We start from the raw sequence: 282,743 nt of genomic DNA, 5'->3' as shown, positions 1-282,743 counted from the left end.
TCTCAACCAGGAGATCTTCCTCCCGGTCTTCTTCCCGAAGCCGCATGCCTCGCCTCGGGAACAACAGCTGCATACCCTTGACGTCCGCAGAGCACTCGCGTTCTACATTGACCGTACGAAGCCCTTTCGGCGTTCGACCCAGCTGTTTGTGGCAATAGCCGACCGCATGAAAGGCGAGCCAGTTTCCTCGCAGCGGATTTCTTCCTGGGTGACGTCCTGCATCAGAACGTGTTATGAGCTTGCTCGCGTTCCCCCGTGCCGACTCACCGCACACTCGACAAGGGCACACGCCTCATCGGCCGCTTTCCTGGCCCATGTCCCCATCCAGGACATCTGTAGAGCGGCCACCTGGTCTTCTGTCCACACCTTCGCCTCCCACTACGCGTTGGTGCAGCAATCTCGAGACGACGCAGCCTTCGGCTCTGCGGTATTACACTCCGCCACGTCTCATTCCGACCCCACCGCCTAAGGTAAGGCTTGGGAATCACCTACAATGGAATGGATAGGAGCAATCACTCGAAGAAGAAAAGACGGTTACTCACCTGTAGTAACTGGTGTTCTTCGAGATGTGTTGCTCCTATCCATTCCAGACCCGCCCTCCTTCCCCACTGTCGGAATAGCCGGCAAGAAGGAACTGAGGAGCGGACGGGCCGGCTGGGGTATATATGCGCCGCCATGGCGGCGCCACTCCAGGGGGCGCCAGCCGGCCCGCCGGAGTTGCTAGGCTAAAAATGTTCCGAACAACCGTGCACGCGCGGCGCGCACACCTACAATGGAATGGATAGGAGCAACACATCTCGAAGAACACCAGTTACTACAGGTGAGTAACCGTCTTTTATAAAGCACATTTCTGCAATTTTGATCTTTGGCATATCAATGATGTACAGCAAAATAAACCAAGCAACCAATCATCATCCTATCAACTGTGTTGCAGTAGGGCAATAACATCCCTAAACATAGCATGTCCTTCTGTCCCTCCTCCCCCAGAGAAAACAAATGAGAGAGAGACTAGAAAAACCTAGCCCCACTGAACAGTTTAGCACCCAAAGCCACATGTTCCTCCACCATTGGCATACATTTTCCTCACATACCTCTTTCCCTCCTTTTGTTTTACCTGGCACAATTCAGCCCAGAGCTACCTCACACCTTATCTAGCATAAAAGTGAGAAAAATAACTGTATTGATTAAAAATAGTCTCTGTATTTCACTGCTGAAATGTTGATCCCAAAAAGTCCCCCAAAGCACACTGGGACCTGTTTTGCTTCAACACCACAGGGAAGGCCTTCAACTTAGCCAGCCTTTTCGTAACTTCCCTTGCCCAGGGACAGTCCATAAGGCAATGTTCTACAGTTTCCACCACCCCTGGTCAAAGCTCATTTCTGGGACACCGCCTTTCATGCCTTGGGTCTGTTTTCCATACCTCCCTGACTGCAAACTTCCATGAATCATGTGCCAAGCTGTCTCCTTATATTTAAAATGCATTATTCTGGATCTTAAGAGCCACAGATTAGGTAGCATGGTTTAATCTGGATATTCCACCAGCTCATGTGTCTCATATGTCTGGTTTTCATATAATATCAGGGTTGGAAGGGACCTCAGGAGGTCATCTAGTCCAACCCCCTGCTCCAAAGAGGACCCATCCCCAGACAGATTTTTTGCCCCAGATCCCTAAATGGCCCCCTCAAGGACTGAACTCACAACCCTGGGTTTAGCAGGCTAATGCACCTACTGGTAATACATGACCCATGGAAGACCCCATACCTTCTCCCCCAACAGTCTCCAGGAATGTAGATATTTAAACATTATCACCAAGTAGTCTGGCTACTTTCCAGCTTTTTCTCCACTCCTTCTCACCTTTTGTACTGCTGCTCCTTGCCACCAGCCCTCCTCCATCCAAGCGGGGAAGTCATCCCACTCTCTGGCGAATCCTGACCCACCCAGGCTGAACATTGCTGCCACTACTATCAAATCTGCTGCGTGAGGTGATCTGAACAAGTGGTATGAGGAAGACACATTACCTCCATCAAGAAAACACCCCTTTCTTACTCAACATGCCAGCCCTGCCATGCACATCTCAATTGCCTTGCCTGAGGGAACGTTGGACAATGGGTCATGTATGGACAGAGTCAGTGATTTTTGTTGGCTCTGCTGAGATTCCTAAAACTTTTGCACCCAATGAAAATAAAAATGAACAAATAAAGTAACAAAAAGGACTTTGGGACCCTGAACCCCAAGCCACTCCATGTTCCTTGGCCCTATGTACTCAGGCCCTTTTCACAAGAGGGTAATTAGTCTTCCCCATGAACTCAGATAAAAGATCCCCACCAGCTTCTTAAGAATTCTGTCCGAGGGTGGAAGCTATACCCACCTCAAGTGTGAGACGAGGGGAAGTAGGCACTGATGTAAAACCTCTATCTTTTGGAAGGTGGTGGGAGCACATCACCTTTTCCACCATTCTACAACCTGCTATTCCTCCCAAAGGTCTTTTCCCAGTTCCAACTCCAAGTCAAATACCCTCTTACAGAAATCCAACCATAATATATTAAACTTCTCATCCTCCTGCACCTTCTGCTGTCCTTGGCCTGCCATCCCCACCCAGCCACATAGCCTTGCTCTTATGAAGGCTGAGTTGGGCCTCAAGACTCTCTCATTAGTCTGTAAACAGAAACAAAGTCTCATTGTCCTCTGCAGTTGTAATCATCACTGAAATGTCATCTGCAAATGCCACTGCATGTGGGAAGAGAGCCCTGTTACTGTTGGCCTGAAGGTGGTGCTCTTTCAGTCATGAGACCTGGTAGTAATGGGGGACTTTAACTACCCTGGTGTCTGTTGCTAAAGTAATACGACAAACACAAAATTTCCAGTAACTATTTTAATGTATTAGGGACAATTTTTGTTTCAGAAAGTGAAGGAAGTACATTGAGAGAGAACCATTTTAGACTTGATGCTGACCAACAGGGAGGAATTGGTAGTGAAGCCAAAGGTGGAAGTCAATTTGGGTGAAACATGACAAGATAGATTTCATGATTGTAAGAAAAGGAAGGAGTGAGAATAGCAGAATAAGGACAATGGACTTCTAAAAAGCGGATCTTAACAGACTCAAAGAACTGGCAGATTAGGTTCCATGGGAAGAAAAATTAAGGAGAAAACGAGTTTAGAAAACTGGCAGTTTGTCAAGAAGAGTCTTCTATGCTACGTATAACTGCAGTGAGGTATGTCAGTGGTGAGTGTACTCTTCTATGCAGTCTTGCTCAGTGGTGGGCAACCTATGGCCCGCATACGGCTCATCAGGGTAATCTACTGGCGAGTTGCAATACTGTTTACATTGACCATCTGCAGGCACGAGACCCCCGCCCCACAGCTTCCAGTGGTCACGGTTTGCTGCAGGAAGCGACGTGCGCTGCAGGGACGTGCTGGCCGCCGCTTCCCACAGCTCCCATTGGCCAGGAATGGTGAACCTTGGCCACTGGGAGCTGCGGAAGGCTGTGCCTGTGGACGGTCAATGTAAACACTGTCTCTTGGCCCGCCAGCAGATGACACCGACAGGCTGCGTGTGGTTTGCAGGCCGCAGGTTGCCCACCACTGGTCTAGCTGCATGTTCACACATATGGAATAGGGCCCTAATTCAGCAATGCATTTAAGCATGTGCCTAACTTTAAATATAGAAATAAGTTGAAGTCAATCATTGTGAAGTACTCCCATTCTTAAAGTTAGATGCATGCTTAAGTACCTTGCTGAATCAGGGCCTAAACCTGTTTTAAAAAAAACCAAGCTTCCATTTATCTAAAAATGGAAATAACACAAAAATGATCTTTTAATGGAATTTATCTGTTAGATTACATTTTCAGTTTACTGAATGACCATGTTTACCAATACCACAAAAGAGCCGTTTAAAAATAAATGTCATCTTAGAGGAAGAATATTTTATACAGGTTTATTTCCTTTATATGTTTCTAGTGCAAATTCTTAATATATATATCTGTGGTAAGATAGCAGTTAAACTCCTAGAAAAAGCATCTACACCTTTACATGTTCATCTTTCCTGAATTAGAAAGGAATTGCACCATGGGGGGCTGAGATACTGGCAGGCCAGATGCCAGCTCTTGCCAAACCTGCTGGCATTAGCTAAGAACTGATAAACTCATAGCTGGAGACAAGACCAGTTCACTTATGTGTTAGTGTTGCTCAAAATAGGTATTAGTGTTATAAGAATGTATTTAGTGTTTAGACAGGATGTTTGCAAGTTGCTGCATGCATTAATCTTATTTGTAATATCTGTATTCCATGCTATAAAGAATATAAGTTTTGCTTTATAAGTTTAAAAATGTTTGCTCTAAACTTGTGAACTCAGGTGGGAAGAATCCCCCCCACCTCATCCAGAAGAACTAATCAAAATCAGATGGACCATCAAGGTACATCATAATACAAAGGATTGGCGAATGGCCCTATCACACCTTGGAAATGCTATATGCAAGGAAGCTCATCATATAGACCTGGAGGCCAAATGAAGGAAATAAAACAAAGACACAGGAATATTTTCCATCTCTTTGCTGGTTGAACTCTCACAGGGCCAGACACACTAAACTGAAGCTAGAGAATCTTAGGGGTTATCCCTGGGTCCACCCTGAAAGACATTTTGAATTGACAGATCACTACACTCTGTCACTCTCAGGGTTTAGATTGCAACTCATTTGTGGGTATATGTTTTCTTGCTTTAATCTGTAAATAAGTCTTGATATTTCTTTTTCTTAGTTAATAAACCTTTAAGTTAGTGTATTACTGGATTGGCTACAGGAGTTGTCTTTGATATGAGATCTAAGATACAAATTGATCTAAGTTACTGGTCTCTTGGGACTGGAAGCAACCTGAATATTTTATGGATTTTGGTGTAAGTGACTATTTATCATTAAATCCAGCTTGCCTGGGTGGCAAGATTGACTGGAGTCTCTGTGATTCCATGATAAGACTGTTACAGGGATGCAGGAGTTCACATTTGTCACTGGCTTGGTGAAATCTAATTATAGAAACATGCCACCTGGTATGGTGTCTGTCCTGTTTGTGACAATCTGCCCTGAGGTAGGAACTCATGGTCGTGAACCACTCTAGACAGAGTGACAGGGACATTCTGTTTCTAATATAAGACATCTGTTAAACGAGTTATAGGGAACAGGACTCCATAAGACTAATGGAAATTGTTCCTTTCTTAGCAACTCAAAGCACCAAAATAAATTCTGTCTCTTTTCCATATGCACCATGGTATGTGATCTAACTTTCTTTACGAAGTAATCTTTTTCAGTCACCTTTAACTTTTAAAAATCAGTTTTAACTGGCCTTAGATTGCTTTAATAAAAGGAAACAATACAGCTGTAAAAGCTCTACTTCAGTTAGCACCTTAAGATTTCTTTGTAATCAGGTTGCCTGTGCTCCCAAAACAGGTATCACTTCTGCTGTTCTGAATGGTAAGAGTGGTAGAAAGAGCAACAGGATGTATTAAAGACAATGTAATCCTATATGTTGGGAGGTGGAGGGTGGGGTGTGCGTGAGTATGTACTTTTTGTATGACTTGCCTATTTCCAAATTATTTTCTTCTCTCACAATTTTCTATTTATTATGTGAAGTACAGAATATGAAAAATCCTCTTTTAAATCACTGTTCAAATATATTAAGGATAAAATTGTCATTAAAGCACAGCCATCCACTGGGGGCAATGCAAGATCATACCCCCGAATGGAGGGATCTCAGGGAGGTGATGGGGACACTGCAGAGTACATCTATGTCTCTATATGGATAGCTCAGCTGCCTAATGCAGAAAAAGGTGAGAAGGTGTAGGAGGATTCTGTCAGTGGTTCAGAGCCAGTAAAATGACTCAACATTACCTCTCTTGCAGCCTTTATTATAGGAGGTATGGACAAGGGGAAGAGGCATAGGCATAGTGCAGAAGCATCCTCTCTGCCCCGGTTTCTCTGAGAGGCATACATTCCAGATAGCTCACTTGCCACATCCTGGGTGAGGGTAGCACACATACCTTTTGGTCAGGTGGGTTGGAAAATAAATTCAAAACGTTTCACTCTGCCAGGGATATTTGTTCTGACCTCTCCACTATTCAAGAAGAGCCCAGATCAATCCTAGAGCCATATGCAGGGTTCAGAGGGCCTGAAGAAACTTGCATGTGGATTCTGCTTAACTGAGCAGACACTTAACTACACAAGCATCATTCATGGACCTTAAAATAGCCATTCCAGTCTTGTGGTGCAAAACAAGATGGGAAATTCTCTAGGCGATTGTGTGTAAGTGGTTCTGTGTGATGCGGTCAAGGATGTGGACCACAAAAACAAAGTTAGTTACAGGACAACTTTTCAGTGAAGTCAGTTCCAGGGTGCAATTTCCATTCACGCATCTCCTGACATGTCACTGGTGGGGTTCAAAAATGCATAAAATACATGTACATATCCCCCCTTAATTGTTATTCAAAGTGACATACAATTTCCATAAGCACAAGAGGCAAATAGAGGAAATTAGTTTCAGTTAAATAAATAGAGATATACCTATCTCATAGAACTGGAAGGGACCCTGAAAGGTCATTGAGTCCAGCCCTCAGCCTTAACTAGCAGGACCAAGTACTGATTTTTGCCCTGGATCCCTGAATGACCCCCTCAAGGATTGAACTCAACTCTGGGTTTAGCAGAGCAATGCTCAAACCACTTGAGCTATCCCTCCCCCCCTCAATGATTCACTGCCAGAAGAAGATGCAGCATGTTCAGTGACTTGGCACCTCTTGCTATTAGGGATGGAGAATTCTGAACACACTTGGCTAGTACAGGTGTGAAAATTCAGCTTGAACTGGACTGTTAAAGGGTTCACATTCTGCTTAGGAATGACTTTGAGAGGGAAAGGGAGCTGAGTGGGTGACACACAGAGAGAAACGTTATGCAAAACTGGATCAGCAAGTGGACAGGGTGGAAAACACACAGAGAGACTGTGCAAAACAGAACATAGAAGGGAGGAGAGAGAAAAAATAAATGCACTAAATATACACCCCATATCTACAAGGCACACACTTTTGCAAGTCCTGCTTTTGTGGGGAGGTTCTTCTAGGTCTTTACATAGCAGACCATTTCCCCTTTTGATTTAGAATCATAGAATGGAAGGGACCTCAGGAGGTCATCTAGTCCAACCCCCTGATCAAAGCAGGACCAACACCAACTAAATCATCCTAGTCAGGGCTTTGTCAAGCCAGGCCTTAAAAATCTCAAAGGATGGAGATACCACCACTTCCCTAGGTAACCCATTCCAGTGCTTCACCACCCTCCTAGTGAAATAGTGTTTTCTAATATCCAACTTAGACCTCCCCCACTGTAACTTGAGACTTTTTTTCCTTGTTCTGTCATCTGCCACCACTGACAAGAGCCTCGCTCCATCCTCTTTGGAACCCCCCTTCAGGTAGTTGAAGGCTGCTGTCAAATTCCTGCTCCCTCTTCTCTTCTAAATAAGCCCAGTTCCTTCAGCCTCTCCTCATAAGTCATGTGCCCCAGCCCCCTAATCATTTTCATTGCCCTCCACTGGACTCTCTCCAATTTGTCCACATCCTTTCTGTAGTGGGGGGCCTAAAACTGGATGCAACACTCCAGATGTGGCCTCCCCAGTGCCAAATCATGACTGGGGACCAGTGAACACAAGTTTAAAATTACAGGAAGAAAAGTTCACAAGCTCAAACCAGTTTTTCAAACAGTTTGAGGGTCTTGTAAAATCTCAAAATGCATGGTCCCTAACTTTCATGCACATGATGTCAGATTTTAAGTGGATGCTCTCTGTTTCTTTTCAGGTGAACATCACTAAGGACATTAGACCTAAATACACAAAGTATATCATGCAAAACAGTTGATGTTAGAGTGATATGATGGAAAAGATAGAGTATAATAAAATGACTCCATTTGCTTTGCACTTCATTAGCTATAACAATGCATAGGATATGTTAGCAATATGGGCGTTTTAATTTTTACCTATATGGTAATCCATAAAATTTTAAATCTGGATATTCCAGATCCTCGCTGGCCAAATCAAAGTTCCATTGTCTTAAATGGAACTTCCTCAGTTCGCACCAAAGTGATGATTTAACCCCATTATCTGATGTATCTCTCTCTCTCTCTGTGTATTAAGCAAATAGGGTGAAATCCTGGTCCCACTGAAGTCAATGAGAGTTTTGCTATTGACTTTGGTGGGGCCAGAATTTCACCCATTGGGATAAATTTTGTTTCTTGTTGTTTTCAACAAAGCAAGGGACTAACAACATTGGGTTTGAACCAGATAAAAACTCTTAGGATTCCTCATGCAGTTCTATCAATTTATTTCTACTATTAATGGTAACACCAGGCTGCATACTGTCTATAGTGCCACATTTTTTGATTTACACAAATACTAAATAAAGTCTGTGTTGAAATTTGTAAACTCATTTTCACTGATGAACAAACAAATTCCAGAGATGAAAGGCTATTGTAGTCCATCCAACCCCAAAGTCTGGAATTGAATAGGGTCATCATGGTTAAGGCCAGCAGGGATCATGAGATCATCTAGTCTGATCTCCTGCATTACAAAGTAGAGAACTTTATCCAGTTCTTTCTGTGTTGAAATAAGACTTCTTGCACATGTGTAATAAAACAGTTTATTTTTGAGCTTTTCAAAATTTAAGCAGAGATTGTATAAATAATATCAAAGTATTTTTGTTTGAGAATTTAAACATAATCAAACATGGCTGTGTTTTCTATCAACAATACTTCATGTTGTTGTAGCCTTCTGAAGATTTTGTATTTTCTCAAGCGTTCTTTCCTTTTATATTAGAAAATGATTTGTAGGGGGTCACAAAAGTTAAAGTGTCATGACACTTTTCTATTTTTACACAGAATGTTTTAATTTGACAGTATGAAATTTCCTCAAGCTGATCTTTCCTCAAGCTGGGAGGGCGTGGGGATTTCCAGTTCCTTGTGAAATATACAACATCTTGGCAGATGCCAATGGAACATGCAGAAGCCTGCAAAGTAATGTAGACTAGTCCTCAAGGATTATTTACATCAAAGCTCATGTTAGTTCTAGATGAAGTTTGTATCTGCTTCCAGGATGCTTGTTGCATTGATATCTCTCTTCAATATTAATTTTTAAACAAATTAGATATGAGCCTTATGTTTCAATGAGACATCTCTATACAGCATGCACCTGATTTTCTTATGTGCCTCAGTTTCACTTTGTCCAGCCAGCTTTCCTCCCCATTTACACGTAAGGTCAGCCTTTGGCCCAGTAGTCTATCCTCTTGTTGGCAGCCAAGTCTGTTTCAAAGCCATAAGTTATTACTACTCTCCAGTTTAAGTTCAGCATGATTGTTTTCCACTTATAGAATTCAGGAGGCTCTGTGCATTCACAAAGTCTCCATATGTTGTCTTTAAAGGCCTGTGGGCAGCATTAGAATCAGTGGGTCACAGTTGCACAGCTATCTATCGACTGCAAAACTTCCCCTGGGGGAAGCTAGAGGTTATGGGTCTATTACAGGAGTGGGCAGGTGAGGTTCTGTGACCTGCAATGTGCAGGGGGTTAGACAAGATGATCATGATGGTCCCTTCTGGCCTTAAAGTCTATAACTACAACTGGAGTCATTGATTCAAAGTCTACTTTATCCACCCATTGGGGTGAGAAAGAGCTGTACGGGGAGACTTTGGCAAACCAGTAAAGTGCCTGAAACCACTATGGCTTATTGTTAAAGGCAGCCTAGTCAGCAAACTGTAAATTGGCCATTCAGCAGAGTCAGCTTGACCAAGGCAGGAGGGAAGGGGGTTTTGGGTGCCACAGAAAGGGCAGCTTGACCCCGCGTTCTTCCTGATAAGAATTGTGTTGAAGTTGCTGATACATGCATTTTAAAAGAGCAGAATGTGCCTCAGGAATGTCTATTGGGGTCTCAAGGCTGCAAACTCTGGAAAAACCCACACCTGGTTAATCAACAATCAGAAGGAGCCTCTTGCTTGCCCATTGGAACTGCTTGCTTAACAAGTTCTCTTTAAGGGACATGTCATTCTATTACTAATGTATAAATAAGGGAGAAAAAGCTTGAGATAGTTGGACTCGTTTGGGGACTCTTTTGGACTCTTTTTGGACTCTCCCTCTGGATACATCTTGCGGTCCCCACTGGCAGACGGAAGATTTGGCCACCAGAAGCCTGCCGCTGTGTCACTCGAGAGCCACACTCAGCTTTGGTAATTATCAAGGGTTGGGGGTAGTTTACTAATCTGTTGCGGACGTGTGTAAGCGCTTGAGACTAAGTAAAGTGTAGCTTTAAGTGAAAGCACTCTTGTGGTGTCCTGTTTGTGCCAGCCATCTATCAGTCCGACGACCATGTCTCCCCTGATTTATTTCCTGACACCATCTTGCACAGAGTAAAAGTTACCAAGAGCTTTGGGTTGAAAGAACCAAAGGAAACTCAAGAAACAACATTCTACCTACCTAAGCCCTCCTGAATGTTCAGTGGTCTGCAGTGTTCTTAATTCCCTAATGTAAGTTGTCTTCTAGTGTCATTCTGCTCCACAGTTGCCGTGTTATGTTCCTTTGCCCTAGGATGGTTTCAGTGCTGGATGAAGCAATCTCTATCCATTTTCCTATGTCACAAGGACACTGCACAACTCATTTAAATAATTTGTCAAGTGCTTTGAGCTCCATTCACGTAGGATGCTATTCAAGCCTGATCAAAGCTCACTGGAGTCAAAGGAAAGACTCATTGACTTAACTGGTCTTTGGCTCAGGCCACAGAAGTGCAAGGCTCTCACAGAATCCTTCAGATCATCTCCCGTGCACATGTAAAACAGTAGAGACTTTATACTCACCTGTATCATCAGTGAAGTTGCACTAATTGAAATGATTTACTGTAGAAACTATCGCACTGACCATCATGATGAAAATCAACACATGCATAGAAAAGGTATTTTAAAAATACACAGTACACACCTCAGCTAATTTACAATCTTACTGCAGGACCCATGTAGGAAAATGCACAATTTCTTTTCAAACTAGTCTACTGTATTACTTGAAAAATAGTATGTTATAAACTCCAGAACGGAGGGATGTTATAGTAAAAACACTAGCGCTGTAACATGTACATCTAAATGATATGGTTGATGATGTAGACTTACCATGACATTTAAATGGAAAAAAAAAATTATGAACCTCATACATATTCAATTGAAATAATACCCCCAAATGAGCATGATGGGGGAAGATAGACCATAGCAAGTACAAGGAAGCTGCAAATTAGCTCAGTACCCCCACAATCCTGTTACTTGTAGTCTCTCGGCTCAAGTGAACCAGCTACTAGTGTTGGCAGTTCTTAGGATCAAGCCCTCATCTAGCAGTTAGAGGCTGCAGTACCATTTTTTAACATTTGACTAAGTACTATTTCTGAGTGTACTTCCTCCAACACCACATAGGCACTCTGCCTGCCTCTGCCCCAGACAAACATAATGCCTAGGGCTTCCAGCCACTGCCCTCTGAACCTCAGCTATACAAATCACAACTGAGACATAACTATCTTGGGTTTCTTGGGATCAAGAGCTAAAAGAGTTACTGTTGATTAAAAAATCGTACAGCATGAGATTTTCACATGGTAACGCAAAGGAGACGTAAGTAACACCTTGAACATTAAATTTTTTTCACAAACCTGAGAGAAACTGTTGACTTGAGAAAATGTTTAGTTATAGGAAAACTAAGGTAGCATTGGCTTGACAGCAAGAGGTTCCCAGAGCAATGATGGTGATCAGCAGAAAACAACCAAAAGAAATCCTAGACATTTATCTATCTTTTGGGTGCACAATACACTGTCTAATTTTGATTCATGTGGGGCAACCACCAAACCAATTCCATCACTAACTATGGAAAAGGTTAAGCTTCATGCTGTAGGAGTGAATGAGTGTTGAGATAACACATTTGATTGTTATGTGAAGGGTAAGTGGCTACAGTTAACCAAGATGACTCACCACAAGACTTTGACAAGTGTAGTTGACTGCAGTGTAAGTTGCTCTGAACATCTTCACAGTGTCACTTCAAAATGTAAGATGTCCACAGAATAATTCAGTTTTTCAATCCATTTTATTTAATTCCTAAAGTACAACATAATAGTAATGTATTAGTTTTTCAAAACTCAGAATAATCCAGATGACTCACTGTACTTTACTTAAAAAAAGAGGGGACAACCCAAGCACACATGACCCTACTGAATATATTCTTAGGCTGCAGTTCACTAAAATGCTTAGGCATGTGTTTAAATATGTGAATAATCCCACTGAAATCAATGGGATTACACATGTGCTGAAGTATCTAGCAGAATTAGATCCTTTGTTTCTGCCCATGGTTTGTCTGTCTAAGTACTTTTAAGGCCCGCATCATTGTAGAACCTGAGTATCTCTAATATGTTAAGGAATTTATGCTCACAATAACTTTGTGGGGTAAGAAAGTATTGTCCTTCTTTTAAAATGGAGACCTGAGGCATGGAGAAAGTGACTTGCCCAAGGTCATACAGGAAGTCTGTAGTAGAGCTGGGATTGGAACCCAAATCTTCTGAGTTCTAGGCCATTGTTTTAGCCACAAATCCATACTTTATATCACAGTTTTGTCAAATGACCTGGATCAACAGAATTTTGAAGGAAACTGTACACACTTTTATAGCAAAGGCCCAATCCTGCTGCCATTATAGACAAAGGCAGATTTATCATTTTCTTCAATGGGAGAAATATTGGGTCTTAAACTTACTCTGTCTTTTTGTCATTGCAAGGTTATGAGGCATGTGGGTTTGGTGGCAGCGGAGCCTGATGGGTGGGCACTGAGTCTGCCAAAAGAGTGGTGTTGTCCTGCATACAGGGGAAGAAGAGCACAACCGGGGGAGGTCACTGGAAAGTATCTTAGAGAGGAGAAACAGGGTGTCATAGGTTCTTCTCCTATGAGTCTCTCTTACCTTAGATACAGACCATGCTCACTCCAGGCCACCTTCACTGGGCTTTATTATAGTGGTCTATCAGGCTACTTCCTATAGGACTTTTACATCTATACAAGCACCAGTCAGTTGCCCTCTTACTTCTGAGGGGAAAAGGGAGCAGCACTAGCAGCAACCAGTTCTGCTTTCTTTCAGGCTCTGCAACCCCTTCCAGGGCTTCCTTCCTCTCTATTTATCTGCTCCCAGCTGCTGGGGATGCTTCTCCCACTAACTAGCCCTTTAGCTTGTCAATTGATCTTCTAGTTAGATCTCAATTAACCTGTATTTGTGGGGTTTTGAGTGACAGGTTACTGAATCAGCTGCTGATTCAGAACCCGTGTAAGAATGGGACAAGATCTCACCTAGGGAAAATAGAGTTTATGGCAGGAGGAAAAGAAGGTATCCCTCTCACCAGCTCTCATGTGCTTGTTTCAGGTTGAATTTTTATTCTCAAATCGGTGGAAAGAAAGTCTTCTTGTTGGAGTTGGGAAATCACATCTCAACCATCACAAAATGTGAATTTTCTTTTAAATGTGTCAGCCAAACTTCTAGTTTTTCTTTGGTTTGTCTCATATTTGAAGTCATGAGGATTGGCATCATTGTTAGTTCAGAAAGGACGAGTTGTATCAGAATAAGCTTGCAGTGGCTGAATAGTGACTTTGCTGACTTCACTCAACACTTCAAAAAACTAAACATAAAACTTCAACATTGAAAAATGATGGAAAATATTATTTTTATAACCTTATAAACAATGAAGCTGGACATTGTCAAAGACTGGGGAACTAGAAAACTAAAATTCTACTTCACTGAAGAAGCACCTGGAAAATCCAGCTACTTTCATGGACAACTCTGGCAACACCAATGTGCAACAATCAGTCACAATAATCAAGTGGCAACATTGTGGAAAAACTTTTAAAATAAGTTTTTATAAGTTCTGTCTCTTGGAAAATGTTCACATTTCACCAGGCAACTGTGCAGTGCCAAAGGTCTCATGCGGGTTGATATTGATAGCTTTGGGAAGGAAACAGTGGAGTTCCCATCTGGAAAATACTGAGCATGGCAAGATTATCTTCATCAATCAAGGCTCACTCCACCCCCAACAATACATTTTTGAGAGCATGGAACATAACTTCCTGATTTGTTTGGCAAAGACTTTCTAAAGTAACTATGGGTTGTGTGTGCTTCTCTTCTGGTGCTCAACTTGAAACACCAGCTTGGGCCCTGATTTTTTAAAAAAAAGTACTGAGCACCTGCTCTCTGATGATTGGGCCCTTTTAAAGTGTGTCAAAGTGGGCAACCACAAATGGAGGGACCAGAAATCACCCGTCATGTGTGAAAATCTCAGCATTGGCTTTTATGTAAAAATGATCCATAGATTTTTTTTTCCATCCTTCAAATCTGTGTACTCATGAAAACATTTTCATCAGTGAACTTTGTTAAGTCTCACATCAGGAACTGACAACTGTATGGGTGCAGCACCTATGGTCCTGAAAAAAGCTGTCTGCTAAAATTCAAGAGCAGAAATTCCATTGAACGTGGGACAGCTGCCTTTGACCTTCTAGCACACCAGATGATAGTACTTCATTTGTAATGCCTTGATGCATAGTAAAATAGCTTGCTATCCATGATTTTAATTGGTGAACCCCATCATGTAATCTGAAGTCTGACCACAGCAGTACTCCCAAAATAGTAGTTCCCAAAGCTATGAAGTGGGTAGAATGGAGGCATTTAAAAGAGTATTTTGTTCACAGAATGAAACAGAGGCTTATGTTCAAATAGTTTATAAATTGTTTAAATGAAACACTTTGCACCAAATGGATTCTTTGAAGTGTCACTCAAATGTCATTTTGATATTACTCATTTGCTCACCCAATTCTTGAAGACACAGGCTGCAAAGAAGTTACTAGTGAAGCACCTCAGGGATTGGTCTTGGGACCAATCTTATTTTACATTTTCTTTCATGACTTTGGCATAAAAAGTGAGAGTGCGCTAATAAAATTTGTGGATGACAAATTTGGGAGGTATTGCCAATATGGGGTAGAACTGGCATATCATACAAGATCTGAGGAACTTTGAAAACTAGAGTAATAGAAATGGGATGAAATTTAATAGTGCAAAGTGAAAGGACATGCACTTAGGGACTAACAACAAGAATTTTTGCTATAAGCTGGGGATGTATCAGCTGGAAGCAACAGAGGAGGAGAAAGACATGGGCATATTGGTCAATGGTCGATCACAGGATGAGTCACCAATATGATGCAGCTGTGAAAAAGCTAACGTAATCCTAGGATGCATCAGGCAAGGTGTTTCCAAAAGAGGTAGGGAAGTATTATTGCCAGTATACCAGGCACCATTGACACCTCATCTGGAAAACTGTGCAATTCTGGTCTCCCATGTTTAAGAAAGATTAATTCAAACTGCAACAGGTACAGAGAAGGGATACAGGATTATCTGAGGAATGGAAAGCCTACCTTACAAGAGGACATTTAAGGAGGTTCGCTTGTTTAGCCTAACCAAATGAAGGCTGAGAGGAGATAGGGTTGCTCTCTATAAATACATAAGGGGGATAAATATCAGGGATGGAGAGGAATTATTTAAGTTAAGGGCCAATGTTAACACAAGAACAAATGGATATTAACTGGTCATCAACAAATTTATGCTTGAAATTAGGCAAAGGGTTCTAACCATCAGAGGAGTGAGTTTCTGGAACAGACTTCCAAGGGGAGCAGTGGAGTCAAAAAACTTAACATGTTTCAAGATTGAGTTTGATAAGTATATGGAAAAAATGGTCTGATGAGGTTACATGCAATGGTATGTGACCCATCTGCAACTGCAAGTAGCAAAAATCCCCAATAGTTGGAGATAAGGCACTAGATGAGGAGGGCTCTGAGTTACTACAGATAATTATTTCTCAGGTTTATGGTTGGTGAGTCTTGCCGACATGCTGAGGGTTCAATTGACTGCCATATTTGGGGTCAGGAAGGAATTTTCCCCCAGTTCAGATTGGCAAAGACCCTAGGGATTTTTTGCCTTCCTTTGCAGCATGGAACATGGGTCACTTACAGATTTAAACTAGTATAAATAGTGGATACTCTGACTTGAGAATCTTTAAATCATGATTTGAGGACTTCAGTAACTCAGCCAGAGGTTATGAGTCTATTACAGGAATGGGTGGGTGAGGTTCTGTGGCCCACAGTGTGCAGAAGGTCAGATGATCACAATGGTCCTGTAGCAAAGTGAGACTCACCCATGTGGTGGCTCCTGCTGGCAGGGGCGGCTCTAGGTATTTTGCCACCCCAAGCACGGCAGGCAGGCTGCCTTTGGCGGCTTGCCTGCGGGAGGTCCCCGGTCCCGCGGATTTGGCGGCACGCCTGCGGGAGGTCCGCCGAAGCCGTGGGACCAGCGGACCCTCCGCAGGCATGCCGCCAAAGGCAACCTGCCTGCCGCCCTCACGGCGACCGGCAGAGTGCCCCCCATGGCTTGCCGCCCCAGGCACGTGCTTGGCATGCTGGTGCCTGGAGCTGCCCCTCCCTGCTGGTTATCCTGGGAATTAGTTCAATTCCAGCACAAAGCACCCTCTGCAGGCCAGTGGCTCACCTGACGCTGGCCCCTCATGTCCCTCCCAGACCCAAGTGCCCTTTACCTCAGGGTTCTGCCCCAGCAGTACCACACCACACTCTGGGTTGCCCCTCCAAGGGGAACCCCCAACCCCTTCACCCACCTTGCCTCAGTGGCTACTGCCAGTCATCATGTGGACCCCACTTACTGGGGCAAACTGCAGTCTGTCATTGCCACTCATCACTGGCAAGGGGGTTTGGACCAGCTACCTGTGCCTACCCCAGACTGCATCTCCACAGCCCCAGTACCTTGTTTAGGCCTTGCACAAGGCCTGAAGCCTGGGGAGTTGCCAGGCTGGCGCTCCCCAGCTCCTCTTGCCTTTCCCCAGCACTGCTCTACCTCTGGTACCCAGCTCCCAGGCAGCCAGGTCCTTCTCTCTCCACTGCTAGAGAGAGACTACCCCAGCTCCCGGCTCACAGCCCTTTTATAGGGCCAGCTGTCTCCTAATTGGGCATGGCCCCAGCTGTGACTCTCTTCCCAATCAGCCTACCCTATTGGGTCCCTGGGGCAGCCCTTTCCCAGGGCTGTTTTAACTCCTTCAGGGCCGGAGCAGGGTGACTTCTCCGCTACAGGTCCCTTCCAGCCTTAAAGTCTATGAGTCTATAAGACACAGTTTGAGCTTAATTTTCTTTTTAACAAACATGCTCAAATGCAGTGTGTGTTTGGAGTGGAAAGAAAAAACTCTTTAAATAGGTCTGTTGGGGACTTGTTCCCAGAACAAACATTTCTGAGGAAAGCTCAACAACCTTTTCTTGGTAAAGTACATTTGAACATAAGCACTATGGTGTTTCTCTCCCTCAGCCTGAAAGAGGGACCATTTTCTATACGTAGCTTGCCCACATTCCAGCAGAGCAATAGTTTTCAAAATTGTTCCTAGTGTGGACCATATCATAGGGAAACTCTCATGCACATATCCCTTCACTGCATGGTCAAAAGCCCACCTTCCATCCCAGTCATGATTCTATCCACAATTGTGCTACATCCCTAGGCAACAGCAGTAATTTCTTACAGAGGAAAGTAATATTTATGTATTCTAATTGTCATTAATGCAGTAAATGTGGTGTCCATTTTGCACTTTATTTCCTCTCCCTCTCCTTCTCCCTTTCTATTCTGTTCTTTCCTCCCACTAATACTCCTCATATATTTATCTGATGTCTAGCCCTCCTTTCCCCTGAAATACTGCCTGGTTCTCCTCTCCCCTGAACATTCCACTCCCTCTGACAACTTCCTCTGACAACTGATCACCCACTGGTGGCTAGTAGCTGCCATCCTAATGATGGCTCTGGCAACCAGGGATAGTTCCTTCCTGTTGTCTCTTATGTACCTAGTAGAAGCTACAGTACTGGATCATCCTCCTGGTTTCCATTGGAAAGTAAGAAGGAAGGACCCATATCATGTGACTTTCCAGCTCTCCGCAATCAGTAACTGCTTTGTGGATCACCAGGAGTCCATGGCCCATAGTTCAATAACTGTTGCAGTAGAAGGCAATAGCATAGCTGCCAGCCAATGCAGTGTATTCACTACACATTAAACAGTATTGCAACTGCAAAATAGAAATTTATTAACTTTTGCAGGAAGATTTTTCAAAGTTCTGAACTCCCTTTTACCCTTTGAGTTAGCCAGTCCTTCTTGTCTATTTCTGTGAAACAAGGCAAGTGAGCCTAGGATCATGGAACCTCTTAATTCTTTGGTGTGATTGTCTTCCAGACAAATTTTTGCAAATCTGCTAACATCTTCAGGAGTATCCATGGTTAAGCTCCCCCTTGTTGGTAATGCCTCTTCTAGAGTATATGAAAGATTTGGCTCCATTAGTTAAGAACAATGTTAGATGATTTGGATTTCCAAGGGAGATATCTTATCTCTATCTCTGAGCTGGTTTCATATTGCTCCAAATGGTCTCTCAGTTATCTCCGGTACCTCAGGAGAATAGTCATGATCAAAACAGATTATTTTGTTCTTATACAGAACCTGAAGGCAGACATGCTGGGAAGCCCCTTTAAAATTGCTTGGAATATTTCAGATCCATGTGCTTTGTTTGAGGATTCTTCAAAGATTAGATGATGGCTGAAGGTTTCTTCAAAATACATCTGTTATGCCTGTTAGTACAGATGCTCTTCTATCTATCACCCTTTGTGCTGGATATCTAGGAAACTGCCATATTTTAATGTGATGTTTACATAATTTTCAATCTGATATGATAAAATCATTAATATAAAATGTGTGTGTGTGGACATGCTGGTAGAGAATGATATATATTCTGCTTCTAGGTTTACCACCGATTTGTTGCATTACTATAAGACAGAGTTTCTGAAACTGGGACGTGGGCCCCATTGGGAGGGTGCGGAATGTATTTGGAGGGGAGATGACATGAGAAGCTTTAGGAAAAAAAAACTTACTGCACACATTTTACACACAGCAATGAATAACTAGGAAAGCTTATTCCTCCAGACATATCAGATCCTCAGATGGCGTTGTGAATTTGACTCCAGATGGCATTGCGCATTTTGACGGATTTCTGCTAAGTTTGCATAGCATTATACAAAGTCATTGCCATCTGTATGTTAATCCGTTTGCTACGATGCAGTGTGCACATTAAACTGTAAGCATGGACCACAGTCACAGTTTTGCTTTTGCTCTTATTACAATGAATTGTTGGCTCATTCATGCAATAGAAAAACAACAACAACTCAAGTGAAAAACAAAGAAGCCGAAACTGATTCAAGTGAAACATCGCCATCGCATATATCAGTATATGTACTTGTGTGGTGGGGAGTGGGGTGTAAACTACTACAGACACAAAAATGGAGGAGGGAGGCAATCAAATACGTTTGAAAACCACTGCCATATGCAATTTACACAAGGCCAAACCCTGTTTAGTGTGGATCAGGCAGTAGATAAGCATATGCAGCAAACTCAGTCACATTGTTAAGTCAGCCATTGATTCCACTTTAGCTCAGTGGAAAACTGGAAATATGCCTGGACTTATCTCCAATGATGAAAATAGAAGCACTGGCCAGGCCATCACCAGCACATGGGTGGAAGGATTACACTACCTGATCAAGAGCAGTGTGATCACAGCTCCAACCAAATCATACAGCCAAGCACCCTTCAACAGACACTGAAGGAAGCTAGTGCCTGGGGAAAACACAAAACAGACACCTGACATATTCCCTTTACTTCACCATTGAGGAAGGAGTATCTCTTCTCTCTTCCCCCTCCTCCCATGGCTGTTACTCATGATGACCTAGAGAGCAGGATATGACAGGAAGCCTGACTCTGTACTAACTCTTCCCCCCTTTTTCAGAAGTACTCACCCTGTAGTAATTTAATGAGTAATCAATAGAGATGGTTCCAGTTGTGTGCCCGAGATGGATGAATATTAGATTTTCCTCATGTAAGTACGCCACTGACTCACTGGTGAGTTACTTTATTGCCTTAATCAGTGACTGTTAGATGCAATCCTGAACTGGATTTGGCATTAAGATCCGTGCCTCGGTTTACCCAGAACAATACCTCACAACAATGTTATGCTGCTTAGTAAATTAGTAATGCTTAGCATTAGATAACATTTTTGACGCACACCAGGTGTTAACAAACCTCACAACACTCCAAGGAGCGTTATTTTGCAGCTGGGGAAACCACACCTATGGTATAGCTATTCTAAGTGATTTTCCTCAGTCTGTATAGCAAATCATTCTCAGAACCAGGCGTAGAACTCTGGAGAGTCAGGCTTCATTGTCCATTCCCAGTCCTCTAGATCATGCTAATACTATTGGTGCTAAAGCACTCTGTGATCTTAGGATGGAGGCTGATATAGAATGCAAAATACTATTATACACCCTGCCAAATGATTATTACACATGTAACTATGTTCCCTCTTATTCATAGATCCTTATTATAGCCCCACTCTGATAGTTTTGGATGACCCCAGTGAGCTAACCACAACATTCTTCATGCAATACTGCCCATATATTTCAACTTTCGTGTTTATTCACCAGTGCAGATGTGCTGTAGGTGTCCTCAGTCTCTTTGCCAATGTGTCTTAGCTTTATTGTGGATGTTTAGTTTGATGAAACAATGTCACTGCATTCATTAACTTCAGCAAGGAAGTCTTGCAAGCAAAGCTTTGCTCTAAATCGCTTTCAAGCATTATTTCTGTAATAAAGAGCTAATAGTAACCTTATCTTAAAATTACATGCCACCTTGCATAAGAACAAAATCCAAATCTATTTTCTTTTAGGTTCAAAAGGAGTTGTCAAATTAAATATCTATATCGATATAGATATAGATATCCATTTTCACCGATCTCTGCACTTCCTGGTTCTGATTGGGATTGAAAGCAGAAATGCTTATATATCACAAGTCAGTATCATGAATGGCTGGAATGACTGAAAGCAAGTAGTATTGTAAATCTTACATGGAAGCCATTTATGGGGAAATCTGCAGCTACACCCCCCCCCTTTTTAAAAAAAAAGACTCAGAATATGAATATTTGGGAGAAACTTGGCAGGGTCTGAGTCTTTTTTTATCCAAACATTCAGGTGCTTTTCCAGACCAAACCTCAACCTTTTATCACTAGCCAACATCCCACTCTTATGAAAAGTACCTTGGAACTTTTAGTAATCATGAGATCTGATCTCCATTTTGTTGCCAGTGGGACCAACTAACTTCATGCTCCTCAAGATGTAGTTATATGAAAACATTCACATACAAAGCAAGACTGGAAGATTTTTTGAAGCATGAAAAAAATATCACATTACAGTGAGCATGTGGCAGCAAATTCATAATGCCAAGCTGATATAGTCTACCTCCCTCTCCTGGCTTTGTTTCTTTCCACAATGGAGTAAATGTGGTGCCTACCTTCACTGCTTTCTGCCTGGGCCTCATTTGTACATTGTTTTACTCTGATATGATTCCTTAGGTAAACATGAGTGTGAAAAATGGGACATTTTATTATACTCACATGATGCCAAATCCAGCCACAGTGTATGTGGTGACAAATAAAAGTTTATTCAAGTCAGCGTAACTTATGACTTTGGGACTGAATTGGGCCTGTGGTGTTCTTTTCATCTATCATACCTTGAGAAACAGAACGATCCTGTCTCTCATGCACAGAGAGAATTCCAGCCAGGACTGCATAGTATATTATTGATCTGCTCTTTGAAGACCCCTAAGACTGCTATCCAAACTGCAAAAGCAGGGAAAGGATTATGTGGATCAAATACCTATCTCAATTAAATATTATAAAATGCCTTTGTCATCCTGAAACTAGATCATCTGTCATCTGCTGAGAGGAAAAACAGTTGTTGTTGTTGCTTGTTGGTTGCATTTCATAGAAGTCCTATTAGAGTCTGAAAGAGGGCTCTCCTACAATACATTAAAGGCTCAGAGTAGTACATCACTGTTGGCATCTTATTGTACTGGAAAAAAAATCTCTTTTATTTGGGGATAACAGCAATGAACCTATAATACATTTTAGCCGTCTGCCTTCAAATTTATACATCTGTGCTTGGTTTTAGTAATGCTATGCCAATAAAGAGTGGGTTGAGGCCAATGATATGAACAGAAAGATGTTCATTAAAATGAGCAATTGCCTTCTACGTGTAGTCTATAGCTTGCATGAGGTTGAGCTCCTTGAACTCCATACAAATTAGGAAAGGGAGAATTGTGAATAAAGAGAGCATATTTCATACTGAAATATACCACAGTACATATATGTGACTTGGTTTCTTGTGAAGTACACTGTTCTTGGTATAGCCTCAGGCAAACCCTGTGTAAAAAAGATGAATACATCCTGCCCGCATGCAGCTTGTTGTACATTTTGTATTGTATTCATTTTGCATCAGTAAATTGTTTTCTAACAGTAAAGGCCCAGTCCAGTTCCCCTGGAAGTCAACTGCAAGATATCAATTGACTTCAGTGTTGGCTTTTGATAGAGGGACTAGATAGTCTGGTTGTTTTATCTAACTTGGAATTTGTTTGGACATATTTTAAGAGAGCAATTAGATGATTTGTAATTGGCATTATCAATTACATTTTAATTTTAAAAAATATTATAAAAGAAAGCAAGAATTCCTTTTGGGGCCATGTGCCATAAGGATAATTCAGAAAAGCCAGCAGCCAATTTTCTGGGATTTGGGGGAGGAGGGAAGTGGTGGAGTTATTAGATAAAATATCTAAGTGGGTGGGAGAAATCAGCTTCATCTTAGCTTATGTTTCAAAGAGTATTGAAAATGAATCTTCATCCTCATTTAAAAAAGATTCATATAGTAACACAAAGCCTCCTAATCCTTGGAGGAGTGCCATGTACTGTGTTTCTTCCCATTACATCAGAGATTGAGCTCTCTGCATACTATAATCCATACAATCAAGAAGATGATCTGGGGCCTCCCCCTCCTCAGCTATGATTCATCTTCCCAAAGGTCATTTTGCTTTGGGAGACACTATTTCCTGCCTCGTCTCAACCTGAAGCACCAAAAGTATGGTCCTTAGGAGAACAGTCTTCAATCAGATCATTTTACTATGTAAGGCCAAATTCTGCTTGCCTTACCCCTCTGAGGAGTAGCTTCTAAAAGGCTTCTCACAAAAGCAAGGCAAGCAAGATACGGCCCTTCATATTTTTAAAGACACTGTTGCTTAAAAAAAATCCAGTAAAATTTATTAGCTGCCAGAGAAAGTTGGAAAAGGCATAGTGAAACTAGAGGGGGAACCTAGCTAAAAGCTTACAGTCAAAACAGTGAGTGAGGGGTACAGGGAAGGAAAATGACATCTTTGTAGGATTGCCAAGAATATGTCATGAATCCTTAAAATAGCTTTAACATCATATGAAGAGATTCCTTCTCCCCACTCTCGCCACCCTCATATAGGTTTGTAAACTTAGTTTTTTAAACAGACCAAAAGGCATCCCAAGGGGATACACTCTGGATGAAGACATTGTTAACTACTTCTCCCCCTGCCCCACAAAAGAATCCTCGCAGGGAAGTACTGCAGACAAATGACTCTGTATCCGAAATCCAGGTGATTGTAAAGAGTCTCCCTGTGCGAGAGAGAACCACACTCCAAGTTCTTGCTCTCTTGAGAACAAGAACTGCACCTGCTTAGTGGCAATAGTCACTCCCAAAACCTGCCCAGTTTCAGAGTAACTTGCTTTGCCTCCAGGTGTGGAGCACCTACTGGGACAATGTGACTTGACACTTTCCCCAGTGTATGCCAATGCCTATAAAGAACGACTGAGCCTTTGAGTACTAATAATGCATTGTTATACAAAAAACATTCAACCTGAAACGGTAGATTATTATTTAAATGAAATATGCAATTAATGCAGGAAGTGTATTAATGCAAGTAACTGTGGTTAAGATTTCATGTTAGTAAATTCAAAGTTAGGACTCAATTAAATAAATAAACATTCTGCTTCCACACACTGGAAACCAGGCAAAGCTGTAGAAAAGCCACATAAGACTCCATACATTTTATTGGTACATATCTTTATCAGCACAATTCCTCCAAGCTGCTGCTGATAATTTCTCTCTGACTCTATAAATTAATGTTGGTTTACATTTGTTATCTATCATTATCCAATGTACGTCTTAAGCACCTATCACCCTCTTTTATCCAGAAGCTACATGCGGTTTCATAACATGAGTGTTTTAAGATCAGAAAAACCTGCTGTCATATCTCTCATCTTGTCATCGATAGATTCAAATATGAGCCAGAGCAGCTATGCACAATTGCCCTGCTGCTACTGTAATAAGATAGACTTTTTTGTTTTGTCTACAATAAAGATTGATTCTGCAATTTCTGCATCCCTTAAGAATGTGTATCAACATCTATTCCTAGGAATACAAGCAAATGATAACATTAGTGTGTCTCAGATGTAATTCAGCCTATGACATTTGTGTGGGTTGTGTTAAGTTTGGACAAATAGTTTATTTGGTGTATTGCTTACTTCTCAGTAGCAACCAAAAGTACTCTGTGTTGAAATTGGGCAGTATCCGTGAAGGCTTTTATAATCCCACCACTTTCAACATTTCTAAGCCAAGTTTCATTTACTTGTTCTTCTGCTGCATTAGGAATGCTGTCATCTTTACTGAATTGCTGTACTTACAGGGCTGACAAAACCTTCAAAAACACACAAGTGGAAACCTTCTAGGGACATGTGCACCATTAAGTGCACAAAAAAAAAGGTACACTAAGAAGAAGGGTGTACAAAGGGGCAAAAAAATTTTTAAGATAAACAGTGAAAAATAGAATAGGGCCAAAGCCAATTGAATTTAATGGGAGTTTCAAAGGCCTTCGATAGACTTTGGATCAGGCCCATAGTGAAGAAGAAAAATATGTAGTAGAGCTGGTCAGAAACTGAACTGAGACAAAAATTTGAAATTTCAAAATTTACCATGGAACAAATTTGCAAAATATTTCTTTTCAGAAATATCAAAATGACTTTATTGAATTGGTTTGTTTAGGTAATGCCAATGTTTTGTTTTGTTAATGTTGAAAAATTTATAATTTAAATACTATATATAAACATTAGTTATATTAAAAGTTTATTTTAAAAACCCTAAAAGTTGAAACAAAAAAAGAGTCAGAATGAAATGAAATGAAGAAATCAAAACAAAATACTCCATTTTGATTTGAATGACTTCAAATTTTTTCAGCTGAAAATTTCATCAAAATCAACATGTTCCTAGAAGAAGTTTCAACTTTGATGACACATCATTTCCAGCTAAAATTTTTCTACCAGCTCCAATGTTTATCAAAAACGATGTGAATGTCAGGATACAGAGTTAATAGCACATTCAAATGGACTACCTACTTTTCAGAAAATGAAGATAAAAGGGAATACATGACTGACTATTAGTATTGTCACAGTACTATGCTGGAAGGCATGAGGATATTGTAATCAGCATCTATTTAGCTCTCACAGATACTTATAATCTTTACTAACAGGAGTGTGTACTGATTTGCACAGTGCTCACTACAAACATCTGTTTAGGTACTTATATGTCTCTCATCATAATATCTGAGTGCCTGTAGAAGAATGTTGTATTCAGGAACTTTTCAGGAGCCTATTATTTTAAAAAGAGACATAAATTAATATCAGCTATTTCGACTCTATTGCCCAAATCCTGCTCCCCTTTCTGAAGGTGCAGAAGGACACTGACACCATGAAACAATTGCAGTTTGCTTCACAGAAGGAGAGGTACAGAATATCAGGAGTCTGTGCAGAGAATTCAGTCCCTGCCCACTAAATATTCCACCACTCTGAAAACTTTAGGTGAGACCTTATGCAGTAGCTCTTTGGAGGCAGGGAGAATATAGAGAATATAGAGGCTGCTTCCTGGTCCTTCCACTCAAGATGGGGGATGGACAAAACAGCCACGGAGGCTACTCCAGTCCTTAGGTTACAGTTCCAGCTGCAGAATGATTCTGTGTCCATGCCATGGCCGACCCTCTGCTTTCTGAAGAATTTCCTTACTCCAGCAGAATTACTTGGGAGACAATGGGGGCCTGTGCTAATGGAACTCATAAAAATATTTATGGGTGATGGACCATATGAAGGGGTTTGTAACCCGCACTAGAACTGAAAGTGGTTAAAGAGCAACTCTGGGCCCAGATAGCCCTGCCAAGCCGCACCTGCAGAGCTTAAAAGCAAGCCAGACAGCAAGGTAGCGGGATGGAGTCTGCCAGGGCTGCCTCCAGCTTTTTTGCTGCCCCAAAAAAAGAAGAAAAAGAAAAAGAAAAAAAAGAAAAGCCCGACTGAACTGCTGCCGAAGTGCCGCCGAAGAGGGAGAAAGGGAGTGAAGGACCCGCCGCCGAATTGCCGCCAAAGACCCGGATGTGCTGCCTCTTTCTATTGGCCGCCCCAGGCACTTGCTTCCTTTGCTGGTGCCTGGAGCTGGCCCTGGAGTCTGCCCTGGGAGCTCCTGATAAGGGGGCTCAAGAAGCCTCTCTTGAAAAAGAGGAGCCAACCTGCTGGGGACAGACAGACTGAAGGTGAAGTTATTACCCTTTTCTGTTACCTTTTTCCTACAGACAGCAAAACTTGGACAATAGGAAGTGGCCCAGGGAGGGCAGCCTTAAGGGGCTCCTGGGTGCTAGACCTTTGGTAGCCCTGGCAGGGCCCTGGCAGGAGCCTAGTGCCATGGGAGGGCCCCCTCTCCCCAGCAACTCCCTTTTGCATTAGGAAGGACTGACTCCCCAGTCACTAGGCGATGCTTCCAGCAAGTGCCAGCCACCACAGACCATATGCTCTTTGAAAATTCCCTTTTTTAAAGCTTAGATTCTTTTAATGACAATATTAAGATCTAAGCGTGTAGGATAAATGTCTCTCTTCTATGCCTTGAAAAGCTATGCAAACTCACAGAAACCTCAAGGAATACATTTTACTGTGGCTTCTCCAGCCTGCAGATGACTGACCTAGGCCTAAACAAAAACACACTTTGGGAACAAGCCACTTGATTGATTAATTGTGTATCACCTTTCTAAAAGATAGACAGGCTAGAGATAGAAAGGCATTTATCCTTTCTGTATCTCAGCTTTTTAAGCAGCTCGGACAGACTATTCATTAGCTTATTAAAGGGAAAACATAGGAGCCTTGAATGTGGCATAAGTGATTGATAATATCAGATTTATTATACCATTTCCAACCTATCACACAGAGATGGACTATCAAATAATTAGTTTTATTTTCCCATGCTTCCTCCTTTTGAAATGAATTAAAATTGTGTCATTTTTTTTTAAAAATACCTTGATCTTACATGAAAAGGGACGTTCTTTTTGTTCTGCTTGTACAGCACCTAGCACAATGGGGTCCTGATCCATGACTAGGGGACTAATAAAAATAAGAATAAATGGGGCTGGATTCTGAACAATGAGGTTAAAATGGCTTTGTGTAGGCAAACATACAGTCAGTTGTAGGATTAGGGCCCAAACAAGCAACAGGACATTATCTAGTTAAATGAGTTTGTGAAATTTCACACTTTTACAAAACACTGTTCCCTCATTTTACAGTGAGGGTAATTACCCTTGGAACAATTTACCGAGGGCTCCGGTGGATTCTCCATTACTGGAAATCTTTAAATCAAGTTGAACGTTTTTCTAAAAGAAAACATATTCAAACAGGAATTAATTAAGGGAAGTCCTGTGGTCTGATGAACACAATGGTCCCTTCTGGCCTTATGAATCTATGAATCTTTGCAATTACAGAAAATGGTGTGAATCAACAGTATGGATTGAGATGCCAGCTGGGCCATAGTAGCAGAGTTTTGTTGTACTCTTACAGAGAATTACTTGCTAGTAATTAATGACTTATTTATGACAAAAATTAGGCATTATGAGGAAAATGACATCATCTGCCTCAATCATAACCTCTTTGGAGAAGATGTCTATAGCACATTGTGATAGCCAATGTATACTAAGTGACAATGCTACTTCCCCAGAAATGTATATGAAGGAACTGCAATCTTACTTTAGGCAGAGTGATCTCCTGACCTGCCCACAGATTAAGAGTTAAGGGAAAGCCAGTTCTGAATTGCTAAAACTAAAAGTTCCATCTTCATATTAAAGTTACTGTTATTTGTTCGTACTAATATTGTAAGAACCAAGCCTTTCTTATTTGCCATAGTAATACTGGATGGAGGGAGAGGGAAGGTGTATTTACTAACATGGGAACTATAAAATACTATGAAAGAGGCACTGTTGAATGTGCATTGATCTGCCAGAATGGGCATACTAGCAGTATATACTCAATTAACAGGAAGTCAAAGAACCAGTTTGTGGCAGATTCACTGGGTATGATAATTTCCATGTCTATTCTAAAATCATGTCACTAAATGAACAAAAACCACAAATGTCCAAATCCTTTAGCCAAATGACGAACTACACAGTGATTAGTCACTGGTACTTAATGTTACAGGACAGCTTGTCCTGCTGTGACACTGACATTCCCATCAGCTGACTCCTCACTTGTTTGTCTATTTTCACTCTCTTTGGAGATGAAATGCTTTATTTATGATTTGTCCTGGCCCTGTCTCCTGCCACGTGGTGTCCCACCCTTCCATCCTCATCTATTTCATGGACTCACTGCAACTATCCCCTCCTGCTCCCTCATGCCAGGGGCTCTGTGTCTCCCTGTCACAAGATGATGTGGAACTGGCTGGAGTTGGAGGGCAGGGTGTCTGAGTGGCTGCAGAGGTGCACAGGACTACTCCGGTGCCTCTCCCTGTGAGAGAGGGCACTGGTGCTCAACCAGCTAGTCCTGTCCATGCTCTGGTACTAGCTTAACACCCTGGTCTCAGCCCCGGGTTTCCTGGCTGATATCCAGAAGCTGGTTCTGGAGTTCTTTTGGCCAGGACTGCACTGGGTCTCTGCGGTGGTTCTCCATCTCCCGCTGAAGGAGAGAGGACAGGGCCTGACATGCTTGCGCACTCAGGTCCATGTCTTCCACCTCCGGGCCCTGCAGAGACTCCTCTATGGTGCAGGTAGTCCAACTTGGAGCACGTTGGTGCGTGCCTTCCTGTGCCACTTCCGAGGGCTCCGATATGACTGGCAGCTCCTTTATCTCCATCTGAGAGGTCTTCTGTGAGACCTCTCTGGGCTGCCGGTCTTCTACCAGGACCTCCTCTGGACCTGGAAGCTGGTTTTGGTGACTGAGAGGGTAGATCTCCTCGGGGAGTCCCTGCTACACAATTCCCAACTTCATGTGCAGGTGGTGGAATCCCCCTCAGGATGCCAGAGGTTGGTCCTGGCAGAAATCACCAGAGTCAGAGACCTCCTGGACTATGACCAGGGAGACTGGGTGGATCCCCTGATGCTCGTTCAGTGCATGGGGCTCTCCACCCTTCATACTCCCCAGTGCATACTTTGGGAGGTGAGGGCACCTTCATACTTCCCACTGTTTGGGTTTACCTTGACTGGGTCCTGCGGGAGGGTGCTCCTTGCCCACCCTCTGCCCTGTGACCTCCCCACTGTCCCACCCATACACCGCAAGCTGGCTGCACGATTTGCAGATGGTTCACTTCCAGACTATGCCAAGGAAACATCTGTACATGCTCATGCTCCACATCCTTCATTTCCTCACCCTCGTGTCCCATCCCGATATGAAGTGGCGGGACCTATTGCCACTTGTTGAGGGTGAGGAACCCCGGTGGGCCAGCCTATATTCTACCCTAGTCCCAAGGCCCACCGGGGATATTAGTTGGCAGCTCCTGCATGGAGCCGTGAGCATGGGTGTGTACTTGATGTGGTTCACCCCCATCCCTGACACCTTCTCCTTTTGCGGCATGAAGGAGAGCCTGGCGCACGTATACCTGGAGGGCACCAGGTTGCAGGCCCTGTTCCAGCTTCTCCTCAACATTCTTTTACGTTTCTGGCTGCACTTTTCCTCTCACCTTTTCATATACTCACACCCTATCCATGGCCCCACAAAGTCACTGGACCTCCTCGTCAACCTCCTTCTGGCAATGGCCAAGGTGGCCATCTACAACATCAGGGAGAGGATGTTGGCTGAGGGGGTTCTTTGCAACTTTGGGGCCTATTTCCAGTCCTAACTCCATTTACGCATCCGGGCGGAGTTCCTCTGGGTGGCATCCGCTGGCTCCCTTGACACCTTCGAGGAGCAGTGGGTGCTGTCCAGGGTTCTCTGTTCGGTGTCCCCCTCGGGTTCCCTTTGTTTGACCCTTTGACCTTCATGCCTGCCCCTGTTACATTTTTGGTTGTCCCCCATAATTATTTGAGTTCCTGGACCTTGTGAATCCTCCCCTAAGGCTGGGGAGGGTCCTTTAGCAATGGACGGGCGCACCCAGAACCCAATAGGACAAGATGATTTGGCCTTTTCAAGCAGCCTTATCTTTTCTGGAGGGGGGAGCAGTTAGCTCAGCTGGGGCTAATAAAGTGTTACAGATGGTAATTGAAACCCAAGAACCACCTGAAAAGAGTCATGTAATTGAATGTCACCTGAAGTGAGTGTAGTTCAGGAGGAAAGAGCAATTAGGAAGAGGAAGAACTGGAGTTAAAAGGAGGAAATGGCAGTGAGACAAAGACCAGGCTTGTGAGAAAAAGCTGGGCTGTAGAGGAAAGGAACACCTCTCAGCAATGGGACTTGAAAGAAGAGCAAGACTAAAATAAAGCTGGGTGCTGAAAGAAGGCCTTGACTAAAAGAAGTTGCGTCCTGAAAGAAAGGTCAGGGCTAAGAGGAAGTTTATGAGAATAAAAGGTGGCTTAGAGACTCTGGATGCCTGGTCACTGAAGGAGCACGAGGATATTACGAGTGAGCTGGTGAGGTGCATGATTTTAAAGACACGATAACCCGAAAAAGGGCTGGACATTGAGAAAGCCTGGCTGGACAGCCATAGTTCTCTGAAAAACTTAAAAGACTCTGTAATCCCAAATGGAACTGGGCACTAGAGGAGGCTTGGCTGGAGAATAGGACTTTATTGAATGATTTGTGCCCTGAGAGTGTGAGGCGGGGTGTCATATTCTGGGATGCAAACCGGACCAGTGAGGGACCTTGGGGGCCTGGAAATGCTTTGCTGTTGTAGCTCCCAACCTGGGCTGCTCACAAACAGAACCTCTAGCATGTAGGTTATACCTTGAATGTCTGGGTATAGCTGTGGCCTTGGTCCAGGTGCTCTGATGCCAGCAGCCTGCCAGCACCACTCCAGTCACACTCTGCCTTCCACCAGCCTTGATTACTATTTTCACAGTGACCCCAAGACACTCCCAGTCCCAGATTTTCCCCAAAACGTGTTCTGCACTGTCCAGCCTCTCCTGAACGGTTCAGCTATTAAAGGCCCATTGCCCCTGTAAAGGTCAATATTCAACAGTTTGTTACTTCACCTGGAGTTACCAAAACAGTTCAATTTAAATACAGCACTGGATTGGTTAAGAGATTAAAAAAACCCAACAAGTTTATTAACAGAAGAAAAGATTTTAAGTGAATTCAAATATAAGGTATTAAAGTCAGAAATAGTTACAAGAGAAATAAAGATAAAATGCTTTCTAATTGCCAAAACTTAAGAAGCTAGGCTTGGTTTATCTTGGTTCAAGATAAAATCCTTTGGTCAGCCAGGTTCCAACCATTCTTGACCAAATTCTCAGGTCAAGATCTCCCCCTCGAAGTCAAAGGGGTGGGGGGGGTTGTATGTGTGCGAGCGAGTATTTGGGGTTTTCTGCCCCTTTCTTTTATAGTCAGTTTAACTTTTGAAGAGGATTCTTCTGAGGGTTAGCCCTCAAAGCAAAGTTAATTCAAATAGTAAAGAAGGCAATGTGGAGTTGGGGGTTGAAGGAGGCTCCATGCTCTTTCTTCTCACATGTGTTTGCTGAAATGCAAATTTGCTTTGTCTCCTGCCATCTCTTCTCCTAGCTGTCTCAAGGACCCTGATTACTACTTATGCGTAAATTGAGATAAAGACATTTTGCTTTGTTTGACATACTTTTGCCTGGGCACAGCTGTATGTTTTTGAATATGTGCTAATAATATCATACAGGGGGATTTCATAACTTTACAAATTATGTTGCTACTTACATTTCACCCATGATATTATTGACCACCAGTTTTCAAATGATACTTCACAAGGCGTATTTTCTACAAAGATTATTACAATAGTGTGCAGGGTATGAATATAGGGGAACTTCTGATCACAGGGATGATCAATGAAACTCCCATACCTCTCCCTTCCATGCCAGGGGGATCTGTGTTACCCCCCCCCCCCGCCATCTCCTGGCCATTCTTATTCTCCTTTTTTCTCCTTTCTTTTTCTCCCTCTTTCAGGATGTTAACATTTTAAACTATATTGGGAGCACAGGGAGAGCTGAGATGGGGGTATTGTTATGCTGGAATATGTTAATGGTTACCGTCAACTAGTTCTTTGATCTACAGACAACTAAAGAGGTGCTAACTACATGCCATGGGTTCTGTGTGTCTCATTTCCCCCCTTCTAATTTTTGCCAAAAATCAATAGGGTTCTGCCCATTGATGCTTAGACCTTTCCCAGAAATCTTAGAACTGATTAAATGTAGTGTTCAAAAGTTATTGTTATATTCTAACATCAATTTATTTTTATTTGTATTATAGTAACACCTAAAGGTCCCAGACATGGACCCTGCAGGACTTCATTGTGCTAGGTACAAACACCTAACTAAAACACAGTTCCTGTCCCAAATAATTCTCAATCTAAGTGTCAGACAAGAGACAACAGATGGATACAGACACATGGAAATAATGAGATGATAATGATCAACATGATAGGCTGCTGGTGTGTTGAGACCGCAGCATAAATGTTGTCAAGATTTTGTAGAATCACAACAGAGAAAAATTTTAAAGAGAGATTTGAACGAGGATCATGAATTTATTTGGCCACTGTTTATGGGGAGCTCCAAAGAGGGAAATGCCATCAAGATGACTGTAAGGCATCACAGGCTCAGCCAAACACATTTTTGGTTGCAGCTGTTAGCATTACTGAAAGTCCGAGTTGAAGGAAAGGATGGGGAAGGGAAATCACCACTTCTAGAAAAATAAATTGTTTGTAGATGCTTAGCTTTCAGTGGAAAATTTATTATACTTGGATGTGTTTCAAAGGGTCATGCTTTGTGTGCATGTGACTTTATCTGCAAGAACAACAAGTTTTTTTCCCTAATACTTAAAAACAGTGACCATATTCTGCTGCCTATTCATTATACCTCATAGTATCACTTGGGTATTCTAAATGTCCAACACATACAGATAGATCTGTGAACTCTTCCATTAACACAAGTTCCTAAAGTCTAGAAGAGGTAACTTTGCTAGCTGGGCAACAAGATCTCAAATTTGAGAACTTATGATCTCTGTGTTTCATGCTTCTTCTAGTAACAAAAAGCTGTGGACTGTAGCTCTATAATTCATTGAGTAACTCTGGTATTGTCAAACCATGAGGACAAATCTAGAGTGGTTTGTGTAGTTGCCAATTTTGTGATATGGAATTACAACCTACAATTAAGCATAGGTATCTTCTCCATAGATATGCAGATATCTTCATGTTGCTCCAAGCCCAGCTCTCCATGGCACCTCACAAAATTCATATCTCACCCCTCTGCTTTTTTGTCTCTATCTTCTTCCTTAAAGTCACCTATCTCTACCATTATTCTTTTATGTTGATATGCTTATATTTTGACACCTTATAATTATACCTCTTGGTCCACCCTGTTAACTTGGCTTGTAAAGTAGGGCTTTGTTCAGCTAAATGTCAAAGATTCAAGTGCCTCTCTTAGGCAAGTGGACCTTAGGGCCTTCCATTTGTTTCATTTCTCTTTAACTTTGGCTTCATCCTTGAGTAAAAGTTCTTTCTCTTCCCAAACCTTCTAGGTCTGTAAATCAGCCTAAAACCACCCCAGCAGTATTGCCCAGGCATACCACTGCCTTTGCCTGCCTTCTTTTACTCTTATGTTAATTATTCCATCTTCCTTCTCTATAGTTTCACTAAATCCCTGATAGTCGGACTGCAGGGTCTGCTGAATGCCTCTCTCCACCTTCTTCCGCACAATGAAGCCAAACCACAACATCTCCTTCCTCAGACAACTCCACTGGTTTCACATTTATTTCATGAGCAAGATCAAATCTGACCTCCCTCTTTTTAAAATCCTCCTTACCTGTGCCTATATCATGGACCTTGGGCTAGGTTCTATAGAGATGTACATCCTATGAAACCCACTTTCTGAATACCTTCTCTTGTTTCTCTTCTTCTCTCCCTTCCACTTATCTCATACTGACCTCTTTTCTATTTCTGTACCACAATTTTGCAATTGTTAGTGTGAAATCTTTGGCTCTGTGACTCTTGCTATCTGTGACACCGAGGCCCATTGATGGTTCGATACTCTGTGTCAGCAACTGTTGTTAGGCCTGACATACTCACTAAATCTAACATGCTGTTGTCATTATATATACCCAGAAGGTGACATGTAATATATCAATGGAAAACTAACATCTCACTGATCACTCATATTATTGGGTGATATACGTACAGGGTGTGAACAAAGAGTTATGGATATATGCTAGAATCATGTTTTTGAAATGTGTTTGGCGAGCAATGCATAAGCCAATCTATCCTAGACAAAGGAATGGCTGACCAACCTGGTTATCAGGCAGAGACACTGAAGGTACATTTACATAAAAACTAAACAAAACCATCAAGCTAACAAGGAGAGGAGGTAACAACTCAACTGTCACCAGTGGATGTGGAACCAGTATGAAATCTTCACCAGACCACATGGCGTCTCTTCCCAGAAGGAAAAAATAAATTTTCTTTAACTTTATTTCAGTGGTTTACTGGACACCCACCTGTCTGAACCTCAAATAATAAATAATTGCATCAACTGACTATATGCAATATTATTGTATTATAGAAGTGCATAGTGTGAGGTCTTTTCTGAAAGCTAATGATACACAGGTGATTAATATAATTGTGAAATGTATGCAGTAACATTATATGAGGAGTTACTCAGTAATACTATGTTCTAAAGTCTGTGACCAAACACAGGGAGAAACAGGTTTTGCTTCAGACAGAAGGGAAGGTAGCACTGTGGAATCAAAACAATGGAAGTTCCATTTACATATGAATCAGCAGGGGATAAAAAGTCCACAGTAAGGGAAGGAAAGCTTGAGGTCATCCAGAATCTTGAGACAAAACAGTGAGTTTGGGAAAATATAAATAGAGAGAAGAAGCTATCTTAGCATCCATCGATAGGCAGACACAAAGGGCCAGAGCTCTTGCAAGCTGAGAAACACAAGTCCTTCAGCCAAGAGGTTGAGGTCTCTGGGAAGTAAATAAGAGTGAGAAACCTGCTTAGGCAAAGATCTTTCACCTAGAAAGATAAAAGAAACCAGCACCTGTACTTCTGTGGAAGTCCTGACTGAGAGAAAGATAGCCATGGTTGGAAAAAAAGATTGGTGAAAAATCTATCTTGAAGCAAGGCTGCAGCTTGTTAAGTCTTAGCCATTAGAAAGCATATTTTTACTGTTATTTAGTTACCATTTTGTCCTTACCCTTGTATTTGGATGCACTTAAAACCTATTTCTTTGTTAATAAAGTTGTTTTACTTTTAATCTAAACAAACCCTGCGTTAGAAGTGATTCTTAACTCCAGTTAAAGTCAGAAGCTATGCTTTTGTCTCTTTAAAGGAGCAGCAAACCTTATTAATTCTCTGAGTATTCCCGGAGAGAGCTGGACATTCCAGGACAGGCTATTTTGGGAAATTTGGGACTGGGTGTCAATTGGGAGGGGGTCACCCTGTAAATAGGAACCAAGGGTGGTGGAGACCAGGGTGGGGCTGTTGTGTTATAGGCATGTTGTTGGGGTTCGTGTGCTAAACCAGGGTTGAACAGCACACAGACGATCAGGAAACCTTAGGTGTTATATCCTTGGGGGCAGCCGGTTTAGGAAGAAATCACTTGAGGCCAGACAGCAGACAGCTAACAAAACCACCATTTTATTTACAGACTCAGAGAACTCACCCAGCCGGCTGAAGCTGGCTGAGCTATCCCCTAATAATCTAACTCAGTTACCATAGGAACCAAAAACCATGACAACCAAATACACAACATATTCCTCCCCCCCCTAATAAGAACATCCCCTAAATAAAACACACACTAGACTAGAGAAGGAGGGTAGACTGCCTCCATTCCCAGCTAAACCCTGGGGATTATTTTGCCCCATAACCATGGGTTCGCCCTAGCTAAAGATCCAGCCGATGAGGAGGCCTTCTGTCTCTAGGTGGATTACGGTGAACTTCTGGTGTTGTTGCACCCGAAAGTACCATGGGCTCAGGGTCCGCAGCACGAACGGGTGAGAAGGTGGTATCAGCTCATGCTGGGCAAAGGGGCATCTCAGCCACCAGCAGTAATGGAGGAGGACAGTCAGGAATAGGTGATTTGTGATTCGGTGTCTCACCAGAAGAGGTGAAGTCAGACCCCTCAATTGCAGATGTGTCCTGAGGACTGGCATGACCTGGCAACAGCTGATCTACATGTCGCCGCCAGGTAAGATTCTCTGCAGTCCGGACTGTGTAGGAAACAGGTCCTGTTTGAGTGATGACTGTGGCCGGGACCCATTTAGCTCTGGAAGTATAATTCCGAGCCAAAACTGGCTGTCCCGGGCTAACGGTTCGGTCTTTTGCTCTGGGTGCCCGTCTGATGACTTGATATTGCTGCTGATGTTGCACAGTTTGTCTGGGTTCAGAAGGTTTCAGCAGATCAAAGCAAGTGCGCAGCTGTCGTCCCAACATTAGAAAGGCTGGGGATGCCTGGGTCGTAGCATGAGGTGTGTTTCGGTAGGAAAGTAAGAAGGTATCCAGACGCTTTTGAATGGAGTGTTGTCCCCTTGCTGATTTCAAAGCGTTTTTCATTGTCTGCACAAATCTTTCAGCTAATCCATTGGTGGATGGATGATATGGTGCTGACGTGATGTGGTGTATCCCATTTGCCTTCATAAAATTTTGAAACTCCTGAGAGACAAACTGTGGTCTGTTGTCGCTCACAAGTTGTTCTGGCAGAGCAAAACGACTAAAGAGTCCTCGTAGTTTTTGGATAGTACTCTCTGCAGTAGTGGACTGCATTATAGAGACTTCTGGCCATTTAGAATGGGCATCTATTGCCACCAAGAACATGCTTCCTTCAAGGGGGCCAGCAAAGTCAACATGAATACGTTGCCATGGGTTTTCAGGCCAGTCGCATGGGTGTAGGGGTGCCCACTGGGGTGCATTCCTCACACCCTGACATGACATACAAGCTTTTGCCTTCTCTTCAATAGCACTGTCCAATCCAGGCCACCAAAAATAGCTTCGTGCAATTTCCTTCATGCGCACTATTCCACAGTGACCAGAATGTAGCTGTTCTAACAGCTGTGATCTCAGTGGTGGCGGAATAATGACACATCTCCCCCACAACAAACAACCAGATTGGACCGATAACTCCATCCTTCTGGACATGTAGGGAACAAGGTCAGATGAGACCGGAGAGGTTTGTCGAGATTTTCCATGCATCACCAGGTCCATAACTTGGGACAATACTGGGTCAACGCGGGTTGCCTTCTTTATCTGAGTAGCAGTGATGGGTGTATTCTCTACCTGTTCAAAGTAGAAGATTTCCTTTTGGGCACTATCTTGATGTTTGACCGGCAAAGGCAACCTTGAGAGGCCATCTGCATTGCCGTGCAGAGTGGATTTCCCATATTTGATTTCATATGTGTATGCTGAAAGTAACAATGCCCAACGTTGCATACGACTAGCAGCTAATGGGGGAATGCCTGTGTAGGGTCCAAAAATTGACGTCAGAGGTCGATGGTCTGTAAGAAGAGTAAACTTTCGCCCAAACAGGTACTGATGAAACTTCCGAATTCCAAAAACAATTCCTAATGCCTCACGTTCGATTTGGGCGTAGTTAGTTTCTGCTTTGCTTAGAGTGCGTGAAGCAAAAGCAATAGGTCTCTCTTCTCCCGAAGGCATAATGTGTGACACGACTGCTCCCACTCCATAAGGGGAGGCATCGTAGGCCAATTGTAGGGGTAAGGATGGATCAAAGTGTGTTAGAACTTCAGAATTTAGCAATGCATCCTTAGCTTTGTTAAATGCAACATCACAGGCTTCAGTCCACTTCCAGGCCTTGTTCTGTCCAAGGAGCTCATGAAGTGGTTTTAGCAGTGTGGCTAACTGTGAGATGAACTTTCCATAGTAGTTCAGTAGTCCTAGAAACGAGCACAGCTGGTTTACATTTCGAGGTGGGGGAGCCTCCACAATAGCTTTAACTTTTGCAGGGGCCTTATGAAGACCTGCAGAATCAATGATGTGTCCCAAATATTCAACAGAGGGCTTGAAGAATTCACACTTGTCTTTGCGAACTCGTAGGCCATACTCTTCCAGTCTTTGTAGGGTAGCCTCTAAATTCTTTAAGTGATCCTCCTCATTTCTTCCAGTGACCAGGATATCATCCAGATAGCACTGAACTCCTGACAAGCCACACAAGATCTGGTCCATAGCCCTCTGGAACAGGGCGGGAGCAGATGTTATTCCGAAGGGTAGGTGGCAGTATCGATAAAGCCCCTTATGAGTCACAATAGTCAACAGCTCTTGGGACTTTTCATCGACGTGCATCTGTAAATATGCTTGACTCAGATCAATCTTACTGAACTTTTGTCCCCCAGCCAGGCCTGCGAAGAGGTCATCGATGCGGGGAAGCGGGTATTGCTCTGCACACAACACTGGGTTGACAGTGACTTTAAAATCACCGCAAATCTGGAGAGAGCCATCTTTCTTCACTATTGGAATGATAGGAGTGGCCCATGAGCTATGGGTAACTGGTATTAGGACTCCATTGGTGACCAGGCGCTCCAGGTCTGCTTCAACTTTTGGCCTGATGGCATATGGCACAGTTCGGGCTTTCAATATTTTGGTGGACTGTCAGGTTTAATGTTCAATGTCACAGTGATTCCCTTCATACTTCCCAAATCATCTCCAAAAACAGCAGCATGTTTCCTTAGTATAGGGGTTAGACTGGTTTCTTCTTTAGTCATCCGGTGCACTTCTGCCCAGTTCAGTTGAATCTTCCCAAGCCAAGACCTACCCATTAAGGCTGGGTAGTTACCTCTCACCACAAACAGTGGCAATTTAGCCACCTGTCCATTGAGCTCCACCTTAACATCAATAGTGCCCAGCATAGGCACAGCTTCTCCCGTATACGTCTTCAGAACAGTTTTTGTTGCCTTAAGCGGAAGATGCTGTAGCTTTTCTTTATACACAGTCTCGGAGAACAGTGAGACGGCTGCACCGGTGTCCAGTTCCATGCGTATACGTTTGCCATCCAATAACGGGGTTACCCAGTATTCAAGTGAGCCCACTGCCAAAGACAAAACATGCAGTGGCACTTTCTCTTGCGCTGAGGTGTCACCTTGATCATCCTCGGTCTGCTCTAGGGTATGCAAGGTTCCTCTTTTTGTCGGCCAGACCACAGGCCTCCTTTTCTTTTGTTTACAGGCACACTCAATGTGTCCCTTTTTGCCACAGTGTCGACACACCAGGTCCTTACACCAGCATTCCGATGCCTGGTGACCCGGTTTACCACAGCGGTAACATTCTTGATTCTGCACCGTTTTGTGGGTCAGTTCTTGTGACACTTTTTGCACCCTAGGGGATGCACCGATGTATTGCGCCTCCCTTGTAGCCAGTTCCATGGAGACAGCAATATCAACAGCCTTCTGTAAGGTAAGCTGAGCCTCTGTCAGTAGGCGCTTCCGTATAGCTTCACTGTACAGGCCACACACTAACCTGTCACGCAGGGCATCATTTAACATCTCTTTAAATTCACAGTGTTCTGCTAGCTTTTTTAAAATGGCTACAAATTGTACAACTGTTTCATCTTCCTTTTGGTCTCTTTTGTGGAACCTATATCTTTCAGCAATTACCAGTGTTTTTGGGGAAAAATGGGACCCCAGGATTTCCACAATGTCACTGTAAGATTTAGTTGCTGGTTTAACAGGGTGTAGTAAGCTGCGTAGCAGAGAGTAGGTTTTAGCCCCTACAACACTTAAGAATATTGGCACCTTCTTTGTTTCTGTAATGTCATTTGCAATACCAAAAAGCTCAAAACGCTCAGTATACACATGCCACTGCTCTATATTCTTATCAAAAGGTTCCAGTGGCCTGGTCAGAGTAGCCATGATTTTAGTTTCACTTTCACAGTCAGTGCAAACAAGCAGTATTTTTATTTGTTTGTTTTGTACCTTGACTTCTACTTCCTTCTGTTACTGGAGCAGCACCAGGATCCCATCCATCGTCGCCACTTGTTATATCCTTGGGGGCAGCCGGTTTAGGAAGAAATCACTTGAGGCCAGACAGCAGACAGCTAACAAAACCACCATTTTATTTACAGACTCAGAGAACTCACCCAGCCGGCTGAAGCTGGCTGAGCTATCCCCTAATAATCTAACTCAGTTACCATAGGAACCAAAAACCATGACAACCAAATACACAACATTAGGCTTGTCTGCTGGCTATTGGTATCCAGGCTGTGAGACACAGCAACAGAGACTTTAAAGCACCCAGGGTTACAGGGCAGTTGGTGACACAACCTATCACTGTTTTGGATTGCGCCCCCAAAAGTGACGCTATCTTGAACAGCCTTTTACTATCTATTAATCTTATCAACTCCATCTCACTTCAAGTCTCAGGTAAGAGCATAAAGTACAATACATTCTAAAGAGTCCGATTAACTTGTTCTGGCTGAGGATAAGGGATTGTCCTAGACTAATGCACACTATATTAAGTACCTCTGTCAAAAGGTGGAAATGTTGTATTGATATTGATCATCAAGGCTTAAAGAGTTAAAGGTGTTTATAAACTCTCTCGCTGTCTAACATTAAACAGTGATAGATAGATCTAGGGTTGTTTTCTGCAGAGGCCTTGTTTTACTACATTATTTGGCCAACACTCAGAAGCATTAATTCAAGTTGAAAGTTTATTTATTTAAACACCCACACACACACACACAAAACAAGGAATTAAATCAAGCATTTATACTGCAACTGTAATTGAGTGATTATAAAAAACAAACTTAGTCAGACCCTAAAAGAGTCTCTCTCCTTTTGGAGTTAAAATTTACTAACAACCTTTCTTTGATGAAAAGAAAAGGTTTATTTTATTTTATTTTATTTTTTAGTCCTAGGGTATGTCTACACTACGGGATTATTCTGATTTTACAGAAACCGATTTTTTGGAAACAGATTGTATAAAGTCGAGTGCACGTGGCCACACTAAGCACATTAATTCGGTGGTGTGCGACAATGTACCGAGGCTATCGTTGACTTCCGGAGCATTGCACTGTGGGTAGCTATCCCATAGCTATCCCATAGTTCCCACAGTCTCCCCCGCCCATTAGAATTCCAGGTTGAGATCCCAATGCCTGACGGGGCCAAAAATTTGTCACGGATGGTTATGGGTAAATGTCAGTCAATCCTCCCTCCGTGAAAGCAACGGCAGACAATCATTTTGCGCCCTTTCCCCTGGATTGCCCGGGCAGATGCCATAACACAGCAACCATGGAGCCCGTTCAGCCTTTTTTCACTGTCACCGTATGTCTACTGGATGCTGCTGACAGATGCGGTACTGCAGTGCTACACAGCAGCATCTCCTTGCCTTTCCAAGTTAGCAAAGACGGTTACCAGCCCTACTGTACAGTCTGCTGCTTTGCAAGTTGACAAAGACGGTTACCAGTCATACTGTACCATCTGCTGCTGTCATGGGTGCTCCTGGCCGGCTTCGGTGAGGTTGATTGGGGGTGCCTGGACAAAAATGAGAATTACTCCCCAGGTCATTCCTTCTTTAAGTTTTGTCTAATGGAGAGTCAGTCCTGCTAGAATATCAGGCAAGCCTACTAAAGAACCAGAGAGGCAAACGGCCGCTCCGTGTCAGAGCCCCAGAGATCCCGCAGAAATGATGAGCTGCATGCCATTCTAGGGGGTGCCCCTGCAACAACCCCACCCATTGCTTCCCTCCTCCCCACCCCTCCTGGGACTGCTACCGTGGCAGTTATCCCCCCATTTGTGTGATGAAGTAATAGAGAATGCATGAATAAGAAATAACACTGACTTTATTGCCTCTGCAAGCAGAGATCAAAGGGGGGAGGGGAGGGCGGTTGGCTTACAGTGAAGTAGAATGAGCCACCATTCTGCACTTGCTCAGCCTATAGCTGAAAATGGGAATCTGTGATAAGCACTAGGATAGAAGCACAGGCAGGACTGAATCTCCATTTGTGTGGGGGCCTTTGGCTGACACTAGTAAAATACAAAATGTCCCAGGATATGTATGTTGGGGGACAGTTCTAAACTGCAGCTTAATTTTTTTATTTGCAGCAAAATGTAGAGGTCTAAATATCTGATTGTGAACCCTGGTAGCAAGGGGTAGGCTGGGGTAGGCATGACTGCGCAGTGCTGCTGACTGGGAGAGCAGCCTGGGGCAGAAGCCTCCAGCTGCCATGATATTCCAGGCAGGACTGACTCTCCATTAGACAAAACTTAAAGAAGAGAATGACCTGGAGTCATTCCCATTTTTGCCCAGGCGCCCCCAGCTGACCTCACCGAGGCCAGCCAGGAGCACTCACGGGATGACAATGACGGCTATCAGTCCTACTGTACCATCTGCTGTCCGCAAGGCAAGGCAAGGCAAGGCAAGGCAAGGCAAGGCAAGGGGATGCTGCCGTGTAGCACTGCAGCACCGTGTCTGCCAGCAGCATCCAATAGACATACGGTGACATTGAAAAAAGGTGAGAAACGATTTTTTCCCTTTGCTTTCACGGGGGCGGGGGGAGGAGCAGGGGCGGGGAGGGCTGACGACATATACCCTGAACCACCTGTGACAATGTTTTTGACCCTTCAGGCTTTGGGACCTCAGCCAAGAATTCAAATGGTTTTCGGAGAGTGCAGGAACTCTGGGATAGCTACAGTCCTCAGTTGCCCCTCCCTTCGTGAGTGTCCATTTGATTCTTTGGCTTTCTGGTACACTTGTCTCAGCTCCTTAAGTTTCAGCCAGCACTGTGTTGAGTCCCTGTTGTGGCCTCTGTCCATCATAGCCTTGGAGATTTTTTCAAATGTTTTGGCATTTCGTCTATTGGAACGGAGTTCTGATAGAACAGATTCATCTCCCCATACAGAGATCAGCTTCAGTATCTCCCATATGGTCCATGCTGAAGCTCTTTTTTGATTCTGGGACTGCATGGTCACCTGTGCTGATCAGTGCTTCACGCTGGTCAAACAGGAAATGAAATTCAAAAGTTCGTGGGGCTTTTCCTGTCTACCTGGCCAGTGCATCCGAGTTCAGATTGCTGTCCAGAGCGGTCACAACGGTGCTCCCAGAGGCCAATACCGTCAAATTGTGGCCATACTAACCTTAATTCGAAATGGCAATGTTGAATTCAGCACTACTCCCTCATCGGGGAGGAGAACAGAAATCGATTTTAAGAGCCCTTTATAACAAAGTAAAGGGCTTCGTTGTGTGGACGGGTGCAGGGTTAATTCAATTTAATGCTGCTAGATTTGAGATAAACTTGTAGTGTAGACCAGGCCCTAATATATGAAAGACATTCACTTATCCTGTTTTTAATAGACAGACACAAGATGGACGAAAGACAGGATAGAAAAGTTAGGTGAAATGAAGCTTTTGTTGATGTTTTTGGAACACCGGACAGCTAGTTAGTTATGAGTGGATGCTTTTGCTGGCAAGTCGACCATGACATCTGCTGCTTGGACTTGATTCACGTTCTGGTCAAGGACATCATCTACTTGGATTCTTTCTCCTTGGAGAAGGCAGGCTTGGATGAATGCAGCATGGTTGATTTCAGGACTCAATGAAAAACCAAGAGAATGAAAGATAGGAAAGGAAGAAAAGTGGGGGAGGATAGAAAGCAACACAACAAGGGAAGGGGAAAGAATACAGGAGCTTAGATGCATCCATGGTGTAGGCAATTAGATATCCCTGTTGACGGGCTGAGTAGTGGATGTCATGATGATATGATGACTTTCAGCACTCACAGGTGAAAACAAAGTTCCTTAAACAAAAGCAAGGCCAACTGGCCTTCCTTTTGGGAAGAGATTCCCTTAGCTTGGTCTGCTCCTTCTGCCTTGAGGGCAAGAAAGTTGAAATGAGTTGAGATGAGTTGCAATACTGGTAGGTCAGGGGATAGGTGGGGGAAAATTATTCTTTTTCTTTTTTCAAAGTCTCTTTTTAACAATCCCCAAAAAGAATAAAAGTGAATGACATATTTTATCCTCATTATCTTGCCCAAAAATTAAATCCATTTCCAAAATTGGCATAGGTAACTGTGTTCCCACATTTTCCTGTTGACCAAATATGACCACCATAGTCCTTGACTTATAGCAGTAGGTGATTTTTGTTTGGATTAATTCAGTTATGTCCGGTTTTCTTGCAGCTGTTTGCAACATTTATTTATTTGAAAACAACTTGACCTATTTTCCATGGTTAATTCTCAGGCAGGCAAAAAAAGTCATAGGTGTTTTTGACATCTTATGAACTTTCAGGTACTTTTCACAGTTGAGCTTAGGGTAACTTTTTAGGGTCCAATAATCACCACAACCCTCAAAGTCTCTTCCTTGGTCTGATTGTATCAAAGCTGGGCATCCATATACTTAAAAGTGTTTCTCCTTCAACAGTCAAGCAATTGTAGTGACCTTCTGTTCTGTAGTTGAGTATGCCTGCGCATATAGGTTGAAATAGTCAGTCCCTATTAAAAAGTGTCCCACATTCTTCCAGTCCCCATCTAAAAACAGGAAATCAATGCATACTAGCCCCAAGGGCTTGCTGCTAATGGTGTTTTTCCAGATACGCAGCTCTGATGGGTAAAGACTTCCTTTGAACATAATGAATTGAAGGGAGCTATGGGAGCTGCCACAGAGGACTTTGAAAGAGATGACCCTTCTGTCCATTGCCCACAATGTGTCCCTTCTGTCCCAATCTGTCCCTTTCCCAGTTCTGTCTTTTCCCGACCCTGGCTACTTGTCCCAGCCCCAGTATCCTCACTTAACCAGTCCTAGTCTCCACTCCTAAGATTTCTCATTGCTATCCCAGTCTTCCCATTCATGGGTCCCCATCCAAGTCCAAGTCTCCACTTCCACCCAATGCCAGTGGCTCCACCCCGTTCGTAGTCCTGGTGTCTGCCCAGCTGGCCCTGGTTCTTGCTCCCTGTCCCCATTCTTTCCACCTCACTGAATCACAGTGCCCTTTTCTTGGCTCCTCAACCAATCAGTTTCTCCCCCTTCTTAAGGTTTCATGGCAACCATAATTTTAGCAATGCCTAACGTTTGATTACTTGACTTGGCAACTTTAACAATCTTTTAGCGTAGTTTTTTTTTGGATGTTAAATTTACATACACATGGATTGCAATAGCTTCACTCCATGAAGTATATTGCTGTTGTATCATCAGCTGTTTTTTTACAGAAAGTCCTTGAGTACTTTTAATCCTGACATGAATTAATTGATTTTTAAGATGTATGTAATTTCAGGGATTTTGTTGAACATTTTTGCTAAGAAAAATAAGCATGCTTTTTATATTCAAAATAATCCCTGATGGATGTGTAAACAACCAACTGGATTTAATATAAATCAGGATACAAAAAATGAAAATAGAAAAAAATTGTATCATTTACACATGGTTACAGAACAGTGATTTTTGTAATTGCCATAAAAGGCTTAGGTCTTAGAATGTTCAAAACAAATGGATAAACAAAATTAACTTGTTCATACTTTGTTTGTATTTGGACAGCAGAATAGTATGTGATAGTAGATGAGCCTCTAATATGGGATAGAGGCTAAACTGCTTGTTTAATAGATCTAAATGGAACAAAAAATAAACGCTGGATTATTGTAGTATGAAAAGAAGTACAAAAATGGTTTACATAAAATTTGGGGCCATTTCAAACTAAAGTTGAAAAGCACAACAGGCTGTGGCCTAGATATTGCAGAAGTTTTACCGCAGAACTTCAGAGTTACAAACACTTCGGCAACAGAGGTTGTTTGTAACTCTGAAATGTTCGTAACTCTAAACAAAATGTTATGGTTGTTCTTTTGAAAGTTTATAAGTGAACATTGACTTCATACAGCTTTAAAACTTTACTATGCAGAAGAAAAATGCTGCTTTCCCTTTATTTTTTTAGTAGTTTATGTTTAACACAGTACTGGATTGTATTTGCTTTTTTTGTTGTTGTTTCTGTAGCTGCCTGATTGCGTACTTCTGTTTCCAACTGAGGTGTGTGGTTGACTAGTCAGTCTGTAACTCTGATCTTTGTAACTCTGAGGTTCTGTTGTACTTGCTAAATTAATGGGTGGTGTTTTCCAACAGTTCCTCTTTTCTTTGTCATCCATATCATCATAAAATGACTATGTAAAAGTAAATTTTCTATTATGTGTTTTGAAAACTATAGGTACATCCTATTTAAGTGATTATAATGGGAATAGGCCACAGAACAAGTCAGTGCACAACTCATTCTTTAGTACTTGAGTGGCTTGGTGACATAGCTGCAGTTCCTGGTACTAGTTCAAAAGTGAAAAAGGTAGCCTAATACGGTGAGGTACTGGTACCTCAATTCCCACTGAAGCTGTTGCAAGTTGAGGTCACATGGTCCTCTTACAAGATTAGGCTCATAACTTGCACTGTTAGCAATCTCTGCTCCCAGGACTGAGGGTATGTCTACACTACAAGAGTAGTTTGATTCAACTTAAGTCGAATTTGTGGAATCGACCTTACAAAGTCGAATTTGTGTGTCCACACTAAGGACACTAATTCGACTTTGTGAGTCCACACTAATGGGGCAAGCGTCGACTTTGGAAGCGGTGCACTGTGGGCAGCTATCCCACAGTTCCCGCAGTCCCCACTGCCCATTGGAATGCTGGGTAGAGCCCCCAATGCCTGCTGGGGGAAAAAATGTGTCGAGGGTGCTTTTGGGTAACTGTCATCATTGAACCGTCACTCCCGCCGGCGGGAAATCAGTTTGCGCACTTTTCCTGTTAGTGACAGCGTGGACGCCACAGCACTCCACTGCGATCATGGAGCCCGCTGCGATCATTGCTGCACTTATGGCCGTTGTCAACTCCTCACACCTTATTGTACACCTCTTCAACAGTCAGATGCTGAGAAATTGTTCGAGGAGGCTCCGGCAGCGCAGTGAGGACATGAAGTCACAGAGTGGCACAGACCTCTCAGAAAGCACGTGTCATGTTCATGCTATGGAACGGCGATTCTGGGCCTGGGAAACAAGCACGGACTGGTGGGACCGCATAGTGCTGCAGGTCTGGGATGAATCACAGTGGCTGCGAAACTTTAGGATGCGTAAGGGAACTTTCCTTGAACTGTGTGAGTTGCTGTCCCCTGCCCTGAAGCGCAAGGACACCCGGATGCGAGCAGCCCTGAGTGTGCAGAAGCGAGTGGCCATAGCCCTCTGGAAACTTGCCACGCCAGACAGTTACCGGTCAGTAGCAAACCACTTTGGCGTGGGCAAATCTACCGTGGGGCTTGCTGTGATGCAAGTAGCCCACGCAATCGTTGAGCTCCTGCTCTCAAAGGTAGTGGCCCTGGGAAACGTCCAGGTCATCATAGATGGCTTTGCCGCGATGGGATTCCCAAACTGCGGTGGGGCTATAGATGGGACTCACATCCCTATCCTGGGACCGGCCCACCAGGCCAGCCAGTATATTAACAGAAAGGGCTACTTTTCAATGGTGCTGCAAGCACTGGTGGACCATAGGGGACGCTTTACCAACATCAACATCGGGTGGCCGGCCAAGGTTCATGACGCGCGTGTGTTCAGGAACTCTGGTCTGTTTAGATGCCTGCAGGAAGGTAGTTTCTTCCCGGACCACAAAATAACTGTTGGGGATGTGCAGATGCCTACAGTGATCCTCGGGGACCCAGCCTACCCGCTAATGCCCTGGCTCATGAAGCCCTATACAGGTGCCTTGGACAGTGACAAGGAACTCTTCAACTACCAGCTGAGCAAGTGCAGAATGGTGGTGGAGTGTGCTTTCGGACGTCTCAAGGGGAGATGGAGGAGCTTACTGACTCGCTCGGATCTCAGCGAAACCAATATCCCCATTGTTATTGCAGCTTGCTGTATGCTCCACAATCTCTGTGAGAGCAAGGGGGAGACCTTTATGGCGGGATGTGAGGTTGAGGAAAATCGCCTGGCTGCTGATTACGCTCAGCCAGACACCCGTGCAATTAGAAGAGCCCAGTGGGAAGCGCTGTGCATCCGAGAGGCTTTGAAAGATAGATTCCTCAGGTTGCAGGGTAACCTGTGACTGTTCAGTTTCTTTACAGAGAAGCTGAACCTGCCCCTGTTTCAGTTACTGTTGACTTTCTTTTGCGGTTACATACCCCGTTCACCACGTATCCCCCCTTCCAACACACGTTTAAAAATAAAGCTAATGGAATATTGTTAATTAACAACGTTTTCTTTACTAATGAATTCGCGTTAAAGGGTTGAAACAGGGACACAGACTGTGGTGGGTAGGGTGTGCAGTGATGTACAGACCGCTTCTACACTCGAGGAATGACAGGCTCCTGCTCCTAGAGCGGTCTGCAGTGCCGGACTGGTTGTTTCAACGGAGCCTCCTTTTCGGGACTCTGTGTGCGGGGGCTATGTGGCCTTGTGGCGGGGGAGGACTGGGGGGAGGATGGTTACAGGTGGGTGTGCAGGAAGGGGTGAGGGGTGCAGGCTCTGGGCTGGGGGTGGGGGCATAGGAAGGGGTGAGGGGTGTGTGGGAAAGGGGAGGAGGTGTAGGGGGATGAGGGCTCTGGCTGGGGCTGAGGGTTTGGGGCATTGGAGAGGCTCAGGGCTACGGTGGAAGGGCAGGGTAAGGGCAGCCTGCCTTGCCATTTGTGGATGGCAGGCGCTAGGACCCTGGGGCAGCAGACAGCATTTCTGCGGGGAGCCGCTCTACTGTCAGGCAGGGACACAGCGTGGCGGGGCGGGGGGAGACCCGTGGGGGCCAGGGCCCGATCCAGGCAGGGCCGTGGGAGAGACCCAGCTCCAAATATAGCTGGAGCAGGGCAACTGCCGCCTATGCACAGAACATGAAAAACACCTCCAAGACTGACCAGGGTGCCTTGTGACTGCACTGTGTGTGTGACCTGCTGTAGATCCTGCCCCCGTGTCTGTACCCTGGTAATGGTGACTTTCCTATGCAATTACCAAACCCCTCCTCCGCACTTCACACAAAGTCTTCTGTAAAGAAAAATGACGGAAACAGTAATGAACAGCAAACTATTTTTAATAATCAACTACACAGTTAGTGGATGAAACTGGGATTTGGCCTTGGGTGACCCAGAAAGGGAAGGACTTCTCAAAATTTAGCAAATGAGAGCTTTTTGGTACTTGAGCACTCTGCTGGGGTGGAATGACAGTGTTCACAGCCCTTGGCGCACCTCCTTCTTGTTATTTTGGGTGAGAGGGGTATTGGACTTTGTGGCGGGGGAGGGTGGTTGCAGATACAGTGCAGGGGGGCTCTGTCCTCCTGCCTGTGGTCCTGCAGAATATCCACAAGGTGCCTGAGCGTGTCCGTTTGCTCCCTCATTAGCCCAAGCAGCGTTTGAGTTGCCTGCTGGTCCTCCAGATGCCATCTGTCCTCCCGTTTGCTGTGTGAGCGCTGCTGCTGAGAGAGGTTCTCCCTCCACTGGCTCTGCTGGGCCGCCTCAGCTCGGGAGCAGCCCATAAGTTCTGCGAACATCTCGTCCCGTGTCTTTTTCTTGCGCCGCCTAATCTGCGCCAGCCTCTGTGAGGGGCATGCTGGAGCAGGTCGGGATACAATTGCAGCTGTGTGATCGGAAAAAGGGAGTGAATTCCTTACAAAGATAAATTTTTGCAAAGAAGAAACATAATCTAGTCAGTCTCTGTGAACAAGACCATGCACAGCACCTATCTCATGTGCACTCACTCAGGGAAAGTTTGAATTTTCGGAATTCGCTTTCATTGCCTGGGGGATTGCACTGCAGATCAGACAAGCGGGGCAGGACAGCAGAATCCGTGGAGCAGCCAGGCATGGTAAGCCAAAGACTTTTGGCTGCTTAAAAGTGAATGTATACCACTGTCCTCTTGCTGCAGGCAATCCTGAAAGCATAAACTCTGCCCCTGTTCCACCCCCTCATGTCTGTTCCCTGGGAAAGATCCCTGTATGCTGCCACTCTGCAGCCTCCACCATGTGGTTGTAAAGTGATGCTTCTTGTTATGCAAAGGAACAGTGAAGCACTCCCAATACTAATAGTAAACAAATTACTCTAATTAAATGCAGGAGTCTCCGAGTGAGATCACCCTGAGGAGGGTCACAGAAAGAGATAGAGAGCGCATGCTGCGTGAAAGCGAGCACAAACCAGGGGCCTATGCTGCCATGCTCGTTGAGGCAATGGTCCCGGAGTACCAGATGAAAGCCTGGCGTGGAAAAGTGTGCTACTTCGGAGCACCCAATAAGGCAGCTCTCCCCAGGAACCTCATGCAGAGGCTTTTCGATTACCTCCAGGAGAGCTTCTCAGAGATCTCCCAAGAGGATTTCTGTTCTATCCCCATATATATTGACCTTCTTTTCAACTAGTAACTATTCCTTCTCCATTAAAAATAAATGTTAACATGTTTAAAGCACTTACAGACTGATCCTTCCCCTGATTCAGGATCCGGGGTAACGGCTGGGGAGGGTTGGTAGGGGATCTCAGTGAGGGTGATGAAGAGATCCTGGCTGTCTGGAAAATCAGCGTTGTAAGCGCTGTCGACTGCCCCCCCCATCTCCTTCCTCATCTTCCCCGTCTGCGAACATCACCGAGGAACTGGTGGGTCGACACTATCCCATCCTCAGAGTCCACGGTCACTGGTGGGGCAGTGGTGGCAGACCCACCGAGAATGGCATGCATTGCCTTATAGAAGCGGCATGTCTGGGGCTGGGCTCCGGATCGTCCGTTTGCCGCTTTGATTTTTTGGTAGCCTTGTCTCAGCTCCTTGACTTTCACGCGGCACTGCGTTGCATCCCGGCTGTATCCTCTGAGTCCCATGGCTTTGGAGACCTTCTCATAGGTCTTTGCATTCCGTTTGTTGGAGCACAGCTTCGAAAGCACAGACTCATTGCCCCACACAGCAATGAGATCCAAGACTTCCTGGTCAGTCCATGCTGGGGCCCTCTTTCTACTCTGAGATTCCCTGGACTCCTCTGCTGGAGAGCTCTGCATCGTTGCCAGTGCTGCTGAGCTCGCCACGACATCCACACAGGAAATGAGATTCAAACTGGCCAGACAGGAAAAGGAATTCAAATTTTCCCGGGGCTTTTCCTGTGTGGCTGGTCAGAGCATCCAAGCTTGGACTGCTGTCCAGAGCGTCAACAGAGTGGTGCACTGTGGGATAGCTCCCAGAGCTACTAAGGTCGATTTGCATCCACACCTAGTCTAATTCGACATAGCCATGTCGAATTTAGCGCTACTCCCCTCGTCGGGGAGGAGTACAGAAGTCGAACTAAAGAGCCCTCTATGTCGAATTAAATAGCTTCGTGGTGTGGACGGGTGCACGGTTAATTCGAATTAACGCTGCTAAATTCGAATTAAAGTCCTACTGTAGACCAGGCCTGAGAAACGCTTGGTCTTGCAGATCAGAACAGAGATGTTTACTATAGCTCTGTGGGGAATCTTACATAGCCATTGCCTGCATTACATTGGTTCAAACCAGTGCTATTAGTTCCTCAAAAAGTATCTGGATAACCTTTTGGATCAGGTTTTGAAGTTAAGATGTGGTTTAGATTTTGAGTTGTAGATTAATTTTTGTGTCTGTCAGCTGCCTCATCTCAACAGAATTCAACTTTGATACAGCTAATCACAACTTCACATAAACAGTTTAGATATAGCTAGGATGAAAACAAAGTTCTCTTTGATCTTCACTAAAAGTGCCTTCATAGTAATATACTGATTATGGAAATGGGATGTTTTTACTCTGTACATTATCAAATATGAGAAAAATCCTATTTTCAGGGTGGACTATCTCATAAATGCTACCATTATTTCAGTCACGATATTGGATTTCATGCTAATATATACTTGTAAAATCTGCTATAAAACAAGAGTATTTGAAAATATGTGATCAGTGAAGGAAGTTTTACGCTATTTATAGCTTTCATCATGAAAAAATAAGAAACCCCTCAGCAGTGGAATATAGACTTCTTTCCATCAACACTATTTCAGAGAGGAAAAAAATATTTTTCATTCTGGATTAAAGTGCAGTATTACTTCAAAGAGCAACCACACATATTCACTGGAACTAAATTATTTTCTCCTACCCCATGCATGCAGAGGCTGTGGACAGTTGCAGTCCCTGAGGTTAGTGGATTGCAAAGACTACTCCCTATGTGCACCCTTGGTGGTGCAGATCTTCTCAAAGGGGATAGGGAGGAAATGGGTCCATGCTTTTCCTTCCCTTGGCCTGCAGAACTGATCAGCTGCAGAGGTGGGAGCAAGTGGCACCATATGAAGGGCTAGTAGAGTATACATTCCCCCTATGGTCCAGAGAGACAGTCCTTTCCCCAAATCCTCTGTGGGATGGCTCTGCACTGCCCCCAGTGTGTGCTAGAGGCTAATTAACACAACTTTCAGCTGCACTAGGGCTGGGAGGAAAACCATTTTTCTCATCCTGTGAAAATTATCAAACTTTCATAATGTTTTTCAATCATTATTCAGGATGAAAAGACAAAATATTCAAAATTGCCATCTGACCATAATTTTTTTAAATTTAAATTAAATTCAGGTTCATTCAATTGACATAGTTTTTAAAAAAATAATTTTACAATGTTTTTGATAATTCCAAAACATTTCTTGAAAATTTGGACCTTTTCAGAAAAAAAATATTGTTTTTTCAATAATTAGCTTAAATTTAGAACTGAAAAGCCATTTCAAACTGAAAAATCGGATCTTTTTTTTCAAACTAGGGCATTTTAACAAATTCTAAACCTACTTGTTCAAAATGAGAAATTAGTTGAACCCAACCCTTTCCCGTAAGCAGCTTTGGTTTTGATAAATAAGCATTTTCTGATTAAAATTTTTGTCAAAAAATTAGCTCTTGCCAGCATCCTTCCTACTTGACCTCCTGCTGCAGTTTTAAAGAAGCAGCACACCAATCCTCACATTCCTTTTTATCTCGAGGACAAATGAATCTCACCAGAGAAAAAGAGAAATGAATGGGCATGGGAACTGAACTACTCTGTCACTCATAGCTTTGGTTCTTTGGCTTCAACACAAAGTTGCCACAAGGCAACATGTTGATGGGCAGGGGGAAAGAAACTTTGTCTGCACTATAGCTGTTCTGCAGAAATTGAAAGATATCCAGTGCTGCCAGTAAGGAGAAGTACTTGTGGCACCTTAGAGACTAAGGCTAGGTCTACACTGGGAGCGGGAGAGGGGTCGACCTAAGATACGCAACTTCAGCTACGCAAATAGCGTAGCTGAAGTTGGCGTATCTTTGGTCAATTTATCTGGCCGTGAGGACGGTGGCGAGTCGACCGCTGCCACTCCCCCATTGACTCCGCTTCCACCTCTTGCCGCAGTGGAGTTCCAGAGTTGCCGGAAGAGCGATCGGGGATCGATTTTATCACGTCTACACTAGACACGATAAATCAATCCCCAATAGATCAATCACTACCCACCGATCCATCAGGTATTGTAGACATACCCTAACAAATTTATTTGAGCATAAGCTTTTGTGGTAAAAAGTATAAAGTGGCCTCTATTATCCAAAATGACCAGTGAATTTGAGTGATTCAGTTTTTATGTTTGGAACTTGAGAGCCTTTAAACAAGCTGATTTTCAGAAGGTAAAGTAAGTGCTCAAAGGTTTCTGAAAAATAGGCTTCATTCAGATGTCTCAGGTTGGGCACCCAACAGCTGAGGCAGCCAAAATAACTAGTCACTTTTGAAAATTTTAGGCTAGAGTTTCCAGACTTAGTTCTAATTATTTAAAATTTGGTACCAGTAAGGACAGCAAAAAGTTGAGAAGGTGTGGGGTTGCTTGGATGACCAATAGATTGACCATTAAGGGCAATCTTTACAAAGGCTTAGGCACCTAAAATGCATATAGGTGCTTTTGTAAATCATATTTGGCACCTAAGTGAGTTAGACTCCTATCTCCCCTTGAATATGAAAGGAACTTGCTTAGGCATATTTGTAAATCTGTATCTGCACTTTTAGGTGCCTTAAATACCTTTGTAAATCAAGCTCTAATGGGCCACTTACAACATTAAATAATCATCCTTGATACTGTGCACAGAAGCAAGTTAAGGAAAGGACAATAGTGAGATACCCAAAGGGGCATGTTGCAAGCTTGTTATATAAAACCGTTATCTCATAAGACATGTGGATTCCACCCCTTGACAACTATGTCCTTCAATTTCACAGTTGTAGCTGCTACATAATGGGAGTTTTATGCTGGGTACTGACACTAACTCTGCCAGCAGGGCTGTTTAATGCTGATTCCATAACTGTGCATATTTAATCTACTCATTATTGTTGCCTTTAGGACAACATCATGTGCTGCTATTTGTGTGACTGTGTTCAGGAAACAACTTTGAAGTGTTGTGTGGGAAGATATAGATTAAAATAGGTTTTGGAATCCCTGGAATGGAAATCAGGAGAAAAGAGATATCCTAAGGGTGGTGGGTGGCTATTCTTAATTGGTAATGTCAAGATAGGTTGATCACATTTTTGCTTTGAACTCCTAATTAAAGTGTCTGCTTCTTCCTTTTCATCCTTTTCATCTTGGAGTTAATACAAGAAGCTATACCCAATTTGACATAAAATCAAATACCTGGAATTGGTACTTACCCAAAGACAAATCAGCTACAGATTTGTTGAAAAAGCTATAAATGATGCAGTTACATTTATTATATTTGATAATTTTGTTAGTAGCAAGAACCCATACCAATAGTTACCAACTCCATAAGCATAGAACTGACAGTTATTTCATATTATATCTACCTCATATATTAACTGCCTACTGTTGTAACAAAATTATGAAAAGCACTGCAGACAGAGCTAATTTAAAGTCACCAATTTTCTTAAAAATGAAAATTATTTAGCAGCTTGTAATGACTTTATGTCTCTTTATTCCCTTCCTTTCCTTCAATAATAAATAGTAACAGCAAATGTTCTTTTCCAAGGGTTTCACTGTGGATGATGGTGTACAGGGGGACAGACTGGAGAAAGTCAACTTACTTTCTTATTTAGATTTATGGCAAGGTACAAAAAGGTGCTTATCCCTAGCTCTAGGCACTTTCCCAGGAATTAGAAAAATACAATCAGATAAAAGTAAAGGCAGCATGCTGACAATAGCATATACAGTAAAACTCAAGCTCTACAGTACTTCCCCCACCCACATACAAACATCAAGCCCCTGCCCTAACCCTCCTCCAACCCCAGGGCCTAGCTCAATAGACTATACCCGAAGGTCAACATATTCCAGCTGTTTTGGACCGAGTAGAAAGTAAATTCAAAAGCTTGAGGCTCCCTCCAGAAGCCCTTTTATATCAAGGAGACTCTAGCCCAAGTTCCAGTGCTGAATGCACTGTGGGAGGATGAGGAAGGTGGTTTGTCAACTAAGCAGATCCCAAGCCATACATAATATATCAAGACCAATACCTTAGACTCTAGCAGGCAGCCAGTTCTGATCCCAGAGACACACTCCCACTGAGCTGAATCACTTAATAAGTGGGCTACTGTAGTCTGTGCCAGCTTCACTGTAAAGGGTAGCCCCAAGTAGAGCATATTGCAAAGTCTGAGCCTGAGGTGACAGAGACATGGGTAACATTGGCAACCTCTTCATTCCAAAGAAATATTTACAGTCTCTTAGAGAGATAAGGTGGGTGAGGTAATATCTTTTATTGGACCAACTTCTGATTACCTCACCCACCTTCCGTCTCTAATTTCCTGGGACTGACACAGCTACAACTAAACTTAGGCGACCAGACAACAAGTGTGGAAAATCAGAATAGAGGATGGGGGGTAATAGGAGCCTATATAAGAAAAAGCCCCAAATATCGGGACTGTTTTTATAAAATTGGAACATCTGGTCACCCTAACTAAACTGCATGCTGTCCCCTACACAGATAAGCATGGAAATCAGGGTGGAGTGCTCTTAATTGGAGTGATCTAAATCAGGAAGCAGGAAATGTTGACTTAAATAACAATGATCTTTTTACCTTTGTACTTTTTAGTTATTTTTCTAAAGACAGAGTCATCTTCGTTACTTGGTGTAGCCCTTAAAGCATGTTGATTTGCAACTAAAAATAGCCTTTGCACTACATTTGGTATTACTTTTGCTAACCATAAGGATACACTATATATAAACACATTTATTTAAGCAATTATATACTTTAACATACATTTATTCAGATTATTTATTTCATTGTTAGAAAATGTGAATGATCAGGGGAAAAAAAAAAGCTTTCCTGTTTCCTCAGCTCCCAATCAGCTTCTAAAGGTTGAATGAACTACTTCAAATGAAGAGAATACTCTCTCTGCACCTGCTAGCTAAACTGAAACCAAAAGTAATTAAGACAAAATCTTTTCTGCACATCACAAATTGAGAGTCTTAACATTTGGGCAAATGTAAATACCAGCATTCCTCCATTGTAGAGATGGTAAATAATGTAGCTATTTAATGAAGTACATGACACTGACATGTGGTTGCCCCATTTTGACCAGAGCAGCTAGTCAAAGTTCAGGACCCTGGGGATGTTCCAGTTAGAAGGAGAAATTGGTGATGGTCAGGTATTTCTTTGAGGCAGTATAATTTATTTACAAGGAATGTATTCAGGAGGAATCAAGAAGAAAAAGACAGCCAAAGTCTCTTTAGCTAACACCAGACCCAAAAGCTCTCTAGCTTTTTCCGAGGTTACACTGAACTCACTGGCTACTGCTTGGCTTTCTTGCTTTTGGCATCTACCTCTCTCTCTCTGTTCTTGTCTGTCCTGAGTTTCTGTATGTTTGCCTTTCTCACACATGCCTGTGCATACGCTGACACACAAATCAATACTCGGCAAAAAAACCCTCCACTCATACAGCCCAAAGCTCCTGGATAGCCTCTATTAGGCCTTGTTTGAAGTGTGGTCCCTTACCTGTCTTAAGTGAGGGACAAGTTCACACATCAATTTCAATGAGGTTTTAACTCAACCGTTAACAAGGGTTAACCCAGTTCATAATCACATTTATGAATCTTGAACTGACTTCAAATGTCAAAAATGTTTTTTCCCTGATTCTGTATATAATTATAAAAGCTGTTCACTTTAACTCGTTAAATGTTTCAGGAGGGTTCATTGATGCAGTATATTATTTTGTAATTTATTTAAATGATTTTAATAGATGATAGTAAGCTTAGACCTTAAAATAGGGAGTCATAATTTCAAATTAAATTGTTTATTTTTAAAAAGAAAAATGTGTTTAAATAAAAAAAATATATTTTTAAAAAATCAGATTTTTTTAAAAATAATGGATTTTTTTCCACCTTGCAGAAAATGCATTCCGGGCCATTACTGCTACATGACCATGTGGGGATCCAGCATGACCTCTAGATTGCAAATTCTTGTAAGAAATGGAGAGCTTTCACCCACAATAATAGAGGCAAATATTAGAAAGGGTGACATCTTTTGATTGATTCCCCCGCCAACCTACTGTTACCACTTTGGTCTTGTACAGAAATTTATGAGCCAGATACTCAACAGATACAAACTGGCATAGTTCTATTGACTTAAATGGCATTATGCCAATTTAAATTGGCTGAAGATCTGGCTTTATTTATTCCTGTACAGAAGACTTTATACTGGCATTTTCCGACATTATGCAATAAGCTAGGGGCAACAGCTCCCCTCTCCCCCACCCAAATAAATTCTAGATAGTACAGAAGTAAATGAAAAAGCAGACTTTTCAAATGTGCTGTGCACTTGTATTGTGGTATAGCACAGAAATATAACATCAAGCTGTGACTCCGCATGTGATCTGGTGCGCCTGTTGTGATCTGACAGACTGACTCATAATAGTGGGGTATCACAGACTTAAAGAAACACAGTACCTCTTTTATCTGAAAGAGGATAGAAGCAAGTAATTGCACAGAGAGTACAGTCATTTTCTTGCAGCTAAGAAGGGTAGTGCAAATTAGACGGCTAGTTTTGCTTTAATAAAGACAGGCAACATCAGTTGCTGTACTTCATTCATGACAGAAGCCATGACTATTTTAGTTTTTAACAGAAGTAGTTGCCCTATCATATGCACTGTAGAGTGAAGGGTGGAAAAAAATGGAGAACAGCATCAGAAGTAGAGAAAGCAAAATAAAATAAAAATGTTATTTAGGGGTATGAGGGAGGAAATGGAAATAAATGTCATACTAGGAAAACAAAAGATAATAACCCAAGCCCTGAAAACACATATGGAAGTAGTGGGAGAGAGAAGGGGAGAGGATATAATAATAAACAGAATCCTTTTTTCTCTCTAAAAATTTTAGGAACCCAATTTTATTGTGCTGCTCAATTGACAATAACTTTCAGTAGAATGACTTCAATTTATTTTCATTCAGACATGGAGAAAGTTTCGGACTGGAAACTTTAGAAGTATTGTTGAGTAAGCCCTAAAACAATGGACATGATTCTTACTTACACAAAAGGCTGCTTAAACCCATTTTAAAGCTCCTTTACACTGCCAGAGTGGTGTAAAGGAGCCTAAGTGTAAATGAGAATCAAGCCCAAGAAGAACAAGATTGTATAGAATGTTGTTTCTGAAAATATAAAACTGCATATTAAACCAGATGTAGTATTTATATTCTGTTAAAATAACCTATGCTAAAAAACCATGAAGGTAAATTTAAACACTCAAAAGTCAGGAATACTACGGTAAGGCTTCCTGTGTTACCTTATCTCCATCCCTTTGTGCATATGCATCACAATACAGTCTTTAATTACACAATCACATACTATTTCTAAAATATCAAATATATCATACCATTTTTGTACGATTGTACAAGTGTAGTAGCCTGTAAGTGTAGTTCTCTGTTTATGCCGCACAGACACTATGAAAGTCATCTGTATGCAAGATGAGACCAGAATTCCTGCACAACTACATCCCTGATGACCTCCACTCCCAATTCTTATCACATCCAATCTTGTCCCTACTCTCTGCCAATGATACCAGCTTTATTGGTCCCTTTGTTTCCTTCTCCCAGTCTCATATTTGGAGGAAAGTACGATCTTCATCTTTTTCTTTTTTCATGTTTAATAGGATCCCCACATTCTTACTAGTCCTACTCCCTCCACAGATCCACACATCAGTTATAGATACTTCATCTGCTCCTTCTTCTGGCTGGACTGAACCCCCTGCAGCTGATATGACACTTTCAGTTTGGCACACTTGGAGTGGGACAGGGAAAATGGAACTGAATACTGAGTATTACAACCGGGGAGGTCCTTGGATGAATGGCTTCAAAGTGCCCCTCAAATTTGTTTGAACTGGCCCTGAGAATAGAATTTGCAGTTACATTATTTAGAATAAAAATAACAAGAATGGTCAATCCTTATGCAGGACATAATCTGATCATGATCAGGAAGACATCTCTCCTGGATGATATATTGTTACACAGTTGGTAAGCTACACTATGATTTATTCACCTTCCTCTGAAGAATTCACTACAGACAAATGTCAAAGGCAGGATCCTGGACTACATGGACCACTGGTCTGTTATGGTATGGCAGTTCTTCTACTCCTAGTGAATCTTTAAATGCTGGACATAACCAACCATCCACCATATCACCAGTAGGCACTATGGCACTACAGTACCCATTAAATAACTGCACACACATCATAGGAATGCATAGTCATCTCCATACTCTCATCGTCATTCAGAAATCTTCGTTTGAAAGCTCTCAGCTGCAAATATGAATAATGCTGCACATATTTTACAGAGAGGGACTGAAACTTTTACATCTGAATCTACCTTATCTCATGCTCTGCTTTCTCATGCCTTGTAATATAAGACTTTAAGAGGAACAGCACAGGGGTAAATTTAGGATGTTATGGTAGTCCTACCTTTAGGACTGAAGTAACTGCCAAAGGCTGAGCTACCCACTCAGGGAAGAGAGAAAATTTACTGACTCATAATCAAAAGTATCTCACCATAGGTTGCTTGCAACTCTTAACATTCTTACAGCTCTCTCATTGTGAACTTTCCACAATTTTTTTGGCCTGGTGCGATGGCCTGACCTTTCTCCTGGATAAGTCAATCCACCATACATTCAGAATTTATACCTTTCTGGAGGAGTTTTATGGCACAGAGTGTTGTGAATATTTTCAGCTGGATCAAGCTATATGTTGTTGACATCTGAGTTACAATAAATGTAGGCCCCAATCTGGCAAAACATTTAAAGATGTGCTTAATTTTAGTTAGAAATTGTTTGTGATGATACATTTTTTATATTGCATTATTTTAAGTCTTATGAGACAGGTACATCTAATTCAATAAAACTTTAAAACTGCAAACTTGGGAAGATAAATTGAAAAAAATGTTTAATATAAGCAATAGTATGTAATAACGCTCAGGACTAAAATGAATGCAACATAATATAAACATTTCTAGGCATTTCAGACTTTTTTGTACATTAATTTCATTTTTCTGAAGGAAGAAAGACTAGGTTAATTCCTTCATCATCTTGCCAAATAGTTTGTTATTCAGTCAACCAAAATATTATGGATTGTCTAAATTTTTAGTCTTAATTTTGAGCTTCCATCTTTCACAGTGTTCCTATCTTGCTACCCTATGATATAAACCATTTATAAGATGCTTTCTAGACATTATTACTTCAAAATTGTTCCAGTTTGCTACTTAGTTTGTCAGTCCAAAACTAAATATCACATTCCTGATGCTAACATTTTAGCTTATCATATAATTCTTGTATTTATTTATTTAAATTATAGCTTTAGTGGAAGTCTAGTGCAATCTATAGTGAAGTCTGCGATTGAACAGGGGTACCCAATTGAACATGGAATGTTTACCTTCTCAGTAAGAGGAGACATCCTGCTGATCAAATGCTTTCTAGGGAAATCTTGGTGGGCAGATTTTCGATTGGATTGCTGTTCACTTTTTTAAGACTGAATCAACTGAACCTTAAGATTCATAAAGCCTCACCTAGTCTTACCACAAATGTACCAATTTACCAAATTATTTTAGCCTTCTGGCTGAAAATTCTTCAGCGGCCTATAGAAAAAGCCCCAAATGCCTTTTAAATGTTATAATTCATAACTACACATTAAAATATTTAATCAGAAATTACTGTTATCTGAATAGCCAGAGGTAAATCATCAGAACAGCCTACTCAATATCTACCCCTGAAATGGGAAATTCAAGGCAAGGAAAGTTTGCTACCAAACAATCAATACATGGTAATGACTTCCATCCACTACTTACCAATGATCTAGAGGTCAACGGTTCTGTATTCTATTACAAAAAGAAAAATGTATCCTGCTGCTCCTTATTATTATGCAAAGATTTGCACACGTGCATAACTTTACACCCTGCAAGCAGTCTGATTGAAGTCTATGGGATTACACAGTAAGTAAAGTTAAGCTCAAGGGTAAGCTTAAGGGTATAAATCTTTGCAGGAATGGGGCAATACATAGCAGGCCACCACTCACCAACATACATGGGTTCAGCAACTGCAATTTCAGTTGCAACACTCAAGTAGTCTTGACCCACAAAAACATCCTCTTTTATTGCAAAAGCTCCCAAACCTACATGCAGAAAATCACCTTTGTTTCCAATTTTAAATAAAGAAACAGAAACTTAGAGTGTCCTGGTCCAAAGCTAGTGGAAAATATCTCATCTCTAATTGTTCATTTCTTCTAACAGATACATAAGTCCCCTTTAACACTTATAACTTGATTATGACACAAGAGCAGCCATTCCTTTAGAGAAGCATATAAAGTAATAAAATCATCTAGCTCTACTACAATATTTTAAAAACTCTAGATTCGCATTGTCTTGATAGTGCGTGTACTGTTTTTATTAATAGAAATCTACTAGAATTTTTAGGGTGTTACATTCCTTCTCCTGACTCGGTGGCTTTTATAATTAATTTATATGTAGTATTTATTGATTACTTTTCCTTGGCTCCTTCCTTATTGACCCAACCTAAGTTTTTGTGCTTCTAAATTTATCTAACCCAGGCTAAGTCACATGTCCTTAGGGTTATTTCTTCTAGGTGCCCTACTACCCAGCCCAATGCGCAAGAGCCTGAAGTTAACTGAGAAGATAGGCCTGCGGCCCTTCTGAGTGCTGCATATTACATTACAAGTGGCCAGCTACAAAACAGGACATTTCAAGGATTGCACTATTTCCCATTAATTTCGTAAGCCTAGTGCTGAGTTATCTGTGAATGTACACATATCATTTTACAGTCACTCCTCTTAATAAATGATTCACTTTTAATGGGAATAAGTGATGCTGCAACTGTTTCTTCTCTGTAATATGATTTCTGCTCTGCAATTTCCTTCCAATATTCTTTTCAAAACACTTAATCTTTTGTGCCAATAATTAGCGAATTCTTGTCAGCTGAAGGGAAATGCATATCTTAGTAGAGTATTTTTGGGATAAACCAGATCCATTATAATTCATTTCCAATATTACATATCACTGGTCATAGGAAAGAATGGAACTGTGCATAACGTTTTATTGGACCCCAAAATAAGTGCCTCTCCCAATCTTTAACTGTAAACATTTGTATTTGCCTTTGGTACTAGCGCCCAAACTTAAATGGTAAAGAGAAGATGAAATATAAAAGCTGTTAAACTCCATAATTAATAATGTACATTACTTGGGACAATTTCTGCCCACACCTCTGCATGCCCAATTCCCCCAACTTCTGTACGAGTTACGAACATATACCTGAAAGATGAAGTTAGCCCTGAATGTTTTAAACTACAAAACCCAGTGAAGGACTGCTGCAAATAATGTCCACTTTCCTCTAAAAATAACCTACTTCTGGTGTGCTTAGTATCTAACTAAAGATGTGCCTGCGGAGATACCATAACAGCCTTTGGTCTTGAACCCAGGCCTAGGAGCTCTCTGGAAACTGCCACATCCTGGCCTCCACCCAATGACTATTAAAACTGGTGGGGCTAAGAAACTACTAGGGCTATAGCCTCAGAAGCTCTGATTGGAGGATTGCACAGCTCCACCGATTGGTTCAGCTATGCTATCTAAGGCAGGCGGAGGAAAGGGAAGTTTGTCTGAGCAATAAGGTGGTTTCCTGTTGTGGCTGCATTGGACCCTGCTTGTGCCTGCTTCCAACCCTGTTCTTGATTCCTGGCTGCTACCTTAGCTCCTGTTCCCACCATGCTTGATCCTTGCCTTTCCTCCAGCCATTTTTCCTTGCCTCCGATGCTCAGCGACCACTCCTGGCTCTGACCCTGGCCTGTGTCTTCTGACCCTAACTCCAGCTTGACTCTAGGCTCTGGCATTTGGCATCTGTCCTTAGCTTTGATTCCTGGTTCTGACTCTAGCTTGACCTCTGGCTCTGGTAACTGGCAGTTGACTCTGGTGCTGACCTTGGGCTTTGTTCCCCAACCTGGACACATGTTCTGCTCACTACATTGGACTCCTGTCCTGACTACTAGGCCAGGCCTCCTACATCTCAGTCCATAACAGCTACCAGGTAGCCTTTCCAAAACATGGTAACAATTTATTAGTTACCCTGCAATACAGATTGTGCAAGTCCTTAGGTTAGCAAAGAGAAGCAAAAGGTAAGATAGAGTTCAGCCTGGCAAACGCTTCCATCAAAGCCATCATGACTCTTGTGTCCTAATTGCACTATACTACATCCCTCCTTTCCCCAAAGAAACTTTAAATTCACAACAATTAATAAATTCATCACTTTGAAATACTTCCAGCTTATAAATAAAATACAACAAACACAGAATAAATAAAACAATGTCAGAAGTTTGATGATTGATCAACACATCCACAGTAACGCCGTCGCTTATGTTATATAGTCCTCCAAATGCACGGTAGGTTGACGGCTACTTGTTTTTGGGTAACAGGGACTTTCCACCTCTGGCGCACAGAGGGTTGACTCACTTGCCTTGGAGAGAGTACAAAGGGTTCAGTTTCTGTAAGGTTGTCCTCCTCCTCACCTTGCAAAGTGGGAACTCAATGAGTGCCACAAGTGGTTTGATGAGAGATGCATTTTGTGTGACTTTCTGGGATCCTCTTTATGCAGTGTTCTCGCCTTTGATCATTGTGATCTTATAAGGCTCAGGATAAAAGTGTGTACACAGTTTGTTGCGGGGCTGAACATTTCTGACAAGAACAATATCTCCCACATGGAAAGATGTGGTTTTGGCCTGTCTGTACTAGTTAGCATATTTTTTCATGAGGAGCTTCGTTTCCTTGTCATGTGACAAAGAGATTAATCATCTGCTCTTATCTCAACAGGTGGAAGTTTGTCCTTAGTTGTCTGCCGAACATAGCACTTGCTGGCGCAGTGCCAGTTGAGCAGTAGGGAGTGGTTCAATAACTATGGAGGAAATAAAATAATTTCTGTTTCATGTCCAAACCATCAGCTGCAGCAATTTGCAGTTGTTTTTATTTGTTGCAATGAGACAACTTTAGGATTGATAGAACACGCGCTCAGCTTTTTCCATAGCATTCTAATGAGCTGTTTCAGCAGTAAGTGCAGGGAAAAGAAGTCAGCAGTGTTATTCTTTCCAGGCCAATAGATAGCTTTGTAGTCATAACCTTGTAGTTTGATCATCCACTGCTCAACGAAAGCTGGTGGGCGAAAAGAGAGATCGTTGAACATAGGTTCAAGAGATTTGCAATCAGACAAAATGATGAAATAACATCCATAAATGTCTGAATGGAAATGGGAACAACTCCATGCTACAGCAAGAGCTTCTCTTTCTGTCTAAGAATTTTGTTGCTCAGGGGGTGAAAGAGCCTCGCTGGAATAAGTAATGGTGTAAATTTGACCACCCTGGTCAACCTGTGTGAGGATCATTCCTAATCCAACAGGGCTGGCATCTACATAAAGTTCAGACCTCTTACCAGAATTAAAATATGACATGATGGCATTGCTGGTAAGGGATTTTTTTTAGTTCCTCAAATGCATTTTGATGTTCATCTGCCACACCCATATTTTATCTTTCTTGGTAAGATCTTCCAGAGGTTTTGTGATATTGGCTAACCTCAGAATGAATCTGCCACAGTAATCTGCAAGCCCTACCAAGCTACAAATTTCAGTGGGGTTTGTGGCCACGGTGGCACAGGGAATGTCCTTCACTTTCTTAGGATCCGCTGATACCATCTTTGGAGAATGTATATCCAAAAAATTCTAATGTGGTTTTATTGTAATCACATTTGTCTGGGTTTAACATGAGATTCTGCTCCTGCAGTCATTCAAAAATAGCTGCTAGTCTAGTGTCGTATTCTTCAGATGTGGCACCAAGTACTAATATGTCACCACTCACATTAAGAACCCCAGGGATTCCACCTAGTACCTCATATATGGTGGTTTGAAATATTTCTGTAGCTGAAGAAATGGCAAAAATGTGATTCATAGTGATGTAGACCCACATGTATTGCGAATATTGTTACATACCTTGACTCAGGGTGGAGCTGAAGTGGATGGTATCCTGCTGTGAGGTCAAGTTTTGAGCAGAACTTTGTTCCATTCAGCTCTGCAATATTTTCATCTACAGTGGGAGTGATGTGTCACTCATGCTTGATAACTCAATTCTGTAAACACATATCCACACAAATTCGGATTTTGCCTAGTTGCTTTGTTTTTTGCAGGCCATCCACTTGCTCGATGATGTCTAGCTCTTCTATGTGTGCTGGTTCTTCTTCCACAAGCTTTCTGACACAGAAAGGAATGTATCTGTGTGGTAGAGCTACAGGCTGAACCATGTCATCAATGTGCAATTTTATTTGCTCTCCTTTCAACTTTCCTATTCCTTTGAACGCATTCCCATGAGACTGGAGGAGTCAATTTAGCTTGTTAGGCTGTACCATTTGTATCATCTGATTCAGTCCTAGTACACTTGATGTGGTATAACTAATCAGCCTATCTGTGCCATTAGTCACTATGTATATCAGACTGGCAACAGACAAGTCCTTAAATACAAAATTAGCTGAGTACACATCACACATTGTCAGTAGGTCTGGATTTCCACAGGGATATAGTTTTACTGCCAGAGGTTGTAAAAGCAGTTTCTGTGGTATGGCTGTCATAAACAGATAGTTAAGGGTTAATGTCTCTTTTACCTGTAAAGGGTTAAGAAGCTCAGTAAACCTGGCTGACACCTGACCAGAGGACCAATAAGGGGACAAGATACTTTCAAATCTTGGTAGAGGGAAGTCTTTGTTTTGTGTTCTTTGTTTGGGGTTTGTTCGTTCTCGGGGACTGAGAGGGACCAGACGTCAACCCAGGCTCTCCAAACCTCTCTGAATCAGTCTCATGTTTTAAATTTGTAAGTACCCAGCCAGGAAAGCGTGTTAGTCTTATGTTTGTTTTCTCAACCTGTAAATGTTTCTTTTGCTGGAAGCATTTTTACCTCTGTTGCTGTAACTTTGAACCTGAGGCTAAGGGGGATTTCTCTGGCTATATAAATTTAAGTGCCCTGTAATACATTTTTCCATTCTGATTTTACAGAGATAAATTTTACTTTTTCTTTCTTTAATTAAAAGCTTTCTTTTTAAGAACCTGATTGATTTTTCTTTGTTTTAAGATCCAAGGAGTTGGGTCTGGACTCACCAGGAGTTGGTGGGGGGGAAAAGAAGGGGGGATGGTTAATTCCTCTTTGTTTTAAGATCCAAGGAGTTTGGATCTGTGTAAAGCCTCTCAAGGCAACCCAGGGAGGGGAAAGTCTGGGGGGAAAAGGAGTGGGGAGTGGTTAATTTCTCCTTGTGCTAAGATCTAAGGGATTTGGGTCTTGGGTTCCCCAGGGAAGGTTTGGGGGGAATGGAAAGTGTACCAAAACACTATATTTTTGGTTGGTGGCAGTGCTATCAGATCTAAGCTAGAAATTAAGCTTAGAAGGGTACATGCAGGTCCCCACATTTGTACTCTAAAGTTCAGAGTGGAGGAAACCTTGACAATGGCATACACACATTAATTGATCATATTCACTGGTGCATCAGTGTCAGTTCAAACTTCAGTCTAGTATTTTTGTATGATGATGTGGCGTTGTGGTTGAACACTATGTCTGGAAGGCTTTGTTCTCTCTGGAAATATTATGAAGAAAAAAGAGTTGTCATCTTCTGAGGTGTCAGCTTGGAAGATGTTCACTCAATCCTAATGTCTTTGTTGGAATTTTTTCTTGTCCTGTGGGGGAGAAGTAATCTACAGACTTTTGTGTAGTGGTTTCATTTAACGCAGCTATAACAGAGAACCCCTTTTGCTGGTAACCACTGTGGCATACATAAAGCCTCCGCATCTGTAGCATTTTACATTTGTCATTTTTGGGGTCAGACCTAGAGTATATGGGGGTTGGTTACCTTCTTGAGAATATCACACTCAATTTTGGAATGAGTTCTTACTGTGGAGTGCTTGTGCTGTCTCTGTACTTCTTCCCAGGTTTCCTGCTTTATTTGTTGAGCAAGTGTATCCGACATCTTGTTCACTCGAGCCTCATCCACTATTATGACAAGAGTCATTGGGGGGCAGGGGTGTCTCAGAGAATGTCTTCTCAGCTTAACCAACAAACTGCTTTGTATTATCTGCCCTTTTATCTCGTGATCCACATTTGTGAACACACATGAACTTGCAAGGTGACATAGGCTGACATGATACTCATCCATGTTTCACCTTCTCACTGACATGTTTGCTGGAATGTATCTTGTTCATCTTCAAAGTTTTTATGCAGTTTAAAATATCCTGCAAGTGCCATTTTTGCTTTCTTATAGTCCTTACTATCCTCAATGTTAGGGACTGTTTCAAAAATATGATGCATCTCACTGCCTGCAAGTGTCGGAGCATAGCACCTTTTGTAATGGAGTCATCTTCTTTCATTGCAAGAAATAGATTTTCTAACCTTTCAAGCCAGTGTTCCCCTCTGGGTCCCAGAGTGGAATAACATTCATGGACAGGAAATGCAGGGAAGTTCAGGATTTTTTTTTTAAGTTAAGACTGCAGTATTGCAAAGTGTGCTGTGGGAAATGAAGTAAACCCTTGATAGATTTGTTGTCACAAGGCTTTGGTTAGCAGTTTTCTGTGTACACTATTGTGTTATTTTTTGTGTCAACTTCAAATGGACAAGTTCAGGCTTTCTGATGAAGTCCAGAGGATATTTCCCACTCAGAATGGCTGCCACAACACTTCCAGGCTGACAGAGCAAGCCAAAATTGCTGCAAAGTGCTGATTATAGCATGGCAGAAAGTGGCTTCTGCAACTGCACATAGGCAGACTATTGTTTCTATGGGCAGTATTGCACAATCTAAAAATTCAACACCTAGAAGGAGCTCACACCTTTCTTTTTTCTTTTTTGCGGTGTCTCTCTATTTTTAATTCTTGTGGTTCTTGTTGATTCTCATTGCCAGTGTTGGATCAAATTGAGTAGGATCTTCTGGAAAGAGTCACAGAGATACTGTATATAGTTTCAGATTAAGATTCCACAGACCACTAGTTTAATCCTGCAGCTTCATGTACCTTCTTTACCCCATAGCTAACTGAACTCCCCAATAAAACTCCAAAACCTGGGATGGACTAATGTGGACTGGGTGTGATATTCAATATTCTAAAAGAAAAACCCAGCATGAATCACAGAATTAATTCTCCACAAACACTCCGGATCTCTCTCTGTCCCTTTTCCTTAGTCCCAGATGAGTGTTTCAGAGCCAACTCTTAACCTCTCCCCCCGACACTGACCCATGCTGATTTCACATGTTCCACCTGCCAGAGCCTCCTGAGGATAAGTGTCAGTTGTTCAGTCAGTGGGGCTCCCATTGTCTTGGTGCGTCTTCCATTGAGATAGGTCAGTTTCAGCCAGTCCTGTAACGATCCAGTCATTCCAACCCAGACAGATACAGGACACATCTTATGTTTCATACTGTGCCCAAAGTGCCACTCCAGCCCCATCTCTAACTTCCCCATTTCCCCTACTCATTACCTCCACTTTCTGCCCACCCCACCTTCTGCACCACTACCTCACCCCTTCTACTCACCACTACCCCTTACACACCTGTCTGCCTTTCCCCCTGCTCCCCCGACTGCTCCTGCCTCCAGCTTGCCTCCCTGGCCCTACCCCTACCACTTCCTGGCCTTCTGCACCCACCAACTCCCATAGCATAGTTTCTTTCAGCTTAGGGCACTGATTTCTTAGATGCTCAGGGGCGTTACACTGGTAACACCTTTTTGGGCACTCCCCTTTCACAGGAGGTTTGTGATGGGATTTCCAGGAGAGGAATGATTCAGGGGGAGTGAGTGCCTAGGCTCCCAACCACCCTCCTTTTCCGCTGGGGTAAAACAGGATTCCCTATTTACACTGGGTCTGTGCCCCTCCTTCTGTGGCTTGCACACAAGTGACATCTGGGCTTGCTCAAAGGCATCAGCCAGTGTAGGCATCTCTTCTACAGATTTTACAGATTTATCCCACAGGCAATTTTTTACATCGTCAGTGCATATACTCAATAAATGTTCTTGAGCAATGAGATCAAGCAACAAGTTGTAACTCTCGGCCCTCTTTCCTTTTACCCATTTTCTTATTAGGGCACACATCTTATATACATATTCACTATGACTCATGCCAGCACTCCTTTTAAGATTTCTGAATTTCACCCTATACACTTCAGGAATGACTCGGAACCTTTGCAAAACAGTTTCCTTAAAGTTAGAATATATATAAGACCTTCCTGAATTGGCATTTCATTAAATACATTCAAAGCTTTACCAGACAGTTTTGCAACCAGCGTGTGGACTTTCTTGTCCTCAGGAACCTTATGAACTTCGCATAACTTTTCAAAGATGGTGAAGTACTCTTCAATTCAGTCTGTCTCTTTGTACGCAGGACACAGCTGGTCCCAGCTGTGGATTCCTCGTGTGGAGGGAGATGTTGGTGACTCTGGGATCCTTCTCTGTTTTTCTAACAGTTCCAGATTGTTATTTCCTCTCCTTCTCGTTCTCCTCGGCTTCTCATTGTCTCAGCATCATGGCTTGCTTATGGGCTTCCACCTCCTTTTCCTTCAGCACCATGGCTCTTTTATGGGCAGCTCCTTCAGCCTCCCTGGCTCTTTTGTGGGCAACTTATTCTCTTTTTTCGTTTTGCTTTTCAGCTTCCAATGCAACAGCTGTTTCTTTTAGTTTAATCTCTGCCTGCCATATCTGATACTGGCGATCTTTCTCTTTTCCTGCAGCTTCCATTCTGGCCAGCTCTAACTTTGTAGTTTTGTCATTGCTGCTCATTTGTTTACTTTTTGTTTCTATTCCCCTTATTCTAAATAAGCAAACAGAAAATAACAAACTGTAACGTTTCTTTGACTGTTTCCAGCCACCACACTTGAGTCTCCACTTAAAATTATGACACGAGTGCTTAAAGTGTAAACTTCACTCAAAATAACAAGCTGTGCATATACCTTGCAAGCTGCACCATTGTGACAATACCCAGGGTACAAGCTGGACCGCTGAGCAGCTGTGTCCCCTCAGTTCTTCAATCTGGGCTGTCTTTTACATTGCTTCGTTGTGAAAGCAACCACTCTTGGTCACCTCACACGCAGGCTCCAGTATGTAAATTACTCCCAGCTATACTGTATAAGTGCTATGGCCAGTCACCTTTGAATTACGCTTCAGAGCAACACTAGCAAATTCCCAGTCCCAGATTTCCCCCCAGAAATTTGTGTCTTGTACTGCCCAGACTTTTCCTGGACAACACAAAGTCCATCATTGTATTAATAGAAAAGGATGTGCACAAATCCTGTTATCTCAAATGGAGTTTCCCAAACACTTCAATCCAAACGCACTGGTTTAGATAAAACAATAAAATAAGTTTATTAACTACTGAAAGATAGATTTTAAGTGATTACAAGTAATGAGGCATTAAAGTCAGAATGGGTTACAGAGAAATAAAAGGTAAAACACAACTAACACCTAACTTAACAAGCTAAGTGAATTCAAAGCAAAAGGTTTCCCTCACCACCAGCTCTAGCAGTCTTCCTGGCTGGAATCCTTTCAGCCAGGGCCTCTCCCCCCAGGTCAGTGTTAATTTCTTTGTCCTTTGGGTATTGTTGATGCCGTGAGTAGAGAGAAAGGGAGGAGATGATTTGGGGTGTCTGTTCCCCATTTTTTATACTTTTCCTTTTCTTTGAAAATCATCTTCAGCTGAGGTTCAGGAGATAGCAAGTCTGTGGGGATGGGAACGTCCAGCTATGTCTTTGCCAAAATGTAGATTTCTCATTCACATCCTTTTTGCTGCCAAAGAATGGCTGCTTAACCAGGCGATAGTCCATTTGATTTTATTGACACCCAGCTGAGACACCAATTTGCAGTTTGTCTCTGAGGCACTGATTTGTGCTTGCTTTTCTAAACTTGGAGCATGTCTCAGCAATATTATACAGTAGAATTTTATAACTACATACAATGTTGCCACACATTTTACCAGGACAATAATGATCAGCAAATTATGAGTTTTAAAATGATACCTCACAAGGCATATGTGAAGGCTGATTCCCAACTTTGTCACGCCGAGTGCAGAAGTGGGTCCCGCCAGGATTTTAAAAATTAATACTTGCCACTCCAGGTTTGTATTAAACTCCCAAGGTTACAGCTTTTCTCTGACCTTGACTTGGTAAATGCTGTCACCACCCAAATGCAACAAAACCCCCCTGTGAACCCAGGAAGGAGCACTTGAGAATTCCTCCCTGGGGGGTGCCCTCAAGCCCTTTACCTGCCCTCCGGGGAAGAGCTGAAAAAGGAAACAAAGTAAATTAGCTGTGGCTACCAGCTAATCAAACAACATGCACAAACCTCTTAGGACACCAAAAATCCAATCCTGGTTTTAAAAAAGGTAAATTTTATCAAAAACAAAAAGAAAGAAAATACATCTGGAATTTAGGCTTTTGCTAGATTTTAAAAGAGCAATTCCAAAAATCAGGCACCCAAAATAGCTTTCTTGAGGATTCAGCTTAAGGTTTACAAGCAAACAAAAGCATCTGGGGTTAGCACAGAGGAGTCCGCAAGCCAATAAGAAATAACCCTAATCTCATCTAGTTAAACATTCTGATCTACTTACACATTGGAGTTCAGATAAGTAGTTCTAGGCATGATCTGATGACTTATAATCATACCTGGCTTAGCTGCTTATAGCATGGCTGCTCTGACCCTTCAACCCAAAGAGAACAGACAAAGGGAAAGTTTCTTTCCCAATTTTAAAAAGTTCTACCTTCCCATTGGCTCTTTTGGTCAGGTGCCCACTTTTTTTTCTTTACCTGGGGGGCTTTTTAACCCTTTACAGGTAAAGCAAGTGAAGAACAGCTACCAACAGGGATTTTACAGCTAAGTGGCTGGCTGGGTGTCCATCAAAGGGAGCTACCCCCCCACTTTATTTATCACAGCAGACTTTGTACAAAATTTATCATAGTCTTGTAACATAGGTATGTAGAGTGTCATACACCCCCTCGCCTTGGCTACCCTGATTCCTGCCCCCCCCATCCCTAACCAACCACCTCAACCCTAGGCTCTCCCTCTGCCCTCCTCCTCTCAGCTCTCCCCTCCTCTCAGCTCTCCCTCTGCCCTCCTCCAGTTCGCCTAACACCACACACAGCTACCTTTCTGCCTCCTTGCCCCCATCCAACCCAATCCCCACTCCCAATTTCCCCTCAGCTTGCCGAACTTCCCTCTGGCTCCCGTCTGCTCCCAGCTAACCCAGCCCCATTCAGCTAGCCCAATCCCTGACCTGCAATTCACCTGGGCGCTGATCCACTTTTCCCCACAGCTTGCTTTCTGCCAGAATGAAGGGGTTTCTCCAGAGTGGGGTGTCAGAGCCTGGGATCTGCCAGTGAAATGCTCAGCCTGGGCAGTAGGAACAGCTATGGTTGGGGAAAACTCCTATGGAGTAGAGGTGCTGGGCCCCTGCGGGATATGGCAGCCTCCTCTTCTTTCTGTGGACCATTCCTTCACTGCATCCTGGCTCCTCCCACCATGTGGTGTCACCTGCACCTGTTGTTCTCCCAGCAGATCCTGGCCATGCTGCTGGCTGTGCAGGGAGAAGTAAGGAGGCCAAAACATGCCCTTACCCTGGTTCCTTTGAATAACTCAGAAGTGGAGTAGCCCCTAAAAGTAGTAAGTGGGCCTGGCATCCTGATCACCATAATTCAAGCCCTGGTGCTGCTCTTTATTTCTATTAATTTAGTTTCCTTTCCTTTGTTACCTTGAGAACTGGGACTAGGGGCTTGGCCCTGGGGCAGATCCCTGCAGAGAAGGCAAGCCCCCTAAGGAGATGAGGGACCAGTCTAGGAAGCAGCCAAGGGAAGAAGCAAGAGGGCTGACTAGATAGACCAGGGATCAGCAACCTTTGGCATGTGGCCCATCAGGGAAATCCGCTGGCGGGCCAGGACGGTTTGTTTACCTGCAGCGTCTGCAGGTTCAGCTGATTGCAGCTCCCACTGGCTGCGGTTCGCAGTTCCAGGCCAATGGGGGCTGCAGGAAGCAGCGCGGACTGTGGGATGCACTGGCCGCCGCTTCCCGCAGCTCCATTGGCCTGGAGTGGCGAACCGCGGCCAGTGCGAGCCACAATCGGCCGAACTTGCGGACGCGGCAGGTAAACAAACCAGCCCAGCCCACCAGGGTGCTTACCCTGGTGGGCCACGTGCCAAAGGTTGCCAGTCCCTGCCTTAGCCAGTTATATTAGCAGAGATTAATAAAAGATATATTTTAAAAAATATGACAGCTGTTAGGGCATTTATATAATTTTATCCTAAATAAGCAAGTTATATTTATTTTTAAACCTTGGATTCCTAGGAGATAGCATCATTAAAGAGGAAGCAAAAGGGAAGAAGCTAATAAATTCATTAACATATAATTAGGGTGGAACACTAATGATGTTGCATTTGGCTGCTGACAGGCCCTTAATATTAAACTGAAGAATCTGAAGCACCAGTCCAATGGCTTGAAAATCGAAGGATGGCGATACATTGGGGTCGCAGTCAGACGGCATGTGACCAGGATTTGTCATTGAATTTGGTCTGCTGGTTGGATCAGTAGCTTCCCTGCCCCGGCTGGGTACTGATGGGGAGCACAATGTGAACATTGAACCATTGCCAAGCTATGCATATTGTTCCTGGGACTTTATGGGCAACTCCTTTGCCATGGCTATCGATACTTAATAGCATAGCACTGCCCCACTGCCCCACTGTCCCGCTGCTGCCTAAGATCCATGAAAATAGCAACCTGCCATTGTACGCAGACCTCTTCGACCAACCACCAGCTCACCTGTCTTCTAGAGACCCTTTATGGTCATTTATGGCACCACACAGACACATTCCTTTCCATGTCAGAAAGCTGGTGGAAGAAGAACCAGCACACCTAGAAGAGCTAGCCAGCATCGAGCAAGTGGAGGGCCTGCAAAAAACAAAGCAACTAGGCAAAATCTGAATTTGTGTGGAATCTGCTTGGCACAACGAGTCGTCAATGACAATAGTAGTTAACCACTCTCTCGTCACTGACCCAACCATCTGTCCACAAGATTTTGATCTGCCAAGGCAGCTGTGGTCATCTCAGAACCGGTTTCAAACAGTACAAGGCAACTGTGCAACCAATCTCTTTAAATGGGGTTTTCCTAACGACCCGCGATGCAGCTGTAGTCAACTTCCAAGTATGGCACATATCACTGTCAAGTGCCCATGACTTATTGGCTACTTATTGGTGGGCTACTGGCTCTCCACCTGGCTATGATGTCATTAAATGACTGGGCACATGGCGCATATGCTGATGATGAGGAGGATGGAACAGAACTCAAATAACCTCAGAACAATAGGATATCATCATAATTGTCTTTTTGGTGAAAACATTTTTAAAAACTTTTTTCTGGTAATAGTATGTGTCCTTTATTCTGTCCCACAGATTGTGCCTTGTTGTGGCAGAAAGGCTTATGTGTCCCCATTACCCTAAAAGCTATGCTACTGGGATCATAATTCCTGGGAAGGTCACCCATTCCAGATAGCCAGAAAGGTAGCAGCCAGACTAAAGGCAGTCCACTAGTCCTCTTGGTAGTGTGTTGGGAGTGGGCTAATGAGTGTAATAAGTAATTACAGAAACCTACACTACTGCTCAGTTCAACAAACTCAGTGCAAAACAGCTCAAATCAAGTAATGCAAGAAGAGAGATGATGGCATTAAGTGGCCAAACCCACAAGGAAGCTACTCTGCTGATGAATTTGCTCTCTCCTAAATCCATAACCAAAATTGGTACATGGAATGAGTGGGCACTATATGAGCCTGGTAAGGTGGCTCAAGTAATAAAATAGACAGATATAAAGTATATATACTAGGCCTAAGTAAAATGAGATGGGTAACTTTAGGACAAATAACTTTTTAAACAGGTTTCAACCTCCTAGATTCTGGGCCACCAAATGCCAGTGATATACATAGAGATTATATGGATCTGACATTATCTAGGAGGGCAGCCAAAAGCTTGGTAGAACAGTCAGCAGTTTTGGAAAGTATAACAGTACAATTTACATGAAAGTTCAGAAAATGTTCATTATTCAGTGTTATGCTCCAACAAATTAAGCTAGCCAAGAGGAAAAATAAAACTTCTATGAGCAGCTACAGAACATAATAGACCCGGTCTTGAACAGAGAGGTCCTAGTAATTGGAGATATGGTTGCTAAGGTTGGGTCCAACAACAGTGGCAGGAAGGCTATGGTGAAAGGAATGAAAATGGTGACATGTTTGTTGATTTTTGTGGAATGAAAGATCTGATCTTTGGATAAACTCTCTTCCCTCATCGTAATATTCATAAAATAACTTGGAGGTCACTAGATCACAGAGCAGGGAACCAAATTTATCACATTACAGTTTGGCACAAATGGAGAAGAACTTTAAAAGATGTATGTAGCAGGAATGGGGAAGATGTAGGAATAGACCACGCAGTAGTGGTATCTAAATAGAGAATAAAAATAAAAACAAAGAAAAGATCTAAACAACAGAGATGTCCCATGCTAAAACAGATGAGAACACAATAAGAGTTTAGAACTGGGCTAGCAAATAGATACCAGGTGCTTGAAGATTAAGACAGTGAAACAGTAGAAGGCAAATGGAAATCGGTAAAGGAAGCTGTAGCAGGGTGGTCACCCATTCCTGCCTTAAAAGGCTTAAATCAGCCTTGGGAGAGGGCTGAGGCTGTGAGAGGGGTGCTGCTAGGAAAAGCAGCAAGCCTCGGCTGATTGGAGAACCAGCCACAGATGCGGCCATGCCCCAGTCAGGGCCCAGCTGGCCCTTATAAGCGGGCAGTGGGCCAGGAGCACACAGAATCTCTCTCTCTCTCTAGATGTGGAGAAGGATGAGCCTGGCAGCTAGGAGCTAAGCAGGGTACTGAGACTGGAACAGGACTGGGGGAAGGCCAGAGGAGCTGGGGAGCTCCAGCCTACAACCCACTATATGCCGCAGGCCTTGTTAAAGGCCAAAGAAAGGTACTGGGGTTGCAGAGGGCAGCCCAAGGGTAGGCAGAGGCAGCAGGTCCGAACCCCCCTTGCCAGTAATGAATGGCACTTACACTGCAGTCTGCCCCAGGGAACGGGGGCTAGTTGACGACTGGCAGTGGCCATAGACTGAGGTGAGGTGGGGATAGAGGGTGGGGGTTCCCTGGGGAGGGGAGACCCAGATCTGTGGGGGTACTGCCAGGGGGCAGCACCCCAGCCTGAAAGAGGCACTGGGGTACAGGAGGGACTTGGGCCCACTGGCAAGCGGGACATTGGCCTGCAGAGGGCACTCCTGAGTGGAAAGAGCTAATTCCCTGGACGACTATCAGGAAGCTCTGCAGTGGTGAGTCCTGCCCTGTGACAGAAGCTTTCACTAAAAGTTGTCAAGTATCAGAGGGGTAGCCGTGTTAGTCTGGGTCTGTAAAAGCAGCAAAGAGTCCTGTGGCACCTTATAGACTAACAGACGTTTTGGAGCATGAGCTTTCGTGGGTGAATACCCACTTCGTCAGATGCATGTAGTGGAAATTTCCAGGGGCAGGTATATATACGCAAGCAAGAAGCAGGCTAGAGATAACGAGGTTAGTTCAGTCGAGGAGGATGAGGCCCTCTTCTAGCAGCTGAGGTGTGAAAACCAAGGGAGGAGAAACTGGTTTTGTAGTTGGCAAGCCATTCACAGTCTTTGTTTAATCCTGAGCTGATGGTGTCAAATTTGCAGATGAACTGAAGCTCAGCAGTTTCTCTTTGAAGTCTGGTCCTGAAGTTTCTTTGCTGCAGGATGGCCACCTTAAGATCTGCTATTGTGTGTCCAGAGAGGTTGAAGTGTTCTCCTACAGGTTTTTGTATATTGCCATTCCTAATATCTGATTTGTGTCCATTTATCCTTTTCCGTAGAGACTGTCCAGTTTGGCCGATGTACATAGCAGAGGGGCATTGCTGGCATATGATGGTATATATTACATTGGTGGACGTGCAGGTGAATGAACCGGTGATGGTGTGGCTAATCTGGTTAGGTCCTGTGATGGTGTCGCTGGTGTAGATATGTGTGCAGAGTTGGCATCGAGGTTTGTTGCCTGGATTGGTTCCTGAGTTAGAGTTACTATGGTGCGGTGAGAATATGCTTCAGGTTGGCAGGTTGTCTGTGGGCGAGGACTGGCCTGCCACCCCAGGCCTGTGAAAGTGTAGGATCATTGTCCAGGATGGGTTGTAGATCCCTGATGATGCGTTGGAGGGATTTTAGCTGGGGACTGTATGTGATGGCCAGTGGAGTCCTGTTGGTTTCTTTCTTGGGTTTGTCTTGCAGTAGGAGGCTTCTGGGTACACGTCTGGCTCTGTTGAACTGTTTCCTTATTTCCTTGTGCGGGTATTGTAGCTTAGAGAATGCTTGGTGGAGATTTTGTAGGTGTTGGTCTCTGTCTGAGGGGTTAGAGCAGATGCGGTTGTACCTCAGTGCTTGACTGTAGACAATGGATCGTGTGGTGTGCCCGGGATGGAAGCTGGAGGCATGAAGGTAGGCATAGCGGTCGGTAGGTTTTCGGTATAGGGTGGTGTTAATGTGACCATCACTTATTTGCACCGTGGTGTCTAGGAAGTGGACCTCCCGTGTAGATTGGTCCAGGCTGAGGTTGATGGTGGGGTGGAAGCTGTTGAAATCGTGGCGGAATTTTTCCAGAGTCTCCTTCCCATGGGTCCAAATATAGTCTTCCATATTTCTTGAGACCTTGGACCCTTGATTTGGAAAATTCCACTGGTCCTAATTTAATCTACAGTACCCTGATTAGAGTAGGCCATTTATATGCTAGAATCATAAAGGATGAAACAGAAGCTAAAACAAAAAAACCCAACCAACCAACCAAACAAAAAACAATGACGCTTTTGCTGGAAATAATTTTTATGTAAAATACAGATACTCGTTTTCAAATATAGCATTAGGCAAATTATCAAAAATAATTTTAACAGTCTAATAAAACCAGTCCTCTAAAATGAAAATCATCCTTTGAGGTTTTTGTTTCCACTAAAGAAATGCTTCACAACCGCACTGTCACATTTTGTAATGTGGTATCATTGTAACATCTCTACAGTACATTACCTATTAGAATTACTGTAAGCTTTCAGACATTATCAGTGCCTGAAATCTTTGCTACTGGTAAGTAAAACCACAGGAAAGGGGACATGTTGGGAAGTGACATAGTAATGGAAACTGTACTAAGCAGTCTAATCATCACTGCATAACTTTCCAAAGAAACTATCAGAAGGAATTGAACCAATTCTTATAAATCAGTGTTCGGGATTTCAAACCCATAAACTGATGAATACTTAAAGTTACAGTGTTATTATTCTGAACACCAACAAATAATTAACTTATATCGTCCTTCCTTAGGATTCTTGTCCTTTTAACTATGATCCTGAATGTAGTTCTTATGTTACTATTATCTCTATTATTCTTTGAATAGAAACTGCATTTAGGTTTGATACATAGTTCACATGCAATAGCTTGCTAGCCGCTTCTAAGATGTGACGTGAAAGATAGTATTCTGATAAAATGGCCATTCAGTAGGGGAGCAGAAAAAATTGTGTCATTTTAAATGCTCAACCTTTCATTTTTTCAATATGATATTTATCATTGAGATTCACCATTTGTGCTTAGTATATAATGGTTTTATATAAAGTTACTGATTTTCTTAGTAGGTAACTTCTTTCTTGCTTCTGTCCAAAATGTCACTGATTCAAGTTATATGCTAGGATACATATTGTTATCACAGCGGAGTATAACTGAGTAGTACACAGTTAAAATACTATTATTCATATATGATGTGAAACAAAAATCTCTTTTCTTTCTCTCTCTAATTTGTATCCATTTGAAAGCTGCTATTTTGTTTGTGTGTGTGTGTGTGTGTGTGTGTGTAACCCACACACCTTCTGGATGTGGTGTTGTGTCCCACTTAGTGTCACTGAGACCACTTAGAGAAAGAGATGAATGTGTCTGCTCCACAGCCTTAGCTAACAACCAGTTGGCTTTTGGCTCATGCTTTAAGCTCCAGAGGTCCCCAGTTCGATCCTGCCTGCCGAAGACCAGGGTCTGTTAGTGTTACAAGTGGGGGCTTGTCCGGGATTTCAACTGGGAAGACTCTGAAGCTTGAGATGCACTTCCTCAGCTAGGGGAAGTATGTAACCCAAACATCTCCTGGGTGTGGTGTTCTGTCCCATCTAGTGGCACCGAGACCACTCACAGAGAGAGAGAAAGAGATAAAATGAGTCTGCTCTGCAGCCTGTTGGCTTTTAGCTCATGCACTAAGCTCCCTGGTTCAATCCTGCCTGCCGATGACTGGGATCTGTCAGTGTTACACGTGTGTCTGTGCATGAGCCCTAGCCAGAAAGGACCACTGTTCCAAGGCTGCATGTAATCAGATATGGCCTGATTTTTAGAGGTGGTAGACATTATTTTTATTGAAAAGTTTGGATTTTTTTTTTTTTACTTTTTGGTAGAAAGAAAAATTTCTATAACCATTTTTACAAAAATACAATCAAAATGTCACAAACGTTGTGCTGAAGGAATGTGTAGTAAGCACCAGAATGGGGGAAGAAAAGATAACTTTAAGCCGTCTTCAGACTCCTCATACCCTTCAGTCTCACCTGAGGGCTAATTGAGTTGATACTACTTGTCAATGCTGGCTAGGAATTAGCAGGGTGCAAAGGAGCCCCAGGCATATGCCATTTTCCCAGGCCAGGATCCGTACACCAGCTCTCATTAGAAGGCACAGCATAAGTGTCATTGTGATAACCTGCACAAACCAAGAACCCCCAACATTGTGGCACTTGTGGCATGTTTTGCTGGCATCGGGGCTGCTTTCATTGAGGAGTTGTGCAAAACTGCCCTAATGTAGGAAAGGGTCTGCACCCTATTCTCTTCTTAGTTTGCATTCTTGGAGTTTGTAAGAGCCTCGCTATGACCATGTTATTTTGTATGGATGCTAAAGTTAGAGGGAGAGCAAGCAGCTTTTATGTAGGAAACCTTATGCCATTTCTTTATATCTGTTGGGTAAGACTCTCAGATAAATATTTAAACAGTTCTAGCAAAGGAAGCAGATTGCCAGGATATAAGTAGCTGTGTTTAATAAGCCACATTTAATATTGTATGCTGGCAAAACATTTTAAATTAAAACAAATATAATCTGGAGGAGTGTTTGAACAGTAGATCTTTTACTTATACTGTGTTTGCAGGCGGGTGGATTAAATAATTGTAGAAATTTACGGCTCCATTAGACCTCTTAATATCTCTTTTAGTTTGGGGTCAAGTTTACTAAATTATTTAGCTCACTTCATAAATTCTGGCATTGCAGCAATGGCTAGCAGAACAAAATCAACACACTGGTAAACTAATAAGAATCGCAACCTAGAAAATTCAGGAAAGAGTAAGGAATGTGGAAATCTTTAGAGGAGTGGGACAAAGAGCTTTGGAACTTTTAATTTCCACATATCTTCAGCTTCAGTGCCTAAATAACCATGCAGAGAAGCCCACAGACATATACATATTTATTTAGATACTGTTTTGCACTGCCATTAGACTACTAGGCTAGAGCAAATGCATTGATTACAATAGTATGTAATGGCATTTCCATAGCATTCATCTCCATACTATATGAGAATCCTTTAACATAATTGTACATCTACATGGAACATTTTGTTGAAGACTTCTACGATGAACATATGGAGCTGAATATACACTATTACATAAAAGCACATATCCTAGCAGTTCAGGTAGAACTATCTGCACAAATACTGGCTGGAAATTCATAGCAGCATGCTGACCATAGTCTTAAAAAGAGTATGAGTTGGCTGTTTTTTTGAACTGGGCTCACGTGGAGCAGAAATTGTTCTGTTCAGTTACTAACTGAAGATGGATTGATATTAATTTATAATTTGTGGGATTCTTGATGGGAATGAAATAAGACAATACCTGCTATTTTTGTCTAATGTTTGCAGTGTTGTGGGTGTGTTGGCTCCAGGATATTAGAGAGACAAGGAGGGTGAGGTAATATCTCTTATTGGGCCAACTGCTCTTGGTGAAAGAGACAAGCTTTCAAACTTACATGAGGCTCTTTTTTAGGTCTGGGAATGGTACAGAGAAAACTGCTATTAATCATGACTAAATACAAGGTAGAACAGATTGTTTAACATAAGAAGACAATACATATTGTAAGGGACTATTCAAGGTGAAGTTGCCAGGTAACACCACTACAATCATGGTCAATACTCCCCACAACACAGCTTTCAGGATCTATAGGTCCTTCCCATGCCTATCACAATCTGTGGTGCACCTCACCTAGAGCACTAAATGCCCCAATAACAACGATGTGAGTGAAACAAGACAATCATTACATTCTCGAATGAGCCCTCACAGAAAAATTATAAGACAAAAATACCCTGTAACCTGCGCCCCACCACCCAGGGCTGAAGCTGAAGCCTGAGCCCTACTGCCCAGGGCTGAAACTGTAGCCTGAGCCTTGCTGCCTGGAGCAGTGGGGCTTTGGCTTTGGCTTCGGCCCCAGGACCCAGCAGGTCTATCGCCAGTCATTGCAACCCACTTTGGGGTCCCAACCCAGTTTGAGAACTGCTGCACTACAGTACTTGTATGAGGTAAATTGAAAAATACTATTTCTTTTGTCTATCTTTTTTTACAGTGCAAGTATTTGTAATAAAAAATAATAATATAAAGTGAGCATTGTACACTTTGTATTCTGTGTTGTAATTGAAATCAATATATTTAAAAATGTAGAAAAACATCTAAAATATTTATAATAAATTTAAATTGGTGTAAGCGGAGTCAGGATGAGCTCTACCTTGACATCTTGTGGTAAATTGTGGCAAGTTGTGGAAAAGAACTTCAGGGGCTGGTCTTGTTTGCATAGGCACACCCACCCCACCTAGCATGAGCCCACAGACACCCAAATGGTCACTTTGGCTGCTGTGGGATCCCCAGTTTCTCTGTTATTGGGGCAGGAAGAATAAAGTGTTGTTACCCTGATTATGTGAATCAAGGCCAGTGGAACTGTTTTATGACAGAGGGACTCACCATCAACTAAGTAGCACTTGCTAGACAAGGGACATGGGTTCCAAAACCCAGTGAATTGAGAGAGGCTGGGGGTAGGTATTTGTACCTGGTAGTATGGGTCCCTTTTGAGGGCCTGAAACACCAATTGCATCTCCTCTCTCCACTGTAGAATAGTACAGCTAATTTTGATTCCATTAAGAGCCTAGTTACAGGCTGCTATGCTGAATTCACTTTGGGCCAATGGTGCACCAGCACTGGGGCTCCCCTACTACAAGCTGAAATCACTTAGAGCTGCAAGAGCTAAAAATATTAAGAGCTGAGATCACTGAGTGCTGTGTTAACTAGTGGGGGAGCCTGAAGATATATTGCTAAGCGGCTGGCAGAGTGGAGCAGTTTGTGGGATGGTTGGAGCGGCCCATGGGACAGCGAGTGGAGCGGAGCGGCTCATGGTGCGGGGCGGAGAGGGGCAGAGCGGAGCAGTTTGTGGGACAGCTGGAGTGGTTCATGGGAAGGCTGGTGGAGTGGAGCGGCTCATGGTGAAGGCTGCAGCAGAACCCCACGGAGAGACAGGGCAGTCGGCCTTGGACCACATAAGGTGCCCCTTAACATCCTGCATGCCCCTTCCCCCCCCATTTCCACCCGGACTCGGGGGGTAAAACTCTGCAGACAAACTTTTGAACTCTGGGGCTGCACTGACCAGGGACAGAGACTTCTGAGTTGTTGGACTTTTGGGTGATTTTGGGGTTGCTGGACTTAAGACCCTGAGAGGAAAAGGATACTGCCAAACTTACTTGGGCTTGGGTCTTTTGCTCATGGTTTGTGTTATGAATCCTGTTTGTGGTGTTACCCCAACATAATGCTGCATTGTTTCCCTCCTTTATTAAAAGGATTTTGCTACACTCAGAGTCTGTGCTTGTGAGAGGGGAAGTATTGCCTCCAAAAGGCACCCGGGGGGTGGTATGTAATTGTCCTAGGTCACTGGGTGGGGGCTCGAGCCAGTTTTGCATTGCTTTATTGAAATGGAACCCCTAGATACTGAACCCGGCCCTTGTTGCTGCCAATTCAGATGGGCAGAAGGGTTACATTAGTATCTTATTATTGTTTAAAAGTGCAATGAAAACTTCTATTAATCATGACTATTTAAATATCTAGTTAATTTGTTTTGTGTTAATCGCTTGATTTAACTGTGATTAATTGACAGCCTTATTAACTACCTAATCAGTGGAGCTCCTTTGCTTTGCCTAGAGATAGCCTTCTATATACTTACTTATTTAGGGATTGATTTTTCCAAAATGAGTGCTCAGCATCCTGAAAGTCAGGCTTATTTACATGCCTAAATATGAAAGTAGACTCCTATATCTAAGTACCCAAGACAGGCTGGTCAAATTTGTTTCCATTGAAACTTCTGAGTAAGTGATATTTTTCCTTGACAAGTGTCTATAGAAAATTTTGATTCTGTCTAAAAATTGAGCACCTGAAAGTTCAACATTCAATTTGGAAATGATTAAACATTTTGCTTTGACATTTGAAATAAAACAAAATGTTTCAACATTCCCAAATCAAAACTATTCACTTTGGTTTGGTTCAACATTAAACCATGGCCTCCAATTTATTATCCCCACTCTACACCTAGGTTTGAAAATGTTAATGTTTGACCTCTTTGAGTTAAGATTTTAGTCCAACTAGCATCATTTAAAATATTTTTTTTAAAATATTTCTGGCAGAAGTACACCATTATTTCAACACTAAGGCTGTGGAATCTGATTTGTTTGGTATAGTATAGGAAGTTTTTCTGAAATCAAGATTCACGTGGTGCTTTAATTTATCTCTGCTGCATTATTTCAGTACCATCAGGAATATTCATCGGCTATGATCCTCACTTAATTTATCTAATCAGTTTCCAGTATATGTGAGATCTGCCATTGTCATCTTCCAGTCCTTTGGTACCTGTTGTATCCTGAGTTCTTTCACTGTTTATCTTGCTACTTTCATGAGAATTCTTGGATTCATTGCCTCTGGTTCTAGCGCCTCATGAACTTTTTATGATTCTAGCAGCATATATCCTTTAAGGCCTTCACATGATGCCAGAACTCTCATTCATTAGGAAAATACATGCAGTTTTAAGCTTAAGTTGTTCTTCAGCTTCTTTTACAAATGAAAAGACAAATACAGTAATTTATTTTGTTCAGTCCCGTTTTTTCACTTACTGCCCAGAATACCAGCAGGCGTAAATCAGTATAGCTCCCTTGGAACAGTTTTAAAGAAAACAGCATTGAAGCATTTCTTTTGAGTGTGTGAGGAATACAGTGCACAACATTTATAAACTTTTTATGGGACAAAAATGGAGATTGCATTTTTGAGCCTATGAAGCATGAGAGTGCCTGTTCACTGTTACAAAAGATATCTCAAATACCACTGTGTGAGCTTATATTCACTACTGGGGTAAGTCAACATAAGTTATGCTACTCCAGTGACATGAATAACCTAGCTGGAGTCAACGTAGCTTAGGTCAACTTACCCCAGTGTCTTCACTGCGTTGTGCTGACAGATGTTCTCCAGCTGACTTACCTTACTCTTCTCGGAGAGGTGGAGTACTGGGGTTGATCAGAGAGAACCTTCACTAGACCTGCTAAATTGACACCCGCTGCATCGATTGCAGCAGCGTCGACCTCCCCAGTAGTAAAGACAAGCCCAGTGATACCCCTCTGCAAATTCTTACTTTTTGGTGGTGACCATTGTACTATGGCAGAATATATTTCATAAAACATCAGTGTCAGACAAGTTAGAATAATACAATTCTGTTTTCTATGTAAACAACTCTGGTGGTATAAAATTACCTGTTTAAAAGATTTCAACTAAATCTGAACACACACACACACACACACACGAGTTTCCACATCAATACCTTTCTTCACATATCCTGGAAAAAGCACACTAATGCCACTTCTATTCCAAACGTAAAAGTCATGAATCTTATGTATGTTTCCCTGTCATCACAATCTCTTGACCACCTAAAGCCTTTTATTTTGGCTGTAGCCATAGCAATTTGATTTGCAGGAACACAAGAAGAAATATTGAAAACCACACTTCCTGTTCTCTTAATTGGGCAGAACAGACTGAAAAAAATTGTGCTAAAATCTAAACAGCTGAGAAAACAAGACAGACTCATCCCTTGGTAAAATCATATTTGTGTCTTTAGAAGACGAGAACCATGGCTTAGCAGCTGCTGCTGGCTAGATATAATGCAAAGCATATGAATGGATTTCCTTACTGAAATCCACACTTCTGCCACCTTTATTTTGAATAATAGAGTGAATACACTTAAAAGTTCTACAATTTAATAAGGTGGGGGGTTTTCCCCCATTTTCATCAATATTCTCTATCTAGAGAATGGGAAGTTCCACTAGCAATGGTAGACTTTTTCAAAATGGCACATTTTTAAAGATAATAAAATTTCCATTACTGTGTGGATAATTATGCTACTTGAATAAGAGTGACAATGCATAGTTGGTGGGGAAAAACAATATTATTGGATATATTATCTCTTAGATTATGAGATTTTTGTTCTCCCTAATAGCAAACAACTTTGACTTTGAGTGAAATTTAGGAAATATCTATATATCTATATCTAATCTATCTCACACACATATAAGTGATGGGGAAACCATTCAAACTGTTTGCTCCTTTTAAATCCTAAATACAGGGTTCTAATCTCATTGCATTAATTTAAATATGATGTTATTCCACTGGAGTCAATGTAATTACTTGTAGAGGTCTCCATCATGGACTAATTGTGCAAGGTATTGTACATATATCAAGTCTAAAGACAGTTCCTGTCCCAAATAAATTACAACAACTCCTCACTTAATGTTGTAGTTATATTCCTGAAAAATGTGACTTTAAGCGAAACAATGTTAAGTGAATCCAATTCCCCCATAAGAATTAATGGGGAAGGGTTAGGTTCCAGGGAATTTTTTTTTGCCAGACAAAAGGCATTGTATACATTTTAAACAATTTTAAACAATCAATTTAATACAGGCATGAGTTTTAAACAAGCAATGTAATAGAGGTATTAAACAGGCTGTCAGCTCCCCATCAGCTCCCCTACGCGCCCCCCCCAGCACCTCCTGCTCACTGGCGGACCCCGTGGATCAGCGCCTTTCCCCTGCTCCACCCACCTCCTGCCTGTGGCAATCAGCTGAATTGCGGCATTCAGGAGGCTGGGGGGAGGAGCAAGGATCCGGTGCGTGCCCTCCCCTCAGCCTCCTGAATTCCGCAAACCAGCTGATTGCCACAGGCAGGAAGCAGGAGAGGGAGTGGGGAGGCTGCACGCTGCATCTTCCCTCCATGGGGGCTGCCAGCCATGGACAAAGCAGGAAGCCAAACAATGTTATAGGGGAGCATTGCACAACTTTAAACAAGCATGTTCTGTAATGGAGCAGGGACATAACATCGAAACAACGTTAAGCGAGAGGACGTTAAGTGGGGAGTTACTGTACTGTTTTGGTATATGACAAGGTGCAACAGGTGGATGAAACAAAAAAGATGGAGGAGAAAGAGATAGCAAAGAAATGAGCAAATTTTGCACAGTAAGGACTAGTTGCAGGTCACCACCTGCCTGCTCAGGATCAACTGTCATAATTCTGTAGGCAGTACAACAAAGGTGAATCAGAGAGCTATGGAAGAGGATAAGGTATAAGTGTATAGTTTGGGTGGGGCATGGGGGACATTGCCCCCCAAACTGCAAGCCTCGGGCAGGTGTGGAATCTACCCCACATGTGCAGCCCTGTTGGCCTGGCTGGAGCTGTCCCCATAAATATCAAACTATGCCTATGAAGTCAAATTACACCTACGATAAGGTAGGGGGTTTATGCATTTTTTCCAAGGAGTTTTCCCCATACTTGTAGGGGAAATGGCCTTCTAATGTTACCATGATTGATAGCATTCCAAAGTATGCCAAGAAAAAGTCTACATGCAATGGCAGATACCACTATCTACTTTTGTTACTTTTTCCCACTTACTCTTTTTCCCCACAGGGGAGAAGAAATGGGTGGCAGGGAGTTTAAAAATGAAAGAAAGTGTTTTTCCCCACCAAAATAAAGATTTCAATATTTATTCATTTAAAAAAATAAAGAATGTAATGGCAAAATTTTTAATCAAAATCCAAAAAAATTCATGAAAAACTTCAAATGAATTTATTTATTTTTTCAAAATCCAACTCTGTTTAAAACTCTTTTTAAAGACGTGAGGCCCAGGGTGTCATTAGCATGTCCCTGTGTCAGTGAAGACACATTGCATTGTGGAGAGGATTCTGCCTAAGGAAGGCAGATCATCTTTCCATTATCACCCTAGTTGAAGGTTATGCAGGGACAAAGACAAGGTCTTGTTTCTGCCAGGAGTTTCATAGTAGTTGCACCAGTGATGAATGCTAATGGCTGTTGTGCAGCAGGTAGCCACGGGCCATTCAGGCTATGCCCTTTCCCCACTTTTCAGGCTGTGCTGGCCTTTTGTGAGCACACTATCAGTGGGGAAGTTGTACCAAGATGGCATTCATTCTTCCAGACTTTCCTCCTTTCGAGGCCCAATGCCAGGGGTTAATCCACCCCCGTATCTTATGGGTAGTTTGGGGAATTCTGCCTGAGTACTAACTGCAATTTTAGGCCTCTGTGTTCTAGGAATATTGTAGGCTGGTAAGTTTGCTAAAATAATCCAAATAATAAATTGTACCTGAGCTGGATGTTGAATCTGGGATAATTATAGACACTAAGCCTTTTGCTTTCAACAGTGGTTTGTTAAAGGGGGGTTTGAACTCAGTGAGTTAAATGGTTCTGTGATGCCATAATGTCTAGCATAGGTTGACCCATACAACTGGGGCTTGCTTGTTTGGGTTTCAGGTGTCTTGGGAAGTGGACTGGGTCTGGACAACTGTTTTCATCTTTGAGTGTATCTGAAAAATATTAATGACCCAGACATTTATTTGATATATTTAAATATGCTTATAGTTACTTGGGTCACATCCAGGATTCAGTGAAGATATGGCAAGCTTAATTAATTTCATATTTCTAGGTTTTCTCCTCTGAAGATACTAGACCTTGAGTATAGTGAATTGTATTATTCTTGGAACCCAGGAGTAGCCAGATATATAATATCTATTTGGCCATTTCTTTTGTCTTTTCTCTGTCCTCACAAGTAAAAGCAGAGGCAAGCGAAGTCATCCAGAGACATAAAGTCAAATCCAGTCACAGTGTAAGTCCATTGATTTCAGTGAAGAGGTGCCCATTTACACTGGAGCTAGGTTTTTGCCCATATTGTCCTTTGGAATATTAAGATGAGAAAAGTAGAATGGAACAGAGCTCTGTTTAGAGGTAACATGATTTATATAGATGTAATTATATATGTGTTACACCCAAATCTCCTGTAATACTCAACTGTGCAATAAACAAATACAAAACCATCTCCTTCCTTCAACATGCTGTTCTCTTGTTGAGCTAGTTGAATTATAATCACAACTAGTTTTGTCTCCATCAATTATCAGATAATGTTTTCACAAATAATTTGTTTCCACTACTTAACTAAATCTATAGGTAGATGAATAACATTCATCAAATTAATTGTTTCCATTTTTCCCCGTAATTTATTCAGAAATCCGGATCCTCAGCTGTTTTTAATCACCCTAGCTCTACTGAAGCCCATAAAGCTATGCCAGTTAGAACTAGCTGAGGATATGGCCCAATTGTTGCTAGTGTTGTTCTAGTGTTTAATATAGGCTTTAATTTGGCCATTTTATTGTGCACAAAGTAGGATCACTCTAGTTTTCATTTTTGTTAACATTTTAAATAAAGATGCTTACACAATCTTAATAAAGTCTTCATGCTATGTTGTCTATTTTAGTTAAAATAACTAGCTAAAACCTCATCAGGTAAGAAATCAGTTGTTTCTAGTTGTCCAAGTACCAAGCAAAGCATGATGGATAATGATGTACTAAATACACCTCTAAAACAAATGCCTTTAAACTGATCATAAATATAGAGTGTGAGTAGTAACTATTTAACTCAATATCTTAATTCCTATCACGTTTCCTTTGCAGCCACCAGGGCAATTGTCAGGTCTACATCCAAAAGAAATGTTTATAATCTTCTGGCCAAACGAAGATAGGAAAAGACTATTGTGGAAAATACATAATTTTTTTCTGCCAGTTTTATTTCTAGCATCAACTGAGAACCTAACCAACTGAAACTGTGAACTCTGGTGATAAATGGTTTTATTCCTCAGTTTGCTGCCATTACTTCTGTCTTGTCTAAAGACAGCTAGCTCTCAATTTCAACCAGACATTAAGGACACTCTTGACTGCATCAGATGGATCAGAAGAAAGAAGCAGAGCTGTGCAGTCATCAGCATACTGAATGCACCCAAGCACTTATCTCTTTACTAACTCTTCTATTGTTCCCATATACACAATGAACAGGAAAGGTGATGTAGTGGAATGCAGTAGAACCCTATTCTTGAAAAAGAAGATCTGTTGTCCAAAATCACTCTGATTACCCTATTACAGGGCCGCCCAGAGAGGGGGGGGCAAGAGGGGCAATTTGCCCCAGGGCCCGAGCCCCACGGGGGCCCCCACCAGAGTTTTTCGGGGCCCCTGGAGCGGGGTCCCTCACTCGCTCCGGGGTGCCCGGCAAACTCTTGCGGAGCCGGGCGCAGGAGCTTCTGCCGCTCCCGGTCTTCGCCGGCAGGGGGTCCTTCCGCTCCGGGGCGGAAGGACCCCCGCTGGCGAATTACCGCCGAAGACGGAGCGGGACCCGCCGCCGAAGTTCAGCTCGGTCTTCGGCGGTAATTCGGCGGCGGGGGGCCCTTCTGTTCCGGGACCTGCCGCCGAAGTGCCCCGAAGACCTGCGGGGGCCCCCCTCCGCCGAATTACCGCCGAAGACCAGGCTGCGCTTCGGCGGCGGGTCCCGCTTCGGCGGTAATTCGGCGGCGGGGGTTCCCGCCGCGGGTCTTCGGGGCACTTCGGCGGCGGGTCCAGGAACGGAAGCCCCCCCCCCCCACCGCCAAAGACCCCGTGCCCCCGGAATCCTCTGGGCGGCCCTGCCTTTTAGGAAGGGAGAGGACCACCAAAGCCACCCCATGAACTGCTAGAGGCAGCAGATAAGTCAAGAACATCTCATAATATAAGGCATCTAATATATCTAATAATATTAGCACGGACACCTGATCTTTGTTCATCACCAGGAAGAAATCATCTACAAATGTGAACTATGAAGTTTCTGTGCTAAGATTTTGTCAGTACCCAGCCTGATAATCCACAAGGAGGTGTGAGCCATCTAGAGTCTCTGAGACCTGGTTGCCTTTCCAATAAGCTTAACCAAAAATAAAAATAGATGCAGGCTGATAGTGGCCAGATCATTTGCATCCAGTGATAGCTTCTTGAGCAAAGGCCATGCAAAAGCTTACATAAGAGAAGGCAGCAACCTTCCCACCTTAAGGGAGGCACTGACAATCTTCATCAGTAGTGGTCTCTGTTCTCCCCCAAGGGTCTTCTTCAGCTAACACAGGTCATGGGAAAAAAGCACATGTGGAATGAAGTTCCTCTAACAGTTTTATGTGCGGAGCTCCATCCTCACCTCAGGAACAATACAAGGGGCTCAAGTGGGGGAAGATTGAGGTAGAAGGAATGTATTTGAGATTGAGAGTAGAAGCAGAATGTATTTGAGAGAAGGGAAAAAGATCCAAATTATTTAGATGGGAAATCAGGAATATTTTTGGGGGGCAGGAGGCTGGGGTGAGATATAATTTTTTCAGGTATCTAATTCCCAACCCTATCCCCAAAACTTATTTTTGGCACCATCTAGTCCCTTTTCCATGTGAAATGTTTATGCAAACACTGGGCCAGATACAGGATTAATTATTTTAATATTGTTGACAAATAAAAGCCCAGCTGGCAAAGAAACCAGAAGGGGTGTTCCTATGCAATTGGAAAACTTGTTTCTTCTGTACTTTAGCTACTTATATAGTTATAGGATTGACTGACTGGTTTTTGTCCTTTGACATCCAATACCGTGGCAAATTGTATCATTCCACTACAGACATATATCAATTAATTTTTGTTGCTGCTTGTAGAATTGGTTAGACATTTTTTAGGAGCTTTTATTTACTAGAGTATATAAAAGACTCTACTTGGAGTTAGTGGGTAACAGGGTTTTCTCTTACAGAGTATTTAAACAATGTGATAAAATCTTTTTTCTTGTGCGCGTTGTTGGAACCAACTGTACACAACGTCCTTGCAAATCCATGTTTCTCATTCTGCAGCAGGAAAAAGATTGCTAATGACTTCAATGGGCTTTGGAACAGGCCCAATATGAATATAATGTTCAGCTGTTCACTGTTGTGCTGGAACAACATTTTCAGAATTTGTTTAATTTCCTTTGATAAATGATAATTTAGTCAATCTGGATTGTTAGCTCTTTGAGGCAAGGTCTTGCCACTTTTGTTTGTCTTCAAACAAACAATGCAAACATATGGCTCCCCAGGTGTAAGTAATAAATAACTGCCCACCTCTTCACATATGGAATTTAGCATTTTTGCCACACATGTATTTGAGATCTTTTACTAGGACTAGTAAACACTTCTCACAGATCAGCTATAAAAGCCCATGTTTTCCTATTTTTACATCCCTCACATTTTCTAAGTTTGTAGATTTCTTTTTTCATTTTTATGGGACTGTATAGCTCAAGGGCTTGGTAAGGAGCTATGGAACCTTTCAGATGAAGGTTCAAATCCAGTTACCATTTAAAATGCTTTTATTTGATTATGAAATGACTTGGTGGCCTCAGTCTAGTTCATATTGGCAGTCTCTACAGAGAAGCCAGGAACTGAATAATTAGTTTGGCTGGGTACTAGCTCTATAAAAATCTTTTCCTTTTCTCTTTCCAGGCAAATGGAGCTTAGCCTCTCTCTACTATGTACACAAGTAACCCCTGAGAGACAGAGCTGCAACCTGAGAAAAATGCCTGCATTAGCAAGTTGGTATTAGAGTTATATGCAGTTTTGCTGTCCTCTGCTTCTGGCTTAAATTCTTGGCCACAGGAAAATCCTTTTTACCAGCCATCCAAAAGGAAATCCACATTTCCCAGTACCTGGCAAATCAGGGAAGCTATCACTAGTGGATGAATGACTAAGAAACTACTTATCAAAGGGTCAGATTTTCAAAAGTGCTTTAAAGATTTAGGCACCCATTTCCCATTGACTTTCAAAGGGAGCTGGAGACTGAACTTCCTCAGGTGCTTACAAAAATCTCACCCATAGTCCATAGAATCAGGTAGAGGATCTAGGAAATCAAGTTAGATGTAACATATCCTTTGTCCTTCAACTCTTAAACATCACAAAAGAATAACTTTCTTTCTTCCTTCAGAAAAGCTATCATTGTCAAGATCTGGCAAGCAGTCCTCTGGTGCCATTGAATAGTTGACTGTCCAGAGTGAATCAAAAAATAAAAAGGTGCTGATATCGGTGTCATTTTTTCAATATAAAGATTTCAAAATGGGCTAGACAAAGGAAGAAGCAATTCTCATCAGCAGTAATGTTGTGTTTTGTCAGAAGCAAGCAAGAAATACTAATATAATAAGCAAGAAGGGTAATATAATGAATGCCAATCAACATGTGTTTATAGATTTTGTCAAACTAATTTGCTATCTTTTTTATGAGATTACAAGTTTGGTTGATAAAGATAATTGTGGGATGTAATATACTTAGAATTCTGTAAAGCCTTTGACTTGGTACAACATGATATTTTGATTAAAAAAACCTAGATTGGTAAAAAAACAACATGGTGCACATTAAGTGGATTAAAAGGTAGATAAATGACAAGTCTCAGTGTTGTCATAAATGAAGAATCATCATCAAATGGGTGTTTTTCTAGTGAGGTCACACAGGATTGGTACTTGGCTCTATGCTATTTAATATTTTTATTGATGACTTGAAAAAGAACATAAAATCACTACTGACAAAGTTTGCAATTGACACAAAACTTGGGGAGTGGTAAATAATGAAGAGCTCTCGTCACTGATGCAGAGTGATCTGGATATTATGGAAAGCTGGGCCCAGCAAACAAAATGTATTTTAATACGGCTAAATGCAAATGTATAACCTAGGAACAAAGAATGTAGGCCCTACTTATAGAATGGGGGACTCCATTCTGGATAGTGGTAACTGAAAAAGATTTGGGGGTCATGGTGGTTAATCAGCTGAACTTGAGCTGGCCAAAAGGGCTAATACAATCCTGGGATGACAGGGATATCTTGAATAGTAGTAGTGAAGTTATTTTACCCCTCCATTTGACACTAGTGCAACTATTGATGGAATATCATGTCTAGTTCTGGTGTCCACAATTCAAGAAGGATGTTTATAAAGCAGAAAGGGTTCAGAGAAGAGCCATAAGAATGATTAAAGGTTTGAAAACATGAAATAGTGATAGACTAAAGAAGCTCAGTCTATTTAGGTTAACAAAGAGATGGTTAAGGGGTGGCTTCAGTTCAGCCTATAACTATCTACGTGGGGAATATTTAATAATGTGATCTTCTGGTTAGCAGAGAAAGGTATTACAGAATCCAATGCCTGCTAATTGAAGCTACATCAATTGAGAATGGAAATAAGGCATAACATTTTAACAGGGAGACTAATTAACCTTTGGAACAACTTGTCAATGGTTGTGATGGATTTTCCATCACAGACAATTTTTAAATTGAGATTACATCTTTTTTTTAAAGCTATGCACTGGGAATTATTTTGGGGAAGTTCTATGGCCTATGTTATACAGGTGGTCAGATGAGATGATCACAGTGGTCCCTGATGGCTTTGGAATCTACAAAGTTAGTAGGATTAAACCAGATTCATTATCCAAGGTAACTGAAAGAGTAACAGTTCCCCACCATATTGTCTCCTTCCTTCTCTCTCCTCATCTAAGCTCCCTCTGGTGTTTGAAGTATGTACTGCATTGCTTGTAAGTTCTGACAGAGTCACATTTCATAATAACTCCAATTACATATTCATTTGGAAGCATGTTCCATTTAAACCCCAATAGACCTTTGAGTAGCTTAGATACCATTTAGCGGCTGTCTTACTTAGGACATACTCTGTTGGCCTAGGACAGAGGTCCCCTTGCAAGTCTGACAGTGGGAATTATGTCCCATATCACTAAGAAGTCAAAAGGCATTTTAAGAATGCCTCTTTCAACATCCCATTTTTAAAAACATTTTTTAAACTCCAGTAGATAAATTACTTGTGACATATTTCATTCCCCTCCTAACAAAACACTTGTTAGTTTATTAAATACCCTTTTTTTCCTTCTTCCCCATCTCAAATATTTGCTACCTCTCCATTACAAGCATCGTTTCTTGGGATTCAACACCATCCTACCTTGTGTTTCAGAGAACCTACATGTTACAGTGCTAGGAATGGTAGAAACACTCTTGGCAGGCACAAAGTCTCGTTAATGAGAGATTACCAGGTGTTCATAAAAGATATTTTCCTTGTGGGACAAAGAGAAAATGAGAAAAATCACAGTTTTCTTTGAAATGGCAACAGGTTCATTGTTTCTTTAATATGAATTTGGAGTGTAGCAAAGCCCAGTTCCACAGTCCTTCCTGTGAACAACAGGAGGCCATTTTCTGGCAAGGAAGAGAATCCTCTTTTGGGAAACAGGGCCTAGTTATTTTGTGAAGCCTGTTTAAAATAAATAAAGTCTCTCCATAAAGACCTGCACTTCTTTGGGCCACTTAGTAAAAACAAGGTTCACAACACAATATAGGAAACAAAATTACATATTATTGCAGTATTCTTTCTGGGAGTTTTCTCCACATACCAACAATCGCCTTCTTAGGAAATTGCCCTCATTATATGTACTTTTGAATACTGGGTGCAGCTGTCCTGCCTTCTGTCCTTGTGCTTCTGAGGGAACTCTTCTGGGCCCGGCCTACCAATTCTCAGACAGATGTTACTGCATTTTGTTATGGAAACCGGAAATTGATGAACCATGAAACAAGGACACGTTTTTGTGTCTCAAAGGGTATATACCACAGGTCAAAGGAAGAATGTTCCATTCAATAGTGTTGCACAAGGAAAAAACAATTTTCCCAAACTGATTCTAAATTAGAAAGGAGAAAAATCCCAAATAGCCAGAGATCTGAAGACGTACATGGAGTCTATGAATTGCCTCCATCATAACTCATTCTTTAGGTCCTGGTAGGTGTTCTGTAAAAGAAACCTTATCTATGGTGGGAAAGACAGTTTTGTGGCAATTCATTTTAAACAATTCGGAGTAAAGCTAGAAAACCACATTTAATTTCTCACTAATATATGTTACACATAAATCAGCTCTTCCCAGCTGTATAAATGATAGTGGAATAAAGTTATGTACCTTAGTTGAATACAATTGTTTTTATATTTTAATAGTTTTCCATCTTTTTAAGTATCTTGCATTTTCTCCTCTTTTTATTACAAATAACTAAGCTTGGAAGGATTAGATTTTTGCCAGTAAATATTGGGAAATGTTGATTTCACCAGACAAACACATATTTTTTTCATCAGTATTTCCATCAATAATAGTAAAAACTTACAGATAGGCACTGAAAATAGATAAGAAAAATTTCTGCTTGAGAACTAAAGTTTGATTTAAGGATATTTACTTTGTATATTTTGAAATGTGATGTTGACAATTTATGTTTTAAGAAGTATGAATCTCAGCATCTACTGTCATTAAATAATTATTGTCTGATTCCTTCCATTGTTTGACTCTATCCACATAATTTTGTGCAATGGTGAAAATTTAAATAGATTCAAATTAAAACAAATGCTTAAAATAAATAGATATCCATCAAAATTGTTTAAAAATTCAAAAATCCAAATCTGACTTTTGCTGAAATGTTTACAGTAAGTTAAAACTAAATAATAGTGCATCAAAATGTTACAAATGGGATTCAAAAATCCAGCAACTACTCTGATATTGTAGCCTTCCACCTTACTGTATTCCTGAAGATATTGGATTGTCAGTTGTACAGAATCCTGGGGAGTCCTATGTGCTAAGGAGAGTATTCTGATATGATTTACACCCATTTTACTTCTATTATTTCAGTGGAGTTACACCTGATTTACAACAGTTTAGAAAAGATCAGAACTGGATCTCATTGCATGATTTAGGACTCCCAAGCTGTGCAAAATGCATAGCAAGGCAGTGATGCACAAGCTTTTCCTAGACGTGATAGCTGATGAATTCCTACATCAAGTGGGATGAATTCCTACATCAAGTGGTTGCTGAACCGACGAGGGGGGATGCCATTTTAGATCTGATTTTGGTGAGTAATGAGGACCTTGTTGAGGAAATAGTTGTAGGGGACAACCTTGGCTCGAGTGATCACGAGCTAATTCGTTTCAAAATTAATGAGAGGATAATTAATATTGCATCTGAGACTAGGGTTTACGATTTCAAAAGGGCTAACTTTACTAAATTAAGACGACTAGTTAGGGAAGTGGACTGGACCAACATATTTAGGAATCTAAAGGTAGATGACGCCTGGGGTTACTTCAGGTTGAAATTGCAGGAGTTGTCTGAGGCATGTATCCCGAGAAAGGGAAAACGGCTCGTAGGTAGCAGTTTTAGACCGAGCTGGATGACCAAGCGTCTTAGAGGGGTCATTAAGAAAAAACAGAAAGCGTACCGGGAGTGGAAAATGGGAGGGATCAGCAAAGAAACCTACCTTATTGAGGTCAGAGGGTGTAGGGATGCAGTGAGAAAGGCAAAGCGACGGGTGGAGATGGACCTAGCGAAGGGGATTAAAACCAATAGCAAAAGGTTTTTTAGCCATATAAATAGGAAGAAAACCAAGAAGGAAGAAGTGGGACCGCTTAAAACTTTAAACGGAGTGGAGATTAGGGATAATCTTGGAATGGCACAATATCTGAATGAATATTTTGCCACGGTCTTTAATGAGGCTAATGAAGGGCTAAGGAATAGTGATAGAGGGACCGATGGGAATGAAGATATGGGGGTAGACATTACGGTATCTGAGGTGGAGGCCAAACTTGAACAGCTTAACGGAAGTAAATCGGGGGGCCCGGATAATCTTCATCCTAGAATATTAAGGGAATTGGCGAGTGATATTGCTAGCCCGTTAGCGATGATTTTTAATAAATCTCTAAATTCGGGGATTGTACCGTTGGACTGGAGATTAGCTAATGTAGTTCCTATATTCAAGAAGGGGAAAAAAAGTGACCCGGGTAACTACAGGCCTGTTAGTTTAACATCTGTAGTATGCAAAGTAATGGAAAAAATTTTGAAAGAGAGAGTGGTTAAGGAGCAGGAGGCCGATGACAACTGGGATAGATTACAGCATGGATTTACGAAAGGTAGATCGTGCCAAACCAATCTGATCTCCTTCTTTGAGAAAGTAACAGATTTTTTAGACAAGGGAAATGCGGTGGATCTAATATATCTGGATTTCAGTAAGGCGTTTGATACGGTACCGCATGAGGAATTATTGGTTAAATTGGAAAAGATGGGGATCGAAATGAAAATCCAGAGGTGGATAAGGAGTTGGTTAAAGGGGAGACTGCAGAGGGTAGTACTGAAAGGGGAACTGTCGGGTTGGAGGGGGGTTACCAGTGGAGTTCCTCAAGGTTCGGTTTTGGGTCCTATTTTATTCAATCTATTTATTGCTGACCTGGGAACCAAGAGTAGGAGTGGGCTGATAAAGTTTGCGGACGACACCAAGTTGGGAGGTATTGCCAATTCGGAGAAGGATCGGGATATCCTCCAGGGAGATTTGGATGACCTTGTAAACTGGAGTATTAGTAACAGGATGAAATTCAATAGTGAGAAGTGTAAGGTTATGCATTTAGGGATGACTAACAGGAATTTTAGTTATAAGCTAGGGACGCACCAGTTGGAAGTAACGGAGGAGGAGAAGGACCTGGGAGTCCTGGTTGATCGTAGGATGACTATGAGTAGGCAATGTGATGTGGCCGTTAAAAAAGCTAATGCGGTCTTGGGTTGCATTAGGCGGGGTATTTCTAGTAGGGATAAGGAAGTGCTAGTCCCGTTATATAAGGCGTTGGTGAGACCTCATTTGGAGTATTGTGTGCAGTTTTGGTCTCCCATGTTTAAGAAGGATGAGTTAAAACTGGAACGGGTACAAAGAAGGGCCACTAGAATGATCCGAGGAATGGAAGGCCTGTCGTATGACAGGAGACTTGAGGAGCTCGGTTTGTTTTCCTTAACCAAAAGAAGGATAAGGGGAGATATGATTGCACTCTTTAAATATATCAGAGGGATAAATACCAGGGAAGGAGAGGAATTATTTCAGCTCAGTGCTAATGTAGACACGAGGACAAACGGATATAAATTGTCAGTCGGGAAATTTAGGCTTGAAATTAGACGAAGGTTTCTAACCATCAGGGGAGTGCAATACTGGAACAGCCTACCGAGGGAAACAGTAGGGGCGAAGGACCTCCATGACTTTAAGATTAAGCTAGATAAGTTTATGGAGGAGATGGTATAATAGGATAACGGGCTTAGTCAATAGGTCAATTAAGTGCCAAACTGGTACTTAATTGGGTCAAATTGGGTCAATAATATGATATTCTTAACCTCTTTCAGAGGGTGTGGCTGGAGAGTCTTGCCCGCATGCTCGGGGTTCAGCTGACCGCCATATTTGGGGTCGGGAAGGAATTTTCCTCCAGGGCAGATTGGCAGTGTACCTGGAGGTTTTTCGCCTTCCTCCGAAGCATGGGGCAGGGGTCGCTTGCTAAAAGAGTGGGTAGATCGGCTAATGTGGCCTGCATCTTGCAGGAGGTCAGACTAGATGATCATAATGGTCCCTTCTGATCTTGAATTCTATGATTCTATGATTCTATGATTCTAAGAACCCAATGTGCTGACTCATTATAAAAGGATTTAATGTAATTTTTTTGACTGTATTAGTGAGTTTCTGATAAAGATGTGAGTTCTAATGAAGATTACTTTAACTAGCTGGTGAGGATGGCTGCCTGATCCTCACCCTTACTGTTGGTGGTGAGAAACATTTACTATCTTCCTCACTCATAGAGAAATAGGTACAATGTGTAAGGATTTTTGCAATTTAAAAATGTACAATAGTAATTGATGAGTGTTCTGAGTGCTACTGGGGAATTAAATCAATAAGGAGAGATCACAGTCTGTTTGAGCTATAAAATATAGCACACAATGAAAGTTGGACTGTAAGATTAGTCTTCAGTGATAGCTGATCAGTATTTTCAAATCTTGGACAGAAAATTTAAAAGGGAAAATATGATAATGGATTATTTACCTAAATAACTCAACTATTATTGGAAGGCAAACAGCTGTATTGTTTCTGGTTTCTTGGTGAACTGTGGCATTTATTGACTGTCAAAAGGCAATGACTATATAAATGATAATGATCAGAATCAACTCATTAAAGGAATTTATGTTTCCTTGTGAGAATGAGCACACATTCAATACCAAAATATAGCTGTTCCTTCTTTAGTCTTTTAAGTGAAATTGATATAGTTCTTTCCACAGATAAATTGGTAAGTGTGGGAAGAATATAGAAAAGGTCAAGAGATACTACATGTTTATCAATATTTTATATTGTTAATCAAAACAAGAGAACCATTAAATAATACACTCAGTAACATACATTACTTATCTAAAAATGGAATCATCAGTGAATCTTCAGCTTGATAAAGTGTTCTCAGAACCTTGACTTTCTGCTACATTTAGATAGACCTGAAATCAGTCTACTTTCTTGCCTTGTTAAATTCAGAACTTAGCCATTTTAAAGAATTAACCTGAACCATCATGCTAGTGATATTTATTCCCAAAACACTGCAGTGTAAACTTTTAATGAAACCTTAATGGTAGTGGACTTCCAAAGAGCTTTCAAAGAAATTATGAATATAAAACATTGTCTTACTTTATTACCTAAAAAAAAGATAGTTGAAAAAAATAGTCCTGTTGTATCTGAAAGATCTAATTTGAAAAAAATGTAGATGACATCAGAGAATAGTCAAACAAGAAATCTGACAAGTAGTTCATTATAATTTAAACAATATAATTTGCTGAGTCAAGAGACCCAAATTGCTGCAATTACAGTATGAATTTTCAGGGCTAGCCCTTTAAAGGTAGGAATACATAATTATGTGTATAGTTTGCACACATCCAACTAATGCATGCGAATACCTAAAGTGTGGGCACATCAGGTATTTGTACACGCAAATGTAGGCAGTTAACCTATCTTTTTCTTTTTTCAAAGTCAGATTTTGCTCTTCACCTTGGCTGAAGAGGATAGTTCCCCACTATCAGTTTCTTCACCAAATAGAGTTTCACATTACACCTCTCATTTCAGTGGAGAAACTTATTGATACCTTATTCCTAGCCTGCATGCTGGAAAAGGTGGAGTTGTAACTCTTTGGATATACTCACAAGGAGCGGGAGCTCCTGAGGATCTGAGTGACTGCTAGAAGAGGAACCAAAGCCACACAAATGGGCAGAGAGCCCTGGAGTGGGGGAGGTGTTTTGTTATGATCAGTGTTTATTATGGTAGTGCCTAAAGGCCAACCAAGAATAGGGCCCCATTGTGCTAGGCACTGTGCAAAGAGTAGCAGACACTCCCTGCCCCCAACAAGCTTCATGATCTCAAGAGACAAGACAGCCACAGGCTGGGGAAAGGGGTAGAACACACAAGAAGAATGAACAATATGAGGGGGCAAACGTCATGGTAATTCCATTTGTTTTTAAATGGGTGCATTTAGTTAGTTTCCGCTAAATGGGAAAGGAAGGGGGATGAAAGAGCAGGGCAGGAGAGGAGTGGCAGGTGTAGTGTGAAGCTGAGGAGAAGAGAGGGGGAGTAGGAGCAAGTGGACTGGAGCCAAGAGGCAGTCAGCACAGTCAGAGAAAGCCCAGCCAAAACTGTAGAAAGCTCTCTGAATGTCCAAAGGACGAAAGGTCCCAGCCCTCGCTGGCTCCTAACCCAGTAGCTTTCTCCTAAGACCATGCAGGGAAGAGGGGAGTCTTCACCTTGGTCCTGGTGCTCTCAAAGTGGCAGAGAGTCTCCTCTGCACACACTAACAGAGTAAAGTCCCCTGGAGAGGGGGAAGTGTTTGATTTGAACTTTGATTACATTGGATGAGGTGGGGGTATTGGTTTGGCCTAAAGTAGGAGCTACCCTAACCAATAAGAGGTACCGCTGCATAATCATGGTTCTCCCTCCTTAAAACTCCCACTGCTAACACACATAATAGTGGCTTAGCTCCTCATCGCTGCCACAGTTAACTACCACATGAGGTAAATGAAAGATTTTTTTAATGATGTCCATTGTATTCTGTTAAGAAAACCTTTCATGCATATGATGAGTATGTGAGAGTTGGCATCTGAATCAGCTTATATGAAAACAATTTCTTGAGAACTTATATATGTTGTACACATACAACTGACAATGTATGTAAAATACACAGCCTATTTAAATAATTATGTATAAAAATGTGTATTTCATAGTCATTAAAATTGCACATGGTAAAGTCAAAATTTTAATGGAGTTGCCAAGGCTGGTGTTAGACTTGCTAGAACCTAGAGTCGAAGTCAAATCCCAAGCCCCACTGCCCAGAAGCCCAGGGCTGAAACCAAAGCCCAAGCCCCACTGCCCAGGGCTGAAGCCCAAGGGCTTTGACCTGGGGTAGCTGGGCTCAAGCTTGACTTCGGCCCTCCCGACTGGGGTGGCGGGGCTCAGGCAGGCGCAGACTTCGGTCCCCGTCCTGGGATCATGTAGAAATTTTTGTTGTCAGCAGGGGTTCATGGTGCATTTAAGTTTGAGAACCCCTGGCTTAACTTCTACAAAACAAGGCTAGTTCATAATGCATATACATTATATTTATGTGTAACTGCAAAGATAAATAAAAAATATATATCTGAACAGGTCAGTCCCCATGGCAACACAATGAGAAGAAACTCAGAGTTCCAAAAGCTTAGGTTGAGATCACCTGAGTCTCAGAGTCTTTGTTCATCAACTCTATACAATCTGCTGAGTCAAAAGCACTGCAATATCATCTTCCCTCCTCTTGCTTGCAGAAATCTCCAGTTGGAACCCACGCACACTCTTTCTCCTCCTGCTGAAAACACTCAATTAGCTAGTCAGTTAATTAATCAATCAATATCAATTATATCAATTAATAAACCCAGTTACAAGAAAAATACAAAACTGAAAATAGCAAATACAGATGGCTCTTTCTCTAACATCATATTTAAATAAGAAAAGAGCTGGTAAACCTAAGACTACATCAGTTCATCTAAAGTCAAACAGCATTCAAGATAGACAATTAAAATGAAAGAAATTAGTTTTTAACCCCAATTTCCTCTTTCTATAACTAACATTATCAGTGTCTCCCTGTGTTGGAAAGTTATTAATATCATTAACCTGCTGCAAAATGCTTCCGTTAAGGGAAAGCAGCCTGCTTTCTGCACCTGTGGCTGAGCTTCTCCAAACCCATGCAAGTTACATATCCTTTTGTAAAGCAGCTGCCCTAACTACTTGCCCTCAATGGAGTCTACTAGTCCAGTTACAGGGAGTCTATTGAGCAAACCCAGAACTACCCCACCCAATTCCAGAAACTTCTGGGCATGGAATGCTAATTGTGCATGACCCAGACAACTCAATTCATTCCTCCCACACTTCTCCACTCAAATCTTTTAAAGAGATATCTCCCTATTAAGCATGTGGGTTACAAAAGGAATGGATCTTCCTGCTTCAGTAATTTCTTGGCAGCTGGACAGCCCTCTCAGCCTTTCCCATTTGTTTATGGATAATACAGGCTGCTAGTGATCTATTCATATCTTATTTTGTTTGGAATTACTTAAACTCAGCTATGGTGAATTGTGGTCTGTTGTGTGTTATTACTTGTTCTGGAGTACCAAAATGGGCGAATGTGCTCTTTAATTTCTTGATAATACTGACATATTGTATCTTTCAAATATATTATTTTAATATATCTAGAAAAATAAACCACCATAACTAGGTAATGATATCTTCTGAATTTGCATAAATCTGCTGCTAGCTTCTTCCAGGGCCTATATAGTATAGGTGCTGTTATTAGAGATGTTTTGTATTGTGTTGGTCTGTTAGTTTTGCCATGTTTGCATGAAGAAACTTTATTCTTTATGTTATTACGGATTCCAGGCCACCACACTGACTGATTGGCTCATTCATGGCATTTAGCTAGTCCTGGATGTCCTTTGTGGATTAGGTCTAAATTTTTTCCTTTCAAAGTGCTTGGGATGACAATACAATCACCTTTAATCATTAGTCCATTGGACTTGTTTAATTGTCTGTGTACAGCAAAGTAGTCTCTTACCACGGCCATAGTATTCTTTAGATACTTGAGCCATCATGCCCAAACATAAGCAACTTCAAGAAGTTTCTAGTATCTGCCAAATTTGCTTTTTGTAGTAGGTATAGTGTCCTACCTGACATTGTCCTGTAAACTTCCACAGCATCCATGTGAGCCTTTACATCTTCCTTTAGCCAACAGGTGTTTGTGTGTGGTGGTGGTCTTCACGATAGGGTGTCTGCTGTTACCAGATTTTTTTTACTAGAAATATATTCAGCAATTGAGTTAAATTGCATTAGCCTAAACAAAAGACATGGTCATTTCAGCAGTGCTTGATCCATGTCTTTTCTGTTGATGAGAGATACAAGAGGCTTATGGTCAGCTATCAGTTTAGAGGAACCCAACCAACACAGATATCTGAAGAAGTTTTCGCATACCATACTTGCCAGGCACTTCTTTTCAATCCATGCATATTGTTTCTACTTCTGTAAGTATATGAGAGCAGAATGCAACTGGCTTCCACTCAGATCCATGTAACTGTAAGAATACACCACCAAGAGCACAGCTACTATTAGGAAAAAGTTCCTAACTGTCAGGGTGGTTAAACACTGGAATAAATTGTCTAGGGAGGTTGTGGAATCTCCATCTCTGGAGATATTTAAGAGTAGGTTAGATAAATGTCTATCAGGGATGGTCTAGACAGCATTTGGTCCTGCCATGAGGGCAGGGGACTAGACTCGATGACCTCTCGAGGTCCCTTCCAGTCCTAGAGTCTATGAATCTACGAATCTACTGGCATCAACACTGACCATTGTGAGTTTGTTTACATCATAGAACTTTAAAATTGGAGTAGAGGAGATAATTTATTTTACCCTTTTGAAGGTGGTCTCCTGATTTGGCCCCCTATTATCAGGATGTATTGGACCTTAATAGTTCATTCTTGGTTTCGTCACTGTAGAGAGGTCTTGCAGGTTCATCCAAGATAATTTACTATCCCCAGTATGCATTTCAGTTCTGGTACATTTGTTGGTGCATTCAATTCTCTAATTGTTTTTACTTTCTTAGGCCCAGGACTAATTCCATCTTTGTTTATTATCTGTCCCCAAAATTCAATTTGATGTTGGCAGAAAACACACTTTTCTTTATTTAACTTGAGACCAGACTCACTGATTAAGCTTAGAACTTCACTGAAAGTTTGTCATGTTCTTCCACTGAAGACCTGTATATTAAAATATCAATCTGTAAAAACAACAGCCCCATTTAGGTTCTTTAGCAGCTCTGCCACCTTTCCTAGGAAAAAATCAGGAGCATTGGTAATCAAGAAAGGTAATCTTTGAAAGCAAAATCTCCCAAACACTGTAATGAATAAAGTCAGTTTAGCACACTCTTTGGCTAAAGGAATTTGCAAGAAATCACTTGATGCATCTAGCTTGGAGAATATAGTAGCTCCTAACACTTTAGAGAGGAAGTCCTCTCATGTTGGGAAGATATATTTTTCTCTGACTATTGCTTCATTAAGTCTTTTAAAATCCACAGATCCTATTTTCACATTTTTCTTTGTAACAGACACCATTAGTGTGCACCATGGAGTTGGCATTCTTTTCCATTTTCCTTAACTCAGTTTCTACTTTATGAAGTAACGGGATAGGAATTATGTGGAGTGTATGGTTCAGCATTGTCTCTTAAGATTATTTCTAATGGATCTCCTTTCAAAAGTCCACTAGTACCAAATATTCCTTCAAATTCTTCCACCTTTTTCACTAGGTCCATTATGGCAACCACACTATGACTGAGGAGATTGACAGCCTCTGCTCCTCTAATGACATACTTATTATAATTAAAGCTTTTGTCTTTGTAGGTTGTTTCCTTGGAAATTTGTCCAATGCAGTTCAAAATATTGCCAGGACTATTTAGGACAGTATCTGCTGTTTGAGCTCCAAGAGGGACTGAAGGTGAGTAAAAGTCCCTTCTGATATGACTGTTACATCTACACCTGAATCTATTTTAAAATTAACAGTTTTTTACACAGATACAGTTCCACTCTCCAGGCCAGGCCATTATCCATGACTGATCCCACAAAAATGGCTCTAGATGCTCAGTGGCACTTCCCATTCTGCCTTTGTATGACAGCCAGTGACAAAATGTCCAATTTTTTGCTCTACTTTATCTGGCATTTGACTCCTTCAGCTGGGCAATCACTTCTGTGACTGTGATTTATCCCATATCTTGTGCATCTAGTCTAAGAAGTGTTGTATTTTGCCTGGGGCTTACCCCATATTGCCTTTGAGGATTTATGACAATTTTTTTTTGCAGCTGTGCTATCTCTAACATGATTCTAAGTCACTTCCTCTAATTTTCTTTCTGGTGGCCACTGGTTTCTATTTTGATTTTGATCTTCTCCAGTTATCTTGCAATTTCTATTGATTTGTGAAGAAATTAATCTCTCTTCACTTACAGTTTCTCTGACAGTCCACTGTCTAAAATACCAGTCACTACTCTGTCTCTAATGTCCTCTTCCTTTTTGTCTTCAAAATCAGTTTTCTGCCATCTTATGAAAGATTCCACAGACATCCCAGGATGGGGTTACCAGATAGCAAGTGTGAAAAATCAGGACAGAAGTTGGGGAGGATAATAGGTGCCTATATAAGACAAAGCCTCGAATATCGAGACTACCCCTATAAAAATCAGGACATCCGATCACCCGACCTCAAGGTTTTGGACACATTGGTAGAAACACACTCGCTCATAAACCAAGTTATTCTGAGGTATAAAAGGTTCATCAAACATAGCCAGTACCACAGCAAAATTGTTTTTGGGGCTCTCCTCTCTAAAAACAAAGGATTTAAAGATATGTTCAGCTTTCCTGCCTATGGCATAGAGTAGGGAAGTAACCGGCACCTCCCCACTCTTCTCATGGAGTTTAATTGTGATGTGAAAATGTGCAAACAGCTCCTTCCAATCAGGCCAATCTGATGGTCTGCCGAAGTTAAAGCTATCTGGGGCATGAAACGGTCACATTTTGATGATATTCTGCAGTTTTATTGTTTTTCTGATGTCACCATGTTAGGTTAGTCAAACTGCAACAGAGGTAAGATAGACACTAGTAACAACAACTTTATTGTAAACAAAAGAATACAGACTATCTCCAGCACGCAGTAAAGAAGAGCTCCAGTATTTTTCATACAGCACTACCTACCTTTCCATCACACTGTTCCTCACTAGAAAGATATGCTACAACTGTCACTCACCCAGCAAATGTACTGCTAATAATGGAGGGAATGTACTCTTGTGTTTTCAGCTGGGGGACTCATGGAGTGTAATCCTGGCCTGAGTGAAGTCAGTGTCAGTTTTCATCCCATGGCCGCTAGTGCCAACTCTGTCTCTCACTATTTGTGTATGTTTAGTATGTCACCAATTTATAAACTAATTACTAAATTCTTACCTATATCACATGAGGGATATGAAGCTTACTTACATTTTGAGTTCCTCTGGTAAAGATGCTAAATCCAAATTGTTATTGTTAATATTAATATTTTATTAAAAGAAGTTGGCATTTTATTATGAATTACATAGCAGGTCCTAATGCTGACAGAGAAGAGAATAGGGTGATGGATGAAGTAGTCTTGGTGGATCAGGAACAAAATGAATTGAGTTTTGATGCTGTCTCCAAACATTTCTTGGGTGCACCAGTAAAAATTGTATGCTTTATGAAATATATCTAATATCCTGAATCCATTGTGCCAAACCAAATTAGATCTTAAAACATGACTTGCCGTACATCCAACATGTATTTCTGTAACATATTGGCTTGGAAAACAGACAGTAATTGGTCATTTATTACACTGACAAAAGCCTTTTACTGATGCCAGGAATAACTATGTTTTCAGAAGGAAGAAACAGGAATGTTTTGTTTTATAAATAATAGATAAGGGGGAGGGGAAAGAGAAGAACCATACATAATCCAGCAATATTATCCCAAGGGAAACATAAAACCCTATAAGCCTAATTTGTGTACAAAGATCCATTAGGCAGGAAGTTAGTAAGCCAGACTCTGCCCTATGACTCTGAAGGGAATATGTTAATGCTGGGGGTTCGGTGCCTCCAAAAAGGAACTGCGGAAGGAAGGAAGAAACTTCAGCATTTCATTATTTCTCATTAGTAGTATACTCTAAAAAGGCTGTGTCTAGGAACACACATTTTGCAATACTAGAGTATAAGGTGGAAGAATAGTGCGTGAGCTTTGGTAATACTGAAGCAATTCAAGAAACTATATTATGATTGTCTTAGCATCTTCATTCTAGACTCTGGGCCTGATTCCCAATTGCCTTGCACAAGTGTAAATGAATACACCAGGTGAAAGGAGGATGAGGCCTAGAACATCCTTAAGGCTAGACTGTCATTTGGACTACATTCCTGTATGAATTATCTGATCCTTAGGTCCAGGCATGCCACAGTTAGAGGGCGTTGTACCCACCTTGGAGCAGCTAGGTAGGGAATAGGTGGAGCCAGCATGGGTGTGTTATTTGATCCTGGGAAATTATTATCCCCTGCAGAGCAAGGGGAAGGAATTGTGCCTTTCTAAGGCAAAATGCCTCTTCTGGTGGTGCTGCTTACACTCTGAAGGCACATTCTAACCTTCATTTTGGACAACACACAGCAAGTGAGAGTAACAAAAGTAGTAGGATAAGGATCACAATGCAACAGTAAAAGAGTGTGTGGTTACACTGATTTACTATATATGCAGGTTTTTGTTGGAGAGATGTGTTTTGTTGTATGTGCATGACTTGAAGGGTCATTATTTGTGAGAATATAAATGTTTATACAGTTGTGCACAAGACAAACGTGCACACAAACATGGAAGCACACAAAGACCTGATCTGGTTCTCACTGGAGTCAGTGGGAGTCCTTTCATTTACGTTAATGGTAACTGGATCAATCTCATACACACACCTATCAGTATGCCTAAGAGATGTCTGGTCAAATGGTTTCCTCTTCCCTTTCCTTGAGTGAGGAGTGGAACCGGGGTGATAGCAGTGTGCCAGGAGAGAAAAGTGGGAGTGGTGTGGCGAGACATGGTGAAGAGGAGATAGAGGAAGATGGATGAAAGAATTAGGAGTTAAGGCAACATTTTAAATTCTATGGAAAAAACCTATAGGCTACAGTTTCCTTCACTTTAATGTTGGGATTTTCAAAAGCGCTTAAGGGAGTTAAGAGCAAAAGACCCATTAAAAAAAATCAATGGGACTTATGCTTCTAGCTTCCTTAGGCACTTTTGAAAAATTCCACTCAACCTGTGGGTAACAATACTGCTTGAGGCTTAATTAAATGTTTGTGAAGGGGCTTTGGAATCCTCACATGGAAGTTGCAGGCTGCGTATTTTCTTTTAAAAATTCCCAAGTGCAGTCCTTCCAAAAATGCAGTCACAATCACAATGATACACAATAAGCCTGAATCAACTCTCACTCCAGCCAGGTCAGGATAGACCAGTCCTTAAATGGACAATTGGTAAGTATGTTGGGCAAACAGCATTGTGTGTATTATAAACATACATGCCAAGAGCACAAACTGTGGGTACATTTACACTACCTGCCGGATTGGCAGGTAGTGATCGATCTACTGGGGATCGATTTATCGCATCTAGTGTAGACGCGATAAATGGATCCCCGATCGCTCTGCCGTTGACTCCGAAACTCCACCATGGCGAGAGGCGGAAGTGGAGTCGACTGGGGAGTGGCAGCGGTCGACGGCCAGGTAAATCGACCTAAGATACGCCGACTTCAGCTATGCTATTGAAGTTGCATATCTTAGGTCAAACCCCACCCCCAGTATAGACCTAGCTACTTTGACTTTCCCAGCGTAAAGGCCAAACAAGCACAAAAATGTTTTTGAGGTTAATTAAGACTGGCAAGGAGGACATAGGTTTGAATTGCTTCATGATCCCCTATGCCTCATGTCAAGTTTTCAAATCCCTTTCTGGGGATTAGCTCCATGGAGGCAAGGCCCCTTCCTGCAGTTGCATGCCATCTCCCTGTCAGCCTGTGGCCTCCCTCTCGCTACAGGACACACAGTGTCCTCTTTGTAACTCAGTTCTCCAGCCAGGTCACTCAGTATCCCCACTTTCCATGGTACAGTCCTTTAAAGTCTCTGTCACTCCCACAGTGACCCAGGCAGTCTTCCAGTTCACTGCTCTAGCAGTGCCACTTCCCAGTCCACCCTCTATTATGGGTTCCAGCCCAGGGACGTACAACACTCAGCTAAGGTTTGTTTAGTCTCCAACCTTGCTGCTTACTCTCTGGGCTGCTTCCTACTCTGCATCCCACAGGCTCTCTTCTCCACACTGGTCTCTTCAGGGTACACCCTGCTTCTGGGCCAGGTCTCAGGGTCCTACTCTTTTCCTGGGTTCCCTCTTTCCCTTGCTACTAAGCAGAGACTGACCAGAACCTTCCTTCCAGCTATCCTTGCTGCTACCAACATCCTGCGTTTATACTAGCCCAGCGCACCTCTGCTCAGGTGAGCTTCCTTCTAATCAAGACTGTCTGTCCAGCCTATATCTCCTTTGCTGCTTAATAGATTAACTGGCCCACCTGGCCTCCCTCAGCCCCTTCAGGGAAAGTGTGGGGTGGACACCCCATCATACATGGATAGTAATAATTCATCATATTGATTTAAATAATATCTTTACATTCAAATAGGATATATTTTGAATGAGTCCTAGACATGATAGATTGTGAATTTTTGGAATCTTAGGAGGTATAATTGCAGTGTTGTACATTGATGTGCACACAATTCTGGTGTCATCCTTCATGTATAACTCCTGGTGCAGACCTGCTGTAGATATCCTTTGTTTTCTTTGTGTGTGTGTGTAAGACTGTAGTGTGCACTGGCTCTGTGCTCACCCTGTTACAACGACATTCGATAACTTCCTTACAGTTATTAATGGAGTCCTGATAATTTTTAATATCTTTTTTTGCCACAGGCTCCTATGTATTTAAAATATATATTAAAAAGCAATATGGAGGATACACTTAGAAAAGTTAATGTTCTCATAGCAAGCATATATTGCTTGTTACCGTTATTTATTTGAAAAATTGCTACTAGAAAATAGCCCTCCCTCTTGTCTAAAGTGTCTAAAAATAAAGTTACACCTTTATTTCTGATGGCTGAGAAAAGTGTGCTATAACGATGCTCATACTTTTGCATTTATATGGCACCTATCATCCAAGGGATCTAAGCACTTTATAAACGTCAACAATTTAAGTTCCAGAGGTAGGTAAAATATATTTAGGGATCAAGTCACTCACCACTGGAATGCAGCTATCTATCTCTGGGGTGGAACATAGCATATGTTAACAGCTCACAACAACATTATACAACATTTTAGTATAGGAAACTGAAAGGGAAATTAAAGTAAGAAAATCTAAATAACTGAGCGGCAGTTTGGCCAGAACACAATGGCTGATATCCTGGCACCACTGAAAGGAATTTCATCCAACACTCCTACTCTTAGGAAAAGTGCAATGGGCTCACTAATGACCTTTGCTTTAACCTTTCCTGTATTCATCTGCACAATATGGAGAGAAATAAAAATACTTTAATCCCACATTGGTGCAATAGGTGGTTAAGTAGAATTCTCCTCTCAGATTAGCTGCCATCAGTCCCACCACATAATTCCCACATGAAGGTAGCAACAATCTGGCTGCTGAGTCCAGTTTCTTTCATTAATATCCCACCCAACAGGGAATGGCAGTTAACCTCACCCATGGTGCAACTGCAAATACTGTCCTGAATCACACTGAAGCTTAAAATTATTGTATCTTGTCCCTGCATATTATGACTGATGCACTAAAATACATAGATCAGTAGACAGGGAAATGGCAGGTGGGAGTAGAGAGTGGATACAGCAGAAAGGAACCAGGACTACAGTGAGAGAGAAAATAGCAAAGTGATAAGACTGAATTAGTGGTTAAGGTCTGAGTCTGCAAAGTAAGAGACCCGTGTTCAACTCCTTTCTCCACCACAGCTTTTTCTCTATGATCTTGGGCTCTCTGTGTTGCTATTCTTCATCTGTAAAATAGGAATAGCACTGCCCTACCTCAACAAGTGTGCAGTATTCCATTGATTTAAAGCCCTGCAGTGCTCAGATCTCAGTCATTCCAGAAAGATGTTTCCTGCATGTGGTGCAATGTGTTACTGGTGATGTTGAGAAAAAAAAATTGCCACATGAGAACTAGCTCCTTTGGCAGGCTGCTTGGGTGTTTTAATAGATCACAGAGCCCTCCCCCAGACTAGGTTAGGGGATTATCTCTATCTGCATTGCCCAGCATTAGTTGCTGATAAAGAGGTAACTGAAACTGATGGTGGACATCCTGCGGCCCACAGGCTGCATGCGGCCCACCAGGGTAAGCCTCTGGCGGGCTGCCAGACCGTTTGTTTACATTTGCACAGCTGCCTGCAGCTCCCAGTGGCTGCGGTTCGCCATTCCCAGCCAATGGGAGCTGCGGGAAGTGGCGTGTGCCTGGCCGCCACTTCCTGCAACTCCCATTGGCCGGGAACAGCAAACCGTGGCCACTGGGAGCTGTGAGCGACTGTGCAAATGTAAACAAACGGTCTGGCGGCCCACCAGCAGCTTACCCTGCTGGGCTGCAGGTTGCCTACCACTGTTCTAAATAGCTCAGATAATGCAAGGGACAGGGTGTCTGTTCTCCCTGTGGAAGCATGCAAGAGAAATGGCAGGGCACCTCACCTCTGGGCTTGGCAGGTCATCCTCCTACGGGGGCTGTGTGGAGGAACCAGGAACAATGACAGCAGGCACTCCACTCCGTGAATTCAGGTCAGTTTCCCCACCAGGACTGTGGGGGTGGGGAGGGTGCAGAGGTGAGGAGTGCAGGAGGGGGGTGAAAGTGTTTTCCAGCCAGTTGCCCAGCCAGTGCTTAATTTTGCTGGAGCTGAGCCATGGCACCTCTTGGCTTGACAGGTTTTCACCACTCCAACAGTTGCAAGACTTCATTCTTTGTCAGATTCAGGGTGATATACTTTGATACTTCATCATCATCACTTACACACTCGCCATCCAAATCCTCAGACTCTATGCATAGGTGTGGTGTTTAGATGTGCTTATAATTATTAGAACTGGGAGCACTGGCTGTTGGGAGTCTGAAAGGACAGGAAACAGGAAGGAGGGGGGAAGAGTTGAGGAGACTCAGTGAGAGTTATAGAGTGTGCAGCAGCAGCTTGGTAAAGGGGTTTCCACTGTAAAAATAAAGTCCTGTTGAAGCTTGTTAGTACCTTGCTTGGTTGATACAACAATAGGCTTTATTTCAAACTTGAGATATTCAAGGCTTTGGATTTGAGTTGACTTAGATTATCCACAACAGTGGTAGAAGGATGGAGATGCAAGCCCTCGTGCCCCAATCCATCTCCCTGGCAGGAGCGCCAGGCAGGTGGGTGGAGTGGGGCAATCGCCTGCACCCCGATCCCACTCCCTGGCAGAGGTGCTGGGTGGGTGAGGCACCCATTTTTCCAGGGCCCCCCAACGCAGCTAATCTGCCACTACAGGGGCCCAGGGCTGGTCCCAACACTATTTACCAGCCTTAAGGGCTAATAGTGGGGAGGGGCATGGGGGTGGAGATGAGCAAGTGGGGAGGCAGAGTCTTGCGGGGAAGAGGCAGTCATCTCTTTTGCAAGCTGAAAAGTCCCAAGCTTTTTAATCTCTCTTCATATGAAGCTGCTCCATACCTCTAATCATTTTTGTTGCCCTTCCCTGAACCTTTTCCAGTTCTAATATAACTTTCCGAGATAGGTGACCAGAACTGCACACAATAGTCAAGGTGTAGGTGTACTATGGATTTACATAGTGGCATTATGTTATCTTCTGTCTTATTATCTAACCCTTTCCTAATGGTTCTCAACATTCTGTTAGTTTTTTTGACTGCCACTGCACATTGAGTGGATGTTTTCAGAGAACTATTCACAACAACTCCGAGATTTCTTTCTTGAGTGGTATCAGCTAATTTAGTCACCATTATTTTGTATGTGTAAGTGGGGATGTTTTCCAATGTGCATTACTTTTCATTTATCGATGCTGAATTTAATCTGCCATTTTATTGTCCATTCACCCAGTTTGTGATATCGCTTTGTAATTCTTTTCAATCTGCTTTGGACTTAACTATCTTGAGTAATTTTGTATCATCTTCAAATTTTGCCACCTCACTGTTTACATCTTTTCCCAGATCATTATGAATATATTGAACAGCCCTGATCTCAGAAGAGACCCCTGGGGACACCACCATTTACCTCTCTCCATTCTGAAAACTGATAATTTATTCCTACCCTTTGTTTCCAGTTTTTAACCAGTTACTGATCCATCCCTCTTATCAAAAGAATCAAGAACAGACCAAATCTGCGATCAGCAAGGAGAAGACTGAGGAGAGAATCTCAAGTGTCTCCAACAGTCTCAAGACTGTCTCAAGTGTCTCCTTTGGTGAAGGAGTGATCAGTGAGAGAGGCGGAGAACTAGGACAGCATGGAATCCAAAAAGGGGGGAAATCAGGAAAAGTGGAAGTGATAAAAAATGTGAAAGAGTCGTAAATGTGAAAGAGAAGAATAGAGAAGTGACTCTTAGATTACAGCAGGAAGTTAGTGACCTTACAATAGTAGTTTTGATGGATGAAGGAGAGGAAGCCAAACTAGAGTGTCGCAGTAGAGAGCGCAAGGACTTTGGACACAAAATGAAGGTGAGAAGAGAAATGGGAAACATTTTACTGAACAGCATACTAAGAGTCGATCTGTATCATATCTTTGGAGAACAGCAGAAGTGCAAATAGAAGCAGTATAAAAACAGGAATAACAATACAGTTGTGTTAAGAGGTAATGCCCAGTGGAATCCAGAAGATGCCTTTTAATCACATTTATATTATTTGTCTGAAAATAATAAATGACCTCGGAGGGTATTAGAAGAGATTAGAAATATCGAAGGTAACTTTTTTCCTCTGTGACTGTCCATGGATCTTGTCTTTCTATATCTGTTTCCTATGCTGTAAACTCCCTACGGCAGGCCTAGTTTTTAGTATCTATATTCTATATGGTCCTGAGCACATTGTTGACACCAGACAAATCAACATCAGACACGTACCAAAATACTGTAGTACTGCTCCGATGGGTGAAAAGGGGCTAGGAAATCAAACAACTTTCTTTGCTTAGCAAATTATTCTGGATTCCTCTCAAATTTTAGGCATGAGAAATATATTTTAAAAATCTCTTCCCATTTTTGTGGATTTGTCCAACATTGTTGGTAAGGGCATAACATGGGATATTGTCAATGGTTAATATATGTTTTTGTGTGCCCACACTTGGACCTTTTGCAGCAGCAACAATACAGTTCAAATGACTCAGCCACTGTGTACAATTTAAAAAAGTTGGAATGCCTTCATAAGTGATAAATCAGTTTCCACTAGTCCTGATCTGTCAGTAATTTGACAGTAAACATATTAATTTTCCTCCGTTGTGAAGGACAAGCATATGGTTTGAAGACAGTTTTGTTAGATAACAAGCACACTGTAATTCACATTATGAATGCACTTCTTTATGCTGCTCTTCTTTTCTCAACTGCATGTTTCAAAATATCCCACTTCCACTTTCACCAGAAGAGGAAAACATTTTGGGTGAAATCCTAACCCCATTGCAATCATTGGGATTTTGCACTGACTTCAGTAGAGCCAAGATTTCACTGTTTATTTGTTAAAGGTACTCTCTACAACAGCAATATAACACAATACCTGCATAATATAATATGAGATTAGTTACATGTTCCAAGCATAGCTTCAGATTGATACCCATATAATGTATTGTTCCCTAAAAGCATTAATAGATGACAAGAGTTATAGGCCACTAGAAAAACAAATAAGTGAATTATGGCTGTGAGTGACAGTGAAGCAATCCAAGTAGACATTACTTTGAGGAGAGACTTGCTAAATGTTCCACTCAGACTGATCATCCATGAAAACTGGCAGGCCAGAGAGCTTTGCTTTTAACTTGAATAAGTCCCACACGTTTCCTATTCTAATTTCTATTAAATCTCTTATATTAAGCTAAGAAGTCAGGGGCAAGTTATGGTTATTGGACAACATTTTCAAATGCATTCATGTTGATTTATTAAACTAGTCCCATTGATTTTCAGTAAGAGTCACATACAAGTCTCATATAAGTAAATTTTAAAAATGGGATTTAGGTTCCTAAATCATCTATATGATTTAAACATTTTACACAATAGTTTGGGAATATTAATAAAACATAATTTGCTTTGTTTGCAATAATAATTGACATGTTAACTTTAAGTTATGGGAAACATTAGAATATATCACAATGAAGAGACAATTTTTCAAAATTTCAGTGTGTCTTGTGTTGAGTGTGTTTCCAGTACTTATAGTCTATCAACTTGGTTATAGATTTTTTAACTATGTCTGAAATATTATGTATTTTAATTGTTGTAGAGGCCCAGAATTTGGGATGGATGGTGTAAAACCCCCATCAATCAAAGTACTTAACTGTGTGTTTAAGTGTAATACATGAGTAGTCTCAATGAAGTCAATAGGTCTACGCATGGGCTTAAAATTAGGCCCAAGCAAGTACTTTGCTGGATTGTGCCTAAATACTTGAATAAATAGAATAGATATTCTTTATACATATTGTATAATATTTCTACAAACAAGGCATATAAAAAAATGAAGAGTGCATCCATCACAAAAAATCTATACATTTCATTAGTTAATTTTCATTTTCTTTTGGAATATATTGTATATAGTGTGGGAATATGCCTTGGCTGTAGCTGAATGTGCCACAATTTGGGAACTTCACATCCTTTGTTGTCATAGAAAAGGTGTCACAGTTCTTAGTATAGCAGGTGTTGGGATGGTGTCAAATTTTTGTGGCTAAACTGAATGAATGGTGTGAGCATAACTTGACATGACTTAAACATGGCTGAATGGCTGCAGATGACCCTGGAAACAGGTTCCCTTTAAACAGAAGCATAATAAAGGACTGGCAAAGTCTGTGTGTACAACCAATATTGAACCTATTGATCGGCAAATATGGGCCCATGCAAAAGTAAATATCACATGTGTAAAGTTCCAGCCTGGAGCACAGGTTGACCTGGTTATAGTGACCTTACAGCAGGGAATGTTATGGTACCACCTCCCAGACCCTTCTAAAATACTAATTAGGTAAAAATTAATAACCACACGCCCAGTGGGCATGCTTTTAAGACATGACTCCTTTGAGGAAAAAGAGTAAAAGAATCAAGCAAAGTAAATTACTGTACTTGGGACTCCTTAATTTTGATGCTTGAAGAAGCTTGCAATGCTGCTAGACAGAGTACCCAAAACTCTGCTCTGTAGGCTCGAGTAGGACTGTGAACCAGAGGGGTCTCAAGGCAACTGAGGCCTTGCTTCAGGAGAATCCAAAACAGACTAGAGGGCTGAGAAGAACAGACCAGGAAGCAAGAAGCCATCTTAAAGAATTGGTAACCACCTTCTCTGTTTGCCAAGCAGGAACTGCGTGGTGCCAGAGCAGGGCCTATTTGTGTATGTTTGTTAAAGTGAGACTCATTGAGGGGAATGTATAGCTCTTAATGTCTAACACAGGAGTTATGTGCTTGATATAACCCTTTACCACTTGTGTAATTCCTTCTCAATAAACTGCTGTGTATTGAAGATAATTACTGTGGACCTTTTTCACTGATATGACATTAATCCGCTCCACTGGGAGCCAGTAAAGATCCATTTCAGGGTATCAACAGCAGGAACAAAGGAATTGCCATTTCAGATCAGACCATTGGTCTACCTAGACAGGGATCTTTTCTCCAACAGTGAGTGACCAGGGCTAGACACTGAAGACGAGTACAAGAACCTTATAATGAAAACTTTTGGATTACATTTCCAAGGGAATTCTGATACTTCCTGGGGATAGCAGCAAAGAGTCCTGTGGCACCTTATAGACTAACAGACGTATTGGAGCATGAGCTTTCGTGGGTGAATACCCACTTTGTCGGATGCACCCATGAAAGCTCATGCTCAAATACGTCTGTTAGTCTATAAGGTGCCACAGGACTCTTTGCTGCTTTTACAGATCCAGACTAACACAGCTACCCCTCTGATACTTGACTTCCTGGGGATACACAAGGTTGTGAGGCACCTCTCTACCACCTGCCCTTAGAATGAGGAAGCCTTGTCTGCGGCTGCCAGGGGTCAGCTCCCCAACTCCACCAGCCCTGGGCAACACTAGGACTTCTGTCCGGATCTGCGCAGGCCCCACTCTCTCGCTACAAGTTAGCAATGGGCACACTCCAACCCTTGAGCCCTCCAAGCATCCTCCTGGAGTGTTCAGCCCCTTGTCCTCTGGGCACTCACTGAATTCAGATTTGTTGCATCTAAAGAAACAGTATACAGCAGCTCACCACTCCAGTTAACATTCAACACTTAGATATGTTTATAATGAAAATAAGTATAAGTTTATTTAACAAAGAATACAGATTCTAGAAGTAGCAAGCAAAAGTTTTGGAAACAAATGGTTCCATGTAAAATAAAATCATAATATGCCTTCTAGAGCTAGATTTAATTAACAAAATATTGTCTTGTCTGATGAAATCTACGACCCTGCAGGGTGGGAGGGTTCCATAGTTTGGGCTCCAGCCCAAACCCAGAAGTCTTCACAGCAATGAAACAGCCCCTCAGTCTGAGCCCCATGAACCCAAGTCGACTGGCATGGGCCAGCTGCAGGATTTTCTTTGATGTGTAGACATACCCATAGTTTTCAGTATAGATACATAACTGCTTAAATATAATCTCTACAGACATTTCACAATTATTATGATGACCAGTAAGGTACTGGCTCTCAGTAAAGACCACACATGTCACCCTTTGGAAAACTATTATGTACATATCTGACCCAGGGGATCCCATGTGAACCCTTATGTACCCACCACCAGTTGGCACCAAAGTGTCCCTGGGTAACAGGTATTTTCTTTCAACCCCCACTGAGCTATGGGTAAATTATTCCCTGAAGCATGGTAAATTATTTTATCCTACCTAAGTTAACCACAGCTCTTTGAATTCAGATTTATACTTTTTAATATAATTTTTTGAATCCTACTACATTCTTGGCCTCAGTATCTTTTGGCAATTATTTTGTCTCTGTGTTATGCTCCTTAATCACTGGGTTTACTACCTGATATTCCAACAGACCTTTGATTCTTGTACACCCTGCCTCCTCCCAATATACTTAAAGAATTTCTTGGTCCTTGTTTTTATGTCTTTTGTAATTTGCTCTTCAAATTCCCTCACCTCTCATAATTCTATCTTACTTGGCATCTACCACATTTTATGTTACTTTCTATTGATTTCATTTGGGCCCTTTAACCAATCTAGCAAAACTTTTTATATCATTAACCAGAGAAGTTGGGGCAAGCTATGGGTACTGGTAACATTTTGAATTACACCCATGTAGACTTGGGCTCCTAAGTCTCAATTTCAGAAGTAACTTAGGCATGTAGGAACCTTTCAACTTTCAGTGAAACATGAGATTCCTATGTGGCTAAGTCCAGGGCATGGCTCATGTATTAATGTGCCCCAGTAATTTTTTGCCAGGGCCCTATATCTTTGGGTGCTTTCACTGGCATAGATTAGAGCAGCCCAGAAGTAGACTGAAATTGAAACAACAAACAAGTACATACAGGTGATAGTTGTCATTGACAATGTGCTTTACCATTTGCTCACAAATATCCTGCCATCAGAGACCAAAGAAGCTAATTATCTTTTTTTCCAGTGATAGAGAACTTGAAAACAATCACCTGGATAAAACATTCTGCTCGGAAGAAAAAGATGAGAAGATCAATAAAGCGGGAGAAAACATTTATTAACAAACTGGAGAAATACAAAGAAGAATCTAATTTATAAAATACACACAGCTTTTCACCAGCAGAACTGTTTCTTTCTTCAAAGGAGACTGACAAGCTGCCAGTAGAAAATGCCAAAAGCTGACCTGACTTTCATATTGGAAGGAAAATTACTTCCAGCTTTTGAAAAAAGCCAATATGAGACATTTAATTTGTATTTATTTATGTTCAAATGTGTTTCTATTTATGGACACACAATATACACAACTGTGCTTTAAAATAACCAGATTGGGTTCACAAGACGGCTCAGTGGTTTGGTAATGCATACAAGAACATTTAGTCTCTGGGTCACTGAAATCAGGGCAAGCTGGTAGTGGATGGATCTCACTGGTTTCTGATTACTGTCTGGGGGCCTATGAGGAATGACCTGGAGACCTCATTACAGTTCTTAGCAGGCAGGTATCTGCATTACAAATCCACAGTTGGCACTTGGCATTTTAACTGGCCATCTTAACTTAGACACCAAAGGCTGCATGAACTATGGAGACTAAACCCTTCTCTCAGCTTTATTGATGATCTCTCCAGGTCAGGTTAAAGCACAATGGTGCTGTAGATTGAATAGACTTCCACTATAATTACCTATGCTACACCTGTGCAGTGGGACTTCATTCTTCAAGGATATCAGCCAAGCACCTTTTAAAAGTACTACATTTATGTCTTTATATTGTTAAAAAACCAATTCACATAGTTTTTTAAAACTAAAAACTTCCTCAGAAAAAAGTGAAGATAAAAAGCAAAAGTATGCCCTAAGTTGTTCAAGTATAGGAGGCCAGAGTGTGTAACTGAGAGCAGAAGTTGCCAGAAGTGTTTCCAAAGCCTTATCTACACTAGCAAAATAACCCCTTGTCAGCTGAACCTGTGCAGAACACATTTAACTGAAGGTGCAGCCAAGTGTGCTCAGTCCATTTAAGGAACCTGGGTGAAGAAGCAATTCAGCACTGGTTCAGCTGCATCATTTGCTGACATTTGTTATCAACAAGGAATAATTTTACTAGTGTACACAAAGCTTACAAGAATATGCAAAATTGATCTTCTCCAGTATTAGGGATTTGTCCTATTCTTCAGGCTTTTTTTGCATATCTTGGAAAATCAGCCCCTGTAACTTAAATACAAATATCACAGTTTCAGTTTCAAAATACATATATGCATTCACATTTTGGGTTGGAAAAGAGGCTAAGATTGTTGATTAAGCAGTTTTCTGGATAACAGAACAACATGAAAACACTCAGAAGAGTCTTCCTCTTCTGTCTATTTTTCCTTCAGTTCTTAGGAATCAGTTGAAGTCAATGGCACAAACTCCATTCAGTGGTCTTTGGACCAGGCCTTTAGAAGACAGTTGAATAATAGCTCAGACCTTTTAAGGTGAGTATTGGAAGTGTTTGTTTCATGCTTGAACCAACAAACATCCCAAATTTCCCACTGGATGAAGTTTGCAAAAACAAGTGAAAAGTTATTAAGCTAAGTCAGATGTCAATAGAAAAAACTGTGGGACAAATTCCTCCCGGGGGTATCTCCATCGATGAATTTGTCCATTTATCTGTAAATACATCACTCTTAAGAATCTCTCATGTATATAGCTCAACAGAGTTCTTACTCAAACCTAGACAAGAAGGTTGAGATTACTTATGATTTAATATTAGATCTGCTGCTAAGTGAGGATGAGATCATTTAAGAAACATGGACGATGATTGCAGTTTCATTTAGAAAAACAAATCTTTCACTTGAATTGAGAAAGATGTTGTAATTCTCTCTGTATTGCATGATTCTTTGCTTTGCTGTCCCCGAGGAAGGTGTTTACTCAAATGGACGTCATTGGTACAGGTGCTGAGCAGCCGCTTCCGGATATAGTAAGAATAGCTTGTGCTGCATTACTTTGTTTTATTGAATTACACGGTGGAATTTGGAGACAGAGGCAGCGTTTTTACACAAGATTCTATTTTGTCTTGAAAAACTGTTTCAAATTTATTCTATTTTTATTTTGTTTTACTCGTTTTTTTTCATAACTTTGGACACTTGCTGATCCAACTACAACTGTGAATTTACAGTACCTTGCTTTGTAAAGTGTTCTCCTCCTTCAGAAATAGGAATTTTTACCTCCTAGACATGATGGACAGATTTACTTTAATTTAAATATTTAATCTGTTTGAGAATATTTGTCACCATACACACAGAATATATATTGTTGATGAATTAATCAGTGATTGGCATTAATTTTTCTTCCCTATTAATACATCATTTCCATTAATCTTTCCATTCAGATACCTCTTTTCCTCACTATTAATTTAATGTATTTCCCTCCTTTTCTTTCTCTCACTATATTTTTTTCTGTTATGAAAGGAGCCTCTTAATTAACTGGTTTTAAGAATAGCATTAAATATTGATTAGTCTCAATCTTTGTATATGATTAAGAATTATATATATATATATTTAAAGTGCCCAGGTAAGCAGGGAACTAAAATAAATAAAAGAAGACTTTCATAAGCAGTAACATTCCATTGGTGGAAGCATAGAAAAGAATAAGTAGTTCCCATACTGCCAGTTAAATAATGAGGCTTTAAGGAAAAGCCATTTTACTAGCAGCATGGGAGCCATTCATTGTGTGTATACTCCAGCCAACAGTTTTGCTATACAAGAATTTTTTTAAAACATGAAAATATCTGATGGAGAATCATTATTCTTTGGCCTTCTATCTGGTACATCAATATATGGAAATCTCTGACAGTATAAAAAGTACTTGGAATTTAATGACTGGAAGAATCTAATGAGTGGAAAACTAGTTAATGAATATGAGCTCACAGTGGACCCAATTTGGCTTCCATCAAGGTCAATGGGAGTTTTGCAATAATAGGCCCAATGTAATGTATCAGAATTTGATTGTTTAACTTTATGGATTAGCACATTCCTGCAGTGAAATAAAAATATCTGAGATCAATATTCAGGATTATAGAGCAGAGAAACAAATGTCTACCATATAGATGCTCTATTATTTCAGTATCATTACAGTGACTTTGCATATCAGCTTATCAAACATAGAACAATTAATCAAAAGTTTGGTTTGATCAAATGTTTGGTTGATTTCACTGCTGCCTAATCCAGTCTCTTTAATCCATCCATTGCTTGGTGAAGGGTAAAAATAATCAACGATTGAATTGCATTTTAAGTGCAAATCCCAATATCTTGTTTAATTAACAAGCTGGCAATATTATCTTTACCATGGTACAATCAATTCCTGAATAACAATGAATATTGAAATCTTCTGAAGTCTCAAACAAACATAAGGTAGCAATTTACTTTGTAAACAAGTAACTAATAGTCAGAATGGTATAACAAAATAAACATCAAACCAGATTTTTAACTATGGATTAAATAATTTTGTAAAGAAATGTTTTGATGCCTCAGATATATCATAGCTACAGGTAGCTACATATTTAAATATTCAGTCAAGTACATGGATGGGAATATACTAAACGAGAAGTAACACAGCATTATTACTTGGTACACAAACAGCAGACAGTCAGGACTTACCCAAATAAGGTTAACATGAGTAGGTACCTGAATGGTTAGTGAACAGAGTAAGCTTTCTATACATTGAAAATATTTTATATGGGTGTTTTAGTTCAGGAACAAAGATTATTACATGAGTAGGTTCAGAAGTGGTCTAGGGCCTGATTCTCATTTACACTACAGGCACTTTACATTACTCTGGCAGTGTAAAGGGACCTTAAAGTCAGGGCTGGCCTTACCATGAGGCGAACAGAGGTGGCCACCTTAGGTGCCAGACTGTGGGGGGGCACCACTAGGACCCAGGCTGTAGAAAATTGTGTCTACTGCTGGTGCATATGTATTCTCTCTGCTCTAGATGCACAGAGATGGTGGAGTGCTGTGCTGGGGGAAGGAGGGCACAAGAGACATAACAGGCAGGCATGAGAAAAGGTGAGAGGGAATAACAGAAAGCAGCAGGAGATGCAGGGAGATAGAAGAGGAGGAGCCTCTTATGTACCTCTCTGGCACCCCCATTAGCCTGGGCTGATTAACACCAGCTTCTCAGGGAGCTTTCTGTTTCCTGCTGCTTCCCTGAACCCCCTTGAGGAGAACAGGCAGTCAACTGAAGTAGTAGGAGCCAGTTAGGCTGTTAAGATGCTGATATCTTTCCTCACTCAGGCCCTGCTATCGGCCTGCTTATTTGTCCCCTTCTACTGAGTGTTGAGAGCCACTATAGCTGGCACAGAACAGCAGTCATGAGTGAAAGAAGAAAACGCCCCTCTGGGGCAGCATTCAGAAAAAGAAAGAAAGCAAAGGAAGCTTTTCTATCTAAGCAGGAAGGAGCTCTCCTGAGATACATAGACACAAATGTTCACAATGAGCCTTCACCACAGTGAGGATGTGAGTGGTGAGGAGATGCCTGATCTTCCAGTTAGTCAGTGTGCAGGTGACCTGGCAATTACTGCAGCATCCATATCGCCATCTCAAATGGATGTAACCATGCGCATTTCTGAAAAAAAGTGTAGATCAAAGAAGAGTGTGGTGGAGGTGCAAGAAACAGCCGCTGCTGAGTTTAGTTCCTTAAGTCTAGATGATCCAGGACTGTGGACCCACTTGAGCAGTAGACTGAGGGACTTTCTTGTACTGCATGGGCCACAGCAAGTGAAAAACTTCATGTTCCCCAAAGACAATGAAAATAGAAGTTTCCATCCAACACATTACTGGAATAAAATCCCCAATGCTGACAAAGTGGAGAGGCCATGGCTTATGTACTAAAAAACCCAGAATGCTGCATACTGTTTTTGTTGCAAACTCTTCCAGTCTAATGTTCCAGACACATTGGGTTCTATAGGAACAAAGGACTGGAAAAATCTGGCTAGATATCTGGCATGCCATGAGAAGGCAGCAAATCTCCAGAGAGCATTCCATAGGTGGAAAGAGCTTGAGATTACACTATGGTTAAAGGCCACCATAGATGATCAGCATCAAGAGAAGATTGCATCAGAGTGTCTTCACTGGCAAAATGTTCTGAAAAGGCTCATTGCCATTGTGAGAATACTTGCTACCCAAAACCTAGCACTGCATGGCACTGTATGTGCCAAACAATGGAAACTTCCTTAAAATTGTGGAGCTGATGGCTGAGTTTGATGCTGTGCTCCAGGAGCATCTAAGAAGAGTCACCACCCAAGAAATGTACACACACCACTACCTTGGAAAAACAATTCAAAATGAGATCATACAGTTACTGGCAACAAAAGTCAAACAGAAGGTTGTGGCAGATCTGAAGTCAGCAAGATATTCTGTTATTCTGGACTGCACACCTGACATCAGCCATACGGAACAAATGACTTTAATGGTCATTTTAAGGAAAAGTTTTTAAGGAAAAGTTATTTACTTATTCCCATAATACAAGAACTAGGGGTCACCAAATGAAATTAATAGGCAGCAGATTTAAAACAAATAAAAGGAAGTTCTTCTTCACGCAGCGCACAGTCAACTTGTGGAACTCCTTACCTGAGGAGGTTGTGAAGGCTAGGACTATAACAATGTTTAAAAGGGGACTGGATAAATTCATGGTGGCTAAGTCCATAAATGGCTATTAGCCAGGATGGGTAAGAATGGTGTCCCTAGCCTCTGTTCGTCAGAGGATGGAGATGGATGGCAGGAGAGAGATCACTTGATCGTTGCCTTTTAGGTTCACTCCCTCAGGGGCACCTGGCATTGGCCACTGTCGGTAGACAGATACTGGGCTAGATGGACCTTTGGTCTGACCCGGTACGGCCTTTCTTATGTTCTTATGTAATGGTGTGTTTTGTAACAATAACAGAACCTAGTGAAAATGTCCCTGCAATGGTGACTGTCAGAGAGCATTTTCTAGAATTGACATTGATGATACTGCAGGAGCTGGTATGACAAATGTGCTTCTTAAAAAGCTGGAAGATACGGGAATTGCAATAGCTGACATGAGAGGTCAGGGCTATGATAATGGTGCCAACATGAGAGGAAAGAACAGAAGAGTGCAGACACGGATCTGAGAGTTAAACCCTAGAGCTTTTTTTGTCCCATGCAGGTCTCATTCATTGAACTTGGTGGTCGGTGACGCAGCATCAGCTTCTAGTTAGGCTGCTGAATTTTTTAATGTAATTCAAAGCATCTATGTATTTTTCTCTGCATCAACTCATCGATGGCAAATTTTGAAGCAACATCTGGGAACATCCTCTCTGACACTGAAACCACTGAGTGCCACACAATGGGAAAATCGAGTGGAGGCGATAAAACCTATCAAACACCAAATTGAGAAGATAGATGATGACATAGTTGCCATTATGGAGGATAATGCTATGACAGGAACTGTTCATGGGAGAACAGTGGCAGAGGGAAATGGAATCACCAGAAACATACATAACTTCAAATTTCTGTGTGGCTTAGTGTTGTGGCATGACATACTGTTTGAAATAAATGTTGTAAGCAAGAGACTCCAAGATGTTGACCTTGGTACATCTGGAGCAATGAAACAACTGGACAAAGCAAAGTCATACCTACAGTCTTGCTGGTCAGATAAGAAATTTCAAAATGTTCTGAAGCATGCACAGAAGTTGTCAGAGGAACTTCACACTGAAGCTCTTTTCCCACACATTCAAGAATACAAGAGTCACAGAAGAAGATGACATTTTGATTACGAGGCACAGGATAATCTCATAAGAGACCCCAAACAACAATTCAAAGTTGAATTCTTTAACCAGGTGCTATATTGTGCAATAAAGTCAGCTGAAGGACGTTTCATGCAGCTCAAGGAACAGAACAGTATATTTGGGATGTTTTATGATATTCCAAAATTCTTCACTATACCTGAAGAAGACCTACACCAGCAATGCAGGGCACTAGAGACAGTGTTGACACATGATGACATGTGCGATATTGATGCGAGTGATTTAGGTGATGAACTGAAAGCCCTTTCAAGATACATTTCAGCAGGATCAACTCCAAAGGCTGTTCTGGAATATATGTGCACAAATAAGATGACCACCCTCTTTCCAAATGCTTTTGTTGCTCTGTGCATACTTCTAACACTTCCTGTAACAGTTGCCAGTGGAGAACGCAGCTTCTCCAAGCTGAAGTTAATAAAAACACATCTACGCTCTACAATGACACAGGAGAGGCTGGTCTGCCTTGCAACCATCTCAATAGAGCATGAGCTGGCCCGGAGTGTGGACCTTCAGGAAGCAGTTCAAATCTTTGCAACCAAGAAGGCACAGAAAACACCACTTTGATTATTCAAATAGATAAAAATGCCAGTGTTTACTATGCAGACAAGAAAAGTTACATTTGCTGTTCAGTTGTTTGAAAGTTAAGTGTTAAAATTTTTGAACAAGGCATTTTATGTTGTTAGTTCTCCTTTATTGGGGTAGGTAGCAGAGCAGTACCATGAGAGGAGTAGAACAGGAAGAAGGCAGAATTGAGACCTTTCAAAGTTTTGGCCCAAGCGAGGAGGCATGGGGGCATCATTTGAACTCTCAACCTCAGGAGCCAAAATGTTGTGGGCCAGCCCTGTTAAAGTGGGAGTAAATGCACCTTGTGGTCCTTTATACTGCCAGAGAGGAGTAAAGGGGCTTTATGGAAAATGAGAATCAGGCCCTTAGGATACAGAGTGTCCTTTTTATAAACTGAAATTTTTGTGTGTGGATGTTTCAGTTCAGGACCAAAGATATCTACTCTTCGGTTAATTTTGTATGTGTTGTGGGTAGCAACTGAATCAATCCCAGGGTTGTCTCATCTGGGGAGTGATTTTCCCCATGTCTTATATTTCTTGCATTTTGTGTAGCCATATCTTCACAGTAGGGTTTTCTTTTGTGAGCCTAACATGGTAGTGTATTTCCTATCAGCTAACATTAATATTTTGCCAAGGTGTCATTCTTTATTGTTTTTGAAAACTAACTGGTTATTTCTGTCTGTCTCGCTGCCTGTCAGTATTCATATGGGTATTTCCTAGAATAAACTATAAAGATATTTGCCACAATATAGAAAATTGTGGGGTTTTATATCATGTAAAGCTTATTTTTTGCAGTCTTTTCTATATGTGTGGCCAGAATTTCTGAATCTGACAGCAGTTTAGAAAAATGGGTGAAGTGAACTGTGTCCTATCCGCCAGTAATTTCACCAGCAAATCTTGGAGGTTGGTTGACTTAATGTTGTTATTGATAACTGTGTGTAGAAGAAACATGTGATTACTTACCAAAGCTCTTTTTCTGGAGGCGAGGAGGTGTTGATGTGAGCCAGGGAGGATAAAAATCTATTATCTAAAATAAATAAATTGTAAGCATCAGGTGTTTATTTAAATCAGATTTTCAAAAAGTTAAATATGGGTTAATTTTAAAAAATAAATCTATTTAAAATTAAAGTAGAAATTATGACAATCTATGTTATGGCCTAAACTTATTATAATCTTTAAAATAATTTAAATTTAAAAAATAAATAAGTCGTACGTGTTTGCCAAGTTTTAAAGAAAGGCACACAACTGAACTTGTGGAAGTCACTGTCTAAGCACCTTGAAGCTGAGTTTGTAGAAGTGCTAAATCAGTTTTTGACAATTGTAGCCTATTCTACAGGTGCAGAGAGAACATTTTCTTCATTTCAGTTTATTCAGCTTGTTCAGTGATTAGTTGATTCAAAGTTAAGAAACCAGTTGGGAGTTGAAAAGTCAGGAAAGCTTGTTTTCCTGTTCCAATCTGTAGTAAAAACTAGGTGTGAGAAGATGAGATCTACTTGTTCTAAAATCTTGAAGGACATGGTAAACAAAAACAATCAGTTCAAGTCACTACAGATAATACTTCCTTTGTTTAACAAATCAGTTAAATTTTAAATGCACAACCTGTTTTCATAAATTTTCCGATAATTTTTTCTTATGTATCCAGCATATTTAAGAGTTTTATTTAATTAATAATAAAACTGAATGCTGTTTTTGTGCATTTACAATTTAATTTGAATTTCCATCCAAACTGACATGAAAACAAGTAAAAAATTAAGCATCATCTAATAAATAAGAAATGCATCACTTACCATTTTCTAACATAATTAAAAATGTAAAAATTAAGAATCCAAATAAATGTATGGTAAGCTATATAATTACTTAAATAAATGTATATAAATAAAGTATATCCTCCTGGTTAGCAAAATAATAATTATAAAAAGTGCACCAAATGTAATGTAATAGCTATATTTAGTTGCAAATCAACATGTTTTAATGGTTCCCAACCACTACAAATCAACCTTTTATTAGGAAAATAACTACAAAGTACAAATACAAAACAAGATTAAAATTTATCACTTAAATACAATATTTCCACTTGCTGATTTCAATTATGCTTGGTGATTTTAAAATTGGTGATTTTCCTTGAATGGTCCCTTAGAATATGTGCTAACTACCTTATGCTAAATTATCTATTCAATCTTTTATTTAGCTATGATACTCTAAGTACCTTTCTCAGACCTGAGGAAGAGCTCTGTGTAGCTCAAAAGCTTGTCTCTTTCACCAACAGAAATTGGTCCAATAAGAGATATTCCCTCACCCACCATGTCTCTGTAATGTCTCAGGATGGACATGGCTACTACAACACTTCATAGTATTGTTATGTTAGGTGTCACCAGGTGGCGCTGTTCCATATACTCTTCCAGGTTGGCAAAGTGGGTATTCACCCACGAAAGCTTATGCTCCAATACGTCTGTTAGTCTATTAGGTGCCACAGGACTCTTTGACACTTTTTACAGATCCAGACTAACATGGCTACCCCTCTGATACTCTTCCAGGTGGTTTTTCTTAACAAGCAAGCACATTTTTAGTCTTTGAAGAAGGTCTGTATTGTTCTTAGTTTGTGTAGAGGGCTGAGGCAGTTGAGGTTGGGAAAATGTTGGGTTGTGGTTTTGGGCACGGTGATTAGATGAAGTGTGGTGTTTGGTGGAGATAGGAGAGTACTGCTGCTTTGGACAATTTTTGCTTTGTCTCTTTAGATGGTGTTTGTTTCAATAATACAGTCACGGGTGTCCTGAGCTCTTGATATGTGTCTTTTAATGTGAAGTTTCTTTCAGTCCAAAAAAGATGGTCTGTGTTCACAGTGCTGGTATTCCTTGGGGTCTCTTCCTGAGTATTCCCTATGAGGTACTTCCACATTCAAGGATACCATTTCTGGGAGCCACATATCAGGGGGTAGCTGTGTTAGTCTATATCCACAAAAACAACAAGGAGTCTGGTGGCACCTTAAAGACTAACAGATTTCTTTGGGCACAAGTAACTCCCTTCTCCTCATGTGTCATTATATAATGCCTGCATGTGTAATTTTCACTCCGTGCATCTGAAGTGAGGTTTTTAACCCACGAAAGCTTATGCCCAAATAAATCTGTTAGTCTTTAAGGTGCCACCGGACTCCTTGTTGTATTTCTGGGAGCATTTTCCCAAGGAATTCCGTTATTACATAAGAACATAAGAATGGCCATACTGGCTCAGACCAAACGTCCATCTAGCCCAATATCCTGTCTTCTGACAGTGGCCAATGCCAGGTGCCCCAGTGGTAATGAATAGAACAGGTAATTATCAAGTGATCCATCCCGTCACCCATTCCCAGCTTCTGGTAAACAGAGGCGGACACCAACCCTGCCCATCCTGACTAATAGCCATTGATGGACCTACCCTCCATGAATTTACCTAGTTCTTTTGTGACCCCTGTGTGATGTTATTGATATAAACTGGGACCATATAGAACATGGTTTGCAACCAAGGTCCTGTAGTAGCACCAAATCTTATGTAAAGGGGGTCAAATGAGGTGTCTAAGACCAGGTTATGGGTTGCTGGTTATGATTATGCTGTCTGTATGTCTGTATCATTTTGTAGTTGAAGTTATAAGTATTGGCTCTGTACTGTCTGTATTTCAAATTTGTGCTGTGTTTCTGGGAAACATCCCAGACAAGTTGGTCTTAGCTCTGACTTGCCTGCCTGATGGCCCATTAAGGACCATCAGCTACACAATTGACCCATTGAGAGAAGGCAGATACGTCTTGTAACTCAGCAAAGTGCAGGGACTTGCCCATGTGACTCCAGACTCCATTTTGCTGTAATTTTCCACAGTAAGAACAAAGACGTGTTCTTACACCTGGAAGAGCCTATATAAGGCTGATGCCTCATCTCCATCTTGTCTTCAATCCTGCTTCTTACCTCTGGAAGGACTTTGCTACAAACTGAAGCTCTGAACAAAGGACTGTTGACCCATCCCAGCGGGGGATGTTCTCCAGAGACTTGATTTAAACCTGCAGTTTATTCCATCACTGCTACAAGCCTGAACTAAGAACTTTGCCATTACTGTATGTAATTGATTCCATTTAACCAATTCTAGCTCTCATCTCTACCTTTTTCCCTTTATGTATAAACCTTTAGATTTTAGATTCTAAAGAATTGGCAACAGCGTGATTTGTGAGTAAGCTCTGATGTGTATATTGACCTGGGTCTGGGGCTTGGTCCTTTGGGATTGAGAGAACCGTTTTCTTTTACTCAGGTGTTGGTTTTCATAACCATTCATTCCCAGGACGAGTGGGACTGGTGGTGATACTGGGAGACTGGAGTGTCTAAGGAGATTGCTTGTGTGACTTGTGGTTAGCCAGTGGGGTAAAACCGAAGTCTTCTTTGTCTGCTGGGTTTGGTTTGCCTTAGAGGTGGAAAAAACCCAGCCTTGGGCTGTAACTGCCGTTTAAGCATTTGGTCCTGAATTGGCACTCTCAGTTGGGTCCCGCCAGAACCGCATCGTCACGACCTGTTATAGGTCTTGGCCTTCACAACATCTTCTGGCAAGAAGTTCCACAGGTTGACTATGAGTTGTGTGAAAAAATACTTCCTTTTGTTTGTTTTAAACCTGCTGCCTATTAATTTCATTTGGTGACCCCTAGTTCATGTGTTATGAGAAGGAGTAAATAACGCTTCCTTATTTACTTTCTTCACACCAGTCATGATTTTATAGACCTCTGTCATATGCACCCTTAGTAGTCTCTTTTCCAAGCTGAAAAGTCCCACTCTTATTAATCTCTCCTCATATGGAAGCCGTTCCATACCCCTAATAGTTTTTGTTGCCCTTTTCTGAATTTTTTCCAATTCCAATATATTCTTTTTGAGATGGGGCGACCACATCTGCATGCAGTATACAAGATGTGGGCATACCATGGATTTATATGGAGTCAATATGATATTTTCTGTCTTATTATCTATCCCTTTCTTAAAGATTCTCAACATTGTTTGCTTTTTTGACTGCTGCTGCACATTGAGTGGATGTTTTCAGAGAACTATCCAAAGTAAATACAAGATCTCTTTCTTGAGTGGTAACAGCTAATTTAGACCACATCATTTTATATGTATAGTTGGGATTATGTTTTCAATGTGCATTACTTTTCATTTATCTGCACTGAATTTCATCTGCCATTTTGTGGCCCAGTCACCCTGTTCTGTGAGATCCCTTTGTAGCGCTACACAGTCTGCTTGGGATTTAACTATCTTGAGTAGTTTTGTATCATCTGCAAAATTTGCCACCTCACTGTTTATCCCTTTTTCCAGATCATTTATGAATATGTTGAATAGGACTGGTCCAGTACAGACCCCTGGGGGACACCAAGGTTTGCCAACTCTGACTGAAGCTATTCTGGGGGATTTTTTTCCCCAACATGACAATGTCATTTTCTTAAAATATCCTATTAAAATCTCCTGGATTATTTTCAATAGTCACTGGGAGATCAGTGCCGATTCCAGGAGACTCCAGGCCAAACCTGAAGGGTTGGCAACTGTAGGGACACCAGTATTTACAAATAATTTCAATTTTTTCAGTTTGTTTTGCTATAAACCCACCAGCCATTAAATGACTTCCTACTGACTCAGTGATGGCACAGCCTGATTTTTTTTTAAAGGACACAAAAATCTGAGACCGTTTTTGTGTCAGGCTCTTTCTGTGTGTTTTTAGTTTCTCCTCTCATCATGGACATTGTGGGGACCCTTAAGGTTTGTCTACACATGGAGTTGTTACTGATTATCTGTTCCTGATTAACTCCATGTGTGGACAGTCTTATTCCAGTATGAGAGGGTCCACAAATGGAGTTAATCACAAACAGTTAATCAGAAACAACTCCATTTGTAGACAAGCCCTTAATAAAGTCACATGTCAGGGAAGAGGTATATTCTGGTGGTAGCACGTTATGCCACCTGCCATCCAGAAGCCGTGGCTCTGTCCTCTTTAAAGGCAGACAAGGTGGTAGATGTCCTGCTGGAAATATTCAGCATGTGGGTTTTCCACACAAGGTTTTGACTGATCAGGGAACAAAGTCTGAGTCTGTCCTTTACAAAGGTTTGTGGAGAAATAGGAGGGTCCAACACTTCCAGTCATCCCCCTATCATCCTCAAACTAAGCAGCTGGCTGAGGTCAGACTTGAGGGTCATAGTGCTCCTTTCTGGCCTTAGAATCTATGAATCTATGAGAGGGCAGGAAGAGCAAATAGAGGAAACAAGACTCAGTCACTGGAGACCACTAGGGGTTCCTGGATAAACAAGGCCATGGGATAGCAGGACCTAGGTAAAATACAATGCATGTAGACTGTTGTTTTAGTCCCTTTTTCTCTACTTTTTTTCCTATTGCTAAATAAACCACATTCTCTTGTTTTAAGAAGGCTCTCCAGTTCCCAACGGGAAGAACCGTAGGTGTCTGAACTCAGTTTGACCTGCGGGGTGAGCATTGTTGATTTGCATGGTACTGTACTGGATGCTGTAGTCCAGGTCCTGGGCTATGAATAAAAGAATTGCAGAATTCCATTTCTGGAGAGGTGAAGGAACAGGGCTTGGCATCTGAGGAGTGTGAATTCAGAAACACTAGGAAAGGACAGAGGTGCAGCTAGTCCTATAATTATGACAGAGCCATTACATTACTTTCTAGTGACTCTGTCATGTCACAGCTTGATCTTTTTTTTTTTTTTTTACAGACACTGCCTGTCAGACACCCTTGCTGTATTTGGCTCTTTTCATGTGTTTTTGGAGCTTTTGCTGGTTTTGGAAATTTATTTCCCACTTTTCTGAGTCTGTCTTCCATGCCATCCAATAACAGGAGTAGCCAATCAGATTTACAGTTCAGGTTTGAAATCTTTCTATTTTCTTCAGCAAGATGGAAACAGAGCTCTTTCTGTCTGGATAATTAGATCAAGGAAACATTCTGGCATTTGATTTTCTGTGTATGATCTTGTGGATAAGTTTCACAGTGGAAAGAAATAATTCGATGGTATTTTCACTGCTTTCATTTAGCTTTTTGACCTCTTCCTTCCCAATTTGTTTTTAACAGCCTGGGAGAAAGGAAGGCAAAGGAAATAAATATATTAACCTTCTTTAATTTGGAAATGAAACATAGACTTTCTCATAGCTCATCAAGGACTCTGATTTTCAATGAGGCTTGACTGTTTCCTGTTGTGGCTATTTAAATGTAACTGGTTGAAGATGACCAGGATCAGATTGTGTTTAATATAAACCAAATACTGAGATTTGTAAGGCAAAGCAGAACTTTTTCTCTGTCAAACTAAAATGCTTGACTTTCTTTTATGTGCATTGTTTATTTGGAAGGTTCTGTACTTCACAGCTGTTACCGACCAGTTTACTGTAGTTGTACAATGGTCTAATCTCAGTGGCAGAATATTATAGAAAATGAAACATTTGCCCCATCCCATGTTACAGAAGACTAAAAACTACAGTTGAAAGAACAGTAATGATCATAGAATCATAGAAGAATCATAGAATACCAGGGTTGCAAGGGACCTCAGGAGGTCATCTAGTCTAACCCCCCTGCTCAAAGCAGGACCAATTCCCAACTAAATCATCCCAGCCAGGGCTTTGTCAAGCCTGACCTTAAAAACCTCTAAGGAAGGAGATTCCACCAGCTCCCTAGGTAACCCATTCCAGTGCTTTGCCACCCTCCTGGTGAAATAGTGTTCGTAATATCCAACCTAGACCTCCCCCACTGTAACTTGAGACCATTGCTCCTTGTTCTGTCATCAGGTACACTGAGAACAGTCTAGAGCCATCCTCTTTGGAACCCCCTTTCAGGTAGTTGAAAGCAGCTATCAAATCCCCCCTCACTCTTCTCTTCTGCAGACTAAATAATCCCAGTTCCCTCAGCCTCTCCTCATAAGCCATGTGCTCCAGCCCCCTATCAGTGATAGAAGTTACTGATTTATTTTGGACAGATTAAAATGGCAGACCCATGGTAAGCAACAATGGTCCACATTCTGCAGTTTTGAACAAGCCAAAATGGGACTGTAGAATTTGGCCCAATCTGAATTGATAGTGTCACATTTTGGCACTTCAGTTTTGCTTCAGAAATTCAGAACATTTTAAATGTGGATGTGAAATTGAGCAGGAAATTAAAGCAGTGACTGCCAGAACATCCAAAAGTTCATATTGTCGATGAGAAAAGCCTGAATCACATAAGGGAATTCCAACAAATCACCTGTTTAATTGCATAACTGGGAGACATTTGGCAACTAGTCCCAACCACTACCCTACTTCTGTAGTCACACCAAACTGCTCAGTGGAGAGTTGTCTGGAGAATAATTCCTCTAACACACATTCAGCAGGACATCCTATTTTAAGGGACCTCTATCCTGATATCCATATTGCTAAAAAATCCCATGGTGTGAGAATGCTACCCAACACAGCCCCCATGCTGCTGGGTCTCGTGTGTTTCCTCTGATAAACAGAGACAGTATGATAATGAAAAACATTTTTTCGGTGTTTTGTACAAATGATCCCCTGATTTTAGTTCCCCTCTCACCACGCAGGATTTTTTCCTTTTCAATCTCTTAAGAAACCATCAAGGAAAGGGGACGTACTTCCTGCACTGCCCACCCATCACAGACACAGGGTCCTTTCCTACGCCTCTAGAAATCAATAGCAAAAAACACTCATAGACTTCAATGAAGCAGGCGCAAGCCAAAGAAGGAGCAGAAAGCCAGTTAAAAGGATCAGAAGTAATCTGGCAGCATGGGAGATTCTAGAACAGCATTCCAACAGCGGGAGGAAAGGAAAGGGAAACAAAGAAAGCAAAGAGAGTGAAGGGGATAGAAGATGGTGAAAAGGAGAAGAAAACAAAAGGAAGGAAGTTTGTAGGGACAAGAGATTAAAAATGTAGAGATGGGGGCAGCACAAATGGGAAAGATGGCAGAAAAAGAAGGGTCAGAGAGAAGGAAGGAAGGGGCAAAAGGAGGAGGAGAATAATAAAGAATGGGGGGAAATGAGGTGCCACATTTCAGTGTTCCATGTTGAACCAAACCTGGTAGAAGCAGGAAGTACTATAAAATGTTCAACATCTCTTTTTAAGAGATTTCCACTCAATGTTTGCAATTTAGACAGTGGAATAAGGGACAAATAATCATTTTCACGTTGGGATATTTATCTGAAATGAAGTGAACTTCTAAACAACAGCAGGGTCAAATTGTACCTTCTGATTGATATTTATTATAAACTTGCCCCTTCTTCTGTTAAAGGAATCCTTAGCGAACCATTGCCAATCTATTCCTTATTCAGAAGTATTTGCACACTACTTTCAACAAACAATTCTCAGGCTCTGGGTTGACTGTTCAGTGTCAGTTATTTGTGTTGCATGGTTGGTCACTAAGGGCTTGTCTATATGGTCCTTTAGTCTGCACCAGAGGCGTGTAAATTCTAAAGCCCACTAGCATGTCGTGCACTAACTGGCTCATGTGTACATGTCTGGTGCACACTAAAAGTTCCCTAGTGTGCGTTAATGTAGCACTGTTTGAAACAGGACTATATTCATGCATACTAGGGAACTTTTAGTGCACATCAGCAGGTTCCACATTTCACATGGGCCAGTTAGTGCCTGGCATGCTAGTGTGCACTAGATTTTATACCTCTCTGGTGCAGACTAATGTACCATGTAAACAAGCCATAAAGTGAGTGCCTTTGTGAGCAATACCTTAATGCATTTTAGAAGTGCATTAAACTAAATGCCTGAAGGCCCTGTTAGTGGACAGTAACAGTGTCCACACAGGGAGTTAGTGCAGAGTTGCTATTGCCCTTTAAATCCACAGTCTAGCTTACTGCACGCTAGCACCCCTCGTAGACAAGCCTTAGGATAAAACTTTCACAAGTGCCCAAGAACCAGATTTTCTAAGGTTTTTAGTTGTAAAGAGGTGCCTAGTAGGATTTTCAAAAGTACCTAACCAGGTTAGGTGCCTAAGTCCCATTTATTTGGTACTTTTATTCATGTAAATATTCATGAATATCTAGCCCATCACTGAAGCAGATGACATTGTTTCCTGTGTCAAAGAACTTCTCTACACAAATATTTAATTCTTCAGGGTATCAATCTATCCTGCACTAGCCTGCTGCAGACTAGCTTTCCACATGGATATGACTTAACAATTCACTAATGCTCTTTGATTTAGTCCTCTTTGAATTAGGACTAGATCAAAGTGCTCTAATGAATGGACGTCAGCAGGGTCCACATGAACAGTTAGTGCATGGCAGGCTTGTGCAGGGTGTAGTCACACCCCTGCTTGTTGCAAACTAATTGTTTATATAGACAAGCTTAATTCCCAGGCTATTTTTGTTGTTTACTTTTGAAATTTGCAATTGTTATTTTACTTAAAAGTGGAACATATCTGCTTTTTATATTGATAATGTTTATGAAAGAATGTACTTAGCAACTGATCAATTTAGTGGCTTTCTAAATGTTATTGGAATAAATTTTTTTTAATAAAAACTATAAAAATCAGCATTTTTCTGTGCTTTCCTGACAACATTGTGGAATATTATAACTGAGCTTTTCTTGATTATTTTTACTCTCAGTGTAAATCTCTATGGACTATATCTCCTTTTTGTGTGGGAGCTTAGTCATCAATATTGAGAAGCAGGTGTCCTGGTGAAAGGGAAGAGGATGAAACCAGAACCAAAAGATAATTTTTATAAAACAGAAATGTATATTTCATATTCGATCTCAGTAAGATCCCTAAAAGAAAAAACAAACCTTTTAAATAAAACTGTCACATTCCATTTTTTGCTATTCTGAATTACTGTAAAATGAAATATGTATAAAACAAATGAATACTAACACATATTTACCTTCAGAATCCTGACCAAGATCATGTGACTGGGCCCAGGCAATCAAATTTCAGTTTCTCACCAGTACTCCTTTGTTCTAGACCAGGGGTGGCCAAATTTATTGATCCTCCAAGTCGCATATGGCAATCTTCAGAAGTTCGAGAGCCAGAGTGCACCTGCCGGGGCTCAGGGCTTCAACCTCACAGCCGGGTGGTGGGGCTAGGGGCTTCTGCCCTGTGGGGAGTGTGGTTTCAGGGCTTCAACTCCACTCCTGCTGAAGCCTCGAGCCCCAGCAGGTGTGCCTGGCAGGGCTGAAGTCTGAGATCCCCCTGCCCACTGGCCAGAAGAAGCCCATAGCCCTACCACCCCACCTCAGGGCAGAAGCTCTCCCCCGCAGTCTGGGAGGCAGAAAATGAAGTGGGTACGGGGGGATCTGCAAGCTGCACTTTAACTGGAAAAAAGCTGCATGCAGCTTGTGAGCCACGGTTTAGATCTAGACCAGTAACACAGTGACCATCAGCTGTTGTGGCAGAACTGTTTGGCCCAGCCACAGTTATATATTGGCAACATTATACCTCACAGACCTGCTGTGAAAAAGACTACAATATATATGTATTTTTATATATGTTTTCAAGTTAAATTTCACTAGCCTTCTCATCAGCACAATCGTGAACTTTAACTGAGGTCTGGGGTGGTTTAAACTTCAGGAATAATGCAATACAGCAACTTTCCAGGACAATCAGGTAGGAGGCTGGAGGAAAAGAAGTGTGCAGTAAAGATACTTCTAGAGGAACAGGGTGTTCTCTGAAAAGTCTGTATAAGTAGCCCTGAATTTTGACTTTGCTAAATAACCTCAGGCTAACATCCAGATCACCTCTTCTACATGTGCTCTTCAACTTGATCATTATTAGGTACTATGGGACCAGGTACTTCTTCTGTGAAATATATCACATCTTTCTTGCTGCACTGATTCTGCTACTAATTCAAAATTCGATATCTGGCAGCCACCAATCTTAGAAAAACAGAAAGCAGAAACACAATCCCTATGCATCCAAACCCCACTGGTTCATACACATTGGAATTGTGATGGGGTAATCAGGTCCCACATTGGCAAGGAGGAGGTTAATGAGAGTCTGTGACCCCCGATTAACCCCTCCCTGCTACACCTGCAGCAGAAGTCAGGTATGGAAAGTGGAGACCTAGCCCTGTTCAGAGTTGAGTAGGCAGGAAAGCAGAGCTCTGTTTCTCCTGATGTGAGAGAAACATGATTGCATCCCAGAGACTGAGATAGCTTGCTAGTTGGATGAGCTTCCCAATGGAAAAGATGACCAGATCCAGGGAGATTGATCAACATACTGGTTATTTGAAGACAGGCCCTGAACAGAAGGGCAGGGTCCTGCTGAAGGTTTGTTGGATGCCCCTGTTTTCAGTTGTAGTTTTTCCTGACCTTTGGGACTTTAACACCTTGGAAGTGGTGGGACTGAATGGTGCCTTGGCCAGAGGGCCAAAGCACTGGAACATTGAACTGTGTGCGAGACAGTGGCCAATGAGTGGAGACCCTGTGACTGGGTGTGTTACCCCAATGTGTCATGATGGGGTGCTGCAGAGGCAAACCTGGTCACAAGAATTTATGTGCACACACTCTGATGAGTATAATTGACTAGACATAGATCTGATTAGATTAGACAGTTGTGCAACTGACACCTGTAGTTTTGACAAGGGCATGTTTCATGGTTTGGGAATATTAGTGATGTAATAAACAAACAGTAGGCACTGCTAGTCTGAATGAAGGTCAAAAGGTATCATGGAAGGCCTCCTCCATAGAAGGGCACTTCTAACAGTATAACTTCAAAATAACATAAACAAGAGCCAATGAATTATTGCCTATTATAAATTTCATTAAATGAGAGAACCTAGCACTAATAAAGCATGAGCATTAATCCCCAGTTTTTACACACTGGAAAGCTGTGCTTCCAAAAGTTACTGTACAAAGATTCAGCTATTCCATTTAAAAATGCTCCATTATAAGACTTAAAGTGATGCTTCAAGCTATTAAAATCTGATGGTATTTTTCTTACTCTCAGTTTTACAGGACTAGATTATATCTGAGTCCTGTAGAAGGGTTGAGATACCAGGAGCCTTTCTCAGAAGGGGGACAACAAGCAGGCTGTACCTCATCATCAATAAGTTGCAGGAAACATTGTGATGAATCTCTATGGAGAGATATGGCTCTGCATCACTTCCAATGTGAACCAGTTCCCATTCTGACCAGTGAGCCTACAATGGCCAGGGGCGGCTCTAGACATTTCACCGCCCCAAGCAGGGCAGCACGCCGCGGGGGGCGCTCTGCCGGTCGCCGGGAGGGTGGCAGGTGGCTCCGGTGGACCTCCCGCAGGCATGCCTGTGGAGGGTCCGCTGGTCCCGCGGCTTTGGTCGACCTCCTGCAGGGACGCCTGCAGGAGGTCCACCGGAGCCACCTGCCGCCCTCCCGGCGACCGGCAGAGCACCCCCGTGGCATGCCGCCCCAAGCACGCGCTTGGCGTGCTGGGGCCTGGAGCCGTCCCTGACAATGGCCACTGATGGGAAAAATGAGCACAGAATTATAGAAATGTATGGCTGGAAGAGACCTCGGGAGGTCTTAAAATCCAGCTCCCCATAGTGAGGCAGGATGTTTGTCCAACCTGTTCTTAAAAGTCTCCAGTGATGGGGATTTCATAATTCCCTTGGAAGCTTATTCCAGAGCTTAAATAAACTTATAACAAAGACGTTTTTCTTAATATCTAACCCAAGTCTCCCTTGCTAGACATTAAACCACTACTTCTTATCCTTTCTTCAGTGGACATGAAGAAAAATTTATCAGTGTCCTCTCTATAACAATCCTTAATATATCTGAGGACTGTCATCAGATCTCCCCTCAGTCGTCTTTTTCTCAAGACTGAACACGCCTGTTTTTTAATTTTTCCTCAAAGGTCAGTTTTCTAAACCCTTTATCAGTTTTGTTGCTTTCCTCTGGACTCTCTCCAATTTGTCCACATCTTTCTGAAAGTGGAGGGTCCAGCATGGGACACAGAACTCTAGCTGAGGCCTCATCAGTGCTGAGTAGGGTGGGACAATTGCCTCCTGTATCTTACATATGACACACCTGTGAATACACCCCAGAATATTAGCCTTTCTCACAACTGCATAAAATTGTTGACTCACATTCAATCTGTGATCTGCTATAACCCCCAGATCCTTTTCAACAGTACTATCACCAAGCCAGTTATTCTCCATTTTTTAGTTGTGTATTTGATTTTTAACTCCTAAGGGTAGTACTTTGCATTTGCCTTTATTAAGTTATATAGTATTAATTTCAGACAAATTCTCTAATTTGACCATGTCATTTTAAATTCTAATCTTCTCCTCCAAAGTTCTTGTAAGCCTTCTCCAGCTTGGTGTCCTGTGCAAATTTTATCAGCATATCAGCATTTTATTGCCACTACATTATCCAATCATTAAAAAAAATACTGAATAGTACTGGACCTAGGACTGACCCCTGTGGGACCACATTAGTGTGACAGCAGACGATTGATAACTACTATTATAGTACAGTCTTTCAACCAGTTGTGCTCCCACCTTATAGTAATTTAATCTAGAACACATTTCCCTAGTTCGCTTGTGAGAATGGTATCATGTGGGACTGTGTCAAAAGCCTTACTAAAATCAAGATATATCACATCTACTGCTTCCCCCCATCTACTAGGCCAGTAACCCTGTTAAAGAATGAAATTAGTCTCTGTGAGAAAACTTCTTTTTTCACGGTCACTCAGGAGATATGCATCTGATATATGTGAAAACGCTGATTATGTGAGAACAATTCCACTGCATATTGCAAAGGGTCTGTAACAAATTTACTCACCTGATATTGGAGAAAATATTCCAGTGGGACCTTGAGAATTAATGTTTTAAGAAGTTTTAAGAACATTTACTTATAGGTTTTGTGTGATGACTTTGCTCCATCCCTCTCCATTGTGACATGCTACTTCGATTTTCATCAGCCCGACTGGCTTTTCTTTTTTGCCATAAAAAAGATTCCACATTTCATATTTCCAAGAGCAAAATGTCAATTGTTTGGCTTCTGACTGTAGTTCAGAATAAACGTACAGTAGTGACATGAGAAAACTTCTCTACTGACGAGATCTAGGCCCCAATTCTGTGTAGAGCTGAGCACTTTCAATTCCATGGGCTGCAATAGGAGTTGAGGGTGAGCAACACCTCACCGGATCGGGCCCACAGCATTCAACAAACCATGGGACGTCACAGATTCAGGATTTCAGACACCAATTATTGCAACTCAAAATAAATGCAAGTGAAGCTGACAGTTTGGAATGATTATAATGACATATTTAGCAGGTGTTAGTTCACTTTAACGAAAAGTTGTCACGTGTGACAGCAGATATCAAATTGAAATAAAGCCAGACCACCACAACAATGAAAAATGGAGCAATATGAACTCTCACCTGCCTTCCTGTCTTTAATTGCATGCTAGGTATCATTTTTAGAGATCGTTATCTATGTAAGAGAGTTTTAGGAAACATATCTGTTGGCACTAGTGGAGGCAAAGGTGGTACTATCCAGCTATATGCACTTTCGGAATGGAAAAAATGGAGTCAGGCCCAAGTAAGAAAAAGTTTTGTGCTAAATGACAGATATGTGAGTCACTGACAATGATTTAAAGCTTGACATGCAGTGTTCCTCTTCAATCTCCTGCTTGAGATTTCAGTAACAAGAATCATCCATTCATTTAAAGAAATGGATCCACCTACCCAGGAACTGCCTATACACATCACAGTGAGAGTAGACAATGAAGGGGGAAGAAAGGGTCAGGGAGAGAATAGAAGGGGGAGATGGGGCACAGGACTATAAGGGAAAGAAAGAGAAGTGTGGGAGGATGAGGGGAAGAACTGGATAAGAAAGAAGGATACCTGCAGTCCTCTCTTGTCTCTCCATGTCCTCCTCCATCTTCTGTCCCTCCAATTCTACCTACTCACATCTTTCCTCCATTTTGTCATCTCTGTCCTACTAATCTAAAGGAGTGTTTAAAGCCAAACTTCTTAATGTTTAGGTTACTATTGAAGCATTTCCAAGGAGTGAGGCATGAAATTCTATTAAGTTCTAATCTTACACAGATTTATGGAGAACTCGTTCCTCAACTATTTGATCTTAGATACACGTGTGAAGGGACCTCTAAGAGAGGAGACAGAAGACTGGTGGCAAACAAAGCAGAACAAATACATGTAGTGTATATAGACGTGGCATCTATGCAATAGCTTAAATAAACCATTATTACTGTCTATAAAATGTTAGCTGTTTTAATGCCTTGCATATGAATTCTGGAAAAGACTTTTTCCTTCTAGTCTATTGTATTTGTTCTTACACTGTGCTCATCACTGTAGTATTCGAGTATTATCAAACACTTGGCATCTGCATCACACTTTGGATGTGAACTGTAATTAAAAGGGCCTGATTTTCATTCCACCCCCAGTCTGGCCTCATTTTCAATTATGTATAGACACGGTTGACCCTATTTAGATGTATAACTACCTGGCTCAACCTACAGTGAAAATCTGTCCAAAGTTAAATAGGTGTTGGTTATTGAGATGGGATTAAAACACATAAATTTATTTAAATAACACAAATTTTAGTGTGTGGGAAAGGAAGAAATATTCACTGCATTTAACTTTCTTTAATCCTCATTTTTTTCAGAATCCTGGAGAGACAAGTGTGAAAAACCCAAACCTGTTGCATACAGCTTCCCACAAAGGTGAAAATGTCTTGCAACTAAAGCAACATATGAATGTCTCTCAAACTCTGTTGACTATTTTCCAATGTATTTTAAAATAAAACCTCTCCTCTGCTATGCTGGGTGCCACTAAATAATTAAGTGCTTAACCAAGGAAATTGCAATACAGCAGAAACAATAAGCTCTTTCCTTCTTTACTTTTTTCATTTGTTGTCTGTTCTACAATTTTATCACATAAACGTGTATGTGATGAGTCATCTCTGAGTTGCCTCTCAGTCTGTTACCTCTGAGTCTGAGCCTGTTTAAGCCTGATGAGTCACCCCTGAGTCAATCATTAGAGGCAATTACCTGCAAGTCTTGTGATAGGCCCCATGCCATTCAACCAGTGTTCAGCCATCCATAGGTAAGGACCCACCCAGGTGAGTCCAAGGCAGGCATATAGGCTTCTAAGGGAAGCAGTCTTTCTAGGCTGCTCAGAGTTGCTACGTGGCTGGGAATGTTTCCATTGCCTAGTATTCTGGCAGACTGCCTCTGCTTGTGCTCTAGCCAGAGGCAATGCATGGGGTGGTATGCAGGGTCTAGTGCGCCCCAAGATTGGCCTGCCGGGCGTGGAAAAGGAGAGGAGCTCTGTCCTTCTCTCCCTGCACCTCTCCCCTGGCACGTTTGGTCACTCTCCCTGGCAGCCGGGCAGGGAGCGGGACAGAGCCGCTTTTGCCTGAGAAAACCTGGCTGGCATGCAGCGACAGCCTGCCGGGGCTCAGTGGTGCTGGAACAATTTGTGGGGATGCTGAGAGCCATTGGAACCTAACTGTAGACTCTGTATATCATGGAAACCACTTCAATCCAGGGGGTGCTGCAGCAGCCTCCAGCACCCTTAGTTCCAGCACCTATGGGCTCGGCTGTCAGTGACAGGGGCTGAGCGAACCAGAAACATGAGGGGGGGGGAGTGGGCTGCTGCTGCCTCCCAGCCAGGCTCTCTCAGGCTGAAGCAGCTCCATCCCACTCCCCATCCGGCTGCCAGGAAGAGCAGCTGAACGTGCTGGGGAGGAGAGGGGGAAAAGCACTGGGAGAGGACAGACCCTCCACCCCGCAGGTAACATGGGGCGGGGAGAGCGTGGTGGCCCTGGGCTGGGCACAGGGTGGAGTGTGAGTGGGAGGTCACTGGGCTGGGCAGACATGGGGTGGTCACGTGTTGTCCTCTTCAGATTGTGGCCCCAAGTATAGGGAGGCACCAGTCATCTATGTCTTTAGCTCATGCCTGTTTCCACACTAGCCAGCCCTGTTCCAGTCTGCATCTGCTCCTACCTCAGATGGCCCCCAGTGATTCTGACAGTGTGTGTCTGTAGTTAGTTCACTATCTGTTAACTATTTTGCCACTGCTTAATATTCTAGGCATGTCATGCAAAACTTATTGCAATGTCACTCCATGTGCTAGGTACTAGTAGATTATGAATTTCAAAATAACACTTGTTCAAATATGGAACAATGTTGCAGCACACAAGCTCTGATGGAGAAGTTCTAAATGAAATATAAAATATAGTTTTCTATAAAAACGTGCCTCCTGTGTTTATACAATATTACTGTTGAAATTTTTTAAAGAAACAAAAATTAGGGAAGTCCAAGCTACATTTTCAACCTTAAGTTGTCTCCTAGTGAAGCTGCAGTATTTTAATATATATGTATGTTATTCTATCATCCTGCATACTTGAATATAAGCTTGATTTTCCACAGTTTTGCAATTTATGTAGTCACATCTCTAGAAAGTAGGATGTAAAATGCTACCAAAGCAGCATGGTAGCATCTGAAACTCACTTTGCACAGGTTTAAATGAGTATAAAAGGTGCTGGGCAATATAGAAGAAAGGCCATATAATCATAATACCTAGCTCTTATGTACAGGAGAACCTCAGAGTTGCAAACACCTCGGGAATGGAGGTTGTTTGTAACTCTAAACAAACATTATGGTTGTTCCTTTAAAAGTTTACAGCTGAACATTGACTTAATATAGCTTTGAAACTTTACTATGCAGAAGAAAAATGCTGCATTTAACCATCTTAATTTAAATGAAACAAGCACAGAAACAGTTTCCTTACCATGTCAAATCTTTTTTTAAAAAAACTTTTCCTTCATTTTGTTAGGAGTTTATGTTTTACACAGTACTGTACTGTAGTTGCGTGATTTTTTTTTTTGGTGTGTCTCTTGCTGCCTGATTGGGTACTTCCTGTTCCAAATATGGTGGGTAGTTAACCAGTCAGTTCATAACTCTGGTGTTCGTAACTCTGAGGTTCTACTATAAGTTTTACATTTATACTTTACATTTCCGTTACATTTGATTATTAGCATTCTCAACCATAACATCACATTGACTCAGTTTTTTGCATTGATTTCTCATTTGTTGGTGGTATTTGGGGTTTTGGGTTAATATTTCTTTATTTGAGGTATTATAAATTGGTAAGTGGCTTGATCAATGCTCCTTATTGGCTTGAATGGGTGTTTTATCTGAGCAATGACTGCAGGACTAGATGCTAACTATGCAACAACAAATACAAATCTGTACATAGTGATGTCATGTCATCATCATACTTTCAGGAAGGTAAATGACAGTCATTTAAATAAAGTGGAAATAATATTTTTGTTAAAAGCTTGAATCCCTTTCAAGAACATTTTTGTAAATATAGTTTGATAGAGATGAATTCTTATGAAATGTAATTGCAACTACTTTGTTATTGTGAACAATAACTCAGTAAGAAGAAATCTCATCATGTTTTTAAAAACTTTATCTGTTGCACTGAAGTAGATATGTCTTTCCTTCTGCTTTATTGAGTAAATCATCAATCTCCAATCAGAATAGGACTTTTTTTGTCCCTATTCTTCCAAAGTTCAGAATCCAGAGACATTATCTTTCACTTCAAAATAACCTTCAATCATCCTTCTTTATCCTGGACTTTAAAGTGTTATAAGTCCAAACGCCAACCCTACATAGGCAGACATTTACATAGGGTGGGGTGGAAGAATTTTGTTGACTATTTTGCAATTGTTGTCTAGTTTTACTGTTAAGCAGAGCAGCTAATGCAGAATGTATGGTCCAGATTCAGTGTCTCATTACTTGGTCACTAGCCTTATTTTGAGTAGAGGCCAGTTACACATTTGCATCTAAATCACTGAAGATGTCATTTGACCTTAATAGTGGGGAAGTGCTGCTGTTTGCCTGTGCTAAGTAGATGCAGTGTGAGCTGTAAACTGTTAATTTCATGTTTCTCATGCCCTGCAGGTGCAGGTGAAATATGAGGAAAAATGTAATTTAATTTTTTTAATGCCAACCCCTCAGTGTGGATCTGAAGATCATGGTGAACCTGTCTTGCAACATTTAGTACATGGTGCAAGACTTGTCTGTTTCAAAACACTTATTCCTAACTAAATTGTGGAATTGTCATGGCTGAGAAACAGATTGTTTGGATTATTTCCTCTCAAGTAAGCAGCTTTAATATTCTGGAGAAGGAGCTGAGATCAGGGTTCCTATTCCATGAAGGACTGGATATACTTTTAAATAGAGGTAATGATAGCTAGAAATTTGCATAATGATCTTCTTTAATATTTTACTTTTAGTTTATTGCAAAGGCCCCCCAAACTGAAAAAAAATCAATTATTGTCTCGGCTTTAATTGTAAGTTCCTTTGTATCATTAATTTACCCAGTAAGACATGACGTGACATTGACTGTTTGTGTGGAAATACGCTAGGAGATTCTGCTAACGTCACTCGGATTCCGATTTTGTAAAGTCACCTCCTCACAACAGGAAAGGCTAGCCTGGAATTTCTATGGGAGGTGACACAATGGTGTTTTCCTATATAAATCACTTTTGGAGGCATGAAAAACCAGAGACTGCATCTTCTCCCCCAGGAGTAAACCACTAAAAGAGGCTTCAAGGAAATTGTCTTTATTGCATCACATGGTAACGAGAACTAAACATGTTCTGGAAAAAGCACTTTGGGATCGATTGTGGCTAGGTCTAATGCTTCCATGCATACAAGTAAGGTGGAATAAACTCTGTCCCCCATTCCCACAGTCACATTAGCCCTCCTCTGACTGGATCCAGGATAGGAAGGACAGCAGAGGCTGCTGGCCCCATAAAAAACCATGGCTCTTCCCTACATGTTCTAGCAATTATAGCTGGCTGGGCACACCGCCGGGAGCATGCTGTGCCTTGAAAATGGCTGTAACAAAGTATTCTCCCTGTGGAGCATGGAAGAAATAGTTGTACCTCTCTGAGAACAGTTCCTTCTGTTGACTTCTCCAGGCTACCTACCGCTGTGTACATAGGGCTCAGCCACAAGGCTCCATGTATTATTATTCATTTATTTGTATTATTATAGCACCTAGGATCCCAAGCCACAGACCAGGACCCCCTTGCACTAGGTGTTCTACAAACAACGAAAAGACAGTCCCTGCTCCCAAAGCACTTACTGTCTAATATAAAACAAGAGACAACCGGTGGAGACAGACAAACAGGGAATACAAGGAAACAGTGAGGACAGCATTGATCATATGCTAGTCTCTGCACACCAGCAGCCTAACCATTGTCAATTTTTTGTCAGCATCACGGCACAGGAGCGTTTGGAAGGTGAATAGTGATATCGTTTTGCAGATGTTCATGGGGAGGTTCTCAAAGTGTGAGGGGAGGGGTAGGTTGGGAAAAAGCATAAAGGTGCTTGCTTGAAAAATTGACAAGTGAGCAATGGAGACTGGCATCATGTGCCAATCAGAAGTGGGAGTTAACATCTTGATAGTGACTGAGAGATGATAGGTAGGGCAGGGACAGGCAGTAAAGGGTCTTGAAAGTGAAGCCAAGCAGCTTATTCTTGGTGTGATAGAGAAGGGGGAGTCATTGGATGGATGCAAAGAGAGGGGGACATGATCAAAGTGATGGGCTAGGAATATAATCTTTGCAGCAGCATTCTGAATGGACACGAGCAGGGCAAGATTGTGTTTGTTGAGACCAGAGATAAGGATGTTGCATTCATTGAAATGCAGGATGATGAGAGTTTTAGCTATGCATGGCTAGAGATCTTTTTTTAGAGATGTTATGCAGGAAGAATTGGCATTTAGCCATAGCCTGGATCTGAGGACCTAGAGAGAGGCCTTAGCTGAAAATCATGCCCAGGGTACAGGCTTGAGTAACAGGGAGGATGGTGGTGTTGTCCACAGAACAGAAGTAATGGGAAGAATTTAGGAGTGAGTGAAGACTAAGAGCTCTGTTTTAGCCATGATGAGTATGAGCTGATGGCTAGACATCTAGGAAGAGTGTCAGAGACATGTAGCCTTCTGTGAATTTATATGCTGGGACATAACCTTAGCTGGTGTAACTTGGCTGAGTTCCACTGATTTCAGTGGAACTGAATCTGTTTAGACCAGCTCAGGATCTGGCCTATTCTGAATAATGGACAGAATCAAACCAATATCAAATACTGAGTTGAAAACAGAATAGTAACCTGTGGGAGATGGGCTAGATATAATAAAACTTTTCTTTTTGAAGCAATACACATTGTATAGTGTTCTGATGAGTTATTTCTGCTGTGATCTCTGGAGTCTTATAGTAAAAAAAAATTATTCCTTTTGGCAGGCAATTCAGTAAAATCATACTTTATCACAGTCTCTCTGCATTTAATTCCCCAGGTTGTTTTATAATTACTCTTTTCTGCAATTCACTGTCTTGCTTTTTGGCATATGGTAATGATAAGGTTTTTGATGGATGTGTAAATGGGTTATTGGAAAATCACATTCATTGTCTCTCAGAAGAAAAGAAGTCTATAAACATATCAGTCACAATCAGGGATTCAGGATAAGATGGCCAATGTTAACAACAATTACCAAATGCTATAAAACTAGTTTCACGCTTGAATACTTTTTATAACATAAAATCTATCCAGGATAAAGAACTGCATCAAACACTGAGCCCTTTGGTAGGGTAATGTATTATACTTAAAACAGAGTTTGTGAATCTGGTTCCTTAGATGATACATTACTTTCCTCTATTAATATATATGTCAAGGTGCCTTGCAAATCTTACAGCAATATGTGCTTAAAACCTCTATTGGCTAGTCTAACAATGAACTTGATAACTTTTTGACACCAGCCATGCTCCATTCCAGTCCAACCAAAAGAGTGTTGCCAAAATAATCTGTGTTCTCTGATTTAGCCCATATCACTAAGTTCCCATTTATGCTGCACATCCCATTCAATTTTCTTGTCCTTTCTTTAATCATAAAATCTCCTCCTATCTTTCAGTTCCTCTCCTGATCTACCACTGATACAAGCCTCTCTCAATAACCTTTCATCTCCTTTTACCACAATAGCTTTATGCATTCTTAAATGTTTAGAATATCCTATGTAAAATTATATGACAGGATTACAGGGTATTAGAGGATTACAAACCCCCACCCTCCCACCCTTCTTACTTGCAGAAAGACAGGATTTGCCCCTATATTGCACCTTTTAATAAACTTTTTAAAAAAAAACCATGCAAAATCATGCAATACAGTCTAATAAGAGACTTAGCCTGTTGAAAGTCTGTCTTTATCAGCAGACATTGAATTAAAGAACAAGGCATATTTTTATCTGAATATTTCATTTAGCTGTCACTTTATTTTGTAGAGTCCAAAAACTTTCTGTACATCCATTCATTATTCAATCTCTGAACATCAGATATATACAATGTCTCTGCTTGTAAAGTTAAGAATCACTGAATTCTCAGAGCAATTGCTTCTGCATTCAAGTTTCAAATAAAATATAATCATCTTGTCCTCACTTTTTATTGGCTTTTTAATTATGGTATTTCCTTATTCTGCAGTGTCCTAGTGTAATAAAATGGTGTATCATTGTGACCTAAGGCATTCCTTGTCATATCAAGTGAATTATTGCATGTTCAGAGTGGTTTTAGAATGGATATCAGTTTTATAAAGGATTATACTTCTCCAGAAAAATGTAAGGAGGTCTTTCATTTATCACAGCAGTAACCTGTTCTACTTCACCTCCATAGGCATGGTCATAAAACCAAATTTTCAAGTGTCCTGAGTACTCACAACTGTCATGAACAAAACTGAAATTGTAGATATTTAGCACCATTAGCAGGAACTAAATAGCTGAAGTTGGGCGCCCCAACACTAAAGTACACTTCTGAAAATGTTAGTCTGAACAACAAGGAGGGTGATCTTAGTTCATATTGAGCAGGTTCTATATGGCGTCACTGATCCATAGATTCAATAGATTATGCAGCTGATGAACCTTCATAGTTTCATAGAGTTTAAGGCGAGAAGGGATCATTAGATCATCTAATCTGACCTCCTGTATATCATAGACAGCTAAATTTCACCCCATTAGACCTGTTTTGAGCCCGATGACTTGTGTTTGACTAAAGTATAAATTGCCTTTGGCTAAAGCATATCTTTCAGAATGGCATCCTGTCTTCATTTGAAGACATCAAGAGATGAAGAATCCACCACTTCCTTTGGTAGTTTGTTCCAATGACTAATCACCCTTGGTTAAAAATGTGTGCCAAATTTCTCATTTGCATTTGTCTGGTTTCAGCTTTCAGTTATTGCTTCTTGATATCTCTTTCTCCACTACATTAAAGAGCCCTTTAGTGCCCAGTAGTTTTTCCCCATGAAGGTACTTATACCTTGTAATCAAGTCACCTCTCAATCTTTTTGATAAACTAAATGTATGGAGCACTTTAAATCTCTCACTTTAAGGAGTTTTCTCCAGTCTTTTCATCCTTTTTATGGCTCTCTTCTGCATCTCTTTTAAAAGTGAGAACACCAGAACTGGACACAGTGTTCCACTATAGGTATCACAGATGCTGTATACAGAGGTAAAATTAGTTCCCTATGCCTACTTGCAAATCCCTTGTTTATACATCCAAAGGTCACATTAGCCTTTTTGCCACAGCATCACACTGGGAGATCATGTTGAGATGTTTGTCTACTATGACACTTTAATCTTTTCCAGAGTCACTGCTTACTAGGATAGAACCCTCCATTCTGTAGGTTTGACCTGCATTTCTTGTTCCGAGATGTCTGACTTTGCATTTGGCAGTATTAAAACACATTTTGTTTGAATGGGCCCAGTTTACCAAGCAATCCGGATTGCTCTGTATGGTTCCCTTCTCCTCATCATTTATAAATTCTGCCAATCTTTTTGTCATCTGCAAATTTTATCAGCAGTGATTTTATATTTACTTATAGATCATTGATGAACGTATTTAATTGTGTCTGGCCTAATATAGTTTTCTGCAAAACCCCAGTAGAGATATCCCTGTTCAATGATTATTCTCTATTGACAACTATTTTTTAAGATCTCCCAATTAACCAGTGCTTAATCCATTTAATATGTGCTTTATTGATATTATATAGTGCTAATCTTTTATCAGAATGTCATGGAGTACTAAGTCAGTTGCTTCACAAAATTATAAATATATTAAATGTATGCAGTCATGTTTATCAACCAAACTTGCAATCTCATAAAAAATGAAATCAGGTTTGTCTGACAAGACCTATTTTCCATATAACCATGTTGATGTATATTAATTATATTCCTATCTTTTAATTCTTTATAAGCTGAATCCTGTGTTAGTCTTTTCATTATTTTGCCTGGGATTGATAGCAGACTAATTGACCTCTGTCATCCTGTTTACCCTCTTTGAATATTGGCACAATATTAGCACTTCTCCAGTCTTCAGAAATTTCCCTGGTATTCCAATACTTATTAAAAATTAACATCAGCAAGACAGAGACCTCTTCAGCAACTAGTTTAGAGCCCTTAGGCACAAGCCATACAAGTCTCCTGATTTAAAAATGTTGATCCTGATTATTTGTTGTGTAACATCCCCCTCAGCTACTAATGGACTAGAAAATACTTTGTGATCCTCATGTGATACAAGTACATCATCCATCATTCTTCTTCTTTCCAAATACAAAGCAGAAATATTTATTGAACATCTCTGTCTTTTCTTCATCATTATTACCGATTTTACCATTTCTGTCTGGTAATGGTCCTATGCTGTTGCTTTTTTTGTTTCTAATATACTTAAAAAGCTCATTTTTAATGTCCTAAGCTCTGCCAGGCATGGATTTTTCCCTGATGTTTTTAGCTTCCTTTATCAATTTTCTGCACTTCATAACTTCTAATTTATATATATTACTATCTATTCCCTCCTTTTCCCATTTATTATATGTTGCTTTTGTATTTCTTATTGCAGCCTTCACTTTGCCGCTGAAACAGGATGGGATTTTAGCCAAAGTTGTCCTATTTCATGATTGTGGAATGGTGGCTTTTTGGTCATCTAATAAACTCTTCTTAAAGAACTGTCCAACCATGGGCGTACTACTTATAGCCAAGATTTTAAGAAGTGGCTAGTGATTTGGGGTGCCTTCATTTTTAGATCTCCAATTTAAGACTCCTTAATGGGGCATGATTTCCAGAGGCTCAGAGCTCAATACTTTCTGAAAATCAGGCCCTTCTGAAGTTGTCTCATGTTTGGCACCCAAAACCACTAGTCCCCTTTGAAAACATTGGTCAAGTTTTGCCACCTTTAACTCAAGTTGCATATTACCTTAACCAGAGGTAGTCCCATTTTCTTCACTAGACCTACCTGTGGAGTAAAGTAATACCAAACACTAGTCAGGATGGCAGAATCTGACCCCAATATAGCATCTAAGGCAAAAATTCCACAGACTTAGTGGAGCTACTCCTAATTTACAACATTGTACATCAAAGTCAGGCCCAAAAATAATGATAAACTTTCACTGAAACAAAATAGGACTGGCTAGCATAGCAACATACTTCCTCTTCTCTAATCCCTGTTCCCTCTGGTAACCGCTTTGTGCCTCATATTGGAAAAAGGAATCAAATGATTTGATCTCATTATAAATATCAGCTACTGGTCATTTCACAGTGGGCATTTTGTAGGTAGTTGGAATGGACTTTGTATTAAAAATAAAAAGCCTGATAATTGGAAATTGGGAGTTAGACTTGGATGGGAAACATTTTTCTCATCCTGCAACAAATTAAGATTTTGAAAATTTTTCTCATTCCAAATCAAGAAAAAAAAATCAAAGTCTTGCAAATTTTTGCAAACTGAAAAGCTAAAACAATTCAGACCAGGTCAAATTAAAATGTTCCATAACTTCCAAAAAAAAATTGAAATGAAAAATTTGTCAAAACTGACTCTATCCCACAAACAGCTTTGGTTTCAATTAATCAACGTTTTCCATCAAAAATAGCTTCATCAAATTTCCTGACCAGCTCTAGAGTTAGCTTTTTAGGAAAGTAGGAACATTTAGGTCTGAGCAGAAAAAAATTAAATTCATTCATAATATTTTATTTGATGTCACTGTTAAAGGGAGTTCTGGATCTTCTCACTATAATTAACTTGTTTACAGAAAAAATGAAAAGTCCACACATTGTCAGAAAAAATCATTATTCTGCTTTCTGTTCATAGCAAAGGTAATAATGGATTTCTGATTTTTGCACTTCCTATTTTCAAGGCTACACAGAGCTTCCTGCATGAGAAATGCCTGACAGTCAGGAAAATGTCAGACAGCAGAAATTGAAATGTATTTCAGTAATCTCCATGCTTAACAATGCAATTATGTGTGCATTCAGACAGTGACGATTTAAGGGAGAAAGCATCATTAAAAGACTTAAAGGGTATGATACCAGAGCTTGGAGGGATTCTCCTAGTTTTATTCTTAGGAACTTCAACTACAACAGTTTGAGCTATATGAAAAGTACAAACATAGTAAAAATAATTAACATTTGTGGCACTCTCCATCTTCATAGCACTTTACAAATGAACATGCAGCAATTTCATTTCAACAGTAGTGTTAGATCACCCATGTGAAAAATCTGAAGACCTGAGAACAGTGTCTCCTAGCAGAATTTCATGATTCAGACTCTAGGCCACTGGATCCATCACATGATTAGCTCATAGTATTGCCACTATCCATCTAAAAGTAATTGGAAAAGACTACAGAAACAGAGTGTGGAAATCAATGTAGTCTTTAGCAGACTAAAACTTATCAGAGGATCTTTGCAGTCAGACAAATTTTAAGCACAAACTACTGCTAACCATCTTAAAATCCACCACACAAAATCATGTAAATAAAAAATGTGTGTGCATTGCTTGTGTTTATAAACACATACAAGCAATACACACATTTTTATATAAATATATGATTTTTGTGTGTGTGTTTCTATATAAGAGAGAGAGAGAGAGCATGAATCCCTTCGTCGCAATGGTGAGTAGTTACTCCTGAGAGTAGTTCCATTGAAGTCAATCAGGCTACTCTTGTGAGTCATTGCTCCCCAATTATTTATTCTAATTGTTCTTAGAGGCAAATAAGAAAAAATCCTCTCAAAGTAGAATGAAGCTTTATATTGTCTAGTAACTTCTAATACAAGCTATTTCCAAATGTTGAATGCAATTAAATAATACAATTACAAGATTAGACAGTAGTTGAACTCCTTTTGCAACTGGTTGGTTATCTACATCTACAGCCATACATTTCTGCAGTAGTGTTGCTACATTCTAGAAACCTTAAAGGATAATTATACAAGCAATTATAAGAAAGCACCTTTTCTAATCACACAGTTGAGATGTGATATGGGCAGCCTCCGGGATCTCAGTGAAATATTAGGTTGCCCATCCAATTCTATTTATATAACCAACCCTGTAATGTATAAGAATGCTGTCAGAAAAAACAGGCTACTTTAATTGTACTCGCATGAGCAGCACAGTCTGATCTCAGAACAGCTGAGTGTCATAGACGTTGGATAATGAAAAACCCTAAAGGTTCCTTAGTTCCATTATGTAATAAAACTGAGGCATGCCACTCTGATGAGCCTTTAATACTCTTCAGAGCAACCCCATTTAGCAAAGTGGTTACACAAAGCACTCAGTAAGCTGAAGATAGGTTATGCACCCCAGTTTTCACTGAGACTTCCCAGTGCTAGCTGGCTTGTCCAAGGCTGGTCAGTATTTCTGTTCACTGTGTTCTGGGTTCCTCAGCCCTGAAGCACATCCTCTCCAGTGCCTCCTGACTTTGCTAGTTGGGTGTATTTTGCAAGGCTACCCTCTGGTCTTGGGGAATACTGAATGTAGCAAAGTGTACAAGCCATCTAGCAATCTCAGGAGAGTGATAGTAAGGTTACAACCAGTGTTGCGTCATAAAGTCTATTTCCATTCCTTGTGGAGTATAGGTATGCAGCAAACAGGGTGCAGTACAAATACAAATATGACAAAGAAAATGTTCTATGAGTTTGGATAGCATCTATTATACTTTGTATTAGAAGCAGGGCAGAGATCACATGCAACATCAATTTAAATATATTTGGCAATAAAAATAGGGCCCGAGGCCCTTCTATTATGTAGCCTAATCCTGCTCATCTTATTCACATAAACAGTTCCAATGAGGTCAGCTGGAGCAGAATGGCTGCAATCCAATCCTCAGATCCTCTTAAATTGTGATTAAAACTTGAAAGCTTTTTTTTTCTTTTTAAAGAAACGCTTTGAAATATGTTTGGTCAGGATACTCTGCCTACACATAGGCTAGGTCTGGCTGCCTTTAATATCATTCTGTTCTAAGATAATTTCTATCCAAATGCTTAATATAAAGCCAGAAATCTTCTTCTTAAAACGATCACATTAAAAAAACACACACTACAATTTCACCTCTCCCATACATCCAATGATTTTTTTTTCAATTCAATTTACTGGGGATCGTAGCAACTTTTGGAACCATCCCTTTACTTCCCCAATGTAGGAGTATCTATAGTATCAGAGCAATGTTAAATCAATGATTTCTTGTTAAATCACACGATAAGTTTCAAGCCCTTTCTATAGCTCTAACTGTGCCATTAAAGGCAACGGTCCACACTGCGAGCAGCATAGCGCTGCACCATCATCCCTAGAAGGAATTTGTGGAGGGACTGGCCCCACCCTCTCAGTTTGGGTCTGTGTGTGACCCCAGGAACACCTGGAGGGAACACCTTTCATCAGGAAAGATGAATTCAAACTGGAATAGGTGCAGAGAAGGCTACTGGGATAATCAGTGGCATGGAGAGCCTAAGGGTATGTCTACACAGCAGCAGGGAGAGTGCTTCCCAGAGTGGGCAGACAGACACAGGCTAGCTCTGCTTGAGCTAGAGTGCTAAAAATAGCAGTGTGGTGGTGGCAGCTTTGGCGAGTGGCCCAAGTACACCCTTCTGAGTATGTACCTGAGCAGCAAGCAAGCTGCTGTCCATGTCACCATGGCCACACTGCTCTTTTTAGCACACTCGATGAGCAGAACTAGCTCAGCTATGTCTGTGCACACTAGGAAGCACCCTCCTAGCTGCCATGTAGACATACCCTAAATGAGTTTAGGTTGTATAGCCAAGCAAAATGAAGGCTGAGAAGAGATATTGTTTTGTATAAATACACCAGGAGAGGGGAAACACCAAAGGGAGAAGAGCCATTCAAGCTAAAGGCAATGTTGGCCCAAAAACAAATGAATATAAACCTGCCAGGAGTAAATTTAGTCTGGAAATTATAAGGCTTCTAATCATCAGAGGAGGTAGGTTCTGGAGCAGCCTTCCAATAAGAGTGCTGGAAGCAAACAACCTAACTAGTTTTAAGATGGAGCTTGATATATTTATTAACTGGATTACATAACGGGGTGCCTGTGATAGTAGGGGAACAGAACTTGAGGTTCCTTCCAGGCCTATGTCCCTACTTGCCCTCAACTGTATAGATTTTGATTTTTGATAGGTCCTTGTGTGAGATGCTCAGGATAAAGGATTCTTCTTGCATTCTTCACCTCCCCTTGAAATTAAACTGGCCTTTCAACCCATGAGAAGGTGGGCCTCTCCAGAACAGGACTGAGGCCTGTTAGTGCAGTTTTGTTAGAAAATGCACAGCCCTGCTACCTCTACAATACTTCTTCTGTGTGTAAATGGAGAAAGAGGTCAGTTTCCAGTGCTATGAGTCTGGCATCTTTAATATATGCACTTTACCTTAAAAATAAACAGAGAAAGAAATCAGATGATATGATGGTATGAACTGAGTTGGTGCAAATGTAACCCACACACCGTCTGGGTGTGGTGTTGTGTCCCATCTAGTGGCATCAAGACCACTTAGAGAGAGAGATTAATGAGTTTACTCTACAGCCTTAATTAACAGGCAGTTGGCTTTTAGCTAATGCGGTAGAGGCTCATGCGCTAAGCTCCAGAAATCCCAGGTTCGATCCTGCCCGCCGACGACCGGGGTCTGTCGGTGTCACAAGTAGGGGCTCATCCAGGATTTCAACTGGGAAGTCTCTGAAGCTTGGGACTTGCTTTATCAGCTAGGGGAAGAATGTAACCCATACACCTTCTGGGTGTGGAGTTGTGTCCCATCTAGTGGAACCGACACCACTTAGAGAAATTAATGAGTTTGCTCTACAGCCTTAGCTAACAGCCAGTTGTCTTTTAGCTCATGCGGTAGAGGCTCATGCACTAAGCTCCAGAGGTCCCCAGTTAGATCCTGCCCACCAGTGACCAGGGTCTGTTGGTGTTACACAAAAGGGCCACAGGGAAGGTGTAAGGAGCCCTCAAGGAATGCTCCTGGCTGAGAGCAATCCCACACTCAGACAGAGAATGGGCTCAGTTGGGTCTGCTCTGCCTCTGTAGCACGCCAGATGGTTATGTTATGCCTCCCAAATTCCAGCCAGCCATTCATACTTTTTAATTTAGTTCAAATGGCTTTTGTTAGATGTGAACAAGGAAATAAAATAACAAAATAATTGTCATAGTCCTTGTGTAGCAGGGTGGACCCTGCTCCTGCTGGAAGGGGTTTAAAAAGGTGGCCTGACAGGGCTGAGCTGATTAGGGAAGTGGCTGCAGCTGGGGGCCACGCCCCAAACTGAGGAGCAGGGCCTTATAAAAGGCAGGGAAGCTAGGAGCCCAGACAGTCTCTCGCTGGTGATAGAGAGATGGGCCTGGCTGCTTGGTAAACGAGACAAGGTACCTAGGGTGAAGCAGGGCTGGGGACAGGCTGAGGAGCTGGGGAGCTCTGGCCTGGAAAGCCCCAGGCTGCGGCCTAGCAGAGGGCAGAAGGTACTGGGAGGTTGCAGAGGGCAACTTAAGGTTAGGCCAAGGCAGCAGGTCCAAACCCCCTTTGCCAATGATGAGTACTGGATACTGCAGTCTGCCCCAGCGAGGGGGGGGCTAAATAGAGACTGGGCAGTAGCCACTACTGAGGCGAAGTGGGGATAGTAGGGTGGGGGGTTCCCAAGGAAGGGGAAACCCAGATAGAGTAAGAAAGGGGTTATTGCCAGGGGGCAGCACCCCAGAGAAAGGGGCACCGGGTCCGAGGAGGGACACGGGGGCCTACGAACAGGGGGATCACCAGCCTGCAGAGGGTGCTCCAGGGCTGAACAGAGCACATTTGGAGAGCAACCAGTAGGAGGCGCTGCAGGGGTGAGTCCGACCCGTTTATACCTTGTTAGCAAGTTACGTCCAGCCCCATTTCATTCTTGGATTCAGTCTCTAGCCAACTCTAGATGACACTGTTTCTACAGATGAATCAAGTTGAACTCTTTATCCAGATGTTTTAGATCAAGTAAAGAAATCACAGTCACCACAGCTCTGAAAGGTCCACCACCATAATATAAATCTGGAGTAACTCTCTAACAATGCAGAAATGAGTTACTTGAGATTTATACTGGTGGGAGATCAGAATCAGGTCTAGTGAGTTTATGTATTTTTCAGTGTTATTTTTTGTTTTTTTATAAAATTAAGGTTTAACTATGCTAATGATGACTTAAAAAATCCAACAGGTCCAAATAATTAACACCCAAGGTAAACAAACCTAAATTGATTGTGTGTGTGTGTGTGTGTGTGTGTGTGTGTGTGTGTGTGTGTGTTGCTAGTGGAGTAAAATGGAGGGAAATATTACCTGAGAAGTTTTTTCTTTGCCCATTGAAAAATTGGCAGGAGGAGGAGGTTAAAGAGCGGGGAGGGTGGAACAGAGGAAATGTTTGTTTTTCTAGTTTTTGTTTCATGCATTAATTTTAATTTTCTTATGTGCTGTTTTGGGTAATTTTTCATATTCTGTAAAAGAAAAACCGTATTTTGCAATCTCTGTACCACAAAAGCTCACAAGAAGGAAGCAAATTACTAGAAAAATCAATTAATAAATAAAAATCCCTAATAAAATAGACATGAAAAGGGCAAAATAAAACTGTGCCATGGTTGTCTCTCTGTTTTTCAGTGACTTGATGCCGTGCAATCTTTGTGGAAGGGACTAAAGACTCCAAGTCTATCCAAGTTCTGCTGATTGGTCATGACATTTTCCTGCCTGTTAATCACTGAGCCCCAGGGAATCTGGGTATTGTAATTCCTGGTCTCTACATCAGAGAAGAAACACAGAAAGAAAATATTGTTTTGGAGGTATTCGAAAATGTGGGCCTGAAGCTAAACCACATTCTCTGAAAAGAAAGGAATTCGCCAGTGAGAACCCCCCGACATTCTCACAGGACTGCAAGTAAAGAATGCACAACCATCGTTTCATTCCTCCTTTAGGACCAAATCCAAAGGTCTATACTAAGTGCCCAAGGAATTAAACTTTACCTGAGTAAGACCAGAATAGAGATAGAAGAGGAACCTCAGGGTTTGGCCCAGACAATTAAACCAGCAGTGTTTTAGAGAGAGGACCTACAGAATGACTAGGTCAATAAAAATAATACTTATGAGTGTTCTGAAATGCACTGGCAAGAGGAAGGCAAGCTGAACCAAACCTGTGCTGGGAGATTAGCCATAGTGTCCAGGAAGACAAACTGGCTCGATCTAATCTTGCTCTATTGCTTTCTATTGGTCTGATCTGGGACCTGTTGAAGTCAATTGAAAGACTCTCATTGACTTGAAAGATACTGGCTCAGGCCCATTATTTCTATGAAACGGAAAGTATAAATGGATGGGGGAAGGGCATAGGAGTACCTATTAACAACTGATGGAACCTTTTAAAACATGGCCCTTCTGCATGAGAGCTACACTCCTGTAGCTCCTGTATACCCACATGTACTGATGGTGATCATGAAGACAATTTAGGCAACTGAAACCAAAATTAAAAGGCAGGGACAGTGGGAAATTTGTGTCCTTCTCAGGCTCTTGTATCTAACTTTAATACAGTTAGATGTTCAGATGTCACTTGTGCTGTATACCCTATTTTATTTATGTTTTAACAGCAGCAATCTAAAGTCACTGTGTAACTTCAGCCTCAAACAATAGCTGAGAAGACCGAAGGGCAATTGGCAATGTGCATTATTTCTGCCCCCCCCCCCCCCGCCCCTCCCCGCAGAAACATGTTAAATTGTTTGCATGTGTTCCCTCTGGATATGAGTCATTGTCCTTGTGTGCTACTGTTGACAGATAGTATTGGAGTCCCTTTCAGTATCATATATCAATGTCACTAAGTAAATTCTATTATTACATTGGTTTACAATATTGTTAGGTTTGCCTCCAAACGCTGATGCCTCATCATTTGACAAGCTACAAGCTAACGATAACTGTCTTGCGCTATGTTCCCTGAAGCTTACCCATCAGCTGCCAAAACCCCCAGACTGAATCTGGCCCCATGATCTAAATTAGTCTTTCCTTCCTGCCAAGTAAAGTCCTGCAGTAAGGCAGAATGCTATCATCCTGGGGAAAATATTTCTTTACTATGCTATGTAGGAAGGTGGACTAGATGATCATAATGGTCTCCTCTGGCCCTAAAATCTATGAAATCTTGCTACGTCTGCCATTGTTGTAGTAGCAGCTTTATGCTCACTTCTGGCCTCATCAAATTCTCTTATTACAAAGAAATCTGAAGTCAGACCTAAGAGTATGTCTACACTACGAAATTACTCTGATTTTACAGAATTTGATTTTTGGCAACAGATTGTATAAAGTCAAGTGCATGTGTCTACATTAAGCACGTTAATTTGGCTGTGTGTGTCCATAGTACTGAGGCTAGCGTCGACTTACGGAGCATTGTACTGTGGGTAGCTATCCCATAGCTATCCCATAGGTCCTGCAGTCTCCCCCACCCATTGGAATTCTGGGTTGAGATCCCAATGCTTGATGGGGCAAAAAACATTGTCACGGGTGGTTCTGGGTACATGTCATCAGGCCCCCCTCTCTCTCCCTTCCTCCGTGAAAGCAACGGCAGACAATCGTTTCACGCCTTTTTTCCTGGGTTACCTGTGCAGACGCCATACCATGGCAAGCATGGAGCCAACTCAGCTGACTGTCACCATACATCTCCTCGGTGCTGGCAGATGTGGGACTGCATTGCTACACAGCAGCAGCTCATTGCCTTTTGGCAGCAGATGGTGCAGTACGCCTGGTAGCCATCATCATCATACTCCTGGGTTCTCTTTTAGCCGACCTCAGTGAGGTCGGTCAGGGCACCTGGGCAGACATGGGAGTGACTCAGCCAGGTCATTCCCGTCTTCTGGCGAGCAGCCAGGAGATGATGATGGCTAGCAGTTGTAAAGCAGCATCTTCTGCCGAGCACCTAGGGGATGACGATGGCTAGCAGTCACACTGCACCATCTGCTGCCAGCCTAAGATGTAAAAGATAGATGGAGTGGATCAAAACAAGAAATTGACCCGAGTTGTTTTGTATTCATTTGCTCCCCTCTCCCTCCCTCCGTGAAATCAACGGCCTGCCAAACCCAGGGTTTTGAGTTCAGTCCTTGAGGTGGCCATTCTGTGTGACAGTTGTTTATGTTTCTCCTTGATGTAAAGCCACCCACTTTGTTGATTTTAACTCCCTGTAAGCCATGTCATCAGTTGCCCCTCCCTCCGTCACAGCAACGGCAGACAATCGTTTCACGCCTTTTTTCAGTGCAGACGCCATACCACGGAAGCATGGAGCCCTCTCATCTCAAATGCAGTAGTCATGAACATTGTAAACACCGCACACATTATCGTGCAGTTTATGCAGAACCAGAACCTAAAAAACCAGGCGAGGAGGAGGCGATGGCAGCGCTGTGACGAGAGTGATGAGGACATGGACACAGAATTCTCTCAAAGCATGGGCCCCGGCACTTTGGAGATCATGGTGCTAATGGGGCAGGTTCATGCCATGGAATGCCGATTCTGGGCCCAGGAAACAAGCACAGGCTAGTGGGATTGCATAGGGTTGTAGGTGTGGGACGATTCCCAGTGGCTGCGAAACTTTCGCATGCATAAGGGCACTTTCATGGAACTTAGTGACTTGCTTATTCCTGCCCTGAAGCGCCAGAATACCAAGATGAGAGCAGCCCTCACAGTTGAGAAGCGGGTGGTGATAGCCCTCTGGAAGCTTGCAACGCCAGACAGCTACCAGTCAGTCGGGAATCAATTTGGAGTGGGCAAATCTACTGTGGGGGCTGCTGTGATGCAAGTAGCCAAAGCAATCACTGAGCTGCTGCTATGAAAGGCCTAAGTGTGAGTCTAATTATATTGCAATTAGGAGTGGCACAGTTCCTCCAATTCAGTAGAGTCAGAAATAAATAATGCTGCTGTATTTTTTTATGGATTTTGGTTTTAATAGAGTTTGCCCAAACTGTTCCTCCCTTTCTCCTTCCCCCCCACCCATTTTTTTTCTTTTAGGGGAACAACTATCTTTGTTTTTTAATGTTTTTTTAAACAGATTCAGAGCTCTTTGTCTCCTGTATTACTCAACAAACTGAAAATTTTGAATACAAATTACCTACTGCACCGCTGCTGCTCTTTATCTCGCTTAGCCTTCAGTATGATCCCCACAGCTCTGTCCTCCTGAGTGAAACTAACTAAATCTTGTAGTAGCTTTTTATTCCGTGAGTCAGTTTTCCCGTACACTTTTTTAATGATTAAGAATGACCCCCCCTCCTTTTTTTTTTGCTTTGGTGACACAAGAGTCTACGCACTGTACTATGAAAAATAAATCCATTTAAACAAGGAAAAAATTCTGCTTTACAAATATAAAATACTGAGGTTAATTAAATAACACAAACATTCCATCTGTGTGATCTGAGCTGATCTAATAGGCAAGGCACTAAGTGAATTATAACAGCACCTACTGGAAAGGACTTTGACATTTTGTCATTGATTTATTACCTGTAGCCTTTATAAACTTCCCAGTAAGTATTGTAAATCCCCAGTATCAAGTATAATTGTACAGATAGCCAGGTAACTCAGCTACCCCACACATCCACTCTTCAGATATTACCTATCCTTCCTTTCCTAATCTAATCCTTCTTCTTGTTTTCATTTCAACAGAAAATTGGTACGTATAAAATGAATGGGGAGAAGGGGAGGAGTAGGAGAATATTATTTAAAATATATGGCCCAGATCATCCCATCCCTGTGGAAAAAAGGGTAAGGAGCTGGGAACTCTGTCAGGTTCCAGTCATGGTGTTTCTATCAAATTTGTTCCTGTGGGGTGAGACATGAGCTGGGTCTTCCACAGGACTGAGGAGGAAACAGGAAATTGAACTTACCAGGACCTGTGGGGCCTCTGAGTTCAGTCCCTTGCTATCACAGGCAACCCTGTTATATGGTCCCATTCATAAACTTATCAAGCTCCATCTTAAAACTAGTTAGTGGCCCTGGAACTCTGGCTTGAGTGCATTACGTTTTTTGAGTTTTGCTTTCACCTCAGATGTGAAAAATTATCCATTTCTATATGGGGGGTGGGGAGGAAGAGGATGAGTATCTAACATTGAATGAGACTACTTGTGGAACAGGTAATATTCACTATAAGGGTAATAGAATCTGGCATTTAGGTAGGGAATCCCTGCCGGTTTGTTTCACAATTCAGTGAGCAAAGAGCACCTACCTGACCTCCCACAGCAAAGATTCCTAACCAAATGAAAGAGTTACTATGGGGTCTTGGGGAAGCAGAAATAGTGATACCTCCTGCTTCTGCACTACCTGGCAGAGTCCCACTCATGATTGCAGAAGGAACAGTTTGGGACTATGTCATTGTCTGAAAAATTCCCTTAGTATTGTCAGATAATTGTCTAAGAACCCCCTGAATAGATTACAAAACCTGAGAAATCATGGAATCATAGAAATCATAGAAATGTAGGGCTGGAAGGGACCTCAAGAGGTCATCTAGTCCATCCTCCTGTGCTGAGGAAGGAACAAGTATACCTCCATCATCCTGGACAGGTTTTTGTCTAACCTGTTCTTAAAAATCCCCAATAAGGGGGATTCCACAACCTCTCTATGTAACCTGTTCCAGTGCTTAACTACCCTTGTATCTATGTAACCTATTCCAGTGCTTAACTACCCAGACATTTTTTCTGATATCTAAACTAAGTCTCCCTTGCTGCAAACCAAGCCAATTACTTCTTATCTACATATGCCTTTGTAAGTCACTAATGCAAGATGGGTTCTATAGAACTAAAGATTTCTGCAAAGTGCTAATTGTTTTAAAAGTGACATGCTCTGAATTATGCTGTCTGCATGTTTACATTTTATTAACTGTAAATGAAATCCAAGTTTTTGAGACTCAATGCACATTTTCATATTGTTTGGTGATAATCTAGGAGGGATGATTCTCTGTGCTATTGTTACGGCTAACACATAATCCATATATGGGGTAACATACAGAAAGACAGAAAAAATGGCTGCTTTAAAATAAAAGAGCAGGACACTTTTCTTCTTTTAATAAGCTTGTTCAGGAGAAACAGTCAAAATGTGTCTTTGAACTATGCTATAGTCTCAAGTAATGGTGACCCCGCCAACCTCTCCATGAAAGTTGTGGGAATTAAAGGAAATCACTCAGCAGTTTGGTCTTGTAAACTACATCATACATTCTTTGCACAATAACAATATTATAAGGTAATACAATATAGTCTAAACTATACTCATGCAAAATTAACAACTTCAGTCTCCAACCAAAAGGTAGAGGAATGTGTATCTTCTACCCTCACCTAATTCTTGGGGAGATTCTCCTTTCCAGGTCAGCCAACCTCAAAGGTCTTAGACTCCAACCAGATTTAAGTTTACATTGTCTTGAACAGAATTATTTAATCATGTGATGAATCTTCAGTTCAGTGCCAAGAATGTTTAGACAGTCTAAACTACCCATACAGACCTTATAACATTAAAGTGGCCAGAAGTGCATTCAGAATTCCAGATCAGAAAAGGGAAAATCCACACTAATGTCTAAAAACCTCCAAGAAATAATATTCACACAGTGTTCCTACCTGGAAGGCAGGAGCAGATTCGTAACTTCAAATTAGTTAAAAGGGGTATAGCTAATAAAATCAAGGTTTGTTTATTTTATAATGAATGAAAATGAATTGTGAGGGCATGCGCAGAATGCTCTGGGCAGCCTGACAACATTTAAAATCCATAACATTTGACAATCAGCAACAATAAAGCCATCTCAATTTTCTCATGCCAACAGCATTTACCAACAAATGAAAATAAATTACAGAGAACATTCCTGACTATGGGTATTACAGTAACACTTAAGGGCTCTAGCTGAGCACTGGGGCTCATTGTGCTAGCTGCTGTTACAAACATCATATGAGAAGGCAGACAAAGAACAGGAAGGGGAAGTGAGGTGCAGAGAGGGAAAGTGATTTGCCCAAGGTCACATAGCAGGTCAGTGACAGAGCCAAGAACATAACCCCACTCTCTGGACTTTTAATCCAGTGCTTGATCCACTTGACCACTCTGCCTTTTAAAGTGTTCTGTAGTTACCTTTTCATTCAGCTGAAAAATCCTGGCAGAACAAAGTTAAAAGCACTTTGTCATATTGAGAAATTCTTATCTTTTCCAGTAAGAAGGTACAACAGAACTATTACTGTATCAAAAGAAAACTACATTTCATTTTTGCTTATTTTTAACCATGAAACAACATTTGATTTTGTCCATGCCTTTGATTTGGCTATTGATTTTTATTATATTATTTGATTAGTTACTATTTTTCTTTCCTGTATATTCTCTTATTGCTTCATTCTAATAAAGCTTTGCATTTGCACAACAGCCCTAAATGGAAAGGGATCTAGCCCCTGTGCTCACAAAGCTGTAATATGGAAGAATCAAGAGGTCCAACCCAGCTGATCTCAAATGCCTTGGTGGGAATTAAGATACTAAACAGTCTGTTGCACAGGACCTGATTCAATGCCTATTAAATAGAAAGATTCCCACTAACTTCAATGGGCTTTGGATCAGGCTATTAGACCGGACCAATTTTTTTTCATATTGTGTATGTTGTCGAATAAAGATTTCTGTGCAATATGTAGAGTAGTTGTGGTTCATATACATCTACATCATACTAAATACATTGCAACCTTAGGTCTATTCTAAATTCCTCATTCATGATGAATATTGCTTTCTCACATGAGTAAAGTCCCTCTGACAGACAGCTCTAGCTCATGCAAACTGTTTGAAACTGATGAAATATGCTGTGAAAATCAGCTTACAAAGGTTTCAAGTAACTGTTTTTTGTTCGTTTTTTAAACACATGTTAGATCGGGGAGGGGGGAGTTACTTTTTAAAAATAGCCATTGTAAGTTCTGCTCTGGTTGCTATCTTTAAGGTCCTTATTATGCAAAAAGAGGCTCCACAGCTGCATGTCTACAATTTAGAAGATAAGGTTTTAAAAATAGACCCTCTTTGGCAGCCACAGAATTTATTAAGAGTTGTGTGATCTACCTCCTCCACAGCATGGAGTCCATGTTCTGCTTTTCCTGATTACCACAATCTGCAATGAGATGATTTTGGATTCTGTCTGGCAGGCTCTTCTGAGCATGCTCACAGAGTGCCCCTGAATGTCTGCGCAAGTGGCTGAATTTCTTGGGTTGACTGGCATAAGTAATTTTTGCACTGAGAGAAAAAGAATTAACTCATTCTACCCACGCCCATTGGATTATTCCCCCCCTCCCCGTTTCTCTCCCAGCCTTTCCATTTTATTTTATGTCCTAACTTACCCCACAGTTTCATGCTCTCCAAGTAATCTTCAGTCATTCTGTACCCCAGATTTCATGCAGCTGCTCCTCAACCCCTCCCCCCCACCAAAAAACCTCCTAACTGCAGATGTTGTGTTGACTGAACTGGCTTGGTGTAGATTACAGTTGTTCAAATTGTTCCATTGAGTTCAAATTTGAACTAATCTGTGAACTAACAGTAGTTCATTCCAGTTTGATTTGTGTTCATGTATAACTACAATCTCTAACAGGCTTATGTTCATGGTATACTTTTTGCTGGGTTTCTTGAGATAGGTTACTTTCTGGAGTCACATGGTATTTTTCCTGTGTCCTTCATAGGTTGACTCTATCAGGAGAATTAACCTGGATTATCAGAAGCCATTTTCACCTGGTATCTCAGGGAGGAAGGTTGCCTTTCAGCTGATCCATCTGGAAAAGTCAGGAAAAAGGTTCCTACCAAATCCTGAGTCTTCCTATGTGATTTAGGACAGATTAAGTAGCTTAGTCTATGTGGCACTTTTTGTTACCTTTTGTGCATCTCACACTTACTAGGAATTGTCTCTGATTTTGTAGTTTTATTCACCTAATATAACCCAATATTCCCAGTATTGAACTATACACTCCCATAGATCTCCCACATTATTTGTGGCCATCTTGTTCTTTTACATTTGATTAGATAAATATTATCTATCTCATTCTCCTCTCTCTCTCTAATCATTTTTATTTTATCATTCGCATCTCTGTGTTATCAGAGTACCTAACAAAATGATATAAAATCCATTTTCTAATTGCCAATGTAGTCTAGGTGCTTCCCTCTTTCCCCCAATGCAGTTATTTCCTCCTCCTCCTTTTTCATCACTTTGGTGTCATTACTCTGGGAAAGCAAGGTTAAAGTGAGCTTTGTTATTCAGAAATTGTTCAGATTTGTGGCCATTCACAAATCTACTTTGGATGTGAGTTCACAAGTCATTGGTCAGCTGCTGATAAAGCTCTAGGAGAAGAGTGTCCAGGCTTAGAATGGGACAAAAATTTGGGGCTGCAACTTCTTTTCAGTGAAAGATGGATATTTGATTACTTCAATGTGTTTCTAAATTTACATTGGTTTCACTGATTTGTTCATTTTGGGAAAAACAAACAAAAAAACCCCAGAAAGCCAGAAAAAAATCAAAACATTTCATTTTGACATTTTCTAAATGCAACATATAGATTTTTTTTGTTTGATATTACTTTGTGTTTCAGTATTTCATTTAATTATATGTTAAAAATGCAAAATTGAAACATGGTCAAATGGTCAAAATTGAAACAAAATTTTGATTTTGTCAAAATGAAATGTTTCATTCTCCCTGAAATAATATTTATTATTATTTTATTTTAACTTTTCAATTTTCAGAAACATTTGAAAATTTAAATTTTAGATCAGACCCAAAATGATATTTCCCCCCCCCCCCCCAATTTTTTGAATTTGTCAACAAACAAAGAGATCTAGTATTCACACAGCTCTAGCCAAGTGGACAAGTGTCACTGGAGGCAATAGTTGGCAAACTCTTTTATTACCATACTAAGAAATGGGGAGTTACAGACTTGGTTGTAGTTGTCTAGGTCCACTGCATCAAGTGATGGGTTCTTGCAGTACCAGTCAGATAGCAGTGTGCTTTATGGGGAGTGTCAGATTGCCTTCCTCAAGATAATATTAGCAATCTCCAGGGTAGACGGCTACTTTAGGCTCAGCCCTGAGTATGGGGTGATGCAGCAAGTTACAAATCCACCCGCCCTTCTTGCTCTGGGGAGGAATTAAGTTGCAACACTTCTTTCCAGGGTGCAGCTTATGCTTGGAGGGGTATATGAGTTGAACCAAAATTCTGTCCCCCCATCCACCTAACTCCATGCTGAATATAAAGGAAGGAGGGAGTGGCTCTTTGATCAGATAAAGCAGCCAAGCTTGGGAGAAAAGCTTTTACACTTTTATTGCTGTTTCCATTACCATTAAATCCAACCCAAGGAAGGGGATACATTTTGGACTAAAGACAGCATGTAGACTCTGTGGGAGCAGGGCAAAACCTCTACCTGCTTACATTAATTAATCCAGTATACACTATAGCATCGTGTGCAAATAATGAGCAGCGATGAATCATAAGAATGACTCATCCAGTCCCAGCTTTGTCTACAGGAAAAGGTGGGTAGTATGCATTTTAGCATCAACAACAATTTGGATAAAATGACATTAGATAAAGGAATAGTATAAAAATTTGGGAACAAAATGCTGCTTCAATGGCAACACAATAATAACCCTTTTAAAAAAATACCATAATGGTACTAGTCAATGGCTGATGAGACTTGCTTATTTTTAAACAGTATCGGGACTATTGTTTTATGTATAAAAGTGGTATCTCTGTCTCTTTAGAGGAAGCATTCTTATAAGTTTTATATATATAAAAAAGATGGATAATTTTATTTAGCCAGTAAAGAGGAGATAATATTCTCCTTTCCCTTAATGAAACATTCATCTGAGTGTGCGGATTTTGAAGGCCAGCAGGATTTTGAAGGTAGCAGTTTAAGTCGTTTGGAATACACTGATCAGTTCTCAACTCCTCACCACCCCCAAACAACTACAAGTCTGCAAGAGAAAAAACACACTGGTTCTATTTAGAGCTTGTCTACACTGGCAAGTTTCTGCAGCTTTTTTGTGCTCAAATGGCAGACGTGTGCACACTGCCAAGCCACTTTGTGCAGAAACTCCTCAGTTGCAGCGCTGCAAAAAACCCACCTTGACGAGAGTTGTAAGGCTATTTGCACAGAGGATCCAGTGCTTTGTTGCCAGTGTAGACATTTGATTGCTTTCTGCACTGTAATTGGCCTCTGGAGCTGTCCCATAATGCCTCAAGTGACTGCTCTGCTCATTGTTTTGAACTCGGCTCCCCTTTCAAAGCACCATTTCTGACAGCCGTTGCGCAGAATGCTTGTGCTGTTGAACACAGAGGCAGGTATCTGTGTGTGTGTGTGTGTGTGTGTATGTGTGAGAGAGAGAGAGAGAGATTGTTCTGCAGAGAGCCCAGGGAGGGAGGCGGGGGCTGATGTTGGGGTTTTCCTCTACCCCTGCCTCAGGACTGGTTGCTTCCTGCCACTGTCTGAACTTACAAGACAGCATGCTGACACACTCTCTGTCCCCCAAATCACACTGTGTCGCTCCCCCTCCATACACACACACACACTCCCTGTCACACACTCTCACCCTCAACCCCAGTTGAAAAGCAGCTGGCAATATAGTAGGATGCCCATGGAACAATGGGATTGGGAAAGCTGCATCATGTGATGCTGTGCCTGCCCCATGAGGCATTGCACCCTGTGGCCCGTTGCACAGTGGATAGCTACCACAATGCACAGCTGTCTTTGCTGTTCCAAGAGCTGTAATGTGGATGTACTCCAGGGTCATAAGGAGCACAGTTTGGACACTAAACAGCGGTTCAATTCCAGCATTTTAATAAAAGTGATATAACTTGTGGCGCAGAAACTTGCCAGTGTAGACAAACCCTTAGAACCCAAGATGCAGTATCCAAGCAGTGAAGTCCCTCATTGTCTCCTCATCTGATCCCAAAATGGAACAAAATAGTGTGGATGATGCAGTCCAGATTGATTAGCAGCTTCTATTGTGACTTTTGTAGCTACTATGGCAGAAGAAAAGAAGTTTCCATTCTTCTTTCACTGCAAGAACCTTTTGTCCTGATGGACTCTGATTTTTCACTATTGGCAATTTAGCATATAGCCTACATGCTGAATTTGCCATAGTTTGAACAATGATCTTCTCGGTCAGTTCAGAGAGAGGCAGTGGTTTTGTGTCAACACTTGGCATTGTCTATGTCAAAGGTGAGATTGACAAGGAAGATGAGGTAATATCTTTTATGAGATCAACTTCTCTCAGTGCAAGATACAAGTTCTTGAGGTACACAGAGCCAGGGGCGGCTCTAGGATTTCCGCCGCCCCAAGCATGGCGACACGCCGCGGGGGGCACTCTGGCGGTCGCCGGTCCCGCGGCTCCAGGGGACCTCCTGCAGACGTGCCTGCGGAGGGTCCGCTGGTCCCGCGGCTCCAGTGGACCTCCCGCAGGCATGCCTGCGGATGCTCCACCGGAGCCGCGGGACCAGCGGACCCTCCACAGGCACGTCTGCGGGAGGTCCACCGGAGCCGCGGGACCAGCGGACCCTCCACAGGCATGCCTGCGGGAGGTCCGCCGGAGCCGCCTGCCGCCCTCCCGCTGGACGCCGCCCCAAGTGCGTGCTTGGCGCACTGGGGTCTGGAGCCGTTCCTGCACAGAGCTCTCCTTCAGATCTGGGGAAGGAAGCAGAGTGTCTGCAAGCAAGTTGGGACAAATTGTTATCAATAGAGATAACGCATGTTGAAGGCAGTCACTTGAAATAAAGTAGACAATATGGGATTAGATTGTTATGCATAAAGGGTTTGAAGTGGGCAATTAAGGGTAGATGGCAGTGTGGTGTGTTACAAATTGTTGTAATGAGCTGTAAAAGCAGTGTCCCAGTTAAGTCTGGGGCTTTTGATGTCTAGCAGAGATATGAATCTCACCCTCACCTTTGAAGGTGTTATGCAATTTTCCTTTGGGAACAAGTATTGAAAGATCAGATATGGAGTGATACCTTCCACAAACCGAAGCTATTCCAATAAAAGATGTTACCTCGCTTATCTTGTCTCTCTCATATCCTGGGATTAACATGGCTACAACAACACTGCAAACAAAGTTGAGGGTGTGAAGAACAATGAGCTTGGGGAATTATAACACTAGGTTAGGCAGCTGGCGCATTATTTGCTCTAAGAAGCTGGTAGGCCCAAAGTTGTGTGAGCAGGGTCTGAATGAGCTCTCCCCTGTCATCTAGTGATGAACTGGGGGAAAAGACTTCAGGAGCAGACTGTATTTGCATAGACATACCTGCTCTGCCTAGGTATTCAGCAGATGGAGGGGCTTTGCCAAAGTGATCAGTTTTAGCTGGTTTGGGGCTATAAATCACTTTGTAATGGAATGTTGTTATTCTTACTGTATAAGTAGAGGGCAGCAGAACAGTATGTAGCCTGTTCTGATTGAGGGAGTCAACCTAAACTAAACCCCGCTTGCTAAGCAAGGGGTAGGGATGCCAAATCCCAGTGAAAATGAGAGGTGGGGGGTTGGCATTTCTATCTGGTGGTGTGGACTTTGCTGAAATAGTCTGAGGCACCATTTGATTCTTTTCTCTCAAATGCTAGAGCTGTTTAGACTGAATTGAGAGTCCTTATTTCTGTTCAGTGATTATTAGAACTGATGTCTGATGAGCAGGTCTAGGGGTTGCCTTAGATCTGGTGTGGGGATAGAGTTGCTGTGAAAGACAATACAGAGACTGTAGTGAGTTTCCCCACTCCCCACTGAAATCTCCAAGAGCTGTGCTAAGTGGTGAAACCTCAGAATGTGGCATCACAGTGAGCATTCCTTATGCTCCCAAATCCCAGTTATCATAGATGTGCATTGCCCCTTTAAGTACGCTGACCCCACTCTAAGTACACTGCCTTTTTAGATCAGGAAGTTGAGACAGCAGCTGCTGCCTGCAAGCTCCATCCCTCCTGAGCCCTGTCGTGTTCCCCCCTCCCCAGCCCCCCCACTCTATGGAAGATGGGTTAAGTGGTTGGCAGGAGCAGGGGGGAGGGAGACACCCTGATATTAACCCCCCTCTTCCCCGCCCCTCTCCCCGCACAGCAAGCAAGAGGCTCCTGGGAGAAGCTCCAAGACAGAGGACAGGAGCAGCACATGGCAGTGGGGGAAGGGAAAGCTGAACTGCACAGCAATTGATAGCCTGCCGGGCGGCTGCTGCACAGGGAACTTAGGGGAGCAGGGAGCTGATAGAGAGGCTGCCGGTCCATCCTGGTTGCAAGCCCCCACCAGCTAGCTCCAAGGGCTGCTCTTTCTGCAAGCAGTGGACAAAGCAGGCGGCTGCCAAACAACATTATAAGGGAGCATTGCACAACTTTAAACAAGCATGTTCCCTAATTGATCAGCAACGTAACAATGAAATAACGTTAACTGGGCTGACTTTAAGTGAGGAGTTACTGTATATATATGCTAGAAAGAGCTAATGTGAGTTTGGTCAGTATGTAAAAGTCTGAATAAAGAAATACAACCACAGAGTATATTACTACCAAGTATTTTTATTGATCTCTAACAGCTCTGGCAACACTATCTCTGGAATATTGCATTCAGCTAGGTAACTCAGTACTAGATATATCGTGTTTTGGAGCAGAGAACAGATAGCATCCCTGGAAAAAAGTCGCCCCCCCAGAGTAAATATTATGATGACAATAACCTTCTTTTAACAATATTGCTCAATTCAGCAGACCTCTCACCCACCTCAAGCTGTAGATTTGGCCTTTCTGTAGCTTTGTGTGGTGTCGATGACTCATTCATCATTCTTTTAGAGGCTGTACTTTCTCCACATCCATCCTCTGCTTTATGTTTGAACATTTTATTAATGTTTGTTGTATTGACATTGTGATCGACCCTTATTGACCACTTAAAAAAACCCTAACTAGATAGCTAAGTTTGGTTTCTCAATTTGACCATCTTCACTCACTGCCCAGATTTTTTATTTTCACACCACGCAACAGCAGCGTAGATGCTTTACCATGACAATTAAGATGCTAAATCAAGTGTAACTTACACACACACAAAGATGACACAGATAGCGCAGGCTGTGTCTCACTTGCTCCTTTTAAAGACATACACAACACACCTAAATAATGGATTTGATTTGATAAACTGTATGTCTGTAAAAAAGTTGTGTAAACATAGCAACCAGAGTTGTCTATAAACTTATAAAGAATATACTTATATATAGGCTGCGACTAGATTTTCATTTTTAATACACCAGGGAAAGGCACTCTTGCAATTCAAAAACTATACCGGCAGCAAGGATTATTGTTAACTGATGATATCCAGCGTCCCCTCCAAGGGTAGTAGACAAGTTAGATTTATTGCCATAACTTAGCCAAGATTATGGCAACGCTTTGTATAGCCTATAAGGCGGTTGATGAAAAACAAAATAATCACCAGGCCATATCAAAATGTTGTTTGCCATAGACAGCTAAATAAACTAAAGAAAATTAAAAAAAATGCAAATCAGATAAATAGAAAAAAGGTATGGCTTAAAAGACATCAAAATTTAAAAGGGCATTCCCTCTCAAGAGCACTATTTTGCATCATTTTTGTTTTCATCAGAACATGTTTGAAATAATAAAAGGATATTTTAAAAAACCAATTCAAGCAAAAATGAAAGAAAATGTAAAGAAAGGGGTTTTCTGGCTGGGACAAAGACACAGGAGCGTGGAAACGCAATGCAGAGAATACGTTTTTATTGTACGACACACAAATTATATAGCCGCACAGTGAGGGGAAGGGCTGCCGCACCGACATGTTCTGCTGTCTGCTCTCTCGCTCACCCTCAGTCCCAACTCCAAAACTAAATTTAAAATGTGGCTGCAACCTCCACCCCACACCTAAATACTCTAACCCCACATGGTAACCGCTGACCCAACCCCCCAGTCAGTTATTACCTATCTCCATAGCAACTCACCCTAACTGACATCAGCACAACCCAACACACAACACGTACAAGGGACTTATTTTAGCAAGGGACACTCCCACAATTAGATAAATGTGCCAACATACTCTTCCGATATCCTTATGAGGATAACAAGAGGAACTAGTCTGCGGGACTAGTCTCACACAGCTGCCCTAAAACACTGCACGAAGTGCCTACTGGGACATCTATGACACCTGGCACATTACACAAAACTAGTCCATGACAACAGTTAATTTAAAATCAACAGTATTTATTATTCATTCTTGAGAATGTGTCTTTCAAGTACAGCATACCAGCAATAAATGTCTTAATGGTACAGCGCACCTGACCGTACTGGCTTACTTGCACCACTGGTGAGGCTAAATTAGTTAATATTGGTAATGTGGATTTTTTGGGATGGATGGCAATATTCAAGTGCAAAATACTATTATGTTCCCTCAAATACTACATCTATTACTTATGAAATAGCTTCACATGTTACGTTCCTAGGTTGCAACATTATCCTCCAGGACATAATGAAATGTCTGTTGTCAGGGAGGCATCTGTTTTCCCCAATAAGTAGTGAATTTGATGCATGCGTGGCAGAAGCTGGATGAGCTATGGTATAATACTATGACCACATAAGAGCACTTAATAAAGACTGTGGAACAAGTCTTCAGTCATTCTCCAAACTCATGAACTGTGGAAAGATATTCCTCCAATCCACATGTCAGTCTATAAACAGCATGCAATACATTTAATGCTGATCATGCCCAAAAGTAGACTCTTCTTCTTCTTCTGTTATTTATTTATTTATTTTAGTAGCACCCAAAATGTGCTGGAGACTTTCCAAACACAGAGGAAAAGACAGTCTTTGCCTTAAAGAGTACATGGTACAATCTGAGTCTTGACCTGAAATCCAATTTTATCTCTCTGGTTAAGAAAGAAGCTGCTCAAAAACAAGTTAGATTGTGTTAGCCAGAATTCCCTGTCCTAAATGATTAAGAATGACAGACTGATTGAAGAGACAAGGTGAGTGAAATAATATATTTTATTGGATCAACTTCTGTTGTTGAAAGAGACAAACTTTTGAGCAGGGCAGACTCCAGGCACCAGCTCAGCAAGTAGGTGCTTAGGGCGGCCAAGGGGAAGGAGCAGCACATCGGGCTCTTCGGTGGCAATTCAGCGGTGGGTCCCTTGGTCCCTCTTGGAGGGAAGAACCTGCCACTGAAGAAGAAAGTGGCACGGTAGAGCTGCTGCCGATCGCGATCATGACTTTTTTTTTTTCCGCCACTTGGGATGGCAAAAACCCTGGAGCCGGCCCTGCTTTTGAGTTACACAGAGCTCTTTCTCTGAACAAGAGTTCTGGGTAGCTCGAAAGCTTGTCTTTTTCATCAACAGAAGTCGATCCCTAAAAAATATTATCTCATCCTCCTTGCCTCTCTAATATTTTGAGGCCAACACAGCTACAACAACACTGCAAAGAACGATTGAACTAAGATTGATGTCTATGTGGTGGAAATTAATGGTAAAATAGAATAAACAGGGGACAGGATGAGGGGCAGTTCCCCTAGACTGGAATAAGAGTCACAGGTCTGTGCAACCCCTATCAGTGCTGGTATTCGTGAACCCAGTGGCCACAACCAAATCCCTCCCCCAATCTTGCCAACTCTCTTTGCACTGGTCTGCACAGAATGGTACAGAGTCCAGTTCCAGCATACACAGATGAAATGGAGTGTCACTGTGTACTTTCTCCATGGCCACCCACGCTTCATGCAGCAGAATAGCAGTGTGTCTCTGTTGTATTAGGCACCATCTGCAGCTGCTGTTACCATGGGTTAATTTTGCCCGTTATGAATCTATAAACTGTTTGACCACCAGGTGGCATAAAAACTATGTAAAATACTACAAATGCATTGCAAATATTATGATGACAATAACCCTCTTTTAACAATATTGGTATTAAAATGTTTAGTGGTCATAAATATGAATTTGGATTATTATTATTGCATTTAAAAACAGGCACTAAGCTTGTAAAACTCTTGTAATTTGCAATATTATCCCCAGGGTAATCCATATATTGTATCAGAGTAATCCATATATTGTATGAAATTAATCTGTTGATTCATCTAAAAGTGTTATATTTAATGCTTCTAATCACAAAGCGAACGACTCTTCAGCTAGAAAGGAATAACGTACCTTAGACGTTTGCATATATTAGTTGCAAACACTGCAGAGCATTTTAAAAATAAATTCAAGCCAAAATAAAGTATTTTCATTATTAATCATAGATTTGTAAAACATTTTTGCCAAGATTTAATTTTGAGCATATACTGCTAGACCATCACCCTTTAATAATAGAAAGGGCATGAACAGCAACTTCTATCCCAAAACTTAACCTTAATCAAATCACAGACAACACAGTAGCATCTAGTCCAACACTGTGAAATCCACTCTTGATTTATACTACAGACAAGATCACAGGATAATTTTTAGTACCAAAAGAAAATCAGGATAAGTGATGAACACTGGTATCAAAAGGACAAATTGGTGTTAGAAATGGCAGAGAGAAATTCTAAATTAGCATATAGAATGAAAGCTGACTAGAAGAAATCTTGCATAGATTTCCCTCACTTCATTCCCCTTGTCTCTCTCCCTTAGCTTGCAAATGCATATTCCATGACTTTACCTATCTCACTAACTACTGCTTCATTCTTCTTTTTTTTTTTTGCTGCAAATTTCTTGAATCTGCCATTTCTGTTGCCTGCTTTTCCTCTCCTTTAACTCTCTTTTGTCCTCTCCTTTCTGGCTTCCTCCCTCTCCACCCCACAGCTCTCATTGGGCAATCTGTCTATATTTTTAAACCACGCTCATCAGAAATCAAAGGTTCTTTTCTGTGTAATTATCCTCAGCGTTTCTGCTTCCTTTGACCTCACTGATCATATCCTCCTTCACTCACTATAACTTCTGCACTTCCAGGACTCTGTGTTGTATTGGTCTTGTCCTGCCATATTAACCACACGTTCAGAATCTCATTTGATATCTGGGATTTTTCCTTCCTCCTCCTCTTTGTTGTCATCCCTCAATTTCTGTCATGAGTTTCCTCCTCTTTTTCCTCAATATTCATTTTTATATATTTCTGGTCCTACAATTTCTGTTATCACCTCTGTGATGATGATTGTGGCATCTACCATCCAACTCTTGTCTTAATCTCACAATTCTGTATCACCAACAACGGAACTTCCCACCTTCCCTCCAAAACCCTCTCCTTTCCCTCCCTTTTCTATCACCATGAAGAACTTGTGACAGATTAGTCTAATCCATCAATGATTCGTATTTGATAGTCAAATTAATGTTAAGAATGTATTATGAGAATTCCATAATACTTTAAACACAGAGTGAACTGGTTTGAGGTTGACACATTTATCCAAGACCAATAGCAAAGAAAAGCAAGATATCTAGAGATAACCAAGGGCACACATCCCTTGGAGAGTGAAGTTTATCTGGGTGATGAGATGTGAAGAAGGCTTGAGACACATAAGGTGTATCCACCTTCAAAAATACTCTTTTAAATTGTGCTGGAAGAACAGGAACTAAAATGATTATTCAAAGCAATAAAAGCAGCAAAGAATCCTGTGGCACCTTATAGACTAACAGACGTTTTGCAGCATGAGCTTTCGTGGGTGAATACCCACTTCTTCAGATGCAAGTCAAAGCAATAAAGGGATTTGGAACATAGACAAGGTATATGGTAGAAGAGTCCCTGAGGAGAGCATTGCCATGGTAAAACGAACATTCAAAGATCCTGAAAAGTATAATGGGGAATACTGGGAATCAGGGAAAGAAAAAAGATACCTGAAACCAGAGGAGGCCAGGGGTGTCTGTCATGCCCTCTGCCAACAGGATGGAGAGAAAAAACAAGACAGGCTGGGGGAAGAGACTGGACTCTCTAGAAATGTAAGACAAGGAATTCCTGTTCCATAAATTCTGTCACCTGCAGAGCTATGATCCAATGGACTCATGGGAAATGTCTAGTGACTACTGGTGGGAACAGAGTTTAAGTAACTTATGGTAACACAACTCCACCATTCTCCATGTCTTTCAGGATCACAAATTTGAGATTGTCTTCAACTCCTCTCTGCCTTTCTCACCTCAAATTGAGGATTTTACTAAATCCTGTTGTGTCTTCCTCTATAACTTCACTTGCTCCACGAAATATACCCCCTTCATTTCCTTTTTCCAAGTCACTCCTGTAGTATTCTTGAGGAAGCAGGATATCTCAGTGAGATGCTTATATTTAATTATTACATTATCAACATAATGGGTGGATTAATGATGGAATGAATTCACTGAATCAATGGATTCAGTATCTGGACTCAGAGAACTCCTGAAATTTGTCTATCTCTGTGACTCTTTCTAGCCTATGTCCAATGAGATACCTGCAGGGTCCATAAGATGGCACTGTGCCAGAACCCCTATGCATGGAATGTCCTCCCAATCTCCGTTTGCCAAGCCACTGCACTCTTCTTATTCAAATCTCTCCTAAAGCTCCACCTGCATTGTCATTCTAAAAAGTAACTTTATTTACCAGCCCAACAAATAAACACAAAGTTTCTTTGGAATCTTTACGATGTTCATGTGCCATGGTTGAATAACTGTCAGCTTATTTCTGCAACTCTTTCTTCCTCCTCCCTTCCCCAAATTGCTTTGTTTGTTGCTACCTTTCCTTGCATCCTGTATAAAATCAGATTATACATTTTTTGGAGCAGGGACTGCAATTATTTCATGAAGCTTTCAAGGCTTGATCTCCTCACTAATCATGCCTACACGTCTTAATGTTTGCACTGTTACCTGATGCTGTCTGAGTTAGATTGTAAACTCCTCATATTCAGTTGCGTTGTATAGGTTATAAACGAGGCAAGATTTTGGCAACTTGTCATTTATGTTTGTAAAATACTGTGTACATTTCTGTCACTCTACAAATAATAATGTTGATTTATCTAGTGCCTAGAAACACACTTCCAAATGACCCTTCTTTTTATTTGTTGGGAAATTTCCTTCTGTTGGATGATTAGGATCAGTAAAAGAAAATACTCACTCAGAGTTAAGTACACGCAAAAAATGGCATCCATTTGTTTCGTATTACAGATGATTAGAACTCAACAATGAGTAACTATGGGAATTGTCATGTGAGTAAACTAGAACATGGAAACATTCAATGAGACACAGGGCCACCTTCCACTCCCAGATTCATATTCAATAATTCAAATCTCTCCATTGGCATGACAACTTATACAAGCATTAGCAAAGCGTTAGCAGTCCATCCTGTAAATCAGGCCTGCACAACATGTGGCCCGGGGGCCACATGCGGCCCATGTGGGCTCACTGTGCGGCCTGCAGGGGGTGAGTAGGCAAGTGGCGGGTGAGGGAGGGGGGCTGAAGAGGCGGGCGGACAGTGGTGGGGGGTGAGGAGGTGAACCGGAGGGGGTGGGGGGCTGAGGACGCGAGTGGGAGGGCAGTGGCGAGGGCTGAGTAGGCAAGCCGGGGGGTCTGGCTCCCATCCCCTCTCCAAGGGTTGCAGCTGTCTGGAGGTGCTGCCTTCCATGACTTCCTCAGTCACACCTCATTCATTCAACAGGGCAATTGATTACAAAATGGGGGGAAGATCTTATTCTACTTCTAGCAAAAAGACATTTTTCTTTTACCTTAATTATACTACCTCTGGGGCCCACTATAACATATTACCAAGGTTCAATACCGCTGTTTCGGTGGGGCAGCACTGGGGAAGGAGGGTTTGTTTCCGTGGGGTGGGCGGTGCTGGGGGGGAAGTATTTCAGGGTGGCTGGGCGGAGCTGGGGGAAGTGTTGTGTTTTGGGGGGGCTTAGCGGTGCTGGGGGGGGTCGGCAGGGTCAGGGGGGGGTTCGGCCTTCGGCTGTTTTCTTTGGAGTAATATGGCCCTCGCTGCTTTACGAGTTGTGCAGGCCTGCTGTAAATCCTACAAATTCTAGTTAACTGGTTCTTTTGTAATCACAATAATTAAAAATATAAACTAGTCAGGAATAGCAAGAAATATACATAATTGTAATGTCTGTTTCAGTTATGCAATATTATCTCAGCGTTCAAGTTAAATTTCCCAAGCTTATATATTCTTTAAGCGAGTGTAAAGGATATGGAAGCTGCCTGCAATATTTTATGAATGTTATATCTGTTTAATTGTTGTTGTGTTATTTGCTATATGAACACCAAGGGTTAATTCAGCAGGAGCTGACAGGCAGGTAAGCAGACAACCAGACAAATACTTCTGATAGCCAACCATTCACTAATACTTAACAGGACATTGCAAGCATCATTCTCTTCAAAGTTTACCTCTGGTTGTTTGGAAGTTAACTGTCTGGCTAGTCCCACCAGGAAAAAGTCATAGCTTGCAATATTAGAGGGTCTTCAGGTGGGAAACTGAAAGAAAGGTCTTTGCAGTGGATAAAAACCTGAGCCTCTGAAATTCAGGAAAGACACAGGCTGCAGACTGTATCCCTAGCCCCAGAGGTGGTAGGGCCGGCTCTACTGTTTTCGCTGCCCCAAGCAGTGCGCCAAATTGCCACCGCGGCAGCAATTCGGTAGCAGCTTCTGTCTTCAGCCGGAAGACAGAAGCTGCGCCGCCGCAGACAGCTGAACATAGAAGCTGCCGCCGAATTGCCGCCGCCATGGAAACGCGCGTGCCACCCTAATGGCACACGGACTGCCCCCGCCATCTGCTGCCCCTTGCAGATTGCCACCCCAAGCACCTGCTTGGAATGCTGGTGCCTGGAGCCGGCCCTGAGAGGTGGGGATATCTGGGTTAAGATAGTTCTACCTAAGCCTTAGGTAAAACAAATGTGTGTAGACTGTTGTGTTGGAAATCCTCTTCCTGTTATGCTAGTTTCTGCTGTGGGGATTAAACAATACTTTGTTTTGAAAAGGTTGTTTTGGCCCAGTATATTCATGCCCTGGTCATAGCTTCCAAAGAAAAGTTGTGCGGGGCAGCTGAACCCAGACAGGCCTGCTGAGTAATTAGGGTTTGTAAACAGGGTGCTGCATCCAGGGGGGCTGATCTAAAAAGAGGGGGGAACTCATAGGACTCCACCCCACAATTGATGAAGGCAAGAGGCCTAACACCTCAGAGGATGATCTCAGAGGGACTAAGAGGGGTTTAAAGTGAAGCTAGCTGTGAACTGTGACACTTAGTATTTGCTTTTATCATCCCATCTGGGAGCAACAAAGACTCATTCTTCCCCATAACATTTTGTGAAGCAGTCATTCATTTTCATGAGACTCCATCCATCCTCTCTGATCGTGTTCTACAGAAAAAGACTGTCTACTAGTCAGATAAATCAATAATGCTCTATTTAAAAGGTAAGAAGGATCTGAGCAGGTATATTTTCTTTCCTCCACAATTTTCTGTGAAGTCTTTTTTTGTCTATCTCCTTACATAGCCTACATGTTTCATCTTGTTAATGAAAGACTGATCCCTTTGCACAAAATGTTAATCTCAGATTTTTGCATTGGAGAAAAAATGTTCAAAAATATTTTGTAACGCTTCTTTGCTTTTCATTATTTCCCCCCCTCATAAGCTGTAACTTACTGTAATATAACCTTTATTGGTAACACTTTGTCATGGGTTTTCAGTGAATGAGTTAACAAGCAAGCAGTGTTGTAAAATATGTAGGGTACAGTAATGTTTTAAGTTGTAATCAGATACATGACATTAGGACAAGTGTATTGACATCATGTGAGCTTTGGGTTACTTATATCATTAGGAATTGTAATGAAGCAACAGTTCATTTCTGTGAGGGGAGAACCATACAGAGATAAGGGTCTGCCAGGTGGATACATTTGCACTACTGGGTCTCCAAAGCTAAAGCAAGTATAACAGTACTGTAGTTAATGATGATAAAGAAGACTCCAAGGAATGGTAATGAGATACAGCCTTTATTAGCCTCCCACTATACATGCTCAGGTGCCCCATGTAGGCTGGGCAAAATTACAATCACTGTACTCAGTGGGATTTTCCCATCTGAAGGGCATGAGGGATCAGGCTCTTTGATTTGTAACCTTGGGCTAGATTCAGAAAGGGAAGGCAGTGGAATCCAGTTCATGGAAACAACAAACCCTGAGTTAGGTCCCCAGGCTCCCTATACAGTGCATGGGCAGAGATGGGCACCTAAGAATGTGGTTCACAAAAGCCAGAATGCTGAGCAGGGAGCCACCTAAAACTGACCAATAGCTGATGCAGAGAAGAAGAGTGTGTCCTAAGCCCTACTCCTCAAAGGCATCTATCGCTATTTGGGGTTCAAAACAGGAAACCCTCTCCTGGAATTAGGAACCTTAGCTTCTTGTAAGAATGGCAGTGGCACACGCCTAATTCCACACAAAATGGAGTGGGAGGCCTTCCTTATAACCACTGGGCACTCACTCAGGATGTGGGAGACCCCAGCTCTGTGGATGTCCTAACCACTAGACTAAGAGACAATCCAATGTAGGAATCTCTCCTGTTGAAGCCAGTCTTCTGTGTTTAAATGATTAAATATGCATTGGGCCAGAAAAAATGTGCAGGGATCAGCAACGTTTGGCACGCGGCCCACCAGGGTAAGCCCCCTGGCGGGCCAGGCCAGTTTGTTTACCTGGCGTGTCCGCAGGTTCAGTCAATTGTGGCTCCCACTGGCTGCAGTTCACTGCTGCAGGCCAGTAGAGGATGTGGGAAGCTGTGGCCAGCACATCCTTCGGCCCGCACCACTTCCCACAGCAAAAAGTTAGGTGCTTAGGGAATTTGGGTGCCTCCAAAGTTAGGCGGCAGCTGAGTGGGGGTTTTGTGAGTGCCAGTGGCACCTAACTTCTGGATTTAGATGCCTAAAGTGGGAGTTAGGTATCTAAGTCCCTTTGTTAATCTGGCCTCTTATGCCTTTGTCAGTATTTCCTGATCTATTTTACCTCTTTAGCTACCTTTTTTCTCTCAGTATATCATAGGAATGGTTACCACATTGCAATGAAATAATTTTTAATTCCTAAGAATCACTAATAATGACAGTCTCACACTCAGGGTTGTGTCTGTTTCAGTAGGTCTCTGAAGGCAGACTGACTTTGTGTAGCATAAGGAGACCATGCTTTGAATTGCTAGTTAGCAAATTAGAATTCCTCCTGTGTGTTAAGATTTGGCTAAGACAAAATGCTTCAATTATTCCACTTCATTGGATACTGTTAGGGTCTACAGATAAGAACTACTGAACCCTGAATCCAATCACCACAGAAAGGTTCTAAACTTCGATAAGGCTGACTCAGAGAAACTGGTAATATTTTAAATGAATTACAGTAACATTTCTAAATAATTTTATTAAAATATAGTATTGATTAAAATTTAATACACCATTGCAATGTTTATTTCTAATAAATTATTACAACATTGTGGAGACATTATAAATAAACCAGTTGATTTTTAAGGCCAGAATTGGCCATTGATGATGATCTAGACTGACCTCCTGCATAACACAGACCATAGAACCTCACCCAGTAATATGTTCATGAAGCCCATAACATCCTCTAGGAACATACCGAGGCTTGTCTTAAAGATGCCCAGTGATGGAGAATCCACCACATCTCTAGGTAAATTGTTCCAATAGTTAAGTAACCTCATTGTTAAAAATTGTGCCTTATTTCTAGTCTGAATTTGTTTAGCTTCAGCTTCCAATCATTGCATCTCATTATGCCTGTTTCTGTTAGATTAAAGAGCTATTATCAAAAATCTCCTACCCATGTAGGTATTTGTAGATGAAGATTAAATCATCTCTTAACCTTCTCTTGGATTAACAAAATGGATTGAGCTTCTTATGTCTCTCACTATAAGAAATGTTTTGCAGATCTCAGATCATTCTAATAGCTCTATTGTGACTCGTTTCCAAGAAACAAGAGCTAGACATAGTATTCCAGGAATAATCACAGTAATTCTGTATGTGGAGAAACTACCACCTCCTTACTCCTACTCGATGTTCCCCTGCTTATCCATCCCAAGACTTCATTAGCCCTCGTAGCTACAGTATCATACTAGGAGCTAATGGTCAATTGTTTATCTACCGTGATTCAGTCAATTATTTTACATGCTGGGGTGCAAGTTATCCCACCTTGCCAATTTAAAAATGTTTAACCTTAATAGTTCATTCTCCCTACTTCCTAGTGGTATGGGAAGTATTTCCTTCCTAAAATAAATCATCCTGAGTCTTTCCAAGTGCCAAACAGAAATACTTCTGCCTTTTTTGCATCATGATTGACAGTTTTACCATTCTTATCTAGTATTGGACTCTATCATTGCTAGGATTTCATTTGTTCCTGATATATTTAAAGAACTTCTTATTATTCTTAGCCCTACTGGACATAGATTTTTCATTGATACCTTTAGCTTCTCTTCACAACAGCAGTTAACTGCCAGTTTGTACTAATTGCTCCCATCAACTACCCCATTTTTCCATTTGTTTTATCTTGTTTTTATTATTACTGCATTATTTTAATTGCCCAATTAAACCAGATTCTGCTTTTATTTCCTGAAATTTATTTGAGTGATGTTTCCCACAAATAGATTTGATTTCTTTAATTATCTGAAGTATTCCTTACATTTTGTAATTTTCATTCTATCTAATCTGCATGTCTAAAGCACTTTTGCTTTTCGATTTCAGTTGCATTTTGAAATTCATCAGGAAAAAACCTGTACATGAAAAAAATATTAAGTACCATACCTCACTAACACAACAATGCCCGCCAGAAAGAAGACAGGTGTTAGAGAATGAGCAGGGGAACCCACAGGCGGATTGAGTAGACAGGCTTCTTTATTACAGTGCTTGTTCCCCTCAACCCAATTGTCAAGTAAGCACTGAGTTAATCACCTCACACTCTTTTATCTAAGTTAGTATGTAAATACCCACATTTACTACAACACCCCCAAAACTCTTATTGAGTAATATGAATGCCCATACAATGCATATTAATAGCTATAAACTGAATATGATTATACCCACCCCTGTTTACTATTTACAGCATTAAGCATATCATACAGACATTTTTACCTTGAAGATACATTTCTTTGCAGTAATTGTAGCCACAAGTTCCCCTAATCAGCAGTTCGCAGGGAAGGGAAGAAGGGGCCTTAACCCCAAGCTCATTTATGTAGCTGGGAAAGGAAGGGACGGGAGATAACACTTCTTTACACAAAGAGTATCCCTTAGATCCCCACATTCCTTATGCAGCTGCAACGCTTATCAATCCTTAACAAGCAGAAGGGAACTTTATGGCACGATAACACTTTATCTATCAAGTGAAGGAATAGTGCGTGCCTGTGCCTACTCCCTAACACCATGCCAGCACACCAGCAGTTTCCCAGGTTTCTACTTAACCCTTACATACCCCAACAACAGGATACAAAATTTTCTCTGATCAGTACATATGAAGTGCAAAACATCCATTTACCTTATTAGAAAATGTATATCAAAAGAATCAGGAATAAAATGGCTGCCTCACAGATTACAAACCCATTTTACTTTTTTTCCCCCCACTTTTACATAGGAAGCTTTGAAAGATGACAATTTCCAAGTCTTCTGGGAGTTTCTCAGCTGTAATTTCATTATATCTGAAGAACTTCCAACTACTATTAACAGGTCTAGCAGAATGCAATTTCCTCATTGTTGGCATTTTCCAAAGGCTATATAAATTATAAAGTGCAATAAAAGTGTGATTTTTTAACAGTTATAAAAGCAGGGAGCTTACACAAACTCTTTTGACCAGCCCAATCATCACATAAATCAAAAGGATAAATATTTAGCTGGTATAATCAGGAGGAGTGAAATACCCTGACTTCTGACTCCAGTAACTGATGAGGTGGGCCAGTGACATTTCACAGAGATGTGATCGGATCGGCCCCTTGAGTATAAGTAGCATATAAACCTTTCCTGTCAGCTCTTTGGTAGCATAATATTGGCAATTCCAATTTAATATTTATGAATGAATGTGTTCCAGGCTGTGTAAAAACACAGCCTTGCTATTGTTTTTGTTTGGTGTTCTTTCCTGCAAGCATTATTTAATCCAATGAAAATCAGAGACCCCGTCTGTCAAAATAATACATTTAAAGGGGGAAGTTGGTTCTGGGGGAAAAAGAGCAGTCTGAAGGAGCTTTCTCTTTACTTTACTTTTTGTTTTATAACATGTCAGTAAAAATATTGACTTTTAACAAAAATGCCCGTGCTAAGCACATCACAGAAATACTAGTATTTTGTCAATTACTTGGCTAGATGGTTTCAGATGCATGTTAAGTGTTTGCAAATCCCATTAATTATTTACAGTGAAATGAAATAATTTATTAATGCCATCTGAAATCGACACACAGAATTAAAATGAAATATTCCCAATTGTTTAAGTAAGCTATGGGACATGGTTGGGGAAGGCAGGTATTTAAATTTAAGGATAAGTTCTTCATTTATTTTTAAACATTTCATTTAGGCGTAAATGACAGGATGAAAGAATGTCACCATGAATATTTAATTTCCTGTACCAACTCCAAAATACTTTATGTAACTTTTATATACCACATGTAATTATCTTCCAATTTAATATTTATGGTTATTCAATTATCTGTGGCTTGCTCAATACTCAGTACCAGAAAACTCATCTTTATATATAACCTGTATACTTGGAAAGAGGAATAAAAATAATAATTTTATAGAAGGGAAAATAGGTGACAGCCAATTAGGGCAGTGGCTGGACCAGCCTGGAACACATTCATTCATAAATTTTAAACAGCCCAGGGACAGTTGTAAAGTAATGTTTATGAATGACAAGATTATATTAACAAATGCATTTCTTGGAGCTAACAGACATGCATTAGTGTATAAAATAGATGTAAAAACACAAAAGCAAAAAATATACCAGTGAATCACTGAAAAACAGTTTTGCAGTGTTGTGGTAGCCACACTGGTCCAAGAATATGAGAGAGACAAGGTGGGTGAGGTAATATCTTTCATTGAACCAACTTCTGTTGGTGGGAGGGACAAGCTCTTTTTCAGCTCTGTGAAGCTTGAAGGAACTATCTGATACATTTACTCCTCAAGAGTTTTGTGGTATGGCATCAGTAAACTCTGTTGGGGTTTTGAATGACTATGGATATGACTACACTACAGGATTATTCCGATTTTACAGAAACCGGTTTTTTAAAACAGATTGTATAAAGTCGCGTGCATGCGGCCAGGGCCGGCTCCAGACCCCAGCGCGCCAAGCTCGCGCTTGGGGCGGCATTTTGCTGGCAGGCGGCTCCGGCGGACCTTCCGCAGTCATGCCTGCGGCAGGTCCACCGGAGCCGCGGGACCAGTGGACCTCCCGCAGGCATGACTGCGGAGGGTTCGCTGGTCCCGCGGCTCGGGTGGACCTCCCACAGGCATGCCTGCGGATGCTCCACCGGAGCCACAGGACCAGCAGAACCTCCGCAGGCACATCTGCAAGAGGTCCCCCGGAGCCGCGGGACCGGTGACCGCCAGAGCGCGCCCCGCGGCGCGCCGCCCTGCTTGGGGCGGCGGGATTCCTAGAGCCGCCCCTGCACACGGCCACACTAAGCAGATTAATTCGGCAGTGTGCGTCCATGTACCGAGGCTAGCGTCGATTTCCGGAGCGTTGCACTGTGGGTAGCTATCCCGTAGCTATCCCATAGTTCCTGCAGTCTCCCCCGCCCATTGGAATTCTGGGTTGAGATCCCAATGCATGATGGGGCAAAAACAGTGTTGCGGGTGATTCTGGGTAAATGTCATCACTCAATCCTTCCTCCGGGAAAGCAACAGCAGACAATCATTTCACGCCCTTTTTCCCTGGATTGCCCTGGCAGACGCCATAGCATGGCAACCATGGAGCCTGTTTTGCCTTTTGTCACTGTCACCGTATGTGTACTGGATGCTGCTGACAGACACGGTACTGCAGTGCTACACAGCAGCATTCATTTGCCTTTACAAGGTAGCAGAGATGGTTACCATCCCTATTGCACCGTCTGCCATTGTAAATTGGCAATGAGATGATGGTTATCAGTCATTTTGCACCGTTTGCAATTGGAAATTGGTGATGACGGTTATCAATCCTTTTGTACCGTCTGCTGCTGTCATGGGTGCTCCCGGCTGGCCTCGCTGAGGTCGGCTGGGGGCGCATGGACAAAAATGGGAATGACTCCCCAGGTCATTCCCTTCTTTATGATTTGTCTAAAAATAGAGTCAGTCCCGCCTAGAATATGGGGTAAGTGTAATAGAGAACCAGAGAGCACAGCCGCTCCATGTCAGAGTCCCAGAGATCCTGCAGAAATGATGAGCTGCATGCCATTCTAGGGGGTGCCCCTGCAACAACCCCACCGATTGCTTCCCTCCTCCCCCAACCCTCCTGGGCTACCGTGGCAGTGTCCCCCCATTTGTGTGATGAAGTAATAAAGAATGCAGGAATAAGAAACACTGAGTTTTTAGTGAGATAAAATGAGGGGGAGGCAGCCTCCAGCTGCTATGATAGTCCAGGGAGTACAGAATCTTCTTTATACATGACTGGGGGGGGGCGGGCTGATGGAGCTCAGCCTCCAGCTGCTATGATGAGGATGGTTACCAAGCCTTTTGTACCGTCTGCCGGGAATGACTGGGAGTCATTCCCATTTTTACCCAGGCGCCCGCGGCCAACCCCACCGAGGCCAGCCAGGAACACTCATGGGCTGATGATGACGATGGCTACCAGTCATTTTGCACCATCTGCCACCGGGAAGGGGATGCTGGTGTTCAGTGCTGCAGCACCCCGTCTACCAGCAGCATGCAGTAGACATAGGGTGACATTGAAAAAAGGCAAGAAACAATTTTTCTTTTCTTTCGGGGGGGGAAGAAGGGTGTAAATTGACGACATACACCCTGAAACATCCGGGAAAATGTTTTTTACCCTTCAGGCATTGGGAGCTCAGCCAAGAATTCAAATGCTTTTCGGAGACTGCGGGGACTGTGGGACAGCTGGAGTCCTCAGTACCCCCTCCCTCCCTCCATGAGCGTCCATTTGATTCTTTGGCTTTCCATTACGCTTGTCACGCAGTATTGTGCTGAGTCCCTGCTGTGGCCTCTGTCTATCATAGCCTGGAGATTTTTTCAAATGCTTTGTCATTTCGTCTTCTGTAATGGAGCTCTGATAGAACAGATTTGTCTCCCCATACAGCGATCAGATCCAGTATCTCCCGTACGGTCCATGCTGGAGCTCTTTTTGGATTTGGGACTGCATCGCCACCCGTGCTAATCAGAGCTCCACGCTGGGCAAACAGGAAATGAAATTCAAAAGTTCGCGGGGCTTTTCCTGTCTACCTGGCCAGTGCATCCGAGTTCAGATTGCTTTCCAGAGCGGTCACAATGGTGCACTGTGGGATACCGCCCGGAGGCCAATACCGTCGAATTGCGGCCACACTAACCCTAATCCAACATGGCAATACCGAGTTCAGTGCTACTCCCCTCGTCGGGGAGGAGTACAGAAATTGGTTTAAAGAGCCCTTTATATCGATATAAAGGGCTTCGTTGTGTGGACGGGTGCAGGGTTAATTTGGTTTAATGCTGCTAAATTCAGTTTAAACGCGTAGTGTAGACCAGGCCTGTGTCACTGGGTCTCTCACCACATTGGTGCCTCCTGCTGCCATTTCGGGAATTAGCTCTGGTCAGCAGGTGTGCAATCCAGTGGTGATGGCTCTCCCATCGTCATCTCCGCCTGCAGACCCACTGCAGTTCCAGTCTCACTGCCTCTGCTTCGTGGCACAATCCAAGTTCCAACCTTCCTGGGGACTCCTTCCACAACAGTCTAGCCGCTCTTCGCAGCAGCTTGGTAGTCCACAGCCTGGCCGCTTCTTCAGTGGCGAGTGGGGTGGAGGGATCCTGTAATCAACAGCTTCCCTCTGCCCCTTCTTTCTTTCTCAGTTCCCTGGGCTACTTCCCTGCAATCCCAGCACCTTCGGCTCCTGCCTCTGGTTCCTTCACCCTCTTCCCCAGGGCCTCGGGCCTGCAAGCCCTAGCAGCCCTGTTCATGGTGCTAGTCTCTGCAGCCCACTAGGAAGCTGGTCCTATCCCTTGGGCTTCCTGCAGCAGACTCCCTTGCTCTGACCTGCAGCTTCCTTTTATATGGGCTTGCTGGGCCCTGATTGGCTGGTCCAGACGCTGTCCTAATTGGCTGCAGCCACTGCCCTAATTGGCTGTTTCCTTGCAGCCCTCCAGGCTGGGTTTTAATACTATCAGAGCCAGTGCGAGGCAGACGCCACGCCACATCACAGACTGTCAAGTATCAGAGGGGTAGCCGTGTTAGTCTGGATCTGTAAAAGCAGCAAAGAGTCCTGTGGCACCTTATGGACTAACAGACGTTTTGGAGCATGAGCTTTCATGGGTGAATACCCACTTCGTCGGATGCATCACAGACTGGAATTAGTATTTATATAGCATTTTTTAACCAATAAGGAGCTTAAATCAATTTACAAACCCTTCAGAGAAGAATCACTCTTCAATTACTGAAGTACAGCCCTACCTCTTGGGCAAAACTCGGCAGTTATTTTGTGTCAGTATGCTACAGAGCAGTTTCTGTAGCTGTACAGCCATCAAGCGATTAAAAAAAATAATGGTGATTAATCGCGCTGTTAAACAATGGTAGAATATCATTTATTTAAATATTTTTGGATGTTTTCTACATTTTCAAACATATTGATTTCAATTACAACACAGAAAATAAAGTGTATAGTGCTCACTTTATATTTATTTTAGATTACAAATATTTGCACTGTAGAAAAAAGAAATAATATTGTTCAATTCACTTAATACAAGGACTGTAGTGCAATCTCTTTATCATGAAAGTTGAATGTACAAATATAGAATTATGTACAAAAAATAACTGCCATCAAAAACAAAACAATGTAAAACTTTAGAGCCTACAAGTTCACTCAGTCCTAATTCTTGTTCAGCCAATTGCTCAGACAAACAAGTTTGTTTACATTTGCAGGAGACAATGCTGCTTGCTTCTTGTTTACAATGTCACCTGAAAGTGAGAACAGGTCTTTGCATGGCACTGTTGTAGCCAGGGTTGCAATATATTTATGTACCAGATGTGCTAAAGATTCATATGTCCCTTCATGCTTCAACCATCATTCCAGAGGACATACGTCTATTCTGATGACAGGTTCTGCTCGATAACAATTCAAAACAGTGCGGACCAATGCATGTTCATTTTCACCATCTGAGATGCCACCAACAGAAGATTCCTTTTGGTTTTTGGTGGTTCGGGTTCTGTAGTTTCTGCATTGGCATGTTGCTCTTTTAAGACATCTGAAAGCATGTTCCACACCTCGTCCCTCTTAGAGTTTGGAAGGCACTTCAGATTCTTAAACCTTGGGTCGAGTGCTGTATCTATCCTTAGAAAACTCACATTGGTACCTTCTTTGCGTTTTGTCAAATCTGCAGTGAAAGTATTCTTAAAATGAGCAACATGCACTGGGTCATCATCCGAGACTGCTATAACATGAAATATATGGAAGAATGCAGGTAAAACAGAGCAGGAGTCATACAAATCTTCCCAAGGAGTTCAATCACAAATTTAAGTAACACATTATTTTTTTAATTATCATCATTCTCATGGAAGCATGTCCTCTGGAACGGTGGCCAAAGCATGAAGGAGCATATGAATGTTTAGCATATCTGGCAAGTAAATACCTTACAATGATTGCTACAAAAGTGCCATGGGAACTCTTGTTTTCATTTTCAGATACCATTGTAAATAAGTAATGGGCAGCATTATCTCCCATAAATATATAAACAAACATGTTTGTCTTAGCTATTGGCTGAACAAGAAGTGAACTTGTAGGTGCTTAAGTTTTACATTGTTTTGTTTTTGAATGTAGTTATGTAACAAAAAAATCTACATTTGTAAGTTGTACTTTCATGATAAAGAGATTACCCTACAGTACATGTATGAGGTGAATTGAAAAATACAGTTTCTTTTGTTTATCATTTTCACAGTGCAAATATTTGTAATAAAAATAATATAAAGTGAGCACTGTACACTTTGTATTCTGTATTAGAATTGAAATCAGTGTATATGAAAATGTAGAAAAACATCCAAAAATATTTAATATATTTCAGTTGGTATTCTATTGTTTAACAGTGTGATTAAAACTTTGATTAATCGTGATTAATTTTTTAATCACGATTAATTTTTTTGAATTAATTGCATGAGTTAACTGCAATTAATCGATAGCCCTACTAGGTTGGGAAATTTTCAGGCATTGCCATCCATAATCAGATGTATATAAGAAAATAGGGCATGTGTTAAGAATGTACAAACAGATTGGAACATGGTCTACAGTTAGATAAATGGCTACTAACTTTGATATACTGGTTTTCAATCTGGTTGGACTAAACATTATATATATACATACATCTACTTTTGAACAAGCAAAACTTAGAGTTTTCTGATGTTTTTCAATTATCTTTTGCCATTCAATACAACGCAGTTTGCTTTAAAAATAACATTTTTATAGAAAAGTAATCCATCAAGTTTTATATATCGGGTACAAAGTAGGTAAAGCTGAGCCGGCACAAGGAAGAAGTATGCTACACCTGGTAAAGGACAGAATAGATTATTTCCTTCCTACAGCACAAACTGAGCAAGGGATGAATTGTCACAATCCTTCCCCGACTTCTTCTGATGGCAGTGGAGCCCTGTACCACCTCTTACACAGAGGTACACCTAAAGGCATAGTCTAGCCCTTTGAGAAGTTCCAGTCGATCATGACAGAAAGAACTAGCATGGGGCAACTTTGTGAAAGTGATACCGTTGCAACAGCTGCCTACAGAGAATGGTTTTGGAGACTTATTCTTTCAGAAAGACTGACTCCAAGATGATGTCTGTTGTGATGACTGTCCTGATTTGAGATGGAAAACAACTTTAAAGTAGGCTCTGTTTGCTTAAAAGCTGGGGCCAGGTTTTCAAAATGAGAAGCCCAAAATTAGGCTCCTAAATCCATATTTTGGTAGCTATATAATAGCCTGATTTTCAAAAGTGGTGAGCACTGAGAAGCTCTGATTGTCCAAGAGAGGGATATATCCAGTTTATAAATTGTAAACTGAATGTCTCTCAGAAACTTCGCTATTAAACCTTAGAAAGTGAAATTAGCCAAAATTCCATTAGCAGAGATTTTGATTTTCTCTTCTCCAGACAGTTTTCCCCTAGGAAAGTAGCCAAGCTTACTCAGATCTGGCTGATTTTGTCTGCAAATTAGGCAGAAAAGATCCTGACAGCATGAGAAATGTGGCTCCATTTTCAGGCAGAAACAATCTAGATTCATCAGTTAGGATTTACCATTTCGGAGAATGAAATAGAATTGTATATGTAAATTTTTGTCTGTTTGCATGGATTTACACTTTATGTAACACCGACAGACCCTGGTCGTTGGCAGGCGGGATTGAACCTGGGAACTTCTGGAGCTAAATCACGAACCTTTATTTCATGAGCTAAAAGGCACATGCTTCTTAGCTAAGGCTGTAGCAGCCTCATTAATCTCTAAGTGGTCTCCGTGCCACTACAGGGGACAGAACACCACACTCAAGTGTGTGGGTTACACTTACATAGAATAATAATCTTACAAACTACAGATTAAACCAGGAAAAATAACAAAATTCATACTGTATATATTTTCATATAAGATTATCAGTAGTTCAGCATATTTTATTAAATACATATAAGAAAATGCATGGCTCATAGTTATTAGTAATGAGTTGTGGAGCCTTCAGATAATACATATGAATAAAGATAAGGTTGATAATGGTTGAAAATTGTTGCCATCTGATGGCTCTTTGATGATCTATATGAAATTAGTTAATGGCCTCTGTCATCTTCCTAATAGATACAGGTTCAGATCTCAAAAAACAGCCATTAAAGTTGATACTAATGATTATGCTTTCTCGCTGTCTATCTCAGCAAAGAGGTCAAGGATTGAGGGGTCATGGGAACTGAACTGTCCTCTCACTTTTCAAGGTGTTTTCTTTAAAACAGGGTTGAGGGAGATGGGCAGAGTTGTATAGAAAGGAATGCTATTCTGTAGTTAAATTGAGGACTTTATTCTGGAAAGATGTCAAATTTCACCCATACTAAAATCAGTTCTTAAAAGAAGACAAAAGAAGTATCAAAGTAAATATACATACAGACTGAGTGTCTATATAAATGATATAGTGGGTCCCAAGACCGTCAATGGGATCAGATAATAAATGTAATATATTTAAAGATCATTCCAACAGACAGAAAGAAGAAACTACTATGTCTACTTGATGAATACACAATTTAATCAATATATAGGAGTAAAATTTAGTTTTTTATTTCCAAAACTCTAAGCAATAATTCAGGTTGCCATTTAAGAGTCCATATGTTTGTGAAGTTTACCAAGAACTGTTTCAACTGATTCCTATCATATTTGCAACACATACCATATGCTATAGAGCCCGTTTTGAGTCCTGTGAATGATGAATATGTGTTTTTTTCACTATGTGATGAGCATTGAGATTTATTTGCCTTGTGCATCTCAGCTGTATTAGAAAGTTTAATTTATTAAAACAAAACCAAACAAAAAAACAAACAACGAAGTACTATAAATGTTTAAGAGCCCGAAGCCAGATTTGCTAACAAGATAATTTAGCAGAGAAAATTCTGAATGGTATTATTAGTTAAAATAAAAGGTTTGCATGGAATGCAAACAGAAATCACGTTTCTTTGACTAAACATGTAACCCATACATTTCATTTCTTTTTCACACGAGAATGAATCCTATAGCACAATAACATTTGTTAACTATTAATGCAATCACCTAATTGTTACTATAAAAAACAGAAATAGTTCTTCTGTCTTATCAGAAAAATTGTCTCTAATCTTAATTAATTTTGATCAGTGTTTCATGATCTGTTCAGTTTATTTTAACTGAAAATTGGTTTTGTTTTCATGGAAGTATCCACAGCATGTCATCTGAGTCTAATGTATTGGACTTCAGCTGGAGGAAGTGAAAGTAGGGGAGTTGTATCTCATTAGTTCCCAAGGCAAGAGGCAACAAAGTTTGATTTATTAACAGCCAATCCTGTGAATTACTCACACACCCACAGCAGCATAGATTAGATGTTTGCTACTCCAGGACCTATCTTAGAATGCAGTGAAACAGGATTTTGGAAGATGTGACCTCTTTAAAAATATTTTTTTCTTTTAAAATTAAAACTGATGGCTGCATTTATGAAAACAAAGGGGTTTCTTTCCAGCTCTGACCCTTGCTATTTTTCTTTCTAACGTTTTAAATGTTAAAAAGTAGGAAGAGACTGAAAGTAAAGAAAGAAAAAGATAAGGCAATGCTGATGTGAAAAATAAATTTATAAAGATGCTAGCCTTTAGAAACAGATGTGACCAATTTGTATAGAAACTAAACATAAACTTTGTCTGTTTCCATTTGTTCAGTTTTGATGGAGCCATTGCTATCCACACTGAAAATGGAAGTTTAATATATTTTTACCTTTTTATATGTTCAGTTGTGCTTCATAATATGCTATTTTTTCCACATTCAACAGCATGTCCCATAATGATATGATAACATTTGACACATTTGTGGTATTTCAGTATTTCTATATTTGTAACATAATAACCCTTTGAAAATTGCTGTGATAGATCTTTATCCAAAGCCCTTTGAAGTCAATGGAAAGACTGCATTACCGCAGACACTTCCTAAGCTTTCATTTGACTGGCAATCTGGAGTGACAGTGTTTTCAGTGTTAAAACTAAAGAAAGAGGAAAACATTCAAAATACCTCTGTTACTTATGAGCTGGCTGTATATTTCCACTCTCTGGATCCTAAATTTTGAATATATCCATCTGGATTTCAGTAGTTTGCTGCAATTTTAGTATTAGATGCTGCACTATGAGCTGGGTGAAACCTTGTTATGGATTGAGTTAAAACTTCATTCAAAGTGATGTGTTAACAACTCTACCATTTAAGATAGTTGTAAGAGACAGGTAAGGGACCACACCTAAAACAAAGCCTAATAGAGACTGCACAGAAACTAACACTATTTAGGCAGATGGTGCGACCGCATATTATGACCACGTGTCTCTGTGTGTGACTTGGTATGAGAGAGAACACACAGAAACTGAGGACAGACAAAAACATAAAGAGAGATGTAGATGGAAAAGGCAAGAAAGGCTAGCAGTAATCTGTGAGCAGAATGTGACCTTGAAAAAAAGTAGACAGTTTTTTGGTCTGTTGGCTAAAGAAGCTAAGAAATGGTTTGTTTTGTTCTTGGTTCCTTCTGCATTCAGAGACACAGTGCTTAGTACACTTTTTATAAATAAACAAAGTTGCATTAAAGACATACCTGATGATCATCACCAATTTCTGCTCCCAAGTGGAACAACCTACTAGGCTCCAAATTTATATCTAGCTATTTGGGTGAAAAAAAGGTAACACTCGTGTCAGGGGTGCATCACAATTTCCAAGGAAAGAGGCTATGAGCTGGTATTCATGTTGAACCAAGATGACACAGATCATGGAGGTGATTGCAGAAATAAAAAATGGCCACCAGGATTTAAAACAAGACCTTGCAGATCAAGATCAGTGAAAGGAGGCCAAAAGACACTCCAAGAAGCGGTAGAATTTGCTACAGAACTGGAATATTTTTTTGCAGCTGTGAACCAGATAGTGAAGAAGATAGAAGCTGACCACCATGGGCCCGGTAAGTACAGCTCTCTGTGTAATAAGTATGAAGACAGAAGGATTCTAATCTGGTTAATGATCAAATTGAACAACTGGGACAAAAATGATCAATTTGGTTTGCAAAATAAGGGAAACTGGCAATAATGCAAAAATTGACAGAAACAATTCAGTTAAATGCTGATACTGTGACAAAATTGGCCACAAAAAGAAGGATTGCTATAAATTGAAGGTGGGCCAAGATAGACTGTCACAAGTGTCTGGTGAAAGCTTCTCTCCCTGCCCCAGAAAGGGGAACATGAAGTTGAAAGGGCAAATCTTGGAGGTACAAGGATGAGCCCCACAGTTTTTATTTCAGTCTGGGCAGTAAAACAACTGTAATGAGAGTGTGGCAATTGCATGTGTAATAGGATTGGTGATGAGTATAGGGATAGTTGACAGAGGCTCCGACATATGCTATTAGATCTGACAGGATAACAAGGCTGTGGAAGAGGGGATCCAAAACTAAGCCACCTAATTGGACTCAAATGGAGACAGTGACTGGGGCAAGAGCACCTATCCAAAAATTGGGGTTGAATATTGTACCTCTGGAATTCAAGCAAGAAGTCTGGGTGGCTGACATAGTGGATGCTATATGATCCAATAGCTTTCCAGGAAGGTAAGGATAGGGAGTGGTGGAAACCAGTTTTGCTCTTGTGGATCTGAAATAAGAACTGATCCCTATTAATTTGCTGAATGTTTCTGAGAAGCAGCAGCTACTGAAAAAGTGAACAGATGGATAGTAAATACTGGTATAAAACAAAACTACAAGAGGGAAGGGGGTAAAGGTGAGTTCCCAAGGTTTCTATTGGACCTGTTCCAGGATAGTGCTGTACCTTTAAATGGCTCAGGCCAAAAGAGGTAACAATATCAATATTCTAGAATTTTAACCCTTTACGTAGTAGCCAATCTCGTTCTTGTTCTTCTCATTGGGTGCAATCCATGTCCACCTCCTCTTGGTCTTCTTCTTAAACCAGGTGTTACCAATGAACATTTCTTTCAGAGTTGCCAATCACTCTCCTCATGAATTCCGTTTGCCAATGCCATACCTTCCAATGAACTTTTCACCTTCTTTCCATCTTCCAATTTTAACGTTGAAATCTCCCATCATAATCATATATATGGATTTTGAGTGAGGGTTTCCTTGAGCTCCTGATAGAATTCTTCCACATCGTCATCTTCATTTGTGCTTGTGGGATCATAGATCTGAATAATCTAAAGAGTGCTGTTTTTGTTCAGTTGGAGATGTAGCACTCCGATGCGAGATGACTTGAACTTGCAGGAAATGATTTTTGAAGACCGTTCCTTGTTTATGATGAAGCCGATTCCTCCAATGGTTCCCACTCCTTCCCAGGCTGTCCTTGCCTTTTCCTCCATTAGATGGTTGAATCATCTCTCATCAGTGTCCTGCAGTTATATGTGCCCAATGAAACGGCAGTCCTTTTTCTGGTCCCTGAGATTCTTAACAGCCTCTCATCAACTGAACTCTCCACCACTGTCGTAGAATGGATCAAGGAACGCACAAGGAGTTGGGGCCTCTTTATTCATGTTGTTTTAGTCATTTCTTCACCCACCCACTGGCTATGCTGTCAGAGATGCGTTTATCTCCTCAACTTAGCTAGCACCCAACCTCAAGAAGGAGGATAGCTGTTCTGTCTCTGTGTTGTTAGTCTGACACCTTAATAGCATATATCAGAGGGGTAGCCGTGTTAGTCTGGATCTGTAAAAGCAGCAAAGAGTCTTGTGGCACCTTATAGACTAACAGACGTGCATCCGACAAAGTGGGTATTCACCCACGAAAGCTCATGCTCCAAAACGTCTGTTAGTATATAAGGTGCCACAAGACTCTTTGCTGCTCTTAATAGCATGGTTGAACCTACTGAAGAATAAACTTTGCTATCCTCGCTGTCAGACAAGCCAGGGTCACTGCTATGCCACTTTGAGATGTTGAAGTAGGATTTTGCAGCAGAAGAACAAGAACAAGATTGACTATATTCTGATTGATAAGTGGCGCATTTTACAAGACATATCAGTAGTACCATCATTCAACACCGGTAGTGACCATCGCTTGCTCAGAGCACAGCTCAACTTCAATGAAAAGGTGGAGAAGAAAGCTCTAGAGATGACAAATCAGAGACAGTGGCCAAAAATATTCGAGGCAATCTTGAAAGTGAACATTTTCAAGGAAGACTGGAGTCTTATAGATAACTGTGATGAAGATTATAAAAATCTTCACTGATAAATTGAGGCAATGTGTGAAATTAGCTGAGAAAGAAAGACTGAAAAGAGTGAAGGGAAGAATCTCGAAGGAAATGTGGAACTTGCTAGAGAAGTGGAGGAATATGAAGCGAAATGATGGTGACAAACTTGAGTACTCCCTCCTCTGCAATTTGATTAGAAGAAGACTAAAGGAGGACTTCGAGAAGTACCAAAATGATAGGCTCTTAAAGATGGCTGAAGATCGCAGAAGCCTCAAAAAATTCAAAAGGGAATTGACACGGGAAAGGTCAACAATAATGGCACTGAAGAACAGGGACGGAAAACCAGTAATTGATAGAACAGGGATGGAAGCGGTCTGCAAAGATTTCTACACCAAACTGTTCGTGTCTGAGATAAATGTCCCAGTACCGACACTTCAACAGACCAATGAGCATGTATTCCCAGTCCTTGTCAGCAGAATTTGACATGCAGTTCACCAAATGAAGGAAGGAAAAGCCCCAGGTAAAGATGGACTAACAATCGAAATGATGAGAGCTGGAGGCCAAGACCTCTGGGAAACCCTTGCTCAGAGGTTTAGCCATTACTTGGAAATGCAGAAGATACCATCTATCTCGAAGGAGTCCAACACCATTCTGCATACAAGAAGGGTGATCGTAAAGATCTAAAGAAATATCACGCAATATGCCTGCTCTCACATGTCTACAATCTGTTCACCAAAATAATAACAAACTGACTCTCACAGAGTCTGGATTAGCAGCAGCCGAAAGAGTAGGCAAGCTTTTGAAGGAATTTCAGCACAATGGACCATATTTTCACTATAAACCAGCTACTGGAACACTCAAGGGCATACAAATTCCCTTTATGTATTGCCTTTGTCGACTATGAAAAAGCGTTCAAGAGCATGGAGATCAATGAGGTGTTAGAAGCTCTTGCAGATCATGACATCGACACAAACTATTAAAAGAAGCAAATTTTGACTGCACTACAGATATAACTTTATTTGATACCCCACTTCGCCTCCCAGTTAAGATGTGAAACAAGGAGACACGGTTTCATCCGAAACTCTTCACAGCCTGCCTCGAAATGGTAATGAGGTGGAGTAACTGGAAGGGTGGAATCAACATCAATGGAAAATAGTTAAACCATCTAAGATTCACGGATGATATTGTGTTGATCGCTGAAAATACTATCAAACTACAGAAAATGCCACGAGAACGCAAGACAGAAAGCAGCCAAGGAGGACTGAAAATTAACCGCTCCAAAACTAAATTTATGCAGTCTGATACCTTGCCAAAAGCCCAAATAACAATCAAGGGAGAACAAATAGAAGAAACTGAGCAATATGTCTATCTGAGCCAAGAAATTAATGTGTGCCATGATCAGGAAGGTGAACTCTCGCTAAGAAAGAAAGCAGGTTAGTGTGCATTCAATTCCATCAAAGATGTCCTCCAAGGAAAAATCAACAAGGCCACATGCGCCAGCCTCTTCAATTCAACAGTACTGCCAGCAATGTTGTATGGCAGTGAAACATGGGCACTGATGAAGACAGAGGAGCAGCACTTGTCTCTCACGGAGAAGATGATGGAAAGAAGAATTCTGGGAATTTCAATCCGCAACCAAGTCCCCAATGAAGTGATCAGACAGCAGAGTGGAGCGCAGGACATCGTTGTTGAGAGCAGACATAGCATAATACGATGGCCAGGCATATAGCGAGGCTCACTGACAATCAATGGACTGCATCTGTCATCGAGTGGTACCCACAGGAATTGAAACAACCACTTGGCCAACCTTTAAAGAGATGGGAAGATTTTATCATGAAAAGACATGGCCGCACATGGAGAAGGAAGGCCAGGATACGAGAAGAATGGAAGACGTGTTGTGATTGGTGCAATCTATACTAGGGCTGAAGGACCGATTGATCAAGGTGATCAAGGTGATGTAGTAGCCAATAACAGCTAGAAAGATTATTTAACCGAATGCCTTAATATATGCTGTAGTAATTCTTCAGGGCTTTGAGGGTGAAGTCAGAGACATGCCAAAGATAGGATCAGATCTGCAACTGAAAAGTATTGAAAACAAGAGGAATCTGGGCTCAGACAAAGCTGAGCATGTAAACTGGTTCAGGGTAAATTAAAAACTGATAGTTTACCCAAATATAAGCTGTAAGTAACCTGAATCTTTTATAAGGTTCAAATATAAATTAAACTATTTTTAAATGTTCACATGTCTCTGCATTTCATGGTTTTTGCCAGGATCAGGAGAAGAATTATAACTGGAAATAATATTCCTCTCTAAGGCCACACCGAGGTCTGGGAAATTTGGCATGAAAACCAGTTCTCAATAACTTTCAAGAGTAAAGAGATTTGGGTTAATTTGCATACAGTTGCGATGTTTACTCAAAATAAATTTCTCAAAACTGCAAAAATTCTTCCTTTGCTTGAGTATGGTAAAGAACATGAATGACTAGAAATGTACACAGTATTCCAAATGAGGTCTTAACTGTGCCCTGTACAATAGCATTAACATTAGGGATGTCAAGCGATTAAAAAAATTAATCACAATTAATCGCACTGTTAAACAATAGTAGAATACCATTTATTTAAATATTTTTTGATGTTTTCTACATTTTCAAATATATTGATTTCAATTACAACACAGAATACAAAGTGCACAGTGCTTACTCTATATTTTTATTACAAATATTTGCACTGTAAAAAACAAAATAAATAGTATTTTTCAATTCACCTAATATAAATACTGTAGTGCAATCTCTTTATCATGAAAGTTGAACTTACAAATGTAGAATTATGTACAAAAAATAACTTCATTCAAAAATAAAACAATATAAAACTTTAGAACCTACAGGTCAACTCAGTCCTACTTCAGCCAATCGCTTAGACAAACAAGTTTGGTTACAATTTGCAGGAGATAATGCTGCCCATGTCTTGTTTACAATATCACCCGAAAGTGAGAACAGGCATTTGCATGGTACTGTTGTAGCCGGCATCACAAGATATTTATGTGCCCGATGCACTAAAGATTCATATGTCCCTTTATGCTTCAACCACCATTCCAGAAGACATGAGTCCATGCTGATGATGGGTTCTGCTCAATAAAGATCCAAAGCAGAGGGGACCGACATATGTTCATTTTCATCATCTGAGTCAGATGCCACCAGCAGAAGCTTGATTTTCTTTTTTGGAGGTTTGGGTTCTGTAGTTTCCACATCAGAATGTTGCTCTTTTAAGACATCTGAAAACATTCTCCACACCTCGTCCCTCTTAGATTTTGGAAGACACTTCAGATTCTTAAACCTTGGGTCAAGTGCTATATCTATTCTTAGAAATCTCATACTGGTACCTTCTTTGCATTTTGTAAAATCTGCTGTGAAAATGTTCTTAAAACAAACATGTACTGGGTCATCATCTGAGACTGCTATAAGATGAAATACATGGCAGAATGCAGGTGAAACAGAACAGGAGATATATAATTCTCCCTCAAGGAGTTCAATCACAAATTTAATTAACGCATTTTTTTTAACAAGCATCATCAGCATGGAAGCATATCCTCTGGAGTGGTGGCTGAAGCATGAAGGGGCATATGAATGTTTAGTATATCTGGCACATAAATACCTTGCAACACTGGCTACAAAAGTGACATGCGAACGCCTGTTCTCACTTTCAGGTGACAATGAAAATAAGAAGCAGGCAGCAGTATCTCTCGTAAATGTAAACAAACTTGTTTGTCTAAGCAATTGGCTGAACAAGAAGTAGGGCTGAGTGTACTTGTAGACTCTAAAGTTTTACATTGTTTTGTTTTTCAGTGCAGGTATGTAACAAAAAAAAATCTACATTTGTAAGTTACACTTTCCCAATAAAGAGATTGTACTACAGTACTTGTAATAGGTGAACTGAAAAATACTATCGCTTTTGTTTATCGTTTTTACAGTATAAATATTTGTAATAAAAATAATATAAAGTGAGCACTGTATACTATGTGTTCTGTATTGTAAAATAAATCAATATATTTGAAAATGTAGAAAAACATCCAAAAATATTTAATACATTTCAATTGGCATTCTATTGTTTAACAGTGCAATTAATCACAATTCATTTTTTTAATCGCAGTTAATTTTTTTGAGTTAATCGCATGAGTTAACTGCGATTAATCGGCAGCCCTAATTAACACTTCTCTATCTCTGCTGGAAATGCCTCACCTGATATGTCATATGATCACATGTGCCTTTTTTTCCATGCATAACATTTGTGGCTCATTGTCATCCTGTGATCAACCCACACAACAGGGTCTCCCTCTTCCTCTGTCCCTTCCAACTGATTAGACCCCAGCTTGCAGCAGAAATTCTTATTATTAGACCCTAAATGCACAATCTTATAGATTCATTGATTCCAAGGCCAGAAGGGACCACTGTGATCATCTTAATCTGACCTCCTGTATAGTACAGGACATAGAACTTCCTCAAAATAATTCCTAGAACAGACCTTTTTTGAAAAATATCCAAACTTGGCTTAAAAATTTCCAGTGATGGAGAATCCACCATGGCCCTTGTTAAAATGTTCCAATGGTTGATTACCCTCCCTGTTAAAAATGTACACCTTATTTCCAGTCTGAAAAGGCTATCTTACACTTTGTCTGCTGAATGTCATCCCATTTCTGTTATGCCAGTCTTCAAGGTCATTTAGATTTTCTTGTATAATATTCCAGTCCTCCTCTGTTTTGATGATGCCTCCCAACTTTGTATCACCAGCAAATGTCACACTCCATACAACTTTGTTAGCTGGACAAATCTAAATCTGGGAGGTGCTAACCAGCTATGTCCCCAGGCAGAAGAGTGAATAGAGATCGCTGTATGTAGACATCAAACCTACCATGTGGATTTAATATTAAGAGCCAGACTTATTCACCCTCTCCTCTGTTTAAGGTTGAGTTTCATCCAATACCTACAATGTGAGCCAGACTCTCAAATGGTGTAAATTACTATAGCCCCACTGACATCAGTTGAGTCATGCTGATTGAAACCTACTAAGGATGTGGCCCTATGAATCTGATTGTGTGATATTCATAACAATGTATCTTCTTTTCTTCTAATTAAAATATAAATCTAGTAAGTACAATTAACATATATTTAAGTGGGAAAATGTTTATAATAGATATAGAAACCTTTAAAATTGTACAGCATTGTACAATTATAACAGTTAAGTGGAAAATCCTGAAAACTAGTTCGTCTTAATTTAATTGGACTACATTAAAGGCTCAAGACAAGAGGAATATAAATTTCAGTGACTAGTAATATTGAATCTGTGTTTACTCTGATGATTTGTATGAGATACATAACTATTTAGCCAATGGACATTAAAATATGGAACATATGAGACTGCACGTGAGCAACACTGCCGTAAGGCAAGGTTTGAATGGTAGATATTTAACAAGAGGAATTCCCTGCGCCTTTCTATTCTATTCTATTAGACATCATTGTGTCAACTTTATCACAGAGTATCTGACCACTTTCTAGTCTTCTCCCTCTATTATACTATATTGTTTTATCAATTTACTCAGAGGTAAAGGATTTTATACCATGCTTTCAGGTCATCCTGGCTAGAACTAGTGTAAATTACACATGTATACACATGTAATCACTGAATGACCTTCTGCTGACGTTGGTGGAGTTATGCCTGATGTCAGTGAAAGATCAGTTTGTCTTTGTCTTTCATAATAATAATAATTAATAAGAAGCACTCTACATCCTCCAAGTACTTGACAGATTTTACTATATCCTTGTGAGGTTGGTAAATAAATTATTATTGGTAGTAATAGGTTCAGTATTATGTATACTCATTGAATAACTGGGGAAACTAATAATTAGGGAGCTTAAGAGAGTTGTCAGAGGTCACACAGCAAATCCATTTCATAGCTATCTTTATAACTATGGCCTTACCAACTTTATGGCCATGAAAAATGCATCACGGACCATGAAATCTGGTCTTTCCCCCGTGAAATCTGGTCTTTTGTGTACTTTTACCCTATACTATACAGATTTCATGAGGGAGACCAGCGTTTCTCAAATTGAGGGTCCTTACCCAAAAGGGAGTTGCAGGGGGGGGTCACAAGGTTATTTTTTGGAGGGTTGTGGTATTGCTACCCTTAATTCTGTGCTGCCTTCAGAGCTGTGCAGCCTGAGATTGGTGGCTGTTGGCCAGGCGCCCAGCTCTGAAGAAAGTGCCCTGCCAGCAGCAGTGCAGAAGTAAGGGTGGCAATACCATACCATGTCACTCTTACTTCTATGCTGCCTTCAGAGCTGGGCAGCTGGAGAGTGGTGGCTGCTGACTAACGGCCCAGTTCTGCAGGCAGCAGTGCAGAAGTAAGAGTCGCAATACCATCCCATCCCATCCTTACTCCTGCTCTGCTGCTGGCGGCGGCTCTGCCTTCAGAGCTGGGATCCCGGCCAGCAGCAGCCACTGTCCAGCTGCCCAGCACTGAAGGCAGTGCTGCCGCCAGCAGCAGCGGAGAAGTAAAGGTAGCAGTACAGCATCTCCCCCTACAATAACCTTGCAAACCCTCTCCCCCCCCCGACACACACACAACTTCTTTTTAGATCGGGACCTCTACAGTTACAAAACCATGAAATTTCAGATTTAAATAGATGAAATCATGAAATTTATTATTTTTAAAATCCTATGTCTGTTAAATTGACCAAAATGGACCATGAATTTGGTAGGGCCCAATTTATAATGCAGGTCACTGATTCCTATTCCCTTATTCAGATCAAGAGAGTGGTTTTTTTATTCAAATAAGTGAGTGCAAACATATTTTCCAACCTAACGTATCCAAAAAATAGTTACCAGGAGGCTTATTTGGTAATAATGGAATGTCATATTGCAAAAATGTTAGCAGTCATGACAGGCCATTGGGTATTTTCTAACTATTTGGATGAAAGAAGCAAGCATTTTCATGCACAATAATTTTCCTTTGTAATACAGTTGACTAAATTAGATATATTTCAATATTGATGAAAAGTTAAGTATTCTCAGTACATTAATTTTATTAAAAGAAAATAAATTTGCAACCAGATACCAGTAATAGTCACAAAAGAAAGAAAATGGAAGATATGAAAGTATATGAAATCATTGCTTAATTAACTAACAAAGTCAGAGGACTTCACTTTTATTAAAATATTCTCAGTGATCGCCTTTATAGTAAAGTTTTCATCCTTCTAAATATGCATTTAGCTTACTGCTATTTATTCATATTGAACCAACAGACCTAGTGGCTTTGTCAAAACACTTTAGCCTATATATATGTGTGTGTGCATGTGCGTGCTCAAGTGTTTTGATAAAGCTTCTAGATCTGCTGATTCAATATGAATAAATAGCAATAAGCTAAATGCATATATATAATAAAGCTGACATTTCTAGATTTTGATGGTTTAGCTGCACAGTGTATTTCATTGTCTTATGATTCCTATCTTTCCCACACACAGCAGGATATTCCACTGTACTAACACTTTGTTAAATTGCCACAGCAAATTATTTTTATGTTTACTGACTGAACCTCTGATGTGTGCTAAAATTGTACCATTGCTTTGATTTTGAAAGAAAGTATCCTGAACTACCCTGTGATTTGTTTTTATTCCTACCAGAACAAATTCTGTTACATTAAACACCATTTTCCTTAAGGGCTTTAGTAAAGCCTTACAAAGAAAGGACAAATATTTTTTGCAGCTATAAAGTAGTATTAGCTTGACAGCGGATAGCTGGCACTACGAAATCCCACCATGAGACACTCCTTTTAAATGTACAGATTAGTTTCAGCCCATTAAAATTACTGTCATGACTTGAACAGTCTCACTCCATTTCATTTCAATCATGATCTGTTATTTTGCAGAAAAACTGAGAAAGAAATAGGTACAGAATTCAACCCTCAGTGCCTCTGATCAGAAATTTAAAGTATTAAACCTGATATAGCTCACAAGAAATGTGTGATGATAACACCTAATTGCTCATGTATATAGGGCCACATCCTTAACTGCTGCAAATAGACATAGCTCCATTGAAGCATACGACTCCTAGTTGCTCATAGTTTTTAATACATGATATGAGGAAATACTGGAGCAGGCTATAATATTCAAGGTGCAGTCAGATATTGATTAATTTCACTATTTGTGGCATTTCCTGCAAAACAGCATTATAGGTTTTTGGTCTAAGAAGATGACCCTCCATATACAGTAATGTATTCAGTTGTATGGAATCTGTGCCCAGTATGCCTACACTTCCCAATAGCTTGGAAGGATTTTCAAGAACACTTTGAAATACTGCAATATGTTTAATTTATTTATACACTTTCTCCACTCGGACAGAAAGTCTTCCATGGCAAAGTTTTGAAATTACCTCAGGAATCAGCATCTTCCTTTTTCACACTCTTTTGCTCCTGTTCACTCTCTCCCTTCTCTCTCAATAATTAAACATGAATGAAGTAAATTTTAGAAAAAGGGAACTAGCTAGATGTAGGCCCATCATCACCTCAATCACATTGCTTGTGTGCACTAAAAACCTCTCCTTCCATATTTGTCCTTCTTTTTTTCTCCTTAGGGCAAGTCTACTCTGCAATAAAAGAGCTACAGTGCTGAGTCTCAGAGCCCTAGCTCAGTTGCTGCAGGTTCGTAGGGCTCAGGCTGAGGCGTTAAAAATAGCAGTGTTAGTGTTCAGGCTGAGGCTGGAGCCCGGGCTCCAAAACCTGGCCTCAGAGTCCAGGCTCCAGCCCAAGAGGAATGTCTACACTGCTATTTTGAGCCCTGTAACCCAAGCCCTGTGAGCCTGAGTCAATTGACCCAGACTCTGAGGCTCGGTGTCACAGGTTTTCCTTTGCTGTGTACAGGGGTGGCTCCAGACCCCAGCATGCCAAGCGCGTGCTTGGGGCGACATGTCGCGGGGGGCGCTCTGCCGGTCGCCAGGAGGGCGGCAGGCGGCTCCGGTGGACCTCCCGCAGGTGTCCCTGCGGAGGGTCCGCTGGTCCCGCGGCTCCGGTGGAGCAGCCGCAGGCACGCCTGCGGGAGGTCCACCGGAGCCGCGGGACCAGCGACTGGCAGAGCACCCCCGGGCGGCGAAATGGCTAGAGCCGCCCCTGGCTGTGTAGACATAACATTAGAGTGTAAGCACTTTGGGTTATATCCTGTGTCTTACTATACACTGATACAACACCTAGAAAAGTAGGGCCTAAGTTCTGAACATATTTTACAAGTATAGGTGCTTTGGGTGCTACCACAATATAAATCATAATGGAAACAATAAGAATAACTGGAACCCTATTTTCCTACTATAGGAAGAAGTAACTCCTCTTGACTTCAGGGATTTACTTGCATCCTGTGGTAGGAGAAAAAGGCACAGTAAATTTTTCTTGTTAATTATCAGTATTAGCTTTGCAATGAAATATATTGTTTAGCCTAGTGCACAAAATATATAAAACATATTAGAAATGGAATTTGATAAATGTGGAATTGGTTTTATGCTATACATCATTTTTTAATACCCCACAATTCCCCTTCCCCAATTTATCTTGCTATAAGTGTTTTGAACTATGCAGAGCTCCATTTTAACATGATAGTGATATTCGGTATGGACTTGATCCTGCATTCACTAATGTTATAACAGTATCAAGGCAAAAATCCTACTGACCTCAGTAGTGCTAGAAATGGCCTTACTAAATAATATTATAGAAAGGCAAAATTCTCTTCTCAGATCTGCATAGCATATAACACCTCCAAATATCTACTTCACCTACATATGTGACATTTACATTGGTTGCAAGAGAATATTTTTGCTTTTAAGGCTTGACCAAGATTCCATTGAAATCAACTGGAGTTGTTCGATTGTGGATAAGATCTTAGGGAGAGCCAAATATCAAAGCCAAGATTCTCTGTGTAGTTCTGAAAGGATATGAATAAATGCTATGAATAAACATAGCCGGATTGTTTTATTTCTAGCTAAACTCTTTTGGGGATTTACAAATAATATATTTCCATAAATGGATGATGGATGTTTGGATAAAAAGAAAGAATGCAACAAAAAGACCTCTGGGAGTATCTTTTAAATTATATACTTTTAGTATGGGTTTATATTATTTTCATGAGAGAGCAAGAGATAAAGAGGCTTTAATCAGGACCATCAAGACAAAATGAAGATGTTAGGTCAGATTCTGATCTAATTTACATCTGTGTAAATCTGGAACAACTATAGTGAATACCATGGAGTTATTCCAGATAGACACATAATAAATGAGAGCAAAATCACATAGTGGACAATAATACAAGAGTATATACGTATTTATCTAATAGGTTAAAAGCGCTGGTATTATTCACTTATAGTATCACTAAGACAAATATTACAACTCCTCCCCCCCCCCCTTTATCTTCAATACAGGGCAAAAATCTAGATCTGTGAATTATCTGACCAAGGTGGTGGCAAATAGAATGTGTATAACAGTAAAAGATTCTCAGGTCTAGACAATACATAGTGGCATATTAGTCCTCTTTGTATGCATGAATTTATCCATGTCTATACCCCCAGATCAGTTGTGGCTGAGATAAAATGGCTAAGGCTACTGTGATTCAGCTTAAGATACATTAGAGTAGGAATGTTTTCTTCAGGGTTCGCCCATCCATCTCCAAAAGGGCTGTAAACTTATTTAATGTTCCAAAAATTTTTCTAATTAGTTTTAAGTGTGTTTCTACTATGTTCTAAAAGATTTTAACTTTCATAGATTCCTATCACACAGTTGGAGAGACACAATAAGAGTTACTTACAATTTATCTGTGTCAATGAAAGATCTATCAAACTCCATTATTTCTTTCTTTTTTCCGCATGATCCAGTGTAACGTAAACCTACTAGCATGTCACCAAACCAACTTATCTTATATTTTATGGGAAGTCATGATGGGTAACTCCTTGTTCTCAAAAGGTTTCAGATGTGGACTTCTTCACAGATCCAGCCTCTCTCTTCTCTTTTTAAACACAGAGTGCCTGATTGTGCAGTCCTTGGACTACTCCTGAAGTGCACACCCATTGTTGGTTGCGGTAGAACACACTCAGGCCAAGACATTCAGGTTGATTAATTTAAACTTTTATTTGAAGCAAAAACATACCTTTTTTTGAAGCAAAAACATATTGTTACTATAGAAACAATGGACAGATAGGTAGAAAAAAGGCAATAGCCTGTTACCTTCTCCTGGGGCATAGGTGGGTCATGACAAATTTCTCCTACAATGCACCAAATATTCCCCTATATTCCAGCATATTTATACCTATCCAAATTACAACCAATATTTTCCTCCAATCAGCATTAAGCATGTATCTTATATAACTCATATAATACGCCTGTGCAAGCTTCAATTTACATAACTTTTGCTGTCTATGGTATTTTCATGTTATCATACCACTTTTCTAATTGGCTTATTTCCATTATCAGGCACTGATCATATATGCTGACAAGGCCATCTAGCCCTTACAGAATTTAGGGACTTTTCAGCTATTCCTTAAATGCCTTTAGGCAGTACGTTCTGTATATCCATTGTACTGATAACTCCTTGTTTATGACTATTTAGATACAGCCTGTGGTCAAAACATCACCTTTGTCTACACAGCAGCTGTAAACATCATTGAGAAAACTTACACAAGGACAAGTTATTAGGAGAGATTTTGACAGCTCAGCAAAAAGCCTAGGCCACTGCCAGTAACTGTATTATCGATCGTTACACTTATTGCCCAATGCAGCTAAGCTAGTAGGCCTTTGCAGCAACCTTAGCATAACGAGGCAGGCCAGGACGGGAAGGAGATAACCATGAGAAGTGAGCATGACCCTGTTCCATCCAGTTTTGCTTCTTTTAAACTGCTGAAGTATGCAGCTTTGAAACACAGGAAGTCTGTTTATTATGATGTGTGTTTGTCCATGAGACTGTGGACTCTGCAAAACACATCTGTTTAACTAATGGCTGGAAACTTCTTGTTTAACTCTCGCCTACTTTTTTTTTCTTTATTGACAAGCTATGTAACACTAACATGCATACAAGGGGACAAAAAGTCTGAGTTAAATCAACTCTTTGTGGATTCATTTTAAGATCCCCAGCAGCAGACAGAAGGCTGGCCACCAGAAATCTGTCACTGAACGCTAGAAGATCACTCCAAATGTATGGGGTAACTATTGATTTGGGGTGCTCTAAACCTGTTGCTTGTGTGGTTATGTGCTGGAGACTAAATAAAGTAAAAACTTTAAGTGAAAGCATTCTTGTTGTACCAATCATTTATCAGATGGACATGCTGTGTCCCCATTGATTTATTTCCTGACACCACCTCACAAGGAATAAAGTTACCAAGAGCTTTGGGTTCAGAAAAGCCCAGGTAACAAAGTCAGCAAGGCAACACCCATGCCAAGCAAAGACTATGCCAAAGCCAACCAGCCTAGGACAAGTGCTATCTTGCTCCTGTCCAAATGTATTCATTATATATGAGCCATACTTATGATGGTTCATGCTGTATATGAGACCACTAGAGGAGTTCATGAGAACACAGAGACTCTAATATGATGAGTTTATTGATGGCACTATTGCTTAATTGTAAGCCAATAGTTTGACTACACTTGTGGTTTGTTCTTAAAAATGTTTGAGACCAAATAACCAAACTTAGCCAAGTTTATTGTCTAAAAACAAAGCAGTACAATATGAAAAAAAGAAATACATACCCTCCTTTTGGGACAAAATTTTTACCTTGCAGCATTTTTGTCTTACACTCAAGGTCTTACAACAGTTAAACTAGTTATTTATCGGATAGTTTTACAAGTTACAAAACTCTCCGTACATCACTAAAATCCAACCCATCAGTTAATAACAGTTCCTTAACTTGTTGTTTTATTCTGTACTTTTTCTTGTCTCTGTTTTGGATACTACATTCCAAACCAGTTACCTGTGAAGGCACCTGCACTTGATTTTGACTGATTTTGTATTTACTCATGACAAAGCTGACATCAGTTTTGCAAAGTGTTATGGGATACTTAGCATCAGAGGTGCTGGAACAATTTTTATAGTGGGGGTGCTGAAAGCAGAAAGCATGTATTTGGTTGTTATTACTACTTCAAACCAGGGGGTGCTGCCATCTCTGCTTAATATTAGTAAACAAGAGTAAGCATAAAACCATTTGAATATAAAGCTTTTTTCTAACACATATAAAATGTGTAATACATTTTAATATGGTGTTCAATATGTGTAACATGCATATATTGACTAACAGCCAACTAGCCACCTCCATCCTAGGGATATGGAGGAAAAGCTGTTGGTTCGAAAGTAAGGCAAGGTTTAGATGATGCTGGTAGGAAGAAGAAGACACTTTGAAGTTCTTGCCAGGATATTAAGTTCTTCAGATATTCCATATCAATATGCACGTCAAATATGAATCCATCATTGCTTTTCTATTAAATGCAGCAAATAAAAAACACTTTCAGACAGGAATAGGGGGAAACTTAAGAACATAAAAAGATAGAGTAGTGTTTTCTTAAAGGAAAACTCTTTGTGTTGTGCAAGAAGAACTTCCTTTTATTGTTATATTCATATAATTATATTCATGAAATTATTTAGAATTAAATACAACACACAAAATGGAACAACAAGTATTAGCTGTTTTGGGAAGTGATTCAACCTTGCTTCACTTTGATCATTTGGCAAGTAGATGCTGTTATGTACATTTTATTGTGTATGTCCATCAATGGAACATGGATATGATCATGTTTGGCTCAGCAGGTTTATTTCTTTTAGAACTATAACATTACTTCATTTGAACATTTATTCGGGCTGCAGAGCTGTAACTGCTATTGCTAAATGGAATAATATAAAATGAATGAAGTGAAAGAACCCTGGAGGCTTCTTGATGTTTATTCTATCAAGCTAGTCACAACAGATAATAATACAGGGAACTGCATGAACAATATTGCTTTGCACCTCTTGCAGCCACCCAGAATATAAAGTGTGTATTATACAATCCAAGTAATTACAGAAAACGGAAACAGCTATGTTAAACTGTTCCCATTACAATGGCTTATAATGTTACAGTATTACAAATTGGAAACCGAGGTATTAAAGCAGTAGCATACTCTTGGATACTTGTACTGTATGCAAAATATTTGTAATGTAGTAAAACAAAACTATCCAAGTAGGCTGATTATCAGTTAGCTATTTCAATTTTCTTCTGAAAATAAACATTTGCAATGACACGTCTCTTAATAATTTAAAGCTACCATTGACAATTGTGCTTGATGTTTTAACTCATAACTAATTCATAGCATTGTATGGTGCGCATTATAAACCAGATCCTTATGTGAGTAATAGTTACTCATGTAAGCAATCCCATTGAAGCTAATGAGACTATCTGCAAAAATATGACAAATTCAGTCTGGAAACTAGGTATAAATTTTTAACAGAGAGGAAAATTATTCACTAGAACAATTTACTCAGGGTTGTGTGGTTTACCATCACTGGCAACTTTAAAATGAAGATTGGTTATTTTTTCTAAAAGATACACTCTATTTTAAACAGGAATTATATCAGGGAAGGTCTGTGGCCTGTGTTATGCAGAAGATTAGACTAAATAATCACAGTGGTCCCTTGTAGCTTTATAATCTATGAATCTAAGGATTATCTAATTAAGGTTTGCTCCTTTGAGCAAGAGTTACTGTTTTGTTGTGGAGCTTTTATCTTTTAAAATAATATCTGTATATTCTTATTTATAAATACAACACAGCAAAAATAAATAGAAATAAAATATAAAATACATTATTAAATAGCAGTTGGCCAAATCCTCCTTGTCTTACTTAGTCCAGTGGTCCCATTGAAGTCAATGAAGCGCTAACTATATTTACAAGAAATATTTTTCAAAATATTTTCCACACTGTAATGATCAAGCTTATAAAGCAGTTGATCCATTTTCTGGAATGGGGTCCACATAAGAACTCCAAACTTCTTGAAAAATAAGTGGCTACCCCGAAGGCCAATTTGTAATGTGCACTAAAGGAAATGAAATTAATAAATTCATTCCAATTTCCCATTCACCTAGAAATAATGCTGAAACTTTTATTCAGAGCCATATCTAGTGCAACCCAGCAACCTCAAGGCTATTCTAACTTACATCCAGCTGCCAATGGCCTGAAGGGGATGGTTGAGGAGCTGGGCGTCACTAATGCATAGGGATGGTCCTGCTGCTCCCTCTCCCATGTCCCTTATACTGGGAGTCAGACAGGAGAGTAATATGCAGGGGCTGATACAGAATCTATGCTATTTTGGGATTCCCTCTCACCAGGGGAATCGTCAAGGTGCTAGTTCTCCTGGCACGAGGATGCCTTTCTGTGACTGGAGCAATGTAAAGTAGGATCTCCCCCAGAGACTGTAAATCATGACTTAAATGGAATTAATCCAGACTTACATCATTGCAACTGAGATTCAAATCTGACTTAGATTTTTCAAAGTATTCCATAGTTTAGTGGTTTATTCAGGACTGTAATAGCCTCCCTTTTCTCATAAAGATATGAGTAGAAGGGAAGTAATATGCTCTATATTTACATATACATTCTAAGTATTATCTAAGGATGGTCTAGATCAGTGGTTCTTAACCTCGGGTGCATGCACCCCCTGGGGTGCAAGATGCCCTTTCTGGGGTGCGAGACATGCCAGATTTTTTTAGAAGGTAACTCATCGAAAACACAAATTAAGCACAGGCACATAAATACAACAACTTTGTTTAATCAAACCTATGTGTTTATTAACATTATACATTTGTTAATGATTACTGTAATAGACAAACAAAAATATACCTAGGTTTAAGGAGTGCAAGAACATATTTTGATTTTTGATAAAGAGCGCGAGAACATATTTTGAGAACCAAAGGGGTGTAGGCTGCAGTAAAGGTTAAGAACCACTGGTCTAGATGATACTTAGTCCCTCCTCAGTGCAGGGGACTGGACTAGTTGAAGTCCTTTCCAGTTCTACATTTCTATGATTCTAATATTTTTTTCAGTTCCCTAAAGAGTTCACATTATTCATTTGGTGATAATTGCATTCAGATGTTACTCCAAGAACAGACCCAAGGGTCCCAGAGTAGCCCTTTTGTTGCTTACTTCCAGGTTTCCCTAATGTTAACCCATTAAGCTGTTCTTGCAAAGTGAAAGGAGGCGAACCTCCCTAGAGAAATTGTCAGGGTTTACCAAGGATATCTCTGTGCCCTTCCAGAAACTCCCCAGAACAGACGAGATCTCTTCACTTCACAACCTTCCATACAAGGGACTGACACCCAGCCAGTACTTTTCCAAAACCAAGTATTCTCTTTATTTAGTGTAACCGATCTTTCTAATACAATTAATTTAAACCTAAATAAAAACATAAACATAAATCCCATAGCAGAGGTATCCAAGCCAAAGTACCCAATATTGTAATGTTATACAGTTGAAATGGCTTGAGTGATTATGTTCTGCACATGGTGATCAGTCATATACAGGAGACTGACAGTAATCTTAATAAACTCTAATGTTATACATAGTAACAAACACACACCACAGATAGTCCTCTTTATTATCCCAAGCATAAACATTCATTAACCCTACTTCTAGTCTATATCCTATAGAGGGCCAGCTTTAGCAAGTGCGGGGCCCAATTCCTGGGGGTGGGGCTTGCACTCACTGGGCGGTGCTCCCAGTCTTTGGCAGCACTTCCAATTGCCGGCTGGAGGAGGGAGGCCACGGGGCTTGCCGCGCTCCAGCCACGGTCGCAGGGCCGTGAGGCTGCCGCGCTCCAGGCGGAGCTCCGGCCATGGTCGCGGGGCCATGGGGCTGCTGAGCTCCGGCCAGAGCTGCAGCCAGGAGAGCGGAGCCACGGGGCTTGCCGCACTTCGGCCGGCGCTCTGGCCAGGGGAGCGGAGCTGATGAAGACCCCCGAGCAGACTGACGCCGGGGTGAGTAAAAAAAATTAAAAAGGCGCCGGGCCCGATTCTGGGGAATCGGGCGAATCAGCCTAAAGCCGGCCCTGATCCTATACTATAGCTAGCATGTTTATGATCCATAGTCTTCTTTCCCTCTGCTCTGTCCAAGGATCCTTCTGCTCTGTTCCAGCAGCCCGCTGCTGTTGCTATTCTGCAGTTTCTTCTTCCATTGATTCCTTCTTCTAATTTCTCCTTCTTCTCCTACTCCTAACTTGACTGATTTTTGCCTGCTTGCTCTGTCTTTTATACAATTTTTGGCCTGTTCTGATTGGCTTGTTTCCCAATCCTAGTATTAGCATACACATCCTCCATTCATCTTTAAATCCTCTCTGATGGGTTTATAAGTATGGACCAATCACAACTGCTAAATCTAACTGTCAGTCAAAGTTGTTACATAACAAGTTTTAGTATTATGGGATGTTTACTATTATGGGATGGTGACCAGTGTTCCCTCTAATTTTTATGTCCATGTGCAGAATGAATGTTGTTATGTGCACCATTATGGAGGTGATTTGAGACACATCACCTTCATATTGGTGCACATAAGAAAATTCATGTGGTGGTGGTGGAGCCGAGGGGTTCGGAGTGTGGGAAACGGCTCAGGCTGGGGCAGAGGGTTAGGTGCAGGGTGTGAAGGCTCTGGGGTGGGGCCAGGGATGAGGGGGTTGGGCTGCAGTCTGCTCCGGGGCTGCAGTGGGGAAAGAGGACTCCTCCCAGCCCTCTCTCACCGTAGCAGCTCAGGGCTGGGGGGGAGGCGCCTCTGGACTATAATCTATGGAACTAATTCCGAAAGAACTCTTTGCAACTCTAAAGCTCACCATCTCTCTATGAAACTGACCTAAGAACTTTATTCATGTCTGTATGTATAATGATCCTTTAATCAATACTCTCTCTTTTAAATAAATTTTATACGATAAACAAGAATTTAAGTAATCCTCATTATATTTGACTTGGCTGTCCAGGGGGAGCCCAAGGGAGCTGTACTTTTGGCTTCTGGGTAACCAGTAAGGTATTGTGGAACTGTTTTGTTGCGAGCTTGGTAAATCTAAGTATTAGAAATAACCATCAGTTCTGGGGATCGTCTGCTCCATTCTTTGCAGTTTGCCCCCTATTTTCAGTTAATGGTGGCAAAGCAATGTTTTCAGTGCTGTGCTTGAGAAACAAAATAGACCAGTTCAAAATCCTTTTGTATCACAAAGGCTGTGATTTTAATTGCACTGCAGGTTACCATGTGGATAACTGTTTCCTTAGTCTTGCTCAGGTGCTGCTGTAATTCTTTCATTTCACTTAGACCCTGTTCCACTGATCTGTCTTAGAACACGCTGGTAATATACTTACATGCTGTAGAGCAGGGGTTCCCAAACTTGGTTTGCGGCTTGTTCAGGGTAAGCCCCGACGGGCCGCAAGACGCTTTGTTTACCTGAGCGTCCACAGGTACGGCCGCTCCCAGCTCCCAGTGGCTGCGGTTCATCATTCCTGGCCAATGGGAGTGTGGGAAAGTAAACAAAGTGTCTCACGGCCCGCCAGGGGCTTACCCTGAACAAGCTGCAAACCAAATTCGGGAACCTCTGCTGTAGAGGAACAGGCAACAAAGCTCCATTGTAGAACACTCATCTTGCTAGATTATGTGACACAATGGTGTGGTTATTTATTATTTATGGCCATCTCATCACCATATTACAGGCAACAAGTGGATACGAGTATGAAGAATGTGTTCCACACCTGTCCCCACAGAAAACCCAGTTGAATGGATATCCTGTCAAGTCTAGTCAAAGGTTAAAATATTAAACAAATATGTAACAAACATGAACAGTAAATGCTACCCCCAATCTTCATTCCTTGAACTCATAGAAAGAATATATTGATACAAAACTTCTTAGAATTCAGCATATCACTGGCTGACAAAAATTCTGGGCTTTGGTTTTACACAATGATTGAGTTTTTTCTCCTTTGAAATGTTAGGCTGGAAAGAAGATCATCCAGGCACTTTACTTTTCCCATTATCTCAAAAGTGGACATTTAAAAAGCATGTATTAATACTTAGCATATTGAGCCTGTTTTCTCAGAAACAGGAAGTTAAATGTGTTTCCTTCATCTCTTTCTGATCCTTTCTTTGGCTCTATTTTCTTTGATGAGAGGACTCTCTTCTTTCCTTCCTCTCTCTTTCTGTACTTCATCATTCCCAATTCTCTGATGTTCCTCCTCACCTCTTGGCTCCATTCTATTGATGTACTTTTAGGACACCCCTTACTTAAGTATCTGATCACCCCACAATCTTTAATGTTTTTATCCTTGCAACACCCTGTGAGGTAGGGAAGTATGATTAGCCCCATTTTATAGATGAGGAATTGAGGCGCAAAGAACTATGTGAGTTGTCCAAGTCTGTGGGAGAGCAGGGAGTTGGACTGAGGTCTCCCAGTTAACAGACTGGCATCTTAATCACTGCACCATCCTTCTACTCTAAAAAACTAACGGAATGGCATTACTATCAGTCTTTGCTAGGGCTTCTGTGTACCTCTCCTCTCTCCTGGTTTCTCTCTTCCCTTCTTACGTTCTTGGTCCAGCCATCTCTTTGCTTTTTCTCCTCTCTCTCCACGTACTCAGTCATCGTCTCAGGGACATCTATTCATCTTTCTGTCCTTAAAGAATGCCATTTCCTGTGCTGAGCCTTTCTTCTCCCCACACAAGGGACCCCATCTCTTTCCCCAAAACTCTTTCTCACCACTTTTCTCCTGTTTGTTTTCCCATCCCCCAGTTTTCTAGCCTCATCTCAACTACTCAGGACTTTGAGCCCTGCTGCTTCTGCCTCACCCTAGTGTTGAAGTAACTTCTTCCTCACCTTGTACGGGGAGATGTCAGCAAACCAGTAAAGTGCCTGAAACCACTATGGCTTATTGCTAAAAACAGCCACGTAAGCAGGCCATAAAATGGCCATGCAGCAGTCTCATCTTCACCAAGGCAGGAGGGGAGGGGGTTTTGGGTGCCACAGAAAGGGCGGCTTGACCCCGTGTCCTTCCTGATAAGAATTGTGTTGAAGTTGCTGGTACATGCATTTTAGAAGAGCAGGATGTGCCCCCAGGAATGTCTATTAGGGCCTCAAGGCTGCAAACTCTGGAAAAACCCACATCTGGTTAATCAATAATCAGAAGGAACCTCTTGCTTGTCCATTGAAACTGCTTGCTTAACAAGTTTTCTTTAAGAGACATATCATTCTATTACTAATGTATAAATAAGGGAGAAAATTTTGAGGTAGTTGGACTCTTCTGGACTCTCCCTCTGGATACATCTTGCGGTCCCCACTGGCAGAAGATTTGGCTGCCAGAAACCTGCCACTGTGCCAGTTGAGAGCCACACTCAGCTTTGGTAATTATCAAGGGATGGGGGTCTTTTACTAGCCTGTTGCGGACGTGTGTAAGTGCTTGAGACTAAGTAAAGTTTAGCTTTAAGTGAAAGCACTCTTGTGTTGTCCTGTTCGTGCCAGCCATCTATCAGTGGACAGCCGTGTCTCCCCTGATTTATTTCCTGACACCACCTCACACAGAGTAAAAGTTACCAAGAGCTTTGGTTTGAAATAACCCCGGGTAACAATCTCCTGCTGCTATGTGTCTCTCTATTGTCAGTAACCAATGTTAGCTCATTGTTTCTCTGTGTTCCACATGTCTGTTTGTTGTGCCCACACATTTTATCTTCTTTTTTCTTTAGACGCTATGCTCTTTGGAGCAAAGACTGTCTCTTTGTTAGGCGATTGTTCCATGTCTAGCACAATGGGGTCTGGTCCATGATGAGGGCCCTTATGCACTTCCATAATATAAATTTATAATAAAATTAATTTGTCAGCTGTTTCTGTGCTGGTCCCGACCACCTTTACTCCATCTTCTGATTATGGAGTGTAGATATCCCCACTAGGTAGCGTAATTTCAAGAGTAGGCCAGCCCTCAGATGGGATTCCTATTCAAATATAGAGGCATAGTTTCCAAGGCCAACCTCCTGTATAACACAGGCCATAGAACTTCCCAAAAGAATTCTTATATCATATCTTTTAGAAAAACATCCCATCTTGATTTAAAAATTGTGAGTGATGAAGAACCCACCATAATCTTTGATAAATTGTTCTAAGGGTTAATTACCCCCACTATTAAAAATGTACATCTTATTTCCAGTCTGAATTTGTCTAGCTCTAGCTTCCGGCCATTGGATCAATGTATACCTTTCTCTGCTAGACCGAAGAGCCCATTTTCATATATTTGTTCCTCATGTAGGAACATAGACTGTAATCAAGCCCCGGCCCCTTAACCTTCTTTTCGTTAAGCTAAATAGACTCAAGAAGCTCAATTGCTACATCAGCATTTTTTCTAATATTTTTTATTAATCTTCAGTGAACGCTGTCCAGTTTATCTATAGCCTTCTTGAACTGCAGATTCCAGAACTTGACACAGTAGTCACATCATATACAGAGGTAAAAAATCTCTCTATTCCTATTGGAGATTCCCCTGTTTATGCATCCAAAGTCACATTAGCCCTTTTGGCCACAGCATTGCCTTGGGAGTTCCTGTCCAACTGATTATCCACCATGACACCCAAATCTTTTTCAGAGTCCCTGCTTCCCAAGATAGAGTCCTGTAAGTATGGCCTATGTTCTTCGGTCCTAGATGTATACAAATTGTTTGTGTGTGCCCAAACTTATCAAACAATCTGGATTCCTCTGTATCAGTGATCTGTCCTTTTCATTATTTACCACTCCCCTAATGTTGTGTCATCTGCAAACTTTATCAGTCATGATTTTATGTTTCTTACAGGTTATTGATAAAAATGTTAAATAATGTAGGATCAAGAACTGATCCCTGCAGACTCCATGGGAAACACACTAACTCAATGATAATTCCCTGTTTACTATTACACTTTGAGAACTTTTAACAAAAAATAATTGTTTTCTTTAGTACCCAAACTATAAGTAAAATGTGGTCTTAAGGAAAGTCTTGTCTTTTTTTCATTAATTTAATAGGTCAAATGCCAATGGTCTGTTTTCACAAATGACATTGAGCTAGTCATAATGGAAGCCCTTACACAGCTCTTACTCAAAAGGCATTTGTTTCAGTGGCCAAGATAGCAAAAGTTTGGATTAAAGGACCATCTGTACTTTTTTCACTACTTTAAATAACTGTGGAACATTCCACCTTTCCATTTGAACATAGGCTATGCTACCTACACAACCCACTTAACTAACGGAAAATGGCACTATTCTGTTGTGCAGACAGGATTTGTGATCTATTGCAAAATCATATCTAATCAAAAGAAAATACAAATTTGAAAATATAAATGTATGAAAAGAAGTGAAGCATTCTTTTATGTAGTTAAAATCACACATATTCATAAGCAAGCAAATGCATGAAAATATCTCTAGCACCACCTACAGAAGTAATTCAGTATTGGGTTTTATGGCTCTGCTTTTTTTTAAGCAGAAAGAAAAGAAATCCATAATACTCAAAGTTATTTGTTTGTAGGAACTTTGTGGGAATTCAATAATTTTCTCCTAAAGTTTTTTTGGCTTACACATTTTGGTGGTGGCTTGCTAGAAATGAAAAGCAACAAGATGCAGAACAAGGTATGTGAAAATCGGGTTTAACCCAGGAGAATTGTATTTTCTGGTGCTGATACTGTGTGGGGATTGATCACATTTTCACAGCTGGATTTTGAATAGAGCCTCATTAAACTGATATAAATATACACCATGTTGTTGTTTTCCAACATCAGCAACAAGATTGCAGCCTCATTATACACACTCCAGCTGTGTTCTGCATCCACAGTCCTATCATTTGCCAAATGTAAAACTTAACACTTGTCTCTTGACAGTGATGAAGTTGGTAAAGTTATTTGTATAAGAAAAGAAAAAAACTGGAATAGAATGGAGGAAATAAAGGAAAGTGGTTAAAAAGAACTTAATGGGGAAAATTGTGGTTACAAATATGCCTTGTTCCTAATAATACATACTCACCATTGTAATGCGCTATGAGATATTTAGACTAAAGAGGTTATTATTATTCTTTGTTAAAACACCAAAGAGACAACAGGATACAACATATAGCCCATCCTACTTCCACTGAAGTTAGTGGTAAAAATGCCTTTGACTTGAATGGCAGCAGTATCTGACCCTGTAACATGGCTTCACATATATTTATAAGAGTACAGAGATAGCATATGATAGGAATATTGCTATAGTTCAGTAGTTAAACTCATACAAAAAATGTGAGTCATGTTAACAATCACTTGAAATCCTCAGTAAATCCTTGATTCAGGAAAGCACCTAAGCACATACTTAAATGTCAGTGGGTGAAATCCAGGATATACTGAAGTCAAAGACACAAATCCCATTGACTTCAATAGGTCCAGGATTTCATCCATTGACTTCAGAGGCACTTAAGCATGTGTTTAATTGCTTTCCTGAGTCAGAGCCTACCTAAATGAGTGTAATAGGAAGTGGATGTTTACTTTTCACAATACCTGATCCAAAATGCTGTTTTTCCATGATTTGCAATAGCTTACCACTTAGAGCTTGGAGTTCTGCCCCACCTGTCCCTGCCTTCTCTCTAGTTAGCTGTAACAAGCAACAAAATTACTGTACATACTTGTATTTGTGCACTTCATACTATTTTATGAGTATATACATGCTTTATTGATGCTCTGTTGAAAGTAGCTCCTTGATTAAACAATTTCTGTTGATTGCATTGATGTAGCCATCAGAGAAATTAGAGGGATTGATTCTACATCACTGCATTTCTTTACATTTTTTTCTTTTACACAAGAGAATTATATACCCAATTGTTACATTTTGTATCTGATGAAGTGGATTTTAGCCCATGAAAGCTTATGCCCAAATAAATTTGTTAGTCTCTAAGGTGCCACACGGACTCCTCTTTGTTTTTGTTGATACAGACTAACACGGCTACCACTCTGAAACCTGAAGCACATGTGTAACTATTAAAATAAAGATTACTGTGTTATCACTGAAATAATCCTATTCCTCTAGTAATTGCAATGACTCACTGTTTACAGTGGGTTTTGCCTCACAATGGGCACTGATGCCAGATACTAATCCTTCAACCAGATGAAAGCTAGCATTCAATTTTCTTGATTCCTAGTATAGAACTCCAGCAAACAATACACTAACTGGCAGAGGAGTCTGACAAGTACCACTATGGTTTAATTATGGTGTGCCAGATTGTTGTGCAGGCCCCCATAGCCACAGAAGGGCATAAGGGTATGTCTACACTTGAGCTGAAAGGTATAATTTCCAGCTTGGGTAGACAAACCTGTGCTAGCTCTGATTGAGTGAATGCACTAAAAATAGCCATGTGGCTGCTGCAGCATAAGTGTCAGGAAGGGCTAGCTGCCTCAAGTATGAACTCATCTTTGGGCTAGTCTACACTTACCGCGCGGGTCGACGCGGTGAGTTCGACTTTCCGGAGTTCGAACTATCGCGTCTGATCTAGACGCGATAGTTCGAACTCCGGAAGCGCTAGTTCGAACTCCGGTACTCCACCTCGGCAGCTGGAGTTAGCAGAGTCGACCTTGGAGCCGCGGAGTTCGGTTCCGCGGCGTCTGGACGGGTACGTAGTTCGAACTAGGGTAGTTCGAATTCAGCTACGCTATTCACGTAGCTGAATTTGCGTACCCTAGTTCGACCCCCATTCTTAGTGTAGACCTGCCCTTAAACTCTAGATATGTACTTAATCAGAGCTCACATGGGTAGGTCTATCTGAATTGGAAATTATACCCCCAGCTCCAGTGTAGACTTTCCCTGGCCATGGGGAGTGCATAAACCACAGTGATGGCTTTGCCCTGTCCACAGCAGGTCAAACCTCTTTAAGGGCCACACATTCTCCTGTACAACCTCCTCTGCAGACATGGGTAGGTAGAGCAGTGGCTGTCCACCCAGTACTTACTTCTCTTCTACATGGGTGGAGGGGGCAACAAGGATCTATGAATGGAAAGAGCTTTGGCTCTAACCCTACAATGTACCAGGCAGCACAGCTAGGGCCAGTAGCAGATCACCTTCTCCCATGGCAAAGGGGGAGCAGGAAAGGAATTGAGAGCCTTCACTGAGCTCCTTCTGGGGAAATATGTATTTATCCAGGGTGAGATGCATAGGGACAATCTACCCATATGTACGCATATTTAAAATACCAGCATGACAGGGTGTGAATAGCTTAAAGCTGATCCACCGTTTTATGCACTTGGTAAGCATACCCACATGAGACAAGGTGACAAGACAATTGATTAAGTATGAGGTGATTAACCAATCAACAAGGAGATTCAGCTCATCTGCTGAGGACAATTAAAAGAGAGACAGGACGAAATAGGAGGATGAGGGGGGAAGGCTGGAAGGACGGTCCAGAGAAAGTACATTCCTGCCCTTTGCCTTGGTAGTAGGTAAAGGCTTCAGGGAAAGCCTTATGATGTGGGAATAAATATTTATAAATCACTTGATGCTGAAATTATCACTAGTGTGTGTGAGAGAACTGTTCGCAGTAGGAATTGAGGCTGAGAGAACCCTGCCCTGTGACAACCAACAACTTAAAAATTACATTTCTGTCTGAAGTTACTTTGTCTAACGTTCTTACAAGAAATCTACAAAATTACTATAACCAAAAAAGACTGGAGGAAAAAATGTTCTATTTTTAGTTTGTGCACTGTGTATCTTTGATAGCACTTTCTACATTGTCAGTTTCACAATTTTCCCTGTATAATAAATCAGTTAATACATTTGCCCAGTCTCAGGTGCAAAAACAACTTTTAAGATCAATTTTATAAGCCTAGATTTCAAGTTGATTGCATTCTTAAAAAAAAACCAAACCAAAACAACAACAACAACAAAACAGTGCTAATACATTACAAACAAGAGTAGGGAGGAATGACCAAATTTTATGACTGTGATATACTAAGGCCTAGATCCTGATCTCATTTCAGTGTATTATAATTTAGTATTTCCATGTCAGCTCTCACTGTATTTTACAAGTGCTGAAGTAAGTGGAGTTACTCCAGATTTACATCAGTTTCCTCTAGTGCAGCAGTTGGAATTTTGAAATGTGCTAGGTGAGTTCTGTTCAACTACCTGTGAGATGGACCCATATTTTTTATTGCTAGTGAATGCAGGGTTCATGGCAGGGTCCATTACTGAAGGGGTATATTAAAGCTTTCTTTTGGGGGTAAGTAGCCTTTAAACTTGAATACGCCTTTGTTCAACAATCCTTCACCTAGCATTAACTGCCTTGTGAATTACAATCCTGCCTCAAACCTTCCATTGTTTGGGAAAGTTGTTGAGAAGGCCATGGTGAGACATCTCCATCTGAAATGGGTTTCCTCCAATTTCCTGAATATGCTTTGAAATCTTAGTACAGTAATTAATGCCACTTATCTTGATGCTGGACTATCTGCTCTGGGCAAAGAGTAGAGGTTAGGTGTTCATGTTGTTTTCATTAGCTTTCTCAGCAAACTTGGATACCATCAATCACAAGGTATTGTCTGTTAGGCCTGAAACTGGATGAGGCAGAAGTGGATAGAATACACTCAGAGGGCTGCATTTGTTTCTTTCAAAGACACCCCCAACAATCATGTTGGCAACTGTTCTGTTTTTCCAAGATCTCTAATGTGTAGAGTCCATTGCATTTCATGCTGCCACCTTTCCTGTTCAGACATACTGGGTCTTCAACATGTCTTCATGGCATTTTTAGACTTGGAAGCCAAAGCTTCTGGTATGATCTACCAACAAAAATTATAAGTCTGACAAGTTTAACTGACATGTTTGAAAAACAAATAAATCAGAAGATTACAAGTCACCACATTCAGTGGAAATCATGAGTCATGTTCTGACTGAGAAATGGAATTTTAGTCATAATTTCTGAGTGGTTCATTCCACAAACTTCAAAGCACTGACTCATTGCTTGTTTATACATGTCACATAACAGTAACAACTAATAGGACAAGGCAGCCTTCCAGGATAGATGGTAAGGCTGTCATTATCAAAGCCCTTTAATAAATCTCTGTAAGGTATTTTGCGTCTATCTGGCAACTCTTACGATCAATTCTACCTGACTTCCAATGGATGATGCATTGGTTATTACTGCAGCTTCCAAAAATGTGTATGTCCGAAATAGATTGCGGTCCCTTAAGCTTGGTATTGAGTGAGGAAAAACAGGCAGGACCAGAATAACAGTGAAAAGCCAAGTGGTTGCGTTTATTTGGGGGATAATTACAACTTGGGCCGGGGGAGTAGGCAACTTTGGCTGGGATGGTATCAAAATTACAAACACACCCCAAAACACAGTAATAATACACTTTATACTGCTCACCACACCACACCAAATAGGCAGACACACCAATCTTACAAGATAGGAATCGGGTTCATCAGGGCGGTGCCCGGTGCAACACAGAAAAGAGACCCACGGGCCACTGCCTCAGCCACCCTTGCTTTCACACTAAGGGTAACCCAGAGTGTGGTGCGGCTGCAACTGGGCAGATTCCACTCATTCAGACCGCGGGGACAGGAACCCCTTGGTCAGCTAATCTCCAGGTGGAGACAGCTCCCAGATTCATTCACTCCGGACAAAGACAGAGCAGTGATTCACACACATAAAACAGTTTGCAATTAACAATTCAATAACAACTAAAACAATTATACAAACTAGCTAAGCAATTGTGCAATTCTGAGCTCATTAATACAATCCTGATATCCTGAGTACTGAGTTAGGGAGGGGAAAAAACAAGAGGCTAGATAAGCTAACTGTCAGACATTAAAAAGCAAATACCGCACTCCAGGCGCAGCTGACCAGCAGAACAGATACCAGAAGCATGACGAGCTGACAGGGATCGGGTCCAAACGACAACGAATCCAAACAATACGACACGAGCGCGCTTTACCGGGAGGAGACCCTGGCCGAAAGGGTGATCAGGTCCTTCAGCTAACACGCGGATGCTCCACAAAAATTTTGGGGGGAAACCTAGTTTTATAGAAAGGTCTCACTCCCTCGTGTCAGCATCTGATTGGCTCCCTGGTCCCTCCTCCCTTCAGGCTTTGAGCTGTTGCCACCCCACGTCGGCAGGATTTGCACACGGCACACTGGAGTTGACAAGTTATCAAACTTGACCCTTAGATGACTGGGTCCAAAAAGAGCGGGAAAGTGAGTCGCTGGGCAGAATTAACCTGACCTCCAGACGACCGACCAAAAAAAACAGGTTGCCGGGCAGAATCAGGCCTTCACATACAGAACTAGCCTGACCTTTAGATGGCCCAGCAGGAGAGAGAAAGAAACAAAAACACAGGAGAGCATACACAGCCAGCGTTGCTGGGCAGGATTGAGTCTCTGCCCTCTCCTATACAACAAGAACCTGGTCCAAGATGGAGGCAGTCCTGTCCTTTTAACAGGACAAGATGGCCGTGGACCGACAATTGGCCATTCAAAGCCATAACTTCGTATCGGATTGCGACAGTGTAGAAACTGCAGATGCATTAATAACACAAGCTTAAACCAAGTCCTGATTGTGTTTAGGTTTGCAAGATTGCAATTTTTAGAAAAGATGAATATATCAAACATGTCACTGAACCTCAAATTTATTCATGTGAATGTAAATCACCAAATATAAGCAGACAAGACATTTATTCAAGGTATTTCTGACCAATAGCAGAACACAAGTATCAAAAATCTAAATCTCAATAATATATTGGAATAAATCAGGAGTCAATAATATTTCACAGTCAGATGGAGAAGTTTTTATCCCCTTTTGGCCTCTCGTACTCCTGTAAAGGAATCTTCCATTCCCCACTCACACACCTTTGACCCTCCCCAAAATGCTTTGTGATGCTTGCAACAGCATTAGCCACATACAATGCTGATCTGCCTTCGTCGGGGACTCCCTGAGGGAGGGGGCCATTGGGGTGTGACATGTGGCTCTTGGACATGACATGGCCACTTCTTGATTTCTAAACAATACACTGCCACTGAGTTGGAATCACAACTTGCAGTTTTTACTGTCAGCAACTTGGGTGTGTGAGAGAGTTCTGATGAGCAGAATTTTTTTTTTAAATAACATAATTGTAATGTTCTTGATTTTGTTTAGATGTCTTGAGTTCCTCCTGTAGTACTGACCCTCATTGATTCACAGCCGAAATAAGTGCCCCATTGCAACCAGTGCTCTCATTTGCAAGTTGTTCCTCAGCATGTTGTACAATAGTTCAATTTTTGAACTCTAGTTGTGGTGTTTTCCCAAATTAATGCTGAGTTAAGTCCCTTCTTTTATTAAAAGGTTTTTGCTACACTCAGACTCTGTGCTTGCGAGAGGGGAAGTATTTCCTCTTAGAGGCACCTAGGGGGTGGTGTGTAATTGTCCCAGGTCACTGGGTGGGGGCTCGAGTAGGTTTTGTGTTGTATTGTTGAAAAGGAACCCCTAGATACTGAACCCAGCCCTTATTGCTGTTGGCTCCACCTGGCAGAAGGGTTACAAATAGAATAGGAGAAATCCTAGCCCTATTTAAATCAATGGGAGTTTAGCCTTTCCCTTCAATGAGGCCAAGATCTCGCCCAATAATATCACAAATTAATAATTTTGTCCCACAATGCATAGCGAGATTACCAAAAAAAGGGTCACAGAATTCACAAAATGTCCCCCTTCTTTCATGTGACTTCTGATAATCTTATAAAAGGAGCTGTCCCTTGAGGATCAGCAAACCATTGTGCCATTCAATGAAGAGGAGACCAGCTGTCCGAGGAGGGGAACAGCCTCTTTGTTTACTGTCCATAAGTGAGACCTGGTAGATGTAGGAAGGGAACTAAATACTTTTGCCAGGGCAGCAAACGAGATGGGGAAATTATGGCAAGATCTTGTGGACCTCTGTGATTGTTTGGGCTATACATACAAACTTCAGGTGTTGATCCAAAACTAAACTCCAGAGGTGTGAAGGTTGGCTTAGTACCAAGTAAATATAAATATGTCATTGTAATGGAGAAATAAATAAGCACGTGATCATAAGGAAACAGGGAACTGATTTTGGAATAAGAAGAATTTCATTACGCTTATTTTTAGTGATGATAATGTCTCCTGTTTTGTTCAACGGTTGAGCTACAGACCAGTTTTGGACATGCAGCCCTGTCTGGAAGTGCCATAGATTAAGACAGTGTCAGACAAATGTGCACTGCTTTTAGCTTTATGCCTCACACCTCTCTCCTTGATGGCAGCAATCTGCAGGCTCCTGAAGTTTTTCATTCTGAGGAGACAGAATGCCATCAGATCTTATCCTGGGCTAAACTGTTCCCAGGTGTTGAGGTCAACATTGCAAGATTGGAGGTTGGCCTTGAGCGTGTCTTTGTAACATTTTCTTGGTCTGCCCCTAGAGTGAGTTTCAGTCTGCAATTCGCCATAAAAGATGGCCTTTGGTATTCTACTGTCAAACATACTGTGTCATCTCAGCTGCGTTCTCACTATAAAAGCTTCAATGACTGTGATGTTGCAGTACTCAGGGACCTGGGTGTTTGGAATCAAATCTTGCCATTTAATCCCTGTTATCTGCTGTAGACAACAGAGGTGGAACTGGTCCAAGAATTTTATTTGGATTTGATAAGTAGTCCATATATCACAGCCCTAGAGGAATGTGGTGATGACAACAGCACAGTTAAATTTAAATTTTTGTCTGTAGTTTGACACAGTGTTTGTTCCAGAGATGACACTGAAGTTGTCCAAAGGTATTGTAGGCTGTATTAATGTGCTTTGTAATGTCATCAATCATTGTATCTTGTGAAATGACACTGCCTCGGTAGCAAAGTTTGTCAATAGCTTTGAGTGGTACATCGTCAATGGACACAAACAGAGTAGGTACTGTACTTACTGGTTGAGGATGGACCATAACTTCTGTCTTCTTTAGGTTGATTATTAACCCAAAATGTTTTGCTACATATGCAAAACAATCAGTGAGCAACTGAATGTCCCTGAGTTTATGGCCAATAAAGCACAATCAGTGAACAGTCATTCACAAATAATTGTCTTCATAAATTTGTCTTTCAAGCAGGTGAGATAGATGTCTGAATAGCTAAGCTCACCCCCATAGATGCCTCTCTTCTGTGGACTTGCCTATCCAGTAGAACATGTATCCAGCACTGACCTCATCAAGACAGGACTTGACTGGGAGACATGTTTCATTCAGTGCAGCTATATTGATGTTGTATTTGACAAGTTCTATTCTGATAAGTGCAGTGCACCTTTTGAGCCCACTGACATCATCAGAAGGTGTGACATTCCAGGATGCAGAGTTCAGTGTTCTTTATGGGTGATGTTGATTTTTAACCACACAATTGGATTACCAGCTGGTTGTGGGACACTAGCAAATCAATAATGGAGTGAACAATGTTTAGGAATCCTTTTCTCGCCCTTTCCTGGATTGGGGAGAGCAGTGCTTTCCCTGAAAAGCATTGCTCTGTTGCACAAGAAGAATATGGATGGTTATATCACTCCAAGTCAGTGCTGAACGACCATCACTCCCACACCACTTGTATGCAAATTTGTGATTAGGGACCCCCAGCATCATCCTTTGCCTGTCCCCATCGCCACCTGCCCATCACTGTAGGAATTTCCAAAAAAAGAAGTGAAGAAATAGCAAGGGATAAGGACTACACACCAGAATGGTCAAAAATACAGGTATTTAGAAGACAGAGTCGTGAGACTAAATCACAATATTTTTGTTTTCACTTTCCTCTGAGGTTAGTGAGTAATTTTTGTTTTCTTACAAGATCGCTGTCAGCTGCAGCTCTATCAGCTTCCCAATTAGAGTACTATATATGAGAAGTAATAATATACTGGTTACAATTATGGTACAGTAATAGCTTCTTTAAAAGGTCAGGAAAGGAAGATTACTGGAATAGCAGGCAATGCTTGACAGGGAAATAGAAACAGAATCATAACCTTTTAGTAGACACAATCAGGAGTTGACTGATCAAATTACATGGATAGGAAACATTACAAAAGGAGTGAACATCTTTAACTGAATGCATAGAATGCTTTATAATTAGCAAGTGTTATTACCAGTACAATGTAAAAATAAGGCTTCATTAAAAGAAAAAGTAAATAGGTAAAATCTAGTTTTGGTTTTACAACATTTATCTTCTAAATGTTTACTCTATTCCTCATCCATATTGGCTGTAGCAAAGCTGCTGCCAATTTACTCCTTTGAATGATTCTGTGGAGATATTTGGCACAGATCCGTGACTCAGTGTAAAAAGAAAAGGAGGTGGACTGACCCCATAAGCTATGAGATGTGTGCTTAGTGGGAGAAGGATCTGCCCACTGCATCTGTTCTGGCTCTAGAAAGGAAATATTAGATTATATGTTAGTAGGGATATTTATTTTATCTTCCCTTTGTGAGCAGTTTATGCTTTTTGATTCAATTCTTTATTAGAAGGAGTAATTATGATTAAGGCTATGATTTTATCAATGATATTTTTAGTAAAAGTCATGGACCGGTCATGGGCAATAAATAAAAGTTCATGGAAGCTGTGACCTGTCCTTGACTTTTACTAAAATAATCCCTGAAAAAATGGGGAGGGAGGAGGGTCTACCACCCTGCCCCCTGCCTGCAGCAGCTGGGAGCTACAGGGACCCCATTGCCCAGTGTCTGGGAGCTGGGGGGGCACCACTCTTTGGAGCTGGGAGCTGGGGGGGCCCTGCTAGCATCGGCAGCTGGGCAGCTCTGCAGTCCCTCCACTGGCCTCCAGGAGCTGCGGGGTGGGCATCAGCTGCTCCCCTTGGCTGAGCAGCTGCAGGGGGCAGGAGATGTTGCCTGCCAGTGGCGGTGGCTGAGCAGATCAGGGGTTCCTGCTGGCAGCAGGGGCCAGGGGCAGCTCTAAAATTTGCGCTGCCCCAAGCAGGGCGGCACGCCGCGGGGGGCGCTCTGGCGGTCGCCGGTCCCGTGGCTCCGGTGGACCTCCTGCAGACGTGCCTGCGGAGGGTCCGCTGGTCCCGCGGCTCCGGTGGACCTCCCGCAGGCATGCCTGCGGATGCTCCACCAGAGCCGCGGGACCAGAGGACCCTCCGCAGGCATGCCTGCGGGAGGTCCACCGGAGCTGCCTGCTGCCCTCCCGCGGGACGCCGCCCCAAGCGCGCGCTTGGCATGCTGGGGTCTAGAGCCGGCCCTGGCAGGGGCTGGTCAGTTACAGGGGGTCCCCACCCCCCATGGAGGCTGGGCAGCTGCAGGAGGGTCCCCTGCTGCTGGCAGCAACTGGTCAGCTGTGGGGGCCACCAAGGTCACGGAGGTCTCTGGAAGTCATGGATTCCATGACTTCCGCGATCTCTGTGACATAATCGTAGCCTTAATATGGTCTGTTATGTAATCTCTCCTGCACTTCTATTAGAGATCATAGATTTAAATACTACTCTTACTATTAATGCAGAGTTTGCTTTAGAATTGCAAGAGTTAGAATATTCAGAGTTAAGGCTGCAAAATCTCTAGCAAATAGATACACATTTGATGCTGAATATGTTTTTAGCTAAATAATCGGAACAGCCCTCGAAACTTAAAAATAATAATAGGAGATATACCCATCTCCTAGAACTGGAAGGGACTGCGAAAGGTCCTTGAGGTCAGCCCCTGCCTTCACTAGCAGGACCAAGTACTGATTTGTGCACCAGATCCCTAAGGGGCTCTCTCAGGGATTCAAACTCATAACCCTGGGTTTTGCAGGCTAATGCTCAAGCCACTGAGCTATAACTCTCTCCTTGGGTGCATTTAACAATACTAATAGGCTCTACTGTGGTCATGTCAATTTGAAACTTTTGTATTTATGAATTGTTCACAAACATGTAATTTTGTTATTTGACCAGCTCTACTTTTCAATCAATCTTTCTTACTATTTTTATTTACTCAACTTTTCATTTCCCATTAATTGTATGCCCCACAGGTGTATGTAATTCCAAGTTCCAGAAACCTAGAACTTGTCTCATGTGCCAGAACTTTACCTTCCTAACTACATAAACACAATGCAGTCAAAAAATCATTTCCGTTACTAAAAGAAACAAAACCATATATTGGTAGAATTATAATAGGGATCTGGTACTGTGTAATCAAAACAAAACATTTTAAAAAATCAAATGATTCCTAAATCTGGTATAGAGTAGTCTGAATAATCTCCAGTAATAAAAAGGTTAAGCATAGAGCAATTATAATGTAATTAATGCTATATGACACTAATCTCTTGCTACTTTACCTAGATCTGTTTTTAAAAGGATTTGACATACTGAAGTTACCAAGACTGGCATGTTTTTCAAAGTTTAACAGTGGTATGTAGCATGAATGACAGCTTTTTAAAGAACACAACAATGGAACACAACAATACCTTTTATGGAGGCTAGTAGAGAACTTAGATGAAAGATAGAGTGCGCTCATAACTTTTGTACTCTTAACTTTTAGCTAGTTGTTAATTTTTCAGTATACCTAGAAAACCCTGGGGCCCTATGTCCAAAAACTTGCATAAAATGGAAACAGTAAGCTGTAAATGAGTTAAAGGTGCTAGCTGGGATAACAGTGTTTACACTATAAACCACTGGTTACCCAGTGTAAATGTTACATGCAGTCTTTTACAATTAAGATTGATTTTGGCAGAAAAATGATACTAGAAACTTTGAACATAAGATATTCCTCACAGCATTGTAATCAAGGTGTCTCCATGCAATGAAAATAAGTATGGTAAAGTCATTCTTTTTTGAGGGGGTCAACAAACATGTTAGATTTTCAGAAAGCCTTTGACAAGGTCCCTCACCAAAGGCTCTTACGCAAAGTAAGCTGCCACAGGATAAGAGGGAAGGTGCTCTCATGGATTGGTAACTGGTTAAAAGATAGGAAACAAAGGGTAGGTATAATAAAAAAAATAATTGTCAGTTTTCAGAATGGAGAGAGGCAAATAGTGGTGTCCCCCAGGGGTCTGTACTGGGACCAGTCCAATTCAACATATTCATAAATGATCTGGAAAAAGGGGTAAACAGTGAGATGGCAAAATTTGCAGATGATACAAAATTACTAAAGATAGTTAAGAGCCAGGCAGACTGCGAACAGCTACAAAAAGATCTCTCAAAACTGAGTGACTGGGCAACAAAATGGCAGATGAAATTTAATGTTGATAAATTAAAAGTAATGCACATTGGAAAGCATAATCCCAACTATACATATAAAATGATGGGGGTCTAAATTAGCTGTTACCACTCAAGAAAGATCTTGGAGTCATTGTGGATAGTTCTCTGAAAACATCCACTCAATGTGCAGTGGCAGTCAAAAAAGCAATCAGAATGCTGGGAATAATTAAGAAAGGGATAGATAACAGATAGAAAATATCATTTGCTGCTATATAAATCCATGGTACACCCACATCTTGAATACTGTGTGCAGATGTGGTTCCCCCATCTCAGAAAAGATATATTGGAACTGGAATAGGTTCAGAAAAGGGCAACAAAAATAATTAAGGGTATGGAACAGCTTCCATATGAGGAGAGATTAATAAGACTGGGACTTTTCAGCTTCTAAAAGAGACGGCTAAGGGGAGATATGATTGAGATCTATAACATCAAGACTCGTGTAGAGAAAGTAGATAAGGAAGTGTTGTTTACTACTTCTCATAACACAAGAACTAGGGGTCACCAAATGAAATTATTTAGGCAGCAGGTTTAAAACAAATAAAAGGAAGTATTTCTTCACACAACGCACAGTCAACCTGTGGAACTCCTTGCCAGAGGATGTTGTGAAGGCCAAGACCATAACAGGGTTCAAAAAAGAACTAGATAAATTCATGGAGGATAGGTCCATCAATGTATATTAGCCAGGATGGGCAGGAATGGTGTCCCTAGCCTCTGTTTGCCAGAAGCTGGGAATGAGCGACAGGGGATGGATCACTTTATGATTACTTGTTCTGTTCCCTCTGCGGCACCTGGCACTGGCCACTGTCAGAAGACAGGATACTGGGCTAGATAGACCTTTGGTCTGACCCAGTAGGGCCGTTCTTATGCTTTTATGTTGTTTTTTACAGTGTACATATTTGTAATAAAAAATATAAAGTGAGCACTGTACACTTTATATTCTGTTATAATTAAAATCAATGTTTGAAAATGTAGAAAACCTCCAAAAATAATTAAATAAATAGTATTCTATTAATACACATGATTAATCACTATTCATGTATTTAATTGCGCAATTAATCACAATTAATTTTTTAAATCACTGGACAACCCTATTAGAAATAAATTATCTATCTATCATAATGTTGCTCTTTTGTGTTTTTGGCAACTATACCAGTGTATTTTGTTTCTTTGAGGCAAAAATGCTAGGTGGAGTTAATGCTGGAAACAATATTCTTTCCAGATAAATAATCCGCTAGCTTCAGAACATGTGATGAAATATTTTGCCATAGGAAACAGTTCAGAAGGTTAGGACTCAAACTGTTAGGTACTTATCCAAACCAAACTTCAAAAGCTTTTCAAGTTCACACATTTTTTAACCCAGTAATGTTATAATAATCATTAGCGATTATTAGCGGTTTGTTAAAGTCTAAATAATGGAACAGACATTGAGATGGAAAGAGAGAAAGAATTACCTGTAAGCAAATAGCACAAAATCTTCATACAACATTGCTCGACATAAAGAATGTCTTATAATTTCAATCATATTCTGTTTTCATAATACAAGTTTGATATCTCCAGAATTTCAAAATTGTCCAGCAATTAAACATGTTTTAACATGCAAAGTAAAGAATGCACCGGAGTATGGTGGCATTAATATTTTATATTCTGTATATTTCAAGTTGGTAGTTTCCCTGGTGTGTGAAACTAATCAATCCCAATTGCAATATAAATGTGAAATATCATACATGAAGGTGATTGTTTTCCTTATTACAAGCTGAGGACAATTGGGGGAAGGAAGGGAGGGTGCAGAAAAGCCATTAATACCACTGAAATATTCTCTGTGGTTAAACAGGAAAAAGCTGTCAACAACAGTAAGACTAATAGTCATTTAAACTGTATCAAACTGATTAGCAACGGCACAGCTGTGACATGTGTATGTGATTAAAAGTTAATGTCATTCTACATGATCCTGCAAACTCTTACGCATAAATAACTTTATGTATGGGAATAGCAAAATTACTCAGATGCATAAGTGTTTGCATCACTGGGGACCTATTTAGTAAGATTTTTATCAATCTAATAACATTCTTTACTATATACAAAGAGTTCTGGAATGCCAACAGTCAGTTTATAGTTAATGTGGCTTTAACAATAATTAGTTAGCATAGATGGTATATTGAATAAACTGAAATTACTACCACTGTGTCTCTTTATCTTACTTTCAAAAATATTTATTAACTCACCTGTTCTGAATATTTGCAATAAAGGATACCATTTACTTTTTTAAATTTTGATTTAAAAATATGATTTCTTTTAGATACTAGAGAACACATAGTTTACTGCATTTTCTGGTATAAGACATAAAAATTTAAGTTACGATCTATTTACAAGTGTCAAAAAATTTCCAAAATATGCATACTTCTTTTTATTTTTAATTGTATCAGAAATATCAGTTAAGAAAACTATTTCAAACCACATCCTCTCTCTTAACTTTTTTCTTTCCTCTTCTTTTAGATTTTCATTTTTAATATCTTATTTTAGTTTCCAAAGAAGTTTCAAATTCCAGTATTTTTGCAAGATTTGCATTAAGCAACAATGAAAAAGACATAGGTGTGATGGAATTCTCCACAGTGCAGTAGGAGGAAACACAGAGCTACTCCTGATGGCTGTCATCAACTGCCAGGGTTCTGGAGTAGAGATATAACCCCATGTCAACAGTTTTCAAGCAATTACTAAGGAAGCTGCAAGGCTCAGGACTGTGAAAGCAGATATGCTATTTTTTCTGATTGGATTAGTGAAAGTATACAATAAGAAAATAAGTCAGAATGGCCTCTGCTGACCCTTCTGAACACATGGGTAGGGTCACCCAATCTAGTAACCAGAATATCATATCAGATACCATTGTGACGAGTATCTGTCATTTGTCCTCCACCATGTGACTAAGTACAATTTTAAAAAAACTGAAATGTCCTGCAAAAAGCTGCTTCAAAATCAGTGCCCCAACTTTAACTACATTTTTGCTGACAAAAATTTTTGCACTAAATTCTTTATTTTCATGGAACCTTCACAAATTTGGAAATAGTCAAATTTTGCGTGTGTAATCTCTCATACAGTTCTATGTATGATACACTCACAGACATAATATTGTATACTATATTTGATGACATTCATTATTCTTTTGTCAAATTTTAAAAAGGTAGGAAATGTAATTCACGTTATAAAAGAATTTCAGTAAAACCAGCAGTGTTCTAACATAGTTATATTATCTGCGTCTCATAGGGACTACACACATTGATGTAAATCTCAAAAAGCACACACTATACTGTGAATTACAGCTTTGGAACCAAGTTTTATGAGGGGAAATAGTCATAAAACTGTGACAGTAGGAAAGGTAATTTTATGTAAAGATTCACAGGGGCAGGGCCCAAGACACTGGAGCTGATCCTATGAAGAGCTGAGCATTGATTACAATAGTGACTTGGTAAATTGACACAGAGCCACTTATGTAAATGCTGGTATAGACCTGCTCAGAATCTGGCTGTAGGAGTTGCAGGTGTTCAGCATGTAGTGTACCCGAACTGATCAGCACCCCTTTGGATAACTTGTGAGCCCTCTAGTGGTGCTTTGTTTTAGAAACCACAGGCCTTACCTGGGTGCTGGCATTGGAGCTCAGTGCAAAGGGCTTGCATTTCCTGTCTTTGGCTAATAAGGTCCACAGATCTATTACAATGAGTACTTTGGCCTGCTTGTGTAACCCACACACCTCCTGGGTATGGTGTTCTGTCCCATCTAATGGCATGGAGCGCACTTAGAGAGAGAAATAAAATGAATCTGCTGTAGTTGGCTTTTAGCTCATGTAGTAGAAGTTCACACACTAAGCTCCAGAGGTCCCCAGTTCAACCTTGCCCACCAGCAACTGGGGTCTACTAGCATTACACTTGTAGCTTATTGGGAGAACCAGACCTGTCACTCTCTGGAAGCAAGGAAATGCCTCACCTCCTGAATTTCCCTCCAGTAGAGATAACTTTCATATCCAGGATAATTCACATCTATTTTCTTAAATTACAGACTGTTAAATACAATTTGAAAACTGAAATCCTTGTATGTCAATTTCCATCTCCATTCTGTATGATCTGCTTGTCTCCAGGGTGGGCAGCATCTGCGGAACTTATTACTTGAAGAAGGGATATGTTCAGGTAAGCACAGTTAAATTTTCCTATTCTTCTTTGTGCTAAGATCTGCAGACTTGTTACAATGGGATTTCCATAGCAGCGTGCCTCAAGGGTGGAAAGCAGAATCATCCTTAAAAGTAGACATACTAAATAAGGTAGATTATATACAAATATCACCTCCATCTCCCCCTGGCACTAAAGTATGGAAAAGAATTAAGCCAAAAAAAGGGAAAATGTTATTGCTAAGATTGGATAACCAGTATGCAGAATTTGGTGAACTAACAGCTTTCTAGCTGATCTCAGTACAGGAGACATGATTACCCACCCTAAGATTGTCAGTGCTCCTAAAGACTGGATTTTGATGCTTAACTGAAAGAGGAATATTTCTTGAATTTGCTTAGGGGATGAATGTTATGAGAATTGTGAGGACTACCAGTCTCAATTAAAAGTAAAATACTGACTTTCCTTAGAGATAGCTCCCAACTTAAAATAAAAACTCACCTGACCATCTGACTGAAGATAGTAGCCATTGGGAGACTTACTGCCTATCGATTAGTGAATAAAAACATCTTCTGCAGGGGTTCAATCTGAGTAGTATTGTAAGGAGTGAAGTGAGGTTCTAAGGTTGCGCTCTAACTTTTGTGGGGATGGAATAAATTCACTGTTCTAAGGAAGCATTTAATGTAGGGATTTGTACAAAACGTGCTTTTCTTGAACATGCTGAGAGCATTATACTACAGAAGCTTGACCATTTTTGCTTGGACACATACACAATAAAGCCCTCCTGGGCTATAGCCACTCAAGGCTATGTTGCACTGGTTTAACATGGTAGTTAAACTATGGATTTTGAATCAGCCAATAGAATAAGATTTTTAAGGTCAGTGCCTTGGTTGGGATCATTTAGTTGGGGATTGGTCCTGCTTTGAGCAGGGGGTTGGACTAGATGACCTCCTGAGGTCCCTTCCACCCCCCCACTCAATAAAAACCTTGATTCTGGATATTCGCCAGTTTTGGAAGCACCAAATCTGTGCCAATGGATGAGATACAGAGGGGATACCTGGTATTACGGTATCAGAATCATATGAATTCCAGACCTCTGAAGTATGCCTGTGTAGGAGATCAGAATTCATAGCTGGCTCCATTAATGTTCAGATTTCTGTTTCTGTGACACCTCTTGTTTTCTATTATGCCAATCTTCATCAACTGTTAACATTCTTCTGAGAAGAGACCTTGATAGCATTCATCCTCAACCCAGGCCTATGATTGACTTCCCTGGTACTGTATGTGTTTGCTCTGAATTCAAGCCTTACCATCTCCCACCACCTGCAGAAAGAAGTCAGGCAGGATTGGAAAAGAACTGGTTCTGGGGCCAGCAGCTCCCCTTTCTCCATGAGAGTAGTGAAGCCAGAAGGCCACCACACCAGATGAAGATTGGGCCTGTGCCATCTGTCATGCCTCTGTCTGTGGAACACATCCACCTCTTCCCCCTCAGACAGAGGGCACTAGACACAGCACTGATCCTGACAATGCTGTAGAGTGTGGTAGGGGCCCTCCTTCAGGCTAAGTTCTCCCCCTTGCTGCCATGTCTGTAACGGCCTTTGTAACAGAATCCACTCACTACTGAGTGCCCCCTCATGGCCAGACATGACATAGCAGCTCCTCATGGGCTAGCATCCCCTGTTGACAGTTGCTATGGTGGTTTCTCTGGCAGGCTGGGTCACAGTCTTTTAGTCCACCGTGTCCAAGGTCATAGTTGTCCAAACTAAACTACAAACTGTTTTTAACTGATACAAAACTTCCACCGTCTCTGGGGCTCTTCTTCAGCCAGTTTCTTACCTAGTTATTTAGGGTCTCTCTGAGGTCTCCCTTCCTAGAGTGCTTTCCTGCCTGATAACTCAGGGCCTGGCACAAGACTTCTTGCTCCCTGCAGTCTCCTCCCTCCAGCCTTTCTCCAGGTTGGCCCCCTTAGCACTTAACAGTGGCTTCTCTTGTATAGGACTCAGGTGATTCCTGTCTCAGGTGGGGTCCATTCTGTAATCAGGGCTGACTTAGTCCCAGGCTCTCCAGCCCTTTGAGCAAGCCTGTTACAATCCCCCTCCCTGGGATTCCTATTTATATCCCAGGCTGAAATCTATCTAGCCATGTGGATTCTATACAACAGAAAGGGATGGAGCGTCTTGAGAGCTCATACTATTTCCCCCACCCATACTTTTCTTGAAAGAATGAGATGGGGCTCATGTGGAGGAAGGAAAACAGGGAGATCATAGTCTACTAGAAATATTTGCAGAGTAATCTTTGAGCTCAATTTTGTTCCTTCCTCTGAAGCAAGATTATGGGGACAAACTGCCAAAGGGGAAATAAATGAATAATAAATCACAGTGGGTTTCCCCTGCTCATCTTCACAAAGTGCAGCAGGGCAGATAATCCTAACTGCCAGGTTCTCTTGCTCATGTTCACAGAGTGCTGCAGGGCAGATCAGTGCCAAAAAGCTCAGGCCATAGACATGGGGTGATTCCTGTAGGAGGGCATACACATACCCGCACAAAGGGAATTCTTCCTCCTTAGGGAGGAAGGCTAACACTGCAAATCAGAGTTAAAAAATCAAATAGTAAAACATATTACAAACCCACCACAGGATACTCTTTGAAGCAAGAGTGTACTGAGTACCGTATTATGAAACTGCACTTAGGCAGTCTGCAAATGCCCTAGGCAGCCTATAGCTATATATGCTCCTCATACACCCTGGGAAGATGAACTAGAGGGATAGGGTTTTCCTGCCAGACCAAAAAATTTGGGAAAGTATCAGACTGTCATCCCCAGCTGCCACTGGAGGCTACCATTATGACACTCCTTAGAGGTGCCCAGTCTTGTGAGTCATCTCACCACTATCTGCCCTTACTGTGAAGTTGTGGAGCAGCTCCCTGAACCATTGGTTTCTGACAGCACAAGCACTGTCTTCCACAGGCCTCGTTCTCCAAGTGCAGATAACGATAGTCTTTGGAGCGTGCCCTGCAGTGTCCAGCCTCTTCTCCACTGAACATTCACAGAATTACCACACGTTCTGTTCCCAAAGGAACGGTATGCATCAGCTTCTAAGATTCAATTCAGGACCGTCACCTTGCTTAACATTGCAGCACTTACATTAATTTACAGTGAAAACAAAAATAAGCTTATTATCAAACGAGCAGAGATTCAGGTAATAGTGATTAAAAAGATTGGAAACAAATGGCTGCAGATAAAATGAAATCATAAAACGTTTTCTGGTGACTAAACTTTAACAATAACTTTTATCTCACTGAAAGTTCTCTCCAGCGTTTTCAAACAAGCCTGGCCAAGACATACAGCAAAATCACTGGCTTTTTACGTCCTCAGTGAAGGGTTCCTTGGTGTCTTCTCTGCCCCGCAAACATAGTGGAACAAACCTTTGAAGTACACCTTAAAATGAGGCGCTCTCCCTCACTATTTCTCTCTTCCTGTTGATTTCTTTCTGAAGTCCTCGCAATCCTTCATTTGCATTCAGTTCAGACTGTGACCGAGACAATATTCAATTTACATGTAAACCGATGGATAAACATCTCTTGTCCAGAAAATCAGTTTTTTGCCTTTGCTTGTGACCCAGTACCTTGATACAGATTTTAAAAACGTATTTTCAATATATATACATAACTCCTTACACAGTATCTGTACGTACATTTTACAATGATATTGGTGACCAGTGTGACACGTGACTCTCTTTGGTGAACTAGAATGTTCATGCCAGACCCAAGAGATCCCTTGTAACGTGTTTGCACCCATTGCCAATTGGCATTAAGAGGTTCTTGGGTCACAATCACACTGTAATATCCAGATTGTTGTTCCCAGCTTCTATTGCAGGTTGCCATGTGTCACTGCCACCTCCTCTTCCTCTGCTCAGCAGTTGTCTTGGGAGTGATGAGAGGGACAAGTGTCCCAGATGTGGAAGAACTGGCAGGCAGTAAGGAGCCACTTAGCTCACCATTTATTTATTTCTACCCTAGCCTCCATTTTATAAGGCCAAATGTTTCCTTAGTGTGAACCAGTAAAAATTCAACCTTCTGTCCCTACTGAATGTGTGTGTGGCTATTTTATGCAATACAGTAGGGGGCCAAACTGTAGGCAGGCTGAAGTACCATTGGATCAGATCCGTTGACCTTAGCACGAAGAAGCAAGTGGAGTCTCCAGTACCGTCTGGCAGATAATAAGATAGGAGCTGTGTCTTCTCTGGCTGCTCCAACCTGCACAATGGCAGCCAGCCCACCTTCTGGTCATGGCTGCAGATAAAATGAAATCATAAAACACTTCCTGGAGACACTTCCTTTCTCACAATCAGCTCATATATTCCAGCCATGTGCAGGCTCTCCAGTTATTTGATCTGTTTATCAGCTTTGGCTCTTGGTCCAGTCCCCACAGTCTCTGTATTCCCCTCCAGCTCTAGTTAGGCAGGCAGACTGACTTTTGGGTCCAGTCTCTGTGTTGCTCTCTGTGGGAGCTGCTGAGTGTGAGGGATCATGGGTCTTAAACCAAATCTGCAGGCCCCAGACTGCAGCCACCACCCAGTAGCTCTCTGGTACCAGCAGGGCGTGTGGACAGGTGGACCCTAGCTCACCAGATGCACCACCCACTAAAGCTCCTGATGGGAGGGGATATCTGGCCTCTCTGGTTGGCTCAGGCTCACTTTTTAAACCAGAAGGAGGCACAGGAATTTTCTGAGCAACTAGGTGGGTCACTGGCTGGCTGCTAGATTGGACACTGCCTTGTTCCAGATCCCTACTTCTACACCTTACCCTGGCTACTGACTCTGGCTCCAACCTTTCACTTGACTCCTGACTTTGACTCTGACCCTTGGCTTGACTCCTGACTCTGTCTCCAGCTCTGATCCTTGGCTCTGGTTCCTGACTCCTGACTCCTGTTCTGACCCCCACTGTTCTGACCACTAGGTCTCACTGACCTATGTCCCAGTCCAAGACACTGAGCTGCTCCCTGAAGCCCCCAACCTGACAAGGGGACTACAATGGAAATTCTACACAGTCACTTATCCCCAAAGTCATTGGAAATTACAGAGCATTTTGTTTTTATAAACAATATCAAAAGACAATGAAACAATTTCTGAACATGTGGCTGAATTAAGGAAATTAACAGAGCATTACCAGTTGGACGAGAGTTTAAATGATGCATTAAGGGACCAGTTAGTGTGTAGTATGCAAAATAAAGTAGTGCAAAAATGGTTATTGACTGACGCTGATTTGACTATCAAATGTGCTCTAGAAATCACTGTATCAGTGGAGACAGCTAATTAAAGATGCCAGGGAGCTGCAACAAGTAAACACGGGGTCAAGCATAAAGCATGATGTGGACTAAACTCAAAGACTATTTGTGGGGAAACAGTTTCACAATGCAAATGACTGTTGGATCAAGGATGAACCCTATAGAATCTGCAACAAATTAGGGCACAATGTGCAGACCAGCGCAAAAAGCACAACCGCTACCTCGCAACAGCAATATGAGAGTATTTCAGAGTCACCACCCTGCAAATGGCAATAGGGATGCCACAGACAATGCTGTAGGATCTCTACAACAGTAGAATGTCAAAACAATAGGCAAAGTGTTAAAGACTTAAGATGGAGTTTGATACAGGATTTGCTGTTTCTGTAATTTCACAAGGATTATGAGAAGCTTTCCCAATTCCTGCTTTCTTTTACACAGTGGAACAACCCTGTTTCCAATGCAGATGCTGTCCTCCACACCATGGATGGAGGGGCAGAATTTCCCTTTTGATATTTGTCTCAGCCCTCAAATTTGGGTTAGAAATTTACATGAATAAATGTATGCTAATAGATTGCTTGGCCTCATTTTTCTACTTTGCTACTATAAAAGGTTTTGTAGCAAATATCAGTAAAGGTAAATTAAATTTGGATATTTCACCATGTTTATATATACATATATAAAATATCTGTGGGTAAAGGAGATTCAGTTGAGACAGGAATTTCATTATATCGAATATATTAAGAGTACCATACTGGTTTTAGTAAGATATTGGGGTAGATTCTGTTTCATAGTTACATCCTCAGAGAGGATCTTAGACTTCATTATACGATGTAACAGGTACAAAGTATTTAGACAGTAAAATAGTCACTAATTTGTCATTTATATTATGTACATACGCTCACCCTTCAGATGAAAGATGCTAGATAAATGTAAAGTATCAGTCCAATGGGAAGATATTTTTGAGCTGCAGACAATGGCAGGATTAGAGATGTAGATTACACTGGGATCTTGTTCCAGTGCAGTGCTTCTCAACATTTTCAGGCTTGTGACCCCTTATTCAGAGGCAAAAATTTTCACGAACTTCTTACATTTATTGTAAAAGTAAAAGTAAATATATATATATCAATAATAACAATGCCCATGCCCCTCATTTCCCCTTGAATGTCCTCAGGGTCTTCCTCCCATTCCTCATGTCCCCCCTGCACCCAAATTTTGGCCACCCCAGTATTATTTTGGAATTTTTATTTTCTTTGTTTTAGAATCGTGATAATTTTCAATGACTTGTGACCACACTGACTGCCTTATGTGACTCTTCCCCCTCCTTCCTCAGGGGTTGCAACCCGCCAATTGGGAAACACTCTTCTAGTGCTATGTATTGCTGTGCAGTAGATCCAAGTTCAAATCTCATTTTTGGCCCTTCACTTTCTGAATGGCAGAGCTGAAACTACTTAGCCCTGAAGGTAAGAGTATGTTTCATTGCTTTGCAGTGGTTCTCCTTAAATGTTCTCCATAGTTCAAGTTCAATCTTACCTCTGTACTTCCCTGTCTGCTTCTGGAGTTCTTTCTGTTTCCCAGTCACAAGGCCAGTGAAAGACTGCCTCTGTTCCAATCTCATTTTAAAAACCTTCCTTTGCACTTTATTATCCAGACTCTCACTAAATCCCACCCTGCTTCCGACCTATACTTGCATGAGGGACAACGATATTTATGTACAATAGTACCTCTTATAAGTTACAGCTTTTCTTTTCCTTTGGTCTATCTTTCCACCATTTTGCATAGTTATTTGTATAAAATTTGCCATACCTGATTTAATAAAGCCTTATACCATATTATTTCATCTTATACTGTAAAGTGTTGTAAGATATTTTGCATAAAAGACAATACATAAAAATAAATATAATTGAATGGAAGCAGTAATGGCATTGTCAGTCTTGCTTATGAAATTCCCATGGCTAAAATAGCAGTGATAATGCAGCTCAGGACTGAGGTACGTCAACAAAGCTGTGAGGCAACGCTTACACAGAACCTGTGCATAAAATCTAACTGAGATGGGTCATCAGTCTCTTACTTGTATGATCAGTTAAATTTATTTGATAAATTAAGCATTTTGAGTCAGGGTCCTCATGATAGATAGAACAATATATTTAAGTGAAGAAAATAATCATAGAAAAATCACCCTGCCGGAAAAGTTATTATATTCCTGAGTAATGTCATAGCAAACAAGAAACTGGTGATTTGTCTTGCTCCTCCATTTTACAACAGTAAGTAGTATGCTGAAAGTCATGTTGTAGGACAGTTGTCCTTAACATTTCTGAATAATTTACCAATCAGAACAAAACCTTAGCTGTACCACCCTCCACCTGAGTTGTGCGTATTCTAGAAATAGAAGCAGCAGGGCCCAGCACATAGGCTTGTCACAGCAATCTGATCCTGCAACTAGTCACAGTGTGTAAGAGACTGTGATGGTATATATCAGCCTCATACAGTAGGTAAGGGTTAAGGAGCTACTCTGGACGCAGGAAGCCAGGCCCCCTCACCTCTGGTAGACATGCTCCCAGAGACGGGCAGATTAAAAGGGGAGCAGCTCAGCTCAGTCTGGGCTGACTGAGGAGGAGAGCAACTGGGTGCAAAAGCCTCTTGCCAGAAAGCTGCCAGGGCTCCATACAGCCAGGACCAAACCTTGTAGCCAAGACATGGGAGGCTCTTTGACCACAGGAGTTGTGGGTGATGACTTGCTGTTGCCAGCAGAAGAGACTCCAGAGATGACCAGAGAGGAATACAAGATGGACCCCCAGTACAACCCATGATGACACTGGAAAGACCGAAACAAGGGTAGGAAGCAACCCAGGGAATGTGCTTCAGGTACCAAACAGTAGGCCCCACACATGGGGCTACTGTCTTGAAGAGCTCTGGATTGGAACCTGGTAGAGTAGGGTGGGCCCAGGTTCTCCTATCTCCTCCCTGCCCCTGACACATCCTGAAATGTAACTGTTAGGTGAAGTGGCCTTAGGAATCTTGCCATCAGGCGGTTCTGCTGACCCGGAGCACACAGCCAACCCCAAAAGTCACTGCTTACAAAATCATGAATGGTATGGAAAAATAGACTAGGGAAGTATTATTTACTCCTTCATATAACACAAGAACTAGGGGTCACCTGATGAAATTAATAGGCAGCAGGTTTAAACCAAACAAAAGGAAGTACTTTGTCACACAATGCACAGTCAACCTGTGGAACTCATTGCCATGGGATGTCATAAAGGCCTAAAGTATAACAGCGTTCAAAAGTAGATAACTTAATGGAAGATAGGTCCATTAATGGCTATTAGCAAAGTCTCTAAACCTCCAACTGCCAGAAGCTGGGACTGGATGACAGGGGATGGATCACTCAATAATTGCCCTGTTTTGTTCATTCCTCCTGAAGCACCTGGCATTGGCCACAATTGGAAGACAGGATACTAGGCTAAATGGACCATTGGTCTGACCAAATATGGCCATTCTTATGCAGTTGCATGAGTAAGTGTTCCTCAAGATCAATAGGACTGTTCCCTAATTAAAGTGCTACTTAGTAGCAGAAAGGGGTATCATAATTTGGCCAATATAACTGTGCTTAGCTTAGCTCTTGCATAGTGCTTTTCATTCATAGATTTCAAAACATTAGGAAAGGAGGGCCAATAGAGTTATCCCAGTTTAAAACATGGTGAAAATGAGAGTTGAATTGACTTGTCCAAGTGTACACAGAACAGTGGCACAATGGGCACTCAGTCCCTGGACTCATGCTTCCCAGTACAGTAACCCATCCACTGGCCCTTGAAGGCAATCTCCTAAACCTTGAATTGCAACACCAGTAAAACTATTTGTGTTTGGGGGCCACCACTCTAGTGTACCACCTGATTTATTTCATTGCAACTCTCAACTTTCAGGAGGATGTTGCTGATTACCTCATATATTTACCCATTAAAAAATAATCTGAGCTCTTTGCTAGTTTTCTGTTCAGAAATCAAAGTTCTCATCAGTTACTCATCAATTTGCTCATCTGTTTGTCCTATGCAAGACAATTTCTTTGAAAAATGAAGGATGATTCCAAGTCTGCTGACACTGTCACTCTGGGGAGTATGATTCATGCAATAATCTTCCTTTCTTTTTTTTTATTTGCTGGAACAGTGAAATATCCTTTACATATTTTTCATCTTAAAACATTCTTCCTACCACACTGCAATAATTCATTACTCTCCTAAATCCTTCTTTTCTTACCTTTAGAAAACACATTTAACAATGAAAAAATCCTCTAAGTGAAAATATATAATATTCCATTCTATTATTGTAAACATCTAATCTTGCCAAGATACCCATCCTTTTTTCATTGTCTCTACCTTTTGTGAATGAACTCCTCCTACAACAAAATAATGCTAATCATTAATAATAGTTCTTAATAATTCCTTTTATCTAAGGCTCTCAAAGCTCCTTATAACATTATATTTCCCTTTTTTCAGTAGGGAAGGTTATTTAACATGCTCAAAGACCTACAGTGAATCAATGACATTCAGGACAAGTTACCCTGATTCACAGTCCCCAGCTAGAGCATGATTCCTTTTTAGTACAACCCACCAGAGATATCTATGGGGACAATATAGGATTGAGTTAGTGGAGTATCTATTGCTACTCCAAAAGGAAAGAAGCAGGGGAATGAGCTGCTACTGTTGGTGGTTTTACTTCAGAGCAATTCCTCAAATCATGAAAGGTTGTTTCTCCTTACTCTCAAAGTTGTGGAGCTGGAGTAGCAACCTGTATCCTTACAGAGACCCTTCTGTGTGCTTGCCTCACTTGCTGCACCTTTTACTGCATATAATTCATAAACATAAAAATATAATATTGTACTGAACCTGCTGGCTCATTACCAGCCAGGTTCCCCTCCACCCAGGCTGGGCTGAGCTGGAGGGAAAGAATTTAGCCAGTGCAGGACACTGTGTTAACCAATTCAATTTCTATCCAGTAAAGTGCTCCATAATCCCTAGGTACAGGAAAAGGAAGTAACACCCTGAGGTCAGAGGGGACCTGGCTCAGGAAGGATCCAGAGGTGTGTGTAAGGTTGAATGGACTTTAATACTTTGACTTGACACAGTTAGTAAAAATTTTTCTTAAAAAAAAAATCAATTCACAACATATTTTGGTGTGCTTTGCAGTGTTGCCAATTCACATGTGCAACATGGTTTTGGCCTCTACTGTAGGAGCTCTTGTGAAAACTTGATAAATTCCTGCCTTAGTGTGATTTTTGGGGGGGAGGCAGAAGAAGGAGGGGGGGACTCCCTCCTTCACATAATGTCCAGTAGTCTAGGTGAAAATTCACAAAGTTGTAATTTAGGAGATTGAATTCTAGTCCCAGCTCTTCCAATGATCGTTGTTCATAATTCTGTCCTTCATAACCTCATTCGTCTACTGTAGAGAAGGTAATGATCATTCTCCCATTCTACAGATAAGACAACTGAAGGCGTGTTTAAGGTTACTTCCAATGGAGCTGGGAATAGAAGCCAAGTCTATAAAATAGCAGACCCAAGTTGGGTATGTCTACACTTCAAGGTGGGATGTGCGTGTACAGTTTACCTGTGCTAGCTGTGATTGAGCTGCTGTACTAAAAAAGGAGTACAGGCACAGCAGCAGACACAAGCCATGTATTTGAAGTGACTAGCCCTTTCTGCCTAGGGTTGCCAACCCTCCAGGATTGTCCTGGAATCTCCAGGAATGAAAGATAGCAATGTCTGTTAAAGTATAGGTGTCCTAGCATTTAGCCACCAATGCCATGAGGCAGTGTGCCTCAGTTTTCCCTTCCACACAGCAGTGTAGGCCTGTTATGCTTTTGCTGCTGTGCGAAGCTTCCAGCCTGTTTACAGGTAGAAACTGAAAAGCAATATGCTTGTGGCACTGTCTTGTCACCATCCCTAGCATGTACAAAAATTTTTTCCACAAATCAGGTATGTCACACATCTTTAAAGGGTTTACCATTAGTATTAACTCCTTTGTCTTGACCCCTAGATGAAGTAGCAAAAGACACAAGATTAATAGCAAATCTACGGCGGACAGGCTCTGCTCACACAATTTAGCTTGTTCAGTGTCTATTGCATTTCCCAATTCCTTTGTGTACCATTGTAGGTGCTCTGATACAGATTCTTCTGCCTCTTTGGAGAAGGCTCTCAGTTCAGGCGTGTGTTTGAGACTTTGGCAAGGAAAGGGTGTACTGCAACCATGCCTGCCCTTGGCTTCTCCCTCTGGAATTTCTTTGGGTTGGACCTCACCCCCTTGTGAAGCTTCCCAAATGCAAAGTTCTTCTTCCCCAAGCCTTGAAGAGAACGTGCTATCTCTCACAAGGGTAGCAGGAACAACATTCTTTAATGGAGTGCTTTGGATTGGTAAGGTCCCCTCGGTCACCCTACTCTCAGAGGCAGACACTCCTGTGTCTCCCAAAAGGGAAGGTGACTCTGGTCCAGCTGTGGGCTCACAGCTACAAGCTATGACAGACCTTTCACGGGAAAAACAAAATCCTCCCCCTCCGCCCCTCATTTTCACTAAGGTTGGGTTTGCTTCCAGCTACACGCATGTCTTAGCCGCTTTGCCACACTGCCTCTCAAAAAGAACATCCACAATTATGTATGTAACACACTTTGCAGCTACATGTTAGTATCTAGTGACTAAACCACATATAGGAGTTTATGACTCTGCTGTTGTCTCCATACTAGCAGACCTGGTTCTTTAGCACAGGTGACATAGATTCATGCTGTTGCATCTAGAAAGCCTGGATTCAGTCCCCATAGACAACCCCCAAAAATGTGTCTGTGGGTGCTCTCTGTAGCCATTGGAACACACTCTCCCAGAAACCCTGATACCAATTGTCCCACCATTGTTTCACTACTAGTTGTATAACCATTGGCAAAGTGTATTTTGAGTTTCCCCCTAGAGGTTGAAGATATTGATATGTTTTTACCCTACCACTTACTGCTGAAGCAGAGGAGGTTTGTACTGTGGATTTGAAGATAGTGAGTCCAAAGCCTGCTGATGACTCTAAGTATAGGAAATAATTTCAAACAATTACTCCACAATCCTTACACTTTTAATATATGATTTGGTTTTTTGTATTACCTAGAAGCCCGTTATGGACCAGGACCATCGCGCTAGGTGCTGTATCAACAAAGAGCACAAAGATAGTCCCTGCTCCAAGGAGCTTAGAGCGCAAGTATACAACAAGAAATGACAGGTGGATACAGACAGGTGGGGAGTAGAAAACAATGAGACAATACTGGTCAGCATGATAGACAGTGGTCTCAGCACAACAGCAGTCCAACCATTCTCAAGTTTTTTGTAGACATCACAGTAAAGGAGAGTTTTGAAAGTTCGGAATTACTTTATATTGGAAATCTTTGTATTTAGAAGCAAATTTAGATCTTGTATAAATATTTGTTTTATTGTTGTATTTTAATGTTTGTAATTGGGCTAATAGGAGCTGGCCTTTTAAGGACAGGATGTGGCACTTTATTGTAGTTTGAAATGTATTTGAGACTTAGAGCAACATGTAGGAGATTTTGCCTCTGAGTCCAGAGAATGGAAGACACTTTCTATGAACATTCCAGAAGGGTAAGAACTTGATTTAATAAACTTATCTTTCCAGAAAGCAAGATCCATTCCCATATGTGTAACATTAGCACTTATTGAGGACTACATGCTTCAGGGTGTTACTAGTGCCTGGTGGGTCTTGCCCACATGCTCATGGTCTAACTGATCACTATGTTTGGGGTCAGGAAGGAATTTCCTGGGGTCAGATTGGTAGAGACCCTGGGGGGGTTTCGCTTTCATCTGCAGCATGGGGCATATATCACTTGCAGGTTTAAACTAGCGTAAATAGTGAATTCTCTGTAACTTGAAGTCTTTAAACCGTGATTTGAGGACTTCAGTAACTCAGACAGAGGTTAGGGGTCTATTACAGGAGACGGTGGATGAGGTTCTGTGGCCTGCAATGGGCCGGAGGTCAGACTAGGTGCCTGATCATGATGGTCCCTTCTGACCTTAAAGTTTATGAGTCTAATGAGTTCCAGAGTTTTTCACCAGTTTGAATTCAGCCCCACTCAGTAGATTAAAAGTTGTTCCCATCAGATGGCTGTTTAGTGGCCCTACATGAGAGAAGTTTGGTGGGATGCAGTTGCAGCTCCCGTGTTAGAAACTCTATGCTTTGCATAAGACTGTAAACTTTTCAGAGCACACAATTACCATATGCTTTTAAAAGGCCTAGCACAAGGAGGCTGCACAAATCTCGGTTGAGTACCATAGAGAGAGCTGCAGATGGAGGGGTCAAAACTATGTTATTTGTGATCCATTGCAAAACTGTAATTGTCACACATAAATTAGGGGTGGGGAAGTTTAAAATTCTGAAGATGGACAAAAAACATGATGTCACTTTTTTGTAAATCTTATGACTCTTTTGGGTCTGACTCATGATTTTTGAACTTTTGCATTAGCAATACTGTCATAGTTATATTAATGCAGCCAAACTATAAATGCAGATAGCTTTTGTAGGCATTGTATTTATTCCACTACCTTAAAACTGTCTTTTCAATACTTTTTTCCCCATTTCAGTAGGTTTTCAGTGTCCTGTACTTTGCTAAAACCGTGTAAAATTAGTTAATATCAAATCTAGATTAAATTACAGTAGATGTCAGAATATATTAAGTAGTTCCAATACAACATACCAATGGAGCCCTCTGCAGGTTATTAGTTCAAACTGATTGTTTGATAGCAAAATATAATATTTCCAAATACATATTTAATTGTCACAATCATGCATGTCTCCTAGTTTATCTTGTTTTTAATGAGTTAATACAGATATAGAGTACATTTAATTGGGTTAAACTTAAATGAGATGGCTACTGTATAATAACATCTATCAAGAGACCAGTTTAGCCTAATCATAGTATATGGTAATAACTATTGCTTAACTGGGATATAATTAACATAAATCTGCTTAAGAGGGATACCATTAATGGAGTATTAAGGGGTTCAGTGTTGCTTACTTCAGTGTAAAATTCTGATCTCTAGTTTTTTAACCCAGAAGTTGACAAATAAAGATTAAAAGATGAAAAAATAAGGATAGAATATAAAGTAGTATAATTTTTGTTCTGGTATTTTGATTCGCACAGTATTTTATTTTAAGACTTCATTGGAATTTTTTAAATGGTGATGTCTTTTAATTGGGATGACAAGGTATCTTTCAGGGTTCCAGTTTAAAGGATCCATCCAGCTAAAATATTTTAAACACATTTTTATAATCTAGAGAGAAGAAGATGACTATGGCAATCCTCCTTTGTATTAATCAGTGAACTAGAAGACGTGCTATCCAGTCAAGAATTGAGTAGAGGCATTGACATTGCTCAGAGGAAGATCAAATTGTAAAAATTCAATAAAAACATTTATGATGCTATTTTAATTTTTCACGCATTATTTTTCTTATTGGTCAGTAACTAGTAGTCAAGTTAAAATTTCTATGTAACAACATTAAATTATCTTTCAATTAATTAATTCTACTATTCACTTTTTAAAGATATTTTTATTTCATTTACGCAGTTAAGACCCAGTCCAACATTCAGCTCCTATTTATTTCAGTGGGATTTGGCTTGAACTTTTAATTTTCTGGGTTTTTCTATAGGCTCAAATGCATAAATCACAACCTTAGGCTCTTCTCTGACACAATTTCTCTGCATCTCTGTTCACAGAGATTTTGCAAATAGTGAACTCCATGGCTTTTTGGTGAGTCTGGAGAGGAATGCAACACTTGTCCTGACACCTATGCTCTCTTTTCTGACATACACATATGCTGACACAATAGCCTGACTGTCACAATTGTCTGTGTCACATTATATGCTACTACAGAATTATGCATAAATTTGTGGTTGTTCTTAATGCCTTTTTCCAGCAGATTGCATCCTTTCCTCTGAAATGCATTTCACTGCATTTATTTATGCCACTGTTACCTGTGGGCTGATTAATGCCTTCTATTAGAGCAGCCCTTGATATGTCTCTACACTGCAATGTGAGGTGAGTAGCTTTGAGTGCATGACCCTCTGTGTAAGAATTTGTAAAACACCCATTGTGTTAGTGGTGGGCAGTTTGAAAGCCATTTGAGTTATTAATATCTTTAAAACCCTACATAGTTTGCAAGCAATTTATATAAAAGATCTCCTTCTTCCCTATATATCCCGTTATAACAAATGACTCTGCTGGGCCTTTTGGCTGTTAGTTCCTAGGTCCGCATTAGGGCATTCTCAGTTACAGGACCCCACTTTTGGAATATGTTCCCTGTGACTGAATTTGTTTTGTTTAGTCATGCTTTGGATTCAGCATTCGTTGTTTTAGATAGCTGGATGTTTTAGCTCAGATGAGTTTTTATGAATAGTGAGAGCTTTGAGATGTTTTCAGTACTGCGTTTCTGTAATAATTATTGTACAGTGATTAGATTATTTTCTTTTTTGATGCCAAGCAAGAGAATAAACAAAATAAGAAAAACAATGTTTGATTTTAAAAGATAAAATGAAGAACTGCAAGATTATTTACTAATGGCCTTACTAACAACTTCAGCATCTTCCAACCAAGAGAGCCATTAAATCTTTCACTGATCCCATTTTACAACATAGAAGTAGGTAGAATGTGTTTAAGAAATCAAAAGGGTTATGATCCCCAGTATTCTATAGCAAAATACTTGGCTGTGCAGGACTGAAAGCTTTGGCATTAGTTTTATTATATACTTACTTGGTTGTTCAGCTGCCTGTTTTTATTGTCTTTTTCTCAGATACAAATTGCACAAATCACCTTCTCTCTGAGCCAGCTGCAATGTTAGGAACCTGACTACTCTCAGTAATCCCAAAATCACAGTGCAGAACAAGATTTCAGATATATGACCCTATAACAAAGGTTTTAAAATGGATCACTCTGGGGTGTGAAGTTCCTATCACGCACAGTTTTAGGGAAAACTCTTGACTGGTGACAAATAATTATTGAGGATTGAAAGTAGAGAGAAACAAGTAATATAAAGACAAGTTTCATGTCATGTTAAAAATATATACAGATATTTATTATTTGCATTATTAGTGTCTAAAAGCCCCAGTCATGAACCAAGGCCTTTTGTGCTAAATGCTATACAAATACACATCCAAAAGATAGTCCCTGCCCCAAAGAGCTTACAATCTAAGTACGAGACAAGAGACAACAGATGGATACAAAAAAGACCAATGCGGGAGTACAAGAAAACAATGAGACATCAAGGCAGCCTAGCTTTTGTCAAGTTCTTTGAAGGTATCATGGCAAAGGAAATTTTTAAGGGAGGCAGGTTTGAAGCTGAAGATGACTTAGTTTTGTGTATGTTTATGGGAAACACCTCCCAAGGGAGAGGTGGAGGGAGGGGGGAGAAAAAAGCACAAAGGGACTTGTTTGGAAATGTAACAAGTAGGTGATGGAGTTTGACATCATGGGCTGATTGGAGGAGGGAGTCAACATTGGGATGCTGAATGAGAGATGAAAGATAGGGTGGGGCTAGACTGGGAAGGGCCTGGAAAGTGAAGACAAGCAGTTTAGGTTTGGTACAATAGAGAAGGGGAACCCAGTGGAGGATGGAAAGAAAGGGTAACAAGTTTAAAGCAACACCTCAGGAAAATTATCTTTGCAGCGGCATTCTGAATGGATATCAGTGGCAAAAGATTACATTTGTTAAGGCCAGAGAGAAGGATGCTGGAGTAATTGAGACACAAGATGATGACAGCCTTGATGAAAGTTTTAGCTGTGTGGATGGACAGGAAAGAACATATCTTAGGGCGTATCTACACTTAAAAGGCTGCAGCGGTAGCACTTCAGCAAAGACTGTACCTATGCCAACAGGAGGGCTTCTCTTGACAGCTTAAGTACTCCACCTCCCTGAGAGGCACTAGCTATGCTGATGAGAAAAGCCCTCCCATCAACATACCACTGTCTACACCGGGAGTTGGTATAACTGCATCACTCAGGGGTGTGGGTTTTCCACATTACTGAGTGATGTAGTTATACCAACATAAGTTGCTGGGGCAGACCAAGCCCTATAGATGATATGGAGAAAGAATGAGTAAGGCTTAAGTTTTGTCTATGCTGTGCCGCAGTGTGGACTATGGGAGCATGAACTGCAAAGAGCACCAAAGAATTGCACTCTACCTGCCCCATCTGGACACTGCTGGAGAGAACTTAAAGGTAGCTAGTTTGCATTAAAGTAGTCCTCTTTCAAACAGCACACTTCGATGCACTCTGCAATTCATACCCTTGTATTCTGCACCACCATATAGTATAGACAGTCTTAGACATAGCTTGGATGTGAGTGTGACACTGTATGGCATCTGGGGAACACTTTAGGATATTATGTAAAATGGCAATGGGTTGTGTCAAATATGCTATGTGAGGTATCTGCAAAAATGTTATAATTTGCCAAGTATGATTATTTTGTTTATGTTTGTATCACCTTTGTATTATGAGCTATAGATATGTAGAGTAAATCTGTATTTCAAACTTGTGCTGTGCATTTGGGTGACACTCCCAGATTGGCATCAGCACTGCCTAGCCTGCTTGATGGCCCATCAACGGACATAAACTGTACAGTGAACCCAGTGAAAGGGTCAGGGATACACCTTATGACTCAGCAAGGTATGCAGGGGCATGCCTATGGACAGAACTCCAGGTCATGTGCTGGGCAGCTTGTGTTTGGACCAAAGGAAATTCAAGCTGCATGGCAAAAGACTATAAAAGGCAGTTGCATCTTCTCCATTTTGTCTTCATTCCTGATTCTTACCTCTGGAATAACTTTTCTATAAATGAAGCTCTGAACAAAGGACTGAATGACCCATCCAAGTTGAGGATGTGTTCCAGAGGGACTTTCAAGCCAGCAAACTCACCAATACCCCTAGGAACCTGATATATGGACTTTGAAGTCTTTGTATGTATGTGACTGCTCTACCGTTTAACAGCTCTCTTCTTGTTCTTTTTTCTTTATAATAAACCTTTAGTTTAGGCACTAGAGGATTGACTTACAGCATGGTATTTTGGGTAAGATTCAAACCTATTCTGACCTGGTAATGTGGCTGACCCTTCAGAGTCAGAAGGACATTTTGTATATGTGAGCAGAGTTTTTTAAATACCATATATACTCATTCATTAGCCCGTTCGTTCATAAGCCGACCCCCCAAAATGGATAGGTGAAAATAGCAAAAACTGTATGACCCCTTCATAAGCTGACCCTATATTTCAGGGGTTGGAAAACTTTGGCTCCCGGTCCATCAGGTTAAGCCGCTGGTGGGTTGGGACGTTTTGTTTACCTGGAACATTCACAGGCATGGAGCCACTCAGCTCCCAGTGGCCGCGGTTTGCCGTTCCCAGCCAATGGGATCTGCGGGAAGTGGTGTCACTTCCTGCAGATCCCATTGGATGGGAATGGCGAATCGCGGCCACAGGGAGCTGAGGAGCTCCATAGCTGCAGACACTCCAGGTAAACAAAATGACAATGTATTAGATATTCAAGTCAATGATTCCACAGAATTTTGGTGTAGACCCATTTATAAGCCGACCTCCGCTCTTTGATCCGTCACTTTTTCACCAAAAACATTCCACTTATGAATGAGTATATATGGTAACTTCTCACTGTACTGAACCTATGTGCTGACTTGGAGCCAGAGAACTGCATAAAGAGGCTGTGTGGTTTATTTTTTGCTTCTTGCTAACCAGTGTGGCGGATCTGAAGCAGAGTTTGTGACTGATTGGGGAGTTTAACTTCAGTGTTACCCACCAGCCTTGGCATTTCCAGTGTGGGCTGCCCTAGGCACCATGGGTCACAGTGAAGACTTTGAGATAGGTCTGAGTCAAGGATGGCTCCCACAGTACAGGCTTGAGTGACAGTAAGGATAGTGCTGTTATCAACAGTGATTGAGAAAGAGGGTAGTGGGAATGATGTGTGTAGGGTGGGGGAATTTGTTCTGTTTTACCCACATTGAGCTTGTGCTCATGGCTGGACATCCACAAATATATTCAGATACCATGGATTCTTAGACCAGTTGAGGTGCTCCTAAAACATCATTATTTCTACTGTATGATCAAAGTTCTGTATCCCCGTCTCAGAATGTTCTTATTCACATTCTCTTCTAAGATTCATAAAGCCCTAGGTTCTAATTTATGAAAGACTGCCTTTCTGCACAATTCGTCCCATGACAGCTGAGGTTTCTCATGTGCTTACAGTCCTAAGATCTGAATGACTAGTTTGGCAGGATGCTTCACACGAAGGGCTCTCGACTTTGGAATTTGTCTCCTTTATTCATCTAACCCAGCATTTCTCAAACTGGGTCCATGGGCCCAGTTGATCAACTCCTCCCACTCCCTCCCGGCGCCTCCTACATGCCAGGGAACAGCTGTTCAGCAGTGTGCAGGAGGCAGTGGGAGGGAGGGGAAGGAGCAGGGAAAAGGAGGGGCTGGGGTGGGAAGAGGTGGGGCAGGAGTGGGGTCTTGGGGGAAGGGGTGGAGTGGGGGCAGGGCCTGGGTCTGAGTGAGGAGATTGGGGGTCCATGAAAAAATGTAAATCAAAATGTGGGTCCTCATGTTGCTACAGTTTGAGAACCGCTGATCTAACTAAACCTATTGACCTTCAGGGCACAGTGCAAAGCTTCTTTTCTCAGGCCTTTGAATGTGGAGTTGGGAAGAAAGGGGAGCTTATTCTGTATATTTGATTCTGGGCTGAGTTTGTATGTATGTCATAACTGGCACTTGGAGTTTGTCCATATTAAGAAATTTGCTTTGTTTTAACCAGTTCCACTACTATTTAATTAAAATCTATTTATTGTAATAGGCCCTGACCCTGCAAGCACTTACCAACATGCTTAACTTTACTACCATGAGTAATTCCACTGGAATCAACATTAAGCATATATATACATGTCTGCTGGATTTGGACCTTACATTGCAGTGTGATGCATAAATTATCCTTTTAAAGTGATTTTCTTGTAGAGGTTTTTATTTAAATCATGACTGTTTGGGGCACTTTACAATAGTAAAAATATACATAACATAAGGTATCTGCTCTGAAGTGTTTACATTCTAAGCATTCTTGCTCATTCCTATATGTTGCAATTAGTTGCTTACCTACTATGGAGATGGGCAGTATGGAAAATATCGCAAGAGAAATAAGTCCGTTTTTGTGTGTGAAATATTCGATCAAGGCCGTCCTTAGGCATACGCAGCATACGCGGCTGCATATGGCACGAGAAAATTTGGGGCATCACCAGGACCAGACACAGCCCTTTTGGGGTGGGCGCCCGGGGTGGGTGCCCAGGGGAGCCTGCCAAAGAGGGCACTGTGCGCTGGCCAGGCCTGATGCTCCATGCGCTTCACAGCCAAGCAGGTGAGGTGCTGGTTCCTCTCCGGCCCAGCCCCTCCCCCCAGCTGCTCTTGGCCGGTGGGCCGAGGGCTGCCTTCTCCCTTGTACACCTCTCCCCTCTCGGCCAGCTGGCTGCCAGCGGAGTGCTCCTGCCAATGATGGGGGCAGAGAGAAACTCTCAGCCTCTGCAGCTCTGTTCCTCAGGCCCCACCTCCTCACCCGAGGCTTGTACAACTTGGTGGTGCAAGGGGGAGGCTCCACGGCAGGCCCAGGGGTTTCTGGATGCTGAACTGTGGACAGCTGGGCTCCCCCGTGGCACAGCCCCCCACCTCCTCCCTGTGCACTCGGGCCCCTGCCAGGCATGGGGCAGCTCTCCCCCTGCCCTGTGCACCCACCTCAGCTATTATTTGAATGCAGAGGCCAGGGAGCATGGGGTTCCTCAACCATGCTGGGCAGGAGGCAGCACCGGCACCCTGGGGATGGACATCCTGACCAGTGGGTGCTCCTCGTTCCAGGTAAGCCCTCTCAGCCCAGGTCCCATGGAGCAACTGGAGACCCAGTTCCCCCTACCCCATTCCCCCCCCCCCATCAGCAGGGCAGCTCTATATCCTTTGCTGCCTCGTCCCTCCCCCTCCAGGCTGCCGCATCTGCTCCCTACGAAGCTCCATGTGCGTCTGCAATGATGGTGGTGGTGGGGGAAACGGACAAATAGTCCATCAGCATTATAGAATGCTTAACTTGTTTAAACTGGTTTTAATAAAGTGCATGTGGCAAGTTTTTCAATATTGTAAGCTTACATTTGTGTTCCTAAGAGCAAGTCGGGCACAGGGGCACCAGTTTAATAACACTGCATAGGGCCCCATAAATCCTAATTTACCATAGTATTCTCTACTCATATTACACCTGTACTGGATGTAAACTGGTTTCCATACACAAAACTGATTTCTGTTTCTTGAACATATACACCTCTACCTCAATATAACGCGACCCGATATAACACAACACAGTAAAGCAATGCTCCGGGGGGAGCGGGGCTGCATGCTCTGGCGGATCAAAGCTAGTTCGATATAACGCGGTTTCACCTATAACATGGTAAGATTTTTTGGCTCCCGAGGACAGCCTTATATCAGGGTAGAGGTGTACAAGATTTTTGGGGTGTTTTGCATTTAAAAATATTTAGGTTGGATACAAATATGTACACAGGCATACAGTATCTGAATTTTCTGTGCCGAGATACAGACTTTGGTTATCAACTTGCACAAACTGCTTTTAGTCACACTGTAAAGTTAGTGTTTGCAAGTATTTTTCCACAATTATGTTAAAAAGGTCAAGTCCAAAACTTCAGTGTAATTTTGATCACCAAAATTCAACAATTATTTCTGACTTCAAACTTTCTCCCAAAATTTTATACTACTAAAACCTACATAAAAAGGCAAACCAAACCCTTCCTCCTCCATGACAATCCTTTACAAAAAAAAAAAAAAGCTAAGTTTTAAAGTTAATATAGTACCCTAGCAGAAGCTATGTTGGACATTTTCTGAAATGCATATGTGATAAATTTATCAAAATGAGTATGCTACTTGAGGCCCTGATCCAGCAAAGCACTTAAGTCTATGCATAGCTTTATGCATGTGAGTAGTCACATCAATTACTCATGTTTTAAAATTATGCATGTTCTTAATGGTCAAGCCCATTGAAATCAATGTGAGTTGGTGCCTAACTTGCTTAAACACTTTTGAAAATCCCATTAGGCACAAATCTGCATCTTCAGGCATCTGAATACCTTTCAAAATCTAGCCCCAAGTGATTGCTGTTTTGGGGTCTATGTCAGTACTAGTAGATGTCCTCATTCTTAACAGATTTAGTTTAGCTTTAAAAGAAAAAGGAGGCAAAATAATCTGACTTTTTGTCTTATTGAACTTGAAGAAACACATTACTTTCAGTAAACTTGTTCTAAGCCAGAGTGTGTGTCCTCTTATATAGAAATGGTTAAAAACTGACGACTCCTTGTTTTTTGTTTTCTTCTCCTCATCCTCTTTTCAAGTTTCCAGACAGAGCCGCATCAAGTGTCTGTGGGGAAATTCGCCTCACCTCAGTTCATTAACCAGTTTTGCATTTGGAATGATGTTAACTTCAAATTCTACTGCATTTAAGGTTCTTTAGCAAATTTAGTGCACAGTCCTAATTGCCCCCCTTTCAGAGGCACATAACGCACCAGAAGTGCCATAATTCAAATACAGAGAAAGCTGGGCTACAGGAAGGATGACAGGTGGACGTCATACTCCTCATGCACCTTTTAGTATTATTCCATGGTGACTCTCCCCATAGCACTGAGAAGAGATCAGGGCATGTTGGAGGTGTAGTTTGTCTCTGCCACTTACATGAATCAAATGACTAAATTCCCCTTTGTAGCCCAAAGTCTGCAGTAGTTAGTAGAGCAGCTATCCCTTGGCTGTCTTTGCTGCTCCAGGTTCACTGAGAAGGAGTCTTTTCCTCACAAAACCTCCATTGAAATCTTCCAGGCAAGCATGTGGACTCAGGCTTTCCACCACAAATAAAAATGTAGCCCCAAGTTACTTATATATATAGAAAGCTGAAGCCAGCAAAAACTGTCTGAATTCAGGATGTAATTATTTTAGGTTTGTCAGCAAGTAGGCTTTTAGGTTACATTTATTGTTCTATCACTTCATAAATCCATTCCTACTATAACCAACACAATCATCACTTTCCATTTAATTCTCTGAGGGATGCTCTTATGTTAAAAACACTTATTTCATTTTTTTTTTATAATTTGAAAAACATTTTTTATTGTTCTTGTATGTATTTCCCTCACTCTAAAACTTAAAATTTCCTTCATAATGTTACACGAAAAGGTTATCTAAAGGAAAAGTAATCAACATAAGTAAGGCTTGATAATCCCATGGGGAGGGAAAAAATGCAGGAATACTTTTGTTATTTACATTTTACTTCATTTGGAAATCACATTTGGCTCAGTTGGTAGTCATTAATTTATACAACTATATTATTTTTCTTAAATTTATTGCTATTTATCTTTAAGCGACCTTTTAACAGAGAAGGCTTAAAACCATGTGCTGCTTCAATTATACTTAGCATTCTAAAGTGTATTTTGAGAGTTTCCCGGAGCTGAACAAAGCTAAGACTCCAATTTTTAAAAAATACCTACTTTATTGATTTGGCACCTATTCTCTTTGAATGTGCACATATCCACACTTTGGGGAAAAAGAAGCCACGGTGCTTTTGTATTAACTGATTTTTAACAAAGAAAACATCCAGCTTCTATCCATTTAAAAGTATGCAAACTATTGTAGCATTATGGTGATATCCAACTTCCTCAATGCTAAAACTGTCATTTTTACTTATTAAAGATTGTGTATTGGCATGTGCGTTATTCTGTTAAGTATTGCAGTCTGTTATTTATTATGCTCCAACATTGTTGTCTTGGACATGTCCCTGATGCTGAAGGGCCCAGCCCTTATAAGGCAATCTGTGTGGGTGGACTCTTGGGCCTGCACGAGCTTCACTGATTTTGGTTCAGCTCCACAAAGGTGCAGAGAACTGTCCCCACTAATCAGCTTGCAAGACCAGCACCTAAAAAGAGAAATAGAGTACAGGATGCTTGGAAACAGGAAGGGGTCCTTATTTTTTCCCCGTTACACTTATTTATAACTTAGAGAACTGCTCTATGAATTCTCTTGCATGTCTAAGTTCAGACATAGCAGTTTTGTTTGTAACAGCCGATCCCATGAGAATTTTATACAGTTCTAGAAAAACTATTTTTCATTTTCCTTATCTCACACATTAAAAGAACAGATTGTGAAAATTTATTAATTTGATTAAGGGTGAATTATAGCCATTTACACCACTAAACACATTTTGTTGCAAATGGCAGATTTCTTACTTATGAAGTCATAGTATGGCAAACAACCAGTACCTCTTTTCACAAAATCCTATTTTTTCCACTGGTGGGGCAAGAGATCAAGCATTTTTACACAGCTATACTTGATCTCTCAATAGTCAGTCTTATTGTATAGCGGATCAAGGAAATTATCTACAGCCAAATCACTGTACATGTTTACCACAACCTAAATACACTTGTGATACAAACTTGGGCCCACATCCCTCAAAAGCTTATGCACATGCTTAACTTTACTCATATGAGTAGTCTCACTGGCATTAAGGAGACTACTCATGTGATTAAAGTTAAGCTTATATATGTGTGTAAACTCGGGATCTTAGTATTCTTCTTCTTATGCAGATTAATATTCAGACTTTAATGTTAATATGTTCTTTGGAAGTCTGTATCAGATCATCTTTTCAGTCATACTGCATTCGTCTCTGGCCCAATGACTAGGTTTTTAGCCATAGTGGAACAGTCACTGGGTGACAGAATATGACAGTAGCACTGTGATTAGAGCACCCACCTAGGAAGTGGAAAATCCTGCACCCAGTCACCCTGTTCCAATCAATCATCATGGATCCAAAGTGGAACATTTTATGAGACTGAGAGAGACCCACATCACAATATCCCATAGCTAATGGATTATAGCACCTTCTTGAGGTGTGGGAAACCACCTGTTCAAATCTTTTCCCCCTCTGGCAGAGAGGGGAATTGAACCTGGCTCTCCCCTATCCCAGGTGAATGCTTTCGCCACTGTGCTAAAAATTATCAAGTGGGCAGCGCCACATTTTGTATGGAGCAATAGAGGCCTCTAACTCATTTTTGCAAGCAGTGCCTTAGGCTCCTAAGCCACAATTCCAGAGGGGTTCCCAGTCACAGCTTGCTAAGCAAAGATAGGCACTATATCCGACAGACAGTTGGGTCTTAGGACATACCACTCTGGTCAGCATTTGCCATTGCTAGCTTAGGCGACTCCCTGCCTAGTGTGTTGGCTTTGAAGATCGCATTCTCAAGTGCCTAGCTCTTCCCATGCATCATATAGGAAGCTTAAGTGCCTATCTCAGCTTTGTGGGTCCCGTTGCTCCTGTTGTCTAGCAGTTAGGCATTGTGATGCTGTGTTGCAAATGTCTAAGTCCCTTTTGGGTATCCCACCTAAAGAGCTGTCATTATAAAGCATGTTTTCTAATCCTATAAATCATTCTTGTGGCTCTCCTGTGAACCTTTTCCAATATATCAATAGTCTTCTTGAACTGTGGACACCGGAACTGGACACAGTATGCCAGCAGTGGTTGCACCAGTGCCAGATACAGAGGTAAAGCAGCCTTCCTACTCTTACTTGAGATTCTCCAGGATTGCAAAAGTCCTTTTGGCCAGTGTTGCAGTGGGCACTCATGTTCGGCTGATTATCCACCATGACTGCCAAATATTTTTCAGAACCCATCTTGATCATCATGTCTGAGCTGAAATTTACAGGACTGGGAGTTAGAAAAAAAAATCTTTTTATTTGTAAACTGATTCTGTAAGAGTTGCTTATTAACATACACCTGGTGGGATGCACGAGATCCACAATACTTTTTTTTTTAACAGTTTTTTTTTTTTCAATGTATCAACACTTAAATTTCATAATAAAACACTATAAGCAAAGATGGGGTATAATCCACCACCCACTGAAACCCATACCAAAGTTTCAATTAACTTTACGTGGATTTCAAATCAGGCCCTTAATGAGCACCCTCTGAAATAAATATGTAAATTATGGACAAGTGATTACTGAGCAGAAGATATGAAAATCTAATCTAGCTGAGGCTACAACATTGGCGCAGCACAAAACAAACTACTGTATGGTAAAGAGCATGAAGTTTTTTTAAAATCAGCTTTTTTCTGTTTGCACGGCCATATTCATATCACATGTAAACAAGGACCATTTGTAGTTGGCGAAGGTACCAAAAAAAAAAAAAGATAAAATGGAAGGAATGCTTACATAAAGTGTTATTAAAAATAAATCAATTAATATTCACTTTTTCTTTTCTTTTTCTGCTCTTCTTTTTTGCTGTAGTGTCTTCAGTTCAGTCATTACATTCACTGTTTTATAAACCCAGGTAATCTGAAAAGTAAGTATATTTATATATGATGCGGACACATTATATTTATAATAAAGCTGATTATAAATTTAAACTTAAATTAAACACATACCACTATTATTATAGCGTTCAACAGCAATGGAGCTGAAAATACTAGGGAAATAAACATCCCTCTTGAATCGAAATATTGGTATTTAGAAAATAATCTGAAATAAAAAAAACAAGTTTTACTCAGCATACTTCAGACATTACATTTCAATAAGAAATAATCCCTGTGCATGTATGTTCTGCTGTGTATGCATACTGTAACCAATTCTACCCTTTCATTTCTGCACAATATTTTTGTTAATGTGGTAAAATTGTACACTGCAATTAAAAACCTGCAGCTGGCCTGTGCCAGCTGACTCAGGCTCAGGGGCTGTTTAATTGCTGTGTAGATGTTTGGGCTCGCCTGCAGCCTGGGCTCAAGGACCCTCCTGCCTTGGATCCTAATGACTAGGCTGCAGCCTGAGTCCCAACATCTACACTGCAACTGAAGGTATGTCTCTGCAATTAAAAACCTGTGACAGCTGACTTGGGCTACCACATTAACTCCTTAGCCCAAGCCTTGCAAGCCCAAATCAGCTTGCATGGGCCAGCTCCGGGTATGCAACTGCAGTGTAGACATACCCAAAGTGACTGACAGATACAACATCCTCTTTGAAAATTGTGCGTGCACATTCACGTTAGGAAGCTATGCTTATGCATCAGAAAGAAAACATACTCTTACATTTATGAAATAGCTCTTCTTTTGTAGACACCGATTTCAATTATTCCTGATATTTGAATACACAAAGTATTTATGCATTAGGGCCAGAATTTTCAAGCATTCATGTCTCAAGTTTGGCGCACACATAAATAGTTAGATGTCTAAATAAAAACACCACTTTTCAGGGTGATGCACACCTATAGCTCTCATTTAAGTCATGGGAAGATATGGATGCTCAGTACCTCTGAAAAATCAGGCCAATTTTTTTTAGGTGTCTAAATACAGATTAAGAGACAGATTTTTAAAGGCATTTAGGCACCTAAAGATGCAGATAAGCATCTAATGGGATTTTAAAAAGCAATTAGGTGTCTAACTCCATTGATTTCAGTGACAATTAGGTACTTGTGCACTTTTGAAAATCCCACTAGCTGCCTATGTGCAACTTTGTGCCCAAATGCCCTTAAAATTTGGCCCTAAGTTCATAGTTTTAAGTACCCAAGTTTGACCTCAGTAAGTCATATCTCCCACTTCATACAATTAGCAGCCCAGGCTTGACCCAGACATATAAACAGACAAGTATTATCACACCTTGCTGTTTTAGCATTATGTCTCTTGAGCAGAGACCAATCATGCAAAAATGTCAATGCTCTTGTACAAATAAAAATATGGATGAATTTCATGACCAAAAGCAAAAATACCTTCCACCTCTTCTTAAAAAAAAGAACAAAACACGTAGCCCTGTTTTCACTTGTGACTTAAAAGGGTTTTCTAAAGTTTTCTGGGGTTCACTTGAACTAAAACAAAAACAAATAACCTGAATCTGTAATGTTTCTAAAAATGGTCAAACAAGAAAAGCATAAACACAATCCATATGAAAAACAATGTAAATGATTTCCCCCCTTAAGGATAAGAGTTAGGTATACAGTACTAAACATGTAATACTTAGCACATATTGTATTATAATTTTAACGTTCATTTTTTTTTGTTAACTAATGAAACCATCCATTATACTACTTTCCACTGCTGAGGGATGTGATACTTCATTTAGAAATTGCTTTTGAGGATTATACAAAAAAAGCCAGCATTACCAATAAAAGCAAAATTTAAATATGAAAACAGAAGTTAACGTAATTACCTCCAATTCATAGCAGCCAGTTCATTGATATATTCAGCACAATACACCAAGGCCACTGGATCACAGAAGGAAACTAATATTAGGTTGAGTATTTCTTAACAAAATGGACAGGTGGTGATCAGTTCTGAGCCTGTACACATTATATACATCAGGGGTCGGCAACCTTTCAGAAGCGGTGTGCTGAGTCTTCATTTATTCACTCTAATTTAAGGTTTCGCGTGCCAGTAATACATTTTAACGTTTTTAGAAGGTCTCTTTCTATAAGTCTATAATATATAACTAAACTATTGTTATATGTAAAGTAAATAAGGTTTTTTAAATTTCAAGAAGCCTCATTTAAAATTAAATTAAAATGCAGAGCTCCCTGGACTGATGGCCAGGACCCAGGCAGTGTGAGTGCCACTGAAAATCAGCTCACGTGCCACCTTTGGCACTCATGCCATAGGTTGCCTACCCGATATAACTTTAGATAATGTTTTCACCCCTCAGTCATATAACTCCCCTTTTTGGGTGGGGAGTAATTACACATTTGAGACTTTAATTGCACAAACATAAGTCTGAATGTTTGTGTCCCACATGAGATCTTATTATGTGAGCACACAATCAAATGTAGTATTAAAAAAATGATAAATGCACAGGTATACGTTTGTAGAAAAAGGTCAATATAATCAAATCTACAGTATAAAATACAACTTTTTAGTCAATCTTACTGATGGCTCAGTTGTAAAATTAAATGTAAAAGCAAAAACCTCACCAAAAAATAAGTAATTATCTTAGAATTAAGGTTGTAAATATCTAACAAATGACTTAGAAGCTAAAAACATGAAGAGAACCTTTTAGCTCTCAGAAAACACAATTGCCTGAAAGCCTGGATAGGTTAAAATAAAAACAAATATACCAGACATTAGGAGATATCTAATTAGGAGTCATCAAAATAATCATCTCTCTCCTGTCCTCTACCAACCCTCCTCCCTGTGCACGTGCCACATGAAACATCCTGATGAATGTTTGATAGTGTTGTCGTTTTCTTAAATGAGGAATTTAAAGCAACATCTTAAATCCACTTTACTTGCAAAATTTGTCAAACTTTTATACCTGGCTTTAGTTTTATACATAAGTGTCCTGCACCCCTGGCTGTTCCTGATTGAGACACTGCCCCTATGAAGTTCGCAGCCTCCCACATTATTATAGTTGCACGTCTATACAAAGAAATTAGAAACTTTGTATGCTTTCAGATAATTGTCCTGAACTCACTTCTTGTGAAGAGATATAATTTCTGTTGACCATTTATGGCTCTGAAAAAAGCAATAGTGACTTGCAGTGAGGTGAAGCCTGGCACACTTTTGACTAATACTAATATATACTCAGGCTATCAACAGTTCTGTGGTCCAGTTAAATCACTTATTTTCAGAGACACTGGTGCAATGAGGAAGTGTATTGTCTACATACATGCTCACCTCGTGGTTCATTGTTTTGTGGAAAATGATGCAGGCACAAAGTTAAGGCAGCTAGAGTGACCTAAAAAGGTGACCTACAGAAGGTTCCATATGTATGCTATTTTTGGTTGTATATGGAATATAAAGAAGGCCTAAAAATTCTTCTCACCTCCCATCTTTTCCCTCAAACACTTCTTTTTTTTCCTGCTTGCCTTTTACCTGAGAAATACCAGGAATGCCAAAAGACTGGTCTTCCCTGATTTTGCAGGAAGGCTTTGTGATGGTCTCAGATGGGTATTGTCAGATCTCACCTTAATTGAAGGTTGCAGTATTAAAGCTTGATCAAACACATCTACTATAACAAATACTATTAATAACAGAAACCATACAACAAAGTTTAAGAATCTCTTCCTACTGAGTCACCATATAGACACAAAGTACACCTCTACCCCGATATAACGCGACCCGATATAACACGAATTCGGATATAATGCGGTAAAGTAGCGCTCCGGGGAGGGGGCCTGCACGCTCTGGCAGATCAAAGCAAGTTCAATATAACGCAGTTTCACCTATAACACAGTAAGATTTTTTGGCTCCCGAGGGCAGCATTATATCGGGGTACATGGAAACCACTTAACTGCTAAATAATTCTCAACCACAAAACCACCCTAAATTAAGTCTTCAACAAGACCAAAAAATGTAAAATATTTTTGAGTTGCTGGTTCAAGCTGTTTGGGAGACAGAACACAAAAAAATAAATAAATCAGGCTTATTATAGTAAAAAGGGGGATGTTATTGTATATATATTCTGTTGAACGGTATATTACATTACTAAGTGGTGTGTATATGATATAACTAAGTGGACTGTATATAATAACAACTGAGCACAAACAGAATTATAATCACTAGTGTGCCATAGAGGAGATGTATAATAATATGCATAACTTGAAAGATATGGATGCCTATTTCAAACTCAGGCAAGCTATTAATTCTCTACTCACCCATGCAGAGAAAATGCCCTATCTGCAGGTGGTAGCGCTGGAATGAAAAGCAAGTGATCAGGAAGCAGAGGATGTGGAAAACTGCAAGTCCCAATAGCCATGGTTCAGACCAGTCTGTTTGCTGCAGATGAAACATGAAATCAATTAGGAAACTTTTAGGAAACAACATAAACTTTCATCTTACCTGTACTAAAGCTAACCTTGTTACTCTAGGCTTACATATTAACAGTTATCAATTGCAAAACAGGAATTTTACTTTACTCTTCTAAATTACTGACATCAGAAAAGCACAGACTTGGAATGCAGATTAAGAAAAGGATTTAACATTAAAGCAGACAGCCCCAAGGTAAAGCTTCCTTTAAACAAGGAAACAAAACAAAATGAAGTAAAACAGATTGGCCTGGACTGTACAGACACTTACACATGTGAGTAACTTCACTTACACTCAGTGGGACTCCCCACACCACCAGTGTTTGCAAAGTAGGGGCTCTGACACGTTCGGGGGCCAGTGACACACATGACTGGGCCTGTCCAAGGAGGGGTTTGACAGCTTCACGCCCTCATGCCCACAGAGCCCTTCCTGCCGCCAGAATAACGGAGAAAGCCCAGTAACTCCCGGTACGTCACGTACCAAAGCCGCCTCATTACTTCCCCAAAGGCCGCCGAATTCTCACCTACTCCACACACTGCGGTACCAGAGACCAACATCCCCCCGACCCAGCGGGGCCCCCAGAGATCAACTCTCCCCGGGGCCCGCACCCATCGCCCCGCCATGGGGCCCCCGCGCGCGGCTCGCCAGGGTGGGCGGAGGAAGTTACCGCCAGGATCGCCGGGAGACCGGTAGGCACGCGCTGCGGCGGCTCCATCTCCGAGGTGGCCGCCTCGCTTCATTCTCGCGAGAAGCCAGTGGGGAAATCCCGCGAGATAGGACGAGGAAGTGACGTTGGCGCTCGCGGCATTTCACAACGTATATAGGAGGGGACTGCGCGCATGAGGGAGGGATGTGGGGGTGTCGGGTGTTTTTTGTGCGGTCGGTAGGTGTTTGTCGGGGTCACCCTTCTGCTGAACGTACACGGCGCAGCCGAGCTGCCCTGGGCGGGGTTTCGTTGGTCGCTGCCTGCCCGGCCGGAGCGGGGCGGTGTGCGCCGTTATCTTTGGTGCCTATCCGGCTGGGGCGCTCAGTTCCCTTCCTCAGCCCGGGGTAGCACGCCTATGGGTGGGGAAGGGTGTCTGTGATAGACTGGGCTTGGCAAGAGGGTGAAGCAGGAGGAACAACATCTTCCCATCAACACTACAGTCATTCAGTGCCTCTGGCTATGTCTACAGTGCAGTGTAAAAGCCCAGGGTTAGTAGGACTCCAGTTAGCTGACCCATGTCAGAGAACCCTGGGCTTGAACAACTATATTGCACTTTAATCCTAGATTACAAATTTTCTGTTCCGTGGTGGAACCTAGGGCTCTAGCCAGCTATTCTGCCGTGCACATGGACCTGAGTCGAAGCGCACTGCAAATTCTTGAACTGCATTGCAGACAACTTTTTATTTCAGAAGGTTGAAAAAGCTACTGGGAGGAAGCTGTTCTAGATTTGATTTTAACAAATAGGAACTCATTGAGAATTTGAAAGTGGAAGGTAGCTTGGTGAAAGTGATCATGAAATCATAGAGTTTGCAATTCTAAGGAAGGGTAGAAGGGAGTACAGCCAAGTAGAGGCAATGGATTTTAGGAAGGCGGATTTTAGTAAACTCAGAGAGCCTATAGGTAAAGTCCTATGGGAATCAAGACTAAGGGGAAAAAAAACGGAGGAGAGTTGGCAGTTTTTCAAAGGGACACTGTTAAGGGACCAAAAGCAAGCTATTCCACTGGGTAGGAAAGATAGAAAATGTGGCAAAAGACCACCTTGGCTTAACCATGAGATCTTGCATGATCTGAAAAATAAGAGTCATATAAAAAATGGAAACTAGGACAAATTACAAAGGAAGAATATAGACAAACAGCACAAGAATGCCGGGGCAAGATTAGAAAGGCAAAGGCACAAAATGAGCTCAAACTAGCTATGGGAATAAAGGGAAACAAGAAGACTTTTTATCAATACATTAGAAGCAAGAGGAAGATCAAAGACAGGGTAGTCCCACTGCTCAGTGAGGAGGGAGAAACAGTAACAGGAAACTTGGAAATGGCAGAGATGCTTAATGACTTCTTTGTTTTGGTCTTCACCGAGAAGTCTGAAGGAATGCCTAACATAGTGAATGCTAATGGAAAGGGGGTAGGTTTAGAAGAGAATAAAAAAAAAAGTTAAATATCTCTTAGAAAAGTTAGATGCCTGCAAGTCACCAGGGCCTGATGAAATGCATCCTAGAATACTCAAGGAGCTAACAGAGGAGGTATCTGAGCCTCTAGCTATTATCTTTGGAAAATCATGGGAGACAGGAGAGATTCCAGAAGACTGGAAAAGGGCAAATATAGTTCCCATCTACAAAAAGAGAAATAAAAACAACCCAGGAAACTACAGAGCAGTTAGTTTAAATTCCGTGCCAGGGAAGATAATGGAGCAAGTAATTAAGGAAATAATCTGCAAACACTTGGAAGGTGGTAAGGTGATAGGGAATAGCCAGCATGGATTTGTAAAGAACAAATCATGTCAAACTAATCTGATAGCTTTCTTTGTTAGGATAACGAGTTTTGTGCATAAGGGAGAAGCGCTTTATTCTTGATATTCTTATCGATAAACTAGGCAATTTAGATGGGGATACTATAAGGTGGGTGCATAACTGGCTGGATAACCGTACTCAGAGAGTAGTTATTAATGGTTCCTAATCCTGCTGGAAAGGTATAACAAGTGGGGCTCCACAGGGGTCTGTTTTGGGACCGGCTCTGTTCGATATCTTCATTAATGACTTAGATATTGGCATAGAAAGTATGCTTTTGCAGATGATACCAAACTGGGAGGGATTGCAACTGCTTTGGAGGATAGGGTCAAAATTCAAAATGATCTGGACAAATTGGAGAAATGGTCTGAGAAACAGGATGAAGTTTAATAAAGACAAATGCAAAGTGCCTCACTTAGGAAGGAACAATCAGTTTCACATACAGAATGGGAAGAGACTGTCTAGGAAGGAGTATGGCAGAAAGGGGTCTAGGGGTTATAGTGGACCACAAGCTAAATATAGTCAACAGTGTGATGCTGTTGCAATAAAATGTTGCAAACATGATTCTGGGATGCATTAACAGGTGTGTTGTGAGCAAGACATGAGAAGTCATTCTTCCGCTCTACTCTGTGCTGGTCAGGCCTCAGCTGGAGTTTTGTGTCCAGTTCTGGGCACCTCATTTCAAGAAAGATGTGGAAAAACTGGAGAGGGTCCAGAGAAGAGCAATAAGAACATAAGAATGGCCATACCGGGTCAGACCAAAGATCCATCTAGCCCAGTATCTGTTTGCCGACAGTGGCCAATGCCAGGTGCCCCAGAGGGAGTGAACCTAACAGGCAATGATCAAGTGATCTCTCTCCTGTCATCCATCTCCATCCTCTGACGAACAGAGGCTAGGGACACCATTCTTACCCATCCTGGCTAATAGCCATTTATGGACTTAGCCACCATGAATTTATCCAGTTCCCTTTTAAACATTGTTATAGTCCTAGCCTTCACAACCTCCTCAGGTAAGGAGTTCCACAAGTTGACTGTGCGCTGCGTGAAGAAGAACTTCCTTTTATTTGTTTTAAACCTGCTGCCTATTAATTTCATTTGGTGACCCCTAGTTCTTGTATTATGGGAATAAGTAAATAACTTTTCCTTATCCACTTTCTCAACATCACTCATGATTTTATAAACCTCTATCATATCCCCCCTTAGTCTCCTCTTTTCCAAGCTGAAGAGTCCTAGCCTCTTTAATCTTTCCTCGTATGGGACCCTCTCCAAACCCCTAATCATTTTAGTTGCCCTTTTCTGAACCTTTTCTAGTGCCAGAATGTCTTTTTTGAGGTGAGGAGACCACATCTGTACACAGTATTCGAGGTGTGGGCATACCATGGATTTATATAAGGGCAATAATATATTCTCAGTCTTATTCTCTATCCCCTTTTTAATGATTCCTAACATCCTGTTTGCTTTTTTGACCGTCTCTGCACACTGCATGGACATCTTCAGAAAACTATCCACTATGACTTCAAGATCTTTTTCCTGACTCGTTGTAGCTAAATTAGCCCCCATCATATTGTATGTATACAAGAATGATTAAAGGTCTAGAGGACATGACCTATGAAGGAAGGCTGAAAGAATTGGGTTTGTTTAGTTTGGAAAAGAGAAGACTGAGAGGGGATATGATAGCAGTTTTCAGGTATCTAAAAGGATGTCATAAGGAGGTGGGAGAAAACTTGTTCATAGCCTCTAAGGATAGAACAAGAAGCAATGGGGTTAAACTGCAGCAAGGGAGATTTAGGTTGGACATTAGGAAAAAGTTCCTAACTGTCAGGGTGGTTAAACATTGGATTTAACTGCCTAGGGAGGTTGTGGAATCTCCATCATTGGAGATGTTTAAGAGTAGGTTAGATAAATGTCTATCAGGGATGGTCTAGACAGTATTTGGTCCTGCCATGAGGGCAGGGGACTGGACTTGATGACCTCTCAAGGTCCCTTCCAGTCCTAGAGTCTGAATCTATGAAAAACTTGGCCAAGAGGTGATAGCAGCTGCCTTCTGCTCCCCATGGCAACTCTGTAGCTCTAGTAGTGTGGTGCACTGAGGGAAAATGCTACTACCTGCCTGGTTTCCTGATTGTAGTGGAGTTATTGATAGGACATTATGAGCACATGAGTATGTAAACTGTATACTTGGCTCCTTGGGTGGCTGTTTCAGTAGATTGACTGTGGTTTGAGACAGCTTTACACTGAAGTGCCTCTAATCTGAGAATTGGGCTCTCCAGCTCTAAACTGAGTCACATTGGCAGGAAAATTCTCATATACACTCTTCTGAGGATAATTGGGACATTAGTTTCCAGGGCTGCCAAAGTATTAACATGAAACTTTGGAATTTGTAGTTTTTAATATGGGGTGTTCAGTGAAGATGCTTTTGATTATTTTTGTCTCTTTGTTTGAAGTTTGACATAAAATGAAGGTATCAGGAAAAATGCATTGTGCCCCCCACAGCCTGGCTGCTGCCAGCTATGGAGCAGTGAGGTACATCCCCAGTGTGCTCCAGCATCCCTCAGGGATCTCTTATCCCTATCCCTGCCACTCTCTGGGTGGCAGGGATAAGGGATCACTGAGGGGCTGTGGGAAATTTTTGAGGCTGGCGCTTGCTCACCACCCTCACAGTGCACAGTGCCCACATGCCCTTGCATGAGTCCCAGGGGTGGAGGAGGCAGGGGCAAGGGACAGAGTGGAATGGGACCAAGTGGCTGCCCTGCAGGGCAGGGAGACAGTAGAGCTCCTGACGCAACATGGCTGGGGGATGGATGACCCCCAACATTCTGTCTGCTAGGAGCTACCTCCCACCTGTCAGCTTTGCTCCCTAGTCCGGGCAAGCTCTGCACAGCAACAAGGAGGAGCCATAGCAGGAATGTGACTTGTGCTTGGCCAGGCAGTAATGGTGCTTGTTACCTGGGGTTTTCTGAACCCAAAGCTGTTGGTAACTTTTCTCTTTGTGAGGAGGTGTCAGGAAATAACTCAGGGTATGGCTACACTGGCGAGTTGCAGCGCTGGAAAGCCTCCACCAGCGCTGCAATTAGTAAGTGGCCACACCTGCAGGGCACTTCCAGCGCTGCAACTCCCTGGCTGCAGCGCTGGCCGTACACCTCACTCAGCATGGGGAATAAGGATTCCAGCGCTGGTGCTGCAGCGCTGGTCATCAAGTGGCCTCCAGGGTATAAGGATGTATCCCAGAATGCTTTTATAAATTACTCTCTTTGTTTTGTTATGCAGCCTCTCTTTGTTTTGTTGTGAACTCCGAGCTCCGTAGCTCCGATCCGTTGATCCCGGAGCTGTTTATCTACAAACACAGCTCCTGTTTGCTGTGATCAATCTGTGAACAATCAAATGAGATAATGAGGCAGGCAGGGAGTGAGTGTTTGCTTGACAGAAACAGCGGGGGCAGAGGGGAGAAAGGGAGTCGTGTTGGCTGCAGGCTGTTTGCAGTTAAGAGTTAAGGGTAAGGGATCGGGAACATGTTCTGATTTTTCAAGTCAGGAAGGTAACACACAGTGTTGGCTCCAAAAATCCACTTTCTCTCTCTCCCCCCGCTCCCTGTCACACTCCGCCCCACCCCACCCCCCTCTTTTGACAAGCACCGTTGCTGCCACTTGAATGCTGGGATAGCTGCCCATAATTCATCACTCCCAACAGCGCTGCAAATGTGACCACACACCAGCGCTGGTAGCTGTGAGTGTGGCCACACATCAGCGCTGGCCCTGCACAGCTGGACGACCAGCGCTGCAGATTTGTAACTGTAGCCATACCCTCAGTGGGGATACAGCACATCCATCTGATAGATGATTGGTAGAAATAGTACAAATTAGTGCTTTTACTGAAAGCTTCCACTTCATTGAGTCTTCAGCATATACATAAGCAACAGGCTAGAGCATCCTAAATCTATAGTTACCACACACGTCTGGAGTTGTCTCTGAGTGCATCAGCAACAGGTTTCCAGTGGCCAACCTTCTGTCTACCGCTGGGGATCTTAAGATGGATTCACTGAGGAGTCCACTCAACCCAGACCTTTTACCCTTTGTTATGCTTGTAAATGTTACAATAACATGTCAATCCAAAAGAACAACAAAAACAAAACAACTGTTAAGTAAGCAGTTTCAAGCCATTAGTTGTGCCACTGTATTTTTACATAACAGTCCAATATAGGTAGACTTCCTGTTTTTCAAAGCCGCATGTTTCAGGGATTTTAAAAACAAGCTTAACAGGATGGCAGCAGAGTCATGCTCACTTTTTGTGATAGCTCAACCCACTCCCTTTTCCTCCGGCTTTCCTAGTTATCCTAAGGTTGCTACAAAGATCCTAGAGCTTCTTTTGGCAATAAGCATGATAATCAGTACTCCAGTTACTGACAGTGGCCTAGGAATCTTGCTGGGCTGACAATCTCCCCTAACACTGGCTGCCTGCAGTGCTGCCAGGAACTCTGGGATACATCCGAGGACTTCCAGGATCGGAGTAAAGCTGGGCCTGCATTCACATAGGAAAGCAATAGGTCTCAGTCCCTAGGTCCCAGCTTAACACGGGTTCAGACCCTCCAACCCTGCTGGGTCATGGGTCTGAGCCCCAGTATGGATGCATTTGCTTGAGTCTGAGCTCAGACCTGGACATAAATTGCTGGGTAGACATACCCTCTACGTCAGTCAGTTGAAGTTGGTAGGGATTTTCTGAGTAATTGAAGAGACAAGAACTGGTACAGGGGAAAGAGAGAAGTCGTTTTAGCCTCCTGCTAATGAGGCTAAATGAGGTAGTTGTAGCGCAGTGGGTGAAACCTATCTGAAAACCCTTCCAATCCAAATAAGAAAAGCATAAGAGGCACATGCTACAACTTCTGCACAGAACAAAATGAATATTCATTCTACTTACCCAATATGCATGTACAGTAGGATGGCAATAAGAAATTGAAGAATAAATCATTCACTCAGTGGTGACTTTTTTGCAACATGAATTTAGGTATGAGTAAAAAATTATGACAGAAAACTGCATTCATATAGGCAAGAACCTCAAACTCCAAATCTTTGCTTTCACCCTCACAATGTCACAATTCTGTACTCTCTCTGTTAAAAAGAGCCATGGACTCTGAGAATGCAAGCTTTCAGTTATGTTTTTAGTCAGGCCACTTTTTCTTATGCCAGATGGATGAAAATTATCATTTTTGTAAGATACATAGAAATACCTTAAAATTATATATTAAAGAAGATAAAAGTAAAAAAAAACATAAGTAATCTTCATTGCTTTAATATAAAATATTCATGCTTGTCTGCTCTATAGCAAAATGCATGCCCAGCCACGTCTTCATTTGTGTCATTTGTATTACTAAATCCTTGTGCTCTACTATGAAAGAGATCTTGAATATTTGAGGCCTCTTATCTTTAGAGCCTAACATTGGTGGTGGTTTTAGTAGTCTTACAGTAGAGTCTTCAATTGAGATCAGGGCCCCATTGTACTAAACATTGTACAAGCAGTAAGAGGCAGTGTACATCAGAAAACTTACAATCTGAATAGATAATACTGACTAAGGTTGCAAGAAAGGAATTATCTCCAATTTACAGATGGGGAAATGAGGCACAGAGAAATTAACTGACTTGCCCAAGGTCACATAGTCTGCCATCTTAACTATAACCACTAACTGTTCCAAATAACAAAGTATGTCTTTAGTTATTAAGTCATCCACATCTTTACATTTGGACTAGACTGCAGCATTGTATATACCTGGAACTAACTGCAAGGCCACACAAACATCAGCAAGTCCAGGATGTAGAGTCTCATTTTATGAGTGGAACTCTCTGGTGAATTTGGCCCAGTTCAGATTTAGTGGATTGCCAAAGACAAAGGTCCCTATGTTTCTGACGAACTCCAGGTGCAATGAAAGTCATTGCCTGCTATAGCTGGGCACAGGCTATTTAGAATTTTGTATGTGGTGCTTAGTGGTAGTCACTGCAGAGGTCATGTGTAAACTTTGTAGGAAAATAGGCACTGCCATACTGGATCATACATATTTGTCAAAGGCAAAATTCATGGAACAGTTGTTTCCGGAAGATTTTAATTCAATTATATTAAGCCAACTACACTGCCTAAAATAGTATTTATAATTTACAACCTTAATTTCCAATTTACCTAAACAGGTAACCAATGTTCAATTAAAACAAGAAAGGAAAAGGGAAAAAATACCATGTAAAATAGGTAATAAAGCACAATTGGATGATTCTTTAAGAGCATACATTTAACTGGTACAACCTTTCAAAGAAGAGCCATCTTTGACCAAAATATTTCAAGAGTCACATCAGATGCAAAGCTACTTGTAGAGTTAGAATTTATCAACAAATAATAATTGAACATATTTAAGTTATTACTATTCACCAATACTTTTAATGTGACTTCTGCTGTTGGACATCTTTAGAGAGTTACTCAGTATTCGGTGTTTATGCTGTGATTTTCATTTTCAACCAGTTCTCAAGACTAACATCTTGCAGTTGGCTCCTCAGTTTATTTTTGATGAAATTCATGTTGGAAAACACTTGTTCACAGAATTAAGTTGAACCGAAGATTGAGAGAAGATTGAGAGAAGCCCAAATGTGTATTTCTTCAGTTGACTGTATGTATCTGGCAGACAATTCCAAACGTTGAATATAATCTGGTCTTGCCGTTTAAGGTCATCCATTTCAGACCACTTGCGTTGTAGCGCCAGGGTGGATTTCTGTCTTTTCAGATTTCAAGTTCAGTGACAAGATCTTTCAGTTTTGAATTCCATAAATCCTTGTATTGCAAGTCCGCTACTTCAATCGATCAGTTCCTGCAAATGCTGAAAAATTCAATGCAGAAGTGTCAACTTCAAGTGGTTTCAACAGAAATACCAAAGTGACCTTTTCCCTTCTGAACTTGTGAAATCGGTCAGCAAATGCATTTATACATGTTATACATGAGAAGATCAGAATATTGGCTGTTAACTGCTCAAAGAAGCTCGCAAAATTGACGATGATTGAGAGCACTTGTCCTTATTTTGTTAACAATCTGCACAACCATTTCCATTACTTCTGAGATTTCCTCTGGAAAGGTTTGTGCACACAGCGCCTTCTGGTGGATTATGCAGTGAAATTACATCGTGCTTCATACTTTTTTTAAGTAAAGAAACGAAACCTTTGTGTGCCCCCTTCATGCTCAGTGTTCCATCTGTAGCAATAGAAATTATTCTGTTGATGACAATATATTTTTGCTTCAGACATTCAGTGACAGCAGATGCAATGTCTTTGCTCTGAGTTTGTCCTTGGCAATAACGCAATCAACTCTTCTTGAGGACCTTGATCATTAACATATTTGCCGAGTAAGGCAACCTGAGCAATGTCATCCACATCACATGTCTCATCCTCAATGGTTTGAAGTAACCCAAAAGGACCTGCTACGGACCAGATTCCAGAATCTTTAAATGTCATGTTTGCATTAAGGACACCAATGCATTCAACCATAAATATTATTCCTGGCTCTTCACTTAGACAAAAACCATTTTTGACACTGGGAGATCTGCAAACTTGAGAAGGATTGCTGGCGCAAAAAACAATAATTCCATAAGATTGCATAGCAGTGTGTAACCTAATGTACATTGAACACTGATGGAACTGAGCACAAATAGAGAATTTGAATGAGAAAGGCCCCTCTCTTCTGAAAGATTCAATATTGGAGGACAAGCACATGCACCATTGGCAATAGCTAGAGGTAACTAGTCCCACAAAGCATTGTTGTTTTGGTAATGTGGTATTTCATGTACAGCTTTCTCTGGGTAACAGTGGACCATTTTCACTACTCTATGTTACGAGAAGTAAGTTTGTGTAACGGGGCGACGACTCAGCACTGCGGCGTCTCCTGCTGGACGTCCAGGGAATTAGCTTGCCAGTCTCCGGCGCGCCCTCTGCAGGTTGGTGTCTCGCTTGCCGCTGGCCCTGGTGTCCCTCCTGGACCCCGGTGCCCTTTCTCTCGGGGTTCTGCCCCCTGCAGTACCTCCCAGTCTCACTGGGTCTCCCCTCCCCGGGGGATCCCCTATCCCCACCTAGCCTCAGTCTTGGGCTACTGCCAGTCACCATCTAGCCCTCTGCTCACTGGGGCAGACTGCAGTATAATTTCCACTCATCATTGGCAAGGAGGGTTTGGACCTGCTGCCTCAGCCTACCCTTAGGATGCCCCTCTCAACCTCCGTACCTTCTTGGCCTTTAACAAGGCCTGCAGCTTGCGGGTTTTCCAGGCCAGAGCTCCCCAGCTCCTCTGGCCTTTCCCCAGCTCTGCTCCACTTTAGGTACCCTGCTCAGCTCCCAGCAGCCAGGCCCATCCCTCTCAACAGCCAGAGAGAGAGTGTCTTTTGGCTTCTAGCCCCAGCCCTATTATAAGGGCCAACTGGGCCCTCATTCAGCCAGCAACAGCTGTGGTCAGCTACCCACTCAGTTTCCCCAGCTGTTCTTAATCTCTCTTACCCTGCTGCAGCCCTCTCTAGGGCTGCTTTTACCCTTCCAGGGGCAGAGCGGAGTGATCACCCCGCTACAGTTTGGTACCTGTGACTCTGCCCACATTATTTTCAGTTTCCAAGATCCAAATCAGGTCACATCCTGAACACTATAGACCATTACAGGGACCGCATTGTTCGCTCAATTTATATTGTGGGTAGCTTCCTAGGATGTTAAAGACTTTGGAGTAGCCCACCCGATTGTTGCATTACCTATCAGCTCAATGTTACAAAAATAATGTTAATTAGGTTTTACATAAACTGTAGTATTTACATATATTACAAAGACAAACATCCAGAGCATTCGATCGATGAAGTTTTCCTGCAGGTAAACAGAAATAAAAACAGAAATAGCATTTGTTAAGTACCTGAGACATATGGCTCAGCTCCCTTCTATGATTTCAGCTGGCTAGAGTGAAACTATTTCACGTCTTTTCTTTTTGTCAGGGGTTTCTATTTGATATACATTGGCTACGTCTATACTACCCGACCGGGTCGGTGGGTAGCGTTCGACTTCTCGGAGTTCGATATATCGTGTCTCATCTCATATCGAACTCCGAACGCGCTCCCGTCGACTCCGGAACTCCACCAC

The 282,743-nt window shown here is 41.3% G+C and overlaps 1 protein-coding gene and 2 long non-coding RNA genes across 7 annotated transcripts; 2 read left to right on the top strand and 1 right to left on the bottom strand.

Annotated features, from left to right (window-relative positions):
• The first annotated feature begins 40,620 nt into the window (after positions 1-40,620).
• LOC123367362 lies at positions 40,621-160,868 on the top strand. The gene is made up of 5 exons (XR_006578424.1): positions 40,621-40,803; positions 106,085-106,178; positions 114,569-114,959; positions 144,021-144,078; positions 160,341-160,868. It is a non-coding gene; the product is annotated as an uncharacterized LOC123367362 (long non-coding RNA).
• Positions 160,869-226,798: 65,930 nt separating this feature from the next.
• LOC123365996 lies at positions 226,799-252,574 on the top strand. Its single transcript, XR_006577875.1, has 4 exons — positions 226,799-226,855; positions 239,941-239,989; positions 246,579-246,708; positions 252,381-252,574. It is a non-coding gene; the product is annotated as an uncharacterized LOC123365996 (long non-coding RNA).
• Positions 252,575-263,676: 11,102 nt separating this feature from the next.
• TMEM18 (transmembrane protein 18) lies at positions 263,677-271,906 on the bottom strand. 5 transcript variants are annotated; one of them, XM_045011519.1, is made up of 8 exons: positions 271,418-271,569; positions 270,975-271,095; positions 270,193-270,284; positions 268,538-268,592; positions 266,767-266,860; positions 266,592-266,677; positions 265,910-266,033; positions 263,677-264,263 (listed from the first exon to the last, which is right to left on the bottom strand). In XM_045011519.1, the coding sequence occupies exons 4-8, from the start codon at positions 268,546-268,548 to the stop codon at positions 264,240-264,242; spliced, it is 339 nt and encodes a 112-aa protein (XP_044867454.1). In that variant the 5' UTR covers positions 268,549-268,592; positions 270,193-270,284; positions 270,975-271,095; positions 271,418-271,569; the 3' UTR covers positions 263,677-264,239. The 5 variants fall into 5 exon arrangements, with proteins under 5 accessions (XP_044867454.1, XP_044867450.1, XP_044867452.1 ...); XM_045011515.1 differs by lacking the exons at positions 270,193-270,284; positions 271,418-271,569 and adding an exon at positions 271,793-271,906; XM_045011517.1 differs by lacking the exons at positions 270,193-270,284; positions 271,418-271,569 and adding an exon at positions 271,649-271,785.
• Positions 271,907-282,743: the final 10,837 nt, after the last annotated feature.

Source organism: Mauremys mutica, chromosome 3 (genome assembly GCF_020497125.1).
Source record: "Mauremys mutica isolate MM-2020 ecotype Southern chromosome 3, ASM2049712v1, whole genome shotgun sequence".
Classification (NCBI taxonomy): domain Eukaryota; kingdom Metazoa; phylum Chordata; order Testudines; family Geoemydidae; genus Mauremys; species Mauremys mutica.
The sequence above is the reverse complement of the archived record's forward strand: the minus strand, read 5'-3'. Positions and strand labels throughout refer to the sequence as shown.

Excerpts from the sequence above, each read along its gene's own strand:
- TMEM18 (XM_045011515.1), bottom strand. The coding sequence starts at position 271,840 with ATGGAGCCGCCGCAGCGCGTGCCTACCGGTCTCCCGGCGATCCTGGCG. Across the intron at positions 266,861-268,537 it reads CTGGCTGCTATGAATTGGAG|ATTATTTTCTAAATACCAAT; the intron begins GTAATTACGTTA and ends TTTTTATTTCAG. Across the intron at positions 266,034-266,591 it reads GCAGAAAAAGAAAAGAAAAA|CTCAGACATGATGATCAAGA; the intron begins GTGAATATTAAT and ends TGTAAATTTCAG.